The sequence below is a fragment of the Emydura macquarii genome, unplaced genomic scaffold (genome assembly GCF_026122565.2).
Source record: "Emydura macquarii macquarii isolate MOO-44397 ecotype Brisbane River unplaced genomic scaffold, CSIRO-AGI_Emac_v2 contig_3044, whole genome shotgun sequence".
NCBI lineage: Eukaryota > Metazoa > Chordata > Testudines > Chelidae > Emydura > Emydura macquarii.
In genome coordinates, this window is record NW_027133181.1 from 3,333,429 (window position 1) to 3,575,618 (window position 242,190).

Genomic DNA, 242,190 nt, shown 5'->3' on the forward strand with positions numbered 1-242,190 from the left:
AATAAATGTTTCTATTTTACTTTAGAAGATGCACAGGAGTCCAATGTGCAGGACCCTTTCAAAAGCCCAAGTGCCAGGTTTAGCTTTTGTACTGTCATTTGCTGCATTCTTACTGATTCCCTGGATAATAAATCATTAACAATCCCAAACAAGTATATAGCAGTTGAAAGTAATTCTGACACCAGATGGTGCTATTTTACTATTTTTAGAAAGCATGTGAAACATTAATACATTTAGATATTAAAAGATAAGCTTGACAAAAACTAAACTAGAGAGAGAAGTATCTATCAAGATATAGGCCAATTGTCTGATTGCTCCAATGCTCATGTATTCAGCATTTTAAGGAGTTATGGATTTTCAGAGCATACATGATATGAAAAATAAAAATAAATGTCTTAAGCTTTTGTAAATAATCCTGATTAACTCATGTTGAAAAGAATTATATAAAATGTTTAATCCACAGAAATGCTATGTTTGCTTCTGAAAGTCTGGTTTAAATGCACAAAAGTGAAATTTCAGTTAAAACCAGTTGGCACACACAGTCCATAAAGAGGAGGGGGGGGGGGGGGAAGGAGAGAGAAAGTTTGAGAATTAAGGGTGGAATATTGGCCATAACTTTCCATTTCCTTTTTGTTATGTAAGTGCATGAGAGCGTTGTTATTCCGTCTCTCCGTATCTTTGTTATTTTGAGGCATATTCATTATTTCTTTAACCCCAAATATTAAAAATTCATGAGTCAGCCCCCTCCTCCCACCCAAAGTCACAAGACTGGCTAAAAAGGGAAAGCAGGTTCTATCGTTTGGATGTACTCTACCTCAGTAGGAGGACCAATCTCCTTAGGGACAGGCAGTGGAGTACCGAGGAGGGCCGGGGGGGGGGCACCAGGCCACCCCCCCCCCCCAGGCGGAGGGGGGTAAGGCCGCTTCTGTCCAAGCTGGCGCCAGGCTGCGGGACTGGAGCAATGCGTAGGTGCGGGGCACCGGGCCAGCTCTTCACGATGGATGGGGGGATGCAGAAGGCTGAGGGGCAGCTGCTCTCACTCCTGCACTCACCCCTCCCCGCACAAATCATGAAGGGCCGGCCCAGGTGGGTTAGGCTGCCCCCATCTGAGCCGGCGCTTGGATGTGGGGCTGCAGTAGGAGAGGCAGGTGCCGAGTGGTTTGTAAGTGCGGGTGGTGGGGGCAGCACAGCCAAGCCTGGATTTGTGCCCCCCGCCTCATACCCCCCCCCCACATACACACAGATACAAACCCAACCACCCCATGGCAGCTGGGGGGCAGCACCGGGACCCCTCCTGCCCTACACAGGGGTCACGTGAGGTGGGGGGGCGCAAATGAAGGCTTGGCCCCTGGATGCCGGAGACCCACGGTACTCCTCTGGGGACAGGCTGGCTAGAATAGTCAGGAGAGATTTAACAAAAGGGGAGGCTAAAAAGAGGGAAGATATGAGCACTCAGATAGTACAAAATCAAGATGTTCAGAACAAAGTTAATCAAGAAACCAAAAGGACATGAAGAAGAAATTCTTTAATTGCCTATACACCAATGGAAGGAGCCTGGGTAACAAACAAGAAGAATTAGAATGGCTCACTTATGAGCATAAACTGATTTGCATGATTGGAATGTTAAAAATCAATAGTTATAACCTATTTAGGAAGGATTGAGCGGGAAAAAAAGGAAGGAGCAGGAGCATTCTTTCAAAAACAGCACTACCTGTTTCCAAGTTACTGATAACTTGGGTAGAAAATTATCTTGAATATTTATGGATCTATGTCCTAACAGATAAAACAAAAGATGGGGTATTAGTTGGTATATGCTACGGACCACCAAATCTCACTAGGAAACAAGACGACCTCTTCCTTATTCATCTATCAAAAACATGGGGGGGGGGGGACTGTGATCACAAAGCACTTCAATTTGAGTGACATATGCTGGAGATCTCATGCTGCCAGTACTAGAACATCTTTGGAATTTCTAAACATTATAGATGACAATTTCTTAACTCAAAATGTGTTGCACCCAACATGGAGGAATTCTTTATTAGATCTTATCTTAACAGATAAAGAGGAACTGACCACAGAAATAAAAATTAATGGTAGCTTAGGTATAAGAAATCATGACTTGATCACATAACGTGCAAGAAGAATAAAGTCCAGACTAGTAATATATATGCTTAGTGCTTTAATAGGGCCAGTTTCATAAAGCCGAAATCAGTTACAAACCAGATCAGCTAGGAGGAAGAATTTAATCAGAAAAATTTGAATGATAATTGTGAATCATTTAAGAACACCTTACTAGATGCCCCCAAAGCCAAAATTGAGGAAAAAGGCTATGCTGGTTTAAAAAATGTGCTGGTTTAGAGGGGAAGTGAAGGCAGATATATATATATATAAAATCTATAAAATGGAATAAAGGGGAGTTGATAGTAATGAATATAAATCAGAAGATAGGAATTGTAGAAATCAGAAGATAGGAATTTGTAGAAAATTGATAAGGGAAGCATAGAGACACAAGGAGAAATCTATGGCCAGCGGAATTAAGGACAATAAGGAGGGGTTTATTTTAAGTATGTTTTGAACAACCACCACCAAAAGTCCTGATAATGGATTTAGTCCTTTACTGGATGGAAACAGTAGAATTATCAATAATAATTCAGAAAAGGCAATGTGTTCAATAAATATTTCTGTTCTGTGTTTGGGGAAACTAGATGAAGCAGTCTCATCATATGGTGATAACACTCTTTCCATTCCACTAGTATCACTGGAGGATGTTAAACAGCAGCTACTAAAGTTAGACATTTTTAAATCAGCAGATCAAGAAAACTTGCATCCAAGATGTTTAAAAGAGTTAGCAGAGGAGCTCGTCTGACCATTAATGTTGATTTTCAATAAGTCTTGGAGCGCTGAAAAAGTTCCAGAAGACTGGAAGAAAGCTAATATTGTACCATTTTTTTAAAAGGGTAAATGGGATGACTCAGGTAATGATAGGCCTGTCAGACTGACATTGATCACAGGCAAGATAATGGAACAGCTGATATATAACTTGATTAATAAAGAATTAAAAGAAGGTAATGTTATCAATGCAAATCCATATGGGTTTATGGAAAATAGATCCTGTCAAACTAATTTGACATTTTTTTTATAAGATTACAAGTTTGGTAGATAAAGAAACCCGAACATTCTGACATAACATTCTTAGAATTCTGTAAGGCATTTAATTTGTTACCACATGACATTTTAATTAAAAACTAGAACAATATAAAATGAATGTGGCACCCACTAAACAGATTTAAAAAGCTGACTGACAGATAGGTTTCAAAATGTCATCAAGCAGGTCGGTTCCCAGGGTGTCCCGCAGGGATGAGTCCTTGGCCCTATGCTATTTAACATTTTTATCAATGACCTGGAAAGAAAACATAAAATCATCATTGAAAAAGTTTGCAGATGACACAAAAATTGGAGTGGTAAATAATGAAGAGGACAGGTCACTGATTCAGAGCAACCAATCTCTCAGTAAACTGGGTGCAAACAAGCAACTTGCTTTTGAATATAGCTAAATGTAAATGTATATATCTAAAAACAAAGAATGAAGGCCGTGCTTACAGGATACGGGCTCTTATCCTGTGAAGCAGCAACTCTGAAAAAGATTTGGGGTTACTGTGGATAATCAGCTGAACATAAACTCCCAATGGGATGCTGTGGCCAGAACAGCTAATGCAATCCTGGGGTGCATAAGCAGGGTAATCTCAAGTAGTAATAGAGAGATTATTTTACCTCTCCATTTGGCACTGGTGTGACTGCTGCTGGAATACTGTGTCCAGTTCTGTGCCCACGGTTCAAGAAGGATGTGGATAAATCGGAGAGAATTCCAAAAAGAGCCATGAGAATGCAACACATACATAATGCAGAATCCCATCCTGCCAACAAAGAAATTGGGAATGTAGTGACCTCTGCTGTTTGGTAGGTAACCTGGGCCTCCTGCTTAGAAAAATTCTGGTCAGGCCCCTGCCTAGTGGGCAGCCACTCACAGACCACATTTATAGTTGGCACCAATTTTGGGCCTTAATCCAAAACTAGGCAATCTCTGCCAGCTTTCAGCCTAGCTCTAGTACAACTCTGATTAGATTGTTATTTATCTATCTATTCATTCTTAGGGTGCTCACTACTGTTCTATTTAGCTGCCATGTATGATATGGACATATGTCCTCTAGGAATAGTGTCAAACCAGCAACTTATTTTACTGCCCAAAGAGTTTAAAAGCTAGATTTCCCCTCAGCCCTCCCAGCATCAATTTATCACTCCCCACTAGCAATGATCTTAATTACAAGTGTGACAGACCTGCTAAGCACAGGACTACAACTCCCATCGGCTCCCTCTTCACTGCACTTCCCTTTCCTATGGTCCAAGTAAAAGCAAATGTCCCAAACCAGGAAATGGCTGGGGACCTCCAGCCTGAGGTCTCTCTGTTGGGAGGCAGTAGTTGCATGGCAGGAGTGGCAGAGAAGCTAGAGGCAGGAAGGAACTCCCAGGCACTGTGTGCAGAACAGCCTGTGACAACTGGACATTGCAGGTAGGTGCAGAACTTATGGGGAAGCAGCAGCCGCTGGGCAGGAAGCCAATGCAGAGGGCTCTCAATGAGAACTGTCCTGGAAAACAAGACTGTCCTGGAAAACTGCAAGTTGCTATTTTCTAGAATAGAAACTGGAAAAGGCACCCCAGGCAGTGGGCCTGAAGAGCCCTGACTCTCAGTTGGCCTGCCTAGAGTCCCAAACCAGACCCACTACTGCACACTTCAAACTAACTGTTAAGCCTGTGTATCTAAAATATGCACATTTTCCTTTTCTTGCGAGCCCTAGTAAAATCCCTTTTCACTTAATTATGTCTCTGGGAGTGGTTATTGCTGGACCCATCAAGGCTAGCACCTACAGTGCGTTGCCTCAGAGTTGCAATACACCTGGCATGCGACTTGCACCCTAACGTTTTGGGTGATCCTGGACCCAGGATTGAGCAGCCCCAAAATACACAAGCATAATAATGTTTCTAGGATTATTTGTATGCCTGTTTGTCAGTTTGATACCATGCAGTGCTGCCAGCATGAGTGGTGTTATCTCAGGCTGCTTTTGTAAGGATCAAATCGTAAAATAAAACAGTTCAGGAATTTTGCTTAATAAGTCTCCTACAGTTTTCTCCTTTTAGCCACTAGAGGCCACTGGGTCACAGGCAGCTGCCTGCAGTCTCCAGGCATCCATGAGTAGGTCTACAGTGCAATAAAAAAAAAAATCCACAGCATCCAGTCTCAGAGTATGTCAACTCCGCAGTTAGACACCCATGGTTGGCGCATGCCTGCTGACTCGGGATCAGGCGAAGGTGCTATTTAAGTACAGTGTAGACATTAGGATTCAGACTGCAGCCCGAGCTTTGAGATCCTCCCAACTCTCAAGATCCTAGAACCTGGACTCCAGCCCAGGCCTTGAACATCTACACCACAATTAAGCAGCCCCTTAGCCCGAGCCCCGCAAGCCTGAGTCAACTGGCACAGGCCAGCCATGGGTGTCTAATTGCAGTGTAGACATACCCTCAGAGCCCAGCTCAATTGACTCAGACTACAGGGGTAAAAAACACAGTCTAAATGTGTCTAAATGCTCCAAGACCCCCCCCCTCCACAGGGTTTCAATCCTACTTGGGGAACAGGAAAGTTGGGAAGCAAGCGTGTAGAGCTTCCATTTGTGTGTGTGTACTGTTTACATGTGTACAAGTTTGGATTCCAGTCTATAGTTGCCACAAACATATTGAGGGTGCTCAAGAGGAAGCTTAAAAAACAAACAAACCAGGAAACAGATCAAAAAACATTTTAAGGGGGGAAAAAATCTCAATTTTTAAGTCAAATTCATGATTTTGGGGGTTCTAAGTTGTGATTTGTGAACTCTGTGGGTTGGGAATAGTGAATACTTTAAAACCTCCTGAACCAGGTTTTCTGGTCTGACCAAGCTGTACCCAGCATAGAACCAAAGAAGAGGCAAAGGTGCCTTTAAACCACCTGCTTGAAACCCAGTCCAGTCTTTAGTGTAACTCAGAGCAGCCCAAAAGAATCTTGATTCCCAGTCTTTTCCTCTAGCCACTATACACTGCAGAAGTAATTCAAATAAATGCAGTTATTCAAATAAATGCAATTTTAAGATTTACAAGCTATGTCTGGTTTTATACGAGAAGATACACTTTCACGGAGTAAATTGTAAAGCACAGAAGGGATCAAATAGCAAAACTCAACGTGGAAAATATTTGTAATCTCTCAAAGGGTCAGAACAATGACACAGTGCTGAAAATTGAGTCCAGTCTACATACATGAGTTGTACTTCTGCTAGTACCAGGGCAACGAAAAAACAATTACATTTTCTAGTGTACACATGGTGCTAGAGTAAAAATAAAAGTCTTAGAGAAACATTAAAAATGATCTGCCATTCTCTTCAGTTTCTATAACCCTAAAAACCCTCTCCTTCTGGTCAATGTATCCCACCATGTTGACCTAGCTGAGAGAGAGCTGAATAGGGACTATAAAAATTAGCACTGGTAATGTTATTGATCGTTGCTGTATGTGAAAGAGCTCTAGCCTCTGGGTGGTTTGCCTCTTCTTGTGACAGCCCTCCAGCCAGGTCGCTATTTAGTTCCCCCCCTACCAGGTGAACAAGAGTACCACACAAGACAGCCTTCTGCTGCCTTTGGGGTTATTTCTCAGCCTGTCCATTAGGCTCAGCTTTCTACGCTACCCTGAGCTCAGTATGCCTTGTGTCAGACTTGTACACCCTTTCCTCAGGGCTGGTAGGGGAATCCAAGCCCACTCTCTGCCCTGGGCTATGACCTAGGGACCCTGGTTAACAGTTAGATCTACTTCTTCAGAGTGCTTCTGTTTTCTACAGCTGCTTCCTACCTGCCTGCAGTTTGTGTTTAACTCAGGTTCTCCTCTGGTTACTAGTCCTCCAGCTTCTCCTAGCTCCTCCTTTCTCTGGGGGAACACCACACCCTCAGAACTGCCTTTCTGTAACCTACCCCCTTTTTAAGGTCCACTACAGGGATTCCCTCCCTATGGCCTTCTTTAAGTGTCCTTCCCAGAAAAAAAGAACACATGACTTTCTCTCTCATGGGTTTCTCTATCTTAAGTTTCTTTTCTACACTTCCTGTATAACTTTCACTTCCTTCTTTTATGAAGGCCCACCTCCTCAGCACCTGGGCCTAATAACATATCAAGCCTGACACACCCTTCAGGTGCAGCAAGGTGAGCTAACTGAGGTCTCAGACTCCTGTCAACACTTTGTTCTCCTGCATGGGGTAGAATGAAAAAATGAACCAAATTAATCCCTAATGTAACACCATTGATTTCAGTCATATTACTTCAGAGAATAATTTAGCCCAGTATATTTTCCATCACTGCATACATTACAGCCAGGAACAGGTTTGATACAAATGGGTCTCTGCATTTTTATTTTAGTTCAGAGTAGATAGTGCTTATTCTTTGTGTGTGGGCAAAGGTTGGAGGAACTGGAGATGAGAAATGAATCAGGGAGAGGGAAGAAAAGATGAAGATACCCAAATATTAAATTCACATAAGTTTATGACATAATACAGAAAGAAAGAAGGAAGGAGGGGCAAGAGACATAAAAAAGAATAGAAAAAACAAACACTTCTCTTCCCTCTCTCCTTCCACTCTCACTCTACTTTCTTCCTTCTATTTTTCTTCACTCTATGCCTTTCTTTTGAAGATGCTCATTAACATGAATTAATTAGAGCTGGATTAAGGCATAGACAATACAGGCACAGTTTCTCCAGTCATATGATGACATCAAAATCTCAACTTTCATTTTTTTAAATAAGTATGTGTGAAGTCCTTGTGGTTGCAAATAAACTATGCACCCAGCATGACCACTGAAGTGACATCTTTCTGAGTCTGCAGGGAGCCTGACATTCAGAGGTGTGAACTGTCTCATGAATCTCAGTGGGATGTTAATGCCAAGACCTGCTGCTCTGAGAGTCCCACCAGCACCAACCCAACAGAGAACTCTGTATGTAGCAAGAGGAAAAAAGGGCAATGAGCCTGACCCAACCTCCAACAAGCAGACACATCTGCAGGGGTAAGCCACCCCTGCTTCCTTAGTAGGGATTGTAGGAATCCCAGCTGCTTCTGAGGTGGGTGTCCATATTTGCTCTTGGGGGAAGGAATGGGGCATGCTGCTGCCTCTGCCTTTTTAGAGCCCCTTCTCCCCCAATGGGGAGTGCAACCATGGTGTGGAGCCATTGGGGTCATTAACCAGAATCTCAAGAACAAACAAAAGAAAGATAAAGATTTAGGGAGGTAGCATAAGATGAAGGATAGTGGACAAACTGACTGAATGGTTTAGACCACAGGTTTGTTAAGGTGATAGTGAGTCTTTCATCTTTAAGTCATATGTTCAAATTTAGTCCACTTGTTACCTTCTGATGGCTATTTGATAATCTGTCCAGTTCTTAGAGAACAGATGTCCACACCTCAAAACCACCACCACAACAATTACTAATTAGCAGTAAATTGAACAAACATGGAAACCAAACTACCTTAGATTTAGGGTTGAGGCACATTCTTAGCACAGAGAGGAAACATTTCTGCAGGTACCTGCTTTGTGGCTTGAGATTTTGCAGAGAGAAATTCATTGATGAAAATGGCTGATTTTGTACTAATTTATGAAGCCACCCCTTGCTTGTGCCACAGCTGCAGAATTGTTATGATTGTTTATTAAGCACTGGTAGTATGTTTAGTGCTGTGCATGAAGACATTAAGGAAAATGGTCACATTCTTAGACAGACAACACAACACTGAAAGACACAGTGCTAGTTCAGCAGTTTTCTTTGTTCTTTTTTCTTCCGTGTGGTAATCTAAAGCCCCTGTTTTGCATCTACAGCTGAGGGTGGGTTATTCCTTAAATTAAAAATAAGAGGGGGTGTACAGATGACATAATCAGAAAAGAAATCTCATTGGTTGTCAAATCTCTCTATTGTTAGTGCCTGCTGAGAGTGCATTACTGATCTGGTTATAATAGCTAAGCAGGTAAACCCATACTCAGGGCTGTAACTAAAATCCACTTATTATAGGTAAAAAGCTGCTATTTTGGATTTACTTGTCACTATAACTATAAATCAAAAATCTGACCTGCAGGGCTTAATTCTTTAAAAGAAAAAACAAAGTGAATGGTTTCTGCAAACTCCATAAATCCTACTGAATTCCTTCATACTTCAGTATTGGCCAGATGGAGTGACAGCCAGCTCACTCTCATCCAAGCCCAGATCCTAGCAAGAGAGTGGGTTAATCAGTCAACCACATTAGCCAAGTCCAATGAAATAGAAATGTAAAGCTGCTTATCATCTCAATATTGGACATATGCAACAGCCCATTTTGCCTCAGGAGGAGTGACAGAATAAACCTCCCATTATAAAACATTTATAGCCAATAAGCAATCATCCTTCATTTCCCTTTGGGTACTCTCTGAAAGCAAGAACAAAGCCACTTGAGTATGACTTTATCTATCGCTGTCAGGATCTATAATAGTGTTAACACCTTAAGGTTAACGGTATCAATGGCAAATGATAGATCTAAAAGAATGATCACTTAATTTTCTGCTTTTCATCCATTGTCAGTAGGAGATCATTAACCAGTGAAAGCAATGTAGTTTTTGGCCATAACCAGGCCTAAAATCCAACCAGACATAGTCAAGGAAATCTGAGTACTCCAGATATAGCAAGAGTTTATTCAATACTACTCTTTTCCTAATCTTCCTCTAGAAAAGAAGAGTATAGAAACACTGTCAAGAGAGAGTTTTGTGAGCTAGGGCATAACAACTATGTCTTTAAAAGAAGTCATCAGCATTTCCTTCAAAGACTAGGGACTGAAAATCTCCTCATGGTATTACTCTCTAGTTCCACTGGATCACACACTTCAACGGGCCAACTGGATAGTACCACAGAGGCCAAGATAGTGTGTCAGGCCAAGGACAAGTGCTTATAACTAATACATAGTGTACAATCTTAGACAAAAATCTCTTTCATAAAATAGCATAATCCTTCACAACCTCTCTTACATTATAAACAATAATCAACACGGTCAAAAGTTGGGAGCCCTTTTAAAGGGTCTGGTAGTAAAGCTTTTACAGGTAGAGAGTGGTATCAGATGCAATGAATTTTTCTGGCAGGCAGGGTGCCACTCTAAGGAGTTTGTTTTTTTTTCCTCATGCTCCTTAATTTTGTTAATGTTACATTTCTGTCCTTCCATAAACTCTCTCTAGTCCAATGAATTTCAATAGGTTAAAGATCCATCCAGGATTTCCCTCCCCCATTCCTCCCAAAAATGTTCCTTGTAATAAGAGCTAAATAATAAAGTGGACAGATTTCAGATATAGGGATCCCTAACATCCCTTCCTCCTTAACATACATAAATAGCTACTTCTGGGTTATTGTGTACAATCCTGAAAAAAATACAATAAAATAGCTCTCTATAGCTTAGTGATCTTAAACTTACATGTTCAAGACTCAACTAAAATAATTCTTGTAAATGTCAAAGGTTGAAGGATTTGCAGGAATCATGTTTGAGGATTAGTCCTGTTTGCTTGGAGCTTTCTCTTTAGCTGTGAGGAACTTGTCTGCAGCTGTAGGAACATAAATACATCCAGGAAAGAAAATATACTTTCCTGAAGGTATTCACTGCATCACTTCTGGATTGTTTCTCTTCTTTCTTTTTGCCATTTCTGTTATCTGGATGTATTAATCTGAGTTGTAGTGAGCTTGGAAAATGTACAAATTTGTGTGTAGCAATACATTTTACTGGCCTTTAAACATTGTGATTTTATCTATTTATTAACAGTAAGGCCCTGTTGGATCTCTTGTTATTGTACCTCATAAGCCAAAGTAATCCTAAACCAAATATTTTACATTTTCACTTTTTGGCAAGCTTTGAGGCTTTTACATTTTAAAATTTATTTTATAAGCTCTTTTTTTCCTGAAGAGTAAAAGATTCTAATAAAGATTTTTCACACATAATTTGTTAAGAGTGTGTTCAAAATGTGCTCACAGCAGATACTATCATTAAGAATAGAATTAGGTGCATAACTGCAGGAAAAGTAATAAATGGTCTCTTACGAGAAGTTCCTGAAGAATGGAGAAAAGCTAACAAGATGCATGGAAAATGTATTGGCAACACAAGCTGATTTTGATGTTCAGCATGTCATTCTACTGTTGTGCTTCACCAGCAAACATTATCCTAAGCAAATTGGGAAAATACACAGCCCTCCAAGTCCAAAATGACTGAAACACCTATGCTTCCATTAGGCACAAAAAAATATGGAGGGGAACAAAAGTAATACAAAACTTCTGCAGCTTTTTGTGTTACTGTTATGCAATATCGTTCCCATACCTCCATTCTGCAAGGCCAGTTGGAATGTAGGGAAGGTAGATTGGAGGCGGAGCCAGATAAACTGCTGAAGCCAAGGATCTAAAAAATAACCTAAACTTTTCAGATCCTAGAGAGACTTGTGAATGAGACTGTTCCCTCTGCACTCCTCAGCGTTCATATGTCAATGGTAGCACAGCTGGCTCATGATGCCATTGGTGGTTGAGCTGCTGATTGTGCTTTGTGACTCCTCCAAGGGGAGTAACAAAATGTTTTAGGATTAGTTGAAGTTGCTTTGAGCAGTATTAGCTAATCTCTTTTCTCCGTCCATTGTAATCCACACAGGAGATGGAATGTACCACTTAGAATAGCTATGTCCCAACTCCTCCCTACTCTCTTTTTCTGAAGTCTCTTTTTCTGCCCATGGACTGTGGCAAATATTTTGTGAGGAGAGTGAAGCAGCTACATGGAAGAGGGGAACAAAACTCATCACCTTTCCTTTTCTCTTCTCTTCTCTTTGATGCACACCTAGTTCTGGAGACACCATAGTGCAGCCAGATGTGCTACACCTTAAAGTGGGTGTCTTGTCAAGGTGGGGGTGTGGCCAGTGCTCTGACCTGCACACCTTCCAAGACCAGCATGGTGGGGGGTGCAAGAGCCTCTTCTAAGCATGCTCAGTTAAGTGGCCCTGAGATATTCTTCTTGCCTTAGTACCATGCATTCATAATGCCTCCAGCAACTGCTACTTGGACACCACACTTCTGCATAACCCTCCACCTCTCTAGTAATGCATCCCTGGCTTTAAAGATCCCAATCAAGCCTTTATGGCCATGAAGATGAAAGATACGTATAAAAAAAATCTCTAACTACATTCTTTTTAATAGTAGAATTCTGAGGAGATTGTTTCTCTGTTAGAATTTCTGATCCTTCCAAAGAAAGAAGACAGGACACTCAGACATTAGAGACATCTCACTCAGAATGAATATGACATCAACTCTAACCACCTCGCATAAGTGATCCTGCATTCATCACCTCCAGGTTGGACTATTGCTATTCAGTCTGTCTAGAGCCGAAGGCAAAGACGTCAAGAAAGGTGCAGCTTTTCCTTTATGTGGTGAATTACCTCCCAAGAGGTCATGTTGAAGAGAGCAGCTAACATCAGTGCTCCACAATTTTCACTGAATTCCTGTTCATTACCAAATCTGTTTCATGGTAATGGTCCTGATCTTTAAGGACCTTAGTGGACAGTCTTAGGAACCACTCCTCTTTCAGTGCTGCACTGTAGTCACTATCACCTTGACCTGATCATAGAAAAACACCAGAAAAGAAAGACAGCAATCGTGGCCCAACCCTGCCTTCCAACACCATTTGCAACATCTGACAACGAGTCTGTGGCTCAAGGATTAGACTCCTCAGTAACCAAAGGACCCATATAAAATAAAATCTGTGAAAGAGATCATCCTCAACCAACAAGGGATTGCCGCTGCTGCTGATCTTGCATACTGTGGCTGAGAGAGATTAGGGAGCCAATAACAACAACCTTATCAGCTCAGGGTCCCAAACTGTGGGACTATCTATCATTGGAAATCGGGATGAGCCCAAGTTTATTAAGTTCTAGAAATGATGCAAAACACATCTCTTCACAAAGAATTAAGCAGAAGAAGAACCTGGTATATGAAAGACTATAATTTATAAGTAGAAAATGAGAATGGCAGAGGATATGGTCCTCACACCAGTTTTACACTAATGTAACTCCATCTACTTAAATAGAGCTGTGTCTGATGTGAAGGAAGCATTGCATCCTGTGATTCAATAGCCATGTAACAGCAACTAGATTCTTTGAGATGTGTTCAGGTTTTGGTTTTGGTTTTTATTCACAACACACCCAACAACAACCCTAGATTGGATAAGAGTCTGTGTTTCTTTCATTTTTCATACAAATTTGTAATAAGGAAGAATAAAACTGGAGGGTGCAAGAGTATTCACTGCTACTGCAGCTGCTATTAAATATGTCAAAGAAAGATTTTTCTGACATTGCAGGAGCCCTGGCTGAGTGAAAGAAGTTGTTACCTGAAGGATCTAGAGCTGCCAGTAAAGACGATTTACTGTATTTATACAAAACTTGAGTTCATTGCCATAGCCCCATATCTATTTTTTCGGGAGGGACAGCAACATCATATCATATTAAAAGCATTCTTCAGTTCCTTGTAACTTTATAAGGCAGGTCAGTCGCTATAGCTGACAACAGACTGTGAAGCAGTTCACAGTTTCAGTTCCTTTTACTTTCACAGGCTTCAGAGATCATGTCTTCAGATAAGAGATCGTTATGTCCTTAGAACCAGAAAAAGTTAGTACCTGTTTTTTCATGGAACAGATAGTTGGTTCTAGCCGTTTGGGACTCCCACCCCCAAAAGTCGATCCCTCGTGGACGATACATGGAGGACTTTAGGACCAGGGGAATCCGGGAGGAAGCAGGAGAATTGAACAGCTCCCACCTTGCTCTGTTTGAATTGCCTTCAAAGTTTCATAGGCAGATTAGATTGCCTTGGAGCAGTAGCCGCCTCAGCAGCAAGCGGCTCTTTCCTTCAGATGAACACCGGGCCCCTTCCTCGAAGCATTCAGAAAAGCTCTTCAGTGAGCGCTGGGACCGGCTTGTTGGGGAAGGAGGAGAGATTTCCCTGCTCTCTGGAGGCAGAAGCTGTTCAGCTCATGTTTTCTTTGGATCACAGAAGAATTGCTCGAAGAGAACATTTAATCCTTTCTCTCTGCTTCTCATGAAATGGCAGGCTTGCTATGAAGTAGGGGGATTCTTCAACTAAACTACCTAACCCACCTCGCTGCAGTCATGCAGGAGATCACCAGCGCGCTGGGAGACGGGCTCGCATGAAACCTGGCGGGCTGTTCTGTATCTGTGCAATGAAGTGGCCTCTCCTCTGCAGCATGTTTGGCGTTGGCAGGTACAGCATCCCGAGACCTGTCACCAGGAATCTGGAGGATCTGGACTCAGTGCAAAGTGTCCTACTGCACAGGTTAGTGGAAAGGGGAGGGGAGCTGCAAGGGCAGATAAGGGGGCTTACAGACCCTGCTCTTCCCACCAGGCACTCAATTCAGACTGCTGGGGATTGGGGAAGAAGTGTTTATTTTGAATGTAAGTGAAAGGCATTGGCATTTCTTGTTTTCCACTTTTTTCTCGCTGCTTCCTCTGGGACAGGAGCAGCCGGATCTGAAGTCTCCTCAGACCCTAGTACGCACACAGGCAGCAGGATCTCCTGTAATCCCACTAATATGATATCGTAAAAGGAACTTCTCCAAACCCAGCTGTCTGGGCTCCACAGAAAGGGGTGTATTTCCAAACTAAAAAGCCCAGAAGAGCTAAGAACTCCGGCGTGATACCCTCAGCCATTGGGCAATTACTTTATAGAGAAAGGTAAATAGAGAGAACCTCTCACTGTGCTCGTTGCTTAGTTTACAGACCCTGCTCCTGTGCATGACCCGCTCTGGCTGTACTGTAACAAACACACGATACTTACAAGAGGCAACAATTCAGTGCATCAGCTACTACCTACCTCTCTCAGAACAAGGAAGAAATTAACTTTGCCTCCCGGCTTTATTAACTTTCCGCTTTCTCCAGGAGGGAGGCTAGTGGGCAGAGTCTTTTGTTGTTCACACAGGAAATGAGAATGTGCTATTTCCCCCATTTTCTGTTATTCAGTCGAGGGTGGGGAAACGTTTAATGTCCATACAAAGAAAATATGCTTGATAAGAAACCCAAACTTTCAGAGCATTCTAGGAGCTGTGCGATTAGGAGACATGGGGATAAAAGGGATTGGATGGCCAGAGTATGGGCCACAGGCCGTTTGTGTGGGGTAACCAAGTGGGTGGGAAGAATTTTTACTTCTTTAATGCTAACTTAAAATAAAAGGGCTGGCTGGTTTTAGAATAATTCTCTTTGATTTAGCTACCCGTTTTAAGGGTACTGACATTTCCTGGAGTTGCCACACAGAGAGGGAAGGAACACTTTATTGATTGATACACTTTGTAAGGGTTCTATAAAATTTGAGCAATACAATTTGAGGGGTTTGGGGGCAATATACAGACTTACAAATAATAAGAGAAATGTTGGAGGTGGGACAAGAGGCATCACTTACCTGATCACCTTACATTTTTCTTTTAAAAAAGCACAAAACTATCCCAGATGGGAAATCGCCTTCACCTTTTAAGAGAGAGTCCTGCAGGAACTCTGAAAATAAATTGCTTCTTTTCCCTCTTCCCATCCCCCACCCTCACTATCCGTAACATGCAATTTTCCACAGTTTTCCCCCAAAGAAGAGCTCACAATGAGACCTTATCAAAGGGGCCAGTACAGAAAGGACACTAAAAGAGATCCCAAGACAATTTCCTAGCACTGGCTAGAAAAGGCTCATGACTAAACCACAAGTTACTGTACAAAAATGATTTTATTAAGCAGTATTTAATAAAAGCTCCTAAGTAACCTGTGTCTTATAGGGCATCTGTTTCTTAAAACACACTTTCTGTTAAATGACTTTATTTTCTACTGCAAATGAAATGCAATCTGTCATGTCAGTGCTAGCTCCAAATAGATATAGCTACTGAAACTGAAAGCTAATTATTAACACAGCAGCTCTGTAGCCCAAAAGACAAATCTATGCAACTGAAAGAAAAAAAGTTTAAAATCAATATCTACAGAATTGTAGCTATGAAAATAGGAACTAATACTATCCTGGAAATAAGTAGATAGGACATTCTGGAATAGACCTGCCCTGCACTGCCTGTGAAGTAACTTTATCTGAATTACACATAAAAGCTCCCATATGCTACTGCAGACCCTCTGAAGTCTAAAACAGTATGGATGCATTTGTCAGTGACTGTAAAGCTGAGAGGTGTTGTGGTTTTTGTTTTGTTTTCTTTTCTTTAAGTCAAAATAGCAAAATGCTACTAGCATTTTTTATTTTAATTTCCATGCATCGGAGTAAGATTTGTACTTACATTTGCATTTTAACTGACTGTAAAAAGTCACTATATTCTTTGTGTTTGGCCTATACGTCATACTTAAGTGATCCCAATAAGGCTTTGGAATTTAAAAAAAAAAAGTTGTGGAAAAATCTAATTTAAAATTATTACTACTTTAAATGCTAGTAGGCAATGGTTGTTGGAAATGTAAGTAGTTGGTGATCCTACAAAAAAGGCTTCCAAGGGAGTCACATAGTTTGGTGTGGTCTTCCTGATTTCTTCAGATGTCTTCCAATATTTTGTTGTTCTTTTGAAATACCTCTTACAATCCACTGTAGCAACTGCACTGAGGACACCAATAACAGAGGAAATGGAAAGAGGCAAAAAAGTGAAGTCTGCATTTATTTATTTTGTGTGTGATATTTGCAAAGCTGAAGGCTTTTTCCTCAAAGTTTCTATTATTTTCTGTCACAAAGGTAGCCTTCACTCTGGCTTTAGGTTATTTTAATTTAAATACATCAATTTAAAATGAACACGGTTTCCCTATTAAATTCACCTATCTTTGCAGTAAACTGTCTCCACACAATAATAGCAGCAAAGTTGTGAACAAAAGGTTTTATGATGTTTGTTTGCTTTTATAAGATATTAAAAACCTGAAAGTCCATACCGCTCACCCCTTAAAAAATAAACAAAAGCTTTTTTTCTGCTTGTTTAATAACCTTCCAAATATGAAAAATTTTAAGTTTTCCCTTCCCTATTTTGTTGAAGATGTCCCTTTGAGAACTCAAATATGGATTAAAACGCTCATAGCCCTACATTGAAAGAGCCAGGCTACTGAATCTTTAACAAAAGAGGGTGTTTTTTTCCTTCCAACTTTGCTTCAGGTATTTGAGCAAATTAGGTATTAACCAAAATAAATAGAACCTTAAACTAAAATGAAAATCATTTCCTCACTTCACTGTGGTTTTACTTGTTTGGTGTTTATAATATCATATTCCTACTAGTTCTCCACTTGACCATAGAGTCTTCCAGGAGAAAAACATGTTGACCAGACCTGAATGTCTGATGTTAAATACAAGGAGCAAAAAAACTTTTAGGTCTTCTCCGTCATCCTTTAGAAACAAAACCTGTAACTTCAAAGTACAGTGGAAAATGGGGGAGGAGGGGACCATTTAAAATGTTAAGTGTTGGCAGTGTAAGAAAGACACACACTGCTGTAGTCAAAGCACGTTCATTAGGTCTGATTCATTGTTCTGCTATGGTGTATTTATGCTGGCTATACAGTGCATAGGGGCAATAAAGCTGGCAGATGCAGCCACCAGGAAATTGTCCTAGTAGGGGAATCTCTACAGCCAGCAGCACAACAGATCTATGCAACATTCTTTCCCCCTCTCCCAACCCCCACCCCCCACTTATGTGCTCTTACTTTGGGGGGTGTAACTGACAAATCACTGAGCTCTAGCTTATTCCTGGCTACTGCAATGGCCCTTCAGAGCCATAGACAACAGGCATGAGTTATGCGTGCCTGAGTCTGATCTAACCTGTACCCAGGGTTGAAGCAGCCCTGGCTGGCCTCAAAATACAGAAGGTGCAAAGGTGGCATGCAGCAACCTTGTCCTCACTTTCAGTCCTGCATAAAGGGGAATTCAGCCATATCCAAGACCCAGGCCAGTGTCTTGTCTACACTAGCCAAAGAAATCATGCTGGCATCTTTCTAGCAAATTATGTTTAATTATGGTTCCTAGTAAGATGTTAAGATTGGGCCCATCTACACAACAAGCCCAAACTGTGCTGTAAGAGAGTGAGGGCGCTTCCATATTTACAAAAGAAGAACAACCACTCTTCTTCCTCCCTCTATCACAAAAGAGAACACATTTTCTGCAAATGCCAGACCTTCCTTTGCAACTTCCCATTGGAACAGCCAATCACCAGTGAATAACAGTGGAGAGAATACTCAAAACGATAGTTTGATTTTCAATTTAGTCAATAACTAACTTTATATAAATGAAAATAGAGAAATACATTAACCACTCGTCTAACAAGAGAGAGTTATAATGTCAATCTTCATGATAGCCTGTGGCAGAACTCTTGCCATCTGTTTATCGTTAATGCCAGAAGCACTGGAGAGAAGGCTTACTGGACTTCTGCATCAAGAGTACCAGTCCAGCTAATCATGATACATATAACGGGTCTTCCATATGAATGATTATTTCAAATCTGCTTCTAATGTTTCTGTATAAAGAATGGTGGAAGTTTTTTCCCTTTTACAGAGATCTTGTGGGAAATTCTGTCTTTATTCAAATAACATCCTGCTGTGACAGACACAGTGCCTTTCCTTCGTTAATTGTTCCCTCGGCAGCAAAAAATCCCCAAATGTTTCAGAAAACATACTTGGGAGATTCGCCACTACTGCTTTCAGTAGACAAATGTTCTATGGTGGTTTGCTCTCTAATATGGTTATCCCTATAAAACAGCAGTACAGGAACTTTCCTTCTTTTGGGGGGGAAGCCTGTACTTCTCATTTGTTGAACTAACAACTGGAAACAATTAACCAACTTCTGAACCCAGTTTTACATAACAGGACCATTTGGCATAGACAATGACTTCTCAACCAGCACTTCTGTGCGCTGATCACTGTATTAAAGGTGCTAGCAAATATAAATCGAATTAAGCAGGGAGGGATTGAATATCTCACCTCCATCTCTTTATTAAAATCCTGTTTCTTCTGTAATATCCCATTTGAAAAATCACAAGACACTGGGTAATTTGGAGGAGTTCATGTGTCTACTGTTTATCCATACTGTCTTGTCTTGAGAAGGTGAATTGCTTGAGAAGTTGGATTTTTCTTCCCCCCTCCTGCTTCTCTGGAAATAATAAAAAAAAAAGGAAGTCAGTATATATCTTGCCTTTATCCCATGCCTTAAAATTATCAATTGCTAGTCTAAAATAGAAGTCATATCTCTGAATTTGTTTAAGAATTCTCCACCATTATGATTTATATACTTTGAGTGAAAGTTTTATGTCCACTAAGATAGGAAATGCTTAAATTGTGTCTAACATTTCTTATCCTGAAGCTGAAAAGAACCGTTAGGTTGTGGGGTTTTTGTGTACTACTACATTTTCTTAATTTTCTTTTATTTTCTTACATAAGAAGAGCATATATTCTGTATTCTTCCCTATATGTGAATGGATTTGTAAACCAGTGTACTTGCATTTGGTAGATAACAGGCTTTTATTTTTAGGAGCAAAAGCATGAGTCTTGTCTAGAGCCCATTTCAGAGGAACAACAAAATTCTAGTCTGAGATTTCTGTAACTGTTCCAGTTGAAAAGTGTTAGTTGTGTAGCTAAAAAGGACATGTGTCAAAAGCACTCCTTTGTCTGTTAAATCACTTGGAATTCTCTGTTCACTAGCTAACATTTTCCATGAGATTATCTCAAGTACAGAAGTTACACACGCTGCTGGAGCTTGTTGCAGTAGGTGTAACATCCACATCTTCTGAACACAGACCAATTCAACAGCTTTAGAAATATTCCAACAAGTATTTTCCATCCCATTCTGTATGCACCCTAACATCTTGTTGCGTTTATTGATTGCAGCTGCATATAGAACAGAGGTTTTCATTGAACTGTCTACTAGAACCCTGTAAGATATATGGGTAATTTAATTTTTTCCTCCAGTGTGCATTATTCTGCATTTGTTGACACTGAATTTCATTTACCAATGTGTTGCTCATTCAGTCCTGTCTGATTCCAACTAACCGAATAACTGTCATCTGAAAACTTGCTACCTTACTATTAACCTTCCTTTTCAGATCATTTAATAAATATATGAAACACCATAGCAATTGGGGCACCCTATTATCCTTTTTTCCCACTGTAAAAACTGACCATTTAATCCCAAGCTTTCTGTCTCCAAGCCAGGTTTTGATGTATGACACTATTTTTGCTTCTCACCTAATGCCTGCTTAGCTTCTTTAGGAGCCTCTTGTGCAGGACATTGTTAAAGGCCTTTTGAAATTTTAAATAAATTGCCAACTGGTTCACCTTTATCCACTATATTGATAAGCTCAAAAGAATTTTAAGAGATTACTGAAACTCAACCAGATAAAATGTTAAAACTACAACTTGCCTTGTCTGCACTAAAATTACGTTAACTAACGTGTTAAAAACACCTTTCCCCCCACGCCCCAATAAAGAAAAGGCCTTAGGCATTGTCTGGACTAGGATTTAAAATTAATTGTAATATTAGCATGTTAACTTTCACAAGATAACTAAACAATTTTAAGTATAGTGTAATGGCACACTGCTTTTAACATGTGCTAAACTGGTCAATTGAAAGCCAAGGATTCCCCCAAGGGTTTCACTCAGCCAGTTTATTAGGTTAAAGGCTGTGCACTTTGTCTACCCATCAGGAAATCTAATCTAGATAAGGCCATAATGAAAAACCATGAAACAGCCAAAGACTCTGGCAAAGGTTAAACTGATACTGTGGCAAGTAATCAGAAAGTTTTAACCATGTAGTGTTGTGTAGACCTCAACCATGTTTACAGCTCACCATACCAGTAATGTGTTACAAACACAATTCAAAGCTGTAGAGTGGATAAGGCTTTAAAGTATGTTATTACCTAGTAATTACAGCAGATTTGAATGGAAAAGAATACATTTCAGGGTTTAAACTTCTGCTTTTTCTTATTATTGTACCAAGACCTATGGTTTGGGAAAGCTTTAGAGTGCGTTAACAAATGAATTGGATCCCAAAAATGTTTGAAGATTGTTACGGGCCCCATGAACTTTCCTTTTATTTTGTTGGAAAACTGTAATTTCACATCAAGCAATTAGTAAAATTAAATCTGATTCCCTGTAAACATTTGATGCTGTTGAGTCACTATGCATTATATGCCTTTTTAGTAATAAGCAAGCCCTCAGTTTATTCCAAATATTGGTTGTATTTGAACACATGCTTGCTTCCAGGATAGACGTGTAATGGGAAATCAATACTGGAAATAAGCCCAGAAGTTCATGTTCAGTTTCCATTTTATCTTCGGGAGGTGCCTGGAGAGACAGGGGGAGTGGTGGATAGAAACTGGACAAAGATTCAGAACATGCAGGTTCTGTTCCTGGCTCTATCACCAGTTCTGCTGGGTGCCTCGCCCAGGTCCCTCTGTTGCCCTGTGCCGCCGTTTCCCTGCCAGTAAAATGGGGCCGAGTGATACTTGAGTTTGATACTTGATACTTGATACTTGAGTTTGGGCTGAACATTTTAAAGAAATACTCAACAGAGAATCATCGGAAGAAGGTGCTAACATATCAGGAAGGGAGACAGATTTAGATATCAACATCGATCCACCTACCAAAGAAGAAATTATATCAGCAATTAAGAAACTGAAGAACAACAAAGCCCCAGGAAAGGATAACTTGAATGCAGAACTTTTCAAAATAGACCCAGAGACAGCAGCTGGAATACTGGAACCACTTTTCAGAACAGTTTGGACAGAAGCCTGCGTACCGGAGGATTGGACCAAAGGGGTGATCATCAAGATCCCAAAGAAGGGTACACTCAATGATTGCAATAACTGGCGTGGAATCACCCTTCTGTCAATACCCAGCAAGATTCTCGCCAAAGTCATCATAGATAGATTATCAACAGCAGTTAATGAAACGCTGAGAAAGGAGCAGGCAGGTTTCAGAAAAGGTAGGAGTTGTACAGAACAGATTTTTGCTCTGCGTAACATCATAGAACAGAGTGCAGAATGGCAACGACAACTCCATGTGAACTTTGTAGACTTTGAAAAGGCCTTCGATAGTGTAGATAGAGATAGATTATGGCAGATTCTGAGGGCCTATGGAATACCGCATCACATGGTGGAGCTCATTAGGAGCTTCTACAAAAACTACAGTTGCTGTGTTGGAGGAAGCGACATATGGTTTGAAGTTAAGACCGGAGTCCGTCAAGGCTGCGTAATGTCGCCACTGCTCTTCAATCTTGTCATTGACTGGGTGATGCGACGCACGACTGAGGAGGGGCATACCGGCATCAGATGGACGCTCTTCTCCACACTTGAAGATCTGGATTTTGCCGATGACTTGGCACTTCTTTCTCACACTCATCGGCATATGCAAGATAAAACAGACAAATTAAACCAGTACAGTTCACAAGTTGGCCTTAAGATAAGCCAGAAGAAGTCAGAAGTCATGTCCTTGAACACCACAACACAAATCCCCATCAAGATCAATAACAACGATCTTCCCTTTACTGACAGATTTGTATACTTGGGTAGCATCATCACCCCAGATGGCGGAGGTAAGCAAGACATTCAGAATAGACTGAGTAAAGCACGGAATGCCTTCATCAACATGAACAACATCTGGAAATCCTCTAAGTACAGCATGCACACCAAGCTGAAACTATACAACAGCTGTGTTCTCTCAGTGCTTCTCTACGGAGCAGAATGCTGGTGCATGACACAACGGGATCTTACTAAGCTGTCCACATTCCATACCAAGAATCTCAGAAGAATAATTAGGATATTTTGGCCAAATAAAATTTCCAACGAAGATCTATTGTCTCAGTGTAAACAAGAAGACATGGCCACTATAATTATGAAAAGACGCTGGCGATGGATAGGTCATGTGCTACGAAGAGAGGACGGATCCATTATCAAAATTGCACTCCACTGGAAACCAGATGGGAAGAGAAAGAGAGGAAGACCAAAGACAACCTGGCGCCGAACGGTAGAACAAGAATTAAAAGACCATCACTACACCTGGGGAACAATAGGCGCTCTGGCCCGCGACCGGCAGAAGTGGAAGGACTTTGTTGCTGCCCTATGTGCCACTGGCGTCACGGGCAGTAAGTAAAAAAAAAAGATACTTGAGCAGCGAGCTACTGCTGAAAAGCGCTGGACAGGAGCTAGGGTTTATTAGCACGGTGTGTGGAATGTGCATAAGCCCGGAGCCTTTTCGCAGCCGGTCCCCAGGGCCGGTCCCACGCTTTTCTCCCTGAGCCCTCGCAAAAGGAGGCGCAGTGCGATGGTCAGGCTGAGCTGGGGGCAGAGGAAGTGGTCCCCTCACCCCAAGCGACGCGAGGCAACAGGCTCCCATCAGGGCACAGGGGCTGTATCTGTACGACCGGCCTCAGCCCCTGGCTGCCCGCGTCTCTAATGAGCGCCCGGCGTGGCGGGAGCGCTCCGGTCCGGGTCTGGGAGCCGGGCCACGCGTAGCGGAGAGCCCCCGCGCAGCGCTGTTCCGCGGGCCGGCACCTGTGGGGGAGGGGAGAGGGATCGGGCAGGGAGGAGCTAGAAGCCGAAACAGACGGCGCTATCCCGCAGCAGCCGCCTCGCCGCCACTGGCTTCTCCCGTCTCCATGGCACTCGGCCGGCGGCACCAATAGCAGGGCGAGGCGGGCGTCACGTGACCTCCCGTGCTTCCGGGCGTTGGTGTCATGGTGGTTGGGGGTTGCTGGGCTCCGTCGTAGTGGAGACCCCTCCCCACTTCCGCCCGCCAGGTATGGAGGAGGCGCCGTCGCTCAGGATGCCTCAGGAGCCGGCGTCGCGGCAGGAGGAAGAAACTGCGGGCGGGGACATCAGCAGCAGCAGCGAGACCGGCTCTTGCTCCGCGTTGTTCTCCGGGGGCTCTGAGTAAGGGCGGGAGCCCGGGCGGGTCTGGGGTAGAGAGTGACCGTGTTCTCTGGCCCTCGCTGCCCCCTGGGGACGCAGGGGACCTCGCCCTAGTGGTGGTGAGGGGGGGAGGCGGGGAAGGACTCTGAGCTCTGGCGCGGGTGCTCAGTACCTGGGAGTCAGGCGCTGCAGCCTTCCCACCCGGGCGGGTGGCCTGGCTGGCTTCCTAGGCACCAGGTGGGAGAAAATTGTTCCCCTTGACATCGGCATGCTGAGGCTCCTGCCACCCAGCTCCATTCAGGAACGCTTGGCTTTCATGCTCCCCTCTTCCCTTGTGAGAACTCGGGCGAATAGCTTCATCTTCCTGTGCCTCTGTTTCCCTAAGTAGAAAAGGGGTAGGAAGGGCTCCCTGCACTGGTGTCATGTCAAAAAGGGCTTTGAGGTTCTTGGGCGGAAATGGTCTCACTACAGTTTCAGCCCCTATATTTGAGTCAATATAGGGAGATCTAGTTAGTCAATTTCTGTTACCCTTATTAATCATTTAAATAGCTCCCAGCAGGGGACTTGGCTCTTTAAAAGTAATATTTGTAACGGTTTGTTATTGCAGTTAAAATAACTACCAATGCATGAACATGTATGTGCCAAGTATTATGCGTTTCCACACATTGTGGCAGCTGGGATCTAAAAACCGTAGCCAAGATTGTTAGTCATGGCTTCCTAAAGTTAGGTTCTTAAATCCATATTTAGACATCTGGATAAGTGGTCTGATTTGCTCCCAGCAGCTTCTATTGACTTCAGAGGTCTTTTGTTGTTTTAGGGTTACACAGTTGTTCCTCCCCCTCCTCCCCAACTAAGACATAAACCATGTTGTTTCCTCCCCCACCCCCTTTAAGTTCTGGGTATAAAACTGATTTTTTTTTTTTTACTTCATTTCCAAAACAGTGTTCATTTTGTGGGGGTTGTAGGCTAAAGCCTGGTCTGTACTTAAAATTTATGTTGATGTAGCTACATCACTCAAGGATGTGAAAAATCCACATGCCTGAGCTCTGAAGCTATCCTGACCAAACCCCTAGTGTAGATGCAGCTAGGTAGATGGAAAAATGCTTTTGTTAGCTACTTAGCTACTGTATTGTTCGAGGAAGACTGTGGCCTGGTCTACATTACAAGGTTAGGTCAACTTAAGCTGCCTTGCATCGACTTAGCTGTGGAAGTGTCTTCACTTAAAATTGCTCCTGCTGACATAAGTGCCTCTCTTTGCCGAGGTAGTAACACCACCTCTCTGAGCTGTGTAGAGCCATGGTTGATGTAATTAGTGCAGACACTGCGTTGCTTACATGAACTGTTACTGGTTTTCAGAAGCCACCCCCCAATGTCCCATACCGACAATATAAGCGCTCCTGGGCAGCACAAGAAGCCAAGTGTGCACACATACAAGCAATTTAATAACTGGTAGCTGTATACCACCGTAAGTTAGATTGATGTAATTTTGTAATGTAGACATGGCCTGAGTCTACACTGTGGTGCCAGAGCTGTGCTGGTATAGGTATCCGCATAGTGTAAACGTGGCCTGAGTTTTCTATGACTCCTTGCTAAATTGGGTGGAATAAGTAAGGGCCTCAGTCCACATAAGTAGCTAACACCTTGAAATCTACAGAGTCAAGACCCGTTACTTCTGTACAGTTAACCTGCTGTCTGTTCCTTTTCCTGCCATCCTCTTGCTTCCATTGACTAACCCCACCTTCCATTTGATTATATTACTCCTGCTTCTGTTGTGGTGACTATTTTAGGTTATGTCGACACTGCGGAGTGAAGTCGATTTAATGTCAGTCGACTTTCACCCGCCAAACTTACGAAGTTGGAGGCACGTGATGACACCACGTGCATTGCATCAATAATCAAAGCGGCACACTATCCTACAGTGCAACTACCCGCAGTGCCTTTTGGGAAGGTTGTCATCCTCCCATGATGCAATGTGCTCCCTCCCCTCTTGTCCAAAACAAACAGATGAATGTTTTTTTGCGCCATTTTTCCAAACCCATCTCTGCCATGTGCTCGCCATTGCCAGAGAGGCATGGAGCTCACTCAGCTGTGCACTGTCATTGTGAGCAGCACAAACACCTCCCAGCTTATCCTGCAGTATTTTCAGGGGCGAGACAGGAGCTGCAGTGCTGAAAATTGTGATGTTATTGAAACCGCCCTGCTACAAGCTATAGAGCGAAACAATTCCCGTTTGCTGCAAGCTGTCACGTACCATCTGCAGTTGGTGAAGCACCACTTCTGATCCCGTGAAACAAGCCATGGCTGATGGGATCGCAGCATTATAAAGGTGTGGGATGATGTGCAGCGGCTGCAGAACTTCGGTATGCAAAAGGCCATTTTCATTGAACTTTGCGCAGAGCTGTTCCCAGCCCTGAAGCACATGAATACTCACTTGAGATCTGCTGTGGCAGTGGAGAAGCGAGTGGCCATCGCTTTGTGGAAGCTAGCAACCCCAGACTTCTACCCGTCAGTTGGGAATCAGTTCGGAGTTGGTAAATCCACTGTGGGAGCTGCTGTGATGCAAGTGTGCAAGGCCATCAATAGACTTCTGCTAAGAAGGGTAGTGATTTTGGGAAACATGCAGATCATAGTGGACGGGTTTGCTGCAGTGGGGTTCCCAAACTGGGGGGGGCGGGGCGGGGCGGCGATTGATGGGACGCATATCCCTATCTTTGCACCAAAACACCTTGCCACAGAGTACATAAACTGAAAGGGATACTTCTCAATGGTGTTGCAAGTCCTTGTGGATCACAGGGGATGTTTCACCAACATCAGTGTGGGGTGGTCTGGAAAGGTGCATGACGTGCGCATCTTTAGGAACTCAGGTCTGTTCAAAAAGAAGCAGGCAGGCACTTTCTTCCCTGACCAAAAAATATATATTCGGGATGTTGAAATGCCAATAGTGATCCTGGGGGATCCTGCCTACCTCTTACTCCCCTGGCTAATGACGCCTACACCAGGCACCTGGACAGCGAGAAGGAGCATTTCAATAATAGGCTCAGCAAGTGCAGAATGGTGGTGGAATGTGCATTTGGCCGCTTAAAGGCAAGATGGTGCAGCTTGCTCACTAGATTAGACCTCAGTGAATGCAACATCCCCACTGTTATCTCTGCCTGCTGTGTGCTCCATAATGTGTGTGAAACAAAGGGGGGAAAGTTCCTGCAGGGTTGGGTCATGGAAGCTGATAGGCTGGCTGCAAACTTTGAGCAGCCAGATACCAGTGCTACGCTGAGAGCAAACCGCAGAGCACTGCGCCTCAGGGAAGCATTGAAAACCCATTTTTCGCAGTACTGTACGTCTCTGTCTGTGTTGTGCCTTCCCTTTCCATCCCCCACTCTCACACCATCATTTCCCTACCCGTCTTTCCCTACTGACAGTCCCCGAGCTCTCAATGAATAAAGAGTAATGTTTTTTAAAGCAGCAAAGTTTTATTGGTGATCCATTACAGTGGGGGGCAAGGATGTTCGTGTACGGTAAACTTGCACCATCTTCCCTAGGCGACAATGTGTGATATCAGTCTCCTGAGGGTAACAGAGGTGGAAAGGGAAGGTTTGCTGTAAGTATCTGGATACAGGCCTGGCCCTTATGCTGCTATGCTGTGTTCCGCAATGAGGGCTGCTCATTTAATAGCAGAGTGGCTGGGAAAAGTGTACTACCATGGCAGAAGAAATAAGGCTGCCCTCCCCAGAAACCTGCAAAGGATTGGAGTGTACCTACGTGAAAGTTTCCTGGAGATATCCAAGGAGGATTCTTGGAGCATCCCTGTGCACATAAATAGTCTGTTCCGGGGGTAACCCTCTGCTTAAGTGCCCCAACACCCAGAAAGCCCATCCCATCAAAAACACAAACTCCTTTTTTTCCAAGGAATAAGAAGATGGACTGGGACTATAACCACAGAAATGTGATTTGCTATAAACACTCACCAGATATGCCTTCCCCAGCATCAGTCATGCTGTCCTGTGTCCGGCTGGGCTGCTCTGGGGTAACAAACAGGTCCTGGCTCTTAGGGAGAATGGATGCCCCACTCGCCTGCCCCGTGTTCTCATCCACAGAGTCTTCCTCATTCATCCGGTACTGGAATTCTGTGACGGTATCTATGCTGCATGGTGGTACAGTGGTGGGGTCACCACTCAAAATCATATGCAGCTCCTCATAAAAGTGGCATGTCTTTGGTGTCGAGCCAGAATTACTGTTCACCTCCCTAGTTTTCTGATATGCCTGCCTCAGCTCTTTGATTTTAATGTGGCATTGCTACGTGTCCCTATTGTGACCCTTCTCCACCATACTACATGATATCTTCTCGTAGATATCCAAATTTCTTTTGCTGGCTCAGAGCTGAGCCAGAACAGACTCTTGTCCCACAGGCTGATGAGATCCAAGACCTCAGGTCAACTCCATGCTGGAGAGTGTTTGGGGCGTGCAATCGCCATGAGCAATTGAGCTATAAAGCTCTCTTCACGCTGAACAAATGGGAAATGGGAATTCAAACTTTCCAGGGGCTTCAGGGGAGGGGCGGTTTCCTGTCCACGTGGCCATGGTGCAGCAGAGTATGAATATCCAGAGCGGTTACGATGGAGCATTATGGGATACCTCCCAGAGGCCAGTGATGTCAATTTATGTTGTGCTGTGTCTACACTGACGCTCATTCGACCCACACAATTCGACTTCAGCACTACTTCACTTGCGGAGATGGTTTTATTAAGTTGAATTTTACCATGATTTAGGTTGGCGGAACTGATATGCCAGTGGAGATGCATACTTTATGTGGTCGACATAAGCCGCATGCTGTCGACCTACATTTTCAGTGTAGACCAGGCCTTTGCATGAGGCTGAAGTAGCAACTTCAGAGCAGCTCTGTTGCTACAATATGATCTGGAGGTGTGAGTAAGATTTCTTCTCTTCTAGAAAAATCAGTAAGGTTCACAGTTAACACTCTATTGAAATGCATGGAAGCAGTTTATGCTGCTTCTGTAGGCAAATCCTGTTCCTTGCAGATGACTATCTTGTAACTAAGGGCAGGTCTACACTGCATCAGTGCAGCTTCCCCAGTGCAGTTGTGCTGCTGTAGCGTTTTAATGAAGATACTGTAAGATGATGGTTTAGTTAATCCACCTCCACAAGAGGCAGTAGCTATGTTGGCGGGAGAAGCTCTCTCAGTGACACAGCGCTTAAGTCAATATAACTGTCACTTAGGGAGTGGATTATTCACATCCCTGAGAGACGTAGTTATACCAGAGTAATTCCGTAGTGTAGACCAGGGCCAAACCAGCTAAAAATAGCTGTTTTTGTTAATTTGTCTTAGAGTCGTGAGCTATGGAGGGGGGGGAAAACGTTGACTATTTGCATGATGATATAATTTCAAGGCCTTAACTATCAAGAGGAAATATCTACCCAATACGGATCTTGAATTCACCTTTTCATATTGACCAAAGCTGCATTTTTGTAGCTAAAATCAACCCCGTGACATCTTTTTTAAAGCTGCTTAGCAACTAATGCTAACATTAAGACATCTGATTGCAAATCTAAAATATGGTGCAGTCCATCTAATTTCTCATAATTGTGGCTTTTAGTTTCAGAAGATGACCTCAACTGAATAGCTTTCTCAACAGCTGATATAAAGTCTGCAGAATTGGATAATTTTCTAGTTTAAAAAAAAAATCAGGTTCTTCATGTCTTTATGTTTTTGTCCACCATGACTCACTAGAATGACATCATTCATTTGGCCACTTCTGATCATACATTCAGTAGGTTACCAAGTCGTTGCCATTAGAACTAGTCCAATGTTAGAAATTCTAAGGGAAAAATTGTTCTGTGTTGGAATGAAGAAATATAAATAAAACAAAGTTTAGAAACAACTGACATTTTGTTTTGAAACAGAATTGACCCAGGGAGCTCAAGTTCTAAAGCTCCTGGCTTAGCCATGCCTCCCAGGGATTGTATGCTTCTGGCTCCTCGTGGGATCTGAGAGCTTAGAAGGCCTGAGAACCATGACTTGAACCATGGCTTCAGAGCTTGGGAGCCAGAGTTCATGGATCAGCGGCAATCAGCCTGGAAGCCCTGAGAGCCTTTTTCAAGCTGGAGTTTTTGGGGCTTCCAGGCTCCCTGCTGGAGAGCCAGAGCTTCCTAGCTCTGCATTTTAGAGCCTAAGACCCCTGGGGTCCTGGTCTCAGCAGCCCACCAGGAAGCTTGCAGGAAACCAGGCAAGGTTCTGTCTTCAGAAATTGGTCAAAAACTACATATTTCCACAAAACATTTCAACAAATTGCATTTTTTTGCTGAAAACCTGTTTCATCAGAAAATCTTATACCAGCTCTAGTTGCCATATTTAGGTTGTGGTTCATATGCACAAAAAACCTATGGGATTTTTTTTCCTCCCTCTCCCCATTTAGACAATTCTTGGAAACATTTCTATAATATAATAGCTTGAGATTTGGATTTCAACAGAAGGAGAGGAGAACTAGTGAGGATAAACTTAGTTTTTGCAGAATGTCAGGAGGTTGAAGTACTTCACGGTGATGCATAGATGACTTAGTTATAATATAAAATTACAAATCAAGAACATATGACTGCTTTTAAAAATAGAATCAAAGAGAAATAGATTATTGCTTCTGAAGCTTTTTATTTGGCTGTAAGATCAGAGCACAGATAATACACCCTTCCATTCCACTACATCTTTATTCACTTTTTTCCAAGAAACCTGCAAAGATGTTTTTGTAGCTGACTCTGAAAGCACAGCAATGCTAGTTGGATGTAATTCATAAGATTTCAAAGAGTAAATTTTTATGAAAACTGATATCATGCTCTAATCAATCTATAGTCCCAACTGCTTCAGTGTCTAAAATCTCTACTAATGAACCAGCATCATTCAATGTTCATGCTTACCTCTCAAAGAAATTTCATGTCTTGAGGCCATATATATAGTAGGCTCCAATAAAAATACTCATGAAGAAGAATAACTTCCAGTGTTCAACTTATACCCTTTCTTTCAAATCTTTACCCAGGAAGGAAGAGATGTAGGGATGGGTGAGGTTGTGTAGGTGGTGTGGCCTCACCATCTTGCAGATCCATGGGTAAGGAAACTCCCAGGCCTGCACAAATTTGATCCCTCTGTGCTGCTGCTCTACTTGCTCCTCCCTCCCCAGCTGCAGTGCTCTTGCAGAAGCTGGAGAATGGATAATCGGGATGAGGGTGGGAGAGACATGGAGATTCAGTTCTTCCCTCAGGTAGCATGAACTTGTGTGCAGATGTTATTGACTGTAGATGGAGAATGCTGTGCAGATTGGCTCCTTCTGCCATCAAATTATTATTAATATTCTCTTAGCAATTAGGAATCCAGGAGTGGCCAGGACCCCCCTTATGCTTGGTGCTGTACAAATACTGAACAAAAGATATTTCCGGCTTCCAAGACTTTGTAAGCAGAACTGTGGATCTCCTTCTGAAGGGCTCTCATGGGATCCCAGGGAGGAAAAACAGTACCATGGAGTTCCTTCACACATATTCTATCAGAAAGCTGTCCAGTTAGAGTCCGCTCAGTGTGCCCTTAGATCTTTAGTTATATGGCTGACTGTGTATAATGTGGATTACTCACCTAAACCTATGGAAACCTGCATTACCATAAGAGTCCTCTTAATTTTGTCTGACTATGGAACTATACTGTACTGTTAACAGTTCCAAATGGAAGCTTATTTTATGGACAGCTTAAAATATACCCAGTTGGGATAGGGAAGGGAGGTGGAAAGCTTCTCATAAACAAAGCATTGATAGTCTGTTATCTTTATTGCTAATGTATATGGCTAAATCAATCTTTATTTGTATGCTGTTCATAAATGCCATCAATACAACTGTTCTTTCAAATGACTTTAGGGAGAAAAATGGGAGAGAATGGACAGGATGTCATTCTTGTTTGACTAAAAGAAAATCTCACTCTGTTGGATAATGGTTATTTATTCAGACATGGCTGTGAAAAGAATGGTTCAATGAAATTGGCTTCTGTGAATGATGCTTTTGCAATGGATGAATAGTAACACACTATAGAAAGCTACTTCAGACTCTGGAAGGGCTGTTGTGTTTCCCCCCCCTCCTCCCTGTAAGGATTTTTATATTCACCATGAACTAGAGCACCAAGGCTGTAGAATTTCAAGAGGCTTACTTTTTCTCACCCACTCCCTGAAGTAAACAAATGTGGTTGGCATCGCTGTCTTCCTTGTCTGCATTAGCATTTAACTGTGTTTCTCTCTCTCTCTCTCTCTCAGTGATCTTGAGCCTGAATGGTTGGACAGTGTGCAGAAAAATGGGGAATTATTTTATTTAGAACTGAGTGAAGGTGAAGAAGAAGCTCTTCTTCAAGACAGCTCTTCAGAGGTCCCTACAGTGAATCATGTCAGGTTCCGTGAAAATGAAGCTGAGGTTATTCAAGAGGGATCACGAAAAGAAAGAAAGTATGAACCCAGACTGAAAAAAATCACCAAAATTTTAAAAAAGAAAAGCCTTTTACCAAAGCATTCTGGTAAGAAAGGAACTGGTGGTGGTAATGGGCATCCTTCCGGCCCAACCTCCATATTGAAACACCAGTCCAGTCAGAAGGTGGGAGTCACAGTCCAACACCGATACAAAGAAGTGTGTGTTTATGTTAATCCAAAAAGACTACCCAATGATGGAATAGGGGAGCAACTCAAGCTTCTGGAGGCATTGGTAGGGATTGTTCATCAGTCTTCATGGAGCAGTAGAAGAGCTGAAAAACAAGGAGAACAAGATGGAATCCACAAAGGGATCAGTGCAGAGAAGCTTGTAGTACATGGCTTGGTTCCAGGCAGCTCAGCCATGAAAACTGGTCAAATCTTGATTGGTAAGTAATCAAATGAACAGTGATATGTGCTTGCTTCCATTGAAATAAATGCAGATACTAATTTACTCTTAAATCTACAGCAAAACCTAGACTAACAAGCATTTTCAGTAGGCATAAAAGATAATTTAAGAACTTCTGAGGTTTTAAATATATTTGACCGCTAATTGAAGATCTACCTCGACTAATCAACTAATTTTGTTGGTTCCTAGGGTGGTCACTTAATGCAGTTTTCACTGTATTTGATGTGTATGTGTCCCATACAGTTTTACCAAATAACTGATTTTTGAGTGACCATTTAAAAAAAATTAAAAAGCAATATAAAAAAACAAACACAAAACCTGCATGCAATTGAGTGCTTTCTCAATATGCTGGAGGTGGATTGGTGATGGTATGGGATGTGACAGCTGTGAAACCTTGGAAGCATTTAAAATTCAGATTATTATATTGAGACTTGTCAGATGCTATAGCATGGTGGATTGTCTTAAATCACCAAGTGGAAAGCCTCAAGTTAAATAACTGATTTTAATCAACTCTTCCACTTGGGCTTCAGTTTTTATTTAAAGAAAGGTACATTCTCATTGGGTGATATAACCATTAAAAGCACATAGATTTTCAACTACAGAGCCTTTACACTAGATTTGGTATATCTTTTTGCTATCTAGGAAGGTACACTATAGCTATTTATTTAAGCAATTATGTAGCTTTAATATTTTCAGATTCTTATTAATTGTATATTTTTAATATGCTAGAAAACGATGAGTGATAATATTTATTTATTAGATAATTTGTGTCAGCTGGATTTGTGTCAAGATGCACTAGGATGATAATGGGAATTGAATTAAACAGTGTATATAGCTTATATTTATTAAACAAAAGAACCTTATTTTAAACAGGTTTATTTTCTAAAAGAAAAACATAATTTAAATAACAGAATAAAAATTGGATTTAAATAAACAAATCCAATTTTTATTTTAAAAAATCTGTTTTTATCCACAGTGAGCTATGAACACAAGCTATTAACAGACTATTATTATGTTCACTGCTTATTTGTATCTTTGTGCTCCTGGCTTACTGGGTGTGTTTTCTGTTGGATCTCGGATCATGAGGGGCAATTAATGCAAATTTCTAGATAGGTGAAGAAGTCTGTAGGGGTACCATGCTTGGAGGAGAAGGGGAGCAAGACAAGGGGGACTGCGTATACTGATTTTGGCTAGGTTCAAGAGGAGCAGCAAACTGTGTAAAGGGTCAGCCTGAACAGATTAGTGTGAGGCACTATGGAACAAAGAACTGGCAAATTGGTGTCTGAGTTTATGAGAGTTCCATCCAGATGATAAGTAGTGCCTGGTGAAATCAACCTGCTATTGGTTTTGTGATATGTTTTTCTCTGTAATGTTTTTGTCCTAATTAAATGTAATGTGGTTTGTGAAAATTGATTGGTCACTGGTAGATCTGTCATAGCTCCTGGGAGGCTGCTGATATTAGCCTTCAAATTGTTCTCTGGAGAGAAGAGAGGGAAGATGTATATGCCAGAAGGGATTTTCAAAAACTTCTGAGCAATTTAGGAGTAAATGTCCCATCTGAAAGTCAAATAACTTAAACTCTTGAAAATTCCACCTTATATACATAAAGACCAACCACACACAGACTCACTGGTGCATGTTTTGAGTAAGAATATTAAAGAATATTTCCTTGTAAAAATGAATGACCCTCAAGTTGTGCCATGAAAGGGGAAAAGACTAACATATATGGTGGTAGACTCTGGCTGTATCTTCAGCTTGATAGGCCCTGGTTTATATGCATAAATTCCATTAACCAACAGTTTAACCACTACACTAACTATGTAATTCCTTTGCTTGGGTCACACTAGTCCTGAGTTAAATTAGGATTCTCTTCTCGCCTGATTTTGACAGTCAGTAAGAATGGGCATACAGGCAGACCACTACAGACAAGTACCACGCCTAGGAGATGAGATTAACTCTTCAACTGTTTGTTCTCATACCTGGTATGGCAATACTGCATTTATTCTTAAGAAAGCTAAGGAGGCAGTAGCATATTAAGAGAGCATGAAGGGAGGGTGTGGAGAAATGAAATCTTTTTTGTTTGTTTGTTTTTTGTTGGTTTTTTAAAATGGAGACAGTTAATTTAAAATTCAGAGGTTTGTAGTTTATTATATGTCTTGAGCTACCATCAACCAATATAATCTTATTTTTACATGTTGGAAGCAAAATACTTTAAAGCATACTGCCATCATTCAGCTTTGAACAGGGAAAATGTGCTACATCCTGTGCCAACTGGCATAAAAAGTATAATTTCCATATAAAAATACTTTAAATTATACATGTGCAATGAACATCGGGTACTCTGAAATCTAAATGTGGTATCTAGCACCAGGGATATTTTGCATAAATTAAATGCTTGGATTTTATTGCAGTTGGCATAAGGGACATACAATTAAAAACCCAAACACTTAATTAAGTGATTTACAGAAAAATATTTTAGTTTGTTCCAGTTAAAAAGCCTTCTGGTTTAGCATTGCTGTTTGGGATCTCAGAAGACAAGATAGCCAAGCCTTATGAGTGCATACCCTAACTCTGGTTAAAACAAAAATGCAGTTCTGCGGGCTGACCATCTATTTAATTTTAGATACACCCATGGTAAAAACATGAAGAGAACAGAAAAAATACAAGTTTATTATGGTCTAAAATGTCACTTAAAAGAAAAGTCTTAAAATGAGATTCAAGAATCCTGCCCTGAATTGAGCAGTTCTTTATTAAGATGTACTTCAAGTTTAACAACAAGTTTAAATTGATGTAAATACTCTCACAAGTGTTACTAGTTTATCAGTTGTTAAACTAATCAAAATGGTATGGTACAGGATGACCAATGTTGCCAGAACTCTACTTCTTTCATCTCTTCCCTATAGGGGCCTGCAGAACAATACACTACTATGCCTATATGCATTTGTTAAACTGTATAACTTCATGTGATCTTGCTGGTTGTCTTAACCTTGAGAACCGGGAATTAAACAACTTTTCCTTCTGAATATAAACATTTTGAAGTGCTGTTCTTTGGTTTTATTAGTAACAGTCTTGGGACACTTGGCACATAAACTTAATTTTCTAATTTTATTTCTAAATCAGAACTCTGGAGATTTTAGTTTTTTATCCCTGCTAGATAGAATACTTGACTCCTTAAATAATCTCATACAGCTCTGAGATTATATTCTCAATGATAAATATGATAGCTATTTCAATGGCTATCAAAGTTTAATTATATTGCAGATTAAGCTCTTTCTTTCACAACCAAATTGGCTAGCAACAATATTGATACGGCAGTTACTTTCTTAATATCTTTAGTGGAAACCTCTTTTGCAAATGTAAGTCCTTTCATATTTTTGCAGAACAACTTTTGCTTACCAAATTTAATTCTTAAGGATCATATATAATCTTGCTTTACTTTTGCTTCTTTAGCAGTCATTCCAGGAAACTATTAATCATAATAGTTAATATTGTCTAACATTTCCCTGTTCTTTGCTATACCAGTTGAGACTTGTGAATAAAGATCTTAGATGGGGGTAATGGAATAAGTGAGTTTGTATATGGAAAGGTATCACTCTCACTAATTGCTGACTGACTCATAATTCCTTAATTTCTGCATCTAAGCATGCCTGTTGGCTGTATGCATAGAGATATAAGGGAAAGAGTCTCCTTTTCTACTGGAGATGTTGAGTGAAGCTCCTCAGTTTACTGAGTCTCAATCTTTCACTTTTCTCAAGATGTGAAAGGGAATTTGATCAAAACAAAAAGCTGAGTGTACGAGGTCAGCGAGGTGCAAAGATACAAATCTGAACTTTCAAAGCAAAGCTTATTTTAAAGTAGACTTCTTTGTACATTGAGGTGATACAAAAAATCTAGTAAAGATTATCAAAACTTGGAACTTTGAACATGTTCTGTATTTTATAAAATCTTCTGATAAGTGGTCTTAATTACTCATTTAATCTTATAAAGCTGTACAGCCTCTTCTTTTCTCAAGTGCTGTATTTTTCTCTTTCTAGTGTTTATCTGTTCTGGTGAAACATCTAATAAAGATAGAATGGTCTACCAAAACAAGTCCAAGAAAAAAGTGGATTCTAAAGACAGAAGAGGCTTGTGATTAGAGAAATCAATATGGTTGGTTACTTCTCTTCAAATTGAGTTAGGGAGATAGAGAGATTGGAGAACTATCTCATGGAAAGAGTGTTACTTAAGTGATGCCACTGGAAATTTAACAATGGCCCAAATTTTAGAAGAAGCATGCACGTGGAAGGAAATCGTTGAAGAGACTGAAAAGTTAACATTGTAGCATCTGCTTCAGAGTGCCTTCTGTGCTATAGCTACACAATCATTCCCATATTGACCCACCTGTTGACTTTCATTTGTTTCGTTCTGTTCCTGTACTCATCACCATAGTATCTGATTGCCATTCATGGCTTCGTTCACTCCCTCAGAGAATACAAAGGTACATTTGTCTCCTAACATGCTGTAAGAACTCTAGAGAGACGCTAAGTACAGTCAGAATTAATTCTAAAGAGAGCAAAGCTGGGTCAGAACTATCTCTTCCATGTAACATTACAGATGCTCAGTCCCTGTCCATGCCTGAATGAACACTAGACGCTACAGCTGGAAGACAGTCCCTTGCCTCAATAGCAAATTGATCCTTAAGGTTTTATTCTCTAAGGAATGGAAACTTCATCTTATTTCCACTTTTCGCTCCCAAGAATTGACAAAGGGTGGTGATGATTTTCTTGCAGAGAGGATTTCTATTGTAGAGAGAATATGGTCCATTTTGCTTATGAAACAAATCTTTTCCCCCTGCATTTGAACAATATAAACATCAAACCTCATTGTGAAGACCCTCATGCCAGGTTTTATATGTAATGTTTTTAAAATAAATATACAATCCTAAAACTTTACCACTCTGTGGTAATCATAGACAATTATTGAAAGAGAGAGGGCAATACCAGAGGGTAATACCAGACATGGAATCTGTGTAACTTTCACTAGTTCTCAAACCATTGTATAATGACAGGTGAGTCAGAGGCATATACCTGCAAGGCAGATACCTGTGTCTGTCATTCATGGAATTAACACACTGCTAGGTTTCCATCAAAGAAAGAGTTAGAGTTTCTTTGAGACATCCAAAGTACTTCAAGAGATATCTGATTTTTCTTTCCTGAGAGAGAAATTATAATCTGTGAAAGGGTTATGTAAACTAGAAAAAAATTGGAAGCCAGAGCTAGCAATATGAAATTTGCATAAATATTGCTATGTCTCAATTTTTATTATAGAGTTTGAAATGCAGCTTATGTTGTTTGAGCCTCCTCTTGAAACATAACAGCATTAGTTTGGGATAAAAGTGCCTTCTAACTTATGCAGTAATTAGTTGATCTGTTGTCAGTGGAACATGTGTGTTTTAGAAAGGAGTATGGGAATATTAAACCTTAAAAGTAATTTTCATAATGACTTAGTGGAATTAGAGAAGCTGGTGAATGTCAATATTTCATGCAAAGGTTCTCTGTGTCCTCTCCCAGCAGGACAACATTGCTGAAGTAGATCACTCTCCATGTCTAAGATAACATCTGCTTTCCATCTCAACTAGATATCCTCTTATCTCTGGCCTGAACCCTAGGTTAGTAAATACATATTTTACATGTAAGGAAAAGGGTAATAAGGTCCTCAAAAGTATTTAGGCTCTCCTAACTTCCACTAATTTTTCAATGGAAGTTAAATACCTTTTGAGGAACTGGGCATAAAGGCTTATCTTTAAGACCACAGACATTTTCTGAATGTTAGACTGACTTGTGCCTTGAGACGTAAGAAGGTGGCCCTGTTTATACATGGATGAAGGAAGATATGAGAGTAATGTATCCCAGTGTCAAAAGTCCCAAGAGTTTAAAAAAAAAACTGTCTGATTAATAGTTTTCATCTTCAATTAAGAGATCAGGGATAACTTTATTAGAGATTTGCAAAGAAGCCATCTTAGTTCTATATATAGTACTACTAATACAGGATGACATGAATGCCTTGTCTGAAAAGTGGGTTGTGGAGAAGGTATGCCAAGTGGACCTTAAACAAACCCTAGGGATTTATGTACTACTGCCTTTCAAAATGTCATGCATCTGAATTAGTGAAATAGACTAAAGCAGGCTAAGTAAATTAATTTACCTGGGGTTTTTTTTCCTTTTTCTTTTTAGTTCCTACATTATCAGTAGTAGGCTTTCTTTTGTTTTTTATTACTACTTTGGAACTCTTTGAGGACTGAGAATCAGCAAATATTTTTTATACAAAAGCTCAATTATACTTTCTCCATGTGCTGGAAGGGAAGTTCCATCTGTTACATCTTCATTATGATGATTTTTATTTTCTTAAGTTGTGCTTATTGATCCAGGATCTGACTTATTATTAGATCTGCTCTGCAAAAAGCTTTCTTTGCTTTATTGCTGCTTCACAAGTACTTCTAAAAACAGATTATCTTGATTTCCTTATAGTGTTCCTCTACCTCTTGGAGCTTCTATTGATGTACAGTACTTGCTTAATATACAGTACATAACACTGCATTTGCTTGCAGAAATACAAACAAAAAATATAAAGGCAGATCAAATACTAAAACATTGTAAAAATATTAATCTAAACAAATTTCTACAATTAAAACAATTTCTGGGTTCTTTGTATAGCCCTATGTCTGGATTGGTATAAAAGAACCTATAGAACCTAAACAACCCTGGAAAGGTAAACTGGATTTTTTCTGGTTTATGTATAATCAGAATTGTTAAAGATCCATTTGCAGCATTATCTGTGCAAATGCATTGTTTTCAAAGGACGCACTCATTTACTGTATAACCGACTGGAGGCAATAAGTGTACAATTTGGGAACAATGAGGGCAGCATTTGGCATGTAGAATCTATGACATACAGAACTGTATCCATTTAATGTAAGGGATTTAAAAAAAAAAAAATTTTTAAGTTGCAAAAAGACTATATAACCATGTTTATTTTGATTTTATCTTAATTTGGTTAGGTGAATGTATTAGCTGAGCTACAATAAGCTACTCTTACTTTGAAATAAGTGTCTACAAAGGAGTTGAATCAGTACAAGTTTATATATAGACAAGGCCTCTATTAGAGTATGTAATGCACAAACCAAAAAGAGGCCATCTTGTTTTTCAGATCCTATGCTAGTTAGTCAGTTTCTGCTGTTGATTTTTGAGTGTTTCATATGCAGCAAAGGCTGGGGGAGATGTGATAGTAAAACCACAAAAAAATTGGCAGGGAAACTGTTGCAGGTATCACATTTGGTCTACTACTTTGTTTATTTTTTTTAAATTGGCTAGATTTCAAGGTGTCCTCTCTTTAAGAAATGGTAGCCATATTTACTAAATAAGTCCATGTTCATACCAGAATTTGTAACCACATTTTCTCCCCCAATGATTAATCCAGAAAATAAAAATAATAAGCTTCTCTACACATTTGGTTGCTCCTATGCTTTCCATACACGCTTGGAGGAGCACTCTGATAAATGTAGCCTTTCTCAGAACTATGTCATGGGTGATCTATAAAGACAATAAGGCATTTTTGCAAAATGAGAACCACCTGTGGGACTACTTGGAGTCTCTGAAAAGCTGATCTATTTATAGTGTATGCTTACATTTTTACAAATTGAATGGAATAAATATTTACTGCAAGAATGGAAGTTTTTAAATACATGAGCTGTTAGGAATCAAATGATAAAACACTTTGAGTACATAAAGTGTAAATACTGCTTTTAAAAGGCGGTTGAAAATTGTCCGCTTGAGGAAATTTAAACATCTCATAGGAATTATGAAAGTCTTCCTTTCACTTAAAAATACTAAGGTGTTTACTATGTTCCCACTAAAATGTGTGAAGCTGGTTTGAACTTTCTCTTTTGGCAGAGGATTAAATTATTGTTGTGCAGACAATGATCTAAAAATTTTGATCTCTAGTAAACAGACCTGTTTTATTAAGCAATGATAGTAATCTGCAACAATTTTTATATTTCCTCTAGTGCCTGTAAACGATATTTTAGTACTGGATGCTTAAAACTATTGTATAGTATGGCACTTCACTAATTCTATTATGCGATCTATGTTCATACAAAATTTTTTTTGACTATATATAACTTACAATGTTTGTGATCTCTGTCTCTACTATTATAGTTTGAACACCTGATTCCTATGACTCTGTTATGAACTCACTTTGGGCAAGCCATTTAACTCTGCTTCAAATTCCCCCATCTTTAAAAAAGGAGTAATATTTACAGTAGCTGTTGAGCTGATGAGGACAACTTACATATTTTCAAATAATTCAAAATGTGAAATAAAATAAATGTAATTACTTCTGCTCCTAAAAACTGTTGGGTGAGTTTTAGGGAGCAGCTGATTACCCACTGGTTCCATTGACTTCAGGGGCAGCTGCAAGTGCTCAACACCTCTGGAAAATTAATCTGTGATTGGCTAAAGCCCAATTTTGCATACCAGAACCCAATAGTGCACAGCTGGTATAATCACTAAAGACCATAAAAGAGAAGTCCATATGTGCACTGCATCAAAAGGATAGATGAGATGAAACTATGGAGTTAGAAGGGGACAAAAATAAGGCACCATATGCCACAGCCTGAATCTGTGACAGATTTTTTGTTCATGGGGAAGAAGTGATTCTTATGACAAGAACTGAACAGGCCAAAGACTTACCTGTGGTGTAAATAAGAAGAAATACAGACTGGGTAGAGAGATCTGCCATTATTTGAAAGGGAAGATATTCTACAGGATTTTATCTTAAGGAAACCCATTGCATTTTATTGTTATAATAAAAAGTTTTTTTTATCAATATTGTTTGTAATACACTTCCTTTATTTTAGTTGTTGATAATTAGAGGGGATTGTGCTTCAAAATCTAATGTCAAGTGTTAGTGAGAAAATTTCAGGTCCCTGTTCTAGTGAATAAAGGCAATCTTTTATAACCTCCTTTCAGTTCCTTTCTGTTTCCTTTTCAATTACTTTAAATAAACATCTATCTAAAAATGGTAAAAAGATATATTTAAAGCTGCCACAGTCAGAGGGGAAGGGGTTCAATTAGATTCCAAGATCTTTAAACCATTGAACTGAAGGGTAGAAATATCCCCATCACAGAGGGAACACTCACAGTCTTCTCCAAATTTATTCCCCTTCATACCAAGGTTGCTTCAGCCTTCTTTGCACAGATATCAAACCTGCATCTTGGTAGAACTGCTATCTCCACTAGCTACTGCAGAATCTGGGTTATGTGGAAAGGAGAAGTAAAGCTGAATATCATTAGTATCTTAAAGGCTTGTCTAGCTCAAAACATCTCACAGTCTCTCTAGACTAGACAGTTTACACATGCACTTCATAGGAGGGGTTGTGAAGATTGAACCCTATTAAAAACAGAGGGATCTCTTGAGATGAAAATTTGTCCAGGTCCTCCCAAAAAGTAAAGAATGCAGCTACTCTAGAGAATCAGAGTTTAGTTTATGTATAAAGTAGAAGAAGTCAGTGTCATTGACATTAATTTATTCTGTTCTTCTCAATAAAATAAATAAAAGGGAAGGTTAAAGACAGAGCAAAAACTGAGAATGCTAATGAGAGGATTTGACCTGTTAAGCATGAGTTTATCTACCTCAACTGTGCTCAGGAGAAAACGCTAGGCTTAAAACTGTCAGCTTTGTAAACCAGTTCTTCATCTCTGTGAAGAAGATCCAATTTCCTCTTGCTAAGCAACTTACTCTTTCAAAGGAAGATATTAACAATTCTGATCAATAATAGACATGCACTCTCCACTGACTTTGCCTGGGCAGCAGTTCGTTTTTGCAGGTGATTTATGTGAACTTTTTTGAGATAGTCTTTGTACATCAGAACAGTGCTGTATGAGGCACAAGGAAATTTCTCTTGCTTTTGAAGTGCAGAATTTAGGATTTTCAACTCACTCCCACAAGAAATAAGAATAACGATGCACTGAAACAAACCACTTTGAAAACTGAATGAGAAACTCATTTTTTCACCTTAGCTTGTCACTTTTTACAGACAGAAAGCATAGACAACCATGCAAATGCTCAACTAATTGAGCTATTTTTTTGTAGAAGGAAAGAATTATCAAAGCTGTAGCTTGAAAAATTAAACTGGAAATGAAGCACAGGTTTTTAAGGCAGGATAATTAGTCACTGGAATAGCTTATACAAGATTCCCCATCTCTTGAAGGCCTTAATTAGAGAAGATGATTTTAAAACAAGCCTATGTTCCCCAAAGAGAACTAGTTCAGCCACATGTTATAGGGTCCATTGCTGGAATTACTTGATGCAGTTCAGTAGCCTATTTTATAGAAGTGGTCAGACTAGGGATTAAACTGCAAAGAAACTTGGGCGTTGCAATGCCTAACTTTTAGAGGTCATCCTGCCCAGTGGAATCCAGAGCCCTGAGTTACATGCTTACACTGCCTGTACAATATATATGGTGAGATGGGCATCTATGGATGAGCCACAAAAGCCAGCAAGCTGAGTGGGGAGCTGCCTAAGGGCTTATCTATATAAACACTTGGCTTGTGGCAAGCCAGGGTGTAAATCTACTCCATGCTAGCCTGCCCAACACTGTGTGTACATATGAACACTGCTGTTGTGAGCTAAAAGTTCCCTAGTGCACTTTGATCTAGCCCATTCTGAAATAGGAGTAGATTAAAGCACACTACCGAACTTTTAGTGTGCATGCATGACCCCAGTTTTAGATATATTGCTTCCTGCGACCCCAGACAGCATGGAGGACGCCATTTTAAAATGGCATCCTCCATGCAGCGTGATCTCATACACACTATACGTGCAAGGTCGCACTGCATGCTTTACAAAATGGGGATTACAGTCGGGATTGCTGCAACCCTATCTGCTGATGGAGAAACCGCACTTGGGATTGTGACCCACAATTTGTGAACCACTGTTCTAGGTGCTCACAAATTGGTTAATAATTTGTTCCAGTATTTTTCCAGGTATCCAAGTTTGGCTGACTGGTCTATAATTCCCTGCATCCTCTTTGTTCCCCTTTTTTTGAAGATAGGTGCTATGTTTGCCCTTCTCCAGTCCTCTGAGATCTCACCCATCCTCCAATTATCTTCAAGAACTCATGTTAATAATTCCGAGATTGCTTCAGCTAGTTACTTAAGTATTCTAGGATGAATTGAATCAGACCCTGCTGACTTGAACATATCTAACTTATCAAAATATCCTTTAACCAGTTCTTTCTCTGTTTTGGCTTGTACTCCTTTCCGCTTGTTGTTAATAATAACTGTGTTGAGTATTTGGTCACCATTAATCATTTTAGAGAAGATTGAAGCAAAACAGGCATTAAACATCTTAGCCTGTGTGATATCATTAGTTATTAGTTCTCATTTCCTGCTTAGTAAAGGACCTACGCTTTCCTTCGTCTTTCTCTTGCTCCTAATTTATTTAAAGAACCTCTTCTTATTGCCTTTTATGTCCCTTGCTAAGTGTAACTTATTTTATGCCTTAGCCTTTCTGATTTTGTCCCTACATGCTTGTGTTAGTCTTTTGTAGTCCTTCATAGCAAATAGTCTATTTGTAGGATTCCTTTTTGATTTTTTTATTTTCAGGTCATTAAAGAGCTCCTGATGGAGCCATATTGGCTTCCTACTAATCTTCCAATCTTTCCTTCACTTTGGGATAGTTTGCAGTTGTGCTTTTAATATTGTCTCCTTGAGAAATTGCCAGCTCTCCTGAACCTTTTTTCCTTAGATTTTCTTCCCATGGACCTTATCTACCAGTTCTCTGAGTTTGTTAAAGTCTGCTTTTTTGAAGTCCATTATCCTTATTTTGCTGCTCTCTCCATCCTTTCCTTAGAATCACAAAATCTATAATTTCACGATCACTTTCATCCAAATTGCCTTCCACCTTCAGATTTCGTACCAGTTCCTCCCTGTTAGTCACAATCAAGGCTAAAATGACTGTCTCCGTTGTTACTTCCTCCACTTTCTGAAACAAATAGTTGTTCCCAATACAGTCCAAGAACTTTCTGGAAATTGTGTTTTGATGTATTACTTTTCCAGCATGTGTCTGGGTAGTTAAAGACCCCCATTACTACCAAGTCTTGTGTTTTGGATATTTCTGGTTTTTGTTCTAGAAATGCCTCATCCACCTTCCTGATTTGGTGGTCTGTAGTAGACTCCTACCATGACATTAACCCTATTTTTTACCCCTTTTATCTTTTATCCAAAGACTTTCATCTGGTCTGCCTCCCATCTTCTTCTGGATGTCAAAACAAGTGTATATATTCTTCATGTAAAATGCATCTTCTCCTTCCCTTTTACCCTGTCTATCCTTCCTGAACAATCTATGCTCTCTCTACCAATATTCCAGTCACACCTCTTATCTCATCAAGACATAATTTAACTTATGTACTAATACTCCCAGTTCTTTCTGTTTTTTCCCCATACTGCTTACATTTGCTTTTAGTTACTGAGCAGATTACCCCACAGATTTTCTTCTTGTTGCTCTTATGACCCTGTTGTAATTGTTCATGTTTTACCCTGCTCCTCCATCTAGTCTAATTTAAGGTCTCCTCATTTTATGCTTAACTGTGGACTTTTGTCACCTGCTCCCTTTGAACCTAGGCTAAAGCCTTCCTCACTAGGTTGGCAAGTTGGTACCTAAAGATGCTTTTCCCCTTCTTGGTCAAGTGGATCCCATCTTTTCCCAGCAGTCCTCCTTCCTTGAACAACATACCATGATTGAGGAAGCCAAAATTATCCTGTTGACACTATCAGCGAAGCCAGGAATTCATCTCTAGAAAGCGGTTGTCCCTCACTGGGTCTTTATCTGCAAGGGGAGGTGGACAAGAACACTATTTGTGCCCCCGACTCCTTCATCTTTGCTCCCAGAGTCCTGTAGTCACTGCTGATCTGCTCAGGGTCATACCTGGCAGTATCATTAGTGTCCATATGGATGAGAAGCATGGGGTAGTGGTCAGAGGGACAAATGAGCCTCTGCAGCTTTTTCGTAATGTCTTAGCTCCAAGCAGGCAGCACACACTGATACATCTAATTTAGAAAAGTTGTCTCATGAGGGGTTTTTTGTTCTTTCCAACTTCTTCCTTTTAAAAAAACAAAAACCTTTTTAGGAGCTGAACTTGTAGTTCTAATTTATTTCCCATTAACAGAAAGAATATAAAGCTCTGAAAAGAAGATGTGGGGAGAGAGTGAAAAGATGTGGCATATAGACTAAAGGATAAAGAAAAAGTCATTAGTAGGAACTTATTGTGCTGTTCCATGAGTGAGGAGTGGAGTGGGAATAAGCAAGTCCAAGTGGGAAGAAACAAAGGATGTGATTAGTCAGGAGGAGTTAGTAGACTAGTAGACATGATGAGGAGTGTAGTAAGAAATAAGTGAGGTAGGTAGCACAGCATTATACAGGGCCTTGAAAAGAAAGATGAGTTAAACCTTGAGGCAGAATGAGACAAAAAGCAAGTGTGGAGACTGAAAATGAGGTGGGCATAATATGACTGAAGCAGCAGCAAGAAAGATACCTTTAGTTGCAACGTATTGAATAGATTGGAGAGTGGAGAGGCAGCAAGCTGGACAGGAGGAGATTGCAGATTGGCTACAGTTTTGGCAGTAGGAATACAGAAGTGAATTTTGGAGATCTTGTAGAAGCAGCCGCATAGTTTGGCAAGAGCCTGGATATAAGAAGAGAGAGGAGTCAAAGATGATTCTGGGGTTGCAGGTTTGCATGACTAAGAGGATAGCAGAGAGGAGTGGTGTGCATTTGTCAGTGGAGAGGGAGAAGAAGATGAGCAGAGATGGTTTAGGAAGAAACATAAACAGTTCAGTTTTGGACACATTTGACTTGAGGAAATTGTGGAACATTCATGATGAGGCATCAAGAGACATGCAGTGATGTAAGCCGGTATCAAGAGGAAGCGCTTTGAGAATTGTCTTTGAAAAGTGACATCAGTATGCAGTAGTAAGCCCTAGCTTAGTAGTAAAAGCTCCGAGGATCCGGCTATTAATCTTTGGCATTTTTTAGGCTAGTGTAAATAATGTATTTAAGAGGAGCCTATTTATATTTAAGGAAAATCATCTGAGAGTACTGGAGGCCATTTTAAATTTGAAGAAAACATATAATTGAGTTTTGTATGGTGTTTGCATACACTCTTTATAAATTTGTTCCTTCTTCGTTTGTTTTTGTCTCTAGGAGATGCCCTGGTTGCTGTAAATGATGTTGATGTGAACACTGAGAATATAGAAAGGGTTTTGTCTTGCATTCCAGGCCCTATGCAGGTATAGTACTTTTGCTAAAAATATATACTGTGTTTTGATATATTTACCACTGCCCACCAATATTAGTTTTATTCTCCCTGCTGGTGGCAGGGCCATAAATCATCTTTGGAACACATTAATTTTAACCATTAATATCATATAAAGTAATAAATATTACCTGTAAGCAAAGAACCACGTTATGGTTGCTGTGAAAATTGCTACTTTGAACACTATGATCTGTGTAAACAGAGGATAAGATATGAAATGTTGTGGTGTCTTGATCATACTGGATAGTTGAGATGGGGAAGATTGAATGTCTGGTCCATAGATGGTAGGTATGAGGTAAGATATCTCTGTCTCTTGCTAATAATAATGGATGAATAAACTGGAGAATAGTCTGTTGGTCAGAAATGATGGGTGAATAGTGGGGAATTTGTTAGTTTGTAATCTGCATTGGGCATATATATGATGAAGAGTGAATGTAAGAGAACTTTTTAATTATAGGCTGTGTCTTGGCAAGGTGCTCTTTATTGTGGTGATGGGAGCCATGTAAGTATCAAGATAGATAATTTAAAATAATTTTTGTCAATATAAATGATGGCTACAAAGTCACAACTTGCCTGAGCTTACAAATAGTACTATTAAAGCCAAAAAGAGCTTTTTGATGGAATACAGTTGAGATCTCTGACAAATCAAATTGAGATCTTGGACTCCTAGAAGGCAGAAATCCAACAACTTTTTGTTTTAAAAAAATATATTAAAGATATTGCCCCTGATTGAGATGGAGGATGACATTCTTTCCCCCCATACCTGCTCTTCTAGCTGAATAAGCATCCTGGAGTCAAGATACCAAGTTTATAGATTCTGGTGCTGGGAAAACAGCAAGTAGACTTTTTGACCTCTGACACACAGCCTCTATGCTGCCTGCAATGTAGATATATGGGCATGACAATTCAATTATATCTTTCCCAATCTGGGTATGTTTTTCTCCACTAAGCAGATATAAACACTTTTTTCATTGGAAGCAGAATGTAACTAAGGATCTGAAAGCATCTTCCTTTACTCCGTGAAGTTAAGGTTTGAGTAAAATAAAAATTAGTGTATCTGTAAATAGTTAGACAAGATTGAGGCAGTGAGAGCTCCAGAAAACCTCTCAGACTTTGCTGATATTCCTTTTCTGTACCAGTGTCATCTATTATATAGCTGTTAAATTTCTGTAGTTTGCTTACATGCTGTAATGTTACATATGTGGTCTATTATGGTTTATTTTTATTCCCTTATGGGGAATAATGCTCTGTTTTGCTGCTGGAAAATCTCTATACTAACATTTGATTCCATGTGCTCAGTATCTCTATTTTTAAATCAGTGGTTTAGTGAGTGGTCTCGTACAGACTTGGGGCCAGTTTCTGGGGTGTGACTGACCAGCACAGTCAAGAAGGGTAAAAAGTTGGCTTAAAGCTCACATATGCATTTCCATGATCCCAGTGCCATCCCCTTTGTACTTAATTAGAGCATTCCAAGGACTACTTTAATTTATGTTCTCTGCAGATGCCCCTTAAGGGGCTGAAACTACAACTAAGGATCAGCATGACTTACGGGCACCCCAGCCATGCCCCCTTTCCCATGCTATACCAGCAACGGAGAGAAAATGGCATAAGAGCCCATACATCAGCTCTGTGTTATGAGGGATCACCTTTGTTCTAGGTAATCTTTCTTGGGCTGGTTAGGCCAGTTTTAGGCCTGATTGTGCTGGTGGTGTGGTATAAAGTAGATGCCCTACAACCAGAGAATCTGGCCTTAAATTTGAAGCTAAGGATATGTCTACATTGGAAAGAAACAAAACCAAAACTCTGTGGCACTGAGTCTCAGAGCCTGAGTCTACAGACTTGGGCTCACACTACATCGCTTCCCCAGGCATCAGAGCCCGAGCACCAGCCATAGCCCAAATCTGTAGACCCAGGCTCTGACACTCACTGTTATGGATTGTTTGTTTTTTATTTTTATTTTTTTGCAAGATAGACATCCCCTCAGAGACTTTCATCCACAGCTAACAAAATTTCTCACGGCTTTCAGAGTAGGCACTCATTTTTAAAACAAGAAGAGATAGAATTGGGTTATTGTACACTGAGCAACTTTTAAAGAGAAACAGTTTACAGAATTGTGGTAGTAACTTTCCTTCAGGACCCTGAAGCAGTTTCTCCTACTTAGAATGTAATATTGTGGTAGGATTCTTTTGTGACAGTGCATTTTGCATTTCCCTTTTCATGTTGTCCACTGGATGCATTGATCTGTATTTATTCATTTTTATAAATCTTTCTAATAAATATCTTGTAACGCTTCATTGGTTTGGAATATCACATAGTCAAATGTGAAATGCAATAGCTAGTTATTTTTTCATTTTAAGGTTAATTCATTTCTCCTAAAGCCATGTTTCTGCTATGCAGCAAAATTTCCTATTTTAACATTAACATTAGTGTTCATGTTCAAATTGTAAACTATAACTCTTGCCTGACACACTATAACTAGTTAGAGTATACAGCAGTGAATAGCCACCCCAATTACATGTGCACTCCTTAATTCTCTGTGTGATGAACTCCTGCATGCTGTTTTGACAGAGATAGCCTTCCCCAAAACAAGTAGTGTGCATTATTCTGAGACTGTTGAAATTAACCATATTTCTAGGAGCCACTGAGCAGATATAAACATACATACTATTAAAACAATTATTTTATCTTAGAAATTGTTTGTTTTCATCCTAGATAATTTCATATTTCAAGTTACTTGGTTAGATCTACCTCCTCAGGGACATTGTACAGATTTACAATGTGAGATGAGACATGGAGATTAAAAATTAAACTTTTTATTCATCACAGAGTACATCCCAGTGTATTTACACTATTCTGAATGTTACCTCAATTTTTCTTCAAGTAGAACTTAGAGTAGAAATTGATCAAATAGTTCATGATTAAATCAACTCCTACAGATAAACATTTCCTATAAAATAAATAAACTTCTATAGTGTATTGAGAACCTGACTGTATTCTTCTGTTATACAAAAATAAGTAATAATACTGAATATCTGTTTACCATTTAGAAGGTGAACAGGAGCTAGAATTTTTTATTTCTAGGTCATTACACTCAGATGACCACACTGTCATTTACAGCAAAGTTGGGGCTAGTGTTTGTAGACCTACATCTGCAGTTGCAGCTAGTATGTCAGTTTAGGAAGGTTTCCAAGATATTTGACACCATGGAGCTGACTGCTAGTGAAGTTGTGGTCAAGTATTGGCAGAACTCCACTGTAGAAGAACCCTGTCACATCCTGCCTTTAACCAAATAGGGAGTTGCTGTAGCTACTTTTATTTACTGAATGTGAAAAGCAGAAAATAATGCTTACTTAACTGTATCCTTGTTAAATTAGAGCGTATATATTGTTGCTCAGTCATCCCATATAAACTTTTTTTATAGTAGTTAATGTTAATGCAGCCTTAACATTCCCATGGTCGGTAAATCTGTCAAGCAGACAGTGATTGCTTGAAATGTATAACTCTTTCTCATGTTGGCTTTCCAAAACCTTTTATTAAAGTGCAATTATTCCCCAGTAACTGAACCAGCCTAAGTCAAGCCAGAAGAGTGATTGCCTAAATAGACTGCTGAAGAATTTTAATATATTGTTTGGGTTTTTTGCAATTGAAAACATTCTGTTCATGCTGCAGCAGAAACAGAAGTTTTGTTGTTTGCAAGCTTCAGTAATAAAGATTGCTTGTTCACAAACTGAGTGGTTAATGTATTATCATTCGCTAAGCAATGCAAAAGATATTGGCTATAAGAAGGTTGCCGCTGCATAAGACAAACTGTAATGTTGTAAGTCCATAATAAGCAAATTCTCCACTTTTTTGGGAGTATCTGAAAAAAAATATATAACTTTTTGCTATCTGCCTTTTCAGAAAAAAAGTTCTCTAACTTCTTTTACCCCCAGTGAATGTGAATATAGTTTCTCTTGCCTGTGAGCAATACTTTTATTATTGTGTTTTTCTTACGCAAGTATAGACTACTCAACTTTTGGATAGATACAGCCATTGCAGAATAGTAATGAATCAAAGTCCACCCAGCACCACAAACAGTTGCTACATCAGACTATTTTTTCCAGGCAAGAAACATATCTACCTGTGTGCTTCCATAGCACCTAGCACAATCATGCCCTGATTCTGATTGAGGCCTTTGGGTGCTATCACAATACAAATGATAAAATAGGTAGAGAAATGCAAAAATAAATAAAAAACTAAACAAAAATATTCTTATTTTAGCAAACCAGATTATCATTGAATATCTGAAGGTTTTGCAGCAGTCCTTGAACATGATCTACTGAGTACCCCAACCTCAGAAAGATTTGGGAGAATCATGAACATTTACACTAACTTGCTGTAACTAAACCAGCTGCTACTTAATTTGACACAGATCACTGCTAGTGTTGACCCACTTCTGTTTAGCTTTGCTCATAAGAATATTGATGAGTCTGGGACCCATTTCTTTTCTTTTATCACTATTTAGAAAAGAAAACCAGGACCTGTATTAGAACAGGCTTACGTAAATACAGTGATTTACTTAATTGAACTCAACTTGACTGACTGTTTCTTCATGTCCCATGAAACTATTGCAAACCACACAGGCTCTACCATACTACAGTCATAAGGGTTATAGTAAGAAGAAAAACTCTGGCTTTTTCCAGGATCTGCTTTAACCATATACTTTGGAAACATTCAGTTAAGCGAATGTAACTGACATTTCTGGAGTATCTTTCGGCCAAAGATCCCAAAGCACTTGGCAAACTTTACAGAATATCTATACAGACTATGGACTTTCTTCACCCTGATTTATTTTATTTGGGGGAAGTAAGGAAAAGTGTCTTTTTTTTCTTTTTAAATGAGTGACCATTAAAATAATCTCTTTTAAAATGGGTGATTCTCTGAGCTGCCTGTGACCTACAGCACTGATATTGTAGTCCCACATGTTCCAGCTCTGCTATTTGAGCTACTTCTATTCTTAAAACCCAGAGTTGAGAGAGCTAGAGTTCTAGGCTGCTCCCCACTCCCAGACACAGGATGGTAGGGAAGCGAATGATTGAAGGTAAAAGGGGCAATTGTGGGTGACAAAAGGTGATGCAAGACATAGAAAGAAGGTCACTTGCAACTTACATATTGGAGGGCCTATTTAAAGTTTTGCTTGTGGTGGCAGGGGTTCACTAATCATTTCACCACTGCTGGAGATCAGGTCATATTTCACTGTAATGTAACCACTTCTACAGTAAAAGGTGGCAGCTTTCCTATATTGCACAACAATGCTGTATAACCAATCAGGAGAGAGACTGAAGAGTATCTTTAAATATTTGAAATTACAGAGAAATCTTAAGTAGACAGAATATCAGAATTTAGCCATCACCCTGAGGCTTACAGCCATTTGCTCACAAAAAATGAAGTGCACCTATGTACACCAGCAGGAAATTTGTCATTGTGACTTGTATATATAAAATTGATGATGCAGAATTTTGGATGTGTGGTACTACCAGCTGCTTAGAGTATATCAAAATGATTTCAAAGTAAGTATAGATATTGCATACAAATAAACTATGTGAAAATAATATTAGTTAGGTTGCAAAGTCAGGCACTCAAAAATTAGGAAATGCCAGAATGAAGGTTGCCCATGCAACTTTAATATAGACCACTTGTGCATTTTGATACAGGCTATAATTAATCACCTGTTTTTCCACGGGACTTCTGCCTCATTCAGTGCACAGAATGAATGGTGCTCACCTAATGAGCTCAATGAATTCAATATTTCCTTATATCCTCCTCATTTGCGTCCCCAGTCTTATTTAACACACATCATTCAAACTCTGCTCTGAATACATAATTATTACATTCTTCATGGGCTTTTCTGTGGTGCTCTCACTATAGTTCCTGAGTGCTTCGCAAACATTAATACATTTATTTTTACAGCATCCTGGTGAAGTGATATTAATATCTCCATTTTATAGATGGGAAATTGAGACACAGAAATTAAGACTGAAATTGTCAAAAGTGTGTGTAATTTTGAGTGTCCAATTTAGACACCGAAGGCCTGTTTTTAAGCACTGTATAGCACTTCATATGTTCAAAGCACAGCTTCCATTTACTTGGCTTACAGTTGTGAGTACTCACTATTTCTACAAATCTGGCCCCCAGGTGTCTCCAATTAGACACCCAGAAAATTAGAAACATGCAGTTAGTGACCACCTGTGAAGATTGTGGTTTAAGTGAGTTGCCTGGAGAGACTGTGGTGTACTGAGGGTGGCATGCAGGGGTGGAGCAATGCCCCTGGGCGCCGGCCTGGGGGGGCGCCAGCCGAGCCCTCCTCAGAGGAGCCCCCCCTGCAGTCATAGGTGGCTAGGGCCTGGCAGCCACACCGACCCCAGCTCAGGCCTGCCGGAGGCCAAGGACTCCCACTGCGGGGGGAGCAAGCATTCTCCTGGCCCCTCTGCCCCAGCACTGGGCACAACGAGGGAGCCATAGGGACCAGAGCCCATCACCCAGCCCCACCCCCTGACTGCCAGGCGGCCCAGGAGCATCTGCCTGTCATTCCCACTCCCAGCCGCACCTGTCCCCCCCTCCCCTCCCCCGTAGGGAGATGTGAGGGGGGAGAGTGGGAAATGGGCCCACAGACCCCTCCCCCGCATGGGGCGCCGCTACCTTGCTGCCAACGGGGAGGACACAAAGAAAGTATTGGCCCCCGGCGCCGGAGACCCATGGTATGCAACTGCACGGAGGCAGGTATAGAATCCATTTCTCAAGAGGAGCATTCAATTGCCTTAACCATGAGACCATCCTTTCTCCCTTTGCCATTAGTCATCTGCGTCATTCACTACATATCTTCTAACTTTTGCAAGAAATGAGGCAGGATTCTTACAGACAGCAGTCTCATTCATTACATATCTCTGATTCATCCCTACAGCAGCTACATACTGTGTACTGAGTAAGTCAGTGGCCTGCAGAAAAATTAGTTTGCAAACATTTATTTAAGGAGTGTATTATAACAAATATATACAAGGGGCTAATTAAGGTTGTGTCGGCAACCTTAATGTGGCACTTCCTAACATTTCAGCACTTAACAATGCAACATTTTTTTTTTTTTTAACATGTTGATTTTTTGGTATGTAATTTCCTACTTTTTTTTTTTTTAAAGCAAACTTTAAAAAAACAGACATTCCATTGATACTGACTCTCACGTAGGTCATCAATGGAGTTGTGTCCTTTATATCACCAGCACAGACCTCTATTACATGAGTTAATGGAGCATCTGGTAGCAGGAGTGGTCTGTTGTCCACTGTATGGACCAAGCCACACACTCTGTGAATGGTTTTCACAGGCATTTGCTGGAAAGCAGAAGAACGTTAAGTTTCAGGAATCCTGAGTTCAATTCTGAAGTGGAGTGTGCTGTAGTGATTTATGAATCCTTCGCTCCCTGCCCTCTTTGTCCCCATTAACCTGCTCTGCCTAGCTTGTGCTCCTATCCCCCTTTCTGCACCTCAACCCTCTGCATTTGAGTTGGAGGGCTTCATCCTTCTCCTCCATGATACTTGGATGCCAGCAGCAGGAACATTGAGAGCACAAAAAAAGATTGTCTCCCTACTCTCAGTTCCGGTGCCTAGCACCACAGCAGCCCCTGGTAGCAGGGTGGGGTAATTACTTGGAAAGTTCTACTTAATGCCTGCATTGTTGGGGTGGTGCATGCTCAGTGCAGATGAGAATGTTGCCAGTGCCTAATAAACTTCTAATTTGTGCAAACTGTGATTTTCAGAGGCTTATAGCTTGGCCAAATTTGGTAAGTGGTAAGCAAAAGGCCCGTCCCTGCTCCAAAAGCATAGAGATTCTAGAGTTTCTCAATGGAATGGTTGTAAAAAAATTTTAACATGGGCAAGACAACGTATTTTCCCCTAACTGCACTCTTGGAAATCACTGAAACATTTTAGCTGAAATTTTCCAAAAATATTCAGTCAGAGGCAGATACCTGGCATGAAAAATTTCAGCCTGAACAGTTAAAGTTTGGCAAGTTATAAGCTGCTGAAAATAGGGTTTTATAACAGAGAGGTGTCAGGTAACCTTAACTAGGTGACACTACCATCTCTGTCCATAATAGAAATCATCTTTTTGGATATTTAGTTTTTGTGGTTTTCAAGTGGTTTTTCTTAATGTGACTTAATATGTCTTCTTTAACCAGAAACTCTACTTGAATGGAAAAGGGAATAGCCAAGCGTGGAAGATACAGGATTGTCTTATACGATTTTCCCCTATCCCATATGGAAGGGTGGGAAGATCATGCACAACTTTGTGGCATCATATTGACTTATCCCTAGACTCCATGTTGTTGTTTTATTAGTTGTAGAATCTGGGAGCATAACTGGGAGCATCACTCATGAATGAGGGTCCCATTGTGCTAGACACTGAACAAAAAATTATCCATGCCCCAAAAAATGCACATTCTGTGTATGGTAAGAAACAAGGGGTAGATTCAGACAAATGGGGGAGTCTAAAGAAACGATGAGAGCATGATAAATAGTGGTCTCAGTACATCAGCTGCATCTCTGGCCTCTGCCACCAGCGATCGATGGGAGATACGCAAGCTATGTTATATGTTATATAGCTTGCGTATCTCCCATCAACATACTTACGTTGCCGTACTGCGGCATCTTCATGGCGCTGTGTCGATGGGAGACACCCTCCTGTTGAAGCAGCCTTACTCCTTCCGGGGAGGTGGATTACCAGCGTGACCAGAGAGCCCATCTGGGATCAATCGCCATGGAGCCGGAAGTGTAGACATACCCTTATCAAGTTTTTTATAGGCCTCACAGCAAAGGAGAGTTGTAAATGGGAGATTTGAAAGAGGACAATGAGGTGACTTTGTGGATGTTTATGGGGAACTTGCATGTCTGAGGGGCAACATTGGAGAAACCACAAAGCTATTTGAAAATGTAACAAATGGTTGATGGAGGCTGGCATCATTGGCAAAGTGAAGATGAAAGTGAACATCTCAGTATCTGAGAGATGATAGATAGGTGTATCCCTTGAAAATGAGGTAGAATTTTTTGGCTAGGAAGACCGAAGGAGGAAAGAACATACATGTAGTGGAAAATACCAGTGGGGTCACATATTTTCCATCAGGCACACTTAGCTGTGTAAAGGCAGGAGTGAAGGAAGAAGGTATTGGGGATGAGCCAGACCTGTGGGTGGAACTGACAGAATAGAGGGCAAAAGAGACAAGTGTGGAGGAGAGCGAAGCATGGAGAAAATTAACAACCATGTCAGTGGGAGAAAGGGAAGAGAGCGTGGAGAGCAAAAGAGGAGTCATCATCATTCCTGGATTAGAAGTCACTGACGGGCCTGTGAGAGGGAGGGGGCAGGTAGGTGATGCTGAAAGATACCAGATGATGTTCAGAAAGGAGGAATAGAGAGATCAGAGAGAAAGGATTGCTTGGTGAAGATCATGTCAAGTGGATGTCCATTTGGTGAGTGGGTATGTTGAACCAGGGATGCAAGTCAAGTGAGGAGGTAAGGGTGAGGAGATGGGTGCTAACTTTAGAAATCATTAAAACACTTTAATAAGCCTACTATAATAAAGATGCAGATTTATAAAATAAATTTTGAAAAATGAAGACGCCAATTCCAAACCAAATTTATACTTGCATTTTATGTTGTTTAAAATTCCAATGTACATACCCAAAGCTAAAAATTGTACCCATTTTTAAGAAAGTCATCTAAAGTAGCTGTCAACTGTTCAATTTTTTGTAAAATTAACTTAATCTTTTGTCTTTTTATAAATGAAAGTGCCACACTCTTTCGAGAGCAAGGTGTTCTGTAGTGCTTTGACTTTTAGAAGAATTGGGACAGGAGGCAACACAACAAATGTTTGTGCTTTCTGCTGATAGTATATAATAGACAATTGTTAACTTCTAATCATAAATCAGCACAACACTTTTTTTTTTTTTTTAATTAATATGGCAAGGAAAAATGAAAATATAATGGCAAGTTAGTTTGTGGTGAATAATTCAACGGCCACTGAGTTCTAAACATTTACAAAAAGGGTGTTGGTGATCTGTGGTCCAATTTAGATAGGGTTACATTACACTAATGTACCTTTCTAAACTGATGTGTTTAAACTGTTAAGGAAATACTCTTAAAAAAGTACCTTAAGAATATGTAAATGTGCAAATGCTACAATTTTGAAACAAGTTATGTATTAATGTTTCAAAATGGTAGTGCTAAGATTGTATGTTCAAATCCAGAACAGGAAGTGTATTTTTCTATTTTTAAAACCATAAAAATCAAATATAAAAAAATACCTAGTTCACATGGTTGATAAAACATTTAATAGCTGGCTTTGTCATTGGTAATACATGGTTATATAATATTAAATGTATAAATGGCTTTCTTCAAACTGCAGGGATTTTTCAATTATTATGTCTTGGATATGTGTTTAAAAATTTTTCTGTAGAGAACTCTGCCATAAAAAAAGGATTGAAGAGATTATAGCTGTTCTTTTGACCAAAATACATTTTTATTTATTTGATATTTGAACATGACTTTAGGTACAGCCCCATTTTTATAATATATTTAATTATTTTAATAGGTGAAACTTACATTTGAAACTTCAGTCTTTGAGCTTGAAGGAACATCTCAACAAAGATATAAACAGGCACAGTCGGCTAAGAACAATCTTGTCAAACTTCTATGGGGAGAAGATAACATAGACCTTCAGCTGGCTATCCAAGGCATGCCTCATATCATTATGTATCTCACACTCAAATTGGACTCTGAAACATCTAAGGATGAGGTATGTGGTCAACCAAATGAAGCGAAAGACACGAAGGATATGTGTAATAATTAGGGTTGGCAGGATTCAGTTTAAATCAGTAGATGTCAGTAAATATTGATTTCAGCTGACAAACTGAGATCGATGTAAAAATCTATTGGTAACAGTGTGAGTGCAGCGTCCCCCTACATCTTGCACCTGCAGGAATCGGGTGTCACTAGCCCTATAGCAATGCAGAGAGCTCTCTGCAGCCCTGCTGTCATAGCAGCAAGTGAGCAGGGCCATGACAGTGGAGCTATAGCGCTAGAAGGCCCAGCCCTGGGGGTCTCTGCTTTGCCAGGCCAGGACTGCCGCCTCCCCTGCAACTTGTGCCCAGGTATCTTCAGCCCGTTGGCCACGCAGAAAGCCCTGAGGCCCTCTATCAGTGCTGGGAATCACCTGCACACCCGCTGCCAGTGCTGCCCTAACCCCACCTTAATTTCTTGCAACTGTAAAAATTTAAATAGTTAAAAATTTAAAATACAAATCAATATTAGTCTAAATTTCAAAGTATTAAAAATCAGATTCTGCCAAGTCTAATTTGTAATTATGTCAATTTAATGTGACTTTAAATAAAGGTACCTTATGTTTGCTAATACTTTTCTAAGTGACTCCTTTCTATGGTCAAAGTGTCCACAAAATTATTGTCTCTTACAGAAGTCAGGCCTGAAATTCGAGGAAAATGTTAGGAGTCCAACTTGCAATCATTAATTGAATTTTGAATCACTGCTGCACTGCTGAAGATCTTCTGATAAAGAACAATATCTTAGGTCCTTGCAAATAAAGTGCGAAGGAACGTCTTCAGGATTTAACCATTACCTGTCATATTCTTATCATGCTGCTTTGAACATTACTTTATAAATGTAAAGCACTATACAAGCAAAAAGCATCCCAATTCATCCCAATTTTTTTATGGGAGAAGCTGGTAGCAACTCCCATATTTAAGTTGCCTAATACTTTCCATTAAAAAGAATTAATGGGACTCCTTCTTTGAGAAGCATTAACATTTCCATTGTTCGTAGCAGTCCATTGATGTTAGGCAAGGACAACACCCTCATGCTAAAGAAATGCCCTTTCTTTATCCTATGAGATTCCATTCAGTTTTTGCTGAGATACAAACTGTTGAGAACTGCCATTTCCTTTCTCTCACTTATGTTAGTCAGGAAAAAATGTTCAGCGTGCAAGTATAACAGAACACACGGACATTCTAAGCCTGGTTTCATTCTGTTGACAAAGCAGCAACAGCAGACACTGTACTGGGAATGACTGTAGCAAGCAGGGAAAAATAGCTGGGCTGGGCCCTACCCCTGCCCTGGACCCAACATATGATTCCAGGGGCCCCCGTAGGGACATCACATTGGACAGCAAACAGGGTGCCGGGGCCCATTCCTCCCTCCCCCCCACTCGGGGGGCATTATATGGAGCAGACTCTTTTCAGGGTAGCAAGCTATGTTCTTTCCCTCTCCTGCCACTGACTAATCTCTGGACCTACTAGTCCATCCCTCCACTGGGATAACAACTTTCTCCAGTTGCCAACTAATGCAATTTATCCAGTAGCTTAAGTGATAGAGGTCTTTGCTTCAATGATAATGGTTTAGGGTTCAACTCCTTCTGAGAATGCATCTGTTAGAGTTGCACATAAAGGAATTTGTTTTTCTTTTCTGTGGGAGAGGGAAACCTAAGAAATTACCTTAACCCCTGCTCCTGCCCCTTACATTAAAGAAGAAAGTCACAGCAAAATCAAGCTCTTGAAAGTTAGGATATGTCAGTTTTACAGCTACTTGTGCAACCTTAATTCAGCCCCTTGTGTATATGCATTACAGTACTGTCGCATATTATTTTTTCTGCAGTATTCCTGTTTTATTTAGTGCACAGGATGGACAGACAAGGGGGGCAGAATTAAGGCTGCACAGGCCACTATAAATCTGGCATTTCCTAACTTTGCTGTGCTTGACTTTGCAACCCAGTAATGTTCTTTGAGAAAACACTGTCTCTCTCCCCTTCTTCACCCCCTTCCAACCTCCCCATTGGAGATAAAGGCTGTATTTTAATACTGTAAGCTTTGTTTTTCAGGCCTCTCGCATATCATTTAGGAGATTACACTTTCACCATCAGAGGTGGCTTTGGTACAAAGTAGTTTATACAAATGTCTTTTATAAATCCTTCAGCTTCAGGACCACTCTGGTTCATTTTCTGCTATTTTTTTCAACCTAAGACTGATCCCATTAATGTACAGAAAATCTCAGAACATGTCTCACTTCAGTATTTTCCCACAATAAGAATGTAAAAAGTTCTCTCAACTGGCAATGGAATAAAAATAAGTTTAATCAAAGTTCACTTACAGCATGGTACAAATGGCTAATTTTTTTTCAGTTTTTAAAAAGTTTATGAAAAGTACAAAATCCAAGGCTGTAGCTCCTTGTCCCTATTCATCCAATGTAGACTTCAGGGTAAAGCTAGAGACAGTTGCCTTATAAAGAAAGAGGCAGCATTGTCTTGGTGAAACATGTAAACTTAATATTACTAAAATAGTGAAAAATACAAGGATAACCAAGGTTTATTGGTTTCAGAGCTACTAGCTTCCTCATAAGGAGATAGGTAGATGTGGAAGAGTGTAAGGACACAGTTACAGTATCTGCACTTAGGTATGTGTGGGCCACTCCCTTGCTACCCCCCATGGCAACATTAGCCTGTCCCTTCTCCACACCTTTCTGTGACGCAGGACTGGTACAGTATGAGGAGTAGTAAACTAAACCCTTAAAGAGAGGTTGCAGCAGGCCTGCTCCCCTCTATTCCAGGGAGAAATTCTTCTCCAAGCACCCCCAGTCATGGTGCAACCTTAAACAGCCACTAATCCTGGCCGTGACTAAATGGCACAATTGAGCTCTTAAATAACACACTTTACCAAAAGGACACCATGCCTTTTGCAGGCAATTGTCCTTAATTTTATCTTATTAACAATAAATGAATAATAAGTATACGCTGTTCCAAACTCCAGAGTTTACAATAGTTTGGATTAGACCTGAAGAAATGTATCTGTGTCATCTTCTATAAGTGATTTTTTACTGAGCTTTTTATCTCTATTTTGTGGCTGGTTTGGTGTGCAGATCACATTTAGCTGCATTAGTAAATATTGGCAGTTTAGACTAGTTTCTCTCACTTATGAGCCCTGGGCACCCAAAAGCAGAATGAAATAATCCTAAACCTCACAGAGCTCTGGCTGTTGTATCATAATGTAAAAGTCATCTGCTTACAAGGAAATTAAGTCTTCCATGTAATCACAGATTCAGATGATAGGTTAGGTCCCAGTTTGGTTTTTTAGATCAGAGTAAATATTTCATTCCACTGTAATAACTTTCTGTACTTGGACAATCTTCCACTGATTTCATGTTTTAAGAGGAAAATGTTACTCTAAATGATTGATATCAGCATAGGACGAATTTATTTAGTTTCTGTGTAAAGCAAGCATTATTGAGCAACTAATGAGACCCTGTTGGCTTTTACAAATACTTACCATGTAAGTTCTGCAGTAATAGTTCCTATTTTAATAGCTTTTGAATTAATCTTGCAGAGCTCACAGTCTTCTTGTGTACAGCAGAGTAGCAGACTATTGTCTCCTTTCACTGTGGTGTAAGGACAACTTAATACATCTTTTGTCAGTGTCCTGTCTTTGAAGGTTATGGGAGGTTTTTAGCGGGTCAGCTCTATTTTGACAGGAATCCTTTCAGCCATCTTTCTTGGTGCCAAGATTGCGCTGATTAAAGCAAACTGTTTCTTTGCAGTTCATTATATGAGAAATGAGGATAATGGACATAGAAAAGGTGGGACTTACTGACACTTAAAGAATATTTCCATGCAATATTTTAGTGTTCTGTTCAGAAAATATTGTATTCTTTTAAGATTAACTACTTTCTCATGTATTAATTCAGTTGTCCTTGGCCTTTGCACCATTTAGACAAAATGACACTTTTCAACTTCCTTTGAAGACAACTGATCTGCTTGTGTGGTGATAGGTACTAAACCTTGCTAACTCATTAATATATAGATGGTGCTGCTAAGATCTTTTGTTAAATTAGTCTTTTCTTTCCCTGGGAAAGTGTATGGTTATTTCTCAAGCAAACACTCTAAAGGTCCCTGTTCATAGGGAAAGAAAAGATTTTTTTTTCTAACCCATTGCAATGCTGTAATTAGAAAAGGCTTTTTTTCTTGGTGAGAAGTTGATGCAGAAAATCCTTGTTGCTAACAAGTATTTAAAAATAGAGCTAATTAAATTGGATGAGAGTGGCAGCACTTGCCCATTCTCTCAATAGTGAGACATGAAATTCTTTTAATCTGATTGAAAAGAAAATTTCCCAACAAAATTTTGGCACTGTCTGGATGTGCTTTGTCATAGGAAATAAAAAAAGTTAATGACTTCACTGTTGCTTTTATTTGTTAAGAAAGATCATTTAAAATAGTATCTCCTGGCTGCTTTATCTTGGGTAGATTTGATATTTCAATAAGATTATGTCCAGGCCATCTAATAAAGAGTGAAAACACTGTATAGGTTGCAGTATCTCTGTAGGTATCAGTTATTAGCTCTGTACATTTCATGGGTTGCCAAACTGCACCAAGTATGGCATTATCCTTTACTTTATTATTCCCACACAAAAGTGCTTTAAGTTAAAAGTTGCTGAAGTAATTAATATAACCGTTATGTAAAACTAGTAACTACAGCATTTCCTTTAAAGAACCTAGGAATTTAAAAGACTGGAAAGAATAAATAAAATAGTTTACCTAAAGATTTATTAGCCCTACAATTACTGATCCTGCAACATCTTGCCCTCAGGCAGACTTCGGCTCAGCACCATATTTGTTAATGACCTATGAATTTTTTCGGTATGTACCTACCGATATCTTGCACTATATGTAAGATATATGATCAGTGACATATACGTAGAAAGACCATCTATTTATGTTATATGTTATTTATGGTATGCCTGATCTTTAGAGAGGCTGTGAACCCACAACTCATAATTGGGGAATAAAGAAGGCAGTGATTCTATTAGTATGAGTAAATGCTCACCATTGTGAGTAAGGGGTTCACAGAGCTGTACAAACATGAACAAATCTGATTCCACAGGGCTGTTGTTATTTAAAATGACTAAAAGATTTCTAAGATGAGAAATGCTACAATCGTATTGTTTTTAATTTTTGTATATATTTGCCCTCATAGTAAAGTTTTACAAAAAACCTTATTTACAAACAGAAATATGCACATGCTTCAAAACTTTGCAGGTTTGTAGCAAGGTCTGGAAGTGCCCAGACAAACCAGTGCTCGATAACATACTGTGAAGGTATGTGATAAAAATGGTCAGGTCTAAAATAACTGATGTTGCTGATATTCTTTTTCCTTAATGATCTTTTCCTTTGTTCAACTAACTAGTAATTTGATATCCTGACAGCAAGAAATTCTTTACCAATACCCCATATCAGAAGCATCCCAAAAGCTGAAAAGTGTGAGAGGAATATTTCTCACACTCTGTGACATGCTGGAAAATGTGACAGGAGCCCACATTATCAGGTATTTTCAACTTAATACAAAACCTTTTTATTTACTTTTTAACTTCCCTTTCTTTTTTTTTATACAGAAAAAAATATCTGTACATCAGGCTTTGCAATTATGCCTAGTCAAAACAAGAATGAGTTTACCTTCTAATCAGTCATGTTTTATTTGGTACAGCCTGCTTGAAGTTGGTCTGCCTAATATGGATGTACAGTGAATGGTTATGTGATATTGGGCTGTTTCTTTGCTTTAGGTCTCCAGAGGTTAGAAATTTAGTATAATATGTAATGTATCACAGGTGATTGGTTTGTGGATCTGGCCTTATGAACTCTCAGTCAAGTTTGATCTAGATTTTGTAGCAGTTTAATAAAGTAGACTGGACATTCTGCAGCAGCTTCATTTAAATTAAAAAACTAAGATTTTAATTCAGTTAAATATAAAACTGATAATCCATACAGTAGCTCCTGTTTATTAATTTTGATATTAAATTAATTTTATTTCACAAGTTTTGTTTTTGATATGCCAAAGATTTTTATATTCACAGCATATAATTGCATCATCTGAGAGGTGCAGCACAGAATCTCACCCATTATTTTAAGCTTATTTACAGACTCAAGAAGGCAACATTGCAACAATTTTAAACTTAGTTCACATTTCAAGTTCAAGATTTTCTTCCCAGCCATAAAGTCTAGGATATAATAGTTTAAAAAACTGAAAGCTTGAATTGTAGAATGCATTTGCTTGGCAAATTTCACGGCCTTAGAATCAGAGAGTACATCTACACTTGGGGCAGGGGGTATGATATCCGGCTCACGTAGATGTACATACTCACAGTAGCTCTTATTGCTAAAAGGGTGGTATGGTCATGGTAACACAGGCCACGGCGAGTGACAGCAGGAGCTAGCTACCCTGACTATAAATCTGCCTGGACACCATGGGTACATACTCAGGGCAGTTGGCCCATATCACTGCTGCCCATGCTACCATGACTGCACCATTACTTTTAGCACACTAGCTCAGTGAGACCTAGTGAGAATATGTCTACATGAGCTGGGAATCACACCCTACCTCCAAATGTAGATGTGGCCAGAGAATACATGGGACCCTGGTTATATGTAAGGTAGAGAAGTTAATGAAGCTGTGTAAAATGGGAAGAAGAAATCTTTGGGAATAGGAAGTGGAGGAAAAGCAGGGATAATGAGGATCAGTCATCTTCACAAAATAGAAATAGTGTTCCATTTTTAATTCATGTTACTCCCTTTTGATCCCTGATTTAATATACTGTGCCAGTCACATCAGTCCATAAGTGTCTAAGTATCAAGCTTGTCAGAGTTATAAATGTTAATCTTCAATGACTGATGTTCTGGTCTATAATATATTTATGTGTGCACAATAGCATGAGAAGCACTGGAAAGTTGTACCAGCTATACAGGCATAGCTATACAGGTATATAATTATACTGGTATAATCCTCAGTGTGGACACACTTATTCTGGTGTGAGTGCCTTTTTTTGGTTCAGTTTAAATCCCTTCCAAGAAACCATAAGCTAAATTGAAAAAAGGCATTGTTGTACCAAAATAAAAGTGTCTACATGTGGCAGGGGGTTATGCTAGCATAACTATATTCATTGCAATTTACACCTGACATTACATAGAAAAATCTTTCCTATGTAGATAAGGCCTAAGTATGATGGAAGGCTATGACTTTTTCCAGTTTGTGCAACTCATTACTACTTCTTCGAGTGTCGCCTGCATATTCCCACTCCTGGAATTCACCAGCTCATTCAGCTCAGATGTTGCATAATAATAGTATAATATTTATTTAATTTATTTAATATAATTAATATTATACTAATGAGTAGTATAATAATTCACTACTGACTATTATATATATTGAATCAAAATGGAGTGATGGAGTGATTTAGTCATGGAGAGACACTGAAAACTGAAATTATTTGCTTTTTTAGGTTTACACTAAACTATGACTTTATTTCACGTTGATACAATGATATCTTAAGTTGCTGTTTAAACTAAGGCTATAATAGGAATGGAGGGGAGAGTAATACTTGTTGGAAATCTTGTGATCTGTGAAAATTTTAGTACCATTGTAACTGCAGGATATTACACCTGCTAAGTCTGTCTCTGGCTTCATACCCCCATCACAGTAGTATTTCAGCATTTCACAAACATGAATGAATTAATTGTCACAGCAGTCATGTGATTTAGAAAGCATTGTTACTCCAGTTTTACAGATGGGGAACTGAGGCATAGGGAGATTGTTAGTTAGTTAGTCCCCCATCACACCTCTAACGTTTAGGGTAGCGTCAAAGCTCCTCCACTCCTGTCTGTTTCTGGCAAGTCTTTCAATGGTTTCCCAGCTGTGCCCCAGGTTTTTCAGCTCAACTTCCCCAACTCTTCGCCGTGTTGTGTTCAGGTGACCTCGTTTTCGCTTGCCTTCAGGTGTCCATTTTATTGCTATTATGGTGATGGAATCAGCTATCATCTGAAACATATGGCCAATCCATTTCCAAGACCTTCTGATAATGATGGTGCTTATATCTTCTTGGCTACACTGTATGAATAGATCTTGATTTGAGATTATTCTGGGCCAAAAGATATGGAGGATTTTTCTGAGGCAGATTGTATGAAATGAAGACAGCTTGGGCATATCATACTTTGCCATACCCCAGCATTCTGCACTATAAAGTAGTGTTGAATGTACACAACTCTGATAAAACTGAAGTTTAGTTTTGATGTTATATTTTGATGATTTCCATACTTTATTTAAGCTCCTAAAGGTGTTCCTGCTTTTATTTATTTTCTTCCAAATGTCCTGATTTGTTCCACCATCCTGGCTGATGGTACTGCCCAGGTTTATGAATGTTTCTACATTAGTGAAAACATAATCCTCTATCCATACTGGTGATGGTGAGGCACTATTAAAAGTCATGATATCTGTTTTATTGTGGCTGATTGTCAGTCCAATTTGCTGGCTGAATATGTTGAGTCAATATGTTTCTCTTGTATATGGTGATGGGTATGCGATAAGAGAGCAAGATCTGTAAAGTCCAAGTCTTCAGGGGATGAGAAGGGTGTCCATTTAATACCTCTTGGAATGTCTTCTATTGTATGCCGCATTACCCAATCAATGGCAATGTTAAAGAGGATTGCAGACATAACACACACTGCCGTACTCCTGTTTTAACTTCAAAGCTGAGCTCACTGTGACCAACAGTACATGTAGAGTTGGAACAGACGCTTTTAATTATGTTAATTATATGAAGAGGGGTTCCATAAACCCGCAGAATACGCCATTGGCTGATCCTATGAATGCTGTCAAAAGTCTTCTCAAAATCTATGAAATTTATGTGAAGTTGTCGTTGCTATCCTAAGCATTGTTCTTTTATATTTTGTAGAGTAAAATAGAGCCAGAAATTGAACCCAGATCTCTTGAGTCCCAATACAGTACTTTAATCACAAAGACCATCTTCCTCAATGTGAGTTATTTAGGCTGAGAGGTATTTAAAGTCATCTAAAACATCTTGAAGTTTAGCAGCAACCAACAAACTTGATCTGTTGGTTTTATATTTAATCTTTGACAATTTGGTAACTAGATTATTGAATTCCAACTCTGTTTTTTGTCCCACTTCACTCTCCATTTAAAATATGTACATTCTCCCTATATTTCTATGATTAATACACTGATACTGTAACAATTCAGGCTTACCTTTGTCATTATTTCAGGTAAAATGTTTCAAAAGTGCTGACGTCCTATTTTCAAAAGAGACTTAAGAGCCAAAGTCACTTGTGGGATCTCTCAGATGAAACTATAACCAAGATTTAGACCACGGAAAACTTTGCCCAGAATGTTGACCATGGTCTGTAGCCATACTACCTTGTGCTGAAATCCTGTTAATTTTGTAAGCTAAATATGGTCAGGCTAGACCAATACTGAGGTGGAAGACCTCTAAAGTACACCTAAATGGCTCAGAAAGAGATGACAATTATTCAGTAGGTGGCATTCATCTCTCTGACACAGTACTTGGTTCCCACGTGGGGTGTGGAGTTACCACAGAAGTCTTTTGATTAGAACATAAAGCAAGTCATTATTTGTGGCAGTTTGTCCCATTGCCCATTTTGTAACAATAGGGACTTTAACCCTGGTGTCTTGTGTCATTATACTTGGACTGACTAAATTCTCCCAGTAGTTTCAACTGGAAAAAGTATTCTGCATTTCTGATCTGAACCTGTTTTATGTACAAGAGTATTGCTTTGTACCATTAAATACAAATGACTGCATTTCAGTGGTTCCCTATAGATAGAGCCCTATACATTCAGTTCATAAATACTTATAGTTTATATGGCAGTTTGTAAGGTACATTGAATGTAAAGTGCTGCTGTCTATAAGCTCATTACCATTAACAATATGCTCACTTTGTAATATTTAAAAGTAAATTATTTGCTACTGTGCAGTGACACATTTTCTTCAGATATTTAAACTCTTGTCACCAGATCTGGTGGTCTATTCCTGGTCCAGTTTGGCAGTGCAAAGCTAGCATTCCTCTCAATAGTGACTCCAAAGTAATCAGGAAGAGGCAATGAGGAGGCAAGGACTTGAGGAGAGCTGTGGGACTTGAGGGACAGTGCCTTTTGGAGCTCCCACATGGTGGAGAATTTTGACTGTCCCCAGTGCCCATTGGACTAACCTGTTTTGCAAATATCATTGGTATAAATGATTGAAAACTGGAAAATATTTTTAGTTTGTTTTCACTCTGGAAATTTTTTTCTTTGCCTTTTCTTTACCCAGTAACCTCCTGTATTAAGAAAAAAAAGGAAAGATATCTAGCAGTTTTTCTCTGTAACCATTTGTGGAACTGTTAAGAAATATATCTACACTTATTGTTCTCCTATCAATTTGTTTTAAAAAGTCTATTGTAAAATAGTTGATTAACTTATAAAGAACTTGTAGAGTGTGCACTGCAAATTCCATAATTATAAATGCAGTTGTATGACCCAACTGAATGCTCAGTATTTAAGTGAACGTGAAACTTTATATATTAACATTCAGAATAAAGTATGACCCTTGACAAAGCATAAGTAAACATTTTATTCTGGCTTTATTTTTCTAGCTCATCACTTTTTTTATGTGGGAAATTGGTTCAGGTGGTTTACTGGAAAGAATCTGACAAGTTGCTTGTGATTGGCCTTCCTGCAGAAAGGTGAGTTTTAAGCATAGTGTATTTATTTTTTAGAAGATGTTTGAAGTGTGCAACCACCTGGGAATAGTAACTTTCTTATGTCATTTTAATATATGTATAGAGCTGTGTTTTCAGTTGTGTGGCTGGTAACTATACACCTATGTAGTAATTATTCATCTTGAAGTGTATGGAAAATCACTGCAAGAACTTTACAGAACTATCTTAAGTCACAGAAAAAAATTAGTACTTTTATGAATACTTGAAATCATCTGAACAAAAACTGCTATTTATGTGGGAAAAAAATTATAGTTAGTGTGTTGTATCTTTCTTGGATTGTAATTTCTTTGCATCAGGGACTCTCTCTATTCATTCTCTATGTACACAGTTTAGCAGAATGGAGTCCCAGTCCTGGGGATTTTAGGTGCTACTGCAGTACAAATAACAACAGCAATAATAGTAGAAGATAATGCATAATCTGGGAGGCAGGAACACCCATGTTCTTTTTCCCAGCTCTACCAAGTGATCTCTGTGTGACAATGAGTAGTCACTTAAAGGACAATTATTGGATATTGCTATCTAAGTTTGTGGGTATGTATTTGTGTGGGTGTGCACATGCACACATGAGAGAGAGAGAGAAAGAGAGAGAGAGGAGGATGTTACTGGAGAAAATACTTTTTCAGTTTTTAATTTTTTTTGTCTGTGGATGCTTGATTTTTAGTACATCCCACTAAGTACAGAAACATCAGAAATATTTTTATTTTTGTTAGGTTTTTTTGTACTTTGTTTATTTTAAAAAGCTAATGACTAAAGTTTTTATACAATTCTGAAATGTGAAGAAGACACTTAAAAAAAAAGTCTCCATGCCTCAGTTTCTCCATCTAGAAATGTGGATAATACTTATCTAGCCATCTGGAAGGAATGTTCTGAGGAATAATGAACGTTTTACAAACACTATGTATTGCTGAGTATTACTATAGGACCCTGTGTATCAACAGTACTTATCTTGAGACCCATTATAAAGGACTGAACTTTTCAAATTAGTAAGCAAATAAACTTGATTCAAATATGCCTTTTCTTTTGACAATTGTTTGTTACTTATTGTAACACATCAGGCTATACTAGTAATATTGTACACGGTATATTTTGTAAAACAAATTGTCAAAAAATAAGTGACCTCAGTACAGCACTTTGGTATTAGATAATTACTGAGAAGTGTTGGAATATTTTCCAAAAGGAAGTGGTGGAAACTTAGTCTCTTGGGATATTTAAAACAAGACCAGACAAGACACTAGAAAATGTACTGTCAAGAACATTTTGCATCAGCAGGGGATAGACTGAATGACCTAATAGAGCTACTCTATTTTTAATTTCTATTAAGTGGGGACAGGCTATTCTGTTTTGCCTGTGGGTTAGAAATTGTGAATTACTGGTGCTAGCAGTAATAAAGAAATTAGCCCTCCGTTTCTCCAGGATGCGTTTCATCATATTGTAAACACAGATTACAATTATTTTGTTTTCTAGTGTGCCTCTTTTTCAGCTAAGGAACATGATTACAGATGTTGTCAGAACGTTAAAATTTATGTATGGTTCTTTGGACAGGTAAGTGCTTCCAAAGAATTTATTTTTAATAACTAATTTTGAGATTAACTCTCAGACAAGAGAGCAAGCTTTCATACCAAGTGTTTTTGCTTTTTGTATTTACATGGCTTTATTTACATGACTTTGCACTTTGCATTCTACAGCACTGGAAGCCTGATATCTGTATGTTGTCTTTTTTGTTCCAACCTTACTCTAATAAAATTCTTTTAACCTTTTTTGATAAGCAATATCTTTTTATTTTAAACAGCTTTGGTCCTGATCATGCAAAGATGTGCTTAACTTTAGGCATGTCATAAGATCCATTGAAGTCAGTGGGACCTATTCTTGTAGACTTTTAGATGAATCATAGTATTAGATTTTTACTAAAATGTACAGTCCATAATTTTTTACTTTACTTCAGGCAGAGACTGTCTTCCTCTGTGTTCAGAAATCACCTAGTACATTTTGAGAGCTATTGCAATTTTCAGTAATAATGCCAGTGTATGATGTTAGTATAACTGTATTCATTTCAGCATGAAAATCATAATAGTTATTTCTATTCCTATGTTAAATAGCAAAAAAAAAAAAATATGTTGTATTCTAGGCAGAATAATTTGTCATAAGATTGAGTCTCATGTTTACTTCAGTAAGCATGCATATATTGCTGCTTATACATGGGTAGTTTTCAAAGATACATGTATTTACATGTATCTCAGAGAAGAATCAAACTTTAAGAGACATTTGGAATAGTAGAATTTTTTCTCATTTTCTGAAGATAATATAAAGAACACAGTATTATCTTTGTATTTAAAATTGTTTTGATTGACATGTATTAAACAATAGTAAACTATGGCAGGTAAATAAAAAAATAATTAGATGACTAAAGAAAAGGAGCAGGTAGAGTCATCCAGGTCACCAAAGAGATTAATGTATTTTAGAGCCTCATCTCAAAATCTGCAATTTGCTGTAAAAAGTAAACTGCAAAACTATTGGTATTAAGAAGTACTAGTTGTTTTTCTAGCAAACCTTTTCATATTCTGGATACATGTACTGTATTGGGGTAACAGCCTTGTATTTTTTGTTGTTTAACACTGGATGATTTTTTTGGGGGGGAGGTTGTTTTATTTTGTTTTAATCCAAATGTAGTATCCTGCCTTGAAGCATCTGCTATAGAATAGAGGGTTATACAGACAAGTTACCAGTCTCTTGATGTTATTCTAACTTCCAGTTTATGTTTGTTCAGTGCTTTTTGCCAGGTGGAAAATGTTTCTCGCTTGGATCATTTTTTCAACCTGTTCTTCCAGAGAGCAATTCAGCCTGCCAGACTCAACTCGAATGCCAGCCCCAGTGCTCAGCACTACGATAGCTGCAGTGCTTTGCTTTTAGACAATCTACCAGGGGTACGCTGGCTAACGTTGCCACAAGAAATCAAGGTAATCTCCTTTGCAAATCTCTTAAGAAGGACTTTTACATGACAGGGTAAACATTTGACAAAAGCAGTTTACTTACCAAACTATTTTCTATGTTTCTTTCCAAGATAGCTTTTGCTGTTATTTCTGAGGTGTAATTGAAACAAGGGCTTCCACTAACCCAGGCCATCTTTTCTTCCTATCTGCTCCTTCTGTGGAGCAATAATGCTGAATTTGGAACCCCACCTACATTTCCATAGGCAACAGGTGCTGCTGTAAACAAAGCTTAGTGACGTCTCTCAAAAATCAGGTAAAAAGAGAAGATGAACAAAAAGAAGTTAACAAAACTCCTTGTTTAACAAAAACGTCTTCAATATGTAGCAAATATAGTAGGAAAAACAGTTGATGATACATGCATTTGTTTCATTCTGACCATTTAAACATTTTTCCAGTGGGCAATCTTCTAATCTTTAATGTAAAATTTTATTTGAGCAATTTGTGTTGCAGGAGAGTTGCAGCCAGCTGCTGTAAAATCTGAAGAGATGGTCACATGGCATTTGTTTGGCAACACATTGGTGCAGCTTCAATGCATCATTTTTCTGTGTCTAATTCCCCTCAGATTCAGGCAGGATGTTTGGTTTTCTGCACTAAACTGCAAGGTGGTGGAGGGTTTGAAAAGAAAAGATGAAGTATTCTGAACAGCATAGAGAGCTTGGAGTCTTACATCTAAACCTCTTCTTCCTGAATCTTCCTGAAAGGCTAAAGTTGGGGATACTGGAAATTCCCCCACAGCAGAAGGAAAATCACAGTGTAAAGAAAAAGAACCTCAAGGATAACTTTGTAATCAAAAGCCAATTACTAGACCTAAATCTGTTTCCATAAGCCCTACTATTACCGTTTCTCCGGCTTACCTCATGTCTACGCTGCAGAATTTAATGTGCTGGAGCAATGTGTTATAACACAACAGGAACACAACTGTTTTATAATACAGCATGGTCTTGCCTTATGGGTGGTCAGGTTCTGTAGCATGGTCCCAACATGATTTGGTTCTTCCCACATATGCAGTTCAAACTATAATGTAGTTGGCCCGCAATCTTGTTATAATACATGGCCCCAGCATAGTACATTTTGCAGTGTAGAAAGGACCTAATCTTTGGGGAGAGTTTTGGGAAGAAATTTAATAGAAATGCATTTGGGGTAAAGACCAGTAATTGGGCTTTCATTACAAAAGTTATTCCTGAAATATTTTTTTTCTTTATGTTGTATGTATATAGGTCAGCTCTTGTTTTGTGTTTTTAATAAACACTTACTTTTGTATAAACTTAGTTTATAACATAGCAAAACATTAGACTAGGTAACTAGTTTGTTTTACCTTATCTTGTGTCTGCTGTTAACTATATGGAAGTGTAACTAAGGAAGGAGAGAAACATTCTAATTTGATTTTACAGAGGTCAAGAAACTCAACTTTACCTGAGCATTGAATACAAATGAAATAACCTCTGTTTGATGGCAGTATATATTTTATTACATTTTCTTTCTAAGAGTAAAAGACCAATTTCCTTTGTTATGAGCAACCTTTAGGCTTCCAAAAGCAGGCAGGGAGCTGACTATTTAGGATATAAAATAAAAATATTTGTTAAAAGACCACAGTAGAGAGGGTGTGAGGGTGTTTAAACACAAACAAACAAAAATTTTCCATATCCCTTAATCGCGCTACCACTCTCCATCTTTTTCTTTTCATCTTCATATCATTTCATGGATTCCAAGGCCAGAAGGGAACATAGTAATCATCTAGTCTGACCTCCTGTATAAAACAGGCCATAAAACTTCACAAAATAGTTCCTAGAGAATATATTTTAGAAATGCATCAATCTTCATTTAAAAATTGCTAGTGATAGAGAATCCACCACAACCCTAGGTAAATTGTTCCAGTGGTTAATTATTCTCACTGTTAAAAATGTATGACTTATTTCCAGTTTAAATTTGTCGAGCTTCAACTTTCAGCCATTGGATTGTATTATACCTTTCTCTTCTAGATTGAAAGCCCATTATTAAATTTTTGTTTCCCATGTAGGTAGTTATAGACTATAATCGAGTTACCCTTTAACCTCTGTGTTAAACTAAATAGATTGAGGTCCCATAAATCAGATTTTCTAATCCTTTAATCATTCTTGTGGCTCTTGTCTGAACCCTTTCCAATTTATCAACATCTTTCTTGAATTGTGGGCACCAGAACTGGATACAGCAGTCACACCAGTTCCAATACATAGGTAAAATAACTTCTCTACTCCTTGAGATTTTCCTGTATATGCATTCAAGGATCACATTAGCTCTTTTGGCCAGAGCATCACATGGGAACTCATGTTCAGCTGATTATTCATGCAATCTTTTTCAGAGTCACTGTTTCCAAGGATAGGATCTCCCATCCTGAAAATAAGGTCTACAGTCTTTGTTCCTAGATGTACGCATTTACATTTAGCTATAATAAAATGCATATTGTTTGCTTGCTCCCAGTTTAGCAAGCAATCCAGATCGCTGTGCTTTAATAACCTGTCCTCTTCATTATTTATCATTCCCCAATTTTTTGTGTCATCTGAAAACTTTATCAGTGATGATATCTTTTCTTCCAGGTCATTGATAAAAATGTTAAATAGCATAGGGTCAAGAACAGATTCCTGCAGGACTCCACTAGTTAACACTTAATGATGATTCCGTATTTGCAGTTACATGCTGAGACATATCAACTAGCCAGCTTTTAATACATGTTATGTGTGTCCTGTTAATTTTATATCATTCTATTGTTTTTAATCACAATGTTATGCAATACTAAGTCAAGTGCCTTGCAGAAGTCCAAGTACCCCATTATAGGCAATACAACAGTATGTTTTGATCATGGAAGTCCTGTATAAATTTGGATTTCCTTGACTGACATATCCATTGATTATATATATGCGCTGCATCTCACTGGTGCAACTTGACTGCTACTTTATCTTTTTGCAACCTTAGTGAAGGTAGACCAATTACTCTGCAGCCCCTAGTCCCATTTGAAAGCCCCAGTGGTATGTGACATTGATATAGAGCTGACAGAATAGGTAAGTATGTGTAAGTACATATACATTCTATCCCTGTGTACTTAGTTTTTTTTATGTAGAAAGCTTTATTCCTGATGGGTGGTGACTTCAGCTCACAAAGTGTCAGGCTGTAATGACTCAAAAAATGGTGCTGTTGTCCTCCCTTGGCTCACTGGTAAAAGTACTTTCTGAGTCAGTCATACTGCAAACATTCTTCCCATCCTCCCAAGTTAGACCATTCTTCACTCACTGTGTGAAAAGGAAAGTCCCTTGCTTTTATGTAAAGGTGACTGAAATGTTTTGAAAATCCAGCCAAATTTCTTCTTAGTTTTGAAATAAAGTAGACCAAGGTGATTGTTGAACTTCATTTTTCATTGCTGTTATCTATCACACCTACAAATCCAAGGTCCTGTTAAGGCATATTCAGTCAGCTGAATGTCACTAACTGTGGCCAGACACTACTGTGCTCCTGTCCTGAAGGTGTGAAGGACAGCCACAAGAAGTTCTTTGACAAAGCACTAAAGCAAGAGTCTAAGGGTATGTCTACACTGCAATAAAAACCCAGGGTCAGTGGTTCCACTAAGTCAGCAAACCTTGGATTTTAGACCCCAGGCCTCGAATGTCTACACTGATTTCTGAGCCTAGGTTGAGAATTGGCCCAGGGTACCAGGGTCCACACCACAGGATGCAGGCCTAAGTCCAACCAACCATAACCCAGACTTCCAAGTTCCTCCCAGAATGTGACTGTTGCTGCCCTTTGTTCATGGTTCAGTCTGGAAAAACTTGATTGTCCATCCCCATGCGTCACAGGAAGTTTGAGCAGCCCACCAAAACATCCTGCCAAGCCATCATTTTGTTCTGCACACTGCCAGCAACCTGGAGGAGTTACCATTAGAAGAATGTCTCCTGCTTGCACTTTCATTCTTGTTTAAGGAAATGGGCAAAGCTTCCATAGTCACTGGTGGACATTCCAGTTATGTTTTCTGATCCACCAATGGTACCTGACAGAGCTAAGGATGGAAGACGACACAGACATGGCAGACTTGAATTGGCTGATGCTGCTTATGACACAGCATGCTTATGATGCTGCTTATGATGCTAATGCCCCCTGCATAGACCAGGGGCCTTCTGGAGTAGGGCCACCAGCACAGACTGGTGGGACCATATACTCATTCATATGATGTCCAACAGTGTGTACAGAACTTTTACATAAAGAAAGCTACATTTCCAGAACATTGTGAGCAGCTTGTTCTGACCCTCCAGCATCAAGACACATGCATGAGGGTGCCCATGCCAGTCTAGCAGTGGGTTGCTATAGCTGTTAGGAAGCTGATTACCCTAGATTGCTACGAGTCCATTGTCTACCAGTTGGTGTTGGAAAGTCAACTGTGGGTAAAGTGATGGCAGAGGTTTCTGAGGCAATCGGACGTGCAGTTTACCCCAAGATGGCAGGCATTAAAGATGTTCCTGAAGTAATCGCTGGCTTGGAGAGAATTGGATTTCCAAACTGCACCAGGGCCACTGATGGGACTCATGTGCCCATTGTTTGCCCTCCTCAAAGAGTATGTGAGTACATAAACCACACGGGGTATTACTCCATTGTTAGGCAGACCCTAGTAGACCACAGAGGCTGCACTGAAGAAGTTCATAATACCAGGATTTTCTGCCAATCAGGAGTCTACATTCATGGACAGGCTAGGAGTCTCTTCCATCAAATGACATTGTCATAAATGGAGTTACTGTTTCCACAATTATTTTTGGAGAGCTCATGTGCTCCCTTTTGCCTCGGCTTATGAAACAATATCCTGATCTCAGAAACAAAAGAAGGTTTAATTACACTCTCAGCAGGAATAGAATGGTGGTTGAATGTGCATTTGGCAGATTGAAATCCTGCTGGCACTGCATACAGACTCTTTGGATGCCAGTGTCATTAGTGCTGTCGACATTACTGTGGCTTGCTGTGCACTTCACAATCTTTGTGAAGCCAAAGCTGAGCCATTTTCCCCCTGAATTAATCCATCATAGTGACAGAGTGCTGAATCAGTGCACTCAGGCAGAAAGTGTAGCTACCACAGCTGGAGCTGGATGCACCCGGGCAACAGGAATTAGGGATGCTTTGTGCTCCCACGTCATGAACTTTCATGAATGTACTTTGTACAATGCTTTCATTAAGTAAGGTGGGGGGTTGATTGTCATGCATGATACTTCTGAATGACATGACCACTTATGAAATGGGAGTGTGGGGTGAGGAGTGGAAAACTTTAGATTAACACATAAGGGTTGATGCAGGTATCTGTATTGAGAAATAGTGTTTGCATACAACTTCCAAGTTGTCCCTTATAATGTGTTTATCTTTATTATTTGAAATACACACATAAAATGATGCTGTGATGGTAATACAATTTTGTGATAGAATACAAACTTTTATTTTTGAACATTTATTAGAAAAGCACAATGCTAAACCATTGCCAGCCAGGTCAGCTGCCATTAACACACCAAAACACACCTGTAACACTAAAACTTCTAACGAAACCATGAGCAAAGTGCATGAACAGGAGCAAATAGTAAAACAATTTCCAAGATGGAAACCCTCTACTGTGGTGTGTCACCTGACCCCCCATTCTCCTTTCCCTTCCTTACACATTTACTGTGCACTGGGCAATGGAACGGAGAGGTTCAACATGGGGGATTGCATGGGGTACATTTGACCTATATGTCCACTGATTGCATGGCCCACCCAGCCATAGAACTGTCCAAACTGTTCCTAGTCTGTAGCACATTGCACAGAGGAGGAGACTCAGGCCACGGGATAGACAGAGCAGGAGCTTTCAGTCTTGCGGCTGTTAGCAGAAGCAGCCCCTTGAACAGTTTTTTCTGCTGTGCTCTGTCTTCCTTCCTCAACCGCTGTTCGTTTTCTGTGAAGCACGTGTCTGTTCCTGTACTGGACTCCTGTCTCCAAGCTGTACAGCCAGCCAGAGCCTTTCTGCTTGCCTCTCTTCTTTCCTTTCCACTTGCCCTGAGTCCCTCACTCTTGAGTATTGGACATGCTTGTTGGCTCTGTCCAGAATGTTAGCCATAAGTTCATCATGGAAATGCTTCCTTTCAGACCAGTCCACAGTAGTACAATGACCCAGGTTTCTACTGGAGTATGGGAAAGCTGTCAGGGTACTATGGTCTGTAGAGGTCAATGGGCTTGGACGGAGACAAGACACAGAAGATGGACTCAATGGACTCAGTGACTGAGCATAGAAAAATTCCTTTTCAAACTCCAAGGACATAGAATGTTACTTCTGTGAAGCTGTACTTTATATTGTTAGAGGTACGCTTCAGCTCACAAAAGCTCCCTGGACACAGCCATGTTAATTGCAATAAAAAACATGCATAGAGAATGGTAAGTTAAAAATCACAACCACTTTTTTCTAAAAATTGCAGACCAATTTGGGCTTTGGGGGAGGGCAGTTGCTGTGGCATTCTATATAAGCCTCCTCTATCATTTCAGGCATTCCACATTTTGGAGGACGTAACAGTTCTTGTGGTTCCCAAGTGACAAGAAGAGGTTTTATTCGAAGCTACCAGTGGGAAGCCAGACACGTATGCCACTGAAGTATTCAAACGTGGTGAGTGAACAGCATTGCTATGAGTGGAGTGGGCTGGTCAGCTACCGAAGTGGCCCTGAAAAACATGCCCATCCCTGAAATGTGACTACTTATCTGGGGTTCCTGCTACAGGAAAAGTTTGCCGCTACCAGCACCTGGGATTGGGCAAAATTCATGAGGAAATCAACAGGATGTTGCTTTAGTGTCTGCACTGATTGGTGTCTCTCCCCAGCTTCTGATACATACTGTGATGACTGCATGCAAACACATGAACTCCACTGGCATCTCCCTTCTTCACTCCTACCCCAACTTCTGGACTGCATTCAAACCTCCATATGTATTTCAGACAAATGATTTCATCCCACATAGACCACATGGACTGCATTTAACTGATATGGACTACAGTTGTAAATGGACTACATTTCAACCTCCCTCCCTTCCCTAGTTCACTGTTTGCAGGCAATACAGAGCAGCATGCTAACAGGGAAGGCAATATAAAGGTTTTTATTTTTAACAAACAAGCATGTCCTAGCAAAAATATGTGCTTTTCTAATAAAACTTCCCTTTTAAAGGCTTTTTTTTTGCAGATTGCGTGTCTCCATTTTGAATTCCACTTGGTTGGTGGGGGAAGGGAACACCAAGAAACTGGCATGCAATCTGCATTAGTGGATACACACTGCTACCTGGGGCTTGTAATAAGTTTCTGCATTGGTTCATAGAACGGAAATCTCTCCGTAGCTATATTCATAAACACACAAACTGAGCCAAAATCTTATCCAGATCCAGGGAAACGTCTGCCTCTTCCTTTTCTGATGTCGGTTCCCCAGTGCACTGCTCCTCCAGTGAGCCATCAGAAAGTTTCTTCAAGTATGACCCCAGGATGTGCTGCAGCTGTTCGTGCAGCAAAGCCTCTTCAGGAACCAGTTTTATCACCAGAGTCATTTTGGTGACCTCATCCAGCACTTGCTGCTGGTTCCCATCTCTTCCCATGTTAGATTCTGGGGTTTGCAGGTCACCCTCCCAGCTGACCAAGTCATCATGCACCACTCGGCTCCATGTGAGGCACAGTACCCAGCACTTTGTCAAAGTCCTCATAAAACTGGCATGATGATAGTGAGTTCCCAGAAGTGCAGTTCTGGCCCCTGGCTTTGCAGTAGTCTGTCTTGAGCCACTTAATCCGCTGCCTGCACTGGTCACCAGTAGATATGACTCTAAAGGCTTGTCTACATCACAGATTCTCAACCTGTGGTATGCATACCCCTCGGGTATGTGAGACATAGGCAGGAGGTACCCGGGGAAAAATAGAGTGAAGGGGAGGCGGGTGGCAGCAGCTGACTTCTGGGGAAGCCAGGCGGGAGCTGCCCACTTCCCACCCGGTTCCAACTCCCAGATGGGAGGTGGGCGGCAGCCACCACAGTCCTGGAAAGCCAAGCTGCAGCTGCCCGCTTCCCGCCCTGTCACAGCTCCCAGCTGGGAGGCAGGCAGCAGCCCCCAGCTTCTGGGAAAGGCAGGTGGCAGCTCCCAGCAGGGAGATGGGCAGCAGCTGCTATAGTCCTGGGAAGCTGAGTTGCAGCCACCCGCTTCCCGCCCAGTCCCAGCTGGGAGGCAGGCGGCAGCTGCCAGCTCTTGTGGGAGGTGGGTGGCAGCTGCCCGCTTCCTGCCAGGTCCCAGCTCCCAGGTGGGAGCCCGCTGGCAGTCTCCTGCATCTTGTGAGCTTGGCTCGCAGCTGGGTGGCAGCCACCCGCGCCCCGGCTCTGAGCCGAGGGACAGCCTCCAGCACTCTGGCTTGAAGATGGTCAGCAGCCACCTGCCCACATTCCTGGGTCCCAGCCGGCGTGGAAGCCTCTTCTGCCCCAGCTTGGATTGGGTGGCAATCGCCTACCTCCTGGATTGGCAGCCAGGCGGCAGCCGCCTGCAACTTGCTCAGGTGGCAGCTCCCCTCCCTGGCTCAAAGTCCAGTGCCAAGAAAACTTGTCAATTTCACTGCTGTAGCTGAGCAGTGAAATTGACAACTATGACAGCCCCAGATTTTACCAGTTACCCTCTTTTTCCTGTCTCTCTCTCTCACCCTCCTTCCCTGTCTTTCTCACCCTTTCCTCCTCTCAAATCTATAGCAAAAAATTTGGCACAGCGCTTTATATTCCCAGCATTGGCATGCCGCTCAAAGCCTCCTAACTTTGGCCAACATCACTTCTAGCCCAGGTACATATTTGAGCTGTGCACTCCTGGTGTAGAGGTGGTAACCCTACTCACACTAGATCTGACATCTGTCATATCACGACCTTATATATTCAGCCCTTCTCCCAACATATGGCTCACATTAGTCTGTAAATATAATTGAGTGTTGGGGTACTTATTCAAATTTTCAGAAGTTAGAGGGTACTTGCTACTTAAAAGGTTGAAAAACACTGGTCTACATGGTACAGCAAAGCACACCAGAGGGGTGTGATTTATAACACATGTTACACTCTAATTGCCCTGTTAACGCATTTTAAAATATGCCAGCAGGGTCTACATGGGACAGTTAGAGCACTTTACAAATCACACCTCTCTAATGCATTTTGCCAGCACCCTGTAGACAAGCCCTAAAACAGATGCTTTATTATTAATCTGGATAAAATGAGGAGGCATTCTGTGGATAATGAACAACAGAATGTTTTGCACATGCCTATCTTCTTCCACAGACCTCAAAATCTTTTTAGAAAGATGGGTAAGCATGATTACACCCAATATGTAAATGGGAATGTGGAGACAGAGAGAGGTTAAGTGCATGCCCACTGGTTATACAGCAACTAAGTGGCAAAGTTGAGTATGGAACTCAGGTAGTCCACAGTTCCCTACAATAGTGAGCTTGACTACATGTTGACTACACATTTAAAAAAAAAAATCTCCCCTGTCAGTCTTTTCCCCTGAAGATATTTAATTACAGATCGATTCTCACAAACCCAAATACCCCACGGAGTTGTAAAGCCTGATTTGGTTGTATTTTTTTTTATAGTCACTCAAAAGAAACTGGTGGTAAGAGAGAACAGAGGCCGAATGCTGTCAGTGGCTTTAAGAATCTTAACTATAGGAATTCTTGTTGGGTCTCTGCTCCTAGCAGAATCTAGGATCATGGCTCTGTTGTATTGTTTTTTCCCTATTACCTAAACAAGTCAATGCAGTGCTTCCACTGGAACACATTCACTACTGTGCCTGGTTGATTCCATGTCTGTAGATTCGGGGCGGGTGCCGGGGTTAAATTTAACAAGTAGAGAAAAAAGGCATCAATAGAATGAATATATTACTTAGAAATAGAGGGCCTTATGTTACCCTCTGATGCCTGATGAGGAGAGAAACCAAAGGAGCAGCAATAATGGAAAAGATGAGCCTGTGTGTCATTCTTCTCCTTGCCTGGAATGGCAGCTGTTCCTCTGCATGACTACAGCATATTCCAGCTTATATGTGATGCAGTGGCAGGGATGAGGTGGTCTGGCAGAGCTGAGGAGCAGTTGCTCTAGACCACATGGTCCCCTTGGAAATCTATAGATGTCTCCACTGAGTTAAGTCTGCTCCTTGTAGCATAAATTTGCAATTTATGGTTCTATCTTCGAGTGATTGTTCATATGCATTCCAATATAGGTGTGTGCGCGCCCCATGCACAGATTCCCGGAACTTTTTTCCCTAGCAAGCCCCACAAGGTCAGCCCAGGAGCCCCCTGGAATGCCGCGCTCAGATTGCAGTATAAAGGGCGCTGCTGGCCCTGCGGGCCCCCAGTTCCTTCTTTCCGCCTGTGATGGTTGCTGGAACTACTGCTGGTTGCTACTGTCTGCAAGTAGCATTCGTTACCCTAGCTTGTTTGTTCGACTGTTCTTTGAAGTTCTAGTGTTAGAGTGTTAAGTAGTGTTTATAGTCAGTTAAGTAGTTAGAGTAAGTACCCTTAGGGGTTCCTGCTGAGCCATGCCTGGCTCTACGGGCTTTAAAAGCTGTGACCTCTGTGATAAAGCCTTTCCCGTGAGTGATCCTCACAACCACTGCCTCCGATGCCTCAGGGAGCAGCATAGGAGAGACAAGTGCCGGATCTGTAAGGCCTTTAAGCCCCGGACGCAAAAAGAGAGGGACGCCAGGCTAACGGCCATCTTGATGGAATCCGCGCTCCGGCCAGCGTCTGAGCCATCGTGGTCCCCGACGGCACCGAGCGTGTCGTCGGTGCGGAGTGCTCCTCCGACACCGGCACCGGCACCAAAGCTGAAGGTGCCCAAGATGAAAAAGCGGCCCAAGGCTGCACCTTTGGACTCCTCCCTGCAACCGGGACAGCAGAGAGAGATCAAGGAGACGTCCCAGCCACATGCTATGGAGGTTACTCCGGCACCGGCGTCTCCACGCAGGGAGCCTCCCCCGACTCCTGGGGGTGGGGGAGCGCCCCTGCAAGGGCCGTCGACACCGGAGGTGTTCACTGCGGCACGCGCCCTCATGGCCATGCCCACGCCTCCGTTCCCCCCTTGGCCGAGGGCTCGGGGACCTGCATCTCGGGGCAAACCCACGCTGGGTGGCCCCGGTGGGTGGAGACGTCCACAATCTAAGTCTCCTCCCAGACGGTCACGGAGGGTGGAGAGCGTTGGCTCCCTTCCGAGCTCTGACTCTAGGTCGTCGAGCGCCTCGGCACCGTGGCACCGTGGGCAGTCGCGAGGCTGGCACCGGAGTCATCAGAAATCCAGCTCCGACCCCGGCAGGGACCGCAGTTCGGGCTCGCCATTCCAGATCCCTGTCCTGCAGCCGCAGCCGATCCAGGGACAGCAGCCCACTGTCGCCGGTCCGGGCATCACCACCGGCACCGACGGCACTGAGGGTCCAGGTACCGGCCTCCGCACCAGTCCCAGACTTTATGGCAACGCCATCCTTCATGGTCCCACCACCCATGCCAGCACCGGCAGCCCCGGCACCGACAGCCCCAGCACCAACAGCTGTGCAGTCCAGATCTGCTCCATGCAGCCATCACTGATGCCGGTCCCGATCTCGAGGGGGCAAACAGCATCACAAGACATCTCGGCGCAGGGGCAGGTCCTCGACCTCTTCTTCGGCTTCGACTTCCCGCCGGCACCGAAGGCATCGGCGCCGGTCGACATTTTCGTCCTCGTGAAGCCGTTCACTGTACCGTAGTGGCAAGCGTCACTCTGATGGCTCAGGTGGCCGGCACGCTACAGCGCACCAGCCGCACCCCATCCCGGTACCGGTATGGGGCCAAGGGCCATGGCAATGGCCTTACTGGGGCCCATGGAGCGCACAAGTGGCCCAGGGCATTGCGTCGCTACACTCCTCGGCGGCCCCGCCGGCACCCCTGCCAGTTAAGCCAACCCAAGGGCCTGATACAGAGGAAGACTCAGATCCTGAGCAAGGCCCCTCTGCAGGGCCCCTTCCTCAATCCTCCTCCTCGTCTCTGGACGATGTAGCGGCCAGGGATTGCAAGGCTCCCCTATTTGACTTCCGGGCCAATCAAAACCTTCTAAAAAGGGTCGCTGAGAACTTGGGCATGGAACTAAAAATCATGTCCGAGGAAGAGGACCCCCTCTTTGGGCCATCAGGGTCGGCGGGCCCTTCAAGAGCGGCCCTCCCTGTACACGACAGGGTTATGAAAATTGCCAAAAACCTCTGGCAAACCCCGTCCTCTGTACCTCCTACTTCCAAGGGGGCAGAGAGGAAATATTACGTCCCTAAAGAGACCTTTGAATTCCTCTATAATCACCCGACGCCGGGGTCTCTAGTGGTTGACGCAGCCAATCAGAGAGAACGCCAGGGGAACCAAGGGAATACCCCGAAAGATAAGGATGGGAGGAAACTAGACCTCTTTGGGAGAAAGGTCTACTCCACTGCAGCATTGCAGTTCAGAGTAGCGAATCACCAGGCTCTGTTGGGGAAATATAATCTCAACCTCTGGTCATCACTACAGAGATTCGTATCGGCATTACCACCTGACCAAGCGGCTGATTTTGCCACGGTGACCCAAGAGGGAGAAGCTGTGGTGAATACGGCCCTGCAGTCCGCCAGTGACGCGGCGGACACAGCTAGCAGGGCCATGGCATCGGCTGTCGTCATGCATCGTTGCTCCTGGCTCCAAGCGTCAGGCCTGTCACAAGAGGTCCAGCAAGCCATACAGGACCTCCCTTTCGATGGCACCGGGCTATTCTCCGAAAAGACAGACAAGAAACTACATGCCCTAAAAGACTCTCGGGCTACCCTGAAGTCCCTAGGGCTGTATACCCCCCAGTCCTCGAGACGTCAGTCCCGGCCTCAAGCCCAGAGGCAACCGCCCCCTCCGCCGAGACTGGCTCCCCGACCCACCCAGCCAAGGAGAGGTCAGCATCGCTACCGGGGGCCAAACAGAGGAGGCCGGCAGGGGTCCTCTACTGGGGCCCAGCAAGGGCCTCTTAAAGGGGGTAATCCCAATAAATGATTTTGATAGTGTACACGAGGGTGGCACTCTTCCTTTTCCCCTGGATCTTACCCGACCATTTGCGGAAAGGCTTCGACCATTCTATGCAGAGTGGGCAGCCATTACTATGGACCGTTGGGTCCTGGAGGTGGTTCTCAAGGGCTATGCCCTTCAAATCATGGCCTTTCCCCCTACCGCCCTCCCCCCCAGATTATTTTCCCTCAGGGACCCTGCCTACGAGCAACTCCTCGTACAGGAGGTTAATTCCCTCCTAGTGCTCGGGGCAGTGGAAGAAGTCCCAGTGACTGAGAGGGGGAGGGGATTCTATTCCAGGTATTTCCTGATTCCCAAGGCCAAGGGGGGGCTTAGACCCATCTTAGACCTACGGCGTCAGAACAAGTATAGCAGACACATCAAGTTCTGCATGGTCTCCCTCGCCTCCATCATTCCTGTCCTAGATCCAGGGGACTGGTACGCCGCCCTCGATCTAAAAGATGCATACTTTCATATCTCTATATTACCTGCCCATAGGAGGTTCCTGAGGTTCGTGGTAGCGGCGTGCCACTACCAGTTTGGGGCCTTGCCCTTTGGTCTTTCCCCAGCACCAGGGTCTTTACAAAATGCATGGCGGTGGTGGTGGCCTACCTGGGCGACTGGCTGATCCGGGGCAAGTCCAGGGCCCATGTGAGGAACAGCCTGGGGTTTACTTGCGCAACATGCACCAGACTGGGGCTGCTCATCAATGAGCAGAAGTCCACGCTTACCCTGGTGCAGCGTATATATTTTATTGGGGCCATACTGGATGCTATACAGGCCAGAGCCTTCCTCCCACAGCCTTGATTTGAGGCAATGGCGGCCATACTATCCGATCTCCACAGGTCCCCCACGACTACAGCCAGACACTGTCTGTTGGGACACATGGCAGCCTCTACGTATGTGGTGAGGCTGGCTCACCTCAGGCTTAGGCCTCTCCAGGCGTGGTTGGCCTCAGTGTATGTGCCAAACAGACATTCACTGACTAGAGTGGTCATGGTTCCCCCACAGGTGGTGTCATCCCTCAATTGGTGGAGGGACCCAAGGGAAGTGATGAAGGGAGTCCCGTTCAGAGACTTGGCCCCATCAGTGACTCTCATCACAGATGCATCAGATGTGGGATGGGGAGCCCACATCAGCCGTCACCTGGGCACCCAAGGGCTATGGTCACCCGAGGAGAGAGCTCTGCACATCAACATACAAGAGCTCAGAGCAGTCCAATTGGCCTGCAAGGCCTTCCTCAGATTCCTGAGGGCAGGGTGGTCCATGTCCTCACGGACAATACGGTGGCCATGTTTTATGTGAACAGGCAGGGGAGAGCGCGCTCCTTAGCTCTTTGCCAGGAGGCTATCCGACTATGGGACTTTGTAGTGAGGCACGATTTTCATTTATAGGCCTCTCACCTGCCCAAGGTCAGGAACAACAAGGCGGACCGCCTCAGCAGGTCGTTCTCACCCTGCCACGACTGATCACTGCACCAGGATATAGTGACTTCCATTTTCCAAGAGTGGGGTGTTCCCCAACTAGACCTGTTCATGTCAGCCTGGAACAGGATATGCCCGAGGTTTTGCTCGCTCCGGGGTCGTAAGCCGGGCTCCCTGTATGACGCGTTCCTTATAGACTGGAAGGGTGGCCTGATGTATGCATTTCCCCCCATCCCGATCCTGCCCCAAGTCCTTCTCAAAATCAAGAGGGACAGAGCGAACATCATTCTGATCACCCCGGCGTGGCCGAGACAGCATTGGTACAGCATGCTGCTCGACCTCTCCATCACCGTGCCAATTCCGCTACCCAGGCGCTACGACTTGCTCTCCCAGGACCAGGGGCGCCTGCTGCACCCAGACCTGGACTCCCTCCACCTGACGGCATGGAGACTCTGTGACTGACGGAGGGAGAGAGAGCCTGCTCTTTACAGGTCCAACGGGTTTTGCTGGGTAGCAGGAAATCGTCCACACAGGTTACGTACAGAGCCAAGTGGAGGCGGTTTTCCTGTTGGGCAGAGTCTAGGGGTATACAGCCAAGTTTCTCGCCTATACAGGCGATCTTGGAATACCTGCTGCACCTTAAGCTTCAGGGCCTAGCTCTGGCTTCCCTGAAGGTGCACTTGGCAGCCATCTCGGCCTTCCACCAGCCAATGGAGGAGCGGTCCCTGTTTTCCCATCCCATGTCAGTTAAGTTCCTTAAGGGGGTGGAGAGGACCTTCCCTCAGGTCTGGGACCCGGTGCCACCCTGGGATCTCAACCTGGTCCTTACCATGTTGACGAGACACCCCTTCAAGCCCATGGCCACATTCTCCCAACTCCTCCTGTCTTGGAAGGTAGTCTTCCTGGTGGCCATTACATCGGCTAGGAGGGTCTCCGAGATAAGAGCTTTGACCTCGGAGCCCCCCTACATGGTTTTCTATAAGGATAAGGTCCGGCTGAGGCCCCACCCGGCTTTCCTGCCTAAGTTGGTGCCTCAGTTCCATTGTAATCAAGATATCTTCCTCTCCGTGTTTTTCCCTAAACCACACGGTTTGGAGGAGGAGTGGAGGTGGCATTCGCTGGATGTCAGACGAGCCTTGGCCTACTACACTGAGTGGACCAAGCTCTTCCGGAGTCATTGCAGCTGTTTGTAGCAGTGGCTGACCGGATGAAAGGCTCGCCAGTCTCCACCCAGCGAATCTCCAACTGGATTACCGCCTGCATCAGAGCCTGCTACGAGCAGGCGGGGGTGTCCCTTCCGGGTGCTGTGAAGGCGCACTCAACCAGAGCTCAGGCCTCATCCGCGGCCTTCCTGGAGTGAGTGCCTCTGCAGGACATCTGCAGAGCAGCGACCTGGTCGTTGGTCCACACCTTCACGTCGCACTACGCCATCGTGGAGCAGGCAAGAGAAGATGCGGATTTCGGCAGAGCCGTGCTGACAAGAGCAGGTCACTGATAACTCCTACCCACCTCCAAGGTATGGCTAAGTAATCACCTATATTGGAATGCATATGAGCAATCACTCAAAGATAGAAAACAAGGTTACTTACCAGTAACTGTTGTTCTTCGAGTTGTGTTGCTCAAATCCATTCCAAACCCACCCCCCGTCCCTACTGTCGGAAAGAAGGAACTGGGGGCCCACGGGGCCAGCAGCGCCCTTTATACCGCGATATGAGCGCGGCACTCCAGGGGGCTCCTGGGCTGGCCCTGCAGGGATTGCTAGGGAAAAAAGTTCTGGGAATCTGTGCACGGGGCGCGCACACACCTATATTGGAATGGATATGAGCAACACATCTCGAAGAACAACAGTTACTGGTAAGTAACCCTGTTTTTCTGTTTCCAGCAATGGGTTAGTAATAGCATGTAGCTGCAGATGAAGAACCAAAGTCACCATGCCCATAAAGCCAGTTATACTGCCATAAGACTAGAGGGAGGCCAGAACAGTGCACCTGGGGCTAGCACACTGCATATAATGCCCGAGCATCTGTAGGGCTGGTGACAGGATTTCCCTTGAATCCTTGGATCATTCCCTTGAATCGTTAACAAGTAAGCCACTGCATTTTCCCTGCCAGCACTAATCCCAATCTGTCTCCCTGAAGAGATATGTCATGTTCTGTTCCAGTTTGGCCTGCTGCACTTTTTTCTCATAATTTGTCCCTTTTCTTATGTTCTGTTATGCAAAGGAAGGAGTCCAATTGTAAGAAGAAAAAAAATCCAATACTGTATAGATGAACTACAAATATCTACAAAATTCAGAGCCTGAATAATGAGTATCTAATTATATGAAGTGGGAAGTGTTTATTTTTAAAAATGTAAGGCTTTTGCATCCAATCAAATACATGTCCTGTAATTGCAGTGCACTCTTATATTCTGTTGACTATTGCCTCTTTCCTTTGTGCTCCTTCACACACTACTGTCTGTGAACTAAAGTAATAAACACAATTCATACAATTTTATATAAACCAAAACATTTGCTTTACAAAAGAGGCTATCTCCACTTAATTTAAAATACCTTGTTTCACTGATTTTTGTGTATGTAACATTTACTAAATATTCAGTCAGATAACTTGTGTCTCCAAAATAATGCCTGTTTAGACTGTATCCTTAAAATATGAAGAAACTCATTATAAAGTAATACATCATCAAACAGATTAAAAAATTCTTATTACACGACCAAAAGCAGGCTATTTCTGCCCAGTTATCAAATTGTTTATCTGCTGAAATCTACAAATGTGCAAACAAAGACTTGCTGCAAAGATTGCATGAGGTATTGTTGATCTGGTGGAAGGAAGAAAGTGTCCCGCAAGATTTTAAGGATGCTCATTTCATCCAACTCTATAAAAACAAAGGAGACTGTAATAGCCACAGTGGTATATCTCTTAACATAATAGGAAAAATCTTAAGCAGTATTTTTTTAACCTAGATTTCAAATATTAACTGAGAGAATCTATCCTGAGAGCCAGAATAGCTTCTACTTGGAAAGGTCCGCCATAGACATGGTCTTCTCTGCAAGTCAACTGCAGGAAAAGTGCAGAGAAGCGTGCAAAGACAATATTCCATTGTACATGGCTTTTACATATTTAACAAAAGCCTTTGACACAGTTAGTCGGTCAGGGCTTTACATTGTTCTGAAGAAGTTTGGTTGTCCTCTATATTGCTAAACCTTGTGAAATCCTTACATGATGGCATGAAGGCAACTGTTAAGGTATGAAAACCGAGAGTCTGACTCATTTAACATCAACAATGAAATGAAGCAAGGTTGTGTACTGGTTCCCACACTGTTTAATATTTACTTCTCATTCCTGCTTCAACATGCGAGAGGGGGTCTATCTTAGCTCTTGACAATGATGGAGCTTTGTTTAACATTGCAAGGTTCAGAGCTAAGACGAAGGTGAAGGGGATCATCATAAGGGACCTGTCTTTTGCAGATGATGCAGTCTCTGTGGCTCACAGCCCACAGCCCTATTATAATCCAGTCTGATGTCTTATTACCAAGTTCTCTGATTCATGAAAAATCTTTGGGCTAGCAATAAGCTTGAAGAAGGCTGTTATCATACACCAAGGCTCTTCAGAACCAGATCAGACTTTGTGATGATCGGCATCAGAGAAGGAAAGAATCTGCTGCTCAGATTCAGAGCACTACTAGTGTGTAGGTGTGCCTTACCTGTGGGCAGGACTGTCACTCGTGCATCAGACTCTGCAACCATCAAAGAACTCATTGACACATACTCCACACTCTGTGAAGAGCAATGGTGGTACTGACTTACTATCACATTGTGAATGTGAGTGAGATCTGTTTTGTGTTTCAGTACATTGCCACCTACAGGAACTCTTCTTGCATTGGAGATGGTTCTAAAATGATCCTACTTTTTTGTCATAACAACAAGTACACATGTCATTAACTTCTAACTTCTGATAAGGCTGCTTACAGCCCACCTGAGCTGCAGGAATTTTATGGCTTGGTGGATGAAATATACGGATTCCCTTTTAGTATAGTGATGCCAAATGACACAGATATATTTAGCAATAAATTTAGTCCTATTTATCCTGTGAAAATTGAATAGTATATCATATAACCTTTTACAGCATCTCAGTTCCTATATTTCATCCATAACATTGCTAGACTGTAAAGCAGTATCCCTGACAACAGGGAAATTCATTCACTTTTAACAGCCCTTCATCTAATTTACTGTTTTAACCTTTTATCTGAATTGTTAAACTGAACAGATGTCTATTTAATTGAAGGTTGAGGATTGCAGGAATACTGTACCAGACATTTAGCTTTACTAACACACTCATGCATTCAGTGGCTTTATTCTTGATCATGTCTAGCATTTTTATTACTATGACTTAATTTTTTTGATTTTGAAAATCCTACTCAGTTGTTTAAAAAAATTATAATCCAGTCTGATGTCAGATCAATGGAATTATAGTATTAAAGCTCTTGATTATGGCTTCTAAAATGGCTATTCAACAATTATTTCCACTACACACCTGTAGCAAGGCGCTGTGGCCTTCCTCGGAGCCTGGGCCCAAGGAAGGGTTGCGACACCCCTGCTGGGCAGAACAGGGCCCTACAGGCCAAACTGCCCAGCAACAGAGGGGCGGAGCCAAGGCAGGAAGGGGAACTATAAAAGGCCAGCCTAGCAGCTCAGTAAGTGGAAAGCTGCTGCTGGAGGCAGACGTGTCTTCCAGGAGGCTGTGGCCTAGGCCTAGGCCTAGGCCTGACCCAGACCCGGCGGCTGTTTGGAGCAACCATCCCACCAAGCGGTTCATCATCCAAAGATCAACCAAAACCTGCCCGGATTGCCGGGCCCTAGTGATTGGACAGGGTCGCCAGGCCCTAGTTGCTGGAACAAGCCACCCCAGACTCCTGGGTAGGAAATACCCCCTGAGACCGGCCCTGACCTGGAGGAGCTGCCTGACACCAGGGACCCCCAGGAGCTGACTGAACCCTGTGGACCGGAGGAACCTCTGGGACCTGGAGGAGCTGTCCTCCACTGATGACGCAGAGGAGTTCCTGGACCCGCCACCGGTTGACGGTGAGAGACTTGTGGGACTGCCACTCACCTTCTACCCCAGCGACCCGGAAGGAGACTGCTCCCTGCAGGTACCCGGGGGCAGGGTGGGAGGAAGTGGCCCAGGGACAGCCAACTAGCAAGTGGCTGAGTCAGGGGCTAAATCCCGTCAGCGTGTTACGGTTAGATCCCTGCTGACTCAGTGGCAAATGGCTTTGCCACTGATAGGGCCATGGGCTGGGATGCAGTGGAGTCGGGTGGGCCTGCGTCCCCCTCCCGCCTTCCCTAACCACCCTGGGAGTGCCTGCTGCCCTTGGAGCTTGCATTACTGGGGATATCGAGTGCTGCTGGCCCCACCTGCCTGCAAGGCCAAGGGCTCCAGACTGCTTCCCTGTGGGAAGGCCGAGGGCTATTGACTGCCCAATCAGCCCTGCCTGGCTTGCAGGCCAGGGACTGCAAACTGCTTGTCTGCCACACCCTACCTGAGGGCCGGGGGCACCAGACCACTTGCTAGCCCGCCCCGCTGGGGGCCAGGGCTAAAGACTTGTAAATAGGCACTGTTTATTCCCCTAAAGGAAAGCGCTGTGGCCTTCCTCGGAGCCTGGGCCCGAGGAAGGGTCACGACACCACGGCCGGACCATGCTACCGGCTTACACCATTGTATATATTATAAGCCTTTCTGAAATAACCTAGATTAAAGGAGGAATCTGAGTAGCGGATAGTTTCTGGACCATACAGTTAACTCAATAGTAGATACACGTCGGGATCCATTAAGCATATTACTTTATCGCTTAACCATGGGCTCATGAAAACACAGGAAAAGTACTAGGGAAAATTTGACTGTGGTATTTCTTTATTTGTAATATGTCCCTTTCTTGTTTATAAGCAGAGAAACTCAGGGAGTCAGTGTACAAATGAGTCTGAGAGCTGCCATTCTTTTCTCTCCATCCACCAGGATATGTGCATAAGTTTCCTGATTGAGGAGGAAGAGAGGAGATGCCAGTTCCTACCTGGATCAAGGAGGAGGTCCACAAGAGGGTGCATCTTGTGGCCTGTGCTGTTCATAAGATTTAGAACCATACAACATTCTGATTAAGAAGCTATCCTACAAAAAATCAGTATAGTTCATATAAAATGAAGTAAAACCTAGTTAACTGATAGATCTCAAAGTAATTGTAAATAGAGAGTCATTGTACTGTGGAGCATTTCCAATGGGATCCTACAGGAAACTGTTCTTGAACAAATGCAATATCAAAATCTTTATCAATTATCTGTAAGGAAATATAAAACCTTTGCTAGTAGTTTGCAGGTACTACAAACATTAGTAGAGTAGTAGTTAATTAGGACATATTTGTTCTACAGAGTGATCTGGATCACATGCTCTAGGCTCATTGGAACAATATGTGCTTTAATACAGCTAACTGCAGGTCCTTTGTCCAGGAACCAAGAATGCAGGTCACACTTATAGGATGGGAACTATATTTTGGAAAGCAGAGACTCAGATGAGTCATAGGGTTCATGATAGATAACCAGCTGAACATGCACTTCCAGTGTGACTCAGTGGCTAAGAGATCAAATGTGATCCTTGTATGGATAAGCAGGGGAATATGAAGTAGAAGTAGGGAGATATTATTACCACTGTATACTGCATTAGTTCAAAATGGTCCTTTCTGGCCTTAAAATCTATTATGACTTGAATTTATCTATGAGCAGATCTAATAGGTAAGGTGAGCACCAGCTGCAAGGGCACAATCTTATGTTCACTTGGAGTGAAGGTAGAGGTTGTCAGTTTATACAGCTGGACACTTAATTTCCCAAGATGTTGTTAGGGAAATTAATTGACAGCTAAAATATGAGTATATACTGTAATTCTATGCTGAAACTCTAAAGATACTGGATCCATGTATGATCCTAAGCACTGTAGCCTACAGAAAATCATCAGCTTGCACTGAATCAACTTGGCAAACAGAGCCTTTGTAAAGGAGAATGAAAGGTGCTTGCTACCTTGAAAAATGACATGTTGTATTCAAAAGATCAAGATTATTGTTTTTGGTCTTCATTGTGTGAATTCAATAAAACTCCTAATGTTTACAGTAGGGCATATTTTTCATTCACTCATGCTCTTTTAGTACTAGTTTAAAGTTTCATAATTTTTACAAGCAAACCTCATTATGTTTTGGTAGGAAGAGTCAAGACATGGGGAGTCAAAAATATGGCCATATAAGCAGCTGGCTATTAAATAAATTAAATGATTTTTAAAAAGTCGGGCACAATTTTTTAAGTAAAGTAACTTCTATTTGGAGCAGTCTTTTTACAGATAGTAGAAAAATCATGATCTCTGTTCAATTTCCAGTTGAAAAAAGTCTTGAAATAACCTTTGTCAATGTGAACATTTTACTGGACCTGGTATGCTGTACTAATTTTTACATTGTATTTTGATTTAAGAAGTATCTGATACCATGAGCCAAGCACAGCTGCAAGGCTCAGTTGACCTACTTGATTTTTCTCCCCCTTTTTGTTCGTTTCACTTCACATAATATATACAAGGATATCTTTTGAAGTGTGTGTATATATAGGTCATGAAAAATTTACCTGACATGTTCTACACCAAGAACTATATGTGAAAAATATGTGTGCTGCTACACACCTTTGTCCCCTACCCCATTTCCAGAAGCCATGCCCCTGTCATTTAAAGGGGAAAAATAGTTATATGCAGGTTACAGAGAAGTATATTCAGTTCTAGCCCCATGGTCATTCAGCAACTTAATACACTTTTTGAAAGGTAACTTACTGCATTTCTTTTGTTTTTGTAACCTTTCCTCTCTAGGCTTCACACCATTTTTTCTTTCTTTACTGTAATAAATAATGGTTGTTTGAAGTGTTGTTGTAGCCATATTGGTCCCACAACATTTGAGAGACAAGATGGGTGAGGTAATGTCTTTTTATTGAACCAATTTCTGTTGGTGAAAGAGACAAGCCTTCAAGCTTACACAGAGCTCTTGTTCGGGTCTGGGAAAGGCACTATGTCACAGCTAAATACAAAGGTTGAACAGATAAGGTGTTGACACATGTGGTAAGAGACCATTCAAGGTGAAGTGGGCAGTTAACACCTCTACTGGATAAACAAGAGTTAGTGGGTTACAGATTGTTGTAATGAGCTACAAATCCAGTTTTTTTTTTATTGAGTCCATGATTTTTGGTGTCTATCAGAGTTATGAATTTAAGTACCCAGGCTTGTGTTTTGAAAGTGTTGTGCATATTTCTTTTGAGGACAAGCACTGAGAGGTTAGATATGAAGTAACCATTTTGTGAAAAGTGTTCACCCACGTGTGATATGGTGGTTTTGTCTTTTATCATTTTTTTTTCATTCGAGAATGTAGTGATTGTCTTGTTTCACCCACACAGTTGTTATTGGGGCATTTAGTGCACTGTATAAGGTACACTTCATGTTATAATAGGCATGTGCGGGACCCATGGATCTTGAAGGGCATGTTGGGAGGCAGGTGTTGATCATTGTATATCTGCAGGTTTTACATCTGTTACTATGATAGGGGCTGGAGCCTCTTTGAGTTGGTGTGTCCTGGTCTGTGGGGAGCTTGCTTCTGATGGTGAGCTTGACAAAGCTGTTGGGTTGTTTTGAAGACCAGAGGACGAGGTTCAGGAAAGATTTCCTGCAAGATGTGGTCTCCACTGAGTATTGGTTGTAACCTTTTAATGATACCCCATGTGGGTTCAGCATGGGTGGTAGGTGACAAATAGGAGGTCTACAGGAAATGTACCCTAGGAGTGTGCAATTGGAAAGTTTTTTTCCCCACCCTGTATTGAAGCAGGTTCTCTCAGGGTATTTGAGTGGCCCATTCCATATGTCATTACTTCTTTAGTGGAGTGTCTTTGTTGGTGAAGGTAGCTTTAACTGTGTTAAGGTGTGTGTTACCCAGACTTTCTCCTCAGAGAATGTTTTGTGATGTCTGAATGCCTGGCTGTAGATAACAGATTTCTAGATATGTTTGACGTGGCTACTAGATCTATGAATGTAAGTGTGGTGATCCATAACTATATAGGTTTTAACTGCCCACTTCATCTTGAATGGTCTCTTGCAATGTCTTAACCTTTTATCTGTTCCATCATTGTATTTAGCTGTGACACTTCGAGTACCTGCTTTTCCCAGAACTGAAGAACTCAGTGTAAGCTTGAAAGCTTGTCTCTTTCAGTAACAGAAGATTAGCCAATAAAAGATATTACCCCAATCACCTTGTCTTTCTAATAAATAACAGTGTATTTTTTCTGCTATGTTTTCAGTGCCTGTTTCCTCTTTTTTTTTCTTTCTCTCTTCACAGTCATAATGTTCTTTCTCTTCATTTTATTCTCTGCATCCCTTTATATCTTATCTCATTATTCTCCCCCAAAATATCTCTTCCTTCTTCTTCCTAACATCTCCCACTCCCCTCAGTCCCTCTCTCCAATCCTCTCCACCAGCCTCTCTATTTATACTCCTCCACTGTGAAAAGCTCAGTGCCAGTCTCTGCAGCAACAGAATGAAATTGATCTGATTCTTCTCAATTTCACTGCTAGGGGTTGGGTTCCCAAAGCTGGTAATATACTGGTCGATTTTCTTTCTGCTGCAACTTGGGAAACCTCTGACTAGCAGCAGAGGTATTTTAGTTCTCTGCCTGCCAATTTAGGAAGACAGCAGTTCTTACATTCAGTTTGTATTTGGAAGGTTATCTTTGCAACCGTAAGGACTAGAACTTTGTGTTTGTTGGGGTTTTGTTTTGCTTTTGCTTTTTTGCTTTGTTTTATTTTTTAAATAAAAGCTTGGATTCTGCAGAAAGGCCGCTTATCTGGGAAGCTTTCTACTTTCCACAGATGAGTGGACTTTTCAAGCACTGTATATATAGCTGTGGGTTTTTTTATTCTCATGTTAATCTAATTCTGACATCTATTTCCCTGAAGCAAATCTATGAAAGATATTTCTCTGAGTTGGACACTTTTGGGGCAGTGAAACTTGAACTTTTTATGTGACTCTGTTTTGGAGAGAGAAAGTCAAAGAAGTAGCAGGAAAATCTTTGATAAGCATATAAGGATTTTTAAAACCTTTATGTTTCTGAAATAATTTGTGATTGCCCACATTTTTCAGAAAAGTTCTACTGTGTGACAAGTTGAAATTCCTCAGGGATTAGTTTAGGTGAAGTTGGGAGTGGATTAAAAATTGGGTTTATATTTGGAAGCTAGTTTCAATCTTAACTAGGGAAGAACTGGCAATCTTCCTTAATATTAAAAACAGGACTATCAGTTCTGTTTGGGATAAATGTATAATTTAGTTCTAAACCAAAGGAGAAGTTGAGAGGCATGATTATTTGTTGACTGCCAACAGCATGGTTGACATTTCTATAAATCTGAAGAATTTACTCTATCTCAGAAAGAGGCAGCTTGTTTACAGAGCCCAAAAGGCTATGGCCTTTTTTAAAGTTCTTTTAATTAAGTAGCATATTTATGTCATGAACCTGAGTGGCTGCTATTTTGTTCTTTAACTAAAGGCATGTTTAGTGAAACTTATACTAATCAACAGCTCCTGAATCTAAAGAAATATGCAAGCTTATTGGTCTTTGAGTAGAACAAAGGTAATGTGTGAGAAAGATTTAGAAATCTCCATAGAAACACAAACTAAATCCAAAGTGAAAAAGATTTTTCTAATAACTCAGCTGGATACTAAAGCTTTGCCAGCTTTCAGGGGAGCCTCCTGCCTTCATGTTTTAGTCTATGAAGAAAATAAGATTGACATCTTCTTTATATAAAACAGTGGGTTTAGGAGACAGACAAGCAGAATGATATTTTCCATCATTCTAAGAAGGGGGAAATATGCAGAAACTGGAAAAGATTAAAGAAAAATCTTTTGGAGAGTTCAGATATTCTTAATGTTTGATGTTGTTAATGCAAAAAGGATGTACAATTTTTACCATTTCCATATATTAATGAAAAATTATTCTTAATCTTGTGACACTATTGGTACTATGACCTACAGTCCATTGTTATTGTAATTGTCAGTATATTTGTTGGAAAAATATGTTCATATATACCATTTCAATATTTCAGATGGAAATTGACACAGCACTGAGTGATTTGGAGGCAGCTGATTTTGCAGAGTTGGTAAGGAGCATGCTTTTACAAAACAGGCTATTTGTGCTGGTCATATTCAGTAATTTGAAGAAACCTTGGATCAAAACCATTAGTTTTACTAACCAACTAAAGTCAAAGCAATCTGTCACAACAGTGTAACAGTCATCCATATTTTTTCTTGATTTGTAGTAAAAGTTTAAAGAATTTTCTTTCTTTTTTTTTTTTTTACACTTTATATCAGTCTTATTCATACTGTGTGTCCTCAATTGCTCTTGCACTTACTCTAGTAACTGCAGGGACAGTGAGTGGAAACTAGATTTGATATAGTTGCAAGCTTGATTGATGCTTAGCTCAGCTAAAAAGCCACTTCTTGCTATAACATGGATATTTTCTTTTTTCAGTTAATAGTAAAATCAACCCTTTCTCTTCCTTTCAAGTAGTTATGGATAGTCCTTAAAATTGCGGTACAGCATTAAGAACAAAACCCACCAATCTTAAGAAAGCAACTAAAAGCCTCAGTAACAGAGGGGCTATAAGGCTATGCAGTGTAATATAAGACATTGTTTTTATCATATTTTTGTTAACACCTAATGATGTACGCTTAATACTTGTTAGATATCGATGATGTAAAATATAATGGGCATAAAATTGTGTTTGTGTATGTACAGAACTGGCTGCTTTTCTCTACACAGTACAATTATACATATTCACACAGTTTTCAAGAATTTTATCTTGGAACAAACTTGAAAGAAGCAAGTTATTCAAGCATCATTTTTAATGTATTTCCTTTACTACATATCAAATAGTGAGGGGTAAATATGTTTACATGTGAAAATTTTCTCCTCAGTATGAAAGTCCCTTTTTAAATTCTTGCTTCAGAAGAAACTTTTTTTAAAATGAAGTTATAAATGGCTCTGTGCCGAGATGTAAAGAAAATATTACTGAATATTTATTATACTGAACGTTTTTGGGTTTTTGTCTTTTTTTTTTAACTAATAAAATGTCTGGAACTGTAAATACAAGGCAGATAGTTGTCTATAGTCCCACTTCTTATTAAACTTTATTATTTGTGTCTTATAGGAACCAAACCATTTGTTTCCTAAATAAACTGAATGAATGATTATTGAGAATTATATTTATAAATACCATTTTATTGAGCAGAGCTATATGTATCCACTACATATAAAATTAAAGCTGCCCAGTTGAGATCTGTGTTGTGAATGTAAGAGCATTTGTCAATTAATTTAAAAGGTGAATGGAGTGAATGCTGGGTAACGTATTTCCAGGTACGATGAAAAGAGAATGTTATGTCTTCCTAGATTTGTTGTAAGAGGTCCCTCTGCTGGCAAGAACTGTGCCACGGCTAACTGGCTGTTATGATCTGTGAAATCTAAAGAACCCTGTAAAAAAGCCATCTGCTTTACAGATAGATTAGAACTGAGTAGGAAATCTGAGTACCTGTTATGCTGTGCTGGAAATAACTATAGAAACGACGCTGCAGTGACTTGAAAACCAACATTAAAGTCTAAATGTCAAATTATATTTATCTGTTTGTTCTAACTTCACTTCACTGATGCTCAGCTGCTAATAAATTAATATTTAAAGAAGGCAAATTAAATTAAAAATTAAAGTATTAAATGACTCTGATTTGTTGGAATTAGTTTCACTTGCCTTTACTCAGTCATGTAACAATCAGGAATTATAAATGCATTTTACTTTTGTTTGCAGTCTGAAGATTACTATGACGTGAGACGGTTGTATATGATTATGGGCTCTTGTCTTTTCTATAAGGTGAGACTGTTTGAGTCTTGATTTTCATGGAGTCATGAGTCATGGAGTTTTGAAAAATGCACCATGGGGAAACATAAGCCAAGAATGAATTGATACTTGCCTGAGCTTGACAAATGTGAACAATGTGTGGTCATTTTTGTCTGTTTAACACTGGTTACAGACATAATTGAACTCAAAGAATAGAACAAAATGATTTACTTCACAGATACAAATAAAATATTTAAAGTCTTAAAACAGCGCTTATTGTATTATAGATAACACCAAAATATCACTATGAAACCAGTAACAAAAATAATCTTGCAAAATTTGGTGTGTGTGAAGAGATGAATGAAGAGGTACAGTAGTCAGTGACGAATTACCACATTAATTGAAAAGAGAATTACTATGAAGTATTCTGATAGCATTGTTCTTTGCCCGTCTCTGTCACTAAGTGAAGGCTTCTGGTTGTAACTGTCATCCTAGAGAGATAGATTTGAGAAACTGAATCAGTAACTTTCTTTCACCTTGGCCTCTCTGGTATTTGTAAACATGTTATTTATTGATCATTTTCAATGTATTCTGCACCCTACAAAACAAAGAGTAAGATACAACTTCTGCTCTAAGGAGCTTATGTTCCTAGATCTCAATCATGCAGTCTTTACTTATGAAGGTAGTCCCATGGAGTAGGTCTACCTGCACGATTAAGGTACAAGAATAAGGCTTGTCTACACTGAGATTGGTGTAAGAGTGCAATTCCACCAAGGCTAACAATAATGAAAACTCTAGTGCAGACCTCCCACAGTCATTTTTACCATCATGTCATATAGACTGGCTCTAGAAAAACCCTTGTAGCTGGTCTCGTGTGTGTGTGTGTGTGTGTGTGTGTGTGTGTGTGTGTTTAATGCAATGTGAAACATCAGAAGAGGTACAGAATAGGCTGTGTTAGCAGAAATCCAACAAATCTCAATTCTGTTTTGGGTAAGAAGCTAGTGACCATTCAAACGCTAATCCCAATCCTGTGAGGTGTTGGTCATCTGGGAGTTGAGATATTCAGTACCTTGCAGGATAAAGCCTTGAGGCTGCAGTTCTTTTAAGCTGTTGTTCTAGGGGAAAATATAGCAGGCCTAGTTAATACCATGTAATTTTTATGATGTACAATGATGGTCATATTTTAAATCCTTGTTTTGGTATTGTATTACATTATTTGGTCCTTGTCCTTGTCTGGGAAACATTGATTCCAGTCAAAGAGCTTGTGGTAGCATACACTTCTGTATGCCTCAGTTTACAGCTCTGTAAAACTGGAATAACAACTTACTGGGGTGTTGACTGTTTGGTTTGTCTGTATTATCGTAGCGCCTAAAAACCCTAGTCATGGACCAGAATCCCATTGTGCTAGTCATTTCCAACCTTTTTGGCTCAAGGGCCACGGATATCATTTTTACAACCCTTAAGGACCACCAGTCTCTGCCAGCAGGCCCCCCCCCCAGACTGCAGCCAGATTGAAGGAGTTCAGTGAGCAGCCTCCTTGCTGATCTCCCATCTCATGGGCTGCAGCAGGGAAACCACACGCATAGTGTAGCCCTGGGCACTCCACGTGGGTCCGTAAGCAGCAGCTCCATTCTGCAGTCAGGGGGACGGAAGATCAGTGCTCTCCTCCCCCTGACTCCAGCAGGGATCCCACCTCCTATGGACCGAGGAGCAGCGCTTTGCTGTGCTCCCTGCTACAGCCAGGGGGAGGGGAGTGCTGATCTCCAATCCCCTTGGTAGCAGCAGGGAGCCTGCACTGGTTTTTTAGACTCACAGAAACACGCTCTGCCTGGGTTCTTAGGCAGAAGCTCCTTTCCTCAGCCTGCGGGAGGGGAGCGCCAGGCCACTTTGAAAGCCCATGCGGGCCACTTTTGGCCTCCAAGCCACAGGTTGGGAACCACTGTGCTAGGTACTATACACACATAATACAAATAGATGGTTCCTATTGCGTTGCCCAAAGAGCTTATGATTTTAATGTGTGTTAAACAATAAGATCTTTAGATGAAAGACACTATATAGTGAAAAGTATAGTTGTTTTTATTGAATGTGCTTTCTTTTTGTGCTTTAATTAAGGGCTATTTAATTGGCAATCACTTACCAAAGGAGGATCTCATCGATATAGCTTTATATAGTCGACACTATTGCCTATTACCCTTGGCAGCAGAACGGAGGATTGGTCAGTTAGTGATATGGCGAGAAGTATTTCCACACCATCATCTTCAACCAAGTGAAGCTTCAGGTGTTACAGGATACAGGGAACCTGAAGCAAGATACTTTTTACTGATAGTTGGTTTGGTAAGTCACAATTTGCAGGGCGCCCATGGCTCTGATTCTCTGTTCTGCTGTTGCCTTTACATTGTTAATGTGATTACAAATTTCCAGGACTAAGCATACACTAATTTAATCATTTATAAATATCCTTACTGCAGCTGTAACTTGGTATAGAATTTTTCAGCTGGGGACTAAAATTATGATTAATATTCATAAAGCTTACAAAGTTTGTTTTCATTTACATTCCAGTGAGGAGAGATTAAAAAGACAGGGACTTTTCAGCTTAGACAAGAGACAACTAAGGAGGGATATGATAGAGCTCTATAAAATCTTCACTGGTGTAGAGAAGGTGAAGGAGTAAATAACATTTCCTTATTTACATAGCACAAGAACTAGGATTCACCCAATGAAATTAATAGGCAGCAGTTTAAAACAAAGAAAAGGAAGTACTTCTTCACACAATGCATAGTCAACCTGTGGAACGTTTTACGAGGGGATATTGTGAAAGCACCCAAAAAAAACAGTGTTAAAAAAAGATCTAGGTTAGTTCATGGAGGATAGGTCCATCAATGGCTATTAGCCAAGATGGGCAGGGATGGAAAACCATGCTCTGTGTCCTTTCTGTTGCCAGAAGTTGGGTGTGGACCACAGGGGATCACTTAGTGATTGCCTGTTCTGTTCATTCCCTCTGAAGCACCTGGCATTGGCCACCTCTGGACGACAGGATACAGGGCTAGGTGGATTATGGTCTGATCCAGTGTGGCTGTTATGTTGTAAGCGTAAATACAGATTTTCATGGTTTTGATTCTGTTTTGTTCATTTCAGTTGCAATTTTTACTTTTATAACCTGATATTTGTCAGGTAATTCATCCATTTTGAGTGGAAATTATTTTAAAATAACCAGCAAATGACTATTTAAAAGGCAGTTTCTCATATGCACAGTAACTTAATTTCCATAACTTGTGATTAAATGAGCATTCATTTGCATGATGATTGTAATAGGGCAAAAGACCCCATAGAGCATGAGTTGGACAAAAAGTGACTCTTGTAGGTGAGCAGGGGAGCTGTCCAGTATTGCAAACCTCTGTAATTTGCTGAGATATAATATTAGATTTGATAATGAGTGCAATATAGAATGGATTCTACACTATGCAGTATTTAAGTCAAAGATTAATCTTTCCTACTAATTTGTTTTACAGAGACACTTTATGCTGTGTGTTTTGCTGGAGGCAGGGGGCTGCACTTCCAAAGCCATTGGGAATCCGGGACCAGATTATATATATGTTGATCAGATCAAAACAACTATACTTCAATTGGAAGGAATAGATTCCAGCATAGAGGGAAGATTAGAATCTCCCTCCATTCCATGTCTGTCTTGTGCTGACTGGTTCCTTCCTGCAGCACGTGACAAACTGGAAAGCTTTACAACCCCACCTATTTTCAGCAAACTGCAAAATACTTCCAAAACAGCAACCTCTCCAACAAGCAAAAGAACACTTTTCAGTGACTCCTCCTTAAGGACACGTAAACCCAGTCCCTCAAGGAGCAGTGGAGGATCCGACAATGGCAATGAAGGTCCTGAAGAAGGTGGCGGTCTTAACCCAAATGCTACACTAGATCAGGTCCGAAAGCATGAACGAAAAGAATCCCAAAGCTTTGGCGGGTCTGAGGGAAGTGGTAGCTTGTTCAAGGTATTACTGTTACTCTTCTGTATTTATTAAACTGTTTAACTTTTAAAAATAGGTACAGCCAAGAGAATGTTCAGAAATTAATCCATACCATTATGGATGGTTGTCTCTTTTCTTATGGGTAAATGTTTTAATAAATATAAGGCAGACTGATATCCACTGAGAAAAAAGTTATTAATAAGAAATGTGCAGTAAGTTGCAAATTATAGCTGCATTCTGTGACTGTGGAGACAGCTATGAATAAATGAACAAAAACTGAAGCATTTCACTCATTCCTTGGAAATTATATTTCTGTATATATAGAAACAGGTCAATTCTTTATATTTTTTTATAAATTTTGCTTGATTATTTTAAAGCTAGTTTAGTATTGTAATTCTGTGTTTATTTGTTTTAGATGTATATAATGCAGCTCCTAGTACTTAAGAAGTCAGTGTTCCTTCTCCTGTGTTTCATTAGGATATTTTCAGTTCTTAAGACAGAACTAAAACTATCTATGAGACTATTCCTGTTTAAAGTTAGGTGGCTGTTTAAGCACCTTGCAGAATTGGGGCTGTAAGGGCCTGATCCAAAACATACTGAAGTCAGTTGAAAGTCTCTCTTTGAATTCATTGAGCTTTGGATCAGGCCCATAATCAGCACATCTTTCTTTCATTTAGATCATCATTAAATTGGGCACAGCTGTGTTGGAAACTACAAAAGTAATTGGAGAATTTTTCCAAAGATGATAAAAGCACAAGCAATATTGACCAAGGAAACTTGTTATATATTGAACAAATGCTAATAATCTGTTTTAGCCTGCAATAGACTTTACACTATAAAACACATTCTATAATTTGCTGCAATTATTTAATTTTTTTAATACTTCCATTTAAAATAAATAAATAAATGGTGTCATTGGCTGGATTTTGGTCTTTGATTAGATGTCCTTATTTTGTTAGTTTACTGTGCTATTTGTTTTTTAGGTCACTAAAAAGAAACCTACCCTTCCAAATCCTTTTCATTTAGGAAACCTGAAAAAGAACCTTTCAGAGAAAGATACGGAACTCTATAATGCGATCAAGTAAGAGATTATTGGTTTTGTTAAATGTTTTATTTTTCAGGCCACATTCACCATTTTTATCTGAACACATGCAAAGATTCTGAGTATTTGACTTAATTTGAGCTAGTAACACCAACCAAACGTTTCCTATGCAAGGCTTCTTCAAAAGCAAAATAGCTGTGTCACAAAGGACACACAGTCACTATGGTCAAGCAGGAAAACAGTTGCAGTAAGAGCCAAGATTTTTTTTTTTTTTTACATTATTCTCTAGCCAGATTTCCTTATTCCAAGCATGCTTCAGTATATCTAAATGCTTAGTGATGAACACTCCACTCCCATAATGCATTGTCCTGAACACTGCACCAAGAGCGAAGACATCAGGAATATATCTTAACTAGGTTGCAACTTTATTAAAACATCTGAAAAACCATATGGCAGTAATTTATCTAGTTCTGGTTTTTCTTCCTTCTGTATTTCATGCCTTCTGGGGAGGGCTGTCCTAACCATGCCCTTGCACACCTTAAACCTCGTCCCAACACCGTCACTGTGACCTCACTTCCCTCCCCTTATCTGAGGATATGGAGGGAGAGGGGTTGGCCCCTAGGAGATATTAGTCACTCCAGCCCGGTTCTCCACCTTCTTTAGGCGATACCCTCCCCTAATCCTTCTGCATCCTTCAATCCAGCCAGTGAGCTAGGAAGCTCCCTTTCTTCCACCACACTCCTGCTCCTCAAACTGACAAGGGAACTGAGCTCTCACTGGAGGGGGACAGTCTTTAAAGATACCTCAAGGTTTCTTTTCCCAGCTGCCCCAGACAAACCTCCCCACCTCTGAAGCTGCGGAACTGAGAAGGGCATTGGGGTTGTGAGGGATTTGGATTCAACTAAACAATTTGTCAAACTAGAGGAATGTGTCAAAATTAATTGTGGGCTACTTACTGTATGCAGGTATTTGGCACAGTTTCTCAAAAAAAAAAATCAAGCCAGTGGAACAAGCCTGAGTTCACTTAAATACAAGTTCCTGGACTCAATGCAAGGGTTACTGGGTTAAATTTAATGACCTGTTATATGCAGAAAGTCAAATTAGATGATCTAAGGGTCCACTCTGGCCTTACACAAAAATTCATAGATTCAGAGTTTATTTCATTACAGACCCTACCAGTTGTCAAAGCAGTTCTGGGGATTTAGCCAAACATCTTCCATTAATTTTTTACCAGTCTCAGTGCTGACTTTTGTTTGAGCGAACTTCACCTCTGTACAGAGGCCCATCACAAGGCCAGTGCCCCACTTAAGTCTCACATTGACCCTCAAAAATAGAACTTACGTGGTGCATTGGCTTTGTGCTGGCCTTCCTGATAGAGATTAATTTCACCTGTGGTGATTATTCTATCCCATAGGGGAATCCAAATTCCAAACTTCAGGTAGTTTATCTCTTCTGCCACTCTAGTTAAAAAGGTTCCAGTAGTAAAATGTAAAATTGCAAGGAAGTCTGTTCCATTTACTCATCTTCCAATGATTTTTTTACTCCATGCCTTATCACTAGTGCTCTGATTTTGGACATAGGAGTGTCACGGTGAAAAGAGAGGGTCAGGAAAATGTAGTCTTTAAAAAACAAAAAAGTGATGTTTTGCATCTAAAATAAACTTTTCCATTTTAATGTAAATATGAAACAGTGTATTTAACACAATATTTTCAGCTTTCTGTATGTGCTTAGAGAACTTGACCAAGTATATTTTAATAATTTAAATAGTGTGTGTACTCTTACTAATTAACAGTGTAACTATAACTGAATCTCTGGGTCATATTCCCCGCTGGCATAAATCAATGTAGCTCTATTCACTTTAGTGGAGTTACTTCGGTTTATGACAACTGAATATCTGGCCTTGTGTCTGGAAATCCAGCCTCATCCTCACAGTTTTGGGGGTGAGGGAGGTATTTTATTTTTCCATTAAGGCACTTCCTGTTGACCCTTAAGGAGTTAAAAGTTCTGACTGACAGAGGGACCACTGGATTGTTTCTTTATAACCACTGTCTTGTCTTTTTGCTTCTATTATATTAGTCTCCTATGCTATCTCAGGCTTAATATTACCACTGTCAATAGATTATTTTCAAATGTTACCATCCTATCCACCCACCTCCCTCATTCATTTTCACTTGTTCTTGGCAAACCTGACTGTTGTAACATTCTATTCATCTGCTTTATTCTCTGACCAAAAAACCACTGCAATATAAAATGTACACGCTTATATATAAATATTATCTTATATAAAAATATTGTATTGTTTCTTTTAATTAAGATGGTGCATATATACTTGTAACTCACTGTTTTCAGTTAATAAAGTATGATAAGAAAAATATGAACTAGTCTAGTCCCTGTAGTCTCGCCTAACAAAACTGAAATTTGTATATGAAAATAAAATGGATATTAGTAGGGAAAATACTTAATAGAAAATAACAGTAGAAGTGATATTAAAAATAATTTTAGAAGTGCAGTTGACTTCAAACTATAAAAACAGAACAAGATCAGTAGTTTGGTTTAAAAAACAGTTTTGTTCTTTATAATCCACAGTACAGAGATGACTTTGTGACTAATACGTCACTTTTAAACTTCTTTTCTATTTTCAGTGAGCTATTTATTTATACTTTCCTTTTTGTTTTGGGTAATACCACCTGTTGGGAGTAGGGCAGTAATCCCCAGTTACCTCCATGGTCACTGCTTTTTAAAATAATGAATGTTAACCGTTTTAATTAGAAGGAGGATGTATTTTGTGTTGAAATAGGAAAATCTTGACAATGCCTGTTTCCATTCTCATACCATGTTACCACCAGCAGAAAAGCAATCAAATTATTTTGGAGAGTCTAATCACTTATTCTCTAATTTTTGAAGGTTGACGTCTGGTCCTGAGAACACCCTCTTCCACTATATTTCTTTAGAAACTATGCAAGGAATCTTTATTACTCCAACACACAAAGACGTACAACAGCTCAGTGGCTCCATCCATCCTCAGCTAATCAAGAATTTTCATCGTTGCTGTCTTTCAATTCGCTCCATTTTCCAGCAGGCCATGATAAAAGAAGTAAGAAACTTTGTCTTCCTAGCAGAATTGTTTTCTTGTTCTTTGTCTTTACTTAAATCTCCTAGTTAATATTTTCAAGACTACTAGCACTTCAGCATTTAAATAGTCCACTAGTGGAAGATTCTTTGTGTGTGCACTTTTTAATTTACCAAGTGTTTTATTTGTACAGGTAGACTGTCTCTCTGACAAGCAGTTCAATCAAACCTGCACGCCAAAAGGGCTTCACCTCCCCAAGACAGTGCTCTGAGAATTAGATTGCTCTGTGGAATGTGGTTATGGCATCTTTTTCTTTGTCATGTTATGACTTCTCTACTGCCCATAATTTATCAGAGTTTCACACAAGGCCTCTAAGAGAATCACAAAAGAGGAACTAAAATCATTTACCCTCTCCTGCCTTCTACAAAAACAATTTTTTGTTGTTACGAATTTAGCACTTTTGAAAGATGCCTGCTTGACAACACAGGAGATTTAAGTTCTATTTCTTCACAGAAAGTGTATGGCATGCACAGTGACAATTCAAGCTTCCCCCACTACCCTTCCACTATGTTTCAACCCTGACCTGAAGAGACCATCTCTGAAGGTGAGAGGGTAGCTCATACTCAGTGTCTTTGGCCTCCCTGCTAAGACTGCCAACCAATTGGCCAACCACTAATGTTTGTAATGGTGGGCTTTTTAATGTGGACATGTGTCCAGTAGAAAACATGCCACAACTACCAGCTTCTTTCAGGTATGTCGCCAGATAATCCCTTCTAGGTGTGAGAAAGGCACGTGAGGAGTATGCTCTTCCAGTTTCTTGTAAGCAGCATTTCAAATGACATCTAGTAGGATTTTTTTCCCTTCATGAGACTTTCTGTCTCATTGCACCGTCATTGATCATATTGTGTGCATATAGATCTCATCCACTTGACACTGCCTCTCTGCCATGTGAAATCATGGTAATTGTGATTATCTGAGTCACTTCAAGCTAACATCTCCCCTGATTTATCTAGATGGAGTCTGGTGCTAGGGTGTTTTTTTAGCAAGGGATCCTTGGTTCTGAAAATCACCAGAATTTGTATTTGGTGACTATCGGGATAAGCTGCAAAACATTCCTGTTCACCCAGGCTTTTTTCTGAGAGTGCGGGATTGGTGGGAAGTTTTGATGGGGGGTCATGGTGAAGATCAGTGTTCTGGCAGGTTTTTGAGGATGTTAAGTTTTAAGATTTTCTGGTATACTTAGTATTTGATTATAAATTTGTTTCACTTTGTACGTAATTCACCTAAATACAAGATAATAGTAGGTGCATTTACATTTTGACATAAATATACATGGATGTGTACCAATTTTTTTAAACAATTAGTGACCAGATGACATACCCTCACCATGCTGCTCTGTACTTTAATGCTCACAAATGATAAGGAATGGAAAGCATTGGTACAGATGGAATGAATGCAGTTTGCAAACAGCAATGCAATCTTCTTTCAAGTTTGTTTGTAGTTTTTGGAGGTGTGAGGCCTGTCTACCTAAGCGGTCATTTCAGATTGGACTGTTACCCCAGACATAAGTCTGTTAGGATTTCTTAATACTTAGAAAAATACCTGACTAGTGGGAATTTTTCCATCAACTGTACATGAAACTGAGGCTCTGCTGACTGGAATCTTGGCCACAAATCAGTTTATACCTTTGGCACTTCTATAGTAAGGTATAGAAATCCAAAAGCAAGCAGAAAAAAGGAGAATGTTTGTTTTCCATATAAGTAGTTTAAAAAACACAAGTTCAAAAATCTTTTCTTTATGTTCAAATTGCCTTTGGTCACAACTAGCAAAAACATAGGGTTTCCAATTTTTAATTTACACCAAAAATACCTGGATAAAGAAACCACTGACATACGTTCAGGCATTTCCAGGTGTAACCAATAAAAATTGGATACACTTGTCTGAAAGTGAAAACATCTGTTCTGGCCACAGCCACATCAGTATGCACCCTTCCTGCCTGATTCAGCCACATTTCATTACGGGGGATGCCAGCTGAGCTCATAATGCCCTGTAGGTCAAAAAGAACAGATGAATATGCTCTGGAGAACAAAGATTTTCTTGTTGAGGAGAATCAGGCATGCATGTGTAAACCAATTTTATAACATTTTGGGACTGGACAACCAGACTACTAACTGTGAAAAAAATTATGGACAGTTTTTGTGTATTTGGTCCAGCAATATATGCTGTAGCTGTCTGCTTGGCATTTGGAAAGCTATTGATCAGGAGGACTATTTAGTTTATAATGCATGATAAATAGATAACAATGATGCACAGAAATATATAATTACATTCCATGATTTTTAGATCAATTAAACATTGCTGTGGTTTGGAATTTTATAGAGTTGCACAATATTGGGCAAAAATTATCTAAAATTGCAATAAAATGGATTAATAATTAATTTTGGACTATTTTCTAAACAGTGAAAAAAGGTATGCAAAAATTCAGAATAAACACTGGAATAGGAAAAAATAAATATTGAAAACCAGAAACCCCATGTGCTGTACAGTAGGTGACAGGTACCTTAGATTCTGATGTTTTTGTTCAGCATCTGAAATAAGTGTGTTCTGATTTGTGTGTAAATGTGGAGGGGAAGGAGTTTTAATACTCATGAAAGTACAGGACTAATAGCCAATGCACTTTATTCCTGATCTACAAGTTCTTGCTTTTCCAGTCCTTGGTACTTTCTGAATGAGTGGTGTAAATCATGCCAAATTATGTATGGTGGACAAATGTCAAATGGAAAATTGGATAAGACAACTACACCCATTTTTATTTGAGAAAAGTATTGGGAATGCAAGATGATATATATTTATAGCTTGTTTCATGACCTTAGGTCTTTGAAGTGGCAACATTGGCATGACCAGATTGTGAAAGGCAGCTTTTCTCTCCAGTAATGGTAGATGCTCTAGGGAGAAGTTGTGTCTGAAGTCCCATACTGTGGGTTTTTCTCCACTATATGCATTAGTAAGCAGTGCTTCAGAAGTTTACTGTATCAACTTTGAAAAGAAGCACACTTTGAGAAGTTAAAAGCCATTTTGCCACATGGGTTTTGTTAATATACTGCTATGGGGTTTCCATCTTTTTTTTCCTCCCTTTTCTGGTAGACATGAGGTTCTGCTTCTGATATTTTCCACCAGCAGTCCTTTGTCCCCTAGTTCAGCAAGCTGAATGTCTTCCACTCCTGTTGGCAAATTTGCAGTACAACAGATAAATTGAAAGTCCTGTCATCCATGGGCAGCGGGTATCATAGACCTGAAAGGCTTAGCCTTCCCAAACAGTCAGGCATAGCACCACTCATGCTCTGCTGCAAGGTCCCTCCCTCTCCTGCTGTGTCCCGCTCTTCCCTCATAGCCCCACCCCAGGCGGGTGGGTGTTGCTGCAGCAGCTCTTCCCGCCCTTGCTCAGCCTGTCCCCCAAAGCAGTCAGGGACTCGGGGCAGCTGGGACAGCGCTTGGTCTGCCCAGTGCTCTGGGGCTGTGGCCACCCAGGGCGGCGGCTGGGACCACCTGGAGCTGAGGCCACCTAGCCAGCTCTCCAGGACCCGGGGCCACACCTGGCTGGCGCTCCAGGGCCACACCTGGTCAGCACTCTGAGGCTGAGCCAGTGGCTTGGGCTGACTGGGTGTGGTTCCTCCAGCTGCGGTAGGGAGCTTGGCCCTCTGGCGAGGGAGATGGTGGAAGGGGTGTGGCCTCAGGTGGAAGGGGTTCATGTACTGCCCATGCTCTCATCTATTTCTGCACAAGGGCGACAGAAGTCCCTCAGGGCTTTCTCTGTATATTTTCCTTTCCAGGGAGGCCTCTTTTCCTCTCTCTTCGGCCTAGCAGCAGTTCTGGAGAGAAGGGGTCTTTGGCAGGATTGCAGGGACTGGGGAATTCATCCAGCTTAGTACTTCCTCCACACTACTTGGTGGTTGAAGTAGGGCCCAGTTCAGAGGGGTATGCACTTCAGCTTCTGCTCATGTCATCATACTCTTTTTTAAGATCTACAGATTGTCTAGTCAATACTCTCTGCAACAGTAAGAGCTCACTCACCAGATACCTACCTACCTCATGGGCATAGCAGTTTAGAGCACCTTACAGTGAGATCTGCCATGCAGCAACTTGATCCTCAGTCACTCCTTGGGCATTCCTTTTACTAAGCACTAGTTTTACTTATTAAAAACTCTCTAACTTCAGTAGAAGCAGAGTTAGGCCATGGTAAGCATCTTTGAAACTCCCACCCTGTATGTTTTATCCCCACTGGGATCTGTTTTGCTTTCCCTTTGTGAGAGGGAAGCCATCATCAAAACTGGACTAACAAGACAATGGGTACTTTCTCTCAGGAGAAAGACAAAATTAGTTTCCCTGCATATAATGTTTTCCATGTGGGTGCCAGCTATTCAATGGGAAAACACCCTGCACTTCCACAAAGGTTTTCTTATCCTAACTGACTTAGCAGAGCACAAGAATAACCTTTTTGGTGTGATATGATGGGATATTTGGAATGAGTAAGAGAAAGTTCAGTTAGCAAAGTATTTCAATTGTTTATCTAAAAAAGAAACCCGTTTAGTCAAGTTCATTAAAATGTCCTTTTCTAGTGCAGTGTTTAGTTTTTTGTTTTGTCACATTTTTGTTGTTGTTGCTTCTCCTTGGCTATGATAGCATGCCTAGCTTCTCAGTGTAGCTGTATTACCTCATATGTGCTAGGAGAGAGAGTGAGCATTCAGGTTGGAAAGAGATGGGGGGTGGGGGGAATCACAAAAGAGAGCTTGTATCTACCTCCAATATGTGAAACAAAGTCTGAAAGACCATCACTATCAGACTAACAGAAATGTGTATAGCCAGTTGGGGAAAATAAAATTATACGTTAGAAAATTAATTTTACCTTCCAAATCTTGCTTTACAGGATATAGTAATTGTGATAATATAGTAATTGTGATATCGAGATCATCCCACACAGAACCAGCAACTTACCTGCTCCTCCTAAATGAATCATGTTGCAGTTCATTATCCTTCCCTTTATTTAGGAAAAATATTTCACACTATACTAACATTTAGTCTGCTATTTTACAGAAAAAGAAAAATGCAGACAGTGGGAGAAATTCAGACTCCAGAAAGGCAAGTTCTGACCTCAGTCTAGTGAGAGAACATGGGGTTTTGTTTGAATGTTCCCCTGATAACTGGACTGACCAGAAGAAACCACCACCAACTATGACTTACTGGGTTGTAGGGTAAGTAGAAAGAAACTTACTCAGGTTTAAATTCTGCTGTATCTATCTGTCTTAGAGTTTTCTATAGCAGCCACCACCATTGTAGCTTCGTGCTGATATTCTGGCATCTTGCTCCAATATCTTGTGTTTTCTCTGTTCTTCTAACTCCTCAACCTCTGCACTGCCCCCACTTTGCAAGTGAATCCTACTTGTGCTGCTATTCCAGCACAAAACTCTTATCCAGTGGTGAGGGGAAGAGAGATAGAAATGCACAAAATTCAGAGGGTATGAGAGCGAAGGGGGTGAAAAGAGAAGTGAACAAATTTAACTTTTATTGGGGAGATCATATTTAGAATATTAAACTACCAATCCATTTGGAACATTTTCAAAAGGAGTCTTTATTTCAATGTGCTTTCAAATAAAAACACATGAAATTAAACACTGCCATTATCATTGTAAATGGATTATAATTACTTTTTTGTTGTTGGTTATACTAAATGTTAATTTTTTTCTAAAGTGATTTTTTTAAATTAATCTGCAGTTGGGTTCTGGTGAGTAAGTTCCTTATTGCACAATTGTCTCATGCTTATTTGTATATTAGCACATAGTGCTAGAGTTGTGAACTAAATATTAAACATCAAAACTACTCTGTAGAAGGAAGATAATTATAGTATAACATATAAACAGTTATGACTGTAGCAAATCTTATAATGGTTTAGGTCCTCAGCATTAGGCCATATTCCATAACCACCACTTGTCATACATCCTTCTCCCACCCTAGCAGGACACAGCATTTACTGTCAGCATTATAGCTTCAGTAATCAGAAAGTAGGATCATCATCTGTTAATCAACAGTAGTACTTCTCCTTCTTTGTCTCCATTCTATCTTTGGTCTCCTTGTTAGAAGGATAGAAAAAGAAGAAGAAAAATTAGTGAGAAAGTTTAGGAAGTCTGAGGTGCCCATTGATCAATACTTTCAGCATGCCAGAAGCAAATTATTAAGGGCAAGGGGCTGGATTGGAGTTTAATTACTATAGTTGCTTGACTCACTGAATTTGTGTTCTCAGTTGTGGAGCTGTAAAGCCAATAATAAAGACTTTTGCCCAGCTAGCTTGGGAGAAGACCACCATGAACCAACTTACCATTGAATAATCTTCCCAACACCACATTTCAGTATTTGGCATAAACTGTTGTTTCTAAAGCATTTAGCATGAACGTCACCTCTCTCTTCCACCCTCCTTCCCCCCCGCAAAAAAATGAATTTGGTCTGGAATCATAATTTTAAAAATTCTTATGGATCTCCTGAAGCGCTCTCATCTCTATAACAGAGTATGTCAATTTATAGTACTGCCAGTTTCCCTTCAATTCAAATATTTTAATAAAGACTCCTGTACACTACTGAAGTCAAATAAGTTTATGTAACTATAGTCTGTGAGCATCTACAATGTTGCTATTAGGATTAGAAAGGTTAAAATCCTAGGTATAGTTTAAAATGTTGCTGGCCCTTTTAAGAAAACCTTCAGCTTTCTGGTCTCAGCGTGCTCAAATAATGTGTGACATCAAGTGCAACTCAATACCACTTGTGGAGAAAACTGCTGTGCTCACATATTAGTAAGTTCATGGTTTTGGTTCCCACTCTGTAGAGTCACCAGAGAGCTGACATGTAGTAATGTACCTACCGAAAAAAAATTAAGTTTAAAAGGATCTGAGTACTATAGTTTTCTTCTCAAGCACTCTTCTGGGTGTAGTTTGAAAGCACTGAGATTTGAAATAGTGCAGAGAACCCAGTATCATGCGAGTGAATATTGAGAACATGAAGAACTTATGCACTACAGAGTCTTGAAAAAAACTGAGCAGAGGTGAAATTTAAATTGTTTTAAATGTATAATAAATGGGAACTAAAAAATTTCCAGGAGAACTGTGGGAATCTGCTATTAGTTTTGGTTTGCAATTACTTTCAGCTTGCTATTATAAAACACAAATAGAATTTCTAGAACAGTGAACACCTCTCTCTGACACTGGATTTTTGTTTTTCTCCAGGAGACTCTTCCTACATCCAAAACCTCAGGAGTTTTATGTCTGTTTTCATGATTCAGTCACAGAAGTTGCTGTTGAAATGGCTTTTAAACTATCCTTTGGCTTAGCTACATAGATGTGCTTCCTGACTAAGCAAGCGTCCTGAGGAGTGTTGGAATCCATCTAAAGCACTTAAATATAAACAGAAATTGATTAAATCATGAGGCCCTGATATGAGTTCTTTTGAAGTGTTTAAAAAAAAAAAATCTGCATTGTGGACTAGCTCTTTTAAAAACTGAAGGAGCACTTTAGTACTGATTTACTACATCAACTACCTATGGGAGATGATGTTTTTGGGAGAAGCAAAAACATTAATTTTATATACAGTTAAATGGATCATGATGAATAAAAAGATGGAATTACTTATCTTGAGTGTAGCTTTACTACATAAAACATTAGCATAACATGGACATTCCTGTAATGTCCAATGTTTAATATCAAGTGCAAGATATTACACTTGATATACTGGCTAGATATCTGGCAGTCAGCAATGGAAAAAACACAACTTTCTCTGGTAATTAAGCACATGCATCTCTAAGGGCATGAAAAATTTCTGGATGGTTTTAGTACTACTCTGTTAATCAGGGGCAACAAAACACAAAATTAGCAGTTTATCTTTTTTATCCATTGTGATCTTTCATACAGCCAAGGGCTATAATAATGTTGATATTGTAATACAGTTCATGAATGGTATTGTAAATAACAAAGTACTAAATTTGATATAGAACAGTTTTGATCTTGATGAAAGTATAATAGGTACTAAAGTGTGCGGAAAAAGGCTTTAATTGGGAGTTTTATTTCTGAAAGCCAAGCATGAATATAACTATTTTTATATGATAATGCTTTTATAATAAATAAATGTGTGTATTTGTAGGAGGAAAACTGTGTGCCTTCTGCATTTTTTGTACACACACATTCATTTTCTGGTTTGTCACATTAGGCAATATTAGTTTGGTTAGCCTTATTATGATTTACAATAGGATATTTTTCTTCATATACCTATTGGTTAGGTTATAAAAATGTTCATATGAGGCAAGTTGAAACAAAACTCTTGAGAAATCAAGATGCCTTCTACAAAGCCCATCTTTCCCACAAATCGTTGAAACTTTTTGTAATCCACGGGCCTGCTATTTTCAACAGCTTTCTTAAAAGCTGGTTTTATTTAGAATGTATATTTTTAGTCCCCTTTCTCTTGTTTTTTTTTTTTTTTTCCAGCAGTAACCCTTGGTGCTGACTCCTTGGGGAGCATCTCATCATATACCATGTCTACAGTTGAACTGTTCTTTCTGGTTCTGTCATCACTGATTGCTTTTCATCATTTGCCCAACAAGAGAATGCAAACAATCAAAGTTCATGATTAAACTTAAAGTTGCATTTTAAGCAGTATGGTTGGACAACTCAAGCTGAAGAAAAATATTGAAAAAATCAAAGGCAGTTGCAGTAGGCTATCACTATCAAATATATTTCTTAGGTCTTGTTTGCATGAGAAAATTGTACCAATTTAACTAAATCAGTACATATTAGACAGGATAAAGCACTAATATGCTAAAATAAAAGGAGGGGTGCAAACAGAAATATGCCTTTGCTAGATTCGAGTAATACTTGTGAAAATGGAAAATGTAGTGACATCCAAGGTGAAGCATGGTCAAGTAGTTAAAGTGCTGGACCCTAGGGATGAAATCCTGACCCCATTGAATTCAATGAGAGTCTATACATCGATTTCAGTGGGACCAGGATTTCATCCTAGCAGTCAAAATATTTGTCTTTTGGCTTTAACATAGCTACATGGCTACATTTTTTGTTTCCAGCTATGAAATATCTGGGCCTGTTTTCAGACTGCAGAACTCCCACAGCTGAAGGCTCCAGTCCAACAATCTGCCCGCTTGTGTTGTACTGAATAAACTTAAACATATTCTGCAAGGAAATAGAGAGAAAATTCAAGTATTAGCTTTCTAAGACAGATAGTTCCATAGTTATTTGCTGGTATACAGGACTGTGATTGAGGTAAATAAAAGTTAAAATATAATCTTTCGTCTGGTTACACTCTTTTTCAAATGTGCTGATATTGTGTGTCCTGCTAAAAAACAATGGTACAGGGTTTTTCTGTAAAACATCCTTCATAATACAAATCTCAGAATTTTGTAGAATTGTGTAAAATGTTTATTAGTCTTCAGTTTCTAGTTGATTATAGCAAACTAGCTGCATGACAGAAAAGGCCTCCTTTTGACTATTAGCTCAGTTTCCATTTGCCTAATCCTTTTGGTTACTGGATGGGATGTTCTCCATGGTGCTTCATTCCCCATTTATATCCAGCTACACTCACATAATGGGAATCCTACCCCACTCCAGCCATGGGCTAGACATAAAGCTCTCTGGAACCCATTATTTGGATAATAGTTAGAGTTGTACTAGAGAAGCACATCACTCCCAGAAAACCTCTCTGGCTATCTATGCTGCTTTAAGGAGGGTCCTGCTAGCCTGTGCACAGAGAACCAAGCTTACAGCACAATCTGATCTCCATTTAGCAACATAATGAGTTACCTCTAGATGGCTGCCTATGTAATAACTTTTTTAACTGATGCTCACATTTGTGGTGTGTTCTGTGTCATATTACCAAACAAAAACTACATTTAAAGTTAAGGCTGCAAAAGGACACATCCCATCTACCCAAAACTTAAAAGTATAGAAATAAGAAGTTAAGGAGAAAGACAGCTGCATTCCTTTCCACTTCATATTAGCTACAGCACCGTCAATACCGAATTCCAATGTTCCATAAAGCTTTCACTTCTATCCCCAACAGAGACTTCTAGGCAACAGATACCCCAATTTCAGCAAACATGCACTCTAATGCAAAACCTTAACACTGACCTCATATGCTTTTCACATTCAATGCATTTTGGAAGTTACTTTGTTTTAACACTTAAAGTTTTGTGTTAGAATAAAAGTTTAAGTTGGGGTACCATATAGTCTTTTGGTATCTGTTGGAGATGGAAAGGCTTATGGAGCTCTGGAGTTTGTTAATAATTAATTAACTGCACCATGATACTGCTAAACTATTGGTGTAAAGTGTTGCAGTAAAACATCTTTCCTGTTGAAAATACCAGTCAGTTATAGGCATCTCCTACAAACGCATTTAGACAGATTCAAAAAGAAATAGTATGGAAAAATCCTAGCTATAACATTCCAGTTAAAGAATAGATGTGCCTCCTATGATGCAGTAGATAAAACACAGGGTTGTCTCTGCAGCAAAGAAGTAAGGGTGATAATAACATAGTTTACCTAGGTAGCATACCAGATAGTAAATTTCTACCTATGCCAGGACTAGTGAAGAATCTGACAAATAAAAAAGAGCATCCTGTGTACAACCACAAGTCAAAAGGCATTTTCAATCATCTGCACACACAGAAGAAGCTGAAAACAGAAGTCAAACAAGGGAATTTTTGATGATATATACATCATACTTCTCCCTTATGAAGGATGGGGTATATAATTAATTTTCATAGCACTCAACGTGTGATAGGTGCTTTACAAGATGCAGACAAGGTCTCTGCTCTGAAGAATACCCAAGCTAAACAGACCTTACACATGCGAGGGGATGGAATGCAACAGCAAGTGCATGACTGAGTGCTGAAATTAGTATGGAACTTGTTAAATCCACAATTTTTGTTGGAGGGTTTATTGCTTATTTTGTTAATACTTCTCTCAATCCAGAACTAGGTTTTGTAAATTTTTAGAAGCGTGTTTTAAGGAGGGTCCTAAAGGAGGAGAGAAAATTTCTTATAGAACACAGTAGGGAAGATCTTTATCAGATATATTCAGTGCAGCTCTTGGCTTTCTAACTTTGGGAAAATTTACAGCTATGAATCCATGGTACATGAACTTGATGACAAAAGGAAAAGAAATGGAAAGCAGCTACTAAAGGAGTCAAAGCTCAAGTTTCATGGCACAATAGAAATGTGATCTTCCCTCTTTGCATTCATAGAATTGCTCATAAAAATCATTATAGGGGCAATAGCTATGCAACAACTTGGTGAAGTGCCAGGGTTTAAATGATTAGATTTCAAGAAATTAATAGGCAGTAGAAAGAAATAGCAGCCTTTACATCCATAAACAAGCAAAATGTTCGACTGTAAAAAAAATATGGTGGTTCCCCTTTGGTTGATGACTTCATCAGCCAGAATAGTGTCAAGAACTTGGGGAAAAGGTTGTAAAAATCACTTTTAAAAATCTTGCTTTAATAGTAAATCTAAGAGGAATAGATATGTCTGGCTTGTAAATGAAATAGACATAAGTGAAGCAATATTTATACAAGCAGCTGGTTTGAAAGAATCTGAGAAACAGCTCAGACATCAACATTAGTTTTCTGGGCTGTTACTCCCTGCTTTCTGGTAGCAGGAGGCAGACAGCTTTCAACAGCTTTCAGAGGGTTTCTGGAAAGCCCACTTGCTGATTAAAGTGATTATAGGCTAGCCAAGAATGGGGGGGAGAGATTTAACAGCCTTTCTTCCATGTTATTCAGTACAGCATTATTTGTTAGTAGGTCAATACACATAGCATTGCATAGTTCCCTGTTCCATTATATCTTTAGGTTCCCAGCTGCAGTCTCACTTTCTTGCATGCTGCATAGGGTAGAGTTCTGTTGCAGAGACCAATGGACCACCAAGTCTTGGTTTACCAGTTCCCTTGATCCTGCTGTCAAGCCTGTCTACCTTCTTCTACTCTCTTCCTTGCCAACCCTTTTGTGCTACTAACAAGAAGGAGAGAGAGGAAATGCAGCATTGTGTCCGTCTTCTCTCTCTCTCCTACCATGCAGAGGATTGGGCACCCTCTTTCCCCATGTCAGGGTAGGCTGCATCGAAGCCTGCTACCGTAATGGCAGTAGATGGTACTACACGCAACTGGCCTGTGCCAGGTGCTGGGTGGTGTTCAAGTAAGTTGGCAAACCTCAGAAAGTGCCAACAGCTTCAGGAAGATGAGGCTCAGGAAGGATAGTTGGATCCTTGATGGAGGAAATGCTATCAGAAGGCAGAAGAGTTAAATCATGGATCTAACCAACAGCAGCCACCAACCGGAGGGAAAGCAATGGGAAACCACCCTCTGTGCTTTCTCCCATCAGAATTATCATGGCAGAAGAGAGGCAAAGTGTTAAATTGTGCTATATTTCACCAATGTTAAGACATGAATAAATGGATTTACTTACCTACTTCCCCACTCTCACTCCAAGCAGGTCAGAGGCATGGTGGAATACACAGCCCATTTTCTTTGTCTTCTGTCACATTGTCAGCACAAAGGGTCAGCAGGGAGATGAGCAGCGTTAGGGTATATCTACACAGCAATCAAAAGGCATGATTGCAGCATGTATAGACATACCTGATCTATTTTTGATCAAGCTTGATCAAAGCTAGCATGAGTAACGATAGCAGTGAAGCCACAGCAGCTGCTCAAGTACATACCAAAGGTCCTGAGTTGCAGGGCTAACCATGTCTTCACTGATCCAATGTATCATACACCCTCACTCTCCACAAGGCTCACTTTCAATTGCTAACCTATCCCGTCCCCCACTTGCTGGAGTCGATTCCTTCTATATTAACATTTCAAATGACTACCTCAATATTCTCTCCACACACAAAATATCTGAAGGTGTGTTAGGAACAGTAGCATGACACAGAGTCTTTTATTGTGGTAGTCCTTGCGGTGTGATGGGATGCCTGCCGCTGCAAACCTTCCACACAGGAGCTCCCGCTGACTACTGTGCAACTTCCACATGTAGATGCCTTGCAGGAGTGGGCTTTGGACTGTAAATTGCTTGAGGTACAGCTCTGCCTTCTTTGTAAAGCATGTCATGCTGTAGAAATAATAATAGACATACTGTCAGTGAAGGAAATGGCAGGAGCTTGTTAGAAAGAGAGACGTGTGGCTTGAGCAGTTGAAGCTCAATAATCAAATGGCCCGGATTTACACATGCAATATGGCATTGATTAAGTTTTTCCTGCCCACAGATTACCATTTGGTTTCAGTGCAGCATCTGAAATATTTCATAGACCTAATGAAACATATGATATTCGAATGGATAAATATGAGGGCATCTGAGTATATACTAATGCTATTTGAGACTATTGTAAGCAAGAACATGAGGCTAAGTTAATCAAAGCTCACTGAATAATATAGTGGTATGCTAATGCTAAGCAATGGAAAGTTACAATTCATAACATGGATGGCTCCAGTTAAAGCAAAATTTAATCAGTGAATTAGGATATGTTTTTCTAGCCCAGTCATAAACTTCAAAGACCCTATGGATAATTCCAAGAAAAGCCTCATAGCATTAAGAATATATCTTAGTTTCTGTTGCACATGCTGTTCAAACAATGATAGTACACATAAACCTAAGAAGTTTAATAGTTATAACCAATTGATAGCAAAATAGAAATGGATCAGAAACCTTCAGTAGTGATATAACCCCCGCCCCAAACCCACACACAATTGGATGTCCCCTCATATTCAGAGATTCGTGAGGAAAATGCATCAAAACAATTATCCTTTGACACATCTTACAAACAGGTGCATCTTCAGAAGCAAAACTGTAACACTATGAAAGGACTCTGGTTTCACATGGGTATAGTGACAATATCACAGCTGAAAATAATTTTGGCAGAAACAGCCTAGAACCTAGGGATCATTAAGAAAGTGATCTTGAACTTTCAGAATAGGAAGCATACTAATTTTAGCATGTGATATAAACGTACTGGATCCTGACCAGCAAATCTAGTATCCTGATTCCTGCAGAAGCCAATTATTATTATTTATTTATTATGCTTGATATTCACAGGATGACTGTTTGCTCACACACAATAGTGTCTGAAAAGAGTCTGCTTTTACACCTTTCACTACAGGGCACCCAGATCTAATTAGCATATGAAAAGTGCTATTTTACCTACTCGAAAATGCTCCCAGCTGGCATTGCTCCTCAGACCAGAGCATTCAGGAACTTTGTATGGGCGCTTCTGAAAACCCCCCTGAGCACAAGGGGACAGATTTGTAAAAAGTATTTAGCTCCCTAAAGATGCAGCCAGGTGCTGCTTTTGAAAATCCCATTAGGCACCTCTGTATCTCTAGACACCTATATACCTTTAAAAACCTGGCCCCCTCTGCTCAGGCAACATGGTTGCAGACAAATACCAGCTTTGAAAATCCCTGTGTGTCCAACTTCTGCTTCAGCCCTTACATAGGCACCCAGATTGCAATTGGTTCCTGCCCAAGATTTAGAAACTGCCCTTTAATCAGCTTCACATTCCACTTCTGCTGCATTTAAAAACTTTTTAAAAACCTGTTTAAACATTCCCTACACTCCATCTATTTCTGAGTTTTTTCTCTGACTCCAGGTGCTGGTGAGGTCATTATACTCTCACGGCAGGCTCCTGACTGCCCCATGAAAACACTGCTGTAGTGCTTGAGAAACCTTGAAGCAGAGTGGAAGGCAGGGAGGGATATGTCAGATATGGGGTATGATCTTGGACCATTTAAGTCTAGGGGAGTTTTGATATTAACTTCAAAGGGAGCAGCATCTGTCTCTGGGAGAAGAGCAATGCCTAGGAAGCATAGCATTGTACAGCAGTGAATTTTTAAATGTCCCCATGGCTGAGCACTCAGATGGTTTGGGCATTCAGTAATGAAACCATTGTCAAAGAACAAGCTCTGCCCACTCCTTTCAAAATAGCCCCTGTAACCTGAAGAGCCAAAATTTGGCAGACAAATGCTTGCAGAGCACTCAAAGGAGGCCTTTTGAAAATTCCCTTGTAAGTGACTTGCCCAAGGCCATCCAGATAATTTGTGGAAGAGTTGGGAACTAAACCTAGATCTCATGAATTGTAGTCCATTATCTTAATTATTATTATTATTATTATTGTAGTCAAATCCTCTGCATTTAACAAAATATGTAATCAATTCTTTTTCATACTTTAGTTAATTGCCTTCTTACCATTATATAGTGAGAAGCTATCTTCTCCTTTCTGAATAATGGGAGCTTTTTTATATACCTTAAACAACACCTATTTTTTGTAAAGTATACCATACAAAATGTATTAATTCAGAAATACCAATTCAAGACTACCTTAATGTATCAGCAGTGCTGTATATAAACACATCCAAATTTCAGTCTTTCCTTACTGAACAAAATAAATTCATGTACCTTTAGATGAATATTTAGGACAAACTATTACATGAGCGGAGACTAAACATAACTCCTACTCATAAAATTATGTTCTCTATCTTAAACCAAGAGCTGTTCCTGTAGTAATGAAACATCAGAACTGATACTACAGAACAAATACCATTACACCTGTAGTCAATTATCCACATTTATAATGTTAAAGTTTCATTTAAAGGCCTGCTGCTGCTCTCATTACAGTCAAAATCACTGACTTTAATAGGAATTGGATCAGGCACTCAAACAGGAACACGAATTCAGGAGCAGAATTAAAGCTCTTTGGGTGCTGGATCTTTGTAAATCTCTGAGTTAACATGATGCCTGGCTGCTGCAGCCTCACATGAGAAGCTCTGTGCTGTCAGGGAACCCTGGAGCACTGGTTGAAGCTTTCTCCGTTGAGCCGGAAAATGTTTTCCCAGCACAGCTATGATCAGCTACCCAGCCCTGTTCCTCAGCCAGTCCTTGTTGCCCGGCTCTAGCCTGCTGCCAACCCAACTCCAACTCCTCACTGCCACACTCCAGGTCTCAGGCCCTGCTGCCTAGTTCCAGACTAGAGTCCATCCCCTCTCCCTGGCTCCCTCTGTGCCTCTAGGCCCCTGGCTGTGCTGTGGTGTGGTCAGCTCATGTGACCTGCAGGGCTGGGTTCTGAGCGGTGGCAGTTGGCCTGGGCCTGCTGGGAGGAGCCTGCTGCCTGGAGCTCCTGCCCTGTCCCAGCCAGCACTGCGCTGCCCTCTCCTCTCCTCTCCTCTCCGACCGCACCATGCAGGCCTCAGAGAATCAGCAGCTCTTCGACCCCATCTCCTTCGCCTCGGACCTGATGGCAGGGGGCGTCGCGGCTGCCATCTCCAAGACCACGGTAGCGCCCATCGAGCGGGTGAAGCTGCTGCTGCAGGTGCAGGCCTCGTCCAAGCAGATCCGCGCTGACCAGCAGTACAAGGGCATGATAGACTGCTTCGTGCGCATCCCCAAGGAGCAGGGTATGGCCTCCCAGGATCCCCGACCCTGCCCCACGCTTCGTGCACATCCCCAAGGAGTAGGGCATGGCCCCCAGAGTCCCCCGGCCTTGCCACCTGCTTTGTGCGCATCCTCAAAGAGCAGGGTATGGCCCCCAGAATCCCCCGGCTTTGCCCCCTGCTTCGTGCGCATCCCCAAGGAGCAGGGTACAGTCCCCCCAGGATCCCCTGGCCATGCCCCCTACTTTGTGCGCATCCCTAAGGAGCGGGGTACAGACCCCCAAGATCCCGTCTCCTGCTTTTTGCACATCCTCAGGGGGCAGGATACAGCCTCCCAGAATCCCATGGTCCTGCCCCCTGCTTCATGCACATTCTCAAGGGGCAGAGTATGGACTCCCCAGGATCCCCTGCCCCCTTCTTTTGTGCGCATCTCCAATGAGCAGGGTACAGACCCCAATGACTCCTACTTTCTGTGCATCCCCAATGAGCAGGGTATGGACACCCCCCTCCCCCAACCTCCTACTTTGTGTGTATCTACGTGGAGCATGGTGTAGATTCCCCACGCACAATCTTGTTCTAGCCACACCCTCCTCCAGTTCTAGGGTTGCCCGGAGTCATGCATTTTGCGTTACACTCCCGCATTTATCACCCATGTCGTGCATCTATGTCCACTGGCATTTCATGCATCCAGCATAGCTGAAGACATGTGGCAGGATTGCCCCTCTCGTTCAGCGTCCTCACACTAGATGATGCCTGGGGTGTAGGCTGCCTCCTCTCCCACTGCTCCCCCTACTGACTTGCAGCTAGCAAGAGAGGAGGAGGCAGCAGCCGCAAAACAAAGTAAGAAAAGAGCACCTGCTGCTCCAGAGTCTGCCTCACCTGCTGCACCACCCATCCCCCCACCCCCAGGTCCTCTTCACCAAACCCACCCACATCTTGGCGCCCCCTGCCAAACTTTCTTTTCCACCAGTCATCAGTTCATGATGTCTTAACTTTTATTTTTCTTGTTGGGATGAAGTTGAGGATACCCTCACTGGTTGTTCTTTTCCAAGTGATCACTACTATAGCATTTTCTGAGGAAACACTGTGGTGTTTTAATAAAATTATGTACATGCACGCCACGATTTTTAATTGAGCATAAATCAAAAATAATAAAAAGCCAGAAGTGACACTTTGTGTAATCTACAGACATATCTTCACATGTTGTAGGAAAAGTGTGTGTTCACCTATTTATGGGTTGCATAAGCCAATTTCGGGTTGGGTGTTTTGTTTATTTTTAATAGTCTTCCTTTATCAATAGATGCAGCTATTTGGCATCCTCATCTTAATGCCAATAAAGACAATCTTTAAAATATAGGGAATTTTGGACCCTAAAACTTTGGGGGTTCCCCTTTGTGAATGGACTTTCACACATTCCCCAAGCCAGTCCAGAAGACTGAGGCAAGTCTGAATTGATGCATGTCAGTTTCACCCAGCTGTTGGTTGAGAAAGCCAGGCACAACAACTGAAGGTTTTTCTTTGGTACTGGTTAGTAGCTCTCTCATGACTTCCTCAAATTTTCTATCGGATTCTAGCTGGCAGATCTGTGGTAAATTTGTCAGCTCATTTCTGTGCTGAGCAGTCTTTCTGCAGTCCAACAAAGTACTTAAGAACAAATTAACTTTTAAATACATATGTAGTCCTCTTGACTTCATATTGATACCAGCTGATGCAGTGATGTCAACGCTTATGTTGTTTGTTTGAGTGAGACTCTCAACTTATTTGAAAATAAATTTTCTAGCCCTTCGTGTTAGAGAGAGAAGAACAGAAGCATGAAATCTAAAGGCTTAAAATGAAGGCAAATAAAAGAACCCAACACTTACTATTCTTTAAATTCTCATGATTTGTAAGCAGTCTCATGAATTTTGGGGGCCTGACTCATGATTTTTGGATGCTTGGAGCTGGCAATACTGTTGATGTCTTGTCCCATCCCCCCTAAAGTGTTATGAGGAACTACAACAGTCAGAAGTAACTAGGTTATCAGCAAGACAATAATGACATTTAGTTCACAGTTGGAAGGTTAGAAACTTTTTATTAATCAAGGCTTAAGTTCTGCAAAAATGGAGAATGGAACTCTCCCTTACCAAAGAGAGCTTCCCATTCATCAGCCTTGAGTAGGTCAGTGGATTTTGTGGCCCCCAATTAGGTGCTTAAGTGAGTGCAGTTGCAGATGTAAATTCTTGCTATGGGATGGGCTGACAGTATTCCCACAGATGATTTTGGTGTGACAGTGATCAAAGTGATCCTGCTACTGCAAAAATCTGCCAGTGGTTATTTCCACATCTTCTTACCTAGAAGGTTATTGCTGTTGTTACTATCATTATTTTTATTTGTATTATAGTAGCTCCCCAAAGCCCCAATCAATATTGTGGCTTCATTGTGTGGGGCACTATCTTGATAGTGTGGAGGCCACTTTGGCAGCATTGCCCTGAGAAAACTAATAGAACTGGTTAGAGCTAGCCACTGTGCAACCAGACTGTGTGCAAACTTCTCCACGCATCAAGTAGGATTCCAGACAGGATTTGCTCCTAAGTGGTGATATTAGTTTACACACTTGCCTATCTCCTTAACTTATATTGTCCAAAGGGATCATTTTTGAATATATAAAAGGAATTTAATGATAAAAGCTCATTGTACATACTGAGTTTCCAATGTGCTTCATAAACATTTTCACCATTATATTTATATGGTGTCTGAGCACCCTCTATAGTGATTAAAATATACATGCAGGCACACTTAAATGAGATAAAGAACATGAGTGGTATATATATCCCAGTGACAGCATATGATAAGATTTCTTCACATACATAAAAAATATGTATCCCAAATCTTAATTATAAAGTAAGGAAGTTAGGAATCTTTACCATTTCTGAACATTATTGTCATTTCTCTTATGGTCTCAAGAGTTGAGATTTCTCATTACTGGCTACTAATGCAGACATCTGTGGGTTAGTGTTAGAAAAAAAAAATCAAGATTTCTAGTATCAAATGGTTGAAAAATAAGAGAGCAACATCTATACAGGAATATTTTTGGCCACTTTTACAACTCACCATAAACTAGAAACAACAGTACTGTCATATAAAATATTCAGTGTAATATAATATAAACATTGTCAGTGTAATTTAAGAACCTGTTTTCTCCTACAGGATTTTTCAGCTTCTGGCGTGGCAATTTGGCAAATGTTATCCGATATTTTCCAACACAGGCTCTAAACTTTGCTTTTAAAGACAAATACAAACAGATTTTCATGTCTGGAGTGGATAAAGACAAACAGGTGAATGTGCTCTATTAGATTTGATCACTTCCATAAATAAATAAATAAGTTTTGCTGTGGCCTAGAGCAGGCCAAGATTTTCCAATGAAAAATGCTGATTTGATTAAATCTAAATGTTTGACAAGAAATTAGTTATCTAATTTGTTGCATGTGAGAATAAACAGCTCAAACATCCCTTTTATCTATATCTGTCTTGCATTATCTTTTCAAGATTTCTGTAGTGAATTTCTGTAATTAAAAAAAAAACAAAAAACAGCACTCTCTTCTTTTTCTGAAACCTTTTTCTGCAGTGCCAGCAACAATTCTTGCTGCAGGCTTTCCTGTTGGTACTGACCTGAAAGATCCCTGACATTCACTCTTCTCTGATTTATCTCTTTATATTACATGTTAATTCTTAATCCATTTCCTTTTGTTCAAAATAAATAAATATTTAAGCAATTTCAGTTTGCAAGTGCTCCTTTTTACAATGGAAAAAATGGGATAAGCTTGGTATAAATAATATTGAATTCACAGTTCTTTAAACCTCTTTTCCTTCTCATAAAAATGTACCCATCTGGGATGCATTTGCATCTTTTTAGGACTCAAGCTTTATAAATCTTCTATAAATGAAACAATGCTCAGGATTCAGTTCTTTAAAAATTAGAACATTTTTAAACAATCAGTGTGTTCTTTTTTGAAGCTCAGTCCATTGAGTGCATTGAAGCACCAGTCCTTGTATATGTTCTGTATTGTGGGAAAGCCTAGAGAGGAATGAGGTTACAAGCTTTAGTTGTCTTGCTAGCTGAAAGCTGTTCAAAATATTTCTGTATCAATTAAAAGCAGTAGAAATTGTGGGAATAAAAGTGCCTGATCTGTAGCTCCATTAAAATCAATGCAATTAAGCCAATTTACACCAGCTGGGACTCTGACAAAATGTTTTAATCTCTTCCCCTCCTGTTAGCTTTTCCTTGCACCCTTTAAACACTCTGAGCCAAATCCATCATTCCTATAAGTCCATTGATTTCAATTTGGCCCATAAAACAGAGGGACTTTTTTTTTCTGTTGTGGTACCAACTGAGTGCTATTGGGTGTTGGTGCACAGTTGTAACATCATCAAAAAGCCCCAACAGGCCATACATAATGTGGGTTTGGACAATCAATGACCAGAACCATATTCTAATATATTCTAAAGTGTCTTTTGCTTGCTCTTGGGAATTACAAAAGCACTTTATAATTAAAAATAGAGCAGAAGGAGACCTTACAAATGTTTTGTAGTGAATGTGAGGACAGAAAGGGAATCTTGTCAAATTGGTATATATGAAATACTACCTCACATACTTTACTCTCTGATCCTTGCATGAACATTTATTATATATTAATTTGGAACATTATCTGATTCTTTAGATAACTTGAATTCTTTAAGTAGCCATAGAGAGGTCAGTATGATGGGGTTGTAATTCTATATTTTCATAATCTTATGCAGTAATTTTTGTATTTCAGTTCTGGAAATGGTTTTTTGCAAACCTAGCTTCTGGTGGAGCGGCTGGAGCAACGTCTTTGTGTGTAGTATATCCATTAGACTTTGCGCGAACTAGACTAGCTGCTGACATTGGGAAAGGTAGGGAAGTCTTTTAAATTACCCTTATAATTCTTCCCTACATGTGTTTCAGATTATTTTTATATATCCTTGTGTTACCACAAAATCAATACTCAGCTGTTTGCATTAGAGGTCTTTGCATTACTTAGAAATGTGCCCCAAACAGTTTAAAAAGTCATAAAAATATATTTCAGTCCAAACTGCTATTTTTAATTGTTTGAGGATTCAGTATCCTGAGGGCTGGAAAATGAATGGCAAATGCAACAGAGTTATTTTAAAGAAGGGCCTATGCATACTATATTGTAAAATAGTTTCATGTTACATGAGTGGAGGTAAGGTTTGATAGGATGCTCACAGAATAAGCAACTACTGGGTCCAGGGAATGAAGGGGTAGGCTCAGACACTCTAGGGGGCCCTCCTGGCTCATAATTTATATGAAAATTGTGTCTGGCCTGGGGGACATGAGAAAAGAAGACATTTCTCTGTTGTCCGTTGGCCAAACTATGGGGAGGACGAGGGAACCTGGGCTCTTCTACCCTTCTCCACCCCTCCCCCGCTCCCTGCAAGGCTCTCCTGGGTGTGCAGCAGCCATCTTGCTTGCCCCTACTGCTGCCATGCCCTCCCTGCCCATAGCTGAGGTCTGTGTTATCAGGAAAGTGTTGGGCTGACCAGATTGACAGTTTGGGGGGATCAGGAAGGACTTTTCCCCTTAAGGAAAGAATGGGGGACCTATCCTCACCTTCCTCACAGAATTCTGGGGGCCTGGTTTTAGGTAACTAAGGAGTAAGGAGAGAATTAAAAAGTTCTATGTTTAAAAAGTGGAATTTGTCATTTTAACACCACTTACAGCCAATATTCATTACAGGGTAAAGACTGAAAGGGATCAGTTCCCAGGGTAAATATGAGCATAAAGAGATAACTGGTGAGCCATTTTAGCCTGAAGGGAGAATGGCAAACATTAAGTTTTTGCAGAGGAAGTTCCTTGCAGGTATTTCCTCATTCCCCCTTGCAGGGAGAGGGCAAGTGGATTCAGAGGAGGACTGAATCCTAGGGTTAGACTGAAAGGAGTCAACCCTGAAATATTGGTTATTTGGCATGAAGATCATTTAACGCTGCACGGCGCACAAGTCAATGTCTGATTTTTTTTGGAGGGGAGGGGTATCCCTCTCCCCATTACATTTAAAAGTTAATAAAGTTGTCGCTGGCTGCTTTAAATCCATCCCTAGGTCTGTGTTTCATGCTTCTGTGTGCCCTGATCAAATGTTGAATTTGTAGAAGAAACAGTTAGAATCAGCTAACATTAATTAATGACTTGGAAGTTTGGATTACTTTGAAGATATTATAGTGCCATTCTCTGGACAGTGATGCATATCTGCAGAGGAATGTTTTCCTTCCCCAGGCAGCTCTCTGCTCTACTGTGTGCAAGAGAAATGTAATAGATTCTCCTGTCTAGCAATGTCTTTGGACCCAAAATGATGCACAATTTTATTCTTTTAAAGCATTGCTGTTCTGACAAAGACACAAATATGCACGTTGTTTAACAGAAAAGTTCTTTTATTCTAGGTCTTGCTGAGCGACAGTTCAAGGGCCTTGGTGACTGTATTATTAAAATTGCAAAGTCAGATGGACTTGTTGGCCTGTACCAGGGGTTTGGTGTTTCCGTACAGGGAATCATTGTGTACCGAGCTTCCTATTTTGGATGTTATGATACCATTAAGGTAACTCTTGTGGATAAAAGCTCATGCTTATAAGATATTTTAAATATTCATCAGGAATTAACAAAAATGTAACTTTTTTTCTTTGTCTTTAATTTTAAATACTCAAATATATATATATATTTTTAATTACAAAGGAGATAAACATTTTTGGATAATCTTTCCCTAGTAATTACAAAAGAAATCTAGGAAAATCACAGTTTGCACCTATTGATTTTGACATGAGTTTTAGATGATCAGAAATTACATGGTCATCTGTTGTTTTTCTTTTTCTTTTGTAGGGGTTATTGCCAAATCCAAAACAGACACCATTCTTGTTGTCCTTTCTCATTGCCCAAGCTGTGACTACATTCTCTGGGATACTGTCTTATCCCTTTGACACTGTCAGAAGACGCATGATGATGCAGGTATGCAATATATTTCGCTATTCTTTTTTGAAAATCTTGTTTGGATTAAAAGAATCTGGTAGGTCACTAATGTATTACCTTATAGCACTCCTCATCTGAGGTAAAAAAACTCTTATCGGTTGCAATCAATGAGACAGCTCCCCAGAGAACTGAAAAAAAAGTTTGACTACTCCCTGTTGTTAACTTAACTTACCTGAGATGTAGTGATTGACTCCTTCAAAATACTTGTGATCACCCAGGCAAAAAAATAAATTATCATTCAAGATAGTTTGCTGCAGACCATGGTCAAAGTTTTTTCTAGTAAAATTGATTCTCTTTCCTCCTTGGAGCCCAAGTGTTTTAAGACATTGAAGCCCTCACCCCTGAAACTTCTGGGAGCCTGATCATACTGATTTTGTGTAAAGGGATTTTTGTAGGGTTGGAGGATGAGCTTGTGTTGACTCAATCCCCCACCCTTTGACAGACTTTGAGCCACAGGAGCAGAGATTCCACTCCTTGTCATCCTCCCTGTGGTTTTGGGTTTTGTGAAAGTCAGAACCTTCACATTCATTTAAAGAAATTGTATGTGAATATATAAACACTGGATGAACTCTGTTAATTACTAGAGAATTGAGGTCTTCTTGCTATATGATAATTCAGTGGTACTAAAGGAGGGGGGGAAAAGATGTGCTGCAGAAGTTTTGATAACATCAGTGTGGTTCAAGGCAGCTTAGAATAGGAGTGACCTCGTTTAACTCCTATGCTATTTACTTGCCTACTGAAGCTGAAATGAAGCATCACAAGAAGGATTGCAGCTTTTCTAAATGCAGCTGTGGAGAACTAGCTAAATGAGCATTAAATCAGAGAAGTATTTAGTAATTCAAGCTCTCACATTTGATAGGAGGCAAACTGAGGAAAAGGTGTTCCCAAACTATCATATTTAAAAGTTCCTTACTAGCGAGGAAAGAAAAACAGCAACATTTGCAGTGTACTAAGTATTTAAATTTTCCTCACTGTATTGCATGAATGTTTTGTTTTTATTATTTGCATGCAGAGTGGAGAGGCTGAACGTCAATATAAAGGAACTATTGACTGTTTTGTCAAGATATTAAAAAAGGAGGGACTCAATGCTTTCTTTCGGGGAGCCTTTTCCAATATCCTTCGTGGAACTGGAGGTGCCTTAGTGCTGGTGCTTTATGACAAAATTAAGGAACTTTTCAATTTTGATGTTTCAAAGAGTTCATCATCTGACTAAAATAGTGGATAAGAATCTATTTTGCCTGTATAATTTACAATGATACAAGTTTCATCAGTTGGATTACATATTATTAGTTTCACTATTGTATTGTTAATTCTGTAAGAAAAACTAGAGAGTTATTTGTTTTCCCCCAATGCATTGTGTATATTGTGTTCTTTTGTTTAAAATACTGAACTTTCCATTTTTACAATGAGAAATAAAACATGCATGATACAGAAAAAAGATAATCACCTATGAAATATAGATATTTCAGGATTCCCCTCTGTCCTCAAAGAATAATTACTGAGATTAAATGCTCCACTTAATGAGCTTTGTTGCCTCCCTGGGGTTCCCTGGAAGATCTCTGCTTGTAGGCCCCCAATGAAGGAACCAAGGGAGAAGTGGATTTGCAGTAGTGCAAATAACCCTATGTCTGCTACTCTCCCATGTGCCAGAGCTGGTTGGCACAGCTAATAAAGTGGGCAGGGCTGTCTGGGAGGGGTTGTAAAGAGACACCCAGGAGATGTCTGTTCATTCTTCTGGGTAGTCTACAGCACCTTTCTTTACAGCTTCAGAAAGAACTTAAATCTGCCCTCCATTGATGAAGGGTGATGTTGCTCTTAAATATGCCCTTCTCTTCTGGGTGAGTTTCTCCAATTGTACCTGTGAGCTGGTGGGGATGAACTGAGCCCATTAACTTTTAGAAGAACACCAGGAAAGGCTAGTTTTCTTTTATTATTTAAAAAAAAAACAATCTGTTTTTAAATGTATCATCACATAGAAAATTAGGAAAAACTAAATTAGTAAATCATTTGAGCAAAAATACTCTAACCATACTAGTCAGCAAACGTAGCAGGGAGGGCAAACTTTCCTTTCCCTCACCCTTATGTTTCTATTAGAAATCCTTTTTTCTCCTCTGAGCCAGGAAAAGTCCTGCAGGAATGGCTGCTGCTCTATCCTCCTCCAACATGAGCCACTCTGCCATTGGCTAGATCTCCAATTGATCTAGATCCAATCTCTGCTCAATGGAAGCTGCATGGGACTCATGAGAAGGGGATTCATCTTATAGGTAATCTGACTGTGGCTTCCACATGGAGATCTGAGCAGAGAGAAGCTTGCTGGGGAGAGCAGCACCTCCCTTGCTCCAGTACCTCAGATCTCAGAAATCCCTAGAGTGCCTGAGTAGGAGTGTCTGAAGGGCCAGGGACATACTGGAAAGTCTCCTCTTCCATATGAAAAGGAGGAAGCCCTCACCCAGATGACCTTTCTGCATGTGGATCTCTAGAAGATGATCTGGGGCAAAATGTTTATTTTGCAGCTCACAACAAGAATTATATCCATGTAGTTGTTAGGCTTTTGTTTGCAGTAGGAAACAGCAGCATCAGAATACAACTGAATCAATGCAAAATATGTTAATGCAAAATTATGATTTATTTACAGTTTGAATGCAAAGAAATCTAGAAATAGAAAGTTATGTTTACCTCTGCAAATGTAACTCCCTCTTGCACATGGTTTTATGATGTATGACTGTACATGGCATTATAATTAATGTCTTACTGCATGGCCTGGTCCAGCAAAGCACTTCAGCTAACTTTAAGCAGATGGATAGTCCCATCACCTTCAGTTTGTCAGTTGGAAATACTATAAGCCCACCACTGTGGCTGAATTGCACCTTTCCACCCCAGTAAGGATGAATCTTACCCTGTGTATTTACCCATTTATTACATTATATTAACAAGAGGGATTTTTGCATGAATTCCACTTTTTATTTAAAAAAAGGAAACATATGGAGAACTGTATCTGCTCTAGTGATAAGCTTTATGAATTTTTGTGGTTCTGAATACACATGAACAGCATGTGACCAAAAGTGGAGATTTGTAGAGATGATCTATTCAGAAAACTCCAGCTGCTTGTAAGTAAACTAGCTCCATTCTACTGTGGTCATTGCAGCAATGTCACCATGACAACTGTCACCATAAGCACATCACTTTTCTACTGCATTTATCCTCTATCTTTTCCTTTCAGAACTGTTATGCACAGGTGAATAAGACAGAATTGATTTGCTTTTGATGCAATATAGTTACTGCCATTGGAATGTTTAAACAATAGAATATGTTTAAAAATAGTTATGATGCCATAGTTGTGAATTACAAGATTCAACCAGTTCTTACTATCTGAGCTTCAGGCGAAGAAAACTGATCCCAGCATGATAAAATAAGAACTGTGATAGTAGTAAAAATAGAAAACTGCTGATGTGAATTATTGGGAATGGTAACATCAAATACACCATAATGTCATAATAATAATCTCATACAAAACTGAATGTCTGCTGAAATACTAATGTTGTAATACATTACATAACTCATGCAAATATAAGAATGGTGAACTCCTCTCTAATATGAAGATGCAAGGAAAAGGGCTTAGCCAAAAGTCCTTGCTAAGACTACAACCCAAGGCGAAGTCATTTCCTAAAATATATATTGAAATATATATATGCAGACTCAGATCTCAGACTTCAAGAGTCAAATCTCACAGTCGGCTTAGGTTTTGTATTGCTTTTCTCATTTCTAAAAAACAAAGGCAGCAGTTGTAGAAAGTACTCTTTTTTGTGATGAAAGTTGAAAATTTGTGATGGACTTATTTATTTATTTAGCTGTACAGAGAAAGTAAAAAGGCACTTATCCTAGGCACTTCATGCTTTCAGCACTAATTTAAAACACAAGTCAGACAACAAAGATAAATTCAGATGCCAATCCTCACTATTACAAAGATAAACCAATGAAACATATCTGTTGGGAAAGAGTCAACACAGCTTGTGTAAAGAAAAATCATAGACTCATAGAAGATTAGGGTTGGAAGGGATCTCAGGAGGTCATCTAGTCCAACCCCCTGCTCAAAGCAGGACCAACCCCAACTAAATCATCCCAGCCAGGACTTTGTCAAGCCGCACCTTAAAAACCTCTAAGGTTTTTAAAAACCTGTAAATCATGCCTCACCAATCTATTAGAATTTTCTGAGAATGTCAACAAGCATGTGGACAAGGATGATCCGGTGGCTATAGTGTATGTAGACTTTAAGAATGCTTGGCACAAGGTCTCTTACTAAAGGCTCTTAATCAAAGTAAGCATTTGTGGAATAAGAGGAAAGGTCTTCTCATGGATCCGTTACTGGATAAACAAAATTGGAAACAAGGGTAGAAATAAATGATAATTTCTTCACAGTGGAGAGAGATAAATGGTGGATTCCCCCCCACAAGGATCTGTACTGGGACTTGTGCTGTTCAATATACACATAAATGAGCTGGAAACGAGAGTAAACAGGGAGGTGGCAAAGTTTGCAGATGATACAAAATTCCTCCAGATAGCTAAGTCTTAAACTGAGTATGAATTATTACAAAGGAATCCTCACTAAACTGGGTGACTGGGCAATAAAATGGCAGATGAAATTCAATGCAAAGATAAATGCAAAGTAATGCACATAATCCCAGACATAATCCCTACTATACATACAAAATTATGACAGTCTCAATTAGTTATTACCACTCAAGAAACAAATCTGGGGTCATTGTGGATAGTTCTCTGAAAACATCTGCTCAATATGCAGCAGCAGTCAAAAAACCAAACAGAATGTTAAGAATCATTAGGAAAGTGATAGAAATAAAGAAAAATCTTATACTGCCACTATATAAATCCATAGTATGCCCACACTTTGAATTTTTTGTACAATTCTGGTTGCCCCATCTAAAAAGATGTATTAGAATTGGAAAAGAGAGGGCAACAAAAATGATTAATAGTATGGAACAGCTTTAATATGAGGAAAGATTTAAGAGACTGGGACTGTTAAATTTAGAAAAGAAATGACGGGTGGGGGTGGGGGAGGGATATGCTAGAGATCTATAAAATAATGAATGGTGGAGAGAAAGTGAATAAGGAAGTGTTATTTACTCCTTCACATAACACAAGAACCAGGGTGTCACCCAATGAAATCAATAGGCAGCAGATTTAAGACTAACATAAAGACATACTTCTTTATACAATGCAGAGTCAACCTGTGGAACTCATTGCCAGGGGATGTTGTAAAAGTTAAAAGTATAACTTGGTTCAAAAAATAATTAAATAAATTCACGAAGGATAGAGCCATCAATGGCTATTAGCCAAGATGGACAGGAATGCAACCCCATGCTCTGGGTGTCACTAAATCTCTGACTTCCAGAAGCTGGGTCTGGATGACAGAGAATGGATCACTTGCTAATTACCCAGTTCTGTTAATTCCCTCTGAAGCATCTGGCACTGGCCACTGTCGGAAGACAGGATACTGGACTAGATTGATTCTTCTGACCCAATATGTCCATCCTTATGTACTTATTTACAAAAATGGGTGAAAATATTCAACTTTTTCCATATACCATCTCACTGAGAGACCAGATTCCTGCAACCTCCAGGGCACAAATGTGGGACACAATGTGTGACAAGACTCGAAATAAGGGATCCCAAAATATTCATTCAGGAAACTTAAAATGATATGGGATTCCTCCCATTAGTTTTTGTAATTTTTTTATAGAATGTCCATTTCATGCATCTTTATTTCTGATGTAAATAATTTTAAACAATCACAGAGAAGATACAGCAAATTTGTGTGGCATGTTAACTTTGGGGCTACAATTCATGATGACCCTCCAAATAGATAAACATTTGAGAACTATCCAATTAGATTACAAACAGTGTGAAGGTCTAGTGTGAATATATATGTCTGGTGCAAATCTGAATTCTTATTTTCCATGTACTACATAGATTGTTGATGATAACAGCTTCCTCACAACACGCCCCTGAACAATTTCATGATCTGAGTTTATGATTCACATTGCCATTACTGGTAATCTATTATGGCCTATATTTGCTGGTGATAGATCAGAATATTGGTCATGGTATATGGATCTTTTCACATGATCTATGTCAATGAACTGCAATATCCAAAAGTGGCTACCATCTAATGGCTCTTCAGTGGCGTATGTGAAATAAATTAGCATTCTTAGCATCCACACTGCAGAATAGACAATCTTAAATGGCATTTTTATCAGCATTCTCAGCATAAACCAGTATAAATTCACTCTTATGTTCATCATATGGTAATTCAAAACCAACAGCTTTCACTGTGTATCCAAACCATTCTAATTTCTCTGGAATAGGTTCATCTTTCATCAGTCTCAGATACCACAGTGAAGGTCACGTTTTTAAATTATATAGCTATTTTGTGTACATATAACGAGAAACAAGAGTGTGTTAGGTATTTTTTGACAGGTCAGAAGACATTGGGATGTAGATCATGAGGACCAATGGGAAGCTGCAACTGAGAAGGGAAGCTGCAACTGTGATGTGCTAACATCTCTGCAGTGATGCCTGGCTCCCTTCTGCCAGGCTGCATGCTTCCCTCTGGAGTTGGCCTAATAGCAGGCTCTGGACTGCTCCACAGAAAACTTGGCTTTGATTCTGGTCTCAGGTTCCCATTCCTTGAGTAGGCAGCCAGTTGGAAGTACTGCAGAGGCATTATGCACAGCGGCAGAGCCTTGGGTCATTCAGGACCAGTCTTACAATTTCTGGTGCCTAAAGCAGCCAGAAGGAGAAACTGAACTGTGAGTAGCCTCCCCTTTCAGTCTAGCTGCTAGAGATGGATTGGTCTGTTTTTCTGATCCTGGTGTCAGAAAGGGAAATTGGGCCATGAATTGCTTAAACTAACCAAAAGCAGAAATTTGTTTTACTTGGTTTAGTCTAGCCCTGGTGTCGCTGTTTAACAATAAGCTCTCTGATTGCTTATGGAGAGGTATTGAAGGGCTCAAAAGGAAGTGGCATCCAGTTCTCCTTGACCAGGAGGATGCTGATTGTGGTGCAGAACAGTGGAGGGATATAAAGCAATGGAAAATGGGGGGATAATCGTGACTGACTGGAACACAAACTTGGGTTTCCATTTATTTGGAGTTTTTCCAGTAGGACAAACTTGTGCATCACAGTGTCAAATTGAAACATCATGTTGTGTCAGGATATCGTCGTGTTGCTATGTCAGAATAAGGTGATATTTTTCAAGACCTGAAAGATATTTATGGCCTTTGCCATCCCATAAATAAAATTCGCAGAATGTGGAATTACCCTCCACAACTGAAATAATCCTGGAAAAAACATAAAAGGGTACCTATAATATGGATATGCAGATTCTTACTCCCTATCTAGAAAAGGGAAATAATAAAGAAAGTGGTAACTGTTTTGGCACTGAAATGCTTTCAGATTGAAAATGGCTTTCCATAATTTTCAGGCACAGTGACCAAAATGTATTATTATATGATCAAGTTAAGTGGCCAAGTAAGTTTAGTGGCCAAACATGATATGAATTTAGTGGTCTCGGTCCAATTGCCAGTGCACAGATATCAACGTCACAAAACCATCACTACTGTAGTGTGAATTGTTTGAAGTCTCAACATAATGGACAACCAAACAAATATTTATGGAAACCCACTCATCCTTAGAGAATGAGTATTCCTGCAGTCAGCACTGAGGCACATTAATGGATATATATATCTATTCAGTGATGATAGTTATACACATATACATGATAGCCCTCTATATGATGCTATCTGGAGTGGTGGTTTATGCAAAGTATTAATCACTGCATATGTATTTTAAACCAGTTCCAGCTGCAGACTGCATGGTGTTCAGATTTTTAGACCTATCTCTCTAAGAGCTAACTTCTACTTCCGTGCTTTTCTTTCACAAACAGATTAACTGAAGACAGTGAGTCACTTATCTGAGTAAAGTGAGCGGGAATTAGGCCCTGATTCAGCAAAGCATTTACAGACATACTTGGGTGCTTTTCTCAATCAGGAGCCAGGGCTATAGCCTGAAGCACCCTATCCTGAAATGTGCTGAGATCCCTAAAATGTCATTGTCTTTGGGTGATGGAAATGCTCTAAATCTTACAGGAGGTGCTCAGTAGTACCTTACAGGTTTGGGCACATAACCTCTCTGTGTCTCAATGGTAAAGTAAAAACTAAATACTTACCTACTGTACTTTGCAAGAGTGTTGTGAATCTAAGCTGAATTGACATTGGATAAACACTTTGAAATCTTCAGATGAAAGGTGGCTACGTAGTGTGAACCTATATATTAATAATAATTAATGATGACACATGAAATCACATTAATCACACTTCACTATTAATCTAACAGTAATTATAGTGAATTGTTATAGTTATATAAATTATATTATGTTGCAATAAATAATTATTTTATTAACAATAACATACAATTATATTTAATTATGTTTTGCATCACAGCATACATAAGATATAGGCCATAGTCCTGGAACTGTGGCACATGAACAAATCCCTGTACCTACAAGAGTCAACTGGAGGATCATGGCCATAAACTCAGACATAATAACAAAATAGCCTTGACTAGCATGTATATAAGATTATAATATTAAACAACTAATACACAGGTATTGCCAGCCCCAAGTGTTCAAAAATCATGAGTCAACTAAAAAGACAATCGTGAGACTTTTAAAGAGGAATATGTGTTGTGGCTCTTTTCATTTGCTGCCTGGTGTCTGAGCCTTTGGAATGTCACATTTTCAATCTCTCCTCTGCAAAGATGGAAGGGGTAGCTAATGCTGTCCTTAAAGAACAAAGAGAGTTGCACGTCTCCCACAATCACATGACTCCGGGAGCCGAGGCTTAATACAAACGCCCTATATCATCCCTGCCCAGAAAAGTGTTAGGTGCTAGCAACGCTATGATTCAGTAATACACAATCCGATTTTAATCTAATTGTAACGCGATGGGAGTAGTCCAGCTACACGCTAAACCAGTTACACCATCATTATTTGCAAGTCAAGTCACTGGCAGAACAGCCCTTTTATTTTGGGTGCTGGCTCTTTAACACGTGCGCGGCAGCTCCCGTGCGGCTACGGGCGTCGGGCGGGCGGGCGGGCAGCAGCAGTAGTACTGACTTCTGGCCACACGATGTCGCCCTTAGATAAACTCTCCCTCCTCCCCTTTCCAGATCTTTCTCGAACTCACGTTGGCCGGAGCCGCCTCAGCCCGAGTCTGTACGGAAACTGCCGAAGGTCCGCTAGGGTCTCGCGCAGTCCTCGCCGGAAAGCGCAGCGCGCCTGCGCAGAGGAGAGTAACTGCCGGTTGGTGGCTACGGCTCCGCAGTGGGGAGCGCAAACGGGTAGAGAGGCTGGGAGCCGGTGCCGGCAGGCGAGACCGCTGCAGCGACAGTCCCGCGGGAAGCGGGAGGCACCGGGCGCAGCCATGTCTGTGGTCGGCATCGACCTGGGCTTCCTCAACTGCTACATCGCGGTGGCGCGCAGCGGCGGCATCGAGACCATCGCCAATGAGTACAGCGACCGCTGCACCCCGTGAGTGCCCCCCCCCCCCGCGGGTACCGGGCCCCCCTCCCCCCGCTCGCTGTATCTCGTTTGTAGTGGCCTCTCCCGCGGGTCCCGATACGCCCCGTGCGGACCTGGCCCCGACAGTCGCTCTGAGAAAAGCCCCGGTTCGCTTCCCCCGCCGGACTGCGGCCCTGGGGAGCGGAGCCGGCGAGCGCATTGCGCGGGGCGGCGGGTCGGTGTGTCCGTGCCTGGGATCTGTCGGAGCGGCGGCGGATCAGCGGCAGGATTGGGTGGTCCTGCTCATTCATTCCCTTCCCCTTCCCCTCCATGCTCCCGGCCCTCTGCTCTTCCTCTCTTCTCCGCCACCCTTTCCCCTGCCTCCCCGCTGTGACAGGCGGGATGATGATGATGTGGGGCTGGGCGTTCTGCTCCGGTGATGTTTCTTGTCCAGTCTCTCCGGTGCCCTGCCGGTGATCGCAGCCCCTTGTAAAGGAAGCCTTTTTCTGGGACCCAGAGGAATGTTTCTGCCCCGTGATACTTAGGGTTTGGTCAGTGAAGACCTCATTTCAGCAGATGGATTTTATGCACAGTTCACATTGCAGTGATTTGTAGTGTTTAGCTGCTGTTCCACTACCAACATATGATGGAGTGGTTATGCGGGACTGGAGAAGGTGGAAGAGGAGAGTCATTGTTGTGTGAAGGAGGATAAAAGAAGAGGAGTCTCGACACTCTCCTCCCCCTCCCAAAACCTGTTCCTACTTGTTCCCTCGCTTCCTCTCCTGGCTGTGAAACATCGAGGAGGTTTCTAGCAAGGGGGGGATGGGTTATGTTCATGATGATGGGTCACGCAAGAGTAGGTGGAGATTTGCCTCCTCGGTTTCTATGGGATACAACTAAGACTTGTAAGTGAGCTTCATCTGTGTGTAATGTTCTACTAGAAACCAGGAATCCCTGTAAAAGGCTCATAAACTGAACTTCTTGAATAATGCATCTTCATTTTAAAGAAGATTCCAGAGCCATCAATAGCAACTTCTCCCAGAGAAGTCTGTATTGACTATAGTATTTTACTATATTTCAGTTCTTGGTAATAAATATGTTTGCCCAATATTTATTCACATAAAAAAGTCTTTAGTCTGTAAAAATAAATAAATAAATGTCAAGTACTAAACATACTGATTAATGTGTCTAAGAAGTTAATGATAAAGACACTGCTTTAAATACCACATCCTTTCCTTTGTTTCTAGAATTTTCAGTAAGGTACTGAGGTGGTTTTTTTTTTTTTGTGAACACCAAAATTTTGAAACTTGTGCAGAGAACATTCTTAATAGACAGCTTTGTTTTGAGACTACTCCAGAGAATCCCCAAATATCAAGTACAATTCTCGTCCATCTATTTTAGAATACTACTATTCTTACCATTAGGAAGTTTTTCCTGAGATTTAATCTAAATCTGTTATGCTGCGTAGTTTCAACCCATTTCTTCTTGTACTGCCCTCTGTGGCAAAAGAGAAAAACTTTTCTCATCTTTTTATGGCAGCCTTTCAAGTAACTGAAGACTGCTATCATATCCCCCCTTAATCTCCTCTTTTCCAAACTAAACCCATTTCCTTCAGCCTTTGCTCTTATGGCTTGCAGTCCATCTCTTTGATCATCTTTGTTGCTTGCCTCTGGATCCTTTCCAGTTTCTCTATATCCTTTCTATATATTGGTGGCCAAAATTGGACACAGTACTCCAGCTGAGGCCTAGCGCTGAGTAGAGTGAGTAGAGTACTCTCACCTCCCGTGACTCACATGTGATGTCTCTGCTAATGCAACCTAAAATTGAATTTACTTTTTGTTGGTTTGGTTGGTTTTTTTGCAACAACATTGCATTGCTGACTCATGTTGAGTTTGTGATCCACCACAACTCCCAGATCCTTCTCAACAGTGCTGCTGCCATGCCAGTTTCCCCTCATTCTTTTTTTGTTTGGTTTTTCTTCCTTAAGTGTAGCACCTTACATCTATCTTTCATTTTGTTGTCCACTTCATCAAGATTTCCAGTCCATCAAGATATCTCTGAATTTTAGATCTATCCTCCAGAATATTGGCAACCTTCCCTAGCTTTGTCTCATCTGCAGACTTGATCAGTGTGCTCTCTATACCTACATCAAAGTTAATTAATAAAGATGTTAAAGAACACCGGACCCAAAACAAACCCCTGTGGAACCCCACTTGAGACATCCTGGCAATCTGATTTCAATTTTTTAAGTCTGTAGCCCTCTTAGTTGCAAAGATATCCTTATAAATGTTAACTAACGTGGTTACATTTTCCTGAGCTGAGGGGTAGCTCCAGTGTGTGCTGCTGCTCATGGCCTTCCTAACAAGCAGAGTGTGAAATAGACAAAACTAATACATTCTATTGTTGTTCAGAAGGCTTGTGGTAGTGATGAAATTGACAACCATTTCACTTGGCTGTTTTTGGGAGGAAACTTTGAGGACTATCAGAAAGGAGTGCTGGGGTGTTTTATGGGGAAGGGAACTGAAAAGACTGGTGGGATGAGAATAGAGGAGGCAACAATTGTTGGAAAAGCTGCATAGGAGCATGAAGCTCTATTCACCTTTCAGGAGCCAGTGGATGTTGGAACTTCAAGTTTACTAGACACATACTAGCCAGGTACTGATAGGCAATATGTATGTAGTCCCTGGGCAGGGTCCATAAACTGCACTCATTTAAGAAAAAATGGAGGAAGTTGGTGGTACTTGGCCTTTGATTTTTGCCACTTTCCATCCTCTGTTCCTCACTTCCAATCCCTAGGATCTGGATCTGTCAGATCAGCCTCTCACTACTAAATGTCTGATAGTAAGTTTTATATATACACTCACTCACACTCTCCATCTCTCTGATACAGCCATGTAAATTTCTGGATGGAAATCAGTTTAGTGAAAGTTCCATCTTGTGCTGAGAACCAGTAGTCTTAATATTCAAAGGATTACTATAAACTCCTTAAAATAAGGGTTTGCTATGAAAGTTTTCAAATGTTCATCTAGAGCTGTAGTTCTAATGAGTTAAGTGAGCATCCTCTACCAAATGCTTATACGGCAAGGCTTGAAATCTATGCTCAGCAGTTAACCATTGGCAAGTGAAAAATTCTGGCAAAGCACAGTTAATTTCCAGATGAATGCTTCTGCTATTGCTGTGGGAATTGCTGCTGTTGGAGCTTGCTTTCTTTAAAATGCTGTTAATGAATAACATGGAGGAGGGGAGAGCATTCCCTCTTCCTCTGTTCCCTCTGCATCACCACCTCTTCATGGCAGATCTGCTTCTCCTTCTCTGGACAGCCTCTAACACACAGCCAAAGGGAACATGTTTTGCTTACTTTCTGCGCCCACCAAGCCCCCAGCCAGGGGAGATTTACTGTGCCCTAGTCCCTATAGCTTGGGGGAAACTTGCTGTGAACTGACTCCTCCAGGCAGCATGAGAAGACCATGGCTTGCACATTGTGGGAGTAGTTTCTGACTTGACACTTCATGTCCCATATAGGAGCCTATTAATTAGTGCTGTCTCTATTAAAAGAAAAAGAGAATATTCTAAAATTTATGGCATGTCAATACCATTAACCAGTCATAACTAATGTGTGAAATAAAGTGCCTTGTAACTAGTCTGCAAGCATCGTAAGTCATCCTTGTATTATATGGTTCAAAAATGAAAAATTAGTGCTGTACACAGAATGTACTTGTAGTATTTCATCTGCATAAATATTGCAGGCTTTAATACAGTCTCATATCAGAAGAGATTGCTGGATGTAGTCACCAAATGACGGTTCTCTATTTTGTGGGATAGTGAAGAGGAGCCTGGAGGGAAACTACAATATTGACATTCACATTGGAGGATTGGATAGAACATTGGATTGGGACTTCTGAATACTTGTGGGTATTCATGGATTCCAAGGCCAGAAAGGACCATCGTGATCATCTAGTCTAACCTGCTATATAATGCAGGCCATAGAATTTCCCTCAGAAGAGCTCCTAGAGCAGCATATATTTTAGAACAGGGCTTGACAAATTTGTTTTGGAGCTAGGAGCCAGCCCAAAAATGAAGGAGCCAGACAACTTGGGCTCTGCAGTGGGGCTGAGCGCAGCTGCCGCTCTCCCCTCCTGGCCCTGGCCCTTCCCCCCCACCCCTCTCCCACAATGTGGGCCCAGTGGCGGGGTGCCCTGGCCGGAGTGCAGCGGCCGCTCTCCCCTCCTGGCCCCACCCCTTTCCTCCACCCCTCTCCCACAATGTGGGCTCAGCGGTGGGGCGCCCTGGCCAGAGCGCAGCGGCTGCATGCTCCCCCCCTCTCAGCCCTGCCACATGGGTCCAGTGGCACCCTGGCCGGAGCGCGGCAGCTGCTTCCCCCGGAGGAATACTAGGCACCAGACTTAAATTTCTAGGCGCCATGGCGACCTGGTTCCTGGGGTTTGTCGAGCCTGTTTTAGAAAAAACCTCTAATCTTGATTTAAAAATTGTCAGTGATAGAGAATCTTCCACAGACCTTGGTAAATTGTTCCAATGGTTAATTACCTCATTGTGAAAAATGTATACCTGAATTCCAGGTTGAATTTGTATAGATTCAGCTTCCAGCCTTGGTTCTCTGTTGGACTGATGAGGCTGTTAAATATTTGTTTCTCCTGTAGATATTTACAGACTGTAATCAAGTCATCCCTTAATCATCTTTTTGTTAAGCTAAATAGATAGGTCTGACAGGGTTAGACTGAAGGAACTCTATTTTCTAGTTCTTTATTTCAGGTGTGTCAAACTCATTTGCTATGGCGGGCCAGATTTGAATTAAATGTACTTCAAGTGGGCCATACATACCATAAATCGAAATACTACGCACAGCCATTTTTATGTAGTATTGTATTTTATTTGCTAGATATCACTGATATAAAAACTGCAGTAAATTCACTTCTACAACTACTACTATTATACGATTAAAAGAATTGATCATTGATTAAGAATTATAGTATTGCGCGATGCCCCAAGACCACACGGTCCCTCTCCCGCCTTTTGGAGCGCAGTCTCACACACAGTGCTCAGTGCAATGCCCCAAGACCCCATTGTCCCTCTCCTGCCTTTTGGAGCACAGTCTGGTACAGACAGCGCTCTGGGCGATACCCCAAGATTGCACTGTCACTCTCCTGCCTTTTGGAGCGCTGCCACCAGAGTACACAAATCTCGTGGCAGTGCGCGCTGCAGCGAGTCTTGTGACGTTGTACTCTCTGCTGCCAGAGTGCAACGCTGTGACATCTCGCGGCAGTGCGCGCCTTTTCACGAGAACAATTCAGCTGCGAAAATGATACTTAACTCAGATCAGCCCTCTTTGCTCTCATAACTGTGGTAACAGGTGCTGAATTCAGCCCTGATTATAAGCCCTTTCATGTCAATGGAATTACACCAGGGCTGAACTTTACTTGGTATGTTTATATATGAAGAAGTATTTGATTGGATTAATCTGTGCCAAGATCATACCTAACATTGTTTGGAAATTGTTTGGAAATTGTTATGTACTCCTCAGATGTAAATAGACTTGGGCAGTTCAGATAGAAAACTCACCAGAAATATCCAGCATGAGCTGCTGCCGCCAGTGTACAATGCTGCGAGATCTCTTGGCAGCGCACGCTGCCGCCAGGGGCCGGACCAAAGAGGTTGGCAGGACATATCTGGATGTTTGACACCCCTGCTTTAATCATTCTGGTGGCTGTTCTCTGAATCCTCTCCAATTTATCAACATCCTACCTGAAATGTGGGCACCAGTACTGGATACTGCATTCCAGCAGTGGTTGCACCAGTGCTAAATACAGAGGTAAAATAATCTCTCTGCTTCTACTTGAGATTGCCCTGTTTATGCATCTGAGGATCACATTTGCTGTTGAGCACAGCATCCCGTTGGGAGTTTGTCTACCATGATTATTTACCATGACCCCCAAATCTTTTTTAGAGTCACTGCTTCTTAGGATAGAGTCCCCCATCCTATACATATGGCCTACATTCTTTCTTCCTAGGAATATACGTTTACATTACCTGTATTAAAACATACTGTTTGCTTGTGCTCAGTTTGCCAAGTGATCCAGATTGCTCTGAATCAGTGACCTGTCCTCTTCATTATTTACCACTCCCCCCAGTTTTTATGTCATTTGCAAAGTTTATCAGTGATGATTTTATATTTTCTTCCAGGTCATTGATAAAAATGTTAAATAGCATAGGACCAAGAATTGATTGTTGCAGGACCAACTGGAAACACCTGCTCTGATGATGATTCCTCATTTGCAATTACATTTTGAGACCCATCAATTAGCCAGCTTTTAATCCATTTCATGTGTGTCATGTTAATTTTGTATTTTGGTTTTTTAATCAGTCATGTGGTACCAAGTCAGAAGCAGAAGTATTGCATCAACACTATTTCCTTTTCAACCAAACTTATAAACTCATAAAAAAAAAATCAAGTTAGTTTGACAGGATCTATTTTCCATAAACCCATGTTGATTTGTATTACCATATCTTCTTTTAATTCTTTATTAAACAAGTACTGTATTAGCTGCTCCACCATCTTGCCTGGGATCGATGTCAGGCTGACAGGCCTATAATTACCCAGATCCTCCTGTTTTAAAAACTGGCACAATGTACACTTCCTTCCAGACTTCTGGAACTTCTCCAGGATTCCAAGATTTACTGAAAATCAGCATTAATGGTCCAGCGAGCTCTCTTTTAAAAGGCTTCTATGCAAGCTATCTGGACCTGATATTTTTAAAATGTCTAACTTTAACAGCTTCTGTTTAATATCCTCCAGTGATACTAGTCACTGCAATGGAAAGAGTGTTATCAGCACCATATGATGATGAGACCATATAACCTGTTTTTCCCAAGTACAGAATAGAAATATTTGTTGAACACTTTTATCTCTTTGAATTATTGATAATTCTACCACTTTCATCTAGTAATGGATCAATACCATTGTCAAGGTTCTTTTTGTTCATAATATATTTTAAAAACTCCTTATTGTCCTTAACACTGCTGGCCATAGATATCTCCGTGTCTCTTTGCTTCCCCTGTCAGTTTTCTGGAATTTCTAACTTCTGATTTATATTCATTATCAACTTCCGTGTGTGTGTATAGCTGCCTTCATTTCCCCTCTAAACCAGGTTGGTTTTTTAGCCGATTGTGGCTTTTTGAGCTTTTAGAAAGGGTGTTCTTTAATGATTTCCAATTATCGTTCACATTTTTTCTGATTAAATTCTTCCTCCCAGCTGATTTCTCATAATTGTTTTCAACTTTGTGAAATTGGCCCTAGTAACACAAAGTGTGTGTGTGTGTGTGTGTGTGTGTGTGTGTGTGTGTGTGTGTGTGTGTGTGTGTGTGTGTGTGTGTGTGTGTGTGTGTGTGTGTGTGTGTGTTACTGGTCTGGACTTTATTCCGCTTGTACATTATAAATGTGATCCAGTCTAGGGATGTGTAAACTCCTTTAATTAACAATCTGTTTAAACGGTCTAAAAATAGAACATTTAAATGGTTAAATGTGCAGGGGGTGCTGCACTGGACTCGGCTCCTCACTGCCAAGCAAGATCTACCCAGCTGTGGCTCCCCCCCTTCGTGTGCAGAGCCTCAGTTGGGCAGCTCTTGCTTGCAGAGAGGTGTGGAGTCCAGCGCAGCTTCCCCACGCATGCAGAGCTGCAGCTGGCCAGCTCTCACTTGTGGGGAGCCAAACCCAGCTGCGGCTGCCCCCCCATCTCCATTTAAGTGGTAAGCCTTTTACATCCTAATCCAGTCATGATCATTGTAGCTGAGCTACCATTAACTTTAGTTCTGTGATCAGTTCCTCTTTATCTGTTAGAAGAAAGTCTAATGGCAGGAGAGGGGGTGGTATTTACCTGCTTTGCAAAACACTTTGAGATCTACTGATATAAGGCCTAGTTTTTATAGTGCTTTTCAATAAAATGCACATTAAAATATGTGCTGGAAGAGGCAATATATTTTATTACTGGCATATGAATCCTTTAGCTGTTGGGCATCAACTACTACTAGCACACTTACAACTGAAGCAGTATGTGGAAACTCATAACTTTATTTGGATTACTGCATATAGGAGACCCCATAGATTCTGTTATAAAGATATCCATATGAGAGAGTTATTTTGACATTAGTTGGTAGACTGACCTGGGGTTTGCTTTCTTGTAGTTTAAGGTACTTCATGAAATGTATTTTATTGTAATTCTTGTTAATAACACCATTTGTTGCATTTAAATGTATTTATCAAACTCCCAGGCCTTTATGCATTTTGAAAACTTAACTCTACCGGTTAGGTTATAGGTTTTGATATTATACCTCTTGGAATCTTTCAGTGCCAAGATAGCATCCTGTCTATATAACTGATCTTAATCTACCGTGAAGGAAGGGAAATAGTTTCTGGTAATAGAAAACATTAATGTGGCTTTTAAAGAATTCTACAAAGTAGTTCAAGGAGTATTTTTAAGGATTATTCTGCCAAAAAAAAAAAAAAAAGTATACTTTTTTCCTCTAAAAGCTTGAATATTTGTCTTTCTGTCCTTTAGAGCTTGTATATCTCTAGGATCCAAAACCCGGGCCATAGGAAATGCAGCAAAAAGCCAGGTAAGTGGATCTAAACATACTACTTTACAGGAAATTAAGCAATCTTTAAATTACTCATTTCCTGCTGAATTGTGAGGGAAGTGTAAGGGTCAAGAAATCTGATATATTATTTCATATTTTAACTTAAAATATATGCTTAAGATGTCCTTGTCTCGGTTAGTGATAATTGGTAACAATTAGGCTGTACTCCTTTCTGTTAAAAACTAATTGAAATATTGCCTCTTGTTAATTCTTGATTCGTTTGTTTTGGGTTTTTTTTTTCCGTTTTAGAGGAATGACAGGGAGTAATGTTGGAATTGGTCTGTCGCTAGTGAAGAATAAGAGACTTTCCTTAGTGGGGAGAGGACAATGGGTATAAGCTCAAGTCTTCAATTTCTGAAGTGTTATCTTCCATTTAGAAAAGTTTCTGGCCCTTATAGTTTGGACATGAAAACTGAAGCAATGCTGTCTTTCTGAATCTATAGACACAATAAAAATGTCTGTGCTGCTGCCTGTAGTGTTCCCAGACCGTATAGTGAAATTCAGACTCATCAGTTCCACTATCTCTGTTCAGAACTCTGGACAGCACTAAAATTGGTGATCTTTGTAATTTCACTTGCTGCTTCTTGGGAAAACTAAGAGCAGAAGCAAAGGATGGGACTTTTACTGTTACTGAAATACCTTAAAAAAAATCAGGGAGGAGTAAAAGAGACCTCTTGCAGCAGAATCTAGGGAGTGGAAATAATAGCAGAGGATATCCTCTACCCTCTACATTCACATGTACCCTAGTCAGGAAGTTGTGAAGTAAGAGGGAGAGAACTTCTCCTGTCTCTTCCCAGAAGGTGGGTAGTTGAATTTCAAATTGTCTTATACCTATTAGCCAAAGGAATGGAGTCTTCAGGTGTGTTCCAGGGACAGGTGGACCATCATTTTCAGCAGCTCTGCACAGCTCATCAGAACACAGCCACTGGATATTGCTGGAGGTGGGGCCCCTAAAATTTCACATTGGCTTCCAACTAATAGGCTTAATTCTCAGGCTAGTAAATACAAGGTGCACTTTCAAAGACTGGAGTACAGTTGTAATTGGTTTCAATTCCTGAATTTATTAAAAAACAAAATGAGCAAATTCTTTCAAAAAAAAGTCAAGCTTTAAAATCTGTTTTAAATCACTACCTCAAAATACTGAGAGAGTAGGTAAGGGGGAGCGTTCATTTTGAATTGGGATCTGAATTAAGACAAACATTTTTGGGTACTTTAAGCCCTGAAAATTACCAAAGCTTTAACTAAACCTTTATCATGTTTAAATAACATTGTTAAGGTAGTTGCATGTAAAGTTTGTAGTTCAGTCATTGCACTAGTCTGTAATTAATTCACTGTTCAAATTGGGTATAACAGGAAGTTCCTTTTAAGATGAGGGGGGAAAACTAGTGAAATGAATATTGACTTAGACATGGGAAGTGGATTTGAGTCTAGTAATTGATGTCATAAGTAAAATGAAGTGACACGCTTAAAAACAGTTGTGTTCAATGGGAAGTGAGGAGAAGGATACGTTGCTTAAATGCTGGAAGTTCATGTTCATAGAAGGCCACCAGTTCCTATTCTGAACTTAAAGCCACACTGAGATAAAGAGATGTCATATTTTCTGTTTTCTGGTATGCCTGTCATAACACATTTATTTTCCACAGATTGTCACAAACGTAAAGAATACATTACATGGCTTCAAAAAAATGCATGGAAGAGCATTTGATGATCCTTACATACAAGCTGAAAGGGTCAAACTTCCCTATGAGCTTCAAAAGATGCCGAATGGGAGTGCAGGAGTAAAAGTGAGTTTTGTCGTTTCCATGCACTGTTTGCAGCTATTTCCATGCATAATCTGCATAATTTATCTTGACAAGCAAATAGGGATTCTGTTTGACTGTACTTTACTGCCAAATGAAATTGCTTCACCCAGCTTTCTATTTTAATTTTCTTAAATTCTATAAAAAAGGCTCTGTATATATGCATATCCATCCACCATAGGATAGGAAATAAAAGGAGGAGTTGTCTTACAGAAGACTCTCTGGAAAACAGAGGGCAAGAAGTGTGTGCTGTTTTGCATTCTGCTTGTTTGATGACAAAATCAAAATTCTCATGAGTGAGGACTGGGAGCAAATAAACTCAGTGTTTACTTTCAAAGAACATTAACTGGCCACCTCTAGTGGACCTACATCAGAAAAAGACAGAGTCAAAATTATTTTTCAAGTGCTTACTCATGTCAATTCCTAGTAGGTGTGTGCGTTGCATGCACAATTGTTGGTAGGTTTTTCCTCTAGTGATACCCGTTAGGTTGGTGCAGGTGCTCCCTAGAGTCGCACCTTCATGGTGCCATATATAGGGTCCTGCTGACCCCACTGCCTCTTCAGTTCCTTCTTATCGTCTGTGATGGTCGTTGGAGCTTCTGTCTTCTTTTGCTTCGGCAAGTGTTTCCCCAGTGGTTGTCTACTGTGATTCCTGTAAATAGTTAGATTAGAATTAGTTAGCTAAAGTTTTCTTTGGGGGCTTCCCTCCCACTGTGTCTTCCTCCCACCTGGGAACCGGGGAATGCCTCAGTCCCAAGCATTCAACCCTATGCCAAAGGGCAATCCCCATGAATCCTGCCTGAAGTGTCTGGGGGAATCTCACCAGACTCATCTCTGTAGGATTTGCAAGGGATTCCATCCTAGGACCAAGAAGGAGAGGAACTTTAGACTAAAACACCTTCTCATGGAGTCAGCTTTCCATCCCCAACTGACTCCATGCCACTCAGGCACCCTGTACCTCGGTGTGGAGTGCACCGGCCTCTATTAGAGAGTCTACTGTGCCAACAAAGAACTCGACACCGAAAGAACCCTGGCACCAGCATTCCCCAGTCTGGTGTCTCACAAGAGGCATAAAAAGACTGATAGAGGGCGTTTGCCTGCAGTGAAGACAGTGGGAGGGACAGCGCTAATGGTGTGCATCCTGCACCGGGGCACCTGGTGCCTACCCCACCGGAGGTGGCACCGACAGCATGGGATCTGCAGAGGGCTCTGTCGAGTCCAGCACCAATGGACTTACCCATAAGGGAGACTCAGGTGGAAAAGTTGGACCTCTTTTCCACGTGTGACACTTTGAGGCATCCAGGGACTTGATAGCCAGGATGGCACAGCAGTCCCCCGTCAGAATACCGAGAGTGCTAGAATTAAGACTTCCAGCACTGCAGCAAAGCATGGTGCTGGCTAGAGGCAAGCCTTCCATGATGTGGCACTGGTTGCCTTCCTCTCAGCACTGCTCTCTGGCACCATCTCACTCTTGGCTGTGTCGGGTCTCCCCCCAGAGGTCCAACAAACAATTCAAGACTTGCTGTTTGGGATTGTTTTCGGAGCAGATGGGACTCCCAAGGGTTCAAGAGCAACATTGAAATCCTTTAAGGCTTCATACACATCCACCCAAAGGGAGCATTTTAAGGCACAATCTACTCAGCAGTTTTATCCTCCCTTCTATCTTCCTTCCCCATCCCTCTTCAGGGACCCCTCTCATGAGCAACTCTGTATGTAGGAGACACAAAGGCTCCTAAGAGCAGGAGTAGTAGAGGAGGTTCCTCAGAAACTAAGGGAAAAGGGTTTTTACTCTTGATGTTTCCTAATCCCAAAGGCCAAGGGGGGGTCTCAGACCCATTCTCAACCTGCAAAACCTAAGCAGATGCATGGAGAAACTGAAGTTCTGCATGGTATCCTTGGCCACCATTATCCCCTCTCTGGATCTGGGGCACTGGTATGCCGCCCTCAACTTGAAGGACATATTTTCATATATCAGTAGTCCTGTCCCACAGAAGGTTCCTCAGGATTGTAGTAAACCACACATCAGTTCACAGCCTCCCCTTCGGCCCAGCCTCTTGAGTGTTCACCAGTGTATGGGGGTTGTTGCTGCCTTCCTAAGGAGACAACAGGTACAAGTTTTCCTGTATCTTGACAACTGGTTTGTCAAGGGCCGCTCCAGGGAGCAGATGTAGGCACATGTCAACCTGATAAAGTCAACCTTCAACAGACTGGGGCTACAGCTTAAACGTACCCAGGTTGACTTTGGTCCTCTACCCAAAGAATAGAGTTTATAGGAGCATCCCTAAACTCAGTTCAGGCCAGTGCACTTCTGCCAGAGTCTTGCTTCCAGACCATTTGTGCCATCATAGGGGACTTCAGATGCTTTCCCACCATGATGGCGCAGAGCTCCTAGGTCACATGGCGTCCTGCATGTATGTGGTCCAGCATGTGAGGCTGCAGCTCAGACTTCTCCAGGCTTGGCTGGCATCAGCATACTGGCCAAAAAGACAAACTAGACAAGTAGTTTCACTTCCTCCTCAGGTCATCAAGTTCTTTCTGTGGTGACTCAACCCTCACTCAGTATGTGTGGGAGTGCCCTTCTCCAAACCCCAGCCATTGTTGTGTCTAGTCATAGGTGCCTCAAGGTTGGGGTGGAGAGTGCATCTAGGAACCCTGAGGACTCAAGGCCTTTGGACTCGAGCAGAGCTATCACTCCCCATCAATGTCGGGGAGCTGAAAGTGGTTCACTTAGCATGCCAAATCTTCCAGATGCGTATCAGTCATGACTGACAATACAACCAGCGATATTTTATATAAACAGATAGAGTGGAGCGTGCTCCTCTCCCCTATGTCAAGAAGCCCTCAAAACTCTGGGATTTCTGCATAGCTCACTCCAAACACCTAAAGGCATCTTATCTTCTTGGATCCCAGAATGAAATGGCAGATCCTTCCACTGCCAAAAGTGGTCTGTTTGCCCGGATGTTGTGAACAGCATCTTCCAGCAGTGGGGAGTTCCCCAAGTAAATCTGTTTGCAACAAGACTCAACAGGAAGTGTCAACAGTTTTTTGTTCACTCCTGAACAACAGCCTGGGCTCAATCGCAGATGCATTCCTCCTTCCTTCAAAGGGCCACCTGCTTTACGTGTTCCCGCTCATTCCCAAGGTCCTGCTCAAAATTGGAAGGGACAGAGCATCTATCATACTGATAGCATTGGTATACAACACACAGGACTATGGCCACCTCCAACAACCCAACCTTGAGTCTCTCCACCTCACAGCGTGGAATCTTTATGGTTCAATCCCATGGAGTCTATATGCTCGTGGCCTGTCAGAGAGGTCCTCCTCGGCAGCTGGAAACCGTCCACCAGGGCTACGTACTTGGCCAAGTGGAAGAGGTTTTCCATTTGGGCAATGCAAAATGGCACCCCTCCAACACAAGCAGCATTAGTCCTTTTGGACTATCTGCTGCACTTGAAGCAGGTACTAGGTCTGGCAGTGTCATCCATAAAGGTGCACCTAGTGACGATCTCTGCATTCCATCCTCGGGTGGATGGTCAATCAGTCTTTGCTAATTCAATGATGACCAGTTTTCTCAAGGGGCTGGACAAGTTATATCCCCAAGTTCACCATCCGGTACTGGCATGGGACCTTAACCTGATGCTTTCCAGGCTAGTGGGGGCCTCCCTTTGAGCTCTTAGCAACATGCTTGCTCCTCTACCTGACATGGAAGTTGGCATTCCTGGTCGTGACAACCTCAGCTAGGAGGGTGTCTGAGCTCAAGGCTCTATCATCTGAACTTCCATACATGGCGTTCCATAAGGACAAGGTCCAGTTGTGACCTCATCCAGCCTTTCTCCCTTAAGGTGGTATCCCAGTTCCATACGAACTAGGACATCTTCCTCCCAGTATTCTTCCCTAAACCACATGCCAATAGCAGGGAACAAAGTCTCCCTTCCCTAGATGTCCGGTGGGAACTGGCTTTCTATATCGAAAGGACAAGACCATTTCATAAGTCAAACCAACTTTGTCACAGTAGCAGACAGGATGAAGGGTCTTCCAGTGTTGTCCCAGAGGATTTCATCATGGATCATGTCCTGCATTGGGACTTGCTATGACCTGGCAAAGGTACCAGCCCCAGCATTGACAGCACACTCTACAAGGGCACAGGCCTTGTCAGCATTCCTGGTGCATGTTCCTACATGGGAGCTGTAGGGCTGCAACATGTTCATCGATCCGTACATTCACCTCACATTATGCCATCACCCAGTAGGTCAAGGACAATGCAGCATTCAGCAGAGTGCTGCTTCAGTCAGCGATTACGTGAACTCTTGACACCTCTTTCTTTGGTCCGTTTGGGAGTCACCTACTTGGAATCGACATGAGCAAGCCTCTCGAAGATGAAAAAAGGTTACCTATCTTGTTCTTTGAGATGTGTTCCTCAAGTCCATTCCAAGACCCATCCTCCTTCCCCTCTGTCAGAGCCAGCTGGCAAGAAGGAACTGAAGAATCAGTGGGGCCCTGTATATGGTGCCATGGAGGCATGACTCCGGGAGACGTCTGCACTGACCTGACGGGTACCACTAGGGGAAAAACATTCCGATGACTGTGTGGGGCGTGCATACACCTTGGAATGGACATGAGCAACACATCTCAAAGAACAAGAGTTATGAAAAGGTAGGTAACAGTTTTTTGTAATCCTGCTCCTATTACCTATCTACTTGTTATCTATACTCTTGAGGTGAGAATTAGTCAAAGATAGTAGCTAAATTTAGCCTTTATATGGTTGATATTCTTGCTGCAGTACACAGATGAATATCAAACAATGGTCAACGTATTTCCAGTGTTACAAAATGTGGTTAAAGGCTTTAGTTGCTTTTCCTCATCCTTATTGGGGCAGTACTCAAGTTCTGGTATGTTCAGCTTTCTGTTTAACATATAAGGGATTAAGGTCTGCATATTAGTATGAGCAGGGACTCCAGGACTTGGTGTAAGGAGAGCGTTCAGTCTTTTCTTATGTGGTCTCAGTTCTGACCACCTCTGAGTTGACCAAAAAACTGCTGTAAAGAACTTAACTGCTTCTGTCTTCTGATTCATTAGCAAGTTCTGGAGTGTTTTTCAGGCCCTCCATATAGACTGCTACTTAGGCATTTCATTCTCTCATTGCCCCTAGTAGGTTCTTACACCAGGACAAAAATGAAAAGCATTTTTCTCCAAAGTAACTGTTCATACATCAGCTCTTCTTCGCGATTCTACCTTGGATGTCATTGGTGTTTTATCGAGTTTGTCTACGGCTGTTTTGTCTCATGCTCACTATTAAACAAATTTAGCTGATTACCTTCAGATACAGTACAATTTAGTGCATGATCTTTAACTTGGCTGCTTTTTTTAACTCTGACTTGGATCTATAGAAGTCAAGTTCGAGGGGAAAATTGGCTTGATAGTTTAAACTGTGAATACTTAAGTGCAGCAAGATAAAAGTCTTACTTAGTTTGACTCAAAATTAAGTGCTTGTGTTATACTTATAAGTCTACATGGTCTGTTAGTGAGTGGAAAGCTGGGGGTTTTAATTGACCGCTGCATGTAACTAGCTGTGTGGCCCCTGCTACCATGCACTAAAAATTCCATAGTGTACTTTGACATACTGCTCTTTCAAAGCATTAACAGACTGTGTAGATAAGTCCTAATATGATTTAGAATATTGGGTTGTAGCAACACCAGATTATCTTGCCCTATGTCGACACGTGTGTGTAATACTCTCTTATTAAATCTCCGTCCTTTCTCTTTAGCCTGTATGGAACCCCATCCTGTGATGTAATCATTTTAACTACTGTCCTATTAGTATGTATTTGATAGGTGGTACAGTCCTGAGTTGTGCAGTATTATTAATATTTAACTGGTGGTCTTTGTGTATGTTGGCTACTTTTTTAACAGACACTTAATTGCTTTGAATGTCCCCCAAGTTAATACAGATCCCTCAAGGATTTCTGTGTACAAATGCACCAGACCAACTCAAATCCTTGAAGTTGGAATAAGCAATGTGTAGCCATAGCGTCACTTGTTTGGGTTTTTTTTGAGTGCAATCTGGGCTCATGGCTTGGTGAAAAACTTAGGTATGTTCCTGCTCAGAAGAGATTGAAATCTAAATTAGACAAACTCTAGAAGAGAAATCCAAACAACATGTGACTTTTTATCTCTGGGAGGACATTGGTTTGTTTTCTTATTGGACATATGACATGTTTAGTTCATGCTAGTTTGAATACATCAGTTTTCCTGCTCCTGTTTGAAGTTTTGAGAAAACATTTTAGAAAACTGTCTGTTTAAAATAATTAGATGCTATCTTGTTAGTGTGAAATACCTACTGTCCACCTACAAGGTGGTTGTACTTAAGACTTAAAGATCAAAGAAACATTGGGTTGAAACAACCAATAAAATGAAACATTTCTTTGTACTGTGAAAATATTCATGTTTGCTTTGCAATTGTTTAATCTTTGTTTCAGGTGCGTTACCTAGATGAAGAGAGACCATTTGCAATTGAACAGGTTACAGGAATGCTATTGGCCAAACTTAAAGAGACTTCAGAAAGCGCACTCAAAAAACCAGTGGCAGACTGTGTGATTTCTGTAAGTTGTATTATATTTACCAGAGTTCTACATATGGCTAACTGTATGTAAACAGTATATTGTAATGGCATGTTAATTGGAAAAATCCTGGTGAGGTGCTGCCAAAAATCACCCAGAGGAAAAAACAAAACTGTAAATGTATGCTGAAAAGCACAATATATTTTTATATCACCAAAAAAATTGGATACCTATTGATACCTATTCACCAAAAAAATTACGGGCAGGTCTTGTGTAGAGATTTTATACTCTGTAGGGTTAAGAGCCAAAATTTGCTTGATTACATTGTGATGTTTCTGAGATGAAGACAGGCTTTGATACAGCTGGAGGCTTCCTGACACATGCTACAGAATTTCTCCCTTCCTGTAGTTAGACCTACTGTACAAGAAGCATAAACCAGAAGTGCCTAAACTTTAATTGTGAGGGCCCCACTGGCAGTTCTCCTGAAGCCTGAGAGCTATAGCTAACCTGCAAATATTCTACAAAATCTCTCAGCTCTTTTTGCTTGTGGAACTACAATGTAAAATATAGTTTGCATAGTGCATTTTGGGTGCCAATGTAAGGCCTTGTCTACACAACACAGTTTTGTTGGCAAAAGTCAGCTTTTGTCAACAAAACAGTGGAAACGTACCCACTAAAATGCTCCTCCTACTGACAAATCTCTTCTGCTTTGCCAACAAAATAAAACCATCTTGACGAGAGGCGTAGAGCTTTTTGCGGCAAAGTTAAATTGGCAAAGTGTCAGTGTAGATACTGCGGTCATATCACCATAATTTGCCTCCAGGAGCTATCCCACAATGCCCACTGACTGCTCTGCTCATCGTTTTGAACTGTGATGCTCTGCATTCAGATACACAGGCATGTGACCCTCTTTCAAAGCTCCAGGATGTTTTGAAATTGCACAGCATGGAGAGCTCACATAAATACTGCCCTGCAGAGAGCCAGCAGCAAATGCACTCCTGTCTGGACTACGGGGGGAGGGTTGGGGAATCTCCTTGGTCAGTGAGGAGAGAAGGCTGTGGGAGAACTCAGATGGAATCATGGAATCAAAACATTAACATGGAACCCTGCTCTCTACTTGGCACTGTGACTGCAGCAGCAGTCAGGACGGGTTGCTGCTAGGGAGGGGTGGGGAGAAGAGACTCCTGATGTGCTGTGCAGATCCAAGGAGGGAGGCGGGTAGATGTTGAAGTGTCCCCCTCCTCCTGCCAGTGTACTTGACTCCACTGAACTGGGGTGGGGGCGCAGGGGTGCACCAGCTTCTGCCTCATGATTCATTACTTCCAGCTGCTGTCTGAACAAGAGTTCGAGCTGGTGAGTGCTATACTTAAAGAGGCAGCATTTGGACACACGCTCCCCCAATACACTCACACTCACTTCCTGTCACACACTCCTTCGGTGGGCTTCTTGTGTTACTGTTCAAAAATGCTTGGGCATATTACTGAGTGCTACCTTAAAAAGTGATTTAAAATGTATTACTTTTTGGGCACACACATCAATCATTACAAGGTTCATAGCACAGTGCAAACAGTGCCAGGCTCAGCACACTAAGCAACACACATTGTGGTTCAGTGTTAATATGCTCCTTCAAGGCATTCCCCAGCGAAATAGCCTCTCTCCCATTGAGCTCCTGTTATAGCCAGTGCAGTTGAAAAGTGGCTGGTAATCTAGTAGAATGCCCATGGAATGATGGTATCAAGAAACGTTCGTCGTGTGACACTGTACCTGCCCCCATGAGGCATTGCAAAACCTTCCCAAAGCACCCTGCGGTTGCACAGTGGGATAAGCTACTTCTCTGTCGATGCAAGAGCTGCTATTGTAGATGAACTCCACTGACACCAGGAGTATAGTGTGGACGTGCAGCAGCAGTTTTTAATTACTGCGGTGGCTGTACTTCAACGTAACTTAAGTCTACATAACTTTGTAGTGTAGACGTAGCCTAATATGTGCCATATAAATAAGACACAGACCCTCTTTACTAAAATCTAAAGCTTGTTTCTTGAAATCTTACGCAATCTGGGATTTTTTTAGTGTTAAACATTTTAAATCTAGTGCGTGTTTAAAAACACTTGTGCATATTGCATCTAGACTTTCACTGATGCTGTAAGTCTTTACAGTGCAGGATATATATTTGTCTTAATCTGGGTAATTAGAACTTGTAATAAAATAACTTTTTAAAAGATCTAACAATTTTAATCATTCTGTTGTATTAACTAAATATGATTGGCTTTTCAAAAATGTCCGTGTTAGTCAAATTTGTGAAATTGTTTTGTTTTATGGATATGTTAATTTTTAAAGTGAGCATAGGATTTTGTGTGCCCGGAGATTTGTATAATGTAGTACAACGTTTTTTTTTGAAAACAGATCCCTAGTTTTTTCACTGATACTGAGAGAAGGTCTGTGATGGCAGCTGCACAGGTTGCAGGTTTAAACTGTCTGAGGCTGATGAATGAAACTACAGCAGGTAAATATTCTTCTTGCTAGAAACAGACCAGGAATAACTGTGTAACACTGTTTTTACAGTCTAAGCTCTTAAACTTGGAATATTTCTGAATAATCATTAAATAACCAATGGTATGGTTGAAACGTATAAAGTAGGAATGTAAAATACTAAATAGTCTTACCGGTTAAGACTAATACTTGGTTAACTGGTGGCATGGGCTCTTATTTGAGTTAAACAGTTAACCAATATAATGTTAATAGTTTAAATGATTACCTTTTCTAACCGATATTTACATCCCTAGTATAAAGTAACCTACAAAATATTGATGATTTCGCTTTCTGTGGTTATGCCTTTTCTCTTCTGAAAGTCCAGTTAAAATAACTACATCTGTAGTAGTGTTCTCCAATTTTTAAAAGAAAACTGTGGGAGGTGGTGTTTTTTGGTATTGGACTTAATCATTTAAACCATGACTGCTGCATTCCAAGCACTGTACCACAGGATGCTTTGTCTATAGTTTGAGACCAGATAGCTCTTCTTAATAACGTTTAGTTTCAGGGAGATGGATGTGCTGCAGAAAAGATGCGATCACACACAAGTGTCATTCAGATATTTATTTTGTCACAAGCTAATATTTAAGAAACGGATGAAGGATTCAAGTCTCAGGGCAAATGGTTCCTACAAATTAAATAAAATACAAGAAAAATATATCTAGAAATAATAATCTTTACTGCTCCTTTGAGGCCTCAATCCTGCAGGCAGCTGATTAGTCCAGTTGGACTCTGTGGGGCTCCAAGTGAGAGCAGATTCTTACTGAGTATAGTTAGAAATGACTTCAATACAACTGTCAGATTCTCCAGGTCAAGCCGAGTACTAATCTGCATGGTGGCGTATGACCATGCAATGTTTCAAACTTTTATCTGGTTTTGATTAAGTCCTACTAATGCATGGTTTAAATATATATTACGATAGGAAGTCACATTTTAATTCATATTTGAAAACAAGAATAATATAAATTGTGTTGAAATGCTTACTACAGTAGCCATGACTGCCTTTGCCTTTATTAATAGATCATTAATTCTAAAATAATTTCATCATGAAAAATTACTGTTCCTTATTTACCTGAAAAGAAGTTGTGGAAGATGAATTATTACCAGTTTCATTCCCCAAAATCATTGGAGGCACTAAAGAATAAACTCTGACCTTGGAATAGGATGTTCAAATCTGTTTTTTCTCTATCAACCGTGATGTAGTGTCTGCCTTTACACTCCAAAGCCAGGGTCACCATCAAATTTGCTAGTGTGCTTTTCAAGTACTTGCCTCCCCCGGCAACTGGATCCATTATACCTTAATTAACAGGTGCAAAAATATGTGCATCTCTTGTTTACCATGTGGTCATTATAGTCATTATAAAGTCTCCTTCCAAATCAGATTTTTTCTCCACCTCAAATTTAGGTACGTATCTATCTCTGCTTCTTATCCAGCCTGTGCCAACCCAGAGTCGATCATTTGTCTGATTGCACAATTATAGCATTGGCACAAATATAATTTGTATGAGTGAGTAATTTGCTTATTCGAGTTGTCCATTGCTGTATTACAAATTCTTCAGCCAGTTTGAGAGCCGTGGTTGATTACAGCAGAAAGTGGATCAAATTCTCATTTGTCAAAAGAAGAGTGGCTGCGTTAAGATGCTTCCATTGTAGGAGTGTCAAAGCAGGGTAAATTGTGTCGGATTCAAGTGACTGATTTAACTCAGTGACTTTTTAAATCACTTGGTTGGGAGGAAAAAAAAAATCATCTAGGTAAGACTTTGTAAAACTAGCTTGATTAAGGCTATTGCAATTTTAGATTAAATTGATTGATTAAATTATAAAGGCTCTTAAGATAGCCTTCCAGGAGTAAGTCTTTATTTGAATTTTACAAAACTGCTGAAGGAAAAAAACACAATATTGAAGTTGACCTTGCAAACATCTAAATTGATACATAACTTTGCTTACATGAATAATCCCACCAATTCCAATAGTACTGCTTGTCCTTAAAGTTAAGCACGTGCATAAGAGTTTGCAGCACGTGGCTAAAGTTGTATCTTTGTTGTCCTATTAATGGCATGTTTGTCATTTTAAAACAAAATTATTCAATGTTAACAATGAGAAGTTGTTTATAAGTTGATTTGTATTATCACAAATTTGTATTATGTATTTAAGCTGTTTGTATTATCACAAATTATTGTGAATTTTTGTATACAAACCCAGTTTTTCAACAAATTAGACCCTAAAGTTAGGCTTTCTAAAAAAACAAACCCTGTTTGTGTTAAATTATTGGAAATGACCTGAGACATCTGATATATTTTTTTACAGTTGCATTAGCTTATGGAATTTATAAGCAAGATCTACCAGCCTTGGAGGAGAAACCAAGAAATATAGTCTTTGTAGATATGGGGCATTCTGCATACCAAGTTTCAGTTTGTGCTTTTAACAAAGGAAAACTGAAGGTAAGGTTATTCTTACAACACTGTTGCGCCATAGGCTAGGATAACTTTGATAACAGTAGTCTTGCTTAACTGGGACAATGCCCAGGAAATTGTTCAGTGGAGTGCATTTCTGAATGGATAAATGTTATGCCTGTTGTGGGCAAACCTGTTTGTAGTAAATATGTATGAAATGGTAGTAGCTAATAAAACCTTTCTTGCATTCTGGCTGTTAAATTATTATTCTTCATGGCATTGCATCAGCAGCTCACTATAGAAGGAGAATGCCTAGTCACACAACGAAAGAATCTCTTTGAGTAGAAATTAGCAATTGGAAAGTGTGTGCATGGCCTTTAAAGTCCTATTATAGACCAAAAGTACAATTATTTCATCTCTAACTGGAGAAGTCACAGAACCAACTTCTCTAACTCCTCTCCAGTATAAATGCCTTGTTGAACTCTCTTGAGAAATGAAGTAGGCTATACCTGAACTGCACTTTTCCCAGCCTTCTATTGGCGGAGTGGGGTAAGGGAGTTGGCTCTGAACTCAAACTTAAGGATATTTGCTAAGTATGCTTAACTCAATAATTTTAGTTTTGTACTTGTTTTGTACTTTGAAGACTTTCTTCTTCCAAGTCTGGGGCAATGGTGGGTTAATTCTTTTTTACTTAAACTGTTTGTCTTCAGTAACAAAACACACTGGCTACAAAAATTGTGTGAAAAATTGAACTGTTTTGTGGTCTCAGTTCTTTCAGATAAATACCTTAGGCATGTTGTGCTCTGAACAACTTGTGTTTTTAGAAGGGGCATGCCTACCCCATGGGACACTTAAGCAAGAAAGGGTTTTAGCATATTTTACTTACTCATTGGAATGACATATTGATGCAAAAAGATTGCAGCATGACACGATAGAGATCGCAATTCTTCCTTCTGTTTGTCCAAAACTGCTCAGTTCTGTGTTCCCTGTAAGCTTAACGGAGTGGAGGGGAGCATTATGGTGTGTGCTGCTTTGGCAGGAGGTAGAGGATCAGTAGATAACTTGACATATTTCACTTCTATGCAGGTCTTGGCTACTACCTTTGACCCTTTTTTGGGTGGCAGAAACTTTGATGAGGCTTTAGTAGATTACTTCTGTGGGGAATTCAAGACAAAATATAAATTGAATGTTAAAGAGAATGCTCGGGCACTGCTGCGCTTGTATCAGGAAAGTGAAAAACTGAAGAAACTTATGAGTGCAAATGCTTCTGACCTCCCACTTAACATTGAGTGCTTCATGGATGACCTTGATGTCTCCAGTAAGATGAACAGGTACTGCATATTACTTTCACTGCAACCAGAATGTGATGGGTTTTAGTTCTGCCTGTAATACAGTATTTCTTCTTCTACAGAGCTCAGTTTGAGCAGCTGTGCGCTCCTCTCCTAGCTAAAGTGGAACCTCCTCTAAGAACAGTAATGGAACAAGCTAGTAAGTAGAAGTTACCGCAGGGTACTATGTTTGGTATCTGGCTCAACAGAAAAGCTGCTAAACCTTTTCAGATATAAAAAATGTTTAAAAAAAAAAAAAGGAGGGGGGCAAAGCTAAGCACTGAAAAGTTAAATGTCAGTTAAGGTTATCCAGATAAGCTTAATTTGGCCCCCTTGCATGTAAACATCATGATATGGTCATTATTTGCATTTTGTGATTGCATAACATTTTTATGGAATGTTTTATTCATTTATTCACACACAATTCACTATGTATCCCTGATTCACTGAGCACCATTTGTGCTCTACGGTGAATGAGATGGTCATCTGAGGGAAAAAATGGAATATAATCATGCAGTTAAGGAGTATCATTATGCTTGCACTATGGATGCAACTGACCTTGAAACCTTAATTCTTGTATTTCCTAACTTTTAAGTGCTTGATTTTCAACCTTTAAGTTTCTTTTAGCATAGCTTTTTGTATGCAACTTACTTCCTATTTTTCCTTGAATAAAAAAAATTACATACTACTGAAATAACCCTCTACATGGGTCATCAGCAGGATTTGAAGAGTTGCGGTAGCTGCTTCACAAAAGTGCTCAGTGAGACTGGGGAGTATGCTCAGTGCAGATGGAATGATGAGAATTTAGGAGCAAAGCCTGTAAACCCTACTGCACATGTGAAAATTGTCATTTTGTGTGACTGTATAATTTAAGTAAATCTAGATGGATTTTCACAGGGACAGAACCTATCCCTTATTTAAACATATTAAAAATAAAGGGAAGGAAAAATAGTGAATATCCTTTGAGCTGGCTTTATTAAATGTGACTAGATAATGCAAAAATTAGGAGAGAAGAGAGCCTGAGTGCTAGAATACACTATACAATTGCTGACACCTGAGAGCATGTCCGTCATGCCTTTATGACCCAAATCCAGAACTGCAACACTGACCTGAAACCACAAATGCAGATTGTTCATCACGTTTCTAATGAATGTTTTCGTTTTTTATTTCTGTATTGTGGCCAATAAAAAACATTTTCACCAAAGAAATCATATAATTAGATTTTTAAAGGGATTGTCCACATGTTTTCTACTTCTGGTACCCATGTGCACAAGATCAGATTCTCTTGTCCAGCTGCATCTTTTCAGACTGCGCCTGTGCCTTGGAAGACCTCTCTCACAAACCTTTCCCACCCTCACCAAAACTGAAGGCATAAAGCATGGAACAGACACAACTGTTTCTTGTTCCTTCTTACTGCCACAGCAGTAGGACAGAACCCCTGCAGTTGCTTCATCTCTATGCACTGTGTGTGTGTATTTAGTTTTTTCTCCTTTATAACCACTGTCCTCAAATAAACAAAACCTACAAAACTTTTAATAATGTTGTGGATTTCTCCTATTACTAGGATTCAGTAGCTATGGCTGAAACAAAATTCCCAGACACATCTTTGGCAATATTACATAACGAAGCCTCATAATCATACACATGACATGGCAACAGACATACAACTATAACAATAAAGTTCAGCATGCCATGAGCATTCCAAAAATATCTTACATGACATACTTTGCATTAAACAATATATAATTACACTAAAAGGGTGAATATGAATGATACACAATCACATCATAAGGCGTAGATGGGGGTCACATTGTCTTATTGGCTATCTAATTTTATTAAATCATGTTACAAGATAGCTAGAATAGGCCTACCCATACAGGTTGGAGCCAACTCCATCATGGTTCAGGACTTCTCAGAGAAGTCACAGAAGCTGCCTGTTGCTGAAATTTGCAACGCAGATATAATGGGGATCAGTTCACACTATCATACAGCACTATTTCTTAGTTGAAGCCTCAAGATCTGACATCCACTTCTAACATTTAAATAGGATTTAGAGCACCCACTTTCTGATTGAGGTCACTACTTGCTAGTAACCAGAAATAGAATGCATGCATGTGTACAATTAATCAAAAAGAGAACGGTTGGTTCTTTAAGATATTCTTATGGAATCTATGACCCTTCTATTTCCCTGCTACTATGGAATCCTGTACCACCTGGCTTCTGTATTGGAGGAAGGACTACGGGATGGGTACAGGGCACCCAATCTTTATGCCTTCTGGGGCGGGGAGAGTGGGTCCAAGGGTATCCACACTCAAGCACAGCCCCAATGGACACTATTGGTCAAAAGAATCTGATCTTGTGTGCGCATGGGCACATGTCCACATGGATTCCATTTCTGTTGTGAAACACATCTCAAAGAACCATAGAGACTAAGATAAGTAACTTTTTTATTCTTAGTTTTTGCACTTCTAAGATGATAAAACTTGAAGCCCCCATATACTAAAGGAGGGGCAAAGATTTGTTTGACAGTATGAATCATTGCAATTTAATATAAAATTCTCATTGCACAGTGATGGCCATTGACCTATCTTCACTGGTTCTTGTAGTGTCTAGGTATTTAGTTTCCTTTTAAGAACCCTATTTTTCAGTCATCAAGAGTGAGAATCCAGGGTATATGTTCTTTAGCTACATGCCTGAAAAAAGTCAACTTTTGGGAATTTTGAAGGTAGCTTATTTAACTTATGGCCTGAACTGTGTCTTTTCTAGAACTGCAGCGTGAAGACATAAGCAGTATAGAAATTGTAGGTGGAGCCACTAGAATCCCAGCAGTGAAGGAACAAATATCAAGGTTCTTCTGTAAAGATATAAGCACTACACTGAATGCTGATGAAGCTGTTGCAAGAGGTTGCGCATTACAGGTATGGTCATTAAGAGTCTAGTCTTTGTTTTTGTCATTTTACAATATATATTGCTGGAAACTTTTCACTAACCAAAAGCCAAAGAATGCTGCAGCTTAAACAAAATGTCCCTCATACCAGGATTTAAAGTCTTCATAGAATCATAGAATATTAGAGTTGGAAGGGACCTCAGGAGGTCATCTAGTCCAACCCCCTGCTCAAAGCAGGACTAACCTCAGACTAAGCATTCGTTCTTCTTTGCACAATTGTATTCACTAATCATTTAAACATTTGTTGTAGTTGTCACATTTGGTAATAATAATGAGAATAATGATGGAAAGGATGGTCTTGTGGTTAAAGTACAGGAGTGGAAGTCCGATTATCTGGGTTCTCTTCCTAGTTCTGCCACAGACTTTCTGCAGTAATGTGGGAAAGCCACTTCCTTTATCTGTAAAATAGGGGTGTTTACCTCTCTCAGTGGCTTTGAAGCTTAATTCATATCTATTTTTAAATCTCATTGAGGTCCCTAGCTGGCAGTCACTATAAACATGCTAAGTGTTACTATAATTAAACTTAAAATGACACTCTAGGGCCTCTTTTTATCACCTTAACTAAGATGATAATCCTTACTGAAAGTGACTTAAAATTGTCCCAGTGTTAGTATATGTAGTTCATTTAAAAGCATTTTACATTCTGAGATAATCCCAGCCAACAGGCTAGCTTTATAGAAGAGTAACAAGGTTAGATTCAAGTAAATTTGTTTCTTCACTAAACTGTATGCATAATCAAAATTTGATCTCTCTCTTTCAGTGTGCAATTCTTTCCCCCGCATTTAAGGTGCGTGAATTTTCCATCACAGATGTTGTTCCTTATTCAATAACTTTAAGATGGAAGTCCTCTTATGAGGAAGGAACAGGGTAAGTTTATTCTGAAAGTAAAAGTACACAAAAAGACAAATGGTGCAGGAAGATCAAACCTGCAAACATCAATAAAATAACTAATGTAGGTTATCTCTTGTACTGTACTGTCATTAATTATTTTGCCTCTGGAAGTTGTAGTCATGTACCATTTTACTACCAGTTATTTTCAGTCACCAAATGTCACAATGTTCTGATTTGTTTATCATAACTTCCTAAAAATTAACTTCTTATACATTAAAAAAAACTTTTTACATAGTGACATGTGTAAAATGTGTTATTGTCAAGTTGGTGGTTGAGTTTTTAGATCTCATTTTGTCTTCAAACTTCAGTTAAGCTAGAGAATGTAAAATAATTTTCCAGTGCCAAAGCAAACTCTTACTAATGTTTCATTTGGTTACTAGTTTTGTGTGTATATTCAAAGCAAATATAAAAGGGCTAATATAACTTTGACTCATAGTCACTATATAAACTCAGTTACTCATATTTACTCATACACTTTTTATTTCTCTAGGGAATGTGAAGTCTTCAGTAAGAACCATGCTGCTCCATTTTCAAAAGTTATTACTTTCCACAAGAAGGAACCTTTTGATCTGGAAGCATATTACACCCACCCAAATGAAGTACCTTATCCTGAACCCAGAATAGGTGAGAACAGACCATAGAAAATATATTTTAAATCATCTTTTAAAAAAATTATTCATTTTAAAATGGCCTATGTAAACCACTGAGCCAGATGTCTTGGCATAGAATCATAGAAATGTAGAGCTGGAAGGGACCTTGAGAAGTCAAGTCCAAACCCCCACAGTGTGGCAGAACCAAGTAAACCTAAACTATCCCTAACAGGTTTTTGTCCAACCTGTACCTAAAAACATTCAATCATGAGGATTTCACACCTCCCTTGCAAGCCTATTCCAGAGCTTAACTACCCTTATAGTTAGAAAACTTTTCCTAATATCTGACCTAAATCTTCCTTGCTGACAATTAAGCCCATTACGTCTTGTCTTATGCTCAGTGGACATGAGGAACAATAGATCCTCATCCTCTTTATAACAGCCTTTAACATAGAGTAGAACCTTAGAGTTATGAACTCCTCAGGAATGGAGGTTGTTCATAACTCTGAAAAATGTTATGTTTACAACTGAACATTGACTTAATACAGCTTTGAAACTTTATTGTGCAGAAGAAAAATGCTGCTTTCCCCCTTTTTTTAATAGTTTACATTTAACACAGCACTCCACTGTATTTACCTTTTTTGTTTTTTGCTTGCTTGTTGTCTCCACTGCTACCTGATAGCGTACTTCTGGTTCCAGATGAGGGGTGTGGTTGATCAGTCAGTCAGTCAACCGTTAACTCGGTCAACTGAGTGTGGTTGATCGGTCAGTCAACCAGTAACTCTGGTGTTCGTAACTTTGAGGTTCTACTTAGAATGATTGCTCGTATCCATTCCAATATAGGTGAGTGCGCGCCTCGTGCACTGGTTCCCGGAACTTTTTTCCCCTTAGCAAGCCCCGTAGGGCTGGCTCAGGCGTCCTCTGGGGTGCCACGCTCATGCCGTGGTATATGAGGCACTGCCGGCCCTGTGGGCCCTCAGTTTCTTCTTTCTGCCTGTGACGGTTGCTGGAACGTCTGCCTCTTGCTTTAGAAAGTAGCTTTCCCCGTTGTTATAACCATTGTTTGTTGGACTTAAGTACCTGTTAAGTATAGTAGTTAAGTTTGCATAGTTGTAGTGTTAGTGTTAGTTAGATTAGACAGACAGCCCTCAGGGGCTTCAGGTTGGGCCATGCCTGGCTCAGCCGGCTTCAAATCCTGCACTGTTTGCAGCAAAGCATTCCCCGTGAGTGACCCTCACGACCACTGCCTCCGTTGCCTCGGAGAGCAGCACAGAAAGGACAGATGTAAAATCTGCAAGGCCCTCAAGCCGCGTATGCAGAAGGAGAGAGATGCATGCTTGAAGGCCATCCTGATGGAGTTCGTGCTCCGCCCTGCCTCCGAACCCGCATGTTCCCCAGCGGCACCAAGCGTCTCCTCGGTGCAGAGCGCTCCACCGGCACCATAGTCAACCCATCGCCAGGCTACAGGGCCAGAAAGGAAGCAGCGGCAAGACACTACGCACCAGGGCTCCCCGGCACCACCTGTCCGGCCTTGGGGAAGTCAGAAGATGCACCAGCCGCGTGCAGTGGAGATTACTCCAGCACCTGCATCTCCTCGCAGGGAGCCTCCCCTAACTTCTGGGGGTGGGGGCGTGCCCCTGCAAAGGCTGTCAATGGCGGAGGTGTTCGCTGCGGCATGCACCCTCATGGGCATACCCACGCCTTCGTCCCCCCCTTGGCCAAGGGCGCAGGGACCGGTGTCTCTGGGTAAACAGTCTGTTTCCCCCCAGACGGTCGCGGAGGGTAGAGCGTGTGGGCTCCTCTCCTAGCTCCAACTCTAGGTAGTCGAGCTCCTCGGCACTGAGAGCGGTCCAGAGGTTCGCACTCGAGGCGACGTCGCTACAGGTCCGCCTCACAGCTCCGGATCCTGCACCCCAGCACCGAGCCCACAGACGCGGCACCAGTCTTGATCTCCGGCACGCAGCCCGGCGCGGATCCTGGTGCCAGAGGAGACAGCACGACATGCTCGGCTCCGGTCCAGATCCCCGGCATGCAGCCCGGCGTGGATCCCAGCACCTGAGGAGACAGCACCACGGCACCGGTCCCAATCCCTGGACCACGGTCCGGCGCGGATCCTGGTGCCAAAGGACTCGGCATCGACAGCGACACTGGCACTGTGCCGCCGATCACAGTCATCGGAGTCGGAACTGGCACCGAGGCGACACGGCTGGCACCGCTCCCCAAGAGGGAAATGCTGTCACAAGACCTCGACATCGAGGCGGAGGTCGTTCTCCAGCTCCTCCAGCTGCTTGACCCCCCCGCTGGCACCGCAGGCGTCGGCACCAGCGATCCTCCTCGTCGATATCTTCTCTGGGCAGATGGTTGACGAGGGCAGGCAGGGGCCATAAACATCGCCAGCACTGCTCCAGCGGCTCAGGGTCCTGTGCCCATCGCCAAGAGGCATCACAGTTGGCACCGCTGCTTGCACCGGCGTGGCCACAGTGGCAGTGTCCGTACTGGGAGCCATAGGGGGCACAAATGGCACAGGGAACGGTCTTGGTGCACTCTTCGGTGGCTCAACCGGCACCCCCCTCCGACAAGTCAAACAAGGGCCATTCCTCAGAGGAGGAATCAGACCCTGTGGAAGGTCCCTCCACGGGGCCCCTTCCGCAATCCTCCTTCTCTTCCCCTGACAATGCGGCCTCCAGGGACCGTAGGGCACCCCTGCCAGACTTTAAGGCTCACCAGGAGCTCCTCAAAAGGGTGGCCAGTAATCTTAATTTAGAGCTTAAAGAACTCTCTGAGGAGGAGGATCCCCTCTTTGGGGTGGCTGGGTCAGCAGGGCCTTCCAGGGTCGCCCTGCTGGTCCATGAGAGAGTCTTGAAGCTGGCCAAGGCTCTCTGGCAAACCCCTTCCTCGGTTGCCCCAACATCTAAGGGTGCCAAGAGAGAATACCATGTGCCCTTGGAGGGGTTTGAGTTTCTTTATACCCACCCTGCTCCTGGGACCCTAGTGGTTGATGCGGCCAACGAGCAGGACAGGCAGGCGCACAGGGCAATACCCCCAAAAATAAAGACAATAAAAAGCTGGACCTCTTCGGAAGAAAGGTCTGTTCCACGGGTGACCTTCAGCTGAGGATCGCCAACCACCAGGCGCTACTCAGCTGGTATAATTTAAACCTCTGGACCTCCATGTGGAGGTTCGCAGAAAGGCTGCCCCAGGACGAAGCAGCGGACTTTGCGACTGTCCTAGATGAAGGCGCGGCTGTTGCGGGGGCTGCCCTACAATTTGCCAGTGATGCAGCGGACACTGCTAGCAGGGCCATGGCTTCAGCTATTGCCATGCGGCAGTGTTCATGGCTGCAGTCCTCAGGGTTGACACAAGAAGTCTAGCAGTCGATCCAAGACCTGCCCTTTGATGGGGCAGGTTTATTTTTGGACAGAACCGATGAAAAATTGCACGCCCTGAAGGGCTCGAGGGCCATCCTCAAATTCCTGGGGCTATACACCCCACAGGCCTCGAGGCGGCAGTCTCGGCCACAAGCCCAACGCCAGTACCTCCGCCAGCCTCAGCCAGCCCTTAGACCGCCACCCAGGCCTGCTCAACCCAGGCGGTGCCGGGATAGGTATAGGGGACCTAACCGACACGACCGGTCGGAATCATCAGTGGGCCCCCAACAAGGCCCAGCCAAAGGGCAGAACAATAAAAGACAGTTTTGATGGTGCGCCCGAGGGTGGCACCTTTACCGTTCCCCTGGATCTGGCCCTACCATTTTTCCATAGACTCAGGCCTTACTACACCGAGTGGTGAAAGATCACTTCAGACCGTTGGGTCCTTGGTATAGTCCTCAAGGGCTACACCCTTCAGCTCAAGGCCTTCCCCCTGGATTCTCCCCCTCTCCTCCTTGGGGCTGTGGAAGCAGTTCCTGCACGAGAAAAGAGGAAGGGGTTCTACTCAAGGTATTTCCTTATCCCCAAGGCAAAGGGGAGCCTGAGACCCATATTAGACCTCCGCCGTCTGAACAAATTCATCAGACGCCTCAGGTTCTGTATGGCTTCCCTAGCCTCCATCATTCCTGCTCTGGATCCAGGGGATTGGTACGCTGCCCTCGACCTAAAAGATGCATATTTCCACATTTCCATCTTTCCCGGACACAGACGTTTCCTCCAGTTTGTGGTAGCTGTCTGCCACTACCAGTTCTCTGCCCTACCCTTTGGCCTTTCCTCTGCCCCCCAGGGTTTTCACGAAGTGTATGGCGGTGGTGGCGGCCCACCTGCGCCGCAGAGGGGTTCAGATCTTTCCCTACTTGGACGACTGGTTGATCTGGGGCAGGTCTAGGGCCCACGTGAGGAACAGCCTGGAACTCACCTGCGAGACATGCATCAGACTGGGGCTGCTCATCAACGAGCAGAAGTCCACGCTCACCCCGATGCAGCGCATAGATTTTATCAGGGCCACCCTGGATGCCACTCAGGCCAGAGCCTTCCCCCCATAGCATCACTTCCAGGCCATGGCCGCCATAATCGATCATCTCCAGAGGTCCCCCACAACGACAGCCAGGCACTGCTGCCTGCAGCTTTTGGGACATATGGTGGCCTGTACGTATGTGGTGAGGCTGGCTCGCCTCAAGCTCAGGCCTCTCCAGGCGTTGTTAACCTCAGTGTACGCACCGGCCAGACACTCGTTGAACAGGGTGGTCACGGTTCCCACACAGGTCCTGACCTCCCTGAACTGGTGGAGGACTCCTGGGGAGGTATTGAGGGGGGTCCCTTTCCGAGACTTGGCCCCATCGGTCACTCTTATCACAGATGCCTCGGATGTGGGATGGGGGGCCCACATCAGCAGCGACCTGAGCACCCAGGGGCTCTGGTGGCAGACAAGAAGGGTCTTCACATCAACGTCCGGGAGCTCAGGGCAGTCTGCCTGGCCTGCAAGGTGTTCCTCAGATTTCTGAAGGGCAGGATGGTGCAGGTCCTCACGGACAACACGGTGGCCATGTTTTATATGAACAGACAAGGGGGAGCACGCTCCTCAGCCCTTTGCCAGGAGGCCATTCGACTTTGGGACTTTGCAGTGAGGCACGACTTCCACATATCTGCCTCTCACCTCCTGGGGGTCAGGAACGACGAGGCAGACCGCCTCAGCAGGTTGTTTCTTTCCCACCACAACTGGTCGTTGCACCCGGAGGTGGTGACTTTTATTTTCCGCAAGTAGGGTGTTCCCCAACTGGACCTGTTCGCATCGTCCTGGAACAAGAAGTGCCTGAGGTTCTGCTCGCTCAGGGGTCGTGAGCCGGGCTCCATCTCCGACACGTTCCTCATAGACTGGACGGGGACCCTGATGTACGCGGTTCCCCCCATTCCACTGCTGCCCAAAGTCCTCTTGAAGATCAAGAGGAACAAAGCGGACATCATACTGATCGCCCCAGCCTGGCCGAGAGAGCACTGGTTCAGCATGTTGCTGGACCTGTCCATTGCCCCACTGCTGCTGCTCCCGCAGTGATACGACCTGCTCTCCCAGGACCAGGGTCACCTGCTGCACCCAGACCTGGAGTCCCTCCACCTGACAGCATGGAGACTCAGGCTGATGGAGGGAGAAAGAGCCTGCTTGGTGCAGGTCTAACAGATTCTGCTGGGCATTAGAAAACCTTCCACTCAGGTTGTGTACCGGGCAAAGTGGAAGCGGTTTACCTGTTGGGTGGAATCCCGGGGTATCCCACTGAGCTGCTCGCCCATACAGGTGATTTTGGAGTACCTGCTCCATCTGAAGCTCTGGGGTCTAGCACTGGCCTCCCTGAAGATGCACCTGGCAGCCATCTTGGCCTTTCACCAGCCGATGGAAGGAGGTCATTATTCTCACACCCCATGTCAGTCAGGTTCCCTAAAGGGGTGGAGAGGCTATATCCCCAGGTCTGTGAACCTGGTCCTTGCCACTCTGATGGGACCTCCCTTCGAGCCCATGGCTACGTGCCTGCTGTTTGTCCTATCGTGGCCATTACATCGGCTAGGAGGGTCTCTGAGATAAGAGCTTTAACCTCAGAGCCCCCCTACGCTGTCTTTTATAAGGACAAGGTGTGTCTGAGACCCCACTCGGCCTACCTGCCTAAGGTGGTGTCCCAGTTTCATTATAACCAGGATATCTTCCTCTCCGTGTTCTTTCCTAAACCGCACGGGTCGGAGGAGGAGCGGAGATGGCTCTCGCTGGACATGAGACAAGCCCTGGCCTACTACATCGAGTGGATGCGGCTGTTCCGGAAGTCGGCGCAGCTGTTCGTGGCCGTGGCTCACCTGTCTCCACCCAGCGCATCTCCACCTGGATCACCGCCTGCATCAGGTGCTGCTATGAGCAGGCGAAGGTGCTGCTTACAGGAACTGTTTCAGCGCACTCAACCAAAGCCCAGGCCTTGTCGGTGGCCTTCCTGGAAAGGGTGCCGCTGCAGGACATCTGCAAGGCAGAGACCTGGTCGTCAGTCCACACCTTCACGTCCCACTACGCCATCGTGCAGCAGGCGAGAGAGGACGCGGGTTTCGGCAGGGCCGTGCTGTTGAGAGCAGCTCGATGATGACTCCTACCCACCTCCAAGGTATGGCTATTTAATCACCTGTTTTGGAATGGATATGAGCAATCACTCGAAGTAGAAAACAGAGTTACTTACCAGTAACTGTTGTTCTTCGAGATGTGTTGCTCATATCCATTCCATACCCACCCTCCATCCTCACTGTCGTAGTCGGCAGAAGAAGGGACTGAGGGCCTGCAGGGCCGGTGGCGTCTCATATACCGTGGCATGAGCGCGGCACTCCAGGGGGCACCTGAGCCGGCCCTATGGGGCTTGCTAAGGGGAAAAAAGTTCCGGGAACCATTGCATGGGGCGTGCACTCATCTATATTGGAATGGATATGAGCAACACATCTCGAAGAACAAGTTACTGGTAAGTAACCCTAATTTCTACTGTATTTGAAGATTGTTGTTAGGTCCTTCCTCAGTCTCCTTTCCAACATGACCAGCCAACATGACTTTCTTCGTTGGTCAGGTTTTCTAAACCCTTTTATCATTTTTGTTGCTCCTCTTTTGGACTCTGTCCAGTATATCCACATATTTTCTAAAATGTGGAGCCCAGAATTGGACACCATACTCTCGCTGAGGCCTCACCAGTGCTGAGTAGAGTGAGACAGTTAATTCTCGTCTTATATACGATACTCCTGTTAATACACCATAGAACATTAGTCTTTTTTGCAACTTCATCACATTGTTGACTTTCATTCAATTTGTGATCTACTATAACATCCAGATCCTTTTAGGCAGTACTACCACATAGCCAGTTATTCCCTATTTTGTAGTTGTGCATTTGATTTTTCCTTCCTATATGAAATACTTTGCATTTGTCTTCAATTAATTCCATCTTGTTGAATTCAGACCAATTTTCCAATTTGTCAAGGTAATTTTGAATTCTAATCCTGTCCTCAAAATGCTTGCAACCCCTTCCAGCTTGGTGTCATCTGCAGATTTTATAAGCATATACTGTTCATTGCTTTATCCAAGTCATTAATGAAAATATTGAGGAGTACCTGATGCCTGAAAGACTGTACTAGATATCTTCCCAGTTTGACAGTGAACCACTGAGTAGTCTTTCAACCAGTTGTGTACCCGCTTTATAGTACTTTTGTATAGACCATATTTCCCTAATTTATGAGAATGTCTTGTGGGAGTGTGTGTCAAAAGCCTTACTAAAAGCAAGACACAGCACATCTTGCGTTTCCCCACATCCACTTGGCCGGTAATCCTGCTACAGAAGAAAATTTACATTGGTTTGACATGAGTTGTTGTTGACAAACCCATGCTGGCTATTCCTGCTGACCATTATATGCCAGGTGCTTAATACTGATTGATAATTCATTCCAGTATCTTTCCAGTTATTGCAGTTAGGCTGACTGGTCTATAATTCCCTGCATCCTCTTTGCTCTCCTTTTTAAAGATAGGTATTATGTCAGAATTAAGTCTAAAATGGCGCTCCCTCTGATTACTTCCTTCACTTTCTGTAACAATGTTTGTCTCCAGTACATTCCATGAATTTACTGTAAATGTTGTGTTTTGCTGTATTACTTATCTAACGTGTCTGGGTAGTTAGTCCCCTACTACTAACAGGTCTTGTGTGCTGGATATTCGTTTGTTCTAGAAATGTCTCATCCACCCCCTCTTCCTAATTTGGTGGACACCATAGTAGAACCTCTACTGTGACATCTCCCCCTCCTTTTTTTTTTTTTTTTTTTTAAACCCCTTTTATAATTTACCCAGAGACTCTTAACTGGTCTGAATTCCACCCTTTTCTGGACCTTAGAACAAGTGTGTATATATTCTTAATGTATAAAGGGAACACCTCCCTTTTTACCCTGCCTGTCCTTTCTGAACAAACTAGACCCCTCTATATCAGTATTTCAGTCTTAAGACTTATCCCATTAAGTCTCTGTGGTGCTAAATTATGACTTTATTGGCTTATGTATTAATATTTCCAATTCTTCCTATTTATCCCCCATACTCCTTGTATCCAGGAGACTGTTTTAGTTGCAAAAAGCTATAGTTAGTTCTTCTTTAGGATGGATTCTGCACATTCACACTCATGGGATGTACTGGCAGTGCAGTGCTGATGATGGAACTTTCTTACAGCAGTGTTTGTCGGAGAGCTCTTGCGTCCCGTGGTGTCCCTCAGAATGTTCAGAAACAATGAAGTTGTAAAAAGAATGTGGTGATCTGGTTACTTCAATTCCTTCCAACTGCAGTAAGTCAGACCAGGAACCTTGCTAGGTCAATCTGGATTCAACCTCTTCTAAGACTTAGTGTTTTAGTTAAGTTTCTTAGTTAGACTTAGTGTTAGAATTCTTAACATTGTGATTTATAGTTACTACTTCCTCACATTTTATTGATTTCCATACCTCAGTGAGAGTTCACAGAACAAAAGGTGGAAGGAGAGTCCAGGATTCAAGAGGTGTGCTTCTTGTCCTGCTGTTTGCCCCACTTCAGTTGCCCATACCAAGTGTCTGACTTGCATTGGGGAAGGACATTTTTTCACAGTGCACAATCAGCAGCACCTCCACCCCAACAGCTCATAAGGAATTCCAAAACAAGCTCCAAGTGTTGCTGCCCAGGAGGGTCTGGCAGCCAATTCCTTCAGTTTCAAAAACCCTGGATCTCAGAGTTCTGTCAGTCCCACATCTGCCCGTCACCTTGTGGAATAAAAAGCATCCTGAGATGCCACTGGAAGTACTGTCCTCCCCTCCTAGAGTAAAAGCAAAACTGTTGGTACCAAAGGCTCCTAAACTATCAAGAACCTAATACGAGATATGAGGGAATTCCACAGGTAGCTGCCTCTGTTAGAACCAATCTTCATGTACATGCCCCTGTGGATCTGACACCTTTCCTTTTGGATAAGGATTTTTAATAAGATATGGCTTTTGTTAGCAGAGACAAGCAGTGTCCCAAGTTTCTCTCCGATCTTAAAGGGTCAGTTCTGAGAACTTGCTCAGAATCTAGACCAAATATAAAGGGCCAGGCGCAGGGCAAATTCCTAACAGAGTGTCATGCCCCTAGTGTAATGAGTGTATTAGGTTTGGATGTCAGTTTAGACTTTCCTGTGCCATCAACATCTATGTGGTAATTGCCCAAGATCACCACTTGGATCTGCAGTGAAAGCCATAGTTTCCAGACCTCCATTTCTCCAGAGCAGGTATATCACTCTTTTCTTCAAGTGCTTGCTCATATCCATTCCACTATAGGTGTGTGCATGCCTCCGGTATATAGTTACCCGGAACTTTTTCCTCTTAGCAGATCCTGTAGGGCTGGCTCCAGTGCCCCCTGGAGTTCCGCGCACATGCCTCGGTATATAAGGCGCTGCTGGCCCTACGCCCCCTCACTTCCTTCTTTCCACCCGTGACGGTTGCTGGAACTAGCCTTGCTCTCTATTCCCCTTGTTTGGATTTGTTTGATGTTCTAAGTTAGTTTTAGTCAGTTAACTAGTTAAGTGTGGTTAAGAGTAGTTAGAGACAAGGCAAGTCCCTGCAGGGACTTCGAGCAGCCGGGCCATGCCCTGGTCGCCGGGATTCAAGCCATGTGCCTCCTGCGGGAAGGCCTTCCCGCTCAGCAACCCCCACGACTGCTGCCTTAAGTGCTTGGGGGAAGCCCACAGAAAAGAGAAGTGCAAGATCTTCAAACCGAGGACTCAAAAGGACCGAGAAATCCGGTTGAAAGCCCTGTTGGTGGAAGTGGCGCTCCACCCGGCGTCCGAGCCGACCCACTCCACCTTAGTACCAAGCGTGACAGACCGCACCGTTGGCACTGTCCTCAACTCAGCACCATGCAACATCACTGGCACTGAAGAGGAAGAAGCAGCATGCAGAGTGCGGCCACTCCCCTGTGCCGTTGGTACGGGCAGGGTCGAGTACGGAGATGCACTGGACCTGGCCCATTGAGACTTCTCCGGTACCTGCATCTCTGGTCAGGGAGCCTTCCCCGACTCCTGGGAGTGGTAGAATGCCCCTGCCAACGCCGTCAACACCGGAGGATTTTCAGGCGGCAAGAGCCTCTGAGGGAGAAGGGGCTGGTGTCATGGGGGTATTGGGTCACCTGAATGGTGGTGGAGATCCCTGGTATGGGGAGGAAGATCTCCCGCTGGACAGTCTCTGAGGGTAGAGCAGAGCCACTCCCCCAGTAGTCGCTCCAGGTTAGCATCGAGCCGACCTACTCCAGCACAGGATGTGGAGTCTCCATCTCGGCGTCGACGTCAATCTCCGGCACCAGAGGCAGCGCCTGCCAGGAGGCGGTACCAATTGAGGTCTGCCAGGTGGCACTTGGACAGCTCCTGTTCCAGATCCCTGGCACCGAGGAGTTTGCCTGTACCTAGATGGCGCAGAACTGGGTCGCCCTGCCCCTTCCTAAACAGGTTAAGGCCCTTTTGTCTCGAATGGGCAACAATCACTTCAGCCCATTTGGGTCCTTGGGATAGTCTCGGGGGGCTATGCCCTACAGTTTACATCTGTCCCCCCAAACACACAACCCTCCCCCTCCATCCCTCTTCACGGACCCCTCTCACGAGCAGCTCCTCTTGCAGGAGGTGGACATCCTCCTCAAGCTGGGAGCAGTGGAAATGGTCCCTCAAAGCAGAAGGGGGAAGGGGTTCTATTTGAGGTACTTCCTCATCCCCAAGGCAAATGGGGGTCTGAGACCCATATTAGACCTGCGTCGTCTAAACAAATATGTCAAACAACTCAGGTTTCACATGGTCTCCCTAGCCTCCATAATCCCTTCCCTGGATCCAGGAGACTGGTATGCCGCCCTTGATCTCAAGAACGTATACTTTCATGTGTCTATCCTCCCCAGCCACAGGCGTTTTCTCCGTTTCACGGTGGCTGGCTCCCACTGCCAATTTACAGCCCTACCCTTTGACCTATCTTCGGCTTCAAGGGTGTTCACCAAGTGCATGGCGGTAGTTGCTGCCCATCTGAGATGAAAGGGTGTGCAAATTTTTCCTTACCTGGATAATTGGCTGATCAGGGGCAGATCTAGGTCCCAAGTGCAGGAAAGCGTGACCCTCACTTGCTCCATGTGCAGCAGACTGGGACTACTCATAAACGAACAGAAGTCCACACTAACCCCAGTGCAATGTATAAAATTCATTGGGGCCACCCTGGATGCTTCCAGGCCAGAGCCTTCCTGCCTCAGCCACGTTTCGAGGCGATGGTCTCTGTCATCTCTCCTATCTGCACCAATGCCCCACGACAACAGCCAGGCAGTGCCTACAGCTGTTAGGCCACATGGCGGCCTGCACGTACATAGTGAGACGAGCTCGCCTGAGGCTCAGACCACTTCAGACATGGCTGGCTTCGGTATATGTTCCAAGAAGACACCCATTGGACCGGGTGGTCATAGTTCCCCTGCCTGTCCTAGCCTCCCTAAACTGGTGGTGGACTCCCAGGGCAGTGATGAAGGGCGTTCTGTTCAGGGAACTGGTCCCGTCGGTCACCCTATTTCCCGACGCGTCGGATGTAGGGTGGAGAGCCTACATCAGCGCCAACCCAGGCACTCAGGGGCTCTGGTCGGGGGAGGAGAGGTGCCTGCACATCAATGTGAAGAAGCTGAGGGCCATTCACCTAGCGTGCAAAGTGTTCCTCCGATTCCTGATAGTCAGAATGGTGCAGGTGCTGACTGACAACACCGCAGCCATGTTTTATGTAAACAAGCAGGGAGGAGTGCACTCCTCGGCCCTCTGCGAGGAAGCTAGCTATCTGTCTGTGGGACCTGGCCGTGAGGCACGATTTCCACTTGACTGCTTCTCACTTCCCTGGAGTGAGGAACGATGAGGCGGATTGCCTCAGCAGGTTGTTTCTACTCCACCATGACTGGTCGTTGCACCCATAGATGGTGGTGGCTATGATCTTCCAGAAGTGGGACGTTCCCCAACTGGACCTTTTCGCGTCGGCCTGGAACACGAAGTGTCCGAGGTTCTGCTCGCTCTGGGGTTGCGAGACCGGGTCGATTTCCGACGTGTTCCTCATGGACTGGATGGGGACCCTCATGTACGTGTTTCCACCCATTCCACTCCTGCCCAAGGTCCTGCTGAAAATTAAGAGGGACAGAGTGGACGTTAAATTTATCGCTCCAGCCTGGTCAAGACAGCACTGGTTCAGCATGCTGCTGGACCTTTTGATTGGCACACCCCTGGAGCTCCTGAGGCAACATGACTTTCTATCCCAGGACCATGGTCGCCTGTTGCACCTGGACCTGGACTCCCTGCAGCTCACGGCCTGAAGGCTCTGTGGCTGACGGAGGGAGAGAGAGCCTGCTCGGGGCAGGTTTAGCAAGTCCTGCTTGGCCACAGGAAGCCTTCTACACAGGTCATGTATCAGGCTAAGTGGAGGCAGTTTACCTATTGGGCGGAGTCCTGGGATATTCTGCCCAGCCTCTCACCTATAGAGGCGATCCTGAAGTACCTGCTCCAGCTAAAACTCCAGGGTGTGGTGCTGGGCTCGTTGAAGGTTCACCTGGTGGTCATTTCAGCCTTCCATCAGCTGCTAGAGGGGAGATCGCTGTTCTCTCATCCCATGTCGGTCAGGTTCTTCAAGGGGGTGAAAAGGCTTTATTCGCAAGTCCGTGACCCGGTGTCTCCCTGGGATCTCAACCTGGTCCTCTCGAGACACACGGGGCCCTCCTTTGAGCCCATGGCTTCATGCCCTCTGCTCATACTTTCATGGAAGGTAGCCTTCCTGGTGGCTATTACCTCAGCCAGGAGGGTCTCCGAGATTAGGTCCTTGACCTCAGAGCCCCCTTTTACAATATTCTATAAGGACAAGGTTCAGCTGAGGCTGCATCCGGCCTTCCTACCCATGGTGGTTTCCCAATTTCATTGTAATAAAGATATTTTTCTCCCCATGTTTTTTCCCAAATGAAGCAGGAGAGGCGATGGCATTCGCTGGACATGAGACGAGCCCTGGCCTTTTACTTCGAGCGCACAAAGCTATTCCAGAAATCAATGCAGCTCTTCGTCACAGTGGCCGACTGGATGAAAGGCTTACCTGTCTCCACCCACCGCACCTCCTCATGGATTACATCATGCATCAAGTTCTGCTACAATCAGGTGAAGGTGCCGCTTCTGGGAATCATCACAGCACACTGAGTTCAATCCTCATGCACAGCTTTCTTGGAGAGAGTGCCCCTTCAGGAAATCTGCAAAGCTGCCACCTGGTCGTCAGTGTATACCTTCATGTCCCACTACGCCATCGTCCAGCAGGTGAAAAAGGACGCGGGATTCTGCAGAGTGGTGCTGAGGGCAGCTCACTGGTAACTCCGACCCACCTCCAAAGGTATTGCTTGTTAGTCACCTGTAGTGGAATGGACATGAGCAAGCACTCGAAGAAGAAAACAAGGTTACTTACCAGTAACTGATGTTCTTTGAGGTGTGTTGCTCATGTCCATTCCACAACCCACCCCCAGTTCCTGCTGCTGGAGTTGTCAGAAAGAAGGTACTGAGGGGGCATAGGGCCGGCAGCACCTCATACTGCAGCATGCATGCAGGGCTCCAGGGGGTGCCGGAGCCGGCCCTACAGGATCTGCTAAGGGGAAAAAAGTTCCGGGTAACAGTGCAGGGAGGTGTGCACACACCTATAGTGGAATGGACATGAGCAACACATCTCTAAGAACATGGTAAGTAATCTTGTTTTTCTCTAACCACAGACCTATTGTCTCAGCAGAATGTCTGAATTTATCACCCAGACCCACATTCACTGTTCCTGACCACTTAACCCATACAAATCTGAGAGATCTAGAGAGGTTCTATTCACCAGAAGTCTGACCTACTTTGATAAATTCCAGGAAACGTAGACTTCCAAGTGCTATGATCTCAAATGGAAAAATTTCTCGAAGCAGCATACTCCCTACTCCAGCTCCAATTCAGACTCTCATTATCTGTGAAAATTCACTTAGCAGTCATATCTGTTTATTGCAACCTAATTGAGAAGACTGTATTTACTCACGACAGTAAAGAGATCTGTTTACTTGTTAAAGATCCAACACTATCATGGGTTCATAACCTACTCAAATTGGGAAGGCTCTGAGTGAAGTTTGCTGTTTCACCTGTCAATCTAAATGGCATTTGTTATAGCTATGACACCTGCTAGAAGACTGTAAGCAAACTGTAAGCCCTCATGGCTGATCTGCCTTCAGTTTTCCGCAAGGACAAAGTGATACTCCATCCCCATCCTAAATTTTTGCCTATGGTGATAACTGATTTCTCTCTCAACCAGTTGAGTAATCTGCCAGTGTCCTTTCCCAGATGTCCTCAAAGTTTCACACACTAATTGCTAAAAATGCTTTACCTTTCTATCTAAATTTATTAGTCCTATTTAGAAAGTCAGCAAATGGTGAGGTGTTGGTTTTTTGTTTTTTTGGGAATAGTAAAGGCTTTCGGATGTAATTGCATTTCCTAAGTGGGTTAGGCAGTGTATAGAGGAGAGCTATAAACTTTTCTCTACTTCTCTCCTAGTAGGGATTAGATTGCATTCTGAAAGGGCAAAGGCAGCTTCAGTGGCATGCCTTAGGCATGTTCCCGTTTTTATATATACAGAGCTGTAACCTGGAGCTCTAGTCCCACTTTTAGGAAGCACTGTGCTAAAGTTAACATTCTGATCAGGTGCTTTATTTTGGTGGAGTAGTACTTCAAGTTGCTGTTTAATTAGGATTCTGGATCCCACCTTCTTTAGATGTACTGCTTGCTAAATTATCCCATGAGTGGGAATAGGCAGAGGCAACTTGAAGAAATGAAGGTTACTCACCTGTAACCAGTGTTCTTGGAGGTGGACTTTACACATTCACTATCCCTATCCACCTTCCCCTCTTCTTTAGAGTCCTAATTATAATCTTGGCCATGAAGAGGTGGTGGAAGGATCTGAGACAGCTAAAGCACCCCACACCTCTTTTATAGCCTTACCTTCGGCATGTTCAGGAACAGGGAGGAGGGGTTGGACAGGATGTGAGAACGCTCCAATGAACACTGCTGTGAGAAGGTTCCCCTGTCAGAGTTGCACCATCAGCACATCCCATGTATGGAAATGTGCAGAGTTCATCTGAAAGAACTCAGATTATAGGCAAGTAATCTTAAATTACAACTCAACTCCCATTTCTAAATTGTTTTGTCATTCACTCATCTTACTTGTTGTGCTCATATTTTCTATGTCTGGTTGTCTTCTAAATCAAATATACGCTTTTGTGAACGTCTGAGCAAAACTCACTCAGCTCATAGATAGGGTGGTAGAGTGAGAATGCGGAACATATTCAGAAGACTTTTTGTGCACAGAGAACTAAAGCAGCTGTATTTGAAACTTCATATCAGTCATCACCAGAGTAGCAGCTTTTGGTAACTTCTTTGTTGTGTGAGGGTATACTTTAAAATAAGGTAAGCAATTAATAACCACTTACACAGTAATTATTAAAGTTTTTGAGCCATGTTATTGCCTGTGGCACTGGAGTCGCTAAACACTGTATGTAATGCCATATTTCTAGCCTCTGTCATGATGTACTCTCAAACCTATTGAGTTGCAGTAAAATACATCTATGCAACAACATTCATTTGAAGATAGGTATATCAGAAAACTGTAGTTTATGAAGCTGTGTAAAATACATCTATAGTTATGCAGTGTTGCAGCTTTTCTTTCTCTAAAAAGATAATATAAAAGTTTGTTGCAGTATTAACGCTCCCGTGTTACACATGTTGGAGTATTAAAGTTACATGCTTTATTATACAAATTATACAAAAAATTGGTAACACTCCTAATTTCAGCTGTTGACGGTCATGTTGAACTTTTCAGGACTCTGCTTTTCCTGCAGTATTTATTTGTCTTGAGCATCTTTCTTGCCACACTCTTTATTAAGAGAGGTAGATGACTGCAGGCTCACCTTGCTACTCAGACTGCTGCTGCTACCTAGGCCAAACGTGAAAATGGCTGAGGGATGCATTAGTGCTGGAGGATCACAGCAATCATATGTTAAAACTTTAACTTTGAAATGTATTAAATTTTGAAAATGAACCTCCCACAATAAAACATTAAATCACAATCACAATAAACAAAAGCAGCTCCATTCCCTGGGCAAAAGCTGTAACATTGGTATCTTGAAGCATTAGAGTTCAACAGATTTATGACTTGTCTAACCAGAAGGAAGAGAACAAGGGCTGCAGGGCCCTTTAATTAGAACATCCTGACACTACCCCCAGATATATAAATAGGATAAGGGAAGAATCTTTTAGGAGAGTGCTTCAGCTGACCAAAGGTGTTTGGGTAGAATGTTAAGTAAGTCATGGTCCAAACACCTTAGCTTGCACCTTGAAACTAGTCTGAAGCCAGTACAGGTGAATAAAAGACATCATTGTCCCCAGGAAACATGCCCATAGTTGAGGAACCAAATTCTGTTCATTTGCATAATGCATTTCGATAATGCGATACTGCAGTGTGCTCTAAGGCATGGCTAGCTAGGTCCACATCAAAGCAGAATGGTTGCAATTAGAGCTGAATGAATAATTTGCAGAAAGATGGAATTTAGCCTCCTCTTTCTGCAAACAGATTGATTTCTTGAAAGGGGAATGGAGTTGTAAAATTGTCAAAGACTAGGTGGTACCACCATTTTTAGGGGGCAACAGTGTAAAAAAAACTTTAAAGGAAGATCTAACTGAATGGGGTGAAATACAAAGTATGTTTCTCCAATCTTCCAGGATAGTATGCATAGAGCCCTTCAAATCCGTGGCTATCCACTACACATCTGCGGACCGTTTCTTGTGGATAGTGGGTTGGATGGTCATGGAGGTCGGGCCCTCTGATTTCTGGGGCAGGGCTGGAGCAGCAAACAGGCTGCTGGCAGGACTCAACAGTTAAGCAGCCTGTAGGAGCAGGGTGGGGCTGATCAGCTGTTACCTATCCTGCAGGGCTCAGCAGCTAATCCTCTGTTAGGTAGGTGCACTCATCAGTTGTTTGGAGTGGCAGGGGCTCAACAGCTGATGCGGGGTTGCTGGCTCCAAAACAGCTGATATGCAGATGCAATTAAATCTAAAAGATGGAGGGGCGGATTCCGGGTCGGGTAAAAGTTTATTCCAGTGAATGTAGATCCACATATTTGTATCCATGCAGGGCTCTAGTAATGCATTTGTCAGTAAGACTCCGTTTACTGCAGTGCCCAATTCTGTCAGTTTGGGCTATTTAACAAAAGGTACTGCAGTATAGTGTTTTACATGTTCATAGCTCTGTACAAACTATTGCAATGCCTCATATAAAGACAGCCGCATTTTATGATTGGGGAGACTTGGGTAGGTTTTCAGAGTGACTTTCTAAAGTGCCACAGTCAGTGGAAGAAACAAGATTAAAATTCAGGACTACCTGATTCCCAGCCATATGTGCTCACTTTTTCCTTAAATCCATTGCTTCTCACAGAATATTGACTATGGAATTCTTCATAGTTATACATTAATTATAAACAAGAGGGGTTTATGTGTGATCCTGCATTTGTTCAAGGACTGTCCAGTTATTAGATAATTCTGGGGGTATATTAGACATTGTTCTAGTTACTAAATTTCCCCTCTAAATCTAGAAATACTTGTGTTTTGGAGAAATCTTTTTTGACCTTCTAACGTGCTTGGCAGTGAAAGAAGAATCTGGGATGTTTTTGAAGAAAGATTGCCCTTCTAGACTGTCCAGAAAACCATATTAATCCTTATATGCTGCTTGTTTTTTTAGGGTGTTTCGCCATACAAAATGTTGGTCCCCAGTATGATGGTGACAATTCCAAAGTGAAAGTTAAAGTACGTGTCAATGTCCATGGAATCTTCAGTGTGGCTAATGCATCAATAATAGAGAAGCAAAATGTGGAAGGAGATCACAGTGATGTACCTATGGACACAGAATCATCTTGTAAGAATCAAGGCAAAGATGATGAGCTGGTATGTAAAACTTCTCTTGTAATTCCAACAAAAGAACAGAGAATCAAAGATTAAATTGTAGTTAATTCCAAACTGCTACTTTTGAGTGATTTATTTTCCCACTTCCATTATTATGTGTTACAAGAATGGATTGTATCATCAGTTAATCTTATTTGTGTGCAGCTTTCTATTTACGTAAGCAGTAATGATATGTTCAGGGCTACACAAGACACAAATACTTTTCCCTCCCCAGGAAGCTTACAGTGTAAAAGACAAATGCGCAAATAAGATTCACATGGATACCCATAGGAAAGCGATATATTTTCCTCAATTTTTCTCTTCTGCTAGCAGTTTTCAGCATTTTTTTAATATTAGCATTGAATGGCAACAATGATGTTGCTTTTGAAGGAAAGATATTTAATGAGATTTCCAGGAAAACAAGCTTTTTAAAGGTTTTAGACAAAACACTTCATAAAATAAGTTTAAAGTGCTTGTTGAATGAAGCTTACTAATGAAAAGAGTTCTGTGATTTTTCATAAGATGCACAGAACACTGTATTTCATCTTTAACTACAATCAGCTAAACTTTCATTTGTTTGCATTTTACATAGTTTAATCATGAAAATCTTTAAGTGCAAATTTACTTACATGACTGAAAGATGAGAGGAAAATGTTACAGTATTTTAACCATTTTATGCCATACTTAATTGCTCATACTAAGGAATTGGTGTTGTAAACTTTGTGATATACTATTCAGTGACATAAACCCCACAAGACTTGGCACCAGCTCATGTCTTCCTCTCAGTTCCATTACCCCAACATATCCTAACCTTAGAAGTATGCAGCCCCTGGAGGGCACCAGACTAATCCTTAGGGAGACAAGAATAAGAGAGAGTTGCATGACACTGAATCGTGTACAGTGCCCAACTGCAGATGTGCAGCTGTCGGTAAGCAATGACAAGCTTAATCCACTTTTCTTTCCTGCTCCTGTTGTGGTCCCTTAGAGAGAGAGAGTCATGTACAGTTCTATAGTCTTAGCTAGTTAGTACAATTTTTTACTTTGTTCTCGGGATCTACTGCTTAGCTCTCAGCATGTCCTAACTCCACAGACGACCACAATGGATGTAAAGAGCAGCATGCAGCCTTCTGGCAATAGGAAGAATTCTCCCACTTCCCTTTCACAGTATTGCTCATTTAATTTCTGCCACCTCTAATCTTAACCCCTGACTTTCAGGTTTCTTCCTTCTGACACTTTGCTGCTCTGCCAGCTCTTTAGCTTCTATCTTCAACCCCACCCATATTTTATTTTTTTAACCCTTCTCTTACTCTAATAATAGCCAATCTTGGCGCTCCTTTTGCATTCACTACTTCTGTACTTGTACCTCAGATGAAAATAATGACTTTTAATTTCCTGTATTCAATTATGTCTTGATTCCACCCCACCCCACCCATTCTATTTGTTTTCCTTCCATTCTGCCTAAGTTCCTTGCTAAACAATTTCTGTGTTCTGTGACTGTTATGCCTTCAACTCCTGGTGACTCTCTGTAAATTTCTGCAGACCATATTGTCCCAGTCAATCAAGAACTTTCCTCATTTTTCTCCATTTCTGGCCTCGTTTCTGAATGAGATATCCTTCCTATTATCCATCTATAACCATGCCTCTTCACCTTCAGCAGTGCTCCTTTCTCTCTGCCTTGAAACATGCTCTTGTGTCCTGCTAACTTAAATTCATCCACTCATCCTCTTACCCATCGACCCTTCAAATGAAAGATTTGTGAGCATACTGTGTTCTACCTGCCTTAACTTCCAGTCCAGTTTCCATTCCCTTCTCCAGAGAAACTGCTCAAAGTCAAGGTGAGCACTTTGTAGTAAAGTCAGACTTCTTTGTACTTTACTCAATCTTTGTGCTGCTTTTGCTGCTGCTCATTTTGTACTTTGGCTTCTGCAATTGGGCTTGACCTGTTCTAGCTGTTGCTCCAGTATCTCTGGCTCCTTTTTTCCCTGGTGCCCCTCAGATTTCTTTGCTTGGTATCCTTTTTTTGTTTCCATTACTTGTCTTTTTTTCATTGATACCTTCTCTGGTAGTCGTCTATTCAATCTTGCATTTCTAACTGTGGAATTCCAGTCATCATATTAAACATACTGTTCTCCTCCAAAATTCTGTCACTTCTCTTTATCATCTTTTATAATCCTTTTCCCAGTTAGACTCAACCTCAGTTTCCCCTTCCTTTTCTTCTCCATCCAAGCTTTTGCTAAATTACTGATAATTTCCTTCTTTCACTTTCCTGAGATCTATCCTCTGTTCCTTCTCTCTGCTAGTAAAATCTTAGTCTGTGCCTTAATCAGAAACTCGCCTGGAATACTCTGACTACTTTTTGCTTCCCCACATCTCACCTTCTCAAATCCATCTGTCACCTCCCCCACTCTATCCAAAACATTGCTGCTCCTATTGAAATAGCCTCCTGTTGTGAAAGTGAAGTACCTTGCCTGCTTACTCCTTTAAATCTCTTCTTGAAACTAATTTTATGTCTTCCAGAAGATTGGTGCTAATTTTAGCATATTACTGCATCCTCTTGGATTTGAACTTGTCTGAATTCATTTGTAAGGTCCTAAGAATAGCAAATCGGACTAGTTTAGCAGAAACCTTCTCTTCCAAATGCTGGTATTTGGTCCCACTATATTTTCCCAGTTTTTCTTGCTTAGAGCATTCAATCTTTTGTTTTTATGAAGGTTAGAACAAGTCGTAGAGCAATTAGCATTATGTGAGTATATGTACACTTCTTAAAGATTTTTTTTTGTGTGCACTGATAACTTGAATGGGTTAATGTTTTCAACTTACAATATACTTTTCAAGGAATACAAAAGTGCTGTTGACACATTTGAAGAAACTTATTGATACTTTAAATGTTTAAGTAATGAAAAAAGACATGCCTGTTGACATTTCCATTTAATGTACTATATATGGAGAATATTCAGAATAATAGTAAACTGTGCTCAGTACAAAAGTAACCACTTTTATCCCTAGGCTTTCTCCCATGTACAATATTCCTGTTCTTCCTAATTTGTCTTCTGTTTTTACTATGGTGCTTATCAGCAATTCTCTTTCATAATTGAGGATGATACCCTTGACTCTGAGGATAAGGTTTGTGATGCTTATATGTAGTATTCTTACAATTAGCTGTTTCTCTTAAATATAGAGAAGATTCCCACTTCCCCACTTTCCAACTGTTGCCTTTGGTAGTCTGTGTGAACAGTAAGAACAATAAGTGAAAACTTGGTTTATCGTCTGCAAAGTCGCCTAAGAACTTGGCAAAAGTTGTCTGCTGCTACTTTAAAGTATATTTTAAAATAATTGTTTAGGAAACTAAATTATTTCACCTTCTTTAATGATTGCAGCATATATGCTGGTGCCTAGAGTTTCACAACAAATCTTATTAACATATAGGGAAATAATTGAGTTAGTCCATGTGCATTTTTCTGTTACTGTCAGTTATAAAGAGAAATTGCAAAGTAATTCACTTTGTACTTACATGTATTCTATCACAAATCCAGGAATGTTATTGTTTTTCTAGGAATTGCTTCTAATCTTATTATAAAGGCAAATGGTAACTTTCCTTTAAGTACAATATGAAAACGTAGCTATCTAATGGTATTGAACTTGCCACTTAAATTAAAGGATTCATTTTAAGCAGACTAAGTAAACGTGACTAGTAAGTAAATATGCATTTTGAATTGTAGAAACAGTGTGTCATTTTTCCACTATATTAGTGCTGTATAGCTTTGCTTTGTAGGGCTATCACTTCCCTAATATTAAAAACTAAAAATATCTTCAGTAAACTTACGTGCATTACAACCACAAATCAAGGTTAACGTTTTAAAATCAGACTGACTTGTGTGTTGAGCCATTTTGGGGTTTTAAGGTACTTAAGGCTCCAAACTTCAGTTTGATCGCTGAACATTGTTACTCTTGTTTTAATTCTGGTGTTTAAATAGTTTAGTCCATGTGAAACTTTCATAGGAGACATTTCTGCTGAGTTAATGTACATGATATTCCCTATTTTATTACTAAAAATATTTACATCTTTCTTACTGAACAGTTTAGCTGCTAGTTGAACTGACTTCACGTGATGAATAACTGTCTGCAATAATTGTGATGTCATCATTAAAACTTTAAACTAAGCATCAGAAACAGGTGAACTAATCATAGGGCTGTTATTTAGAGGAAAGATACAGGGGAAAAGATCATACCCAGTTTTAAAAAAAAATGAATTATACATCTAGATCAGATGCCAGCAACTCCTAGTGTTGTCTACAAATATAGTCCTTATATGCTACATGAACTATATTTTGATATTTATATATTTAGAAAGAAATTATTCATGGTAGGCACATAAAACTAGTTTTCAAGTGCTAATATCAGGCTGTGTACACACTGATGGTGGCAAATTAGTCGCCTTCAGATCGATTTTTTTTCCAGTTCGATTGAGCAGCAGTGATGACATGGTCAGTCGATGCAGAAGTTGATCTAATAAAAACACCTTCCCAAAAAGTGTAGCACTGCCTCAATGGGAACACATTTCCTGTTGGCGCAGCGCAGCGGAGACAAGCGTGCTCAACGGAAGTTACGAAGTCGAATTTTGCCGGCAGCATAGACCTGCCCTCACTTGATGCTCTTCATGCACCTGAGAAGTGTCAAAGAACCTCCACTGTATAGGAGTTAGTGAGCACAGTGGTATATAATGGTTGTAAAGCCAGTGGGAGTTAAACTCCTCATTGACATAACCTTTTAAAGAAGGGTTTCATGTTTAGTTACTCTCCTTTGAGTCTTTCAGGAAGAAATCAGACCTAAATTGGGATGATGTACCCCACCTTCTTGCAAAGCTGCTTTTGAGTAGGAGCAGATCTGGTATAGTGGGTGTCTTCCCACCCAGAAGCAGCTAGTGTCAGAAGCTCTTGGCAGATTCCCTTTCACTGTAGCAACAGAGGCTGTATACAGGACAACAGTAGCACACGCAATAAGTATTACAGTAAGACTTTGACACTAACACTGGAAACTAGTTTCATGGTCCTACTGGGACTATAGATGTAAGTCAATGAAAATGTTTTTCAAATTCAATTTTACTAATGCTAAGCTTGTGATGATGAAATATTGGATGAAGTTCTGACTGTTCCATAGAAAATCTTTTCCTCTCCTACCCGTGTCAGTGTTGTGTTCTTAAAACGTCTTTCTATTCCTTGCCTACAACTTATTTTAAATTAAATGTGTGTAAGTATTGTGGGCTTAATGTAACTTTGTCACAAGGCACATTCAAAAGGATATTTCAGAATATTTTTTAGCTTTAAAAGTTCACATGTTTTTCTGAATTAAATACAGAGGATAATAATGCATCAAAATGTGTCACTTTCATTGTTACATGTGAGGATTTTATCCTCTTTATTTTTAAACTAACAGATTCCACTGTGCTTTATAATAAAATACTGATCTATAGTACTTGACTGCAGTCAGAAAAATATCTTTGAGCAAGGGTGGATGTTCAGTTGTGTTACTTTCTCTTCCTAGGATAAAATGCAGGTTGACCAAGAGGAAGGCAATCACAAAAGCCCAGCAGAACAGCCAAGCCAAGCAGATGAAGAAAATGAACAACATGCTGGGGTTGAAACAAAGGTTTGTATCGAGTGTTGATAAAGGAAACTTCTGTGTATTTACCTGTACATTGATTTTTTTTTCTCCTGTCTTCACATGACCATTCTGTGTGTGGTATTCCCAAAGAATTGTAAATCTATAAGGAATTGCTAGTGTTACAAAAATAGTAATATTAATTTCATCATTTCTCATTTTAATTTTACTATTGATATTATTCTAAAACTCCACCTTTCAGAAGAGCAATAAATACTGAAAATTAAACTTACTACTAAGTAGCAGGGTCCATGGTGTATTGCAGCAGCAGCAATAGTGCCATTTAATGCTTCCATTGTAAATATATTTTTATCAGTTCTTGGCTATTTCATTTTTTGTTTGGCATTCTTGCTTTTCAATCACATAGCTTGGACTACAATAGAAATGTTACATATGGCATCAAATAATACTCCGAATGTAATTCTTTCTGTAGACTGCTTCAGGAGATAAGCCAGATCATCAGGCCCAGCCTGTTAAACCTAAAGCGAAGATCAAAAGTATTGAACTACCTATCCAGGCTAGCCTGTATAGACAGTTGGGGCAGGACCTTATCAATAGCTACACAGAAAATGAGGTAAGTGCATAGTTCCTTAAATTCACATTCAAATTTCCATGCAAAGAATTCTCCTTGTCCAAGAAATAGTAGCTATCATACACTTGCTTGTTCCTGAGTTAAATTCAGTAGTTCTAAATTATTTACTTTATTTTAAATTTCTGTAATATCATTATTACTGGTAATACCAACTTTTTCTTAATAAATTGAAAATTCTAACTCCTAGTCTCCAAAAGTCTTGCAGTTCATGCTAAACTACCAGCAACAACTTTAGTATATGTCTCTTCGCTGAGGGGTGGCAATGAATCGAAGAACTTCCAGAAAGAGGAACTCTAGTATGTAACAGAGAGAGCTGGCTGACAAGGCTAACTCTTCTAGGGGCAAAGATAGAATTGACCAGGATGCAACTTTTTCAGTCCTTAAGTTCCATCTTCAGCTGTCCTGTTCGTTTAGGAGTTGGAAAAAAGTCTAGAAATGGAATATATTGTGATCTCTAGAAAGTTTGACATTCAGAGGATCATCTTGAAAGGCAAAAGAATTCCTCATGACTTGCAAACCATTGTCTAGCCTTTTGTCTTCAGCGCTTTCCAGCCTCATGCCAGTATCCTTCAGCTGAAGGAATGCTACTTGATCCCATCAGTCTGTAGTGATGCCACCCAGATCCCAAATGAGAATTCCTTTACTTGGATTTGCTGATAGTGCAAACTCTTGCCATCCAATAAAGATACAAGTTCCTTTAGGATGCTAATTTGGATTAGAAAATAAAATTGAGACGTTTCGAAGCGTCTAAGTGGAGGAAAAAAGCAGAAGGAAGAACTATGCTGCCTCAGGGTGCAAAAATAGAAAATGTTGATGATGATCTCCGTTTCTCTGTGTTGGAAGGGGCTACAATCAGCTTTCACAGCTGTAACTTGGTCACAGAATAGAGCAGAGACTATATTCGGCAACTCTGCAGAATAATTCAGTGTAAAAACACTCCAAAAATCCTAGTTGCTTAAACCAATACTACCTCAAATTGTCAAAGCCCCCCATGTTTGTATTACTCAAGTTCTGGTCATCCTCAATTTGGATCATTATTAACAAGAGTATCTTATCTCAGATTGTCCGGTAATTGCTCTCTACTGCTGATTAATTAGCTAGGCAATGTAAAACCATTTGTATTTCAGAATGTTTTTTCTTGTGCTACTACTAACCAAGCCATGCTTATGTTGAAACAGAAGTCACATGAGATCAAATCTAAAAAATCTGTATAGTTAGGAATAGCTTGCTACAGGACAACTTAGATTTTTAATATGGCACCCTTGATGTATCTGTGTATTGGATTTAAACTGATTTTGAGCTTTTTTTTTTTTTTTTTTCTTCCACCCTTACATAGGGGAAGATGATGATGCAAGACAAGCTAGAGAAAGAAAGAAATGATGCTAAGAATGCTGTTGAAGAGTATGTGTATGATTTCAGAGACAAGCTGTGTGGTGTCTTTGAAAAATTTGTCACGGAAGAAGTAAGAAGCTAGATATAAATTTTAACAGTTCTAACATTTAAACTTTTTGTTTAATACTGAGTATGGGTGGGCAAAAGCTACATGAGTTAAGTAAGTACAGCTTTTCTTTCTGGGCTTCCGGTTAATTCGTTGGAGAAGTACACTAGCCTTAAAATATAGGAATACTATCCAGCTCAGTTCAGTTTTGTTCCTCTTCAACAATCATAAGTCTGCTGGCCCTAGTTCTGTATGAGAGAGAGAATTCTCTTGATGATGAAGATTTGTCAGGTGTGGGGGTGTATCATGCAGGGGTTCAGCTATGTCCAGCTTAAGTGTCACTTGTCTCCAGGAAAATCCAGGAAAACATGACAGCTCTGTTAGTGTTTGATCCAGAATGGGGTGAGTAAGTGTGAGGAATAAAATGAGAAGTGGCACAAACAGATTGCAACTGTTGGTATCTTTTAACCTCACTTTCTCCTGAGCCTGGAAAGCTGTAGTTTAATTTTGAAAAAGCTGCTGTGGGTTTGGTATGTCTGGCAAGCCCAAACCAGAAGTGTTAAATGTCTGATACCAAAGCCTGCTCCAGTGATGATTCAGGACATAACTGATGAACACTGTACTAGACCACAAAGAGTAATGGAAATACTGAACCTAATGTTGTCAGTATCTGCTTTTATGAATAAATGGGTGGCTGTAATTGGCAAAACTATACTACATAATTTACAGTTTAGCTGACTATATAGATACCTGTAGTTTATTGAGGTACTGCAGTTTAAACTCTTGCCAGTGCCCCTTAGCCTTCTTGTGCAAAAATGTGCCACCAAAGAGGAGAATTTGACAGAAGTAGAAGCTTTACTTTGTGAATGTAATTCACCATTAGAGAAATCCAAAATTTCATTAGCAGTATTCCAAAAGGAAATATGCAAAATCTTGTTTACAGTAATTTACAAACCTGATTAGCAGAGATGCAATATTCTCACTGCACTACTATGTATAGCCTAGCATTGAAATCCTTGCTGTCAGTCTTCAGTTTTCTCCACTTGGTTTTCCAGCTGATAGTGAGCTGGCATGTGAACCCAGAATTCTCTTTCATATTCAGTAGATATGATTTGAATTAGGGCATTCTGTATTTGTTGCCTTCTAAATTCTGTTACCTTCATAAAGAGAGAGCTATTTTGAATGACTTTTTTCACGAAAAAACCTTAATTTAACTTGCCTTTTAGGAGTCAAGTAAACTGACCTTAATGTTGGAAGATACAGAAAACTGGCTTTATGAAGATGGAGAAGACCAACCAAAACAAGTATATATGGATAAACTTCAGGAATTAAGAGTAAGATTTTTATTTTTTTGCTTTTGCAGAACACAATTAAAAAAACAACCCTGACCATTAATTAATGGTGAAATACAGTGATCCCTGTGTCTAAGCATGTGTTTGTCCATTAAAAAAAACCCTTTAAGTTCCCTAACAAACACTGGCATCAGTGAGTGATTCAGGATTAATGAGATCTTAACTAGACAGACACCCACATTTGCTTGTATAAAAAACTTTTTTCAGAATCATGTGCAGTGACTAGAATAATGAAATTTTAGTGTACCACATTTGTCTAATACTAATTGTGGTTGTATTTGAAGATTGCTTCACTCCTTGATTTTTCAGATTTTTTGCCAGTCATTGAATGACACCAGTGGGAAGGTCTTGTTAAAAACATTTTCTAGGTGATAGAGCCTTAAGATATCAGTCTGTTTTTGTTTTGTTTTTTATTCCATTGTGCTCATAGCTGAACTCTGCTTTGCTGCTGACGGGGGGTGCATGCCTCAGCAGTGATTCTTATCATGGGCATTCTCTACCTTTCATCATTGAAATTTTGGACACTTAACTCTTAACCTCAGATTGAAAAATGCTTCGTTCTCAAATAGTGTAGTGAAACTGTTGATTTAGTACTCTGCTCATCTGCAAAAAAATTAAGCCAGCATGCCAGAAAAATGTTTACAGAATCTTATGGTTAAATGGTGAATTCTGAAAAATGGCTCCTGCACTGAGCTTTTGCTGATTTTAATGAGCTAACTGGGGGAGCTAGTTAGATGAGTTGAGACTGATTGTCCTGCAAGACTGAGAAATTTAGCACTTTTTTTTGACAAGTTATTGTAAAGAATGCCTAAAGAAAGAAATGTAGATTCTGGCAATTGCTTATTTTCTGGAGTTATTAGGCTTGACACTTACTGAACGATGGCAGTTGAGTTGTGAGCTGTCAGAAACCAAAAGAGTTCTTACAAGGATATCAACTTGAAATTTAATTGACTAAAAATAAGTTGTAACTCCAGCCAACTTTTGTGGCACTCAAATCCTGTTTCATTGTTTCTTAGATGTTTCTCTTCCCTATTATGTAAGACCTGCACAATATTAATTCTAACTGCAAAATGTTCTGCTAGATTACTGTGGGATTTTCACCCAGATAGTGACTGAATGTGACAGTCAGATAAATATAGCTTGTCCCTGAGTCGGCTAAGCATAAATGTTTGTTGCAGGGGAAAGAACAGCTTAATGCATTGTAAAAGTGCAGATTTGGAACTCTTCAGAACTTAATTTAGTTCTGTTTTGGAGGTACTTTATACAATACACCATGATCTTTGTATTTTATACTTACAGAAACTTGGTCAGCCTATTCAGGACAGGTACATCGAACATGAAGAGAGACCAAAAGTTTTAAATGACCTGGGAAAGAAGATCCAGCTCCTAATGAAAGCAGTAGAAGCATTCAAAAATAAGGTAGAAATTAATACAGTTGGAGAATAGGGGTTATCTACATAAAACATTTTTTTTTTTTTTTTTAAACTAAGGGGTTGTCTACATTTAATGCTGCAGCGGCATATTTGCACTGCTGTAATGCTTCATTGAAGACGCCACCTATGCTGACTGGAGGGCATCTCCTATTGGAATAGGTAATTCACCTCCCTGAGAGGCAGTAGCTGTGTCAACGGGAGAAGCCCTCCCGTCAACATAGCGCTGTCCACAATGGGAGTTAGGTTGGTATAACTGCAGTTCTCAGGGATGTGTATTTTATACACCCCTACGTGACAGTTATACTGACATAAGTTGCTAGTGTACACAAGCCTATGTCTAGGAGTAAAGTTTTCAAAGGCACAATGCTTTTAGAAATATCCTAGAGCTTGAGGAAATGGGGCTTCTTTGTGTCAGTCAAATGAAATAATTCAAGATCTCAGTCTTATACTTTGTGTCTTTTAAACCACTTCATATTAAATGCATAATTCATATAGCAGTTATGACTTTTGTTAATCACCATTTTTAGGTGGTGGGGATTGCCAAAGTACATATGTTTAAAACAAACTACTTATGGTATTGGGCTCTGAGTTCGCTAACCTACATCAAGGAACAGCTAATTGTATTAAATTTATAGTGAAATCACAAATTTGTATTTTGCATGTCTGGTGAGTGCTGTCTATAAGAGTATCTTAAAGCACTGAACAAAGATGAAACCTTCCTCTAAAGATTTTTTTTAGATCCAAAGCTGTTCCCCTTTAAACTTCAGTTCATGCATGGATTTATCACAAAAACTGTTGCAGTGCAATCCTGTTAGAGACTGTAGACTTACTAGAGTGAGCACCATAAATTCATTTTGGTGTTTTAAAACATAACTTTTCTCTTAGGATGAAAAATATGATCATCTAGATCCTGCTGAGATGGAGACAGTTGAAAAATATATCAGTGAAGCCATGAATTGGTTGAATACCAAAATGAATGCCCAGAATAAACTGAGTCTGACCCAAGATCCAGTTGTGAAGGTGGCAGAAATACTAGCAAAATCTAAGGTAAAGAAGCATCTTTGTATCTATTACATCCTTAATATAAGGAGGAAAATCTATAAATATTTATGGGAGTTGCATTAATTTCAGAACAGGGAATGGAGAGGAAATGGGGTAGAAGAAACTAGGGACGTTCCTGTACTGCAGCTAATAGGCTCCCCCCACCCCCCCCCCCCCACCCATTGACATAGAATAGTAAATCTGCAGGGGTTTTTCCACCAGAGACATGAATGGGAGGGGCAGTGTCTCAATCAGTTCTACTCTTAATGATATGGGATTAAAATATTTCTATTTGTTTTACACCTCAGTAGTTGGTATTATTTACTGCAGCAGGCTTTATAGAAAACTGACAACTCTACCAACTGAAACATGTTGAAAGTATTTCAGCTAACTAGAATTGGGAGGAGAACATCCACCATGCAGGCTTTTCACACTTAAACCCTAAAATCATAGATTTCACGGAAAACCTGAAATAAATGCCAAGTTTGTCCCAGATAAACTTGAACTCCTCAAGATTTGTATCTTAATACAAGATTTTAAATGCTTGTTTCACCACTAAATGAAGATACTATTTTTTTCAATTCTAATATATATTAGGAATTGGATAGCTTCTGTAACCCTGTTATTTACAAGCCTAAGCCAAGGATGGAGCCCCCAAATGAAGCTCAGGCAAAAGCAAATGGAGAACACAACAGACCAGTGAATGGACAGAGTGGTGCTGAAACAAAACCAGATCCAGCAAAAGACAATTCTCAGCAGACCAAACCATCTGGAGAAATGGAAGTGGACTAAGTTTTACGTATTTCTTTCACTTAATTAAAAGAGTGCAAGTAACTACAGGGTCCATTCTTCTTTTATGTCTAGCACCACTACAGATGTTCAGTTATTCTTAGCCAACTTTCTGTCCTTTGTTCTTTGTAGTAGTTTTGAATGTGTTTTATATTGAGTGCCCTCCAATGTTCATTTCCATTGATGCTGCTTATGTGGAGCTTTAGCCGAATGTAGATTGTAAAAGTCAGTTTAAGCTTTCCCAATATATTTTATATCAAACATACAGAATTGATATAAATGGCAACAATCTACCTTATTTAAAGCTTTTATTGTGGATAAACCTCAGTTCCTTTATTCAGAAAAGGACACTGTATTGCACTACTGATGCTGAAGTATAGATTTAATTGCATCTTTATTTTGGAAAAATATTGGAATTGAAGTGGTGTAATATTGCCACTTGAAGCACTGACTTTTTTCTAGTTATTGTACTGTTATTTAAATATTAAAATAGAGGTTAGCTGGCATACTGGTCCATCTTGTTGATGAGAACATATGGTCTTTATATGTTTCATAAAACACACAAGCTTAGAAAAGAGAATTTTCTTAATTTGAGACTCATACTATGAACGTACTTAAATAGTACTGATAAATTGGCTTTATCATTTGTTCAAAATAATACTTTTGGCCTCTTCATACTCATGTACGTAAATGTACCTGTTCTCATGGTAGACTGATGCTGAAGTTACAGTAGTATGAAAAATTAGAATTTGCAAGGACTATCTTACACTTTCAAAAGAGACATCTGTTTGGGGTTGGTTTTTTTTTTTTTTTTTTTTGGTTACTTCTGGCTTTATTGGCTAGTTTTCCTATCAATTAAAACCTATATATGTTCTTTCTCAAACAGCACATTTTGTACATCCTTACAGGAAAAATAGTACAAAACAAAACTACTATTTTATAAACTGGCTTTTAGCATATTTAATTCCTTCATATTACTGAATTTGAAATTAAAGCAAAGGGACTATTTATACTAATTGGTGTATGATTCTTATGATTAGATATGTTCAAACAGGCAAAGAGTACACAAATTATGGGTAGGAGCTATATATCATTCCTGCCAAATCCAAATAAACAGAAGCGTGGAGATAAAGGTTTATTTCAAATATATATTTGACTTAAATTTTCATACCTTGATCTCAGTTTAACATAATAGTAAAAATCTACAGCCTTGTCCAATACCAGTTGGAGATTTTATAATAAAGAAAAACAAACTAATCAAAATATTTGTAATAATGAGGCAGACTTGCATCTTAATTAAGGCAGTCAGATGACTGTAGCTTTCAAATGTTGTCCTGTAGAACTAACAGACTAATGAGAAACTATAATCTTACACTTTCTTAAACTAACTTGAGAAATGTTAGTTTAATCGGAAAACAGAAGTAATATGGTTTGAATCAACCTGTGGTGAATCCTTTCCCTAAATTCTGACATGATTAGGTGGTTACTGCCATAAGTGGTGTTGTGTTGGCACTCAGGAAAATGGAGCTGTTAACACTTTTTCTAGAAAGTGCTATATGACCAAATCCCTGGTAGGGACTGAGATAAGATTATAAAATGTTATCTCCTTCTGACCAAGTCCAGCTCCCAGTAGTACTTTAAACCATTTTGCCACCTAGTCCCATTGTTTTTGATCTTACATTCCAAAAGTAAGGTGTTTGGTGTCTTTATTCTGTTTTACTTAAGCTTGTTACTCTGTGGATTGGCTCCAAGCAAAATGTAAAATTTCATGCTTGTTCAGCTCCTCTTTTAGTACATGCTCTTACATTCCATTAGTATATTAATGAATTACAGACAGACACACACAGGGAGGGACACACTACCATCATGACTGTAGTTCTTTCAGAGGAACTATTGCTATTCATAGGGTGATAGTTTAGATGGTCTTCACAAACTATAGAACAGAGGACAAAAATACTACAATCTTGTTTTTGAAGTGAAAAATCCATTACATAAAGATGTATTGCTAAATAAATCACAGCAGTAATAAAAATGTTGGTGTAATACAAAAGGCTGAAGCTAACCAACTTGTTAGTATTAGTTAGCTTTTTTGTTTTCAGAGACCTGCAGGTTTTCTGCATTAAAAATGTTAGTGGTGATCAAAAACAGTCTGGGACCCTGATTCATGCTCAAAAATGACACATGTAAAGTGAAACTTTCCATCATTTTATTGAAGGGGAATAGATGTTAAGACTTCATAAATTAAGATCTTAATGGCAAAATCTTTATTCACACACAATGAAAAAATTGACCTTATTAAACATTTTAGATGTCCTTGCGAAATAAGTCGAAGTTTTCACACTTCCTAAAATTCACACTTTTTTCTTATAGCTATGGTACTTGTTCCTAAGTTAACAAATGTGTGACTATATTTTATATCCCACTGCACAAGTCTTACATACCAATAGTACCGCGCGTGGTCTTGCTTCAGCAATCCTAACTGGTATTCCAAACGGCTGCTGACTTAGGTATTCGTAAAACATACACTCAAATATTATCTAATAAGCCAGTAACTTGTTACTAGCTGCCACCATATGTTAACTTTTGAATATCATGAAATTAACCACAGGTAAAAAAGTTCATTGAGGAAAAATATCTGTTAAGAGAACCCTGGAGACAAAGTAGCAAAAAAGATGCCACACAAATGAAGAAAAATTTTTATGGTTTCTAGATTGACAATAAAATGTTAAATGTTTTTAAACATCATAGCATAAAAGAAAGAGGGACTTCATAATGTATAAATCTAAGGACAAATACTTTGAAGGGTTATAATCTAAAGACAGCTATTTGAAGGTTTATACAAAATGAACTTAAACTGACATGGTTCATATGTATTGCAAAACTATTTAGAGTATTCCAAATGCTTTCTGCTGCTTATCTGTGCCCTCAGTCTTTCTAGGTTCTGATGGTAATGGTCTGCAGAAAATAAGGATGTTATCCAAAAGCCTGTCATGACTGATGACAACACTGGTAAAACAACTTCTAGATTGAGTCCATGAATAGCAGTTGCGTTAACAGGAGTGAACGTTTCCCCTTCTGACAATCTTGGGTTAAAACCTGTAGTATCCAACTTTGAAAACTTCAAAAGTGTGTGTGCATATTAAGATGTCCTTGTTTCATATTCTAGCAGGCAATCTTACCCTCGCACAATTTTGAAATGTCTCCTTTGAGATTCACAAAGGGCTTGTAATAAAAAAACCACAATTTTTCAGAATCATATACATTCTGATATATTCACACATTTGCCAACACTGACCCGAACAAAGCTATCATTTTAGACAACGTGACACACCATTAGAATGATATGCTTGTTAGGTACACAATACTAGATTCTGTAGGGTACAAGTAATAGTACATGTAGACTGTCCTAGCCTATGTTTGTGTTTATGCAATGAAAATAGATGGCTGGAAATTAACAAATGCTGGCATCCTAACCTTGATATTTTTGTATCAATCCTCACATCTGGATCTGTTTTAGAAGACTACAGGTTCCTTGTAAGGGAAGAGGTGGATGCAGCAGTAAGAATGGCATCGACAGTCTAGACCCAGTAGGTCTATGTTTATGGATGTGGAAATAGAAGTTTTAAAAAACTTGAGTAGAGAATGGCTTTGAATAACTACCTTGATTAAAGTTTATTAGGAGCTAGCTAGCTTAAATTGTGAAAAGTAAAACTTTCCATAAACATACTGGTAAACAGAATTAGAGTAAACATTGTGGTGCTTTATCACTGAATTAAAGAAAGAAATCAGGAGCTTTAGTTTGCAGTTTTATAATGGAGTCAGGAAAACAGCTAATTGGCTGCTTAGTTCAATTTTTTTTTTATTTTACTTGCTTTCTAAATCTAGATTTACATCAGTTTGAGATGCACTAACAAGAGGCTCCTTCTTTTAAGCTCTGCTTCACAAACATGTCCATTAGTTATTATATAGGAATCTTAGATATTATAAACAAATGGGAAATTAATTTTAAAATCTTTTCAATTCAACTTTTTATTAAACAAACTGATTCTGCTGCCCTCCTCATTTGTCAGTTAACCCTTTGGTCACTTTAGTCTGACACCAAACACAAGGATTAAAGAGCCCTTCCTTTCTTCTCTCCATCTCTATGAATTATTTGATAGCAGTGTGCTTCTGCTCAGACCTGAAAGTTACTGTAGGAAACTAAGAGTTCTGTAGCATACTAAACATGCAGCAACATTTAACACCTTTGAAGCACCATCTCTTTCAGAGTAACCTAGGTCGCTGTGACACAACCTACAAACATGAATCTGAGATGTATCATCGCTGAATGCGACAGCTGGAAATCAACAGCATTAATGCCTCGTACAACTTACCTGTGCAGTGAGGAGTTGTTTGATATTTAAGAGTAAAAGGAGGTTGCTAGTCTAGCCATAAACCTGTGACTTTAGCTGTTACATCCTTTGTTACACCATGGGACAGGGGTTTCCCCTATAGTATATTTATTTAATATATGCCAAAAAACATTTTCCTGTACTTCATTCGCTGACTAGAACGCCTTTTCTCTGCTGTAGAGTATTTAATATCCTGAGCATTTGATTATATTAACGAGGCTCAAAAATTGCATGTTTGATTTATCCTTTCTTTTCCCCTCTTGTATAGAAATCACTAAGCAAGGGTCCTTTTTCCTGAGTTGGACTAAAGGCATGGTCTTTACCTCCACTATCCCTGCTGCCTAAGAGAAAAAGCCTCCCCTTTTTGATGTTCACAAAACTCAATTCCTATCACCTAATCAGTACTGAGAAATTCCTGGCTTTACAAACCTTCAAATCTATACCCTTCTCCAATTTCTTCACAGCTCAACCTTGAACTATAAAAGTCTAAAATGCATTAGGGATTATGCAAGCAAGTTTATTGATATGCTTCAGAGAAGACAGCAGATCATTATTGGGACACTTCTCATTTCATTCCCAGCAGCCAGGATTGCTATAACATCCTTGTCCTCCAGCAGTGCTTTCCAGCTTTAAAAATCACCACTGCTCAACGTAGTCTTCAATTGGATTTCCATCTGGCAGAAATTATAAGTTTATTTTCCACTAACTTTTCTAAATTATACCAGCTTTGCTTTACTGTGAATAGGTTTGGCATTATATGCTATGTATTTCCTCCACACCTTCCTCTCTGTACCTTTTCCTTCAATTTTCAGGTATCCAACCTTGCCTAGGTTTAGGCTTTGACTTCCTCAGATCTTTGTTCACAATCTTTATTTTTTTACCTTTTTCCCCCCACCTATTTGAGACATGTTATGGTAGAGTCCATTTTTTTAAAGAGAAAATTCCCTGCTTGTCAAAGGCACTGGATTAACACCCCTTTGAACTCAAGTCCCCTATTTAGGCAGACAATGGTAGTGCCTGGGAAGTGCTAGTGCAAGTTTCCTTACATTACGCTACTGTTTAATATCCCTTGAGGGAGCTAGAAATCTTGCTACTTGTATTTTTAGTATCTTTTTCATATTACATTAAACTTTCTAAAGAGCTCTGTATCAAAATATTAGTGATTCTAAACCCCTTTCCCCTGAAAATAGAAAACTTGTTACAGAATATGGGAATAGTGAAGGCTGTTACAAGAGGGGTGAAAACATTGACTATTCAAGACTTTTCAGTTAAATTTTATTTTTCAGTATACCTTTTTCAAATACTTTTTCATTTGGGATCACAAAACAGCTGGAGTGTAAATATAAACCTTACATGCTTTAGGAGACTAGGAAAGTAATTGAGTAAATAGTAAAGAATACTGAATGTCTTAACCAGAATTTTTCTTAAAGTATTCAATGAATCTGATCAAATGTCCAACAGTTACATAGATGAGTAAAATAACTAGCATAATTTCTTTCTAGTTGCATCTGATCATCTGAAATACACTGCCTCATGAACATTTTCTACTTGCTTGGGTTTTGTGGTTAGTCTGATGGACCTGATATAGCCATTTTAAAAAATTCCAGCTTTTGGGGGCATCTCAAACATCTAGCAGTGCAATGCAGAATGCAGAGCAATTTGAAGAATGTATTTTAAATTGAAAATGCAGTTTTAACTAAATACAACCAGCAACCCATCTTAAAGGTGCTGAAAAGGAGTAGTTGACTATGGTTCATAATAAGGTAATAGTCATTGGATGTTGCATATTTGTCATTTTTGTTTATGTATTCTAAACATATCTCCACAGGGCAGGGGGAATGTGTGAAACTTGAATAGACTTACAGCAGTGTTAAAAGTATGGAAACCGTTTACTATGTATGTAAATGACATCTTTATATTAATTAGTGATAGATCATGTGCAAATTGACAAATACTTCAATTTATTTTTGAATGGCAACTCAGATTGTTGAGTTATTATATAATTTATAATAAATATAAACCTGCTACTTGAACCATAATCATGCCCACCTGAGACTTTTTTTTTTTAAATAGTGAACCTTGCTGCAACTACAGCAGGCTGCACTCAAGTTTTTTTCTCCCTTGCATTATCGGAGTAGCCATTCCCAGATTGCTGTTGATGGAATACTGAAGGATTCAGTCGGTTTAACCGTGTTTATAGCACCTCCAAGTGTCAAAAAAAAGATGTAGTGAAACAAAATAGGATGATGTCAGATTTTACTCTTTGTGCAGTTTAAAATATATAACAGTAGCACTTATGCTGGTTACAGAAAGATAGGCTTCTATCCTGCAACCCATTTTGAGGCCCTAGCCTGAACAGCAGAATAATTAACATACTCTATTTAGACCAAAAGTGACTCTGTCCTTCTACTATATATATTGCACTCAAATCATCATACTGAATGTGACTTCATTCATTTCCCTGGCACTTGTTGAACACAAATGATTTCACTGTAGAAACCAGTGGCAGGTTAACTGGCACTTAAAGGAATATAGTCTTATTTAGAACATTTGCATGAAACAAGGGGGAGGGGGGGAGAGTGGGGTCAAATCGTGGTCATAATTGATGGGACCATTGAGCCCCCTATGAGGAGGAGGGAGGTTATCCCACTGCATTCTTCATAAATATTGCCTTGGCAAAGTGAGTTAGAATAGCTCTTCTAATATGTCACAAGTGGACTCTCAAAAAAGCCAGAATACAAGACTTTCTAGTACAAGTAATGTAATTCCTCACAAACATGAGCAGCAACTCACATAATTAACCTCATTTAAAACAGCTAGATTCAAGATGATTCAAGTTAACTGTCTATAATAATTTCTCTGTTTGAAAAATGCTATGCAATAGCCACATTAATGTAGTTCTCAGCATTACACTGCATAGTTATCCCCATTTTAGATGAGGAAACTGAGGCACAGGTCAAGTGACTACTTTGGATAAGTCTGGCTGCAAATCCTTCCAGGTTTAACCAATAATCCACATTCATTAAAATAGCTTTAGATGCTATATAATTCTGGAGAAACTATATCTATTACAGTACCTTTTGCTCAGAGTGATCCAGCTAGCTGTTTTATGAAAGTGAGTAACATCTCATTACTCATATGTGCAAATGGTGTTTTGAATCAGCTCACAGAACCCACGTCTTGACACTTTGGATACCCTCTAGCCAATAAACAGGAAAAGTAGCATTAATGAATTTTCTGAATGTCAGTATAACAAACTTACACCATATGTATTACTATCTTGGATCTAGACTCTGCATTACAATAGGAAAATGCATATATGACTAGTCATTGGCGAACTTTGGGTGAGAAATGTAGACACAGAAACCATACTTTTTAGCCTGCCTTTTTTGTATAAAAATGTATCTACTACACCCACAATTTCTTAAATCCATTCTTGTGTAATGATCACATTAAAGATCATTTGTTTGCTGCCTTTCTTATACTGCATATTTAGTGTGAATTGGACTAAGCAAGCATACAAAATCAAATGAATATGAATGCAGGCTTAAGAATCAAATTAGCTACTGTATTTAATGTGTCCAAATAAGCAAGCTTTGTGGCTCAAAGTCCTCACGCTAATGAGAAGACTACTCATTGGCCAAAGGAATTACTTTGCCATTTACTCCCTCTAGCTGATCCACGGTTCAGTCTCACTATAAACAATAGCAGTGTCTGGCACTCTGATAGTTAAATTGGATAGTCCCTAAGCAGACCTATAGTCATCCTCAAGAACTTGTACGGAGGTGTGCAGATCTGTATGTTTGTTCTAGGTTTTTCAGGGTTTCCTAGGACATAGCATCTACCCCCTCTTCTTGCCTCTCTCTCCCATGCCCCTGTTCCCCCCCCCCCAAAAAAAGAAAATCTCTTCATTCAAATGAGCCCTGCCTTGCTCTTTTACTTAGCTGTTTGAGGGATATGCTTTTCCCATTCATTGCCATTCTCCAACACAAAACAGTTCCAGGCCAGAAACTTCCTGCCACCCTTTTGCTGCTTCCTAGTCAAAGAGGCAGTGGGAGCTAGTAACTAAGAGTGGGTGGTTCTCAGGGAGAGGGTCAGCTGCAGGAGACAAAATGCAGGATTTGTTTACATGGGGACACTGGAAAATTCCTCTAGATTAATCCCCGTTAAGTTCACAGCTATGGTTAGTTAAACTGCATTAAACCCTAGAGGAGAGCCACTGAGTCAGCATTAAAGTGACCTTAAATTAAGGCCACTTGAATTCTGACTCAGTGGCTCGCTACTGAGGTTTAATATAGTTTAACTAATCCACCTTTAATTCACACTTTCAGCTAGTTCAGATTAATTTTCCAGCCTGTAGGTATGCCCTCAGTGTAGACAGAGCTACTAATGATCTCACCAGAATTACAGAAGTTAGCAAATTCCAAGGTTACACCCAGGGGACACTGGCCACTGCTGTCAGGATTGTCAATCGGCTCGCAGCAACTACTTGCCACTGTTCTTTAGTTTTGAATTCCTTAAAGAAATTAAATACTTTAATGACCGTTTAGCAATGCAATTGTCATTCCTGTCATTTTCTGACAGTATTTGTGGAAAAATGCAGTTTCAGATTTACAAACTATTTGTGAGTTGAACATAAGTTTGCCAACTAGTTTTGGCCAAAACAAATTTCAGGCAGGAGTGATGTGGTTTTAAGAATTGCAGTTGTGTCACCTCTGGAGGAGGTGGAAGTGTACAAATACACCAAAATATCCTATAGCCCTCTCGTTAGAGCAGGTGCTTGGGATATAGAAGACCCTGGTTTAAGTCACAAAACTGCCGCTTGCAAAGATTTTAACTTGGGCCTCCAACATTGTTGGTGACAGTCTAATTGCTGGATTAGAGGCTGTTCTTGGGGGTGTGTCTCTATCACCCATGTTGAAGCTGTTCTACTTTGTATAAATAATCACTGGGCGGAGTGTCTCCCAAGTTCAAACTGTCACTTCAATATATGGTGGCACTCTGCTTTGTGAATGGCATTTCTAAATTCCCTTTGCTTTTAATAAGTTTTTTGTTTCAGGTTAAACATTTTTCCTTGTTCAGTCAGCAAACCAAAACAAATGATTGGCATAGCTCTGTTACAAATCTTGCTTCACCATGCTTGATTTCTGCAAGCCTGTAGGCTGAGTTTACTCATTCAGAAGTTAGCATGCCTGAAAACCAGACTGTACTAGGAGTGAATTGTCTTTCTGCCCTACTGTAAAGTAACAACTGTAGTAATGCTTAGATAACGTTTTCAGAATACTATAAATATGGTGCTGTACATTTAGACAGCATTACTTTCAAGTAAGTTAGCATATAGCTGGGATAGCTGCTGTCATGTGTCATAATGCAGTTTCATACTGTAATGTGCTCTAAGAGGAGGACAGTATATTCTTATGTTGTGTACATTGCTTAAATTAGCTGAAGTAAACAAATCAGTACATCACAACACCTAGGATTTTTGTTGCAAGTTTCATAACTTTAATTATTAACATGGTTAGATTTTAAGTGTGGACTAAACCAAAACGAACACTAAAGTGACTAAAATTTAAAAAAAATCTTGTCTAAAGAATTTTGATTTTTGTACATGATTGGTTAATTCTCCAAAACAAATTTCCATTCACAAAATGGCAGGCTACATCCTAGTATGGGCTGTATTCATCCCAAACATTGTGCAAACTGGGGGAAAAATGACTTTTGCAATAGCTATTCCACAGTATGGGGACCAGCTGAAGCTGGCTCCTAGATGTTTGACTCACTTCTTCCCCCACAGAAAAGTTTAGAATTCCTCTTGTTAAAGTTACATTAAATGCATAACCCCACCAACCTCTGAACTTGTAACAGGAAAAGTCCTTGGACTGCAACTCTACCTCTTCTGCACCTGACACCTTTCCCAAGCAACTGCTCCTTTCCTAATGCCTGAAAATGCTTCTGTGGCATTCAGGTTAAAACTGGTGCTTTCTGGCAAGGACAGAAGCTTTATTCTTTCCACAGTACTGGGCCAGACAAAGTCCCTCCTCCTAACAGCTCTCTGTCAAATTGGTGTGGGCAGTGACAATATAGAAAGGCATAAAAGCCAGAGTGTGTCCCAAACAGGTGGCATTTTGCAGAGAAAAGGCTAGGAGATTACAGCACTTGTATCATTTCCCAGCAGATGCCCATTGTGAGCAGGACTGAAAGTGCCATGCTCTGTCTTGAGTGAGAGATGCCTCTGTCTGACAAACATGTCTTGACAAAATGTCACTGAGTGTCCACACTCAAAGGACTTGTTTTAAAAAGCAGAATGAACTACTACAGTAGAACCTCAGAGTTACAAACTCCAAAGTTACAAAGTGACCGGTCAACCACACACCTCATACACCAAAAGTATGCAATCAGGCAGCGGCAGAACAAAAAAAAGGCATAAATACAGAACTGTGTAAAATGTAAACTAAAAAAAACAAGGGAAAGTTTAAAAAAGATTTGACAAGGTAAGGAAACTTTCTGTGCTTGTTTCATTTAAATTAAGATGGTTAAAAGCAACATTTTTCTCTGCATTGTAAAGTTTCAAGTCTATGTTCAGTTGAAAACTTTTGAAACAACCACCATAATGTTTTGTTCAGAGTTACGAACAACCTCCATTCCCAAGATGTTTGTAACTCTGACGTTTTACTATACACAGAAAGCTGCTGCTCTAACCAAGTGGTAGGTGGTGATTCTCAGAAAAGTAGTTATTCATGTGTAACAAGAAAATTTTCTATCATCTGTTAGAAGTTCTGTTCGGTTTGGACAGTGGCAAGCGTGTTGCAGTAAGCCATCTCCACACACAGCTATGGATAACCGTGCTATAGTCCTTGCCAAGGGAAAAAGCACAGTTGGCCCTATTAGCATTTGGATAGCCAGATGCACCTGAAGTTCCATTAGGACCTTAGGACTGAACTTTATTAGCATATCCCCTCAGAAAGGTCAGATAGATCCACCACTTGTGAGAACGGAGATTCAGCCAGTTAGCCTGCAACCAGACCTTGATCTGGATTGGAGTGCACTGATCAATTCGGAATTAAAGAAATAGAGATGTAGCACTATAGGAATGATACTGCCACAAGCCACCTCACTCTCTCCTAGTGCCCTCACATGCTGTGTAGGAAGAATTATAAACTAGGACCCTGCAGTACCCTAAGGGTACTAAGTACTACGGCTGCCCTTGGAGAAATGTACAGTTGACCAACACTTCCCTGGCTGGGATGATTTAACTGAGGTTAGTCCTGCTTTGAGCAGGGGGTTGAGCTAGATGACCTCCTGAGATCTTTTCGAATTCTAATCTTCTATGATTCTGTGTGTCCTCCCAAGCAGGGAGAACAACCACTCCAGTGTGATTCTGTTTAACTCTGCCAACTATCTCATGCTCACTAGTATCAAAGAGTAGCTCACAGATCTAGTAAAAAGCAGGTGCCCACCTGCTTTTAGTCAATCATTACAGAACCACTGCCACCAAATCTGATGCTTGGCCTGTGCCTTAGTCATCTCTAAAGCCATACTGGAAGGCAAAGAAGTAAAGATCCCCAGCTAAAACCACAGCTGCTTCACCAAAACCACCTCAGTGACTTTCCCTAAAAGAAGGAAAGCTAAAAGCAGCCCAATAATTGGACTAGAATTCTCATGGAGTCAAGAGATGGTGAGTAACAAGAGTTGAATGACTGCATAAAGTCCAAGAGTCCCTTAATTACATTTCATTTTGAAAGAATGAGCCAGCTGAGGTGATGCTTTGTGAAGAACTTTCTTTTTGCTTGTTGCGATATTGGTAGTTAAATTGTGTTTGCCCCAGAACACACACACTCAAAAGACGTGTTAGAATGCCAGCCTGCCTGGGTCAGTAAGTTCTGGTGGATTTAGTTTCTGGAAGGTGTCTGGCACATGTGTTAACTCACAAAGCTGGAGAGAGTGATAAGTCGTTAGCGCTCTGGCTTCTTGTTTAATGGATTTGAGTTGAGAAGGACGTGCTCTGAAAGACAAAAAGTGACACATTCAAACAAATACAGATATTTATGCAATTGGTTTTAAACGCAGGGGAAACATTAAGGTGACTTCTTCAAAGTGGGATCTTTCTCTCGAATTTCCAACATCTATTTGTCCCCAGTGAAAACCGGCCTCATCTCCGTTTCCTCAAACTAGACCAAACACAGCAGTTCCACACCGTACTGCACTTCAAGAGCACACATTGCACTATAGTCTTCCTCTGACTCCAGTAGGCTAGTTGCATCTTACACTGCACGTAACTAAGAGGCCCAGCCTCCACTCTGCTTCTGGCACTGACAAGGAAACTGAGGCAGGAGGTCCAGGGTTTGGGGGTTTTTTTGTTTTGTTTTTATGTATTGGTCAGAGGACATTCTCAAGTTAAGTGCAAGGGAGCAACATATACAGTGAATAGCAAATAATTACTGTAATTGACACTTCTGAATGAAGATTTGGGTGCTGGGCTATTTATAACCAATGCAATGGAAAACAGATGTGGGGGAGAGGACAGGAAATCCTGTTTCCTCATCTGAATCGGTTTGCCTTTCTTCAGTGCATGCTAATTCTGCTAGGGGCAGAATCATTTAGTACCTTCCACATTCTGCTGGCTCCTTTCTCAAGTGGTAGCATCTCTGCTTACCCATCCCTCTCCTCCGTGGCCAGCAAATCGATCTAAGCATTTACACCACTCTCATTGCTAGGTTATCTGAGCTGTTATAGCAGTTATCATGGTACTGTCTCCTATAATTATTCTCCTTTGAGTGATTGCTCATGTCCATTCCAATCTAGGTGAGCGCACGCCAGCGTGCACTGTTCCCGGAACTTTTTCCCCCTTAGCAGACCCCGTAGGGTTGGCTCTAGTGCCCCCTGGAGCCCCACGCACATGCCGCTGTATATGAGGCACTGCCGACCCTACGGCCCCTCAGTTCCTTTTTTCCGCCCCTGACCGTTGCTGACCGTCTGTGCAAGTACCATTCCCCTTTGTTGAACTGTTGTTATTGTCTCAGATAGTTAAGTAGTTGTTAAGTAGTGTTAGTTAGAGATAGTTTAAAAGCCTTGAGGGGCTTAGGGTGGCTGGGCCCCAGTCACCTGGCTTTAAGCCATGCGTCTCCTGTGGGAAGGCTTTCCCGCACAGCAACCCCTATGACCGCTGCCTTAGGTGTTTGGGGGAAGAACATAGAGAAAAGTGTAAAGTCTGCTGGGCTTTCAAACCTAGGACTCAGAAGGACAGAGATCAGGGTGAAAGCCCTGCTTATGGAGGAAGCGCTCTGACACGTCTCCGAGCCAATCAGCTCCACCTTGGCACTGAGCGTATCCTCGGTGCAAAGCGCACATCCAGCACCGACTGCAACCCAGCGCTGAGGGATGTCTCCAGCACAGAAGAAAAAAGACGCGCACGGTGCGCAGACACTCCTCTGCGCCACCTGAAAGGGCAAGGTCAAGTGGGGTGATGTTCCAGCCATGGCCCCTCGAGTCTCCTCTGGTGCCTGCATCTCCCGGCAGAGAGCCTACCCTGACTCAAGGGAGTGGGGTACTGCCTTTGCCATTGACATCGGAGGCGTTTCAGGCGGCAAGAACTTTGTTAGCCTTGTCCACGCCTCCCTGCCCACCCTCTGCAGATGGAGAGAGGGCTGGTGTCCCGGGGAAAGCCCGCGATAGGTCCCCCCAAAGGGTGGTAGAGACCCCCAGCTGGGGCAGAAAAGTCTCCCACCAAACGGCCACTGGGGGTAGAGCGAGAACACTCCCCCAGCAGTGGCTCTGAAGTTCCCTTGTCGAGTAGGTCTTCCCCTTGGCACTGAGACCAGTCCCTGACGCCGGAGGTGGCGCGCACAGGGCGGCACCATTCAAGGTCCGCTGCATGACGCAGGGACAGCTCCAGCTCCCAGACCCAGGCACCAAAAAAGTCACGCACAAAAGAATGGCGCAGCACCCAGTCACCGTCGCGGAGTCCAGCATGGCGCACTTATGTAGTGAGGCTAGCTTGCCTGAGGCTTCGGCCACTTCAGGCATGGTTGGCCTCGGTGTACATACCTAGCAGACACCCCCCTTGGACAGGGTGGTCATGATTCCCACGTCGGTTCTAGCCTCTCTGGACTGGTGGCGGATCCCCGAGGTAACGATGAGGGGCGTTCTTTTCAGAGACCTGGTTCCGTCAGTCATCCTAACTTCAGACGCCTCGGATGTGGGATGGGGAGCCCGTATCAGCGCCAACCTGAGAACTCAAGGGCTCTGGGCGGAGGAAGAAAAACGCCTGCACATCAATGTAAGGGAGCTCAGGGCCATGCGATTAGCATGCAAGGTGTTCCTCCGATTCCTGACCAGCAGAGTGGTGCAGGTGCTGACGAACAATACCGCAGCCATGTTTTATATAAATAAGCAGGGGGAGAGCGCGATCCTCGGCCCTCTGCCAGGAAGCCATCCGCCTGTGGGACTTTGCAGTGAGGCACGACTTTCACTTGGCTGCCTCTCACCTCCCATGCATGAGGAGCGACAAGGCGGATTGCCTTAGCAGGTCGTTTCTACCCCATCACGAATGGTCGTTGCACTTCCATCTTCCACAAGTGGGGTGTTCCCCAACTGGACTTGTTCGTGTCATCCTGAAACAAGAAATGCCCGAGGTTCTGCTCGCTCCGGGGTTGCAAGCCGGGCTCAATATCTGACACGTTCCTCATTGAATGGATGGGGACCCTCATGTACATGTTCCCATCCATTCCACTCCTGCCCAAAGTTCTCTTAAAATCAAGAGAGACAGGGCTGATGTGATACTCATTGCCCCGGCCTGACCGAGACAGCATTGGTTCAGTATGCTGATGGACCTGTCAATTGCCCCGCCCGTGGAGCTCCCGAGACGCCACGACCTGCTCCCCCAGGACCGTGGTCACCTGCTACACCCGGACCTGGACTCCCTGCACCTCACGGCTTTGGAGGCTCTGTGGCTGATGGAGTGAGAGAGCCTGCTGAGTACAGGTCCAACAAGTCCTGCTGGGCAGTAAGCCTGATACACGACCTGTGTAGAAGGGTCCCAAGTGGACATGGTTTACCTCTTGGGCAGAGTCCCGGGGCATTCTGCCAGCCTCTTGCCTCCGCAGGCGCCCCTGGAGTACTCCGGGGTCTGGTGCTGGCCTAGTTGACTGTCCACTTGGCAGCTATTTTGGCCTTCCATCACCTGCTAGTGGGGAGATCCCCGTTCTCCCATCCCATGTTGGTCAGGGTGCTCAAGGGGGTTGAGAGGTGGTATCCCCAGGTCCGCAACCCGGTGCCTCCCTGGGATATCAGCCTGGTCCTCTCGAGATTCATTGGGCCCTCCCCCTTGGAATCCATGGCTTCATGCCCTCTGCCACGCTTCATGGAGGGTAGCCTTCCAGGCGGCCATTACCTTAGATTGGGGGATCTCCAAAATTAGGGCCTTGACCTCGGAGCCCCCTTATACACTATTCTATGTGGATAAGGTGCAGTTGAGGCCGCACCAGCCTCCCAGCCTGGGATGGTTTCCCAATTTCATTGTAACCACAATAAATCTCTCTGTGTTTTTCCCAAACCGCACAGTTTGGAGGAGGAGTGGACATGGCATTCGCTAGAGGAGGCCTGGCCTGCTACATTGTAGACACGGCCGTTCCTGAAATCGGCGCAGCTCCTTGCCGCGGGGGGGACCAGATGAACGGATCAGTGGTCTCCACATAGCACATCTCTGCGTGGATCACATCCTGCATCAAGTGCTACTACGAGCAGGCGAATGTGCTGCTCCCGGGTGTCATCACAGCGCATTCACCCAGAGCTAAGGCCTTGTCTGCGGCTTTTCTGGAGAGGGTGCCCCTGCAGGACATCTGCAAAGCCGCCACCTGGTTGTCGGTCCACACCTTCACGTCCCACTACGCCATCGTTCAACAGGCGAGAGAGGACGTAGGATTCGGCAGAGCCGTGCTGAGGGCAGCTCACCGGTAACTCCTACCCACCTCCAGGGTATGGCTATTTAATCACCTATATTGGAATGGACATGAGCAATCACTCGAAGATAGAAAACAGGGTTACTTACCAGTAACTGTTCTTCGAGATGTGTTGCTCATGTCCATTCCACACCCACCCCCCGTCCCCGCTGTCAGAGTTGGCAGAAAGAAGGGACTGAGGGGGTGTGGGGCCAGCAGTGCCTCATGTGCCGTGGCATGCGCAAGGCACTCCAGGGGGCACTAGAGCTGACTCTATGGGGTCTGCTAAGGGGAAAAAATGTTCTGGGAACCATGCACTGTGGCGTGCACTCACCTATACTGGAATGGATCTGAGCAACACATCTCGAAGAACAACAGTTACTGGTAAGTAACCATGTTTATCTGTCCATCTCATCCCTTGAGAGAAGACCTGCATGCTTTGCCTCTTCTAGTAATTCTGGTAAATGCATAAACACATGGATTCTTTACACAGGATTATATATTCTCATCCCTACACCATTTGTTAATAGCCATATCCACATGATAAGAGATTGTTTACTTTTGATGTACTTGAGTTATTTAGAAATCTGCAACTAGAGAAAGTTTGTTTACAACCAAAATTAGGTTTATTGGGTGGGACTCAGAGGATTAAGGCACTTAACTGCCTTGATAGAGTCCCATGGCCAAAAAAAAAAAAAAAAAAAAAAAAATCACATCTTCAAATTCCCCATTCAGCCTTTGCTTAACTCTGTTCATGTCTAAACTTCCTATGCACCTAAGTTTCCACTGGCAAACTCACCTAAATTTCTGCTAGTAGCGATGAGCAGTCACCTCACTCCTGACACAGCCAATTAGATTCACAGTTTTTGCCCTGATCCTGTAGATGTGCTCAGAGACCACCTGAGAGCACAGCTGCTGATCAGTCCTGCACAAAAGCACATTCAGAGGAGGTAGTGCTCCCTTTCTATCCAAGAGTTCAGTGACTAGAGCACTCATCCAGGAGTGGGGAGAATCAGGTTTAAATCCCTGCCCTGCCTCACAGGGAGCAAAGACTTGAACTCAGTTCTACTCTCTCCCATGTGAGTGCCCCAACCACTGGGCTACAAAGTCACTCACTCTCTGACCCAATGAATATTCAAGTTCTTCATACATAGAGGAACTTCAACAGGAGTGACAAAGATCCACATCAGAGTACGTCATAACCCAGTGGGTTATGACACTTCTGGTAGTCCTAGCTTCAAGTCCCTGTTCCACCTCAAGCACAGTGGGGATTTGAACCAGGGTCTCCCATAGGGTTGGTGAGTGCTCTGAGTCTAGCTACTCTGGGCTATTGTATATGAAGTTGGGGACACCTCCATTTTTCTAAATAAAGGCCTGACCTGGCTTAGGAGAATTCATGTTCATAGCTGTGATACACAAGCAGAGGGAGGTGCCTCCCTTTGAGGGGTGGAGCTAAGGCCACATCCCTCTCTGTATTTGTACAGGCGTAAATACCTGCCCTTTCCTGATTACTATGCGGCCAGTCCGCCGTCCAATCTAGTATTCAGTAGCTAAGATAATCTAAAATCAAAATCTAACCTATAAGTAATATTTATTATTCAATTAATTTTAAAATTAAATTAAATTAAATTCATCAAAAGAATCTAAATATTTGTCATAAAAGCTAGATTTAGAATCGATTATCTTAAGGTCACTATATAAAACATTCGTAAAAGCCATCGGTAAAAGATTAAAATCTAAAACTTGGCTCTCACTAAAATCCTCTTGTTCCTCCCGAACAACACTCTCCTCTCCAACTCGGAGATTAAAATCATCCATAAAACCAGCTATTCCATCTTTTACTCTATCTATAGCATAAGGAGATAGCATCGGTCCGGCTCTATGAATAATACCCCTAATCAATTTAACACTACTAGCCGGGGCGTCGAAACTAGTAGCGGGGACGTTTTTAACCCGGTCCAGCGCCAATCCGGTATGAAATAAAATTTCTGTTTTCTCCATAGATTTAAAAGATACTACCCTTACCAGGGGGAAACTAACCCGTTACCAGGGGGAAACTAACCCGTTACCAGGGGGAAACTAACCCGTTACCAGGGGGGCAGTTAGGTGTTGGGGCTGCCCTCCCCACCCCCCCCACACAGCAGGGGGGGTTCGTCCTCCGCGATCAGCCTGGACTCCGCCAGTTACCGACTCTCACCACGAGGAGGTTGCGGTTGGACTTGCCAATCAGAGGCTTTCCTCAAATGAGGGGTCCCTGCCAGCTTAATGCCGAGCCCTAACGGGAGGGTGGAAGAGAACTCGGACTCTACGGAGAGATACTTTCAGCACGGCTCTCGCCATCTCTCCAGCACCAGGTATTCACCCCACCTCACCCTCAGGTTCTTCGGGAGGGGACTCAACCCCTCCGACCGTCCGGGCTCAACAACTGAACAGGGTCCAGAGACGCATGAAAAGCCATTAAGAGAGCTGGTTAGTTTAGGTGGCGCTGTGCTCAGCAATGCTAGCTTTGTGATTCTTCCCTTCCCCCCCTCGCCAATCTAACTCTCCCCATCCATTGTAGGGGGAGCCTGGAACCTTACCTGGGGCTATGGATTCCACTTGGCAGCAGGCTGCCTAAAAGTTGGGTGCTGTAACACTTCTGCTAATTCCTGCTTGTGAATCCCACCCATTGGGCTTCCCTGGCAGTTTGCTGGTAGCACACGTGTATTCTGAGAAACTCAGTTCCTCACTTCTGGGTCAGAACACTGAAGAGGCAGCAGATTCTGCTCTGTGGGAAGAAAGTTCCACTCTCTACCATCTCTCAAACTCAAGGATTAGTGTAGGTTTCTTCAAGGTGGAGTCAAAATGACTCAGGTCCTCTTTGGGAAGCGGTGGGGAGGGGTGAAAGGATCCAAGATGAGATCAGAAGGCTCTCCACAAGAATAAGCCACTGGTGGTTTTGTATATGTAGAACATTCTCCTCCCCCTTTAACCAGCCTTTAGAGTGGGAACGGGCAGGGAGGCACATGTCAATACCCACATGGAGATCGCAGAATGCTAATTAATCACATTTTAAATATGGAGACTGGTAGATGCCCCCTCTCCCCCCCACACACACTTCAATTCAGCGTGACCTTGATGTTATCCTCTACTGTTCTCCCCTTTGAAATGCCCCCTGAAATCAATGGAGGTGAGTACCTTTGCTCTGCTTTTGCTTTCTGCCTTTGTTTCAGTTCTTCAGCAATTTCATTATCTTTTATCAGGCTCAAAGGAGAAGTCATTTGACGATCAGGCTAAACAACAACAAAAATTACTTATTCACATATGACAGTAACTGCAGCAGGACCACTGCTAGTGCAATTTCATGCATATATTTTTCTATCCAGAAAATTGTAGATCTGCAGCAAAAACTTTGGGTCAAAATCCATAGAAGGGTAACAGGGTTGCAGAGGTGTCACTAGGAGGAGGACTTGGTCTTTTTAAACTATTATTGGAAATAATAAATGAAAAAGAAAAGACCCAGCATACTGGTGGCACTTGCTGGCCTGGTTGTTATAACGGAAAATCACTGCCCCTGGAGCAAATTTGATATGAAGACAGTGAGATACAAATATGTAATACCACACAACCATTTTTAGTCTGTTCTATAAGCAGTAAGAAACCAGTATTTAAGGAAGGATCTCTGTTTATTTAAGTTGCTTTACTGACACACTCATCACTTTGTAAATACTTTCCAATCCTAGAGCTGCACTTTTAGCACAATCATTAATAAACCCTGAATAATAAGCCCCTGCTGTAGTATTGCATTAGTCCTCAGAGAAATGGAATCGTTTCCCGCACAACAAACAGGGTAATAAAGTAAGTCAATATAAATAATTGAAAGCCTTCCCACCTCTGTGCTGTTTGCCTTATTTTCCCCCGCTGTGGCACAGCTTGGTTCAGATGCCACGGCTCGGCTAGTGGTTGTAGCTGGAGTAGTGCAGCTGTCTGGATTAAAGTTGGGATTTGACCCTCTCCTCCAGGACATTCTATCCTTGATGTTCCACAGATCTTTTTGACCAAATGTACCTAATGAATAAAAACAACAAAGGGATAAAGACATGGTAAAAACTCCTGACTCCCTGTCTACACTACAGCTTCCATCACTGCTATCATCTGAGGAATTTCCTGGATTTTAAGGCCTGGAGGGACCATTAGATCATCTAGTCTGACCTCCTGTAGAATACAGACCAAATAATTTCACTTGTTTACCCCTGTAACTTGTGTCTAATGGAAGCATATCTTCCAGAAAAGCATCTAGTTTTGATTTGAGGACTTCAAGAAGCAGAGAATCCACCCCCTTCCATGGTAGTTTTTTCCAATGGTTAATCAACCTCACTCAAAAAAAAAAAATCTGTGTCTGGTTTTAAATTGCATCAGTGGCGAATTACATGTCTGACTCTGATGACTTCTCTATAGGCAAAAGGGGAGGGAGATTTCACAACCCTCTGCTTTTCTAACCACTGAACCCCTACTGGTTAAAGACTGAGTCACTTCATGAACCAGGGGCTAGGCACAGACCCTCATATCCTCAAGCAAACTCTCAAGCTGATCCTGTGGGTGACTCTGGGTCTCAGAGATGTTATCTGAGATCAGACAGACAGTGGTTAAGCTCTGCATTTGCAGCAGGTTCACAGTATGGTGGGTTGCTTTCATCCTCTTCCTCACTTACCTACATATTCCCCTTCTAGGCTCCACAGCCTCACTGTGCAGTCCATGGATGAGGTGAGAAGCAGCTGGTGTTCACTCACCAGGGTGACACTGCTCCATTGGAGGAGAAGAGGAGAGATTTACATTGTAACACTAAGGGCTTGTTGACCCGATGCAGCAGTGCACACTTTGGGATGAGGGGAGGGGGATGTGTGCATGTGTGATTTCTAAAGTGCATTAATGTGTTGCTCATTAACTGGTCCATGGAGACCCTGCTCGTGTGTGCTCAAGGTTCCCTGTGCTACACAGGCCAGTTCGCGAGCAACACATTAGTGCACTTTAGAAATCACACCCCTGAAGCATGCATTGCCGCACCGCATCATTCAGCTCCACAGGAGAAAAGTCCCCAGTGCTTGGGACAATTCCAACAGGGTTGACTAGAAACAGACACCCACAGAATAACATTTCAAGGGAGGCCACATCTCTCACTTCTCAAAGCTGACTCGATGGGAAGACTACATTGCAACAAAAACAGTGGAAGGAACTAACAAGAGTGACCCTGGAATCTTATCTGGCTTTGCCTACTCCTTGTTTCCTGTCCTCTCAAATTTACTTTAAAAAAATTATTTAGGACATGTGTTGAGAGCAGTTATTATGGTAGTTCTCTGCATTTTATTGGAGTAGCAGAGAGTGTGAAAAAAGACTCTTCTTAGGCTACACCTCTATGCTACAGCCACACACGACTGGCAGCTGGCATAGACATACCCATTTTAGCAGTTCTGTAGCCAGCTTGCTAAAAATGGCAGCCCATGCAGCAGTGCAGGCTTCTGAACAGGTTACAGGGTGAGTATGTATCCCAGGGGAAAGTGGGGGGGCTTGTGCTGCCCTCATTGGAGCCTGCACCACGGCATCCTTTCTGCTGTTTTAGTGCGTTAACTAGCATGGATATGTTTGCACAAGCTGCAAGTCACACAATTATCAGCTTCAGCAAGCTAGCAGCCGAAACAAAAGAGAGGCACTATAGTAGAACTAAAAAAAAATAATGCACTGAAATTATTCTCCAACTGGCAATTCTGGTCTCTTAAATTAGCTACTCTGACCAACTCTAATGGGATTGCAGGAGTCAACAAAAAGCAGAAAATAATTCCAGGTTAAATTAGTGCAAAATAAAAATAGTAAAAACCTCAACTGTAACTCTAAAGGAGTCCCCCTGCCCCATGGGTCCCCTCCTGGCCAGGGTACCTCTGCACTGCCCTTTGTCCTCTCTTTTCCAGGTCCTTTTAACCAGACTCCACACACTAGTTCATCCAGTCACCACCCATACTGGGCTGGACTTATTCAGACAGACAAATGAACTCAAAAAGCAAAACCTTAAGTCTCAAAAGTCTGTCCCAGGCCTGGCTCTTACCTCAAAGCCTGGGTGAGCAAGAGGGTTTCTTCATAGGATCCTTTTAGCAGATCTTAGGGAATCACAATAAGGCTCAGCTTGCAGATACCCTACTTAGTGATCACTCTCTTGCCTGAGACTTCCCTGACTAGTCAGTTCTCTTATTAGGAACCAGTTGCTTGATGTTCCCTCCCTGAACCAGGTGTTTCTGGTTGGCTCATTTAGCAAGCCTGCTCCAGACAACTCCCCCCTCACAGAATCCTATTTTGGAGCTTTCCATGGAGCGTGGGGAGTGACCCTCATGGCAGACCGTCCCTAAGAGAGTGACTCTCAGCCAAAAGAAAGTCTTGTAATAGTGCACGGGAAAGATAAGACAGTGGATGAATGAAGGGAGAAAAGAACAGAAAAGAGGTGGCTTTCATTTGCACTTGTCTGTACTAGCAGAATCCCCTATCAACATATTTATAAAGGGTTTTTTCATCTCCAAAAGTCTCAGAGCTGTCTCCAAACTAACACAAATCACCTCCCCACTGAAATGCAGCCACCTCTGGGGAAATAACATGAGTACTATATAACTATGCCCAGCAACTCACTCCCCATCCTACACTATTGTAAAATGGGTGCAATATCTTACATTGCATGAGGAATGTAACTAGACAGAATGGAATTGCTTAGCAGAAATTGACCAGAACATGGGCGGACATCTCTAACCTTGTGAAGAGTGCATAAGACCTTTAATAACTTCAAATAGTCAAGAGCTTGGTTTTATATTCCCTATGAAAAACTATGATTTTAAGATACATGTATGGGTAGAAGAGTAAGTGGCATCTCTTTAAGAGGTAAAGAACAGACGGTCTTGAATTTACAAAGTTTATTTTACCTTGTAACACTGCAGCTATGAGCTCTCCAACTTTGAAGCACTTGATAAAGAGATGGGGGAAAAAACCAAGAAGATACAAATCTGTTATGCATCTATCAGCAATGTGATAGAGGGAAGGGGCATTGTGAGTGAAGGGGGAGGAGAGAGAGTGCTGCTCACAAGCTGGTGGTTCCTCCTCTGGTCCCTGAAGGGCATAGTTTGTGATGTTCCAAATATAGATGTAACCCAGATGGTCAGCTGCACATAGGAGGCTGTCATCATCACTGACAGCCATGGCACTGATTGTAGACCTGTCCTTGGACTGTAAAGGAAAGAGGAAAGATGGAGCAGTGAATACAATTACCATAGGTTCCTAGCTGCGCAAACCAATTGTTGGTAGCAGTAAGATAAGCTCTTCATTCAGAATTTAGCTACACAAATACGATACTGGCAAGCTGCATAAGAGGAGGGCAGCAAAGGCTCCCCAGGATATACAATGAAAACAGATGGCAGGCTAACCAGCAATGAGACACAGAAAGGAGGGGATTGAATCAGACAGATCTATTACAGACAAAAAGAGGAGCTTTCACATTTGTTGCTGTGTCCAAAATAATGTCTACACTGTAGGTGAAGACATGACTGTAGCCTGGGTAGGCAGATCCATGCTAGCTTTAAATCAAGCTAGCACAAGTAGCAATAATAGTGTAGATGTCATGGGAAGGGCTTCAGCTTTGGTTGCTAGTCCATATACAAGCCTGCCAGGGAACCTGAAGTCCCTGCCCCCACATCTTAACTACTCTTTTCATCCATGCTAGCTAGATTAAAGCTAGCACAGACATGTTTACTTGTGCTGCCTACAGTTACACCTTCACTTGCAGTGTAGAGCTACACTAAGGGGGTCCTGGGAGCTTTTTACAAAGAATGCACTAAGATACAGAATTAAGGGGAAGATCCAGCATGTTTGTTGGATGGTATTACCAATGCTTAGTACTTATAAGGCATTTTTGCCGTCAAAATGTTTTACATACCATTAACCCTCAGATTACCCAATTAGGTAGTATTATCCCCATTTCAAAGCACTCACAGCTACAGCAGAGAGGTTGAAAGACTTGCCCAAGGCCAAGAAGAAGTTTGTGTCATAACAATTATAATTTAGCAAGTCTTGGTGCTCAGACCAAACTAAAACTCCTGAGTACCTTAGTCTAGCATGCATATGTCCTATGTAAAACCGATGCTAGAATCTACCAGGGCTGTTTCTGTTCTGGGTATTTCAAACTCCTGATCAAGAGCACAGTGGGATGACCATTGCATTTAGCACCAGGTGATTATAATTATAGGTTTACCACATACCTAGCCTTGTTCAGTTAGATGGGCTGTGATATCTGTATTTGAGAGTAAGGGAAAACGCCCTAACAAACTAAATCCCTTGATATGCTTTAGATACTTCTAGAAAGCCCTTTTTATCCTCCATGTAATCCTATGGTGTAAAACTATTTAGCTGTATTACTTTTTCAAAGTAACCGTATAGAATATACAATATGACTTAAGACTATCAGGGTTTTAAGTATGTCAGCTACATAAACAGCTTGTTTATTTTTAAATTTAAAAATAGAGTAGGACTTTGCTCTAGTTCTTGGGGTTTTTTAAAACATAAAAAAAGTATGACTATGACTTAGAATGAGTCCCTACAGCAGTTTGTTAAGTGGGCAGGGTGCAGGTGAGAGAAGCATAAATCAACTAAATACTTTGCAATTCTATAGTGCATTTTCATCCAAGGATCTAACTGGTTTACAAACTTTAATCTAATTTGATCTCATGACACATGGTGGTGGATAGACAAGAGACAAAGAGATCAATTCAGGCAGCACAGTGGAATGACTGCAAAAAAGCAGGATGTCAGGAAGTGAAGAAAAATAATGTAGCCAACTGAAAGTGCCAGGGAAATCAAACTCACAAATGAGGAATAAATACAGTTAATTACAGGATTTGCTGTTGGTGACAGAGCTGCTGAAATAAAGAAGCTTAAATGATGGTTACCATGATTAGAAGGGTAATCTAAGTAAACATTTTCTCAGATAAACCTCATCATAACTCTTTTAGTCTCTCTACAAACACCAATTTGATCTATCCTTTAAAAATATGGGTTAAAAATGATTGATTCTTCTTTTGTCCAACATGTACATTCGTTTCATCAATCAAAAACAATTCTATTATCAAATCCTATTATTTTCACTAATCTGGACTTACTCCAGTGAAATAAGCAAATAGCTTCCCTCTTCCAAATATATTCCAAAATGTAATGTAATCTGGAAAATCAGAGAGAACAAGAAAACATGTCAATCTGTTACACAGGAAAACAGTTTCCTAGTTTAAAAAAAACCCAAAAAACACACTTTGTGCAATTAAACAAAAAACAATGGATAACAAAAAGTTCTTATATTCTCTCACGCATTCACATCCCTAGGGCCAGGTGGGATTCCTGTCTTCAACAGATAAACAGTGAAAACAAACAAGCCACATACATAAAACAAAAAACTACTGATTTCCTACTGCATAGAGCCCCGTGTTAGAGATGGACATGGATACCCTAGACACCCATTACCCCAGTGCGTATGTATAGCTTAACAACTCCCTTTTCCCATCCCTGTACTACCTCTACCTTATTCCAATGCTCATTATAGTGTTACAGGTTACTTGGAGTTCCTTGAATTAATGCACTAAGGATTTAATCCCAAAGTCCATTGAAGTCAGTGGAAAGATCTGATTTCAAGGGCTTTGGGCAAGACCCTAAGACTCTATATTCAGGTACAAAACTTTTCGCTTTAATGGAAACTCCTTCATTGCACTGATATATGAAAAGTTGAACACCCAAAGTCATCTCTCTACACACCACCATCGTGCTTTCTATTTTAAGATGCACTCCAGTATCCTTTGAGCCAGCTGCCCCTGGGCATCTTATGAAACACCGTAACAGCTGGGAAAAAGAAGTGTAAGGATGGTCTTTGAACTAAGGGCACCAAACTACAAACACCTGATCCAGAAATTCAAAGACAGTTTCTGAGTAATCTGACACAAGTATTTTCAGTTCCTCCATCAAGATGGAGCACTAGGTGACTACCAACATGTTGCCTCCCCTTCATTTCCTATATCTATTAATAATTATTAAAAAGGTAGAACGAATTCCCTTTTAAATTATATACTATACCAGAGTCTCATGATTTTCCCATGAAACAAGCTCAAACATTCCCATATCCTTTCAATATCCATTTCATACTCTTGGGACGGAGGAGTTAGGTAGAGATAAACAACTAACTACCAAAGCCACAACAGAATCTGGGAACCTATCAAAGACTTTAACATTTTGAAGCAACAAAATACTAGAAATGGCAAGGGATTAAGGAACAATTTCTTCAGTGCAAGTTCAACTAATGGTTCTCAAAATGCACTTCATGGACTGCCAGGGCCTGCCAAGATGTCCCTGTGGTCCACAGAATTACACATTTTGGGAAAGAAGCTGGGAATTGAGGTCTTGCAAGAAGAGATGGTCCTCTAACAGACTCTCTCTTCTATGAAATTGTTTGCAGAGCGAAGAAGTTGGAGAGCCACTGCTCTTAGATTTATTACTCTAAATACTCTGAGTTGTGGAATCTTCTACACCTGCAGATGGTCTGACTATACTATAAGGTGTTCAAATAAGGTCCCAGAGTGTGGATGCTTTTTACCTCTCCTCAAGTTTCCCACCCCCAAATTCCATTCTGAGATGAGCCAGCAGCGTGCACAATCTAGAAAAAGTCACCCCTTCTCCAAGAACCACACTGTCCTAATGGATGCCTGGTTCTCCTATACTTAGAGCATGCCTTCTTCTGTGACAACTTCTGTTTACATCTATGTTGCCAATCTGGACTGAATACTGCCACAGGAGAACTCTCTGTTCAGTCTCAGGCTGATACTGGTTTTTGTTTCAACTTTACCTCTGGGTCCACTGGACACTAACGAAGCTGCTGTTCTCTTCCTTTCTGATCTTGATTGGAGAAATGCAACTTTGTTGATGATTAAATCCTCTGGGGGGAGGGAGGGGGAAGAAGAATTGAAACAGCACCTGAAATAGGTCAGACGGGAGTCCAGCAGTCTGCTCCTCACGAGATATGTAAGCACTTATGTGACACCTACAGTGTTGTAGCAAATGTTCTTACATTGAGATGTTGTCTCCTTCAAACTGATGTCATGGTGTCCAGGTTCAGTTTAACAGTCTGAACTGGCTTCAGTGAACCCTGCAGGTATGCACTACAAGTTCTGTGGTGCATGATAATGTAGTCCCCTTTCAAAGAGTACTGTATTAACCAAATACAGTATTTGAGCTTTTTGTGTATGTCAGCAGGATTCACACCTGTTTGTTAATGTGCAACACATTGGGATTGCTTGAATTTACACCCCTCTGCTGCAGATTAATGCACTGTTCAGACGAGCCCTAAGTCTCTAAAAACTAAAAAAAAAAAAAGTCTAAAATGAGTAACTGTCCCTTCAGCTGGATGATCTGCTAGATATATTTTGGTATAAGAAATGTTTAACACAACTCTTCGCATTATTGCAGCATAGAGAAACGCAACATTCTAATTTAGGGCTTGGTTCTAAAAGGACTTCAGGATTGGGCCCTCAGACTGTAAACTCCTTTAATTTTTAGTTGTCTAAAGTATTATGTATATTTTTAGTGCTACAGAAATAATCTCAAAATGCTTTGACAAACATTGCATAAATTAAGATGAGGTAGGTATTACCCCCTTATTCAGGTCAGAGGAAACGAAGTTTAAATGACTTGCCCAAAGTCATATGGTAAATTAGGGGCATAGCCAAGAAGAATCCAGAACTCCTCTAACTTGCAATCTTGGACCTCAGCCGCTAAACCATGCTCTCTCTCAGTAGATCAATTTTTAGGCAGGAAAAACAACCAACCAAATCAAAACCACACCACACCACTCATGCAAAATACCCAGCACAGGGCTTCAGTGTCTTTGGAGCAGATGGGCAATGATGGGCAGAACCTAGCAGGGACTATGGTATCTGCTACAATCAAACCAATCATTTTGGTGAGACTGAGGAAACATGGCATTTGTTTTATGGTATTGCTTTCTGAAACTGAAAGAGACTTTTCATTCTTTGACTTATTCTCTCCACGTTATACATTCTCCAGGATTTTGTTATCAAAGCAATGAAACTGCAGCAATAGATCTGCAGCTACCAACCTGTCCCAACCTCTGTTTCTGCCATGCTTCCAGCACTAAGGCGGCTACAAACATGTCCTGAGATGAGATTCCATATGAGAATTTCACCATCATAACTGGAAGAGGCCACGAGATTCGGAGGGCAGAAGGCCACACATAATACGTCATCTTTATGACCATTTTCCTGCATCATTTGGGTGACAAAAACATTGTTTTACAGTTGCTAAAATTTCAACCCACAAATTAGATATATGACAAGTCTTCCTAAGTAAAGAAACAAAACCCAAGTGCTAAGAGAAAGTAGGGGATAATAAAACCAACATTACGAATGAAATATCGACAAGAATTCAAGTACACTCTGTTCTCTGAAAGTGCCATGGAAGTAATTTCTTACCACACTTTCAGTCCAATCCAATTGTGGGCATGGCCCATCAGATGCTTCACTAGGGAGATCCTGGGATTAAAAAATATATTTTAATAATTTATCTATCTCTGGGGAGCCATCAAATCAAATGTTCAAGAAACACTGAAGAGGGAGCTATTGTCCTAAGGAATTGTCCTATTGTACCCTAATGTACAAGAACAAACAATAACAAAAGGCAAACAATAAGCATTAATGGTATTTAGTATATCTTCCTGGCTGCAGGAAGTATGATGGAAATATGAATGGAAAGGGAGTGTGGTCTAGCGGACAGGGCACTAGACAGAGCAAGGAGACCTGGGTTCGGTTCCTGGCTCAGCCACTGTGTGAGCTTGAGCAAGTCACTCTCCCTCTCACTGTTTGTACACACAGCACACACACAGTGGAGCCCCAGCCTCAGTTTGGGCCTTGAGGTGCTATTGTAGCACTATAAATTCAATACATCACTTATAACTTAAAGCAGAATTACACTCTGAAAAGTGACTCAAAATGGCATCATGGGGAACTGAATTTGTCACAATGATTCCATGTCAGATTAGTTCAAGTTAAAAGATGAGTCACTCTTTACTTACAGGGAAAATATTGATCTTCCTGTCCCAGCCAACAGATATGATGTACCTTTTCCAAAATAAAAATGTTATTTAACACTTGTTAAAGGAAGAAATAAAACAAGACTTGAGGAAACTATGGATTGTTGCGAGTCCATAGATTCTAAACCCCGTTCCTTTTTTATAGCTAGATTGGAGAGGACCTCTGAAACTTTTTTGCATTGTAACATTGGTTGCCAATGTTTCCCATACCATGATCCTATTATCTAGGCCAACCTTAAGCTTATTTAAAAATAAATCTCCATTTGAGCTAAGTAGAGCTTAGAACAAAGCATATTAGTAGTTTCCCTTATTCATTTCAGACAGCCTCACTCAACGCTTAGGAATCTTGGTACAAGACGTGTCATTCGTGCTTACAAAAGGTTTCTGTGTCAAATTCAATTAACTACTTACGTAAATCACACAAGTAATGGTGTTATTCTGGATGCTGACATGCAGTAGGCATACTGTGAGGCACAAGGCTGAAAGCCACATGCTTCAGCTGACTAAGTTCTACTTTTAGCATGCTATAGTGTGTGATTTTAATTATGCGTTTGTAATAATTGGCTAATGAGTATGTGCACAGTCAAACCTGAGCAGCCACTTAGGGTGGTTCTTGAAAAATGGCTATTAAAAAACCCCACCAGAAAAAAAATCAAACCAAAAATAAACTTATTTCCATAAGCATGAAATAATTGATTCTCCCAGCATCCCATCCCAGCTGTACCTGTTGCTATAAATATCAGCATACATGCAAGCGGTGACTTGATCACTTGAGGTGGCCGCTGCAAAGGAGAGCAGATGAGAGTACTTTTATTGTTCCATACAAAATACCAAACAAGTGGCAAGGCTGGTAGTTATTCCCCTACCTTGCTTAAGGGTGTGGATATAGCGAATGGTGCTACAATCCCATTTTTTCAAGCTTCCATCTCTGCCACCAGTGACCAATCTAGAGACAAAAGACTTCACTGTAACTATTAGCATTGCTAAGATGAGAACACACAGAAAAGTACTTGTTAAAACTTGAGACACTCTGCATTAAGCATCTCTTAAGTCTCCACTGCCATCAGAGGTGTGACTGTAGACAAACCTGAGCTAGCTCAGATCTAGCTCACTTGAATAAGAATACTAGTGAAGCCACAGCAGCACATGCTGCAGAACCTCACCAGGATACTGGGTACATACTCAAGCAGAGAGCCCGTGCTGCTACTCCGAGTTGTCTACACATGCTGCAGTCTTACATCTGATTACAGTGTACATGTACCCTAAGCACACTATGGGTATGCCTAAACTACAGCTGAGACCGTGCCTTCCAGTGCAGGTAGACAAACTTGTGCTAGCAGGGCTCAAGATAGTAGTGTGGACTTTGCGGTTCGGGTTGGAGTTTGGGTTCTCATGTCCACCTGACCCCCCCCCAGACTTCAGAGCTCCCAGCTGCAGATATAGCTCTATGTCAGCAGTATAGATACCTGCATGAGAGTGCATCTGACAAACTAGCAAAAGTTATCTAGGCAAATATACTCCTCAAGCCACTTCCTCTCTGATATTTAGGGCCTCCAAATTTCAGATACCACTGCTGAAACAGATGCACTCATATGATGTGCATCGCTCAAATTAGTTTGACCTTTCTTTGCAAGCATTTAGAAAATCTGGCGTTTGTTTTTAGGGATCTTCCCAATTTGGTTTCTGTCTGGCATCTGTTTGATCAAGTGAATTACCCTAAATTACTCTAAATCTTAAACTGAAGTCAGTAGGCTTGTAGATAAGTGGCCTCTGCATCCCATATGCCATTTAGCAATTAATCCTGCCCTTAATTACTAGAAAACATGGTGTATAAAGATAAAACCATTTCAAACTTACATCTATTTCAAACTTACAACAAGGCAAGAGCCAACCCATTCTTTGACAGTGTCACTTATCCTTTCAGATGACTGGGGAAAAAAATATTCCCAGAAAAGGAAATAGATTGGTGGGTACTTTATTAAAAGTACACACATTAAATGGAAAAATGAAAGAGAAATATGCTCCAGCACCCAGTCTGTAGTTCCTTAATGGAGAATGAGGCAAAGTTAAATAGAGAAAGAAACGAATACTGAAATTTAAACCACAACGACTTCAACTTCCAAACGAATAACTTGCAGTTAAGCTAACAAAGCAGCCTCAATTGCTCAAGCCAAGAGAATCTTCATTTGTTTTGACACGGACTTCCATACTTCACTATCAATCTGAATGATGCAAATGAGACAGAGCAATGGAGACACATCAATATGCAAGAGCACCCACACAAAAATAAAGAGGGCTCCCCCCTCCTTGTCCCATGTCTAAAAACAGCTATTACAACTAATTCTCATTTACAAATTTTGAAGCAGTTTGTAGTTAAGTTTGCAGAACTGCCTGTTGAGATGAATGGGAGTTATACACCACGGAATTATGCTGTGAATTTTAAATGACGGCACACAAAAACAAAGAGATTTATAGAAAAAGAGGGTCAAAACTAGTGAAAGAGCATATGCTCTGTGGGCAGCCCAAGTATCAGTAGACTCTGAGAATAATTATTTGATGCTAAATTCCTCTTTCAGTTCTACTGAAGTCAAATAGTAACTGAGGGCAAGTGTAACTTATGGCAAAGGATCTGGTCCATTGCAGATAGGAGAAGGCTGGAATGATGAAACAGGAAGATACGAAAGACAAAGTCCATCATTTATGTTATGGCAGTAGCTTCATCAACTGTGTACTTCCCAAAAGGGGGCAGATCTCTATATACCTCTTGCCACTGGGTTCTAGAGTCATGCAGGTCACAGCAGCGTCTCCATGAGCTTCATAGATTTCAGTAACCAGTTGTCCGTTTTGAAGATCCCACACTTTTATAGCCTGAAACAGAAATAAATAGCTGGCTGACCTATATCTGGAAGCATCTTGGCATTTCTTATTGTACTCATCTTTCTTAAAAAATATGTAAATACAGAATCAATAGAAAAAAGGAGACCCAAAAGAGTATCATTGACAAATTAGGACTGAAATATCTGAACCATAAAGGGACTAAGTGGTCTTTCATCTGTTGAGGCAGCAGCAACTGGGGGTGCTGGGAAGGCAACAAGCTCAAACCTTGCCTGTGGGAAGTGCCCAGAATTACACAAAAAGCGCTATTTCTGTTATGAGCTGCCTCAGCAAAAAAGTTAAGCACTGAACAGATAATGGAAGTTGAGCAATCCTCTCACACTCAGTGATGGTCCCCCTATAAGAAAGTTAGGGCAAAGGAGCTGGGCAACATAGGGAAGTATGAAATGTGAGTGTCCATGCTGCCTTTGTTCTCTAGGTGCTCAGCGAAATTCCCAGTGAAGCCATTGCCTTTAACAGAGGTTGGATCAAGTCATGCATAAACAGAGAGGGCTAAATTAACAAAATTAAAATTCCAAATAAATTAATAGCCACATGCATCTCAACAGGACTTTAATGATAACCACATTAGGTTTGAAAAGTAGTCCACATTGACTGAGCCTTTGGCAGTAAGAAGTTTAATACTAACACATGTTCATTATTATGTCCCACAGTATTTAAATAGGCAAAACTCTCATTAAGCTCAATGAATCTTTTGCCTACTTAAGCAGTGCATGATCAGGGATCTAAGTGACTAAATTATTAATAATTCTTTGTTTTTAGCTAGGTAAAAATGTATTGCTGTTGTAGACTGAAATTAGAATTCTCATACTATTGAAAGGTGGCAAATGTACTATTATAAATTATAATTATAATAACTATTATAAATTATAATTATAAGTATATATACACATGATGCTTTAGCGTAACTTCATTCATTTTGAAAGCTTATTTCTTCATTTAAGTCTGCCTGCTGCGCTTTCATCATAGCCTTCATGATGTGTCAACGATACTTACAGATCCTTCCGAGCAACTAACCACCTGCTGGAATGGCTTATTGTACTGGCAGCAGAGGATTGGTTCATTATGGGACACACAGGAATTATTTAGCCGGTCTTCCCTGAATAAAGGAAATAAGATAGAAAAGAAAGATGAATCAGAGTGTGCACACACGTTTGCTGAGTGCTTACAAGGGATTTGCAAATGATGGCCCAACACCTGCTAAATCTAACAACCCCTAAATGCCCTTTAGTCAAGAGCTGCACAGTATGTAAGTCAGGAAAGGATTTGGCCAAAGCATTGATAGGCAGAGGAGAGCCTTACTACATCTATTTATTTGCCCTGGTGGCATAATTCATTTTGCCAGTTTGTAAGTGTTTAGATTCAACGATTTTCATGTCAGAAGGAATGAACATCTACCTCCTATGTAACAGATCACAGAATTCACCCAGTAATTTCTGCATCAAATAAATAACTGCGGATTGAGGTATAGCATGTTCTTTAGAAAGAGATCCAATGTTTATTTAAAGATTTCAAGTAATAGAAAATCCACTGTTTGTTAAGTAAGTTCTTCCAATGATTAATGGCCCTCACTGTCAAAAATGTGCATCTCATTTCTATTATGAATTTGTCTAGCTTCAGCTTATAGCTATTGGATCTTGTTACATCTTTGTCTGTTAGGCTGAAGAACCTTCTACTATCAGAAATTTCTTCCTCATGCAGATATTTGCAAACTGTGATCAAGTCACCTCTTAACCTGCTCTTGGAAAAGTAAATATATTGAGTTTCTTAAGTGTATTGCTCTAGACCTCGAATCCTCTTTGTAGCTCTTTTCTGAACCCATTCCAGTTTGTCAATGTCTCTTTGGAAGTGTTGACACTAGAACAGGGCACAGTATTCCAGTAATCGTCTCACTATAGCTTAGCTATAGCATTGCAGAATTCACATTCAGTTGCTTATGTACTATGACGCCTTAAGTCCTTTTCAGGGTCACTGTATTTCAGGATTCTATCTCCCATCTTGTAAGAGTGACCTACGTTCTTAAATGTATGACCTTGCATTTGGCTGCATTAAAACACATGTGGTTCAAATGAGCCTATCTTACCAAGTGATCTAGATAGATCGGTCCATTACACAGACCCATCCTCATCATTATTTGCATCTTAAAGACTACATGGAGCTCTCTTTTCTTCTTTTAAAAAAAACATACTGAGTGGCAAAATAGGGCTCAACCAAGACTTAAGTGGTGCATAGAGCTTGTGCTTCCTCTCTGCACAGGGGTGAATTACACCCTAAATGAAGATGTCACGGATACTTACTGACTCCTGTATTTTTTATCATAATGTGAGCACGTAGCAATATAAATGAAAGTCATCCATTGCAATGTATTCTGGGTGCCACTAAAAATAACATGGTCTGTGGAAGAGCTCACCAGTTACAGCTGCAGTCTGACTTAACCCAGCCTCCTGTAGCAAAAGGAATTAATTTAAAAGTGCATGCAATTTAAAAAGTTCAGATTCGATCTCTAAAGGCCTGACTTTCTGAAGTGCTGAGCACCACAACTCCAGCTGAAGTCAATGGAAGCTGCTCCAGCATGTAGTGGTTTCTTCTGCATATGAAAGCTCAGAGATATAGTAAATATTGCAAGATTGTTCGGTTTTTATGATGAAAACCAAGAACCATGAGAATAAAGTAGAAGGAGCTACCAGATGTAGGAGAACAACTGCAGCATGTTACTCCCATAAGCTATTCTACAGCATACAGGCAGCTCTTCCTCAACTCTATTAAAGGTCAGAGAATATAGGAATCACTATACTGGATCAGACCCTGAGGTCCATCTGGTCCAGAATCCTGTTTTGGACAGGGGCAAGCACCAGTTGCTTCAGAGAAAAGTGCAAGAAATGGTACCCCACAGAAAACAGATGTGAGATATTCTGTCACCCATTAAGGTCTCATCCTAAATCCTAGTATTAAAAGATTGACTTAAGTCCTATAGCATGAGATTTTATATTCTTTCCAAAACCTTTCAGCATTAATTATAACACCACTGGATAGTCTTGCTATCCAAATAAATGTTAGTCCCTCTTTGAATCTTGCTAAGTTTTTGGCAAGGAGTTCCATAGTCTAATTATGCCTTGTATGAAGGAGTATTTCCTTTTATCAATGTTGAATTTGCCTCCGTTCAATTTCACTGAATTCCAGTGGAGGTAGAGTGGTAACCTACTTCTGTTTGAAGTGCAGAAGAACCAGGCAATCTGCTGCAACGTAGAGAGCTCCCAGCTCATTTGAGAAGTAACAAGCTGCCATCTCTCCTCTGATCTGACTGGCCTTGGGAATCACACTGAGGAGACAGGACTGGTCTTCAATGTCCCACACCTTTCAGATACAGAAAGAGAAAGATTAATGTTCCTAACATAGCCATTTCTGAGTCTGCATGAAAACCAAACTCCCAGGTGCAATGATCAATTAGACATCAATATAAATATTATAAAAGAATTTCAAGTTACATCAGTATGAATCTCATTGACTGCATCAATATAGTTACAGCAGCACAAACCCTTATTGCAGATATGCAACTTTCACTAGTGCACCTTGATCTGGTAATATATTGACATAAGCCTTGCTTTACAGAAGTGCAGTATCTAAATTAGGGGTCTGCACCACTATAGCTGTACTAACATATCTTAGAATTTCCTAACTAGACAGGGACATAGTAATCTCAGGAATGTGACTTAAGATGATAGAGACATGAAGGTTCAATATTCCACATTGTGGGAGACTGGATGGCTATGAAGTCTCTCACCACTAGGTTGCTGGTTCAAAACTTGCCCAGCTTGGAAGTGACAGATAGTTGCTACCATATAGAGGCTGTTCAACAGGCAGTGTGCAGAGAATTGGGAAATAATATTTAAGTCACTTACAGAAATATGCCACAGACTAGTTGGCCTTTTAAAGCAAGCCAGGCTCAGCCTTGCTTGAGACTAGCAATTTGCCTCTTGCTGATGGCAGTAGTTCTCGTTAAGTTGCCATAACAGCTGTGAAAGAGTTGGGGGAAGACTGTACAAGCAAAAAGGAGAACTCAGTTGGGGGAAAACAGCCTGCTGAGGAGGTAGGAGAACGTGCTAGGTGGAGGTCAGGCTCTTCTGGTTAGCGAATATAGAAATGGATGATGCTAGGCGAAATTAAATTAAATTTCTGTTTCCCTTTGAGCCCTGCCCTTCCTGAACTGCTGCCTGATATGCCTGGGTTTCCACACTGATATCTGCAAACTCTACAAGTTACTGAGAGCATAACTCCTCACCATAACAGTGCTGTCCATGGAGACTGAGAAGAGCCTTGTGTTGCCATCAGCTATACACAGGAAGCCAATTGGGGAAGTATGTCCACGCAACAAGCCAATAGCCCATCTAGTGAAACAAAACACTTCTAAATAGATTTTACTCTTGAAATGTCAATATTTTCTTAAAATCTCATGCATGTTATGGTCCTCTCTTGCTTAAGAGGGTTTTTTTTGTTTGTTTGTTTGTTTTTTTTAAAGTACTTTAGTTCATAATTCTGACCTTGAATTTAATATTATGGGAAAAATCTTAGACTCTGTCAGGAAATTAATATTTATTTGTAGGCATTCATCGCCATAACACCTGACTGGGGGACAAACACGGATGATTTAAGCCTCACAATTAGCAGCTCCATTTTACAGATGATGAAACTGAGGCACAGAGGTATCCAAGATCACACAGGAGAAGGAGCAGAGCTAGGAATAGAACTGAGGTCTCCTGAGTCCCATTCTTGTACCTTAACCAGGAGGCCATCCTTGCTCCTGGGTGCTACACTCAGAGTACAATAGATCCCACAGAAGGGACCACTGCAATCATCTAGTTCAGTGGTTCTCAACCTATTTACCATTGTGGGCCACATATGCAGCTCTCTGTGTGTTATGTGGGCCACATCCAGGCAATGCATACACTACCTGTACATCTACCAAAAAATAAGGTTTAATATTTAGTATGTGCCCAGTCAGGCACGTCCCTTGATACCTGCTTCCAGACAGTCAGGGTCAGGGGTGACCCCACCCACTCAGCCATGTGGGACCCTAGCTAGGAAGCTGCCCATGGGACAAATTTCCATCTTGAACAAGCTCTCCCCCCAGAGACGGGACCTACAAGGCAGCCTCCTGCTTTGGCTGAGAGCTCTGGGTCCAGAAATGACCAGCAGGGGCTAGGTAGGCAGTCGCTGTCTGCTGCAGGCAGCCCAGGGCACGCTGCCGCCTGGAGCATGCTCATCCACCGCAGAGGTGACACATAGCCATGGCTAGTGGGGAGGCACGTGCCCATACCCCCATTTCTCCAAACGCCTCTGGCATGGATGCCCAGAAACAAGGAGGCAGCGCTTCCCATGGCGGCAGCACTCTCAGTCATCCCCTTCTCTTCCCTCTGTCCCATCCCTATCCACTCCACACTGTGCCCTGCCCCATCCCACTCCCCCCTTCCCTGTCCTATCCCAACCCTCTTCCTACCCCACTGCCTCTTACCCCGACCCCACCTCCTTGCCCTGCCCCCACACGGGCACTCTCCATTGTACAGGAACAGGACTCAGCACACCTAGAAGGGAACGACCACTAGGACCCAGAAGGCAACATCCCAGAGCTGCCAGCCTCAGCCTGGGAGAGGGGCTGAGCAAGGCTCCCCCCTCACCCCTTTCAGGCTGAGCAGAGCAAGACCTGCTCCCTGCTCGCCTCCCCCTGCCTGTGGTAACCGACTTCCCTTTTCAACTGAACTCCTGATAACCCTAAAACACAGTGTCCCTGCAGCGTGGGGAGAAAGGAAGCAGCAGGCTGTCGGCTGAGCTCTTCCCCTGCCACAAGGGAGCACTCCAGCAAGGCTGCCTGGCACAGCCTTTGGGATCGGGAAGCTGCAAACTTTTTTTTTTTTTTTTTTTTTTAAAAGCACACAACTGGCCTGCAGCTGTCCGCTAATTGGGCCACAAGCAGTCTACGGGCGGCAAACTACTGATCTAATCTGACCTCCTGCATAGCACAGGCCATAGAGCTTCCCCAAAATAATTCCTAGAAAAACATCCAATCTTTATTTCAAAATTGTCAGCGATGGAGAATCCACCACAAGCTTTGGTAAACTGTCCCAATGGTTAGTTACTACCACCCTGAAAAAAATGTACTCATTTCCAGCCTGAATTTGTCTAGCTTCAGCTTCCAGCCATTGGGTCATGTTATACCTTTCTCTGCTAGACTGAAGAGCCCATTCTTAAAAATTTGTTCCCCGTGTAGGTACTCAGACTGATCAAGTCATCCCTTAACCTTCTCTTTGTTAAGCTAAATAGATGGAGCTCCTCGAGTCTATCACTACAAGGCATGTTTTTCTAAACCTTTAATCACTCTTGGGGCTCTTCACTGAATCCTCTTCAATTTATCAACATCCTTCTCGAATTGCAGACACACTATTCCAGCAGCAGTCACACCAGTGCCAAATATAAAGAAAAAATAACCTCTCTGCTCCTACTCGAGAGTCTCCTGTTTATGAATCCCAGGATCATATTAGCTTTTTTGGCCAGAGCATCACATTGAGAGCTCACATTCAGCTGATTAGCCAGCCCCTCCCCTCCCCACATCTCTTTCAGAGTCACTGCTTCTCAGGATAGACTTCCCCATCACATAAATATGGCCTACTTCTCTGTTCCCAAATGTATAAGTTTACATTTAGCTGTATTAAAATGCATATTGTTTGCTTGCACCCAGTTTACTGAGTGATTTTTATCTAAACAAAATGCATCTTTCATTAATTTAACATGAAACAGCGTCCTTTGCCTAAATTAAGCAAAATACCAGGAAAATAATGCAACAGAAATCTAGTTAGCATGTCAGAAAAGGTCCACAACAAATTCAGAGGGAAAAGGGGCAGATGACAAGTGTCACTTGACAATAGAAAAGTAAACAGGGAACTAACGTAGCATATTATTCACAGGTAACAATGTATAGTACACTCAGTCATTCACTCTTCCAAGCCCAACTGCCTAGCCTCACTTCTACTTCCCTCATAGTGGAGAGTGGCTGAAGCAGAGCTCACTTTACCCTTAACTATTTAAAAGGTATAATCCCACCAGTTAGGGGAGAAGGGTTTGTTACAGATTGTTAGGAGTTTATCTTGATAGGATATGACATGACAGCAGTAGCAGTTGAGGTCACACAGCCAGTCCAAGATTGTGAAAGGATGTAATCTATACTCAGTCCTCTTTAAACACTTTGCCTTGTGTCTTTTCCCTGACTAGGAAGCAAGAATCATATTAGATTGATCACTGCTCATTTTCAATAGTATACTGTAAAGCTTTAAGTAATTGCTGCAGACATCAACCCTAAAATAATTATTTCTCTAGAAAAACTGACAAATACTAGCAGCCAAAGAACCAACTGTCTTACCTAAATGAGGTAATTAATTGGCTGTTAATGATGAGGAACTATTGCTCTTCTTCTGCCCCAGAGGAAATAGCTTTTTAAATTTCTTTTGACTGTCCTTCACAAGTAACAGGACTTAGTTCTCTGAATACTATTAACATTCCCTATTTGTGTTTCCTCCTACTCCCGGTTCTAGGCTCCTTCAGCCTCACATATTCACTTTCTAGCATTTTACTCCCTGGAACAAGCCTCCTTCTGTGCAGACACACGCACGCATGCTAGGAAAGTAAAGTACATCTATTTGAGTCATAACACTTGCAAAACCTAGAAACAGAGAATTCATGTAAAATCTGCACCATCACAAAGGCCTTATTTCCCCATTTATAGAACATCTCTTGTATACAAACCTAACACCATAATTATTCTTCAACTTCTTCTCTCCCCCCAGTTTTGATGACGTTGCTTCTGATCTGCAACAATCTTGATCTCCGAAAGCAAAAGCATTCTTATTCCAAAACAAAAAAGCTATTTCCAAAACTAATTAGGGTTATTAAATTATAAAGTATTTGCCTGTCACTTCATTTACAAAATCCCAACACTGATGAGTAAGGAAATTAATAGCTCAAGACATCACTCCAAACAAACAATGCATTATTATCACGGAGAAAAAATTGTATAACTATCAGCAGTTACAGATTTGAATGTGTACAGGATGCAGATCTCTGGAATAAGGAAGTGCCATTTTTACTGTACATTTCAGGGTAGGACCATACTTTAAGTGCTTGTATCTGTTAAAAAAAAAAAAAAAAGTTACAGATCATGAATCACAGGATTTCTGAGGTATTTTCCTCTGGCAACTAGTACTACAGAGGCAATCTTAAAGAAAGTTAGTGGAGGGGAAATCTGGGGAGACTACTGAAATATCTATGGAAACATTGTGACAGAGGCTTCTTGACAAAATGGCCTCGTCTTTTGCAAACAACTTATCTCACACCTGACAAACTCACTACAGCAAACACCTCTTGCAGGGTATTCATCCATAAAGAGTAGCATGCAAGGTATCTGTAGAAAGCTCATAACTTCACAAGATTCATAATCATTGTGAGATGTTTGTACAGGTAATATTCCTGGAATAATATATTTTATATTGAAAGCCTGTTTCATGGCTTAGTCACCAGAGGACAATGTCTCTGATGCTCCATTCAAGCAGGAGGAAGTCATCACCCTGCCCTGGATGCCGATGATATAATGCAAGGCTCATTAGTCTAGCCTTGCTCCATCCAAGAATATTAATGGAAAACTAACAAAGATAACAGCAAATAATCTAAAACATGTGGAAGGTAAAAAAGGAAAATTACAACAGACAGAGGTTCACCCTGTCTGTGAATAAAAACAAAAAACTGATTCCATATCTGAGAGCAGGGAGAAAGACCCGCGCTGCAGCCTTTCACTGAGGAGACACACTGGGAAGGAGTATGAATGCTCATGAAAAACTGGATCCTAGTTCCTGTGAAGCCAGCCAGTTCTGCAACAGACTGAACTTTGGGGATGGCGAGAAACCTACTTTTAAGGTAGGAAAGGTAATTATTAAGTGTAGACGCAGGTTCACATTTTATTATTGTTTTGTGTTGTAACCACATTTCCATCAATTGTTTCTAGTTAACTCTTCATTCTTTCTTAAATAAAACTACTTTTGTTTTATTACAAGTAGTGTGTGTGTGTGGGTTTGGTTCTTTAGTTTTTTTTGTTTTTGTTTTTTTTTATTGACACAAGAGCAGTGATTTAAGATAAAACTACTAAACTAGATACACTGCTCCTTTGGGGGCACAGATTCTGTGAGTAGCCCCTGTCAGGGAGTGGATAACACAGGGCCACGGTTCAGAGGGACTCTGGTACACTTATTGTTAACCTGCAAGGTGAAGACAGGGCTGGCATAACCCAAAGGAGAGCACTGTATGGCTAACAGGCTGGTGGTGTTGGGGAGCTAACACTCAGTTACCACAAATAAGTCTCCCTGACACTGGAGGCAGGGGACAACAAGGTAACTCAGATCTGGGTACCCCAAGAACTATACATAGAATTAAGAGGGAGCAGAGAGAACCCTTTGTAGTTCTCCTTGTATACTATTTTCTTCATGCATTAACTTACATTTCGGAACTCAAATACATTGTAATTGCTTTTTACTCCCACTAACCCTGCCAAGTTAACACAGAGGGGGTTGGATTCTACTTCTTGTGAGTCACTATGTCTACACTGCAGCACTAATTCGAATTAGCTTAATTCAAATTACAGAAAGTGATTTATAGAAAGTGCTGCAGACTGTCCACACTACAGTGTTTGTGCTGGTTTCTTGCATCCACACTGGCCAGCCCTAATTCGAATTAGAAAGCAGTGCAATGTGGGAAGCTATCCCACAGTGCAACTAACCATAGAGGCTGTTGTGACGAGTGTCATCATCCCAGGATGCAGCGCTGCTTCCCCCACCCTCTTCCCCCACCCCCAAACAAACAGGAAAAGGATTTTCATGCTGTTTTTTTTTACTCCCCCGATCACCATTGTTGTAGGCACATGGAGCCAGCTGAACTATGCTCTCATTTTGACCGTGACAAATACATCGCAGCTTATCCTGGATTACTTTAGAACTGTATGCTGTTTGCCTTTTATGCTCCTCCTACCATCCCCTGTATATTGCTTGCCTTTGATTTTGGTTCTACAGGTGTCTGTAGAATGTAAGATAAATAACAAGGGAGTCAGTTAGTATATTAATACAGTGACACGACTGTTTCCATTTCACTGATGGAAAGCATGATATAATGTATCCACATGTAGCACTGTGAATAAACTCTTCAGAAAGTATCAATTTCCATGATTGTCCACTGAAACAATGTAGCAAAGCATTTCCTCTCACTGCTGGCATTTAAAAGGCATTCACCACGCGGAGAGGGGGGTGGGTAGTGAAATCTTTCAAAGGGACAAACTTTAAAGGACTAAACTTTCAAAGGGACAAATCTTAAAGGGACAAACTGCAAAGGGCTTGCTGGGCATTTAAAATGCATTCACCATGCGGAGAGTGGGAGGGTGAAATCTTTCAAACCCTTAAAGGGACAAACTGCAAAGGGCTTTTTGTGTGTGTGTGGGGGAGTGATCACAGCTTGGATTTTAAACCCATTCACCACAGGAAATGGGGATTTAAATCTTCCTGGGGCTGCTTTAGGGGAGGGTACTGAAATGGGGCATCATGGGATACAGTCTGGAGGCCAATTAATTCGAATTAAGTCCCATTGCATCCACACTCACACTAATGTGAATTAACTGATACGCTTCAGGCACTAATCCACTTGCAGAGGTGGTTTTATTAATTAGATTTTAAAGGCTCCTTAATTCGAATTAACAATGCGCAAGTGTAGACGTGGGAGTAATTAATTTGAATTAAGGGACTTTAATTCAAAGTAAGCCACCAGTGTAGACCAGGCCTAAGAGACTTGTTTAAGTTTCAATTAGCTACACCTGGGCACACCTTCTGACAGCAATGCAGCACAAATGGAACTAAGAGCCTAATTAGGCCTGTAGACACTATTAGTGGTGATG

General features: G+C 41.3%; 5 protein-coding genes across 5 annotated transcripts; 3 read left to right on the top strand and 2 right to left on the bottom strand.

Annotated features, from left to right (window-relative positions):
- Nucleotides 1–23,799: 23,799 nt before the first annotated feature.
- INTU (inturned planar cell polarity protein) lies at nucleotides 23,800–115,538 on the top strand. Its single transcript, XM_067530172.1, has 16 exons — nucleotides 23,800–24,010; nucleotides 32,281–32,873; nucleotides 47,132–47,217; nucleotides 57,856–58,059; nucleotides 63,522–63,640; nucleotides 68,751–68,840; nucleotides 70,341–70,418; nucleotides 71,641–71,830; nucleotides 97,490–97,543; nucleotides 99,242–99,304; nucleotides 101,384–101,605; nucleotides 102,781–103,272; nucleotides 104,232–104,329; nucleotides 107,195–107,384; nucleotides 112,452–112,609; nucleotides 114,629–115,538. The coding sequence occupies exons 1-16, from the start codon at nucleotides 23,880–23,882 to the stop codon at nucleotides 114,738–114,740; spliced, it is 2,880 nt and encodes a 959-aa protein (XP_067386273.1). The 5' UTR covers nucleotides 23,800–23,879; the 3' UTR covers nucleotides 114,741–115,538.
- An 8,089-nt stretch (nucleotides 115,539–123,627) lies between these two features.
- Nucleotides 123,628–132,280, top strand: SLC25A31 (solute carrier family 25 member 31). Its single transcript, XM_067530177.1, has 6 exons — nucleotides 123,628–123,844; nucleotides 127,007–127,134; nucleotides 128,614–128,731; nucleotides 130,274–130,428; nucleotides 130,707–130,832; nucleotides 131,866–132,280. Exons 1-6 carry the CDS (start codon nucleotides 123,628–123,630, stop codon nucleotides 132,064–132,066), a joined length of 945 nt encoding a protein of 314 aa, XP_067386278.1. The 3' UTR covers nucleotides 132,067–132,280.
- Nucleotides 132,281–140,096: 7,816 nt separating this feature from the next.
- Nucleotides 140,097–199,358, top strand: HSPA4L (heat shock protein family A (Hsp70) member 4 like). Its single transcript, XM_067530231.1, has 19 exons — nucleotides 140,097–140,457; nucleotides 148,998–149,055; nucleotides 150,720–150,860; nucleotides 157,352–157,474; nucleotides 159,836–159,935; nucleotides 162,269–162,402; nucleotides 163,441–163,685; nucleotides 163,766–163,842; nucleotides 166,449–166,600; nucleotides 167,390–167,496; nucleotides 168,011–168,144; nucleotides 186,350–186,552; nucleotides 192,091–192,195; nucleotides 192,641–192,781; nucleotides 194,136–194,261; nucleotides 195,464–195,571; nucleotides 196,889–197,008; nucleotides 197,908–198,069; nucleotides 198,661–199,358. Exons 1-19 carry the CDS (start codon nucleotides 140,351–140,353, stop codon nucleotides 198,853–198,855), a joined length of 2,538 nt encoding a protein of 845 aa, XP_067386332.1. The 5' UTR covers nucleotides 140,097–140,350; the 3' UTR covers nucleotides 198,856–199,358.
- Nucleotides 199,359–210,774: 11,416 nt separating this feature from the next.
- LOC137141345 (WD repeat-containing protein on Y chromosome-like) lies at nucleotides 210,775–227,385 on the bottom strand. The gene is made up of 8 exons (XM_067530195.1): nucleotides 227,334–227,385; nucleotides 226,065–226,154; nucleotides 222,274–222,415; nucleotides 222,115–222,154; nucleotides 219,870–219,958; nucleotides 219,051–219,226; nucleotides 218,357–218,451; nucleotides 210,775–211,245 (listed from the first exon to the last, which is right to left on the bottom strand). The coding sequence occupies exons 3-8, from the start codon at nucleotides 222,386–222,388 to the stop codon at nucleotides 211,092–211,094; spliced, it is 669 nt and encodes a 222-aa protein (XP_067386296.1). The 5' UTR covers nucleotides 222,389–222,415; nucleotides 226,065–226,154; nucleotides 227,334–227,385; the 3' UTR covers nucleotides 210,775–211,091.
- On the bottom strand, nucleotides 226,061–233,277 carry LOC137141368 (cilia- and flagella-associated protein 337-like). The gene is made up of 8 exons (XM_067530228.1): nucleotides 233,234–233,277; nucleotides 232,215–232,317; nucleotides 231,085–231,191; nucleotides 229,190–229,269; nucleotides 229,048–229,105; nucleotides 228,306–228,351; nucleotides 227,707–227,766; nucleotides 226,061–226,192 (listed from the first exon to the last, which is right to left on the bottom strand). The coding sequence occupies exons 1-8, from the start codon at nucleotides 233,275–233,277 to the stop codon at nucleotides 226,061–226,063; spliced, it is 630 nt and encodes a 209-aa protein (XP_067386329.1).
- Between the last annotated feature and the right edge of the window lie 8,913 nt (nucleotides 233,278–242,190).

What these genes read in the sequence shown, in the direction of transcription:
- HSPA4L (XM_067530231.1), top strand. Translation starts at nt 140,351, where the DNA reads ATGTCTGTGGTCGGCATCGACCTGGGCTTCCTCAACTGCTACATCGCG. An exon ending in TTAACAAAGGAAAACTGAAG is followed by an intron (nt 162,403 to 163,440) that starts GTAAGGTTATTC and finishes ACTTCTATGCAG; the next exon opens with GTCTTGGCTACTACCTTTGA. An exon ending in AAAAATTTGTCACGGAAGAA is followed by an intron (nt 194,262 to 195,463) that starts GTAAGAAGCTAG and finishes CTTGCCTTTTAG; the next exon opens with GAGTCAAGTAAACTGACCTT.
- LOC137141368 (XM_067530228.1), bottom strand. Translation starts at nt 233,277, where the DNA reads ATGTGTTTTAATGCAGCCAAATGCAAGGTCATACATTTAAGAAC. An exon ending in GGAAGATCAATATTTTCCCT is followed by an intron (nt 227,767 to 228,305) that starts GTAAGTAAAGAG and finishes TTTTAATCCCAG; the next exon opens with GATCTCCCTAGTGAAGCATC. An exon ending in TGGATTGGACTGAAAGTGTG is followed by an intron (nt 226,193 to 227,706) that starts GTAAGAAATTAC and finishes GACCTATTTCAG; the next exon opens with GTGCTGTTTCAATTCTTCTT.
- INTU (XM_067530172.1), top strand. Translation starts at nt 23,880, where the DNA reads ATGGAGGAGGCGCCGTCGCTCAGGATGCCTCAGGAGCCGGCGTCGCGG. An exon ending in CTGAAACATCTAAGGATGAG is followed by an intron (nt 58,060 to 63,521) that starts GTATGTGGTCAA and finishes ATATCCTGACAG; the next exon opens with CAAGAAATTCTTTACCAATA. An exon ending in CGTTGCCACAAGAAATCAAG is followed by an intron (nt 71,831 to 97,489) that starts GTAATCTCCTTT and finishes TCAATATTTCAG; the next exon opens with ATGGAAATTGACACAGCACT.
- SLC25A31 (XM_067530177.1), top strand. Translation starts at nt 123,628, where the DNA reads ATGCAGGCCTCAGAGAATCAGCAGCTCTTCGACCCCATCTCCTTCGCC. An exon ending in GCGCATCCCCAAGGAGCAGG is followed by an intron (nt 123,845 to 127,006) that starts GTATGGCCTCCC and finishes TTTCTCCTACAG; the next exon opens with GATTTTTCAGCTTCTGGCGT. An exon ending in GAAGACGCATGATGATGCAG is followed by an intron (nt 130,833 to 131,865) that starts GTATGCAATATA and finishes ATTTGCATGCAG; the next exon opens with AGTGGAGAGGCTGAACGTCA.
- LOC137141345 (XM_067530195.1), bottom strand. Translation starts at nt 222,388, where the DNA reads ATGGCTGTCAGTGATGATGACAGCCTCCTATGTGCAGCTGACCATCTG. An exon ending in ATAAGGCAAACAGCACAGAG is followed by an intron (nt 218,452 to 219,050) that starts GTGGGAAGGCTT and finishes GTTGTTGTTTAG; the next exon opens with CCTGATCGTCAAATGACTTC. An exon ending in AAAGCAAAAGCAGAGCAAAG is followed by an intron (nt 211,246 to 218,356) that starts GTACTCACCTCC and finishes TTTGTCTTTCAG; the next exon opens with AGCACGTCCTTCTCAACTCA.